Below are 288,358 nucleotides of genomic sequence, written 5' to 3'. Positions count from 1 at the left end.
ATTTCAGAAATACAGTGTGTGTATAAGTTGTTAATGCCTGTAAACGGGTACAATCGTGTAGAAAGCACCTGATAAAAGGCTGAGGTGCTGTAGGGAACAAGAGCCTCTTTCAGTAAGAGTGCAGAGTATTCAGTGTTTGCCAGATCAGCTTTGGAGAGAAAACTGAGCCTTTTTTTTATACTTCAGTCCTATGACAATATGCAATCTTGAGTCACTTTTCCCAGACAGGTTCCCCATATCCTTTGCATGGAGCATCTGCCCCCCTTCCACATGTGTTACTGATTTGTAGGATATTTACATGGCTCAGAGCTGGGGGTGTGGATAAGAACTGGTGAGAGATGAGGTTAGGAAGACACTTGCCTAGTGGTTTGAGTAATGAATAAGAATAGGAAGATTGTATTACCAGCTCTGCTTTTGACCTTGGACAAGTAAACTCCCTCTGCCTCTCTTTGTTTCCTGTCCTTTGCCTGTATAGCCTGTTTAACTAGAACTTGATGATGTAAAGGCAGTTCCTCTTCATGCAGTTGTATAGTGTCTAAGTGAAAAGCTGAGTTGATGGAGAACATTCTTCCACTACTGTGCTGCAAGTAAGTAGCAAAAATAATGTAGAAATGAATGTTTTGTAAAACACAGGACTTGCACGAACAGCAAAATGCCAGTTAAAGTGAGGAGGAATTAAATGTCTGCTGTAACTTGAGTCCACAGTAATAAGCAGTCTAAAATTTCCATGCAGAGGTGGTTGAGGGCAGCAGGAAAGGAACTTTCTTTGTAAGCATGAGAACTTGTTTCACAGGGTAACCGTTTAGGAGGAAAAAGTAATTTTAATTGATTGGATTTTCTGCCAGCACCTGTGTTGAAACTGAATCTCATGTCAGCTCCTGAGTCTGTAGCTGATGTAGAAGAGTGAAAAAACTCATCTCCCAGAGAGCACAAACCTCCTCTGACCTGTGTATTTAGGTATTCTGCTTGTCATAGAGGCAAGGTGTACTTCCTGTTCCAGGCAGAACAGCCTGAATTATGAACCTGGCACAGAAAAAAGCCGTTGCATGTCCTAATGCAAGCACTGGAGCTGGTGAGCGTCTTCCCTTGTCTTACCTCAGAACCAGGCACAAGCATGGTAAGGGTATGCTGCCTGGCAGCAGCACAGTTTGTGAATACTCTTGCAGTTGTTCCACCTGATCTGCAGTCAGCAGTGGGCTAGGGAACTTCTGTGCTGTCACTAGAAGCAGCCCAGAACATGCCTTGGTTTACAGAGTCCATCTTGAGGTCTTAGGTCACTGAGCACCCAAAGAGAGTTCCCACTGGATCCTCACAGCCCTGCTCTTACACCAAGTCAGGTAGTGGGGTGGTGCAGAACTCTTGTGGAAAGTTTCAGCACAGCTTCACATCCCACAGATAATGCAGCAGAGGTGGCCTTCCTTATCCCAGGCTGTCTGATACAATTAGGATTTCATAGCAGTAAGAGCTAATATTTGTTTCCTGCTCTTCCCAAGTGTAACTAAAGCATCTTGGTAAAGACAGGAGCAGACACAGACATACAAAAGGAGGTTGAGGGTTGAATAGGATTCCCTTCAGCCAGATTCAGGATAACACTTCTGTCCAGGGTAGCAGTGACTTATGACACACTTGATTGCTCCATTTCCTTCCTACCCCTTCAGCAGACTTTTTTTAATGCCAACTCATACAGGACTCAGAGGAGCACAGGAAGCCTTTTGCTATGTAAGAAGGACCCAGCACTTTCACATGCTTTTGTATCATTTGTGAAATTAGATGAAAATGTACCTCAGTACTAAGTGTGCTTATCCTCTATTTAAAACCAGTTTATTTAAAAAACCAAACCCACCATAGTCCATATATGTGTGCATGCTTTTGTGTTTGTTTGTGTGTATATATATATATGCAGAGGGAGTGAGAGCTTTGTCATTTGAGTTGACTCAGCAGGATTTGCAACCAATATTACTTCTCAGAGTGCTGCTGAGACAGAAATGTTAATGTATGAATAAATAACCAACCTGATCTGCTGTACAGACTTGCTGAACCTGATCCCATGGATATACAAATGGTATTAACAGCAAAGGTTTCAGAGGGTCTTAGCAATTCATCTGCTGGGCTCCTCTGCTGTCACAGGCAACTCCATCTCATGTATCTGTTCTCACAGGAACAGAGCTCTCATCTGAACACCGAATATTTTCTTTTGCCCATGTTTTGTGAGGAAGAATAAGTGGCCTCTTCTGTGACCTTGTTCACACAGAATATAGAAAACACTGGTAAGTGGCTCATAAGATTTTAAAAAGTGTAAATTGAGTGACACTGTTTCACTGCTTGTCCTCCACCTAAGATAACTGTGCTGAACAACAGGTCTTCCCTCTTTAAGGTTAGTTGTGATTGCTGAAGGAATAGAAACTTGTTGTTTAGTGTAAGTTTTTATTTTATGTGTTATAAATATCAAGGCTTTTCTGCAGACTGTGCTAATGTTTTTGTGCTCCCAGATCTTTAACCATTTAGATGTTGACTACTTAATTAAAATTATTTTCAAGTAGTCAACATCTGCATGGTTAATTTGGCAGATTAACTATACTATTAACTATACTGAAAAAGTTCAACCTCCTCCACAAGTGGTACTGATGTTTAGGAAATCAGTGTGGTAAATTCATTATCCGTCTTCCACCTGAGTCTTCTAGGAATGACTAGTTTGTGGGTGCTTTAGAGCACAGGCAATTTAGGTACAAACCCAAACCAGTCTGTCTGGGTTGAGCAGAAAGAGGTGGAGAGAGGCAGCTGAGTTCTGTGTGGAAGAAGGGCAGGCCAAGTCAGCAAGATGATTTAATGAGGCAGTTCCTGTGTCCTTCTCTCCCACTAACAGGAATATGTTAGAAACCTGGCTCTCAGTCAGGAAAGGTCTGTTCCTTTCACTGTCTTTCCCCTCTGTTAAGGAAGGGCAAACTTCCTTTACATGGCATCTATGTTTGCTTGTGTATGTGTGTTGTGCATTGCTGGGCATGTTGCTGAAGCATCCTGCAGATAGGATTTCCAAAACTTATATTTGCAGAAAGCTGTGTGTTATTTGCAGAAAGCTGTGTGTTTCTAACCCTGCACATAAAAAACATTCTCTTCTCCACAGGGTCTCCCACCTCTTTTCTACCTAGATGGAAGAATGAACACTACTACTCCATTAGTAAAATGCACTTAACCCTTTCAGCACCTGCTGCTGTGGTATAGCATTTTAGCTTAACAAGCCTTTTTTGCTTTCACCCCTGTCTCATTTTTCAGCCATCCTTTGCTTCTTATTAAATCACTAGGCTGTCCTGGGATTATCTAACAGCACAAGCAGCAGTTCCCCTTGCCAGACCCTGCCTGTCAATCCAAGAGCTCACCAGCCTTATAATACAAGGTAGTCACCCATAAAAGAAGAGAAGATGGAGAGGGTCCTAGGATTCCCACTAGTGGAAGCAAAGGTAGGTGATGGGTGCTGGAACTGTGTGCCTATGATCTACCTTGCCTGCCTTGAGCAGAGTGGCTTTAGCAACATCTTTGTCCTCTGGAAGCCTCAGCCTGCATAAGAGAATAAATAATGCCTTAGAGCAATGTGACCTGTGGCAAGCAGTAAGTGATGACATTGTCAGACATGCACAACTGTTGAAACAACCAGACTGTAATCATCATGCTGTACCCACGGAAAGACATTTGGCAAATGAGATTCCATTTGCACATTGGTTTGTGCCGAGCATGTAAATTTCCAGTGGGACAACCAGCATTAGGGATGTGTAATTGATTGTCTGAATTCTAATAAACAAGCTGTGACAGGTGATCATCCATCATATTCCTGCAGCATGTTCCAGCACCACTGTGAGACACAGGGAGAGGGCTGGAACGTGAATGAGCAAAATGAAAAGTCAGATTCATATTGAAATAGAGAAGAGGAGGTAATAGAAAAAAAGATCATGGTGGAAGCGAGAGGGGACTGCAAACATGAGTGAAAAAAACATTGATGGAAAAGACTAATTTATTTCCATGACTTGTTAGAAATTCATTGTATGAAAGATTCCCTTCTACTGTTGCTGCTGTTGAGCACTGGAGGATTTGCTTCAGTGGCTGTTCTTTGGAGCTGGGCATGCTAAGAAATAAACATAGAGCCCAAGAAATCACAAAGGGGGAGCTGTGATTAGAGCAGAACCAATTAGAAATAAGTGCAAGTGTGTGTGAGAGAGTGAGGGCTCACAGCTTTGCCGCTTTCTTCAGCCTTTAGCCACTTCAGTCCATGACCAAATGCTCAAACCCAAACCATGTTTTTGTGATTATGCTAAAAAGAATGCTCTCTCTCATGCCATAATGTTGTAAGAGCTTGTGCTTTACAATGGTGCTGTCTCAGAATCCAAGTGATCTGTGTGATGGTCCCTTCCTAAGGGAGGGGAACAGGAGTCTAGAGCAGTTCAGCACTTGTTTTTTAGACCTGTTCTTCCAGGGAGGAAACTATTGGCCTCAGAGCAACTGTGTGAAGATATATTGAAAAAGAAAAAAAAAAAAAAAAGTATTGTCCCTGGATAGATTGAACAGCAGTATTTCCCTCAATGCCTCATGCAAATTAGAGTGTGGGGCTTCCCCACTCGATGTCCTGAAGGTGAACAGGCAGCTATGGGGATGATTTACCTCTTTAATTACACAGTCTCCTTTGCTTTACTTGTCTGTGTGGTTTGAGTGATCAGATTTTTTTTTTTCTTCTCAATTTGTAAAATTTTGGATCTCTCACACTTTCGCATGGGCTGTTTTATGCTGTTACTTGACAGTCACCCAAACTACAATTGGCGTGGTGTTGTTTGTGCTTGCTGTTGGCTGTTTTGATGCTCAGAGATTTCCCCTGCAGGCTTTTGCCCTTAAGCATTTGTAATTTACCCTCTGCAAGCATGATAGTCACCAGATTTTGGGGTATAAATGCCTATGTTAAATGGATGTGAACACAACTGGTGCAGAATCACCCGAACTGGATAAAAGAATGAAGTAAACATGATGAAAATCCTTAATTATTGTGACACTTTTGAGAAACTTCTATCAAAATCTTTAAAGTTGCAGTAATTTTTGATTTTATCAAATAGCCATTTAAGCAGGCTCCTAAAAATGGCTTAAGGTTTAAGGTTAAGCTTTTTTCCCAGAGGGTAGAAATCCCTATTTTTTGTGTAATCACTGACTTCAGTGACATCTCTCTTACTGAGACTTCTGTGCCTGGGTGCCAAATTTTCGTCCTGTCTGAAATCCTGACATCAGGTGGCCATTTGTCCCCTGAATTCTTTATCAGGAATTTGATTTAGGCATCTCTATGAGAACAGAAATGTTGGGGAGGGAAGGCACAATTTAAATCAGTAATTTCTGAAACTGGGAACAAACCCTTTCTTCAAAAGTAGAAGCAAGGGTGGGAATGGAAAAGCTTTGCACTGAAGCAGGATGTCATCTGGCCAGAGACTGTCTGCATCCAAGAGAATATTTACCTTCTCATCAGTTTCTTTTCTGATGGTTATTTTGTGACTCAAGGAAAACATGGGAAAGGGGCACGGCTGGAGACCAAGTGGGAAATCTCTAAGGAGGTTTTATCTATTAAGGGAAATGGGAGATGATTCAGGGTGGGAAGCTGCAGAGTGCTGTGGTGCCTGGTGTTTGACTGTAAGTTACTGCTGCTGGCACAGTAGGGGTTTATTTTGGCCCAGACCTGCCCTGGGAACAGCAGAGAAGCTAAAGCTCTTGGAATTCTCTCCCTGTATGATTCACTCAGCAACTTGGCTTCAAAAAGAGTATTTAAAAAAAAAAAGGGGGGGGGGGAGCTTGGAGGGAGGGGGGGACAGGGTAGGAAACGTATCCAAATATTGAAGCCAAGGTTTGTGTGTGAAACTGAGAAGAAGAATAAAGACCCAATAACCCTGATCTCCCTGACTAGAAAGTTTTAAAGGGCTGGAAGGGGAGGGCTGTGGGCTGTACAGATGGAGGGAGATGAACATTTGGGGGCAGCAGCTTCAGTTCTGAAGAGCTTGATCAGCCCTGAGTGAAATTTGCTTGTGAACTCTGGAAAGGGAGTACTCCTTCCCCAGCACACAGACAAAACTTGGAATATCCATGGCAGGGAGAGGAAAGGACTGAGAGGCTGTTGGGAAGGAAGGAGCAAAAGGTTTTTGTGATGCTTGTGTGTTTCTAGCCATGCAGATTTTTTTTCCCTTAGTGCTGCTGCTCTTTCCCCAAGGCTGCCCAATTGCTTCCCACTGTGGTGTCCTTGGCCTCAGTGTTCATCTTGCATGTAGGAGGTGAACCCCAGTGTCCTGAGACAGCAATGAATCCAGCAATGGCATGAACAAAACCCACTGTGGGATGGAAGTCCCCCAGTGTGTAATGATTAAAACTGGTTCAGAGGTTCAGATTAAAACATCAGATTGAGGATTTTTTACTTTTTTTTTTTTTTCATTGCTGCAAAGCTGTTCTTGCAGTTCACATAGGACACAGCTTAGTACATGTGAAATGAACGTAAAATAGATTTTTCTGGATGGGTATTATTTGTTACCTTATGTATTTTTAACTTAGAGGATGAACTTTGTATCTTAAATACCTGGTTTAGTACATAACCACCTAATTCAGAAATCTGGAACCTTCAGGTTATGTGCAAAGCAAACTGGATGGATTTTGTTGGTGTCATAATGGTTTGTGAAAGGGCAACATAATAGCTTCCATTGAGGAACATGCCTACTATTTGCATGAGCATTATTTGCAGGTCCAGACTTTCTTGCAAATACTGACTTTTTCTATTTCTATTTCTTTCCTTTGTCCCACACCAGATCATTTATTAAGATGGACGTGACAATGTTTTTTCTGCTCTTTTTTGTAATGTAAACAGAACAGAACACTGCATAGGAATTCTCTGCAGCCTTAAGATACCCAATTTTTCACTTGACCTTTATACAAAGTCAATTTGTGCTTTGGTTCTTTAACATGAAATCTAAAATGCCCCCCAGTCACTTCCTTGCAATATTCATTTTTGACCATAAACAAAGCAATTCTGCATTTGCTCTTTTCCGGAGCTACGAATGCTCAGGAGACAGGGGATTCATTTCTGCTTTTTGTTTATACAGATCTGGTGTCACCACCACCACTCTTTTTGATCTGGTGTCACTACCATAATGTTCATTTTGCAGCTTTGTGTATTGCAAAATGTCAATGCAAGCTTGATTTGGGGGAGAGAATGGATAACTATAGATTGAAAAGGGAGTGAAAAGGGACTTATGATTTTGCAACCATTGCTGACAAAAAAAAAAAAAAAAAAAAAAGTTAGGGAAGCTACTTAGGCCAAAAGTGGCAGCTCCCTTAGGGTGACTCACACTTTGGAGATCCCCCACCAAGCAACACTGAATCTGAATTTTTGGAACAGGGAAGCACCTATGTTTCCAGATGGTGCTGTGGGTCACAAGAGCTGCTGCAGAGCTGCAGAACAACTTTGTTAATAGGAAAGGTTTAAGAGGAGTGTGAATCGACTGGCCTCTAAATTAATTTGTTTAAGCTTCACAAAAAAAAATCACAAGAGGGTTTTTTCATGGTATTTTAAGTATTTTGGCTCTAGAGATTCAGTGGAAGATTCATACCCAGTGAGGCTTTTTTGTGCGTTTAAAAACTTGTATCTAAGTAAATGTCATCAACTTCTTCTGCAATCCCTCAGTCACATCCACAGTTATGTGGTATGGAAAACCCTTTCCAAAGAAGATTTCTGGGTCACACTGGGTTAGGTACTCCTGCACCAGAAGAGTACTTTCCAGCTAGTACCTAGGCTTGAAGGCACATGTCCCCTGACCTTGTTCCTCATACCGCACCCAGAGTACATATTTTTGGACACAAGTATGCATGCCTTGTCATGCCAGCTCTTGCTTAAGGCCTCAGATGCAACTTGCTGTTTCTACAGAAGATGCTTCAGTCTGTAAATGCTGGTGAAGAACTGTCATTATCAGGCACTCAGTTTATTGCTGGGTTAAACTTAAATACAATTACACCAGTAGCATGTGTCCCTGGGTTTAAAACCACATCATAAGTGCCACTGATCATACCAGTGGTTCAGCCAGAAAATAAATGCCAGTGTTGATCATTTACATGCTTCTTGACTGCCTGAGAAAGGCTGGAAGGTCAGGAGAACTGGATGAACTGAAAACTGCCTTGTACAGGCTGCATTCACATAGCTATGATGGAATCAAAGATTACATTTTGAGAAATCCAAATGCTGTACAGTATCCCCTTATTTTTTAGTATTCTAAAAATAAACACAAAACCAACCAGCCATACAGAATGCATTTAGTATCTATTCTTTTTAAACTTTTGAATCTGTGATAATAAAAATTCTGCTTGTCAGGTATTTTGGTTTTTTGTGGCAGTATATGAGAAATGTTTGTTAGGACCTCAAAGTGGTTTATTTACACAGATTTCCAAAGTCTTCCAGCACTCAGTGGATGAAAGTGAGTCTAATGGCACTGGAAGTCTGCAGTATACTTGGAAGGAGAAAAAAATCTAGATCTCTGGATTCTGCAAATCCTTTACCACAACATCTTTCTTTCACATCTGTGGCTCAAAAAAATAAGTGATTTTTCTTCATTGTAATGAGTTGTAGTAATTAGAATATGGAAACAGTCTGTGGCCTCTAAAACTGTACAGATGTCACTACTACATTTTATAGTCACTTGGGGCTTTGTGGTTAACTGGAGATAGAATTGGAACTGTCCTGTTCCAAAAGCAAAAGCATTTAGGTGAAAAAAAAAAGAATCTACAGTGACCCTTTGCAATAAAGGCTTATGATGTTCACATGTGGTAAGATTTTGACCACTTAAAGTGAGTATGTCATGTGTACATATGAAGGATGCAACAATCAGAGCTCCTGGGCAGTTTGTAGTGGCTCTGCGTGTCTGATCTATTAATCAGTCATTTAATTTGATGCAGCTTTGTGTGCAGAGTGATATGGCTCTATGATGTATAATTTATTTCCCTTGCACAAAAGACTCATTGTCCTGGTTTGCCAATGAGACCTTGTAAATGAAATGTATGTGTGTTACTCAAGCAACTTTCCTTTTCCTTTTCCTTTTCCTTTTCCTTTTCCTTTTCCTTTTCCTTTTCCTTTTCCTTTTCCTTTTCCTTTTCCTTTTCCTTTTCCTTTTCCTTTTCCTTTTCCTTTTCCTTTTCCTTTTCCTTTTCCTTTTCCTTTTCCTTTTCCTTTCCTTTTCCTTTCCTTTTCCTTTTCCTTTTCCTTTTCCTTTTCCTTTTCCTTTTCCTTTTCCTTTTCCTTTTCCTTTTCCTTTTCCTCTTCCTCTTCCTCTTCCTCTTCCTCTTCCTCTCCCTCTCCCTCTCCCTCTCCCTCTCCCTCTCCCTCTCCCTCTCCCTCTCCCTCTCCCTCTCCCTCTCCCTCTCCCTCTCCCTCTCCCTCTCCCTCTCCCTCTCCCTCTCCCTCTCCCTCTCCCTCTCCCTCTCCCTCTCCCTCTCCCTCCCCTTTCCCCTTTTTCCTTTCCCTTTCCCCTTTTTCCTTTCCCTTTCCCCTTTTTCCTTTCCCTTTCCCCTTTTTCCTTTTCTTTTTGTTTCTGTTTTGGTTCCCTTTTTCTGCTTGACTTTTTTTGCCTTTTGTGCCTACAGAACTTCCCAGGATGTTGCAAACTCTGCTATCCAACTCTTCTGTCCATCCCTTCATCCCAATGTCACCTGCCCATGGTGCCAGGGAATGTTATTACACAGGGGTGTTAAAAAGGATCTTCATTTACATGCTTTCAAAAGAGCCTGTGTGTTGTATCATCACCTAAAAATTAACTAGATCTGGAAAGCAGTATTTTAGAGGTCATTAGAGATTGGTTGACTCTGTGCGATTGGGGGTGATGAGTAAACCAGGAGGACATTTTGTTCCTTAAGTTCTTTAAAAAAAATTAATACAGAAAATCTGTCTCTGGTTCCAGATCTAGAGAGAAGAATGGGGAACCTGTGGTTCTGTGAGCGGGCAGTGGAGCCAATCCTCCTGGCCTTGTCCAGACCAGAGGTGCAGTTCCCATGCTCTAGCTCATCCCAGCATATTTTACCACGTGGATCTGCTTATTCCAATGTAAAAACGTTGACCCAGGGAGATACATTATTGCAGTAGTGAGTCTATGTCCTATGTATGCTTGAGGATATAAAGTCTTTAAGTGCTGAAAGCTTTAAAAAAGAAACAGTGGTGGCCAGAGAAGAGAAATAAAAATGAAAAATTCTGTTAGCCTAAGGAAAACTGGACTCCTGTGTTACCTCCCTATTTTATAACAACTATATACATCTATCAGCTTGGATACATCTTGCTTTTCCTTCCAAAAGTATATTATTTGTATCTTAGTGGAGTATTTATCCATTTGCTTGGATTTTGAGCAGTCCAGGGGCCTGGTCAGAGTGGTGGGTGGTGCTTCAAGCAAGCTGCAGAGATCTTGTACATCCCAGATATGTCAAGCTCTCTGTGAGAGTGCTGCAGAGCCCACGAGCATGTTATTTTTACTCAGGATTTCCCCAAAGTAAATATGGCTTCCTACCCTTTTGTGAACTCGGCTGAATTTGCTGATGCCCAGAGGCTGCAGCCACAGTTAAAGCCAAGTTTTGTTGCTCATAGGTGAAAAAGCAGCAGCCCTGATTTTCTCAGTAATTATGTGAGCAGGAAGTTTTGTTTAGCTAGAACCAGCAGGTAAAAGGAAGTGCTTTGGGGTTGCTTTGTTTCTCAGAAATTATGCCCTGCACTTGTCAGCAGTGGGCCAGTTGGTTTACAGCATCCTTGTCCAGGATGGATGCAAAATCAGGGTTTCAGTCCCCTTTCAAGCATTAAAGCAATGGATATTTCAGCTTATTTTATTTTTTGTTTTTATTTTTTATTTTCAGCTTAGCATTAATGCAGGAATAGCTACTATCCATCTTGTGCTTTGGACCTGTGTAACTAGAGGAAGGGAAAGGAAAGGGAAGCAATCATCTGGCAGTTTTTCCCATTCAGTGTTTTAAGTGGCAATTGTTTTGCAAACTGCCCTTAGATTCTGGAGAGGATGGATCCATGGAGCAGAGGATTAGTGTATAGCATGCAGGTGAGGTACCCAGGGTTGAATGAAAAAATCTGTTATTGTTTATTTTTGTGGTTCATCATGCTACTGTGTTACATGCATACTTTCAAAAACACCATTATATTTCATGTAGCTGTTGTATATGTAAGTGCTGCTCATTTATATAACTCAACATAAGGTCTGCTGCAGTTCTTAAAATAGCCAGACCTATTCTTGCTCCAAATAATTATTTCTAACTACAGAATAAGTTTTGATTACTTTCTATAACTCTATTGTGGCTTCATTGTCATTTTAGACTGACTCTGTTCCTTCTTTGTGGATAGGTTGCAGACAGCCAGACCAGAGCAGCTCAGGAAAGGCTGGGTATCAGTTCTGTGGCATGGCCTGAGGAGTTTCTACTGCTGGCCCTGTATGGGGGTGATTAAAAGGGAAATCCCTCCATGTAGAAATTTTCAGGTGAGAACTTGTGGGTAGAAGGAAAACATTACATTATATATATATATATTGTTTTTTTTTTACACATACTTTACTGTGCCAGGAATATTACAAATAAAATATACTGTCAGCAGGTAATATGTCAACAAAACCACTTCCAACTCTTTTGCTTGTATGAAGTCCCTGGTTCCTCCAGCTTCAATAGGGAATCAGCCTTTTCCCAACAGAGGCTTTCTTGGGGGGAGAAATGCTCATGTCTGTATCAGTCCTCATTGTCTTTTGAAGCAATTTAAGCATCCATGTACTAGAGTTCAAGTATTACTCAAACTGCCTGATTTCAAAGGTAGCTCTGTCACTGTAGAGTCTCTTCTGCATCTGAAGTACCTTCTGTTTCCAATTATTTCTAAGTGTACTGCCTTGCAGTAGAAAGTTTTCATATCCACTTGTAATAAAGAGCAGGGATGGCCAATCAGCAAGTGGAAAGGAATAGATCCTCTGTTCATGGGGAGCAGATGATTTTGTTGTCTATTACAGGCTACACTGCCATAATTTTCAAAACACCAGCTTTGTTTTTAACAGGCATAATCACTGCTAGGAAAAGATGTGAAGGAGAGAGCCCTGCTGCACCCTCTTGAAGCTTTTTATTTTCTTTTACAGGAAGCATATATAAATACTGTATAAAAATGAGGTTATTCATGTTTTGAAACAAGATTTCTTTTTTGCCCTTTTTCTTCTGTAAGAGAAGATGTGATCCCATTCACCTCCCTCTGTGTAGCAACAGTGAGGCTCCATCACCTTCATAAAATGTTCCAGGTTTCTTAGCTGGAGAACATTAGGACATAGCTGCAAAGTTTCATTATCATCTGGGAGTCTAGTTATTAGGAGGTTATTGGATATTAATTGCCTATAGATACTGACAAATATTTTAAAGCCATTTTCTTTTCTAAGTTAAATCATCAGTGCATTTGCAGAGGCAACTGTCAGAGGTAATGCTTGTGTGCCAGTACTGCAGAGAGTATTCTGGTATTGGGTTACAAAAGAGAGCAGTAAGTTGAGGGCACTTCTGTACAAGAATTGTCACTTTTGATCAGGCAAGGCAAAACAGCAAGGAGGAGGTGGCAGTGAGCTGGAAGCACTCTTGCCAGTGCTGCATGGGGGCACCAGTCTAAGTGGCATAGACAGGCAACATGTTGGGTAACTGCAGGTTGAATCTGGGAGAACCCTTAGAGGCACAGTAGTTTCATTTAAAGAAAGCTGCTGGTAATAAGCAGAACTGGGTTTTAATGGGGTTCATTTTGGGCTCAAACCGAATTTGGGTCGAATTGGCATGCAGAAGATGGAAAGAGAAGTGAAAAGCACAGAGCAGCAAAGGCTTTCTTGAGCTGAGAGCTCAGCAAGCACTGCTCAGGCAGCCAGTCTCCATTAAGATCCTACCCATTATGCATGAGGCTTGAAACCCAGGGGACTGTCCAACAAAAAGGGAAGAATCCTCCAAACCAGCCTTCAGAAAGTGATGGGTATGCTGTCTGTCCCAGAAGGGGCCCATCTGGAGAGCACTTTGAGTAAGTAATGGTTCACTTTGGCAGTAGAGGTGATAGAGCACTAATGCACTACAAGCCAAGTGCTGCCTTCCCTTCCATTGCACTCAAATGCTTTGCTATTCAAGGAAGACTGCAGAGAAACTGGGCTTTTTTTTTTTTTTTTTTTTTTTTTATTTCCTCAAGATTACAGTTATTTTTTATTTTGAGCAGATTGCAGGAGGTGTAATCCCTGCCTTAAATTTTCTCTCAAAATGGGAATGCCAGTGTCCTCCTCACTACTTAAATCCTTGAAATTTTAAATGTTAACCCTTTGTTACTCTGGTGTGGGTCTAAAAAAATTAGATGTCTATTTCAGCAATTGTGAGGGTGTAAAGAATTCACATTAAGAATTTTTAAACTAAAAAGTGGATGTGGAGTTTTCTGAGACAAATTTCCATGTCTTTTCAGCTGAAGTTATGGGGCAGACTTGGTGTCAATCACTGCAGTCCTGTTTCTCATTTCTGATTTGTGATTTGTGGGGCCTACAGTGTTACTGAGTGTTCCACTTGAGTTTTCTACCTCCCTCAGAATAAGTCCTTACCTTGAGCATTTCTAGCTTATTTTCAGCCAAATGCTGTATTGAAAAAACAGAATTCTTAACTGAAGTATCTTCCTCATTTGAGCTAGTTATGCTAGAATGAAGCTGCAACATCCAGGATTGGAATGGCTGAATAAATGGAATACAAAGCCTGTCTCCCAGACACCACAACATTTCCAACTACCTTACCCTTTGGCAGCCAACTGAAGGAACAGCTGTAGCAATAGGGATCACAGTTGAGTACCATAAACTTCAGCTCCACTGAAATCAAACTCAGCAACATATATTGGTGGGTTTGTGTCTCAGTCCTGAGAGGTGTCAGTTAATTCTTCTTTCTCAGTAAGGACTCCTGTAGCCTGCATGAGATTCAGTTTGAGAAGTAACATGTGGAGAGATCTTCATAATCTTGAACTGATGGGACTGTGCTCTAGGTTGAGACAAGGAGATACCTGAATGTTCAAATTACCAGTGGAGATTTATAACCCAGTGCCTAGAGGGAGATTCTGCAAAGAGTGTTGATTCTTTTTCTGAAGCAAAAGCAGAAATGCAATTCTTTATCCAGCTCTAAAAAGGACATTACATTTATCTTTGGGGCAGATGTTAACAGGGGATCCGTTTTTCTTCTATTCGTGTTGGGTAGAGCAAGAGAAAACAGTCTATAGTGGGGCAAGAAAGCCTAAAGGAAAGATTTTAAGGACTTTTTCTAATGAGAATGATGGTAAAGCACATGTAGATTTCTTAGGGAATATGAATGATGTTAGAAAAATCTGTATAAGCACAAATTGATCTTGTTGCAAGGCAGGGAGAAGGACAAGATGAGAAGAATTTTCCAGGCTATGATTCCATGTTTTTATACTAGTTTATGCATTTTGGCCAAATCCTGGCCTTACAGTGCATAACTTGTTCTGCCCCATTTCTGTCCATCTACCATAGAGTGGGAGAAGGCCAGGGAAGTTTATTCTTGTTCATCTTTCTTTCTTATTTTTGTGCATGTCTATTTAGGTGCAAACAGAGAGGTCTTGCTCCAACCTGGAATCCCAAGCATGACTGGTGAGATGAAGATGACTGAAATTTAGAAAGGGCTCTTTATAAACTTCTCAGCTGACACATTTGGGTCCTGTGAAGCCAAGGGAAATGCTGAGCAAGTCTTTCTCAACCTTTATGCCAGTACCTGGGAGTCTGGCAGTGCCATCCATGCACATGTGTTTGGCTGCCAGGACACTCCAGGTAGAGGCAGCTGTACTCCACAGCACTCAGGGAGTCAGCTTAATACAGAAAAATAGCAATGGGCTTAGTTGTGCTTCCTTTTGGGTACTATTTATGTCTTTATGCAGAGTCATCACTGTCTTGGGTCTCTAGTGTGTAGGACCTGTGGCTTTATGTTTGACCCATAAAAATTTAGACTTTCTACCTGTTTACATACCTGTAGAGTCTCATGAGACATTTGGCTCATCTGGGAGGTACTTTAAAACTTTCTGCCTCAAGGGGGCTTTATTTAACATATTAAAGGAAAAATGCTCCATTTTTGGTACTTGAACTTCTGTCTCTCTAATGACTTTCCAAACTGTGCTGTGTACTTTTTCAGCAATTCTGTTACTTTTACTTCACAAGAGCAAAAAGCCACCTAGTAGCAGCAGCCAGTGTCAGTGGGTACTGACCTGCCAGGTGATGTTAATATTAGGGAAACAGTTCCTAAACCATAGTCTTCTGCCCCTCAAACCAGGGGTCAGCAATACAGACCATTTTCAGAACATTGTTGGATGAATGTAGGAGTTCACTGAACGTGTATGTCTTTCAGATTATCATTGTGGTAATATTATCACCTGTGATCAAATTACATTGTTTTTTCAGGTCCAAGATATTTCCTCGAATTCCCTGGGAAAGCATCAGAAATTCTAAGGAAAGCAGACTTCTGATGGCATCTGTTAAGGAGCTGAAAAAAAACAAACAATTTTAAAAGATTCCTTAAAATAATTTATCTCTCATTTTATTATTTTTGCAGTCTTTCATTAATGCTTCATGCCAGCTTTAAAAATGTAAATGTGTCAGGCCTGGATTTTGCTTTTTTTCTGAACTAGGTTTATTTGTCATTATCATAGCCTTTGTCTCCTAAGTCTCTCCATGGCAGTCAGGTTTTGTACCTGCTGGAAGCTTTTCTGTCACTGCTGATTCTTGTAGCTGGCAGTAGCTGCTTTTTCAGTGCAACACAAAAATTATTACTTTTATCATCTCTGCATACTGAGATTTGGAACAGACCACCTAGGAGGAACATATGTGAGTTTTAAGTGAAGAGAAGGTGTTAATTTATTCTTTTCTGAGCTTTCTCTTCTCTCTCTTACCTACCAGGTTGTCTACATTTTGCCATATACACTGAGAGAATGTTGTAACAAGTTTGTGTTTGGATCTCTGGATCAAAGTCTTTTGTTGCAGTGTTGCTGGTGCTGACCTGACAAACACTGAGAAGGGCCCTGGTTGTCTTCCCAGTATTAGGAAGGTTCCAGCAGAAGGTGACCTCCTGTGAGATGGAAACTCAGTGCTGCTTGCAGAGTTGTGTCAGCAGGTTCCCAGACTCCTGTGCAGACTCCTGGAGAAATTGGTCTCCTTTTAGGAGATGGCAGTTCTGTGGAGGATCACTAAGAATACCAGAAATAAAACCAGAGTCTTCTAAAAGAGATCCAGGTTGAGTACAGGCTCCTTTGATCACTCCAGGCATGATTTTGCAGAAAACCCAGTGTTCAGCTTGTTTTGAAAGCAGAGAGATACTTGTCAGCAATTATTGCTGAGCTAGGGAGAGTACAGTTAAGAGAGATAAACTTGTCAGCTGTGTCAACTGTGATGATGGAAGAGCAGAAGGGCCAGCTGTAAGGGTGAAAAAGACCTTTGTATTTTAGATGCAGATAGTGAGATTGTTCTTGCATAATACTGCAAAATGGTTGAGAGTGTCCTTGGCTTTATATGGACTAATTCCACACTTTTTGCATAAAAAAGAGCCACAAATGGTGGCTGAGAGGGTTGTATTATCACCAGGAATCATGTTTGCTGTTAACAACAGTTTTTGTAGGCTTGCATGGCTGAACCTTTCCACGTTAGCTTTCCTTTTTGGGGGATTAACTGGTCTCCTTCTACACACTATTGCTTTGCTCATCATCCATCTTTCATACTTACCTCTAAAATGGAAAGAGTTGCTGATTTTCTCCAAAGGATCTTCATAGTCTTGGCTGGTAGCTATGTCAAATGTATTGTTTTTCTTGTAAAAGTCTGATAGTGTAAGATTCTCATGATCACATCAAATTTGTGACTGGCAGTGAATGCTCTGAGGAGCTGACTCCTGGGCTGCTGGACTTGGTCTGTTCAGTGGTTAGAACCCCTGAAGGGTGACTTGGAAGGGTCAGGGAGACTAAAGCATTCAAAGCTGGAAAATGCATAAACACAGTGTATCCAGAGCTGCTTAAATGTGTCAAGAATTTCCTTTAAGTGCTACCGTTATTTCTATATAAAAAGTAATAGTAAACACATTCCGTTTGTGTAGGACCTAAACAAAAAAGAACTTTCTGCTCTGATGCCTGAGAGCCAGCAGAGGGAGTGGAAGTTAACTGCTAAACCACCGTGGGCAACGCTGAACTCAGACATCAGGGGAAAAACTTTGTGCACAAAACAAATTGCACATCATATTCTTTTCAAGTGCCATTAGAAAGGAGGACTAAATAATCAGTCTGCCAAAGAGAAAAATATGATAGCAGTAACAGAAAACATTTTAATTCCATGCTTCTAAGTGGATATTAGCAACAATAACATTAAACAAAATTAAACCATAAAAAAGTACTCAAGAGTATCATATTTGTAGTCAGCATGTAGAACCTGATGAGACTTCTGCTATGTTCTCTCCATTACAGATGCCAGTGTGAAGGAAGTGAAAAATCTCTGTGTTGCCCTTGGCTCCTTCAGACTGTTGTGTTTATTTCTGTAGTATTCCTTTCTCCCCCTCCCCCCAATAACTTGAGGGTTTCAGATGCTCTTTTGCTCAGTCACAGTGAAAGATGCTCAGTGAATCTTCATTAATATACATGAAATGTTGCTGCTGCTTTCTGCTGAGGAGGTGACTGTGGCTTTCCCATCTCAGGTCTAAGCCGTGTGTCAGAGAGACAGAAAGGAAGGGGGGTGGGAATAGAGTTGTTTTGTGTGCATATGTGGGTAGCTTCTTCTAAAGTAGATGTTATATATCCAGGAGGCTCTAAAGCAGAGGCTCAAGCAGGGTGAGGCTTGGAGCTTTTTAAAAACTGTTACATTTTAAGGCCTCTCAGCCAGCTATTGATCAATTTGGTGTTTGTCATGTTGGGTTGTATGTCCATGTGCTGGCTTCTTGATCAGAATTTAGTTTTATAGACAATTAAATGTCTTCTACAGACATAAAACTGGAGCAGTGGTCCTTTTGCTCTCTGCGTTTGTGTGGCGCAGATCACAGTAGTATAAAAATCAAGTGAGTAAGACTCCTATTATTGCTGTGTCTGTAACAATAATAAAGGAATAACAAAAATAGCAGGACATGCACATGCATTATTAATCAATCATGAAAGTAATTACAGTTCATTAAGTGCTTGGCCTTGTCTAGACCATTTCTTATGTTAATAAATGGAAAGATTTTTGCTATCAAAATAAATTCTTGTGTTTTCTCCAAACAGGGAGATGAGTACATCATCAGGTTAACTTTTGAACTTCTAGCAGTGTGGTAAGGATAATCTATGTAATGAAAATAAAGCATCATTTTCAGTGGTGCAGAGTCAGGAACATTGTCTTTTGGAAAAGATTGTGTTCTTTTTCATTGCTCCATTCAGATTTCCTCCCTAAAAATGTATCCCTTGTAGTCTTTGTGCAAGTTCTGGTATAAGAAAGATCCGTACAAAGTAGGGGGAATTCATATCAGCATCATCTCAGAGGATGAAATATCTGGAGGTTTGATTCATGAAGGCAAATCAAAAGAGGTTTTTTATGTACATCTTGGAAGAGAAATGTAAAAGAGAAATGGGCTGATAATCTAAAATGTTTCAGAGTCACCAGTGCTGTGAGGTTGCAAAATGAAACCCAGAACAGGCAGCATAAAATCCTAAGGAAAAACTGAGGGGGGCGTAGGGGGGAACCCACAACATTAAGGATGATACAAAGTAGTGTGATTTCTCAAGGTAAGATGAGGTGAGGAACTAAGTAGCTCAGCCTGAATTGTATACAGCAACTGTTCACCAAGACCTGTCAGCAGATGAGGAATTAGCCAGTGGATAAGTTTGCAAATTATTCTGATAGAAGAATGTTAAAGGACTTGACATACAACATGTGAAGAAAGTGAAATCGTAGTTGACAGGGAGGACTTTACCAGATGACACCTCATAAGCATTGCTTGGTCCTCATTTATATACTCCAGGTAAAATCCAGAGTGCTGTAGTGAAGAATGCTGTGATTTGATACAGAAAGAGTATCAGAATCTGAATCAATGTTTGAAAAGAATCAAAGGCTCTTTTGTCTGATTTGACACCTGATACTCTGCAGCAACCATTTCTACTTCCAGTGAATAAAACTGCCCTAGGCCCTGCTTCCTCCTCCAAATGCCCAGGGAGTAAATCTCTCCATTTGTTCCAAACTGCATCGATATATAATATCAGGAGGAATGTGCAGCAGGATGGATATAATGTGAAAAATCTACAAGGCTGAAAAGAAAAACTAAACAACCCTCTGATCTGCACGCATAATCCCATGGTGCAGCTGACCCAGAATTGTAATGCAAATATTGTAGTTCAATCAGGCTATTTTAAGACAGGATAGGAATGAGGCTTCTCCTTTCCCCAGAAGGAATGTACATCATTGCCTCTTCTTTAATTTCCTTTTGATTAAAAAAATATTAGACTGTCTGAAGAGTATGTGCTATCTTTTCTGTGTGTTGAGGGAAAGTGAAAAATCAAAAGGAATGGGAAATACAGGTGAACTTGTCAATTCGGGTTCACTGGGAAAAGCTTGAAACTTTTTGTTAGCTGCTTTTTGTATGAATTAGTTGGGCTGATCCTAAGTTCAGTTTCTTTCCTTTCTAAAATTCTGAAATCTACCACTGAGATTCTGGAAAAGGAGGGAAGGAGGGAGTGTGAGTGAAGTTTCTGTGGGATTCTTCCTCACCAGTTGCTCAGGGTTTGTTTATGTAGCCAGTGTAGTTCAGGGGAAGGTTTGATACCTGAAGTATGCTGAAGCTGAGCTGTAGTGTTGCCACATTTATTGCAGTGAACCAAAGGCACTGGTGGCAGAACCTTTCTTTTTGTACTTTGATTATTTTTGAGGTTTGGATATTATTTGCAAAAGGAAAGTAGTTATTAGAAAATATGCGAATGCTTTGCAAGGTTTTTCTTATTTAAGTGATTGTGGTGGCATTTTGCCATCCATTCTTGGTCTGCTTTTGAGGCAAATGGCTTATCTTGTTGTGGCTGACGTGTGACTTTTGAAGACCTGCCAAAGCCTTTGAATGGTTAATGGCTAAACCTAGCCAGGCCCCAGAGATTTAGCAGAAACCATTTTTACTGCTTTTCACATTCTCTGAAAAGTGTTTGGGGAATGTCAGTTGCAGAAAACATCCTGTAAATGAGTGCCCAGTATGTGATGGGGAAAGTGGCTTTTCCTGACAAGAGTCTGGAGACATCAGAGAACAGAAAAACATTTCAACCAAAAAAGACTGGGTGATGGCTTTCCTATTAAGGAGACAGTATAAAAGGAGGCTGAGGGAAGGGAACTGCTGACACAGAGTGAGCTGGAGGCTTTATCAGGAATATCCTAAAGCAATGGAATGTTGAGTTAGTTGAAGCTCTTGAATTTCTATTTTTTCTGTAGTTTTACTGTCCCACAGCTAGTTTGCATTGTGTAGCAGTGGAATGGCAATGGGAGTGGATACAGTGCTGATATAATAACCTTCCATGAGGAATTGCATGGGATGGATGGTGGAAAATCAGACACTGCACTGTATGGATATACACAGACACGGGTAGAGTGAGGCATAAAACTTCTTAAATCCCAGACTGTGGAGAGCCTTATGTTGAGCTTTCTTTTCTTTGGTATGTAATGTTGTGTAATGGTTTCTATTCCTTTGTGTGTTGATCTGTCACTCCCCCACTTCTCTGCTATAGCCAAAGATGGGTGCTTTGCACATGGAACTTGAAAATGAGAAATTTTAAATTGTCACTGACTCCAGACACTGATCTCACTTCCCAAAGATGATCATTTGATGCAAGCTATGGAAATTTTCATGGATTTTAAAGCTTTGCGGTACTAAGACAAAGATGGGGGAAATTATTCCTGCAACTCTACATGTTGATGAAGGGAAGAAAATAATTGTTTTGTGAAGTCTAGGTATGCCTTAGCTACTGCAACCCCGGGTGCCACACAACTGTTTGGCTGAGCAATTTCCATCAATTTCCGTGCCAACATCCTGAGTGAGATGGTGCTGGTAGTGCCAAACAAATGGCCATAAAACTGTGCTGCATTCTCCACATTGTGGGTTTTTTTGGTTTTGTAAAGACACTTCCTTTCTTGGGTCTCAATCATTTTTAAGGGTTTATTTTTGCTTCTTTTTAGCTTCTTCCTCTCTTTTGCAATGCATTAGTTACTATAGTAACTATGCTGTGAATGGTATAGAAAGAGGCTAGTGCACCTTAGCAGCAAAGTATGAACCTACTTTATATAATAGTTCAAAATTTATACTATAGTTTTGAAAATACAGCAGGTTTAGTGGTGGTTTCCATGACCACATATGTGGTATAAGTATATATAGCTCTCTTAGGTCATCACTGGTAATTACCCTCTTCTGCCAACAGCCAAAGCATGGTAAGAGCCTGAAATGTCACTTCACAGCCCAAGCATTCCCAAGTACACATCCAAACACTTCAGCACCATCCCATTTCACCTTTCAAATATGTTCAGTCGTGGAGAAGTAATCTGTACCTGTAGGCATAATGCAATATTATAGTAACATTAACTTCCACTTATTAAATAGCTGGTTGGTGAGGGGTTGTGTTTGGGCTAGTCAGTGTTAGCAGTTGATTGAAATTCTTTGTGTTACTGTATTACATCCCACCAGATAAAAGCCATAGGCTTTGTTCTGTGATCCTGTTATCTCCTGAGCTGCCCTGCTCTCTGACTCAGTATTTTTACAGGTGAATGCCAAACACTGCAGCGAGCAAAGGTAGAGTAGAAAGTATTCCTGAAGCCAGTTCTGACCTGTAGCTTCAACATAGCTTCAGGAGACAGTGAAGTACAGGGTATTTGTTCATAATGATGTATTACACACCTGGAAACTTTTGCCTTTTGTAGTCATAGGAGACTTTTTTTTTTTTTTTCTTCAGACAGCGTATTTAAGCACAACCTGGTGTAAATTCATACTTTAGTGATTGTGTTCTACCTATCCCTTGAGTTTTGAGTGAAAGCATTACCATTCATTACTTCCTGTCCTAAACACAGTGCTGCCAACTCTCATGATTTTATTGAGTCTCAGGATAGCTGTTGCATTTTCAGAAAGTTCCAGCTCCTGAAGTAAAGCAAATATGTGAAACCTATGTCATACATAAAGGGCACACTTCAAGTTTTCTCAGATGGTGAAAAAGCTTGAACTAGCAACTCAGTGCACTGTTAAGACTGGAAAAAAAGAAGTAATTTAGCTTTGGGTTCTTTTTAATGTAGTCTCTAATTTAAGCAAGTGTCTTTTTGAGTTCCTGACTCGTAAATTTTGGATGTTTTAACTTGACAACAAGGAATTGTTTGTTTGTTTTTGCTGCTGTGCTCTACTGGGGGCACTTGAGTATGTCTCTCACTGGTAGAATGTCCTTTGCATTACCACAAGAAAGAGCAAAGCCCAAAGTAGAAACACAGTTTCAAATGTTCTGAGATACATGGGTACCCATCTGTACCCTCAAATATTCATTTAACATATAAAGCATATTAAAAATTCAGTTCTTAGATATCTCACATGACCTGAAAGCCTGCTGATGACTCTGACCAGCATGGCAGATCCTGTGAGCTGGCTATTTCCTTATTTAAACTCTACAAACCATTGAAAAGATGCCTGACTCTTCTGGTCCAGTGAGTAAAAGACAATAGTTATAAGAGAAAAATGGCTGGGTTCTGCCAAGACAGAGGAAAGGAAAGACCAGTCTGTATGTGCATGAGTGTGTGTTGCTAGCACACTGCTTTTGAAAAGCATATTGACCCCACTGCTTAGGGAAAAACCCAGTAAGCAGGTACTGTCCCAGCTGCCTGCTTGCTGCAGGTCTTGTTGGAGCTGACCACTAACCTGGTGTTGGGCTGACAGTCCCATCTCTGCTCATCTCTATTGGCAGTGTCCCACATTTCACCATGTAGCAGATGCATGCTTGGATTTTTTTTCCTTGCAAAGCAAGTTGTTCAAAGTGCTCTCCCCTGTGCAGCAGCAAGTTGTTTATTTCAATAACATGAACTGTTGGATTCCTGTAACCCCGTCTAGAGAAAAGGAAAACGGGAGAACCAGGAATGTTTCTGTACAACCCTCTGGCTGTGGAGCCCAGTAACCTCTCCAAGGCACTGTCATATTTCAGCCAAGTTATAGAAGGAGTTGGAAGCTTGCTCATAGCAGACCTTAGGAGGAACTTGCATTATTCACATTATTGCTGGTATTCTGTTTTCTGGACAACAGCCAACAGGAAATTCCTGGGACAAATCTTTCCAATTTTTTTTTTTAAATAAAATATTTAGGGAAAAAAAAAAGAGTGAAACTAAGTCTTACAGGGCAAAGAAGTCAATATTAACCTAAAATCCCAGATACGTAAAGTTTTGGGCCTCCCTTGTTGTTTTATTTTTTCCTCTGAAGGATTTATGACCTCACACGCCTTGTTTCTGTGACATCAGATGGTGTTGCCATGGAAACCATTTTATTGTCAAAAACAAAAGAATTTTGAAGAGTTCCTTAGCAGCACAGGACACAGAGTGCAGAGTATAAAGAAACTATTTTTATCTAGCTGATAGATCTGTTTTATTAGGCCCATGATTTTTTAGTGCTGTCCTGCCAGAAGCAAGAAAATGAATCTGGCAAAAACAACCAACGTTTGCACCTGTTAATCAGGGCCTGAATTGGTCCCTACATGCAAAATCATGGGAATTTCCTTTCTTGTCTCTCCCTTTCAAATGACTGATCGTTTCCAAATGCTTTAACATGTGAGAAAACAAAACAATCTGCTCACACACAGGAGCAAAAGCTTGATAAGTAATAGGAAGCTTGCAGTGCTGTGGGGTTGGTTATTTTAAACTGACAATGTGCAATATTCTGAGTGCAGTTCATGCAGAACAAAGTACTGAGGATTCCTATTTTGCTTCCATAATTCCTCAAAAATCAAAGTGTGTGGGAGTTTTGGTAGAGTGTTCTGAAAAGCTATCGAGTTTGTACTGAGATAGGGGTGAGACTGACTGTGCTCAGCTGGAGTGATGGGTACCTACTGATGGACCCAGAAGTCAAAAAGGAACAAAGAGTTGTGATGGAGCATGGTTATATGTAGAAGAATGTTCACACCCCATAAAGCTCCTAAAAGCAGTTAACATGGAGCAAATCTTGGGGGGGTTGTGTCGATGAAAGTAGCAGCTGGGTGTGATGTGTGTGTGTGTCCTGGTGACCTGCACTGGGAAGCCTCAGGACCAGATCTGCACACACAGAGTTTATCCCATTGGAGAGAGGAACAGCCTCATTTTCCTCAAGACAAATTCCAGCATGAGGTCCTGAAGAAAGTTGTTAGAGGAAATTTTAAAAATTCCTTTCACATACGCAGCCTGCTCTAGTTAAGATTCTGCAGCTGCTGAATTTAGTGCCCCAGAACTGTTTCTGTACTCCAAAAGACAAGTGATCTCATTGCCATATATTTGCTGGAGTAAAAGTAATATCCACCAGGGGACAGGCAGGTTAAACGCCATATGGTTAACCCCCACATCTCTGTTTTCAGTGATTCCCTGCCTTTGGGTGGGTATCAGCATTCTGCAATGTTTGCTGAGCTTGTCTTTTGTAACAAGGTAACCTGGGGAGGCAGGGGGTGAGAGTACCTGTAATTACTGCCGATTTCTATCTGCTCTCTGTCCAATCCTCCTCTCCAAACGCATTCCTGGAGACCTAAGCAGCTTACAAGTGGATCTAAGGGAATATCAAGGATGCAGAATCCCAGCATGAGAACGAGAAGGAAAGTGCTGCTTAAACATTGACATATTGCCAGATGTAGTGCTTTTTAACATTGGTGTGGGCTTGTTCACACTTGTCAAATCATACTGTGCTTGCTAATGTTGCATTTTCATCAAATATACTAGCTCATTCTCTGTTCCCTCTCTTCTGCAATCCTTTTTATTTTGCCTTTCTTCCCTTCATTCCACTGCTCTTTGTTTTCCCTTTTCCCCCTTATGGTTATGTTCCTCCCTTCTTTCTTTCTTTCTGCCTGACTCCTCCTCAGCTGAAAAAAAAAAAAAAAGAAAAAAAAAAAAAGAAAGAAAAAATCAGTCTGACCCAATCTACATTTTTTTTTTGAACACGTAGGTTAAGCAGATGCCTGCCTGGAGGGATTTACAGTCTCATCCTGCTGTACAACATGCGAGGAATATATAGACTGATATACAAGAGTGGGAGTAGTTAGCTGTTAATCAGCAATTGAAGGATACATGAAAGAAACATGTTTGGGATTCTCTTAGGAAAAAAAGGTACAGCAGTGGATGTCTGCTCTGAAGAAATGTTTTTTTTTGGTGTACCAGTGGGTAGTGTCAATGAAGAAAGGGAGCTCAGCCCTGAGGAGCATTTTGTGCAGAATACTAGGATGTGCCAGAAATAACAGATTACAGTGGGGAGGAGTTTCTTATAGGTGAAAAAGAGGCTCTTAAATTAGTTGTGCAAGATAGCTGAGGTTTATGAAGGGATTTAAAAAAAATCACATAGAGTAGCAGAACATTCCCGCTTCCCTCTCTGTTCAAATGTACACAGCAGAGGAAAGTCCTCATTCCTGTTCCCTCTCAGCTCTTCCCCATTTCACTGTGTGATGTGGAAGGATAAAAAGATAGAGCATTGAACCCAGAGTGTCTGATTTGGTTGGACAGGAGAAATACTGAAAAGATCTTTGCTGAGGGCAGATCTGTAGGCAGCAAGCAAGGGTGAGGGGAAAGGAGCTGTCCTGAAAGGCTCTTCTCATTTCATCTGAGTGGGAGATGTCTGACACGTGCAGACAGTTAAGCAAGGCCAGTGTTAAAACCAGATCTCTGCCCTTCAGTGGTTTGAGAGCTGCTGCTGGAGAGAGAGTGTTAAGCAGTACAAAATCCTGAAGGATCACTAAGATAGCCTGAGCTATGTAGGTTACTCTGTCTGGGAGTGGGTACTCTTAAGGACAGGTATCATATTCAAATAATATTTTTTTTATTTTTATTTTACTCTGGGTTGTCTTTGTATTCTTACAGTGAAAAATGCTAGTGGGTCTAAATCTTCTCTTCACATAGACAGCCTTTTACAAACCTCAAAAGGAGGTTTTGCCAAGGAAGAATTCCAGCTTGTGGTCTCTCAGTAATGTCTTGTGCAACAGAATAGGTACATTTGTCCCCAAACCAGCAAGCAAGCTGCTGAGTAAGCAAAGCCAGTGAAAGCTCAGCCCAAGCTGTAGCCGTGTTTTCATGGACCTGGCACCTTGGCTGAGTGGGTCACAAACCAAGGTTTGGTCTTTGCTACTTTTTGAAGAAGGTGTAGAGGTCAGCTGTCTCTGAGGCAGCTGCCATCATCTCCAGGGCCTCCAGGCACTGCCTTTGGTGGGATTCACATGGGCACTGTGGCATGGGAAGCCTGGGGAAAGTTCTGATCAGATCAGTTATGCTGCAGAAGCAGAGGAAGCTCCTTGATCTACCAGTATTACTGGAAGAACTACTGATCTGCTCTAGCTCTGTATCTTGGTATCCTCACAGTGGGTTTTGTGCCAGCTCAGTCTCACATCCACACTGGAGGTGATAGGGATTCCCAGATCTGATAGCTACCAACCACAGCCCAGGCTGTCATGTTTAGGGGTCCTCATGGCTGATGCATGGTGACAAGGGAACATAACCAAACATTTCACAAAACAGTTGTTTTTTCCATGTTGTTTAGGGAAGGGATGTGGTGTGTTCGGAAAGGGATGTGATTTGTTCAGACATACTCTTACCACAAGCCATCCATCTTTCCCTTGTATGTAATCTGAGGCTTTTCTGTGTTTGGGGAAAGATTTGTGGGGGATTCAAGTAAATTAAGGATAGTAATGTGCTAGAAAATACAGCTGCTTGTGTTCACTGTAATGGCTGTAGGTTTTGTAATGAACCCTTATGAGAACACCACATGCCTGAGTACCTGCATCAGTGATTACTTTTCATCTGCAAGAGGCTTTACCTGAATTAGTGTTTTGATTTGAAGCAATAGTGCAGTTTTGAAGTGAGCCCCCTTAATCATCTCTACTTTCCAGGTATTGGAGTGGTTTTAGAGTGCATTAACTCAGTTTCTTTTGAAGGCATTCAAACAAAGACCCTGCTTAAGGAGCACCACACCCCCCAGTTGGGATAGAAACATCCAAAACAATTATTGGTCTCATGGATACTCCCAAACCAAATATATGGCCCCAGAATCAGCCTGAAACCCAGTGCAAAGCAACATCTCAAGACTCATTTAGGGTACACTTTGATCTACTGATGTGCTCCTATTGTACAAAATTGCTTGCAGAATGTAGCCAGAAGTGGCTGTGGTTTAAATGTCAGAACTGAATGTAACGATGAGAAACAGGAGTACCAAGAATTCCTCCCATCCCCATAGATCAGTTCATCCCAATAACTCACACTGGGAGCAGCCCTGTGCCTGGCCCTCAGTTGTACATTAGCAGTAGTAGATTCAGCAAGTTCTGGTCTTTTTGGCCTACCAAATCCCTTCAATAAAATCAGCCCCTCTTCCCCTCGTGCAGGAACATGACTGTCAACTGCAGATTTGTGAAAATTCCCTTATCAGAGAAGGACAAAAGCAAAAACGTTGGACCAAGAGGAGAGGGGAGTTAATGATGTGGTATGGGAAGTCATTAGGATGTCCTACATGCCTATGCGTTGCACTGCAGATTGATCTCCCTGTTGTTCAAAGGACAGAGATACCTGAGATAACCTCAGAAACTTCAATTTTAAATCCTCTCCCTTCCCCACAAATGTTAAGCTTGCAAAGAAGGAAACTGGAGGTAAATGTTCCTGCTTTTCATCTGTGGGGTGGGGCAGCAATTCTCAGCCCATGGCTGCATGCCATCAGTTTTGCCACTATTCTAAAAAGGGAAAGATTTAAAAACTTTCATCTTAGAATTAGAGAACAGCTGGGGTGATTCAAGCACTCTGTGCCCTGTGGCTCTCTGTAATTTCCTCTTTCTTCATGGTGAGCACAGTTCTTTTCAAAAGGGAAGGTTGTATTTATTTCTTCTTAATCATTAATATGCATCCTCTGGACCTTATGTTGGATTTTTGGCTGGAGAGAGGAGAACCACTATGAATGTGAGTGCAAGAATGAAAGATGAAGGCCTGGTACAGCCCTGAGACTTGGGGAGAAATGGGACACAATGGATTAATGTGCTGAAGCAGTACTGAAGGCAGGAATCCTGTCAGAGGACAGGGGGGTTTCTGCCATATGTAGTAGTTCATACGGGGTGAAGAAACAAAGGAATTCTTCCAGAAAAGCAGTGCTGACATTGTTTTCAAGTGAAGCTTTTTGTTTGTGTTAGTCTATGAAATTTCATGGTGAACCCATCTAAATTATTACCTCCTAATGCTATTGTTTCTTGCCTTGTTTTTGTGAGGGTGTTATGAATCATGATTTTTATGGCACTTTGCTTGATAATGCATGGGTATTTGGCCATGTGATTTCCAGTGTTATTTGGTGTAGTTGTTCTGGTTGTCTTAGAGCAGGCAATGCAATTAAAATACATTAATATTGACTGAGCTTTGGTGTTCTAGGTGCTGAGAGTTGGAACTCACTGTGCATAGAAATATAAAGGAGTTTTATGCATAGTATATGCATGGAGGAATTATTTCTGGAAAGCGCTGAACATTTCGGCTTAAAACCTGTACAGAAAAAACCTAGAAGATGGAAGGAGTGAAAGTGCATTCTTACTTCCAAGCCAAGTTTTTAAAGGAGAGGAAGAACTCCAGTTTAATTTCTCTCTATGACTGTGGGCTGTTCAAAGTGTACAGAAGTCATAAATCAGATCCCACAAACAGATTGTTCCAGATTCCTTTTAGTTGCTGGATGGCCTTTAGGATTCAGCTTTTCAGACTTCTCTTCAGATTTCTGAAACTATATTTTAATTGACAGAGAAAAATGGTATTTAGTGTCATGATTCCAGTGCTCTTTGTATATATTTGAGTTATGACTTGGCTGTTGCAGCCTGATATTGTTCTGTACTGCTTGCTCTGCCTTAAATTCTTTACTGTGTCCTGGCCTTTATACATTTGAAATAGCAACTTTTCCCCCATAAGGGTAATCAAAATGACATGGGTCTAAAGAGGAAAGCACAAGGATGGTGCAGGGGAAGTCTGATAGATAGATTTAATTGGGGTAAAATTACTTTTGACATTTTCTTCCCTATCTGACTGCTTCTCTTCTCCTGTCAGAGGGGACTGAACACCAGGATTTCCAGGTCAGAGTCCAGGAGCAGGAATCAGACCAGAAGTCTGTGGGAAGCCTGCCCAGCCCCTGCCTACTCTTCGCTTCTCTCTGCTACTCTGTAATGTATGTGATCACTAAATACTTCTCTAAAATAAGGAGAGGAAAAAGATGGGTCTCTGGTAGCGTGGAGAGGAGTAGAATGAGGAAACAAGTGGTAAAAGCCCTTCCAGGCACACTGACACTGCTTCAGGGATTCAGATTTGACTGCAAGTGCTTGTGTTGCATTTAGTTCAGCCCAATGGGCACTCTCAGGTTTTTTGCCTCAGTTGCAGGTTAGAGGCAGAAAAATATCCCCTTTCTGTCAGTAAATAGCACTCCTGAGTGTTTCTCAGCTGGTAGTCCCAGTCCCCTGCAGCATTTTCATTGATTTTTGCACAATGCAAGGGGGGGATATTTTACCTTGAAGTGCACAGGAGCCACACAGGGTTCCTCCCCCAGCTGCATGGCAGGTTCCTGCTACTCAGCTCCTGCAAGAGAGGCTGTCACCTTGACTTCAAAACTGTCTCTGCTTTAACAAGCCTGTAAATTCAAACATAAGCTTTCAATTTTTCTACTTTTCTGACATGATTCTTTATGATATGGATCAATGCAGTGGCAAGCAGGTGTGCACCAGTTGGACCATGGGAGCTGCACGTGATGCCTCTGGGCTGTTCTGAGAGCTCCCACTTGCCAACCCCTACCCTCAGCCCACTGTGGAAATGACCTCTTCAAAACCTGTGTGTGCCTGAAGGCATCCTGAAATGTCGATGGAACAAGTGTGTTAACAGGGAGCTTCTTCCAACTGTGTTCACTAAAACTGGCAGCCAACCCCTGACTCTGGTTATAATGGATATTTAGACTGAGAAATTAAAGCATCAGTTTCATTGGGAATGCACAGAAGGAGCTCAGGGGAACATCAGCTCAACTGATGTTAAAAGGGTAGGAGATTTTATTAGTAAAATCCTCTGTTGCCTCCTTTTCTGAGGGGAACTCAAGAGGAGGTGACTGGTACAAGGAAATCCTTCACTCTGGGAAGGGGGAGAGTGGGGCTTCAGCCTTGGGACTAAAATATCCTGCTGAGGTGATCTCAGGGCTGCTTTAAGAATATGCTGGGAATCCTGTGAGGTCAACATTTACCATCTTCAGTTTTTAAGGGAAGACACAAAGTCACAGATGAGTTTGTCTGTGGTACACGAGCTCTGTTACTCAGACCCATGAGGGCACACATCATTCTGCAGGTGAAGGAGAAAGATTTCTTGGTATCTTATTTTTATTCTTCCTAGATGAAAAGAGCACAGTCTCTCAGGAAGGAGATCCTGCCTCTTTTGAAGAGGAAGGTAAGAATTCAAGATTGTTTGAGGTCACCTTTGCAGTGCCAAATTTACACGCTCACAAATTTAATGGAAGTTTTCTCAGTGCTCAGTTACACTGAACTCAATTTTTGCAAGTTGTGCTCTGTATTCTTCAGATGAGCAGAAGCTGCCATGGAGTCACCCCAGAAGTCCCTCCAGTTTATGGAGTTTTCTTGGAGGTTTGTCTCTCCTTCAAGAACAAATTCTCTCCACTCCTTGCCACATTTTATGAAATAAACATTTGTTTTTATAGTGTACTTCATGTGGCCATCTAAGTTGCATAATATTATGTCTGCTTGCTGAGCAATATTTTTTTAGGTGGATTATGATAACTACATTTTAAAAAATGAACTGAAAATACCCATGGGATTAATGAATTTGCAATCCTTTTGTTTGTGCTTTTCTCACTGTTCTCCACAATAGGAAAAAACCTAAAACTCCCTTTTTATTTTCCTAAAACAAAGGTTCCAGACAGTTGTGGCCACAGAAACCAGGGCTTTCAGGAAGCATTATAAAACTGAGATTAATTACAAAGTCTTGAGAGTGGACAAAGCACTCTCAAGCACAAACACACATACAGTAACTCTTATTGTAGGCAACAAGAAAAACAAAGAACCAAATACCACACATCATGAGTGCTCTGGAGAAGTCACCATGTTTTCCACAACCTCCCCCACGACTCAACAAACAAAACCAAACCAAAAAACTCCCGGTCATTTATCCTATTCTTGTCCTCTGGCTGCTTTCTGACTGGCTAATTTTTCTTAACTTCTTTGAGATCTTAAGGTCAAAGACAAAATGAAGAATAAAGTTCAGAGAGTCTCAGGAAAGTGAACTTTACTGCATACAATAATAATTAATGAAAAACTGTGGCAATAACTGATTTGTCTTTCCCTGCACTGCTGCGCATCTTAACATTGTGTCCCTTCTTCTTTTCAGGATCTAAAGGTTTGTATTAGAATAAATTATGTGACTCTGAGGATAGCCTTGCTCTATGGCCTTATTTATAAGAAAAGAGAAAGAAATTTTAGTCCATTGGATATAAATTCACAATGTTTTGGTTTCATCTGAACTTCATGAAGCTGATGCAGGTTTTCCAGGAGGCCACATGCTCAACCCTTGCTCTGAAGCCCTGAGATCTGGGAGCTGCTCCTCTCAGACTCTGCTGGGCTGCCCTGCCATTCCTTCTTCCCATGCACTTCATCTTCAGCACACTGCATTGTGGCTTAGAATTCATCTTCTTGCCATCTCAGGTTATGGAGCTCTGTCCTGGTGCTGTTTTTTCCTGAGCTTGCCATTTGTGTTAACCCACAGCTCAGTAAAAGCTGGAGGAAACAACTGGAGTGGCTGCAGCACTGCAGTTCTTGGTCTCCTTTGGCACTGCACTGGACACCCACTGAGCACTGTTATATGTTCAGCCCACAATCATAAATCCCTTGCACAGCTGAAGGCATTTTCTTTTCCAAAGACCACCTCAAACCCTCATACAATTAGTGCATGTAAAACTCTGTTCCATTACTCATAGCTGATATAGTCAGCTCTTTCCTTTGGGCTTTCTGCTGCATCCCACTTAATTTTAGCATCTTTCATTGCTTTTTTTTTTTTTTTTTATAAGCTCCTCTGCAGATGGCATTGTCCTTCCAAAGCAGTTTGCTGGTACACACTCAAGGTCCCCAGCTAAAGAAAGCTTATGGTGTTGGATGTGAATCTCTGAAGTTTGGGAAGGGCCTCCTGTCTGCCTTGTGATGGTTTTCTTACCTGTAACTTTTTGACACAAGTTCATGAAAAATGAGCCAAGTTCTGAGTCTTCCCTTCACCCTGCTGGTTGCTTTACCAAGTTAATAACAATCTGCTGAAATTTAATGTGAAAGTCCCTGAAACAGAGTGTGAATATGGGGCTGCTCAATTCAGTCCTGCCTCAGCCTTGACTGCTATTGGCTTTTTCCCCTCTTTATGATTTTCAGTGTCTTCTCTATTTTGAGCTTTGAAAACATTTAGATCAGGGGCTGAAAGCAGAGGATATGAGGGCATGCCCAAGCTGAAATCTGATTTACTGAGGGCTCAGTGTCCAGCAGAGGATTCACTTGTGACAAATACTGCTGGGAAGTGGTTGTTAACAGCAGGTGAGGTAGTGCAGCTCTCCTGTGGCACCAGGGCCCTGCTCAGGCCCAGCTAGAGGGACTTCATGGTGCTCAGGCTTGAATGCTTTTTGAGTCAATGGGATTCTTTAAAGTTAGTTATTTGCTCAAAAGAGAGGAAAAAAAAGAAGATGAGGCTGGCTGCTTCCAGGGCTCCTGATAAAAATTGCCCCCTTCATTCCAGTTTTTGGGCAGTGTGTTGGGGGTGTCTGTCTGGGAGGGAGGAACAATGTACATGGAGCTTTTGTAGTGAGTGATGTGGAAGTTGCTCTGGCAACTATACATGGCTTATTGAATGCCAAGGTAAATAATAACAAAAGACATGCATACACTATTATTCTCATAATTTCCTGCTGCCCTCAGGCAGTAATAACTTACACACCCTATTTTCCAAATGTTTCTAATTTATTTCTCATGAGCAGAATTATCTCATGAGTAAAACTCCTCCCCTTTGCAAGCAGTCCTTCCTCTTCTTTTACAACTGCCACAAATGAGGTGACCACTCAGAAAAAGAAAAGAAAAATCCTCATATTTACTGCTAACTAGTGAAGCAGAATGGCTGCTGCACAGCTCAGCTCCTCACATCATTCTGCTCGTTCATTTGGAACTCTGGAATTCTCCCTTTCCAAGTATTTATTCTGTATGCAATGCTGCCTGCAGTCCTGCAAATTTATTTAATTCTTTATAATCTCAGTTGATGATTCTCAAGCAGCTTCTTTTCTATCTGAATCTTAGACTGTGATTTCCCTGTTATTCCAGTCCCACGTCTGTCATGTGCAGCTCGAGCTTGATTTGCAACATGCCTTTTGTATCAGCTACTAAGCTTCTCTTCAGAAAGAGCAACAAAGGGAGGAAATAGCCAATTTAATTTTTTTAAAGCACCAACATAGTTATAAGCCTTCAGTTTGCCTGTGTTGAGTGGTATCTTTGTTTTTTCAATACTTTTCCCCCTTTATTGCCTTCTATATTGACTTCTGAATTGGTTTTGAGAGTGCAGCAAATTATGTGCCCTGATGACTACAGGGTAATTGAAAATGTAGTGGCAAACACACCTCAAAATTAGATTTTGAAGATTGGCTAAGCAAATAAAACCACTCAAAAATAACATAAATTTATTTTCATCAATGCTTAGGTAAAACTGCAGTTTGCACGAGCTGTCCCTAACTGCACTGTAAATCCCTTTGTGACTCTGCTCCTGGCTTAACATCCCTTAGCATGGAGGTTGGCATCAGTTTCCAAGCTTGTGAGTGAGAGAATCAATCCCAAGGTCACTGACTCCTGAAAGTACATATTTAAATTTTTGGTCTTTCTTTTTAATTTCAGGGGACTTGAAGAATAAACTGCTTACAGAATGTATTTTACATTTTAGTTTTGTATAGGCTGAAGTGAAAAAGCCCCATCTCTATGTCTGCTCTATTAGTTCACAGCAATACTTGAAAAAAAAACCAACTTATTGCACCTCCATATCAGCCAAAGTTCTTAGAAACTAAAAATGTAATGGTACCCAGAAACAAAGCCACTGAAAATTTGGAGCCATGCTTCAAATTGTTATAAAAATTATATTGTTGCTCCACGTTAGTAGCTATTGCTGTTTATTGCTCCTTTATAATCATGTAGTTTAGTGTGGGAACTGATTAAGGGAACTAGAAAGCAGTCTTTTTTTTTTTTTTTTTTTTTTTTTTTTTAACATATTTTTACTTCTTTAGTCCCATGCAGGAGTACAGTATTCTGGTAGCTGGGTTGCAGAACACATCTGAGATGGTACTTGTCTCAGGAGTAAATGAGGTGAGCAGGTTTTTTTAATGTATTGGAAAGTAATCAAGAAAACTGTGTTGTCTTCCTCTCTACACAATAAATATGCTGTTTATTGTGTACTCTGCCCCCTTCTCCTCCCCTCTACTTCCTGCAGTGAGAGACATTATGCTGACTGCTTCTCCTCTGCTCACAGCTCAAACACCTCTGCTTTTCCTCTGCAGCTTGGTGGTGGTGGCATGGCAGTAGGAGAGGGGTCAGGAGGGTCTGGAAGGAGCAGGGAGGTTCCAGCGTGGGCCCTTCATGAGAGGTTCTGGTGGGAGTCAAACCCAGTGCCTTCCTGGGGTGGCATTTCGGAGAGGTGGGTGGGGGAAAAGGTGGGAAATATCTGCTGGGGTCACATCCAATGTATGGAATTTGAAGAAAAATTTTATGTGTTGCTGTTCATTTGTTTGTCATTTTTTTTCCCCACTTCACTTTAGGATTTTGCAGGACTCTTCCTTTTGTGACTAAGATTTTATCCCACTTTTTTGAGTGGCCATTTTCAGGGGCCTCATTTACAAGGATATAATTTTGATCTAAGAGTTGTTTCTGTGATAAATAAACCAGCAATTAATTATTAAAACCCTACCCTTTTGTGGCTAAAGATTCTCCCTCGTAACTGTTAAATTCGAAGTCATGTTTTGCTTTTTAATAATTCATTTTTTTATTATTTATATGGTGAATATACAGTAAGTGCTCTGTGGGAAACTGGGAGAAGGATGGGCTGGCTGTTGTTTAAGACTGCTGTGTGACCCCAGCTCAGTTCCCAGCCCTGCTGTTTGGCTCCTGAGTGGCTGAGCAGGCTGCCAGGTGTATCTGTATTGATGCCTTTGTGAAAACAGCTGCCAGGTTATTACTGGTGAGCTGTGGTACCTCCTCTCACAGGCCTGAGAAGAACACTGCCCATCAGTCTGGTCATGGAGCTGTTCCAGAGGTCAGGAATGTTCTTCAGGCACAAGTGAACCAAACACTCTGGTAGGAGAAGTTTTATAATCTCCTCCTTTCCCTCACTGATAACTTGCAAATCAGGTGTGCAAGCCCAAGGTTTTTGTGTGACCTGAACCACCACTGTAGCTTTGCCCTGAGAAAAACTGGTTCTGTACCACGAGAAAAATGGCAAATTTATTTGCTTAAGGTTTAAAAGATATTTATGAGCTTTGGTAAGGCGGAAATTTCATCTGTGAACAAAGCCTTACGCAGAGGATCTTTGTGAACTGCCTCAAGCCCTTTTCTGGAATTATTTATCTGCTCTGGGGAGGGTGGATTCAGCACAGCATATTCCTCCTGCCAGCCTGATGCTGGATGGTTCACTCCTGCTCTTGAAGTCTTTGCCTCTGTGCTGGCAGCGCTGCAGGAGCCTGCAGAGGGTTAGACCTGAACTCAGCTGGTGCCAGCAGGGGAATCAGGGTGGCAAAGCAAGAGCATTAGGAAATGTGGGTGGGGGCAGACAGGCAGCACTTCTCCTGGGTGTGGGACGGGCTCTTGTGCTGCCCCAAGTGCCACTTTTTTTTTTTTTCTAATGAGACTTAAGGCTGCAGCTCTGACCTCCCATGATGTGCTTAGTACTTTCTGCAAAAGATGAGAAATTTGGTAGCTGGCCAGATTCCAGGTTGCACTAAGTTCTTTTATTTTGCCTGCTGAGATTCGCTCTGCATTTCAGGTATGCTGAGTGCTCCATTCTCATTATCCTGAACAGTTTTATCTCTGTTAGCAGTATATGACAGCTTTGTGTAACTACTGCCTTCCACTCCAGAAATGACTGTACTGCAGTGGTAAAGTCCTCTCTGAGTGTGTACATGTGTAAAAACAATGGAGGAAACACTAACGTTGATGGAGAGGGAAAATTTATCCTGCTCTTACAGTAGCTTTATCTGGAATCTGAAGGAATTCCTGCTCTTTTGGGGCAAGGATGGTAATGGTCCCAAACAGGAATGTTTTTGTCCCAACTGATGAGGTTATCAGGGAGCAGGGAGGTTGCCTTCAGGGTCTGGAGGCTGAATCATGCAATGATTTAGACATTGTCACTTCTGTTTCAGCTTCCATGTCTGTTTGGTGTGAGGAGCCAAGCACTTGTAAGGAGATGGAAAAGGTCTGGAGGCTCTGAGTGAACAGAGTGAACCTAAAGGTAGCCTGGGGATCCGTAAGTACAGGCACCTCAGTAAAATAGAGGCTATGTGAATTTGTTCCTTAGGGCTAGATATGATAATAGATTTTATTCACTAACTGATTAATAGGAACTTGGAAAACAGTTCTGGAAGCAGAAATCAAAGCCCAGAACTGCTTCTACCAGGTGTGTCTCATCATGACTAGGATACACCATCAAGCTGTCCCTCTTTAGCCAAAAAGCCCCTGAATTATTATTGCACAGAGGAACAGCAGAGACAGGCTGCTCTGTGAAAGGTGAGTTCCACCTCTCAGAACTACTGAGCACTATTAAGAAATAACTGTAATCTCTGATTCATTAAAAAAACCCAAAAAAACAGCAGGAAAAAAAGTGAGGAGTAGCTTGCCTTGCTGCTAGAAGCCAGAGACTGCCAGGTTACAGGTCCTGAAGTGTCTTTCTTTAGCTCTAAACCTGCATCTGGGATATGAGCATTAAGAAAGGTGTAGAGTCCGTGTCCTCACTGTTCATTCTTGTTTGGCATTAGGCAGCACCTTGTTCTTGGACTGCTGAGGAGGAGAATGCTTGGGCAACTCAGATTGTTGGCATCCATCCTGATTAATAACCCTGGGCTCCACTTGCAGCCTGGGAAGGCTAGAAAGCAATTCCAGGGAGAGATTCAAGTGATCTTAGGTGGCTTTCTTGTGTTGTCTTGACTCGGGTTCCCAGGTTAGGGCAAATTAACCTCACTTCAAAGATGAGATTTAAGGTTTTGGCTGTTTTTTGACACAACAAAGAGAAATAGAGGAAAGATTTTTACTTTTTGGTTTTGAAAACCAAGAGTAACTAGTAACAAATATTTTACACAGAAGATAAAAAAGTGCCAAGGGAGGCACTGAAGCAGAGAAAGCAAATATCTTCAGGAAATAGCTGCTGCAGCTTTTATTTTTAGAAAGTGTATTTAGAAGACAGGGTATAAAAGTAGGGAAGTAGGACTAAGAGCAATCTAACTAGGCATGTCTATGGTTGAGGAAGGCCAGGTTGTTTTCCCAATATTTCAAACAGGATTTTCCTGTGTTGTTAACATTTGAAGTGCTGAGAGTGTATTTAATTAATCAACCATACTTGTTATTAACTGAAGGGGGGTGAGCAGCCCAGCACAGGGCCCACTGAGTGGAACTAAAATAGTGGACAGTCTCTGGCCAAAGGAATATACAGTGGATATGAAGGCAAAAAAATCAAAATAAAATTATCAAGGAATTTTTCTCCACGTGGTTAATGTCTTCCTCATGTGTTGGTAGCAAGATGTGTACTGTTCCTCAGGCAGTTTCCTTTAACCATCAGAAATAATCAGACCTCTCCATTCTCCTCCCCAGTCCCAGGAGTGCTGTTTGCTAACACCACAGCATACCTGTGTGCTCACCTCCAGGGCTGCTCCTCTTGCACACTGCATTAGCACAGACAAGCTAAAAGCAGCAGACTTGGGATGTCACTGGAGGTAATTAGTTGCATAAGTCCTCTTCTTGTGCCAGTATCAGGCTTTTGTACTTTCTCAGGCTCATTAAAGCATATCCCAATAGAGGCAGAGAAAACATGGGCAGGATGGAGAAAATTCAGGAACTCTTTCATTACCTGATGGCTGATGCAGGATGGTCCTCAGTGCAAATAATATTAATGGTAATTACTTTGTGGGATTCTATAGTAACATGAGGGATGGATAGCAGTGGCTTTTGGGTCACACTGACAAGTTCTCTGTGCTGGTTTCCTTGAATATTTATGTCAGTTCCTATCACATTTGGCTTCTTACAGCTTCTCTCCCAGATCCTGGTTTCCCGTTCAGGTTTCCAGCTCAGGTCTTCTCTTGAGCAAGATTCTGTCCTTCATCAAAAGGGCTCTTTTCATGATGTGCACAAGAGAGAGCTCAATCCATTTTTTAGCTCTGATATATAAAATGTTACTTGATCTGTTTTCTTTTTTTTCCAGCAGTGAAAAGCTAAAGAATTAAGTCCCAGTGATGTGGCAGCAGTAGCAATACTGACATCATTTCTGTGTTGTGAATTTCTGAACAACAAAATGGGCAATCTGTCCTGAAGGTTTTATAATATGAAACAAGCAGGCAGGCAGAATAAAGAGAAGATGCACAATGTCCAAGTTCAGTCATCATACAGATGTTCAGACTCTTGCTTATTTATAATGAGGGATAAGCAGATTATCTGGGGCTAAGAAATGTTGCAAGGAAATCATGATCCTGTGAGTGCTGGGAATTTTAAAATGAGGTATCAAGCCCTATGCCATAACTTTTCCCTGTTTCATTATTGAACTACTGAGACAAAATTTGTGAGTCCTGGGAGTTAGAACTCATCACACTCCATCACTCTTTTGGTTGGCTAGCTTGCCTTCTCATTTTCTTAAGAAAAATGCCTCCTCCTGAGTCTGCTGGGACTGATATGTTGTACACCAAACCTACCTTCAGGAGGTCAGTTAAAAATGAGCATGACTTCACCGTCCCAGCTCTAGCTGGGGTGTTGGATTCTTTCATCCTGAAGTCTCTGGCCAGGGTGTACTTGGTTTTTCTGGCATCCACACTGCCAAGCAGATATGGTCTTCCTGATGTCAGCTGAGCCTGAAGAGCACTTTGTGTTGCCAACTCGTCCTACACATCATGTGATGCTAAAATTACAGAATCATCCTGCTTTCCAGATCAGCACAGTGGCATGAGAGAGCCCAGTTTTTAAAGACTGTTTGATATTCCCGTGAGTTCCTCTCTGTCCTTTGGTAGAACTGCATTGTATGACTGAATTTCCATACGTAACATCTCCTGGGTGTAGGTTCCTCCCATTTCAGTGGTTTTATTTCCCTTCTGTGTGTGCCTAGTGCTGAAGATTTTCCCCCTTCCTTCTCCTGGGAAGACAGAATACTTTCTTTATAGTAATTGGGAAAAGCTTTTTAATGTATATCCTGGAAAACAACATGCACCTCTTATTGGAAATGATTATGGTACTCTACATCATTCCAAAGCAGTGATATTTCATGTTATGGGGGCAAGGGGAGACATTGGGCTTAGTTAAAATAGCACACTGAATTTGGCAGGATCGTACAGTGTAGTGCTGATCAGACTGTTTATGAGAGCAGCATGTCTGGAATGTATGCTGTGGAAGCAAGGAAGAAGAGAAAATTCAGCTATCTGCTGCCCAAATTAATTAGCATTATGTAAGGAGAGAGGAAAGCAAAAATTTAAAAGGGAGGGAGACATCTGTTATGTCTCTGAGTTTTCCAGCCTGCCTTGCAAATGCAGGGCTCCTGGAAAGAGAAGCATCTCTGTGCTTTTGAAAGAGTGAGGGGAGTAAGTGATGAGGAGTCACTGGCTGAGATCCAGTGGTGTGGTTATTGCTAATCCTGGCTCTTTCTTACAAGGGATGGTTTGCTCTTGCAACTCTTTATTTGTTATTGCGGTTCTGATGAGGATTGTAGAGCAGCCAAGTGTGAGGGCAAATGGAGACCTCCTCGTCCTCTCCCCCCAAATTTAGTTGTCTATCAATCCAGACCGATGGATAAAATTCCCAAACATTCTTATCTACAGAATAAGGAAGTTTTCTGCAGTATCAGGAAATTCTAACTCAGGAATGTGCTCTGTTTGCTGTAAGGTGCTGCTGGCAAAGGCAGGGTGGCTCAAGAATACTCTTGAGTATGTGCTAAGCAAAGGACTGATTACAGTGGTGAGGTGGGAAGTAATGTTCCAGCAATCTGGAAATCACTGTTGAGAGTTATAATGTTTAGTTAAGGAAACACTTCTCTGAAATAAGATGTTAAGGCAGACTGACTCCTTCTCCCCCCACTGCTTTCCCCTGGTGGAGTCTTTTAAAGTGTGTTGGGAGGAATAAAAGGAGTGAGGTCAGGTCAGACTGCATAGCAAGGAAGGTCAGACAGGGTTAAGCAGGTCAGGTCACATATCTGTGTCTTCTGTGGTTCTCCAAGAATTTAGGGTCACTGCTTAGAAACTGTGCTATTTGATCAGCTGTTGGTAATTTGAGCACTACACAAGAGCAAGTGGAATCCAAGATGATTTTTGAAGGTGAATGATTGGAAAGAGGGAAAAAACGGACCGCTGATCCATTAACAAATTAATACACCAATCATTTATTTTATTCCCATTTCAAATAAGCTGTCATGGTTGCTTGACCTAGAAACAAGCACTGTCTTGGCTAAGCAGCCAGAAATGTGTATTTCACTGTGCTTAAGAAAAATTCAGAAAAGGCCATGTGTCTGGGGAAGGGGGCCACACAGCTGAGATGTGTGTGGAAGGTGTTGTTCTGCTGAGAAAATCAACTTGTCACTTCAAAAGTGGCTGGGCACTGAGCTTGGACAATAGCTACTTTGAATATCTGGTAAGAGATGGAATCGTGTTGAAGGGCTAAGAATACTCTTTATCCAGTAATTGCAAAGTATTTAGTAACTTTTTTTTTAAAAAGTATATTATCATGAAGCAGTTTTCATCGCCATTCATCAGACTGGCAAATTGAGACATTCAGAGGTTAAATAACTTGCCTGGGGTCACAGCAGACCAATAGCAGTGCTGGCAGTAGTACCTTGTTCTAAGCCATGCCTGCTAAAATTACTGTCTCTGAAAGAAAGTAAATTCAAGGTGGATAAATTAACTTTTCTTGAATGATGAAAATGTCAGTAGAATCACATGAGGAGGAGAAAAAGCCTGGTGTCAGCAGCTTAGGGAAGGTAACTTCAGGATGGATTCTCTGTTCCCAGGGGAATGGAAGAAAATAAAGAAAAACTGTTTGGGTTTTATATTACTTTTTTCCCAGATCACGTTGTTCGAGTTCTGGACAAGAATTTGGTTCAGGTGTTTCCAAATCTCTTTCTCCTTGTAGACCATTCTCCTACATCTTCAGACCTAAAAGTAACAACATCTGTAGAAAAGCAGATTCACCTGAGACTTGGCTTGTTGCTGAGTTCTCCTCTTCTAGTTGCTCTGAGCAATGAGATGCATGTGGCTCTCTGTCCCCTGCCAGCCTTGTCTTGGATCTCCCTCTTTCAGGTTCCCCAGCACCCACAGGTGATGCTGAGAGAGAAGGCACAGATCTCCTGGGGAGCAGAGGGAATACCTTAGCCCTTTGTGTTCAGTAAAGAAAGTCTTGTCATGGAAGGGTTTATTTACAGCCCAGCAAAAGAAAGTGAATTTCAAGGAGACATTTGATGTCTGTTTTACTGGAACTATAAGGATTTAGATGTACTCACTCATGTCACTCCAGAATTTTGTAATCCAGCTCAGAGTTCCTACTTCACCATTTTCTTCTTCCCACTCCTGCTTGGCAGTTTTCTCCTCTGAGTGTTGGTTTTGGACCCATGACAGATTTCTCAACAAAACAGCAATCCCACCGCACTGTGATGTGCACAGTGTTCTCTGCTCTTCAGATGCACCTGCACCCCCACAGGCTCTGAGCATTTCAGAAATGGGGACTTCTGAGTGAAGCCAGAGCTGGAGCAGGAGAAGAAAGCTCAGCAGACAGTTGTGTTTATTGAAGCAATCAATGAACTTACAGTACAAGTTAATTATTTGTACCATGTAATTGAAATACTACAACAATTTTATGGAGAGTGTTTTGTAACCATTTAAGCCTAAACACATGTAATTGATGACAGATTTTCCAGGTTTTGGGTCATGAGAATTCTCCTGTTGTGGAGAACAAAGAAAGCATCACAAAGATAACACTTTGATAACTTTTTTGTCTTATCACCTGCTTCACAAAGAAGGGAGCAGCCTCGTACATGTATGAATATTTCTTGATGGAGGGGCTTGAAAAGCAAGGTTAGAGTGGTAAGACTTCCAAGAAAGGCAATCCACCATCTTGTGCTAAGCTGTAGGGCTTCACCAGGCACTTCTCCATGCAAAGGCAGCCTTGGCAGTCTCCTATAGTTTGGGGGGTGTGCTTAGACCATGCTTTGCCTCTAGAAAATACATCAATTCTTTTCTCTGATGTGTTTGAGGAAGAACAGTGAAAGTCAGACACGACAGCCAAGTCTTCTCCATGGCCATAAAACAGACACTTTGGTGTTTTCCTTTGGATTATGGCAAGTCTGAAATGCAGGCATTTCCCTTCCTCTGCCTTATTTTCAATGGCTTATTAAGAATTATTATTAATATTGTGTACATTGAGCTTTCCTCCATATCACTCTCAAGAGCAGCTCCTTTAAAACAACTCACAGGCAAATGTATCCTCACTTTTTCTAGCAGGAGGGAGAAGGATGAGTGTCAGTCAGTCCAGACCAGTTGCAGATATGTCTCTGACTTGGCCTCCCACAGAATTAAGTGATACTGGCTTGGTGCCATCTAGATTACTCAGGGCTACAGCTCTTTTAAAGAGTGTTTGTTATGGATTTCCACAGTAGAGATATTTACCAGGGCAGAACAAACAGATCCTGCTATTGCCTTTCCTTGTGCTTTGTAGAAGTGCCCTAATCTGTTTACAGTCTTGCTGAGTACTATTTAGATCAGTTTCACTTTCTGAGTGTTGTCTCATCCTGCCCTGTGCTGGTGTTTGTCTGGATGCAAAGCAGCTGAAACAACTCCCCTGGTGCCCCTGGGTCCAGGGCTGTCCTTGCAGCCTCTCACAGGAGCACCTTAAGCACTTTGGAGTTCAGAAAGCATCCTGAGGCACTTCCAAACAGTGCTTGGAAAAACTTGAGCTTGCTACAAACACTTGAGTCTTTGGGCTTAAACCTCTGTTGTGCTTCAGGGTTATTCACCAGTAGTTTTGTTTTCTGATTGGGACAAAGCCTGGGAAATTCATCTTCAGGACACAACCATCCTGAAAGCTTCCACACCTGCTCTCTGGAGTGTGTTAGGATCTTCAGAACATGGTATGAGCTTTCTGTCCTTGTTTTGGAGGAATGTGGAGAGCTCAGTGTAAACTAGGGAATGAATTTCACTTTATATTAATTGTTTATGTTACCTCAGCCCCAAGGATAAGGGGGGACTAATATTACCTTATTAGGGTGAAGGGGGGTTTATATTACCCCAATTAAAAAATTTCTTGTATAGTTTGTCTTCGCTTCTCTTAAGGAGTATTCCATACTTTTTCTTAGAAGCTTTGCATAACCATGTAGTGCCTCAAGCAATTCTTCAATTTTAACATAAAGAGAAAAAAGTTACTGTCCATGGACAAAATCAAATATTTTAATCATTTGTAGTGTTGCTTTAAATGTACATATAATTATTCTTTTTGCCTTCTCCACATAACATTTCCCATTTGTAAAGATGCTTGGGCAATTTGTTCTCCTGTGCAGAGCAATGCAGAGTTTGTTTTGTTTCTGAGGGACAGAGAGATGGAGAGCAGCTGTGGCAGTGGTGGGATGGGGATTACAGGGACTGAAAATCAGTGGTGTTTCCTGTGGGAACTATGGCAGAAGAAAGCACAAGGGGAAGAGCCTGGGCTAAAGGACAGTGGCAGAGGTTGAGTCTGCAATGAGTGGGACTGCAAAAAGGTTCAGAAATCGAGCAGGAGAGGCAGGGACTACAAAGTTTTGGAGACTGAAGAGACTTTGGGTAAAGAAAGAGGCATCACATAAAACAAGATGAAAACTGTGACTGGATGCTGCCCCCAGTGAGGAGAGATCCCTGCACAGGGAGTCTGCAGCCTCAGCCTGGTGCTCAGTATTTGTTTTGCTTTTCCCTGCTTGTTAATTGTTGAGGCCAATGGCCATTAAGGCAGTGGACCTCCTGCTACTGGATTTATCTCAGCTTTTACAGTCCCATCAAGCAGCTGTAATGTGGACAAGCTGCTAGATTGAAGCTCTTCAGGCACTTATTAAAACTAGAGTGAGAATGACAAGGAAAATTCAGCTGTACTGATACCAAAAAGAAAGCAGAAAACATGTCAGGTGAAACCTGCCAGTCTAGTGGCTGGTTCAGCTTCTGCCTGACTTAAAATTTTAGAAAGATCTATTGTTGTGTATTTATATAATAAAGAATGGCTATGTCAAGAGGAATCCCCTAATGTAATCCACTCATTCCATCATGTAATCCCAGCAAGCCCCCATGGAACAGTTCATGCCTCGTTTTTTTCATTCTGCCACTGTAATTCCCTTTGTTTCAGTAGGATGCTCAAGCATGGTGTTTGTACAGAGGCACATGTACATGCACACATCTGGCAGTGGCTATGCTGCAAGGTGTCTGTAGTCTTGGTAGGAATCAGAAGAAGCTTCTGGAATCTTTTGCTGGGAATTTGGACACAATCTGTTATTTAAAGTGAGGCTTGTGGAAGGAATTTGAGAGCTGAGGCCAGTAAAAGTAAGGCAATCCAGAAGGGTGGAAGTGCTGCCTTTTCTTACAGTGGAACTTTCTGAATAAGTTCAGCCTTAGGAAGAGCAAAGCCAGCAGTTTGATACCTCTGCATTGCCAAAGGCAGGGCCACAGCAAATGTCACCACTCTGAGTGTTTGAGGTGTCTGAAATGATGAACTTCAGAGGCCAGGGCAGTTTGAGGATTGCTCCAGTGGCGAATGTGTATCCATAGGCACTGGGAAGGATCAGAGTCCATCTCTGAGCCAGCTAGGAGGGCAGGTGCCATGTGGGGGCAGTCATCATTCTGGCAGTTGAGTGGGATCAGAAATACCTTGCTGTTCATCAAGGGCAGAACATTTGCCTCTGGAGGAGGGCATGTGCACAGGAATCCCACAGGAACAGCTGGATAATTAATAAAGCCATGAGGAAAGTTCTGTTTGGCTTTGTTCTCTCTTTGCTGACTTCAGTGTTGATGAGTCTAAGGAAAAGAGAACTACACAGGAACAGTTTACTGCAATGTCTTGGGACCTCCCAGCAGCAAAGAATATGCTTTTTAATGGCTGTTTTCTTGGAAATCATAGTTGTGCATCTCTACAGAGTTCATGATGCACCCTTCCATTACACACAAGTTTTCATGTGACACTTGGACCATATTCCTCTGCAGCAGGAAAACATGCTAGAAAGTAGGTTGTGGAAATAATCCTGCTGGTTCCAGTAATCAGAGTATATACAGTGGGGTCAGAAGTTCAGAGTAGAGCTGGGAAATGCAGTCAGTTTCTTCTGCTTGAGTGCTGGACATGGCACACTCTCTCTGAGGGCTTTGGGTGGAGGATTTCTTTTAAGGCAGACATGGCCATCCGGGGGGCTCAATAAATGTGAAGTTTATAGAAACATTTTATTCCCTGTAACCTGGTGTCTTCCTTTGAATGAAGAGCAGAGAGTAAGGAGGAAAATCTTGCTAGGTCTCTGTTTTCAGATCTCTAAGTTCTGCACCCTGGATGTATATATCTAATTTCTGACCAGCTTTGAGATGTTTTCTTCATTTCCTTTGAAATAACTTAGACAAAGGATGAGGGAGAAAAGGAGAAGACTGATGTAGGTCAAGTGTAAGATGAGCTTGAGTTTGAAGCTGGGCATAGATAAGCAATTATTGGTTTTTTTAAAGTGGTTAAATTGTCTTGGAATTTCAGATTTGATTATTCCTGTGGTATTTTTGCCTGCCCCAGGTCCAGGGCAGAGAATTCAAAGCCATGCAGTGAAGTTGGTTCAGAATCCTTTTGGGGTTTTGGCATGGAGATTTGTATCCATGATTATCCCTCTGCTCCTCTGCAGAGCAGAAGCTCTGTCTGAAAACTCTGAGAATGTCAGGGCTGCTCACCTGGCTTCTGTGTATTTATGGCACCTGAGTATTATCAAACCAGTGAATGTCATGCTGGGTCAGCCAGAGCTGTGGATAGGCTGTGCATGGGATAAGGTCCTACTTTTATATCCTCCTGGCTTCTCAGAATTGCCAGTTTCTGGTGTACCCTTCCATGAGGGACACCTAAAAGCCATCATGTTTAATAATTCTCAGTGTGTCAGCCCTCCAAGAAATAGTTGGGCCTTTCAAATCCTGGAGCTGCCTCAACATCAAAGTTTCAATTAGGAAGAAAAATCTTTCTTTCTTTTAATTTCTGAATGAATTTATCAGTTTTCTTCACTTAGGCTCCATGATCCTTGCAATGTGAAACATGGTAAATAGTAATATTTCATCTGGTTTATCCATAACCAGGATTTACATCTTTTCCCCTTCATTCTCCTTTCTGTGAAGATAATTAGTTATTACAACTTTTGTCACTGCTAGAGACCCCTTCCCTGGCTCTGCTCTTCAATTTCTGTGCATGTGAAGTGAGGATAGTGCTCCCTACACCACGAGATAATCAGTGCTTGTCAAGAACTTCAGCTGTTAGACAGAAAAGGTATTATCATAGCGTTCAAAGTAATAAATTCATTCACAAGTATCACAAGTGAGGAGTATAAGTGTGGTCATTGTCACTCACAAACTGCTTTTCTTATAGAATATATATATATATAAATTAGAAGCATCAGGTTTTGCACATGTAGCCATTATTTGCTTGAAAGTCCTCCTAAAAGTTTCTTGGCTCTAAAATACTACTATTGCTATGGAAGAAAGGTATGCAGTGAACCCATTCAAACCTTAATTGGTGCTAACTGAAAGAAAAGTCCCCCACACCTCCTCATTCATTGCCTCACTAATGAATCACAATTCTCATAATGCATCTGTCATTACTGGGCCAAATGGAAGAGTGATACAAACCCCTATATAAGTATTTCTTAGGTCCTTTTACTGTAATTAGTTTTTGATTTGTCTCTTTCAAACTTTTCTTTTCCAGGCAGAATCTTTGAAGGAGACATTATTGTAAGTTTAAATGGCAACTTTAAAAGTTCTACCAGGTTTTCTGCTGAGGATTTTGATTATAGCAAATTTCTTAATCTTTAAAGCTTATTTTCCCTTTCAGATTCTCTATTGAGATCACTTTGTTTTACTTCATGTAAATATTCCAGAAATTTCAGAACCAAATAATGACAAATGTGATTAGAATCAGAGCTTTGTTAAGTAGTATGAGAAGATCCTTTATTTCATCAAGGGAGATATATCACTTCTGTTGCAAATTATATCATGCTGACAGAGTGAAATGTGCTGTAACCTGATGGAAAAAGAGCATGATCTAACTGCAGTGGTACAGGAGGCAAGAAATGCACATCAAAACAAGGATGTTAGGCAGAGTTTGGGTTTGGTTTTTTCCTTGTTTTCCTTTCCTGCAGCAGCTGGGGAGGTAATTGGTCCTCTGGATAGGAGAGCACAGCACAGGTGGCTCCTGCTCCTCTGCTCTTTAGCTGACAGTTACCTACCCGGGGTTTGGGACAATCACCACAGAGCCAACAGCAAGAGGTTGCAGGATCCCATCTTGGGAAACTGAGCACTTTTTAGAAACCTTTTTTTCAGGGGAACAGATGGATTGTTTACAGGCAATAAGTAAGACCCTGTCCCTTCCCTAAAATGCTTTTGCTGTCAGGGCCAAATTTTGCTGACACTTCCATTGAATCTCAGATTTAAGTCATTGCCTGCTTCATCCAAGCCAACAGAGGTGGTCTGGATGAATACAGGGGTCATTGGGAGGAATGTCTGATCTGCTTAAAGTACAAAGATAGCAACAGAGAGAGGAAAGCCCAGTGGGGAGAAGCAGGATCACTGAGCACTAATACAAGGCAAAATAATGTGGGTCTTGTTTGCTTATTTTTGGGGTACTCTGGGTTGCTGAATAGATCCCAGAATAAGCTGTAATTCACAGACTTGTCTGCCCATATGAAACTCTATTGAGATTTTTTTGAGGTCAAGAGGGAGGCAGTGTTCCCAGATGTGTGCTCAGACACAGGATTTTACAAATATGTTAATAATAATAATAATATTAATAATAATAATATCCCTTTGCATTGGTGCAGGTTGCAGGCATCACCCTATACAAACTGATGAAAAAAAAGAGTAGTAGGAGTTGTTGAAGTGTTGTCTTGTGTACACAGAACCAAGCTGTCCATTCTCATGCTTCTCAAAGATTGCTTGATGTTGCAGTTGAGGCTAAAGCTTCTTGGATGGACTCAATATATGCAATTTTAAAAGGCAGTTTGTCTGCCAGAGCAGGGGTTTTGTCGAGTCCTACAGTCACTGACACTGCCAGACCTGTTGGTTTTACTGCTCCATCACTACATTCTGCTGAAGAATCCTGTTTCCAGCTGAAATATGACACAAAGCTTCCAGCTATAGTTACGTTGTGAGCTTAAGTACCCGTTTTTCAGATCATCAGGTGTATCAGCAAATGCACCCAGTGTTTGTGTTTGTTAAACCTATACTTAAACTGGGCTTTGAAATGGCAGAAAATTGCATGTTGGATTTCTCACTGAATGGGAATAGCAGGGGAGAGAGAAAGAAAAAACACAGACCAAGGAAGCTCTTTATTTTCCCATGGCTCCCTTTTCAAACACCAGTGACTGCAGTACAGATGGAATAAAATGTCCCATGGCTTCTAGGGCAGTCTTATCCAAATGGGTTCAATCTGGAATTTATCCCAAAATCTAAGTGAGGGAGAATGTGCTTATACACATCTATGTTCTCACCTCTAATTTCAACACTCAAGTTTTATGTGGCATTATGTTCTCCTGGTTCTGAACTGCCATGAAATGTTGTCCTACTGCTATGACAATCCACTGCTCCCAGCAAAGTAAAATCTTGCTAATGTTGAGCATTTGCTCCTGGTTGGTGGTGTCCTTCACTACATCAGTAGTGAATAGTTACCCTTGCACACTAGCTTTGGTTTTCCAAGTTGCTCTGAAAATTAGTGAGTAAATCAATACATGTGCCCTGTGTTGTTACTGTCAACCTTACAAATATGTGTAAAACAAAAACATTTTAAAAAGATTTTAAAAATTAAACATTTTAAAATACTTTGCAAACTGGCAGGAAGCTTTTCTTTTTCTTTTTCTTTTTTTTTTCCACTTTTTAACTATGCAGTTCTGTGTTACCCAAATGATGGCTTTCTGCACTTGTATAAAACAAAAATAGTTTTGCTCTTAAAAGATGAAATTTGGCACTTAGGGCAAAATTTTCCTCTCCAATCTGCAATGCAGATGCCTTCGCCTCAGAGCAGATTTCAGCTCCCTTTCTGCATTCATTTCATGCATAAAACTTCCCCTGACGTCTGGAGGAGCTCCATGCACTGACCCAGCACAGGCCAGAGGGGAGAATATTCCCCTGATTGACCTTGAGTGGCCAGGATCAAGATCCAGATAAAGACTGAAGTGGTGCTGGTAGCAACCATTTCAGGAGGGTTCTTACACAATCCGAAAATGTTCTTGGAACAATTGTGAGCAGGCTGTGGGCTCTTGGAGAAGCTGATATTTTGGCAAGGGTTAGCAGAGTTCTGTGACTTGCTTCTCCAGATTGAACAAGAGGTGATAACTCTGCAAACCTCCTGGTTCAAATTTCCCATGAAAAACAAATCCTTGCAGCCTGGATTGTGTGTGGGGGCTGTGACCAGCAGGTGGGGGGAATTAATTTCCCTACAGTGCTGCTTAAAGGTGCCTTGTGTCTCCTTCCAGGCTGGAGTGGCTGGCTGGTGAATCTGACTGTCCCTGTCCCTCCAGCCCCTCCCTTCTCACACACACAAGATAATGTGCAAAAATTCTCCAGGGAGATGCCCCTCGGGATGCAGTGGATATGAATCCTTTTGGTATTTGCAGAGGGGAAGGTAACTTTTTCTTCCCCTGTCTAGGGAGAAGGTGTTAAAGCCAATACCAATTGCTGTGTCTGTGTGTGCCTTGAGGCAATGCAAGCAGGATTTTTCTCTTTAAATCACTGCTAATTAGAATGAATAAATCTAACAAAATAGCAGCAGTGAATATTAATTGAAATAAACCCCCAAATCTCACCTATATGGGTTTTAAATTTTTCTGTTGTTTTTTTCTCTGTAATGTGTCATGCAAATACTCTTAGGTATGTGTGGCCATGCCTTAAAAAGTGTGAAAAAGAAGATTAAGAAAATCATAGATGCCACTGAAAATGTATTTTGGTAGAAATTTCCAGCAGAAGTATTTATTCAGCCATGTTCAAGTCAGTTTTCACCTCCATCCTAAACCACTCTGTATGAGAAAAAGAGAAGGAAGAAAACAGTCATCTAGTTCAGATTTTCTGGGGGGCCAGATGTGGCAAATAATTAAAGATACAGGGTGATGTTTTGAAAAGTTCTTTTTGTTAGAATGAGACCTGAGCAGTTAGCAGCCCTATTGAAAATGAGTGGGACTTGGATACCTGAGTAACTTTTGAAAATGGGATTTTAGTCCTTTTGACATGTTATTACTCCCCTTGCAAGGCCTGAAGTTGGTTCTGAGGATCTAATGAAACAGATCCACACCACTTGGACCCTTCATGCATCAGAAACAGAGGAAGGGGATAAATCCATGTAGTGAGCCCCTGCCATGCATGTGAGTTTGTTTTCTTTACAGATTCAGTCTCTAGAAGTCATAAAATCCTATCACAGACTCGTGGAATGGTTTGGGTTGGAAAGGACCTTAAACCCCATCCAGTCCCAATCCCTGCCATGGTCAGGGACCCCTCCCCCAGCACAGGCTGCTCCAAGCCCCATCCAACCTTGGACACTGCCAGGGATGGGGCAGCCACAGCTTCTGGGGCAACCTGGGCACCCAGGGGCTCAGCACCTCACAAGGAATAATTTCTTCCTCATGTCTGACCTAAATTTTCCATCTTTCAGTTCAAAGCCATTTTCCCTCATCCCCTCACTCCATGTCCATGTAAAAAGTCCCTCCCCAGCTTTCTCACAGGTCCCCCTCAGGTACTGCAGGGTATTGTGCTCTTAGCAATGGAATATAATGAACCAGAGCAAAATGCATGCATTTTACCTGTGTCTGAACACTGCAATAGAAGATTCTTTCACCTAATTGCAACAAATGCAGTTTCACACTGTAATTATGCTGGATGGGAATAAGGAGAATAAAAATCTTTTTGGTAAACAGATCTTATAAACCAATTTAATTTTGCTCTATAGGAAGAATTTGAAGACTTTCTTTGCATCTTATTACTGGCTTACTACTGACATTTTTGGCTGGCCAGTTAATTTCCTTTACAGAACAGAAGTTTAAAAATATATCATGTATGCATTTGTCTGGAATTTTATAGGAATGTAATTATAAAATCTCTTCATTGTGACAAAAAGACTGTCACTTGCTTGTACAGTTTCTGTGGTTGTTTATCTAGAATTTTTTTCATAACTTTGAGCAAGTCACTCATTTCCTGCATTTCATTCAAACCCAAAATGGGTGCCAGCAGCTGGAACCTGCCTACTGTCTTCTTCATTTACTTAGAGAGAAGGAAGGAAATGGAAACATTAATTGATACTACTTGTTCTATAATTAGATATATAGATATCTATAGATATCTATATATCTATATAATATATATCTATATTAGATATATATATATCTATAATTGTTCTATAATTGATCACTAAAAAAACTGTGTATGAGAGACAGTGGGATTAAATGGGTGAAGTTGATTTAAATATGTGGAGGGGTTTTTTATTAAAAAGGGGGTGCTATCTGAGCCTCAAAAAAGGTTCTGAGGGTCATTGCTTTGCCTACATGATTTATATGTATTTTTTTTTTATTAATTATCATTTTTTTCCATTCAGTGAGAATGCTGAAAGTATCTAATTATCCTTTTGAATTATAAAAAAATTAGAAAGGGAACACAATTATTTTAATCCTTTAAAAAAGTACAATCAGCACCAGAGCTAGAACACATTTCAGACTGCCAAGTTGGCAGTTCCAGTGCCCCCAAACCAGCTTGGGGTTTTTCTTGTCTGATGCTCCAGGACAACTTATCTCCTGGGTCATGGATGTGAAAATCCCAGTGATGGATGTCTCTACTACTGCGTGTTTTCTCATCCCCCTGCCTGTTACTGCATTACACAAGAAATCTCCAATATAGCCTCTAATCCTGGCAAGCATTTCTTGGACCATAGCACTGTCCTTTCATGTTGGCCAAGTTTAAAGGGGGAGAAGGAGGAGGAGAAAGATTAGCCAGCTGCTTTTAAACCCATCAGTGCATACTGTATTTACTGAGATGGGTAATAAGGACAGGCTGTGGTCCTCTTGTTTGCTTTTGGGATAAAGCCTGTGTTATGTTTGGGGAAGAGAGATGATGTTTTCTTGCACTTGTGCCTTGTGATTGGTGTCTTGCTTCAGGACTATGAGGAATAAACTTGTGCTCCAAAGGAAGTTGGCAACAGAGTTTACTCTATAAAAAGAAACCTGTAGTTAAGATACAGTTTCCTATTCTGAGTCAATGCAGGGTGTCAAGTCAGAAATTCTGACCCAGCAGGTCAGGAAGGATTCCAGGACTTCTTGAATCACAACTGAAATGTGTTCCTTTCCTTTCACCCTTTTGGCCCCAGTCCCACTGGGATTACTACTTTTATTTCATTCAGCTCCCTGTGTGCCTGGTGCTCAGTGTGAATGCTCACTGTGTTTCCCCCATGCTGTAGCTTCTCTTCCCATCTGAACTGCCTGCTCTTGTTTCTCCTCTGCATGCTGTGCACATGACTGCTTCCCCCCTCTTCTGCAGAAGACATTTTTATACCTAAAACACAAGAGATGCTAAATTCTACCCTGAGCTGATGAAGAGAACTCCTCTTGCTGTTGCCAGTGTCCTTGCTCATGGCATTTCAGTTGTAAAAGGAAAACACCAATGAACTTAGAAGCTCTTTGGACAGTGACTTGACTCCATACTCAGTTTTTCATCAGAACTATTTGGAGCAGGACACACCACTTTTTAAGGGAAGGGTTTTTCCCCCTCCTCTCTAAAAGCTGCTGCTATTTAAACAGAAGAATGCATTTTGGTTTTGTGTCATCACAGATACAATGAAGACAGTGCACAGAACACTGCAGTTTGTTCTGTATATGGTGATTTTTCTGGACACATTTGGATGAGGAATCATTTTCACCTGTCTTTGCAAAAGTGTCTGGCAGACTAGATGGAGAATAGAAAATATTTCTTATTCTTCTTATTCTCAAGTGGTACTAACTCCCAAATATAAGGTCACGAAATAGTATTAAAACCCATAAATTACTTATATCATGTATTACATGATTCTCTAAGACTTTATGATGAAAATTTCAAATTTGCCTGAAAAGAAGGCAAAATGTAAAACAAATTAATCTCTTGTAATGTAGAATACCTTAAATCTGATGAAATTGAGCTAGCAGGATGTACTTACCTGGGTGGTTTTGCTGAGGCTGCTCATTTATTGTATCCCATCCTCCTGGCTTTCTTTCCCCCAAGGGCACACTGAATGAACTGACAACATGGGGTTTGTTCTCTCCACCATTATGTGCAAGCAGCACATCCTAAGGATGAAATGTTGAAATGGAAAGGTAATGCAGTAACTAGAAGGACAGGCATCTAAAGAAGAGAAGCAAATCTAAAAGGTGAAATAACAATGTTAGAAAGGAAATTAACTTTCTGGGTGAGTGAGACTCATAAGAGGAACAAATTCACTGAGGTTTTGGGGGTTCTCTGGATCTAATCATGCTTTTGCTGAGTGCCCTCCATCATGTCATTAGGTAAAGCAGCAAGTGGTAAAACAAGGCAAAATAAGCCTGTGCCTTAATCATTAGTTGTAATAATTCTTCTTTTTGCCCGGTGTATCTTTCACTCTGCTACGCACTGGCCTATCATCAAAGGATGGGTGGAGAACACTCCACCTAGAACACCCTGTAATTTAGAAGTTAGGTCATTTTCATAGGAGATGCAGGTTTGAACCTCCTGAGACAGATGTCTCCTGCTTCCTTGTTACTGCATTAAAAGGGGACATAACCCCAGCATCTTATGAGAGCATTTTCTAAAAAAAATGACCTTAGGATCTGAGTATCTATGAAGGATCTAAAACTTGCAGAGAAAGTTCTTGGCTGAAGGTCCAGTTCTTTGTGAGGTGAGCAAAAGTAGTGAAGGTCAGCAGTTTGTATCTGAGAACCAGGAGGGATAGATACAGCCTTGCAGAAGGAAGAGAAGGAAGAGACTTTGATACATATGCCTCACTTTAATGCTTTTCACTGGCTCGGCTTGGAGCAACTTGTTGTCTTCTGTCCTGTCTTGCTGAGGAACCAAACTCTCTCAGTGAGTGTATGTGCTGAATCTCATTCCAGGGGAGCAGAGTCTTCCTCTGTCCTGCAGGATGGATCAGCCTTAGTCCATTGTAGATCTAACCCTCAAGTATTTTCCTTTCAGATTAAAACTTCTGATAGCACTCAGGTTTAGACCAAACCATCTACATCTGATGTTGAATTCCTGCCATCACCTCAAGCTCTTGATCATTCTTTGCTTTTTAACAGGAAGGTATGAAGTGGTCAGGAATCAAAGACACGTTATCCTAGGTTGGCACACGTATAAAGGACAGAGTGTTTGGATAATGGAGAACCCACCTCTTATTTTTCTGCAGCATGAAAGCTCTGGATCAAAATCCAATGCCATGCTGCAAAGGCTCTCTCAAGTTCCCTTCCCTTTCAAGACAGTGGCAGTTGTTTATCTTTCTTATTTCTCATTTGCTATGCAATAGACTGCAAGGCTTCAAACTGTGAGAACGAGCAGGGAATGGCAGTCTTTCCTTTGCTGCTTTTGCTCAAGCACACGTGAGTTATTTTAGATGATTCCTTTGCAGGAGAAGCAATGAACTGTATGAATCAAGCCTTTTCACAGCAGTTGAAAACTGTAGCTTGGCAAGATGGGGAGCGGGAAAACATGAAAGATAGTGTAGTAATAACAGCCAGGGAAGAAAGAGAGAGATGGGGTGGAAGATAACAGGGCATTGGGTAGAGCACACAAGCTAAACAGGAAAAATTGGATGAGGAAAGGAATGTGAACAAATGGGGAGGTAAAGATTGAGAAATCTGTCTTGCCAGGTATGCAAGATGTTGTGTCTCACTTTGAGGAAAGGGAAGCTTAGAACTGTTGACTGACCTTTTGATGAAATGCAGTATATATTTTGACACCACTTTAATAATAGCAGTAATTATATTGCATAGTGGTCTGAGAAATGGATGCTTTGGCCACTGATTCCCAGCATTCTCCCTTGCTGCTGGAACTGCCAGCATCCCTCTCTCCTTGCAGCAAGATATGCTGCTGCTGTCTTGCAGGGGTGCTGCAGGTCTGCTGCAGGGCAGATCATGCTCCAGCTTCACATTTTGTGGTGTTTTTTTAGCTGAATCTCTACTGGACTCATACGAGCCCTTAAAATTCCTGTTCCTTTTATCTAAGGTACTCTTCTGGAGGTGAAAGGAAAGGTTTGGTGTCCAGCAGTTAGAATGGGATTGAAATGTTATGGCCTGAGGCTCTCATTTAATTTGTTCATGGAGTTCAAGGGATGTGGCCAAACACACAGCTGATCTGTGTTTTGGCTGCACCATTGTCCATCCAGGGAGACCTGAAGAGGTGGGTTTTTTTCCCCTGTATTCTTATCCTGGAAACAACTCTTAAACCAGTGTCCAGCAGACTTTTGTAATGTATTGAAAGAGTGTTAGAGCTGGGGTGGGCTGGGATGACCAGACTGCAAAACCCCAAGCCCAGCTGCATATTTCCAGAGGCAAAGCCTGAAGACTCACACTCCATGGGCCCATTTTTGTGGTGTGCTCCTGTGGGGAAGGCTCAAACAGGCAGCATTCCCTGTGCCAGTGATAGCCATGCAGATGCCTAAGCACCACCTTTCCCACTGAGCACCACTTTCCTTTCTGCCTCCTCCACATCACATTTGCCTTTTCTGTGTTGCTTATCGGGGCACCAAGTTTCTTATAGATGCAGTCACTTCATAAATCCTGCAGAGGACAGCCTTTTTTTCCCTCCTGAACCCAAAGGCTGGATGTTGTGCTTCAAAGCCAGAGTCTTGCTGATCTGCAGACCTGCTGCTGACCCGTGGAATTAGCCAGGGTCTCCAGGAGAAAACCACAGACCTTCGGCTACTCCCTGTTCCCCTTCCCTGATACCTAAGCTGCTTTAAAGCACAGCAGATCTATAACGTGTGGTGTCATCTCACAGGCTCTGCCAATGAATGTAAATGGCATAAAGAGCATGTGGAACAGATGGAATGAGACATGCACGTAAAGAATTAAAGTATTTGTGAGGGAATTTGGCAAGGATATTGGAATGCTTCAAGCACTGTGTATGGGGGTGGAGGGAGGGAGACCAGAATGAGTTGTGGGGAGCGGTATGCTGGTGATCCATTTCTTTCAGAAACAATGTGACCTATTTCTGTAATCACACTAAACACAGCAACACATATTCCTTTTTCCCCAGCTCCCTTCAGGAAGCTTGACAACTACTTTTATCAGAGAAAATGTTTTCTTGAGGAAGAGCTGTGAGTTGTTTGGTTTTTCATCGCAAACTGAAGGAGAGCAAAGAGAAAAAAGCAAGCTTGGGTGGGAATGGAGTGACTTGTTGCAGTCAGTAGCTGAGCTTACCTGTGTTCTCTGTGAGTAACCAGTGAAGAAACGATTACACTAATGCAGTTATTAAGTTTACTTCTGTGCAATGACGTAGGGTTTTAATTTTAAAATGACCTGATGTATCTAATTATTTTAAAAGCAACTGTTTAGGAGATGTTACACACCCAAGGAGTGGGGCTTTTTTGAGTGCCTCACCAATTGCAAAGGAACAGGGTGAAATTTTGTGTAGAAGTGACACAGGAAAAGCCAGTGGAATTTGGAATAAAAAGCAATGGGCTTGCCTCATCATTGGCTTCTGCAGTTGTTCCTTTTGCAGTTCCTCTAAGCCAACTCGGGGACTAGCATTTTTTAGCAGATCATTGCATAATCTTTTTCTTGGAAGACACATCTGAAAGTTCATGAGCAGAGCTCGGGTTTGCTTTGCATGGAGTCTTGCAGGGAGCTGCCTGATCTGCTGCCATGCCACTGGTGACACATTCACAGAGGTTATGGTGACATCCCCATCTTCAATCCAATTCTGTAATCTTCAATCTTCTTTTTTTAGTGAGAGGTCATAGAAGCCCTACGTCTGGAGGATAAATGTTCTTGTTCACTTCTCTGACAAAACATCTAAGTTCATACATGTGAAAGCAAGGTTTCCTCCAGCCACAGGGAAAACAGATATATTAACTGAAGAGATTTTTTGAAAGGAAAAGGTGACACTTGAGCAATGCAGACTGGCAGCCTCAGGAAAAGGTAACACCTGATGGTTTTGATTAAATCACAAACACGGCTTCTTGTGGTGCTAGTGGACTTGAAAGGAAGCCCACAGCCTCTTAGTTTGTCCAACAGAAAATCCTGGAACAACGATGTGAATAGAAGAGACAAGTCAGGTTTCCCTGGATAATCATAAGGGCTCAAATTACCTTCCTTTCCATCCCCAAAGGGGGCATAAATACTTCATTTATGAGATTGTTTGCGCATGACTAATCTATTTCTGCTTGCTAATTGTAATGACTAATGCATCTTGCAAGACAAATATTAGCTTGTAGTAATACCTGAACAAGAAGATTTATAAGTGTTAAGCAAAAATATAAATAATTAGCAGAAGCTGGCTGGTATTATCTTCTAATTAGCTATAAAGACATTTGCTGTTTGGAAGAAAAAGCAAGAAGATTTCTCAGGGAGCTGTGGAAATAACTAGGCCATGCTATTGTTCTCTTGAAAAAAAAGAGAAAGAAGGCAGTAGCCAGGTAATATTTAATTTTCATGGGAGCTGAATCCAGTCACACTTCCCCACTGACGTCAGTGCAAGGAAAGCACTTTTGGCCTGTTCCTACCTGCTGAGACCATATGTCCACCGGGAAGAATTTGGCAGGAATCTCCAAGCAGAAGTAATTACAAGAGACAGAACCAGGGCCAGATTGCACAGTTCAGGAGCTCTTTCTGCACTGCCCAAAAAACCTGACCACTGCCTGCAGAAATTGATCTGTTGGAATGTTGGTGAGCAGCTACTATGTTTGACAGGTACAATGCTTTTGACTTGGGCTGTTGTGCTTTGCTTAAGTAGAACATTAAAACTCTGTGGTGATGTGACACATCATTTATTAAAAGTGAGTTGACCTCTTTAAGGGGGGTGAAACAGAAGCATCATGAAGTGTATGTCCAAACTTTTGCAGTTGGTAGACACCCAAGAGTCTATCACCAAAGGGAGTTTCCAGTTGCTCAGACATACAGGCTGAAACACCACAGCTCAAACTGTACTCAAAAAATGGATTTAAAGGAACTCCACTGACCTCCTGAATTGTTTGAATGCCCATAGGCCAGCACCTCCTTGGAACTGTTGCCTGGACTGATCCTGTCCTGTGCCAGGGTATCTGTGGCACAGTGTACAACCACAGTTGTGTACACACACCAGTGTGCAACCAGTGTGTGTGAGCAGAGAACTGGACCTCCAGTGTTATCCTGCGGCTGAGGCACATGTGACACTGTAGCCATCATCTCTGAAAACTGATGGAAGTCAGTTTTCCAAACTTACAAATTGGATTTTGGCTCATAAGTGGTATCATAACTCTAAAATAGTATTCTAGAGTAACTTTTGATGATAATAATGTAATCCTTCACTTAAAATCCATGAGTAGTACCTAAATTATTTGACCTACATTACAGTCATCCAGAAGCCAATTGGCTTGCCTAAAACCACAAAGTGAACTGAGGATAATGCTGGAAATCCTATGCAGCTCTCACACTCCACTTCATTTCTTCAGTTTTGATATCTTCCAAGTTTTTAATATTCTGATAAGTGATCATAATAATCCACACTGAGAAATAGGATGGGGGAGGCTTCCCCTTTGGCAGGTCTCTTGAGTGTGTGTGAGTGGTGTGCCCAACTCTGCTTGTGAATAACTCGAATGCCAGACTGCAGACTGGGAATGTGCTCAGCCTGCAACTCAGGGGTCTGTATCCTGTTGAATCTTAGTACAGATATAGTGTATTTGTAGTGGCTGAAAACAATAAAATAACAATTTAAGTGCATTCATACAGCCCATCATGCCAGCTTAATATTAAGAGATCAAACTAGAGATTCAGTAGTATTATTACACTCAAGTTTCTCATTTTACTCAAACTGTAAAGCTATGGGTTTTGTTTAGATTTTAGACTAAAATATTTCTTCCAAATACAAATTTGGAATGCAAACTGTTTTTTGTCAAATGCTGTATTAGCCTGGGGTTCTAGAACAGAATTTAGACACTGCAGTGTGCTGCCACTTGTAGCTTTGTCAATCATATTAAAAAATCTGTCACCAACTCACACTGTGCTTCTAACTTAAAAAAACTCAAACCATCCACATTTCAGAGTAAGTTTTTAACCACAACAAAAATGAAATAATCAAGTCCCACCACTTGTTTCTAATAGGAGTAGAAGGGTTTGTTTAATCAGCAGAGTTGATCTTTGCCCAAGTCAGGTCCATGTGCCAGGAAGCCAAAGGGCAGGATCAGCTGCAGCTTCAGAAAGTAGAGTTGCTAACACAAACTCTTGTGTCTCAGTCAAAATGGGCACTGGGAGGGAAACCACAAAGAGGCAAGGACAGCTACTGGACCAGGGAATGTGCTCCTAACTGTGGCCAGGTCATTGTTCCTCTTTCCATCTGGCTTTGCAATTCCATTCCAATTTTTAATTCCTCTACCACACAAAATCCCAGTCAGAGGAATTTTCAGCAAAATTACCAAGTTGCTACGTTGGTATTAGTTATGTTGGATGTCTTACAATAAATATCACTAGCTCACTAATTTCATCATGTGTCAAGCAAAGACAGCTGTTTCAGCTCCTACCTGAGAGGAGTGTCAGAAAAATGCAAAAAAGCAATGTTCATTAGAAGGCAGAAAAAGAGAGGGATGAACAGACATCTCTAGGCTTGGTTAGCAGGCTGAAAGATAAGTTCCTTTCAAAGAAACCTTTCAAGCCATGGCTAGTTTCTTGAGTAATCAAGAAAGCAGTTGATCAAATTAAAAGCAGTCGAAATATTTGATTATATTTGAGTATAATTTCTTATAGGGCTAATATTTTAAATTTACGGTAGTAGAAGTCATAGTAAAACAAATGGGATTTACTCCTTAGTTCCTGTCTAAATTAGGGCTTGTGAAACCTTAAAATCTCAGGAAAATCAGTTCCATTTGATAGGGCTTGGAAACAGCAATGTCAACATAGGGCATCTCTGGAGGTCTTATATCTCTAATTCTTTTCTTCTTTCTCATAATTTCAGCAAAAGCTTTCAGCACAACATTTATCTGCAGTTGATGGATCACTGAATGCTAACAACTGAAGAAAATGAGCATCAAAGATATCAGTAAATTATTCTAATGGTTGGATCTTTCACAGAGCAATCTTCACCTTTGGTATGCTTTGTTTTCTGTAAAAATACAGTTTGTATATGTTTTAAAGGCAGAATTTAGCTATAGCTTACTGTTTGCTTAGATTCACATTTCTTCTAGCTGAGCTGTAAGTGAACTTGACAGCTTTGTGGCCAAAGGGAAGTCCTGATGCTAAGGTTCCAGAACAAAAGCTCCTTAATGAGGTCAGGGTGGTAACAGAATAAACCAGAACATTTCTTATTCAGTCTCGTTATTACTGATGAGCCTTCAGTGGCTCCTCTCTGGTTGCTCAGACTCCCAGTTTGTAACGGGCTGGGAGGAAGGGAAGACAGAAGAGAGAACAGGCATCAAGTCCAAAGAAAATGCTGAAATGTTACTACAAATGTTGAGATGCTTCTGCCTGCTCAGAGGGAAGGGCACAGACACAGCTCTTGCTTTTTTCTGGGTACTCCTCTGCCCAAACAGCTTGTTTAGTTTTCTGATGACTTATTGTCAAGGAGATGAGTCTGAACATTAACCTCCCTTGAAAAGGTGAGGTCTGTGACAACCAGCCAATTCTATGATTCTATGATTCTATGATTCTATGTGATAATGGCACCTGCCCCCAGATGGGTTTCTGTTCATCTCAGGAGTTCTCAGTGACTACTTGTTATGTTCAGGGTACAGCAGAACAGCTCTGCACACCCCTCTTCATAGAATCATAGAATCATAGAATTGGCTGGGTTGGAAGGGACCTCAGAGATCATCGAGTCCAACCCTTGAACCACCGTTGCGGTTGCTAGACCATGGCACTGAGTGCCACATCCAGTCTCTTTTTAAATATCTCCAGGGATGGAGAATCCACTACTTCCCTGGGCAGCCCATTCCATAGCCTGATCACTCTCTCCGTAAAGAAATTCTTTCTAATATCTAACCTAAATTTCCCCTGGCACAACTTGAGACCCTGCCCTCTTGTCTTGTTGAAAGTCGTCTGGCAAAAGAGCCCAACCCCCCCTGGCTCCAACCTCCTTTCAGGGAGTTGTAGAGAGTGATGAGGTCTCCCCTGAGCCTCCTCTTCTCCAGGCTGAACAGCCCCAGCTCTCTCAGCCTCTCCTCATAGGGTCTGTGCTCGAGTCCCTTCACCAGCCTGGTTGCCCTCCTTTGGACCTGCTCCAGGACCTCGATATCCTTCCTGAACTGGGGGGCCCAGAACTGGACACAGTACTCGAGGTGTGGCCTCACCAGTGCTGAGTACAGGGGCAGAAGGTTCAAAACTCATTGGATGTTTTGTTCTCCTGTCAGCTTGCAGCATAACTTTTTAGCCTCAGAGATCCAGAAGTACAAAATGTGAGAGTGCAACAATGAGATACACTTCTCATTAAAAAAAAAAAAAAAATCTAGAGTGAAATGGAGAGGAAAAATTAGCAAGTCAAATGTAATAGTGCCTATAAGGACTTGAATGTCAATGAGGGGTGTATTTATGATGAAATATTAAGAATTTTCCCTTAATTTTTTCCTTAATTAGAAAGCATCTACACACAGGTTGCTAATGACCTAAATTCTAGAGAATTCTAGAGAATCCAGGAACGTTTATTATACCTTTTCAGAATGTGGTAACTGTTTCCATATATCCACCTAGAAATGCTCTCACCAGGGCTTTGAGAGCATGGATACTCCCTTGTTCTGCCTTCTAAAGGATCCTGGTTTTCTTTCTTCCAACAGTGTCTGAAGGTGTTTACACCAGAGTACAATTAGAAAAGCCAAAGAATTATAAGGATGTGTTAGTCAATTCTTGCAGTTTTTGTTCCCTTACAACTGCATTTGTGATTCCACATATAAGTCCTTGTCAATAAAGGCAAAATTACCTTTAACTGAGAATGATCAGCTCCATTTTCCAGATCATAATGGTAATGTAACATTTTAAATTCACATCTATATGGGGTTTTTTTCTTATTTTCTTCATAGTGTTTCACTTTGCTGAAGGATTGTGTATCCATCAGATAATCTTAAAACTACAGCCTGGAAATTGCACAGTTTGCAGCAGAAGGAACAATAACTCTGGAAAAGAAGTGATGAATATTTGAAAGGGGAAGAGTTGGGAGATACCAAAAGACAGAGAGGGAGCTGCATTAGTCCAGCCTCTGATGTGCTCAGTGGTCACAGACCATAGGCTATGGTTGTGATTAACCTTTTTTGTACCAGAACTTGAGCATGACTTTAAAAAAGAAAAAATTTCTGAGGACTTACAGTAAAAACTTTGCCTTTTTTCTCATCATAGGAAAGCAAGATTATTTTTAGAATTTAAAAAAAAAAAAGGTGATATACCTAATTGGCCTTTTGCCCATACGTTTCCTGCACTTTGTCCAGCAAGGCCATACTGTCCCTGGCACATTTTTTTTTCTGTTTTAATTTTAAGCTGCAAGGTAAACTTGTAAGCTTGGCAGGAGAAGTCCATATATATATATTTCAGGGCAATATTATGCAATTCTTGTTTTTACAGCCATAAACACCCTCTGATGCCAAAGGGGAAGAGGACTTTAATCCAGATAAAATAAGATTCTTAAACACTGAAAATGGTACTCAGATTTATGGGCCAATTTTAATATTTGAGCTCCCATGCCAAAAGCTGCACATTCCACATGTGCTGTGTGGGGTGTTGCCTGCCTGGCTGCTTCCAAGGTCGTAGCAAATCAAGCTGCATCACCCAGCCAGAGTTGCCCTGTAGTCTATTCCAATAAATAAACTTGGAGTTTTGTTCTCAGAATGTGTTCACCAAATGTTATTTCCATATTTACTTTGCCTTTTAGAGTTAATTCTTTTAATTTTTTCGCCTGTAGTATTTTTATCCTGTATCTTATTTAACACCTTTTAATAACCTGAATTCTTACCAAGCGAGCACAACAACATCTGAAAGATGAAATCTATCTCTTTGATGGTATGAAACCATGACCCAACAGGCCCATCCTCTGCCTAGAGGGCTAGTAGGAGCTTCATGTTAGATTATTAAATCCTTCAGAAACTCAGGTATGTTTATTCACTGTGCAAGGTATCTAGCCAACATCACAATTCTTTCCTCTCTCGAGTGCAAAAATAATTTACAATTAAAAAGTATTTGCCATTTTGCTCTGCTTAAATCGTGCCTCCCCTTTCCTTCCTTAACAGTTTCAGCTGTCATTTGCTTCTTGCTGTTTTTCCACGTAACTCATTTGCTTTGGTTCTGCAGAATATTTAAATGAGGATTTACAGCCATGTCTCACAGAAACCAACAGGGCATGCTGGTGCACAAAACTGTTCCTTACCTCCAACTAAAAATAAACATGTTTCTTTGTCTTTCTCTGCTAGTTGCCTTTGCAAGATCTTGCTGGCCAGCCCACTGAAGTAGATCTTATGCCACGGACCCTAAGGTCCCTGGGACACCCCGAGAATTCTCATTCTTCTTTCAGAAAAGCAAGTGAAACCCTGCTGCCACAGCGACAGCATTTTGCCTGTCAAATGGGCTGTCATACGTGGGACTGCCTAGAGCTCTATTTTTTAATCTTATCTGTTACTCTTTTCAACAACCTTTACTTTTAGCATTACATTTTCTTGAAAGTAACGGTTTGCATTTTGCTCTTTGCTTCATCCCTACCAGTTATACCTGAAATGTCATCTAAATATCACTATGATGTGGGAAATAAATCAATCTACTTCTCTGTTCCTGAACTGGTTTTATCCTTCCATCCAAAGCCACATTTCTAGACACTTTCCTTTTCTTTCCTTGGATTGGTTTTTGGCAATTCAGACTTCACACGGCCAAATTTAACCATCTTTTTTCCAACTCCCTAACACTTCCGTTGCTAGTTAAGGCACTGTGCTACCAAGATTACTCTTTATAACTAGTCAGGCACTCTGGTGCCTTCCTTTCTTTCCCCTGTTCATTCCCCTGCTCATACCACTCTTCCCCACTCTCACTCAGCTCCTGCTGAAGACCTTCCCTGGGCTCCTCTCCCACAGCTTCCTTTCCTGCCTTTCCATCCTTCTCCTTCTGTCTTTTACAATCCAGAGAACAAGGTGCTGCTAAGACAATTAGTCTGTTTTTTGATAAAAATATAGCTCTTTCTTTTAACTCCTTGCACAGCTTCACATTTGCTTCATCAGAATAAGATTAAACATCTCATTCCTGTCATTAGGGCTCACCCATTAACTTGAGCTTTTTTTTTTTCCTCTTTCCTAATGATATGATCTTCAGTTAATCTAAGTCCTCTATGGTAGTTTGCAGATTTCTTTCAACATTATCTTGTGAGTGTGAGGAAACTTCCCAAAGGTGGCTTTCCAAGGTCATTGATCTGCCCTCAGACTGGTCCTTCATGTGCTGTTGGTATGGAGAAGCCCATAAAAACTTGCCAGGGACTTTTCATGTGTGTAACTCCCACGAGTCCTGTCACAGTACTGACCTCTGTCATGTGTGTGCTCCTCTGGACACCCTTCCCACAGCCCTGACCATGCTGTGCCCTCTGACAGGCTTCTTCATGAGGTAGTCCCAGTCACCTCCACAGCTTCAGTCAACTGGAACTATTTATTTGATAAAGGCATTTGCAAAATCCCTGCAGTATGACAACTGTGGGGTCAGCATCACATCTGGCAGTAGCCTGCATTTGGTCTTCTCTTCATCCTGGAAAAGCAGAAGGAACAGAAACTCAGTGAAGTCCCAGCAGACTGTCCTTGCTGCTGTTGGTTGTCAAAGGGCCCTGATGAGTGGTAGCACAATAAACGTTTCACCTGGTACCACCTGGGAAGGTCTGGAGCCATATGGAATGGGTTTGACTTGCTTTTGTGCACTATCAATCCATGTTAATCATTTTAATTAAAAGTATATTTAATTTCTATAGCTGTTGTCTGGGGCAGGTTGTAAACGGAATACATGGATCTGTGTTGCAGACTTCATGGGTATTGTTGGTGAGCAAGGATGACTGATTCAAAGGCTGCAGTCTGATCACTAGCAGGACACCTGTGGGCCTCCTGAACAACTTCTCTACAAATCTTTTATTCATGTATTTATTTTCCTTTTAGGCAGGTGTATCCATCCCTTGCAAAAATCCATATCTTGTTTTAAAATTCAGGTAATGTTTTTCTCTCTATAAGGAATAAATAAGCTTACTAATGTAGCCAGTCCTTTATCTTCATAAAATTAAAATGTTAGTTTACAGGCAATCTGTAAGTTATCAATGATGTAAGAAATCCCCCACAACAAACTATTTAGTATGGATTTAATGTGTCAAAACTCTTAAATATTTTTCATGCTAAAATTAGATGCTGTTAACTCTCTAATGAAGCTGTATTTTTAAAGAAATGTCATTATAAACAGACAATAGGACTACTGGAAACAAGCCTGAAATTAGGCTGTTCATAACCTGCACTGTATTGCAAGAACATGGTATAACAAACTACATAAATCATGGGCAAAAAAAATCCAGAATTCTTGGAGTTTTAGTATTCTTCAGTTAACTTCCAAAATTGAGTATAATTTATTTAAGAGCAACTTAGGGGCAGGAGGGAAATGAAAATAATATTCTACCTTGCTTTTTGACATGCAGAATAGTTAAAACCCATTTGTTTTATTATATTCATAATCTGTGTCTCATATAACTCTCCCTTATGCTGTCCTTTCCATTACTGGCTGGTAGAGGCAACTGGAGAGGGAAATTGAGCAAACAGCAACAAGGAGACACAAGGCAATTATTGGTTGTACTGCAAAAGCTGGGAGATGTGCTAGTGAATGACCATAATGTATCACTTAAATACATGGAAAAAATACATTTTGCCCTAGAAATTAGTTGTCTTTGACATGGAGTGTCAAGTGCTGCTGCTGCTTTTTGCCACTGACAAAACTTGGCTGAGCTCCAGCTCTGCTGCTGGTGGAAGAGGAGCCAAACTGCATACCCAGGGCTGGGAGAGCCCTAAGCCCAGTGCTCAGGCCAGTTGGGTTCCTCAGGGAAACACTCTTCATCAGTTGCAGGTATTTGGAAATACAGCAAAGTGATCACCCTAGAAGACAAAATAAAAGCAAGCAACTGCTTGGCATTTTAGCTTGGCTTTAGCCTCCTGACATCTTTGTTTCTTCCTCCATGTTTAGTTTGAAGCATAAGCAACACCTGCTGGTGAGAACAACATCTACGAAACTGTTGAGCCATCCTCCTGGAAGAACAGGTTTGATCATCACTGTAAGCTCTGGGTAAGTTGCTCTGGAATAAAACAAGCTCACCATCATTATTTGGGCAGATTTTGTAAGGGCAGGTAATTAGCTCCTTCCTAGAGGGCTGATCAGCTCTGTATGGTGAAGGCAAAGTGTGCCCCAGCTGTTCTCCTGCAGCCTGGAAACTTCTTTCTGCTCCTGACTTCGGTCTTGCAGCTTCCAAGCTGAGACATTGGCAGAATAAATTAAGACATCCCTTTATCTTGCTACCAAGGAAAAATGCTTGTTTTATTGAAGAGGAAAATCCCCATGTTATTGTTTGTGTTCACTGATCACATTTAAAAAAGAAGTAAAAGAAAACAGGGAATAAAACTGAAATACCCCGAGCTGGGAAACGCATCCCTCCACATACCACCTGGGATAGCTGTGCAGGAGCAAGTGTCACTTGTGTCTGATACCTGCAGGTGGAACCATTCCTGGGTAAGTAGCACTATTATCAGAGGGTAGCAAGGGAACTTTCCCAGTTTGGCACTGTGAAGTGAATGACTGGACTGTAATGATTCCTCTTGTCTGTGATCACTGAACACGACCTGAAGTCAAGTAACCAGCACACTACTTAACAGAGATGTTATCTTTTTTTTTTTTTTTCAGTTCAAAACCAAAATGGACTTTGCATTGCAGAGACATGGTCACCATGTTTGATGAGTGGCCTCTCACAGATGCAAGCAGTGACTCTTCAGCTTCAGAACGTTGATCCATTAAAGGTAATTTAATTATGCTAAAAGATTTTTAATTTAAAGAGCAGTTAACATTCATAAGAATCCTGAAAAATGGCCAAAGCAGCACAGTATATTAACATTTCTCCTTGTGAAAATGGATCTGAGTTGTGTGTTATACCCCACATTTTAATGAGAAAATCAAGTATAATAAGCCATCTCTACTTGGAAGATCCAGAAGAGGAATGCTGACGACTGGAAATACCATTTGGAGGGTAAGCAGCATATGGAAGAAACATGAATTCTGCAGTGTCTCATTCTGCACAGTCTTGTTAGCTTTCTCTGGTATAAGTAATGATGTGATTCTCAGTTTCAAAATATTTCTATAATAAGAAAATATTTTTTTTTCATATTAAGGGATGTTCTTTTAGTCCAGAAACAGAATAGATACTTCCTCAAAGGGTTTGGTGCCCTGAGGTGTCCTTCAGTGATAGGATGGATAACAAAGTACTAGATGATTTTCATGAGGAAGGATGTGTTTTTTAGGTTTGTTGGCTAGTTTGTGTTTCTTGACATATTTTCAAGTGTCAGGTTGTGCCTTCTGTTTATAAGACTTGTCAAGAGGAAGGGCAGTAATGTAGTCCAAGGTCCAGCCCTGGTTCTGGAGCAAGCAATTTCTGTGCTCTGGTGGTTTGGCTGCTTTGTCTGCTTTGCTCCCTCCCAGACTGGGGCTTTGACAGCACCTTTGATTCTCCAAAATGAACTCAAGAAGGATAAAAGTGTCTCCCTAGGGTTAGTTTACTATTTATTTGGCTGACTAATTATGTGTAAAGAAGAAATACGTTGCAACTGAATGCATTTAATTTGTGTTTCTGGAAACATTTTTCCTCTCATTAACACAGGCTCAGTCTTTGCAAGACAGAGTTCCTGCGTGGAGGCACAGAGGAGGAACAGGGCACCATGGATCACACTTGTCAGAGGGAGAATGCACGTGGTGAGACCACTGCTCCTGGTGGGAATTTTCCTTTTGGCCTCATTCTGCCCCTTGCTGTGTGCACGTCATGTACCTGAATGGCTGTGATGCTTTTGTGTGTCAGAGACCTGTTACCATGAGGTAAATCCAAACAAACTCCACTCAGTCATGAGAAGAGATGCTAATCTTCATTTATTACAAAGAAAAGTTAATTGCAAAAAAGATGCCTAAATAAGATTGAAACCATGATAAGGAAAGCTGCCACTGAGCACGGAGAGGGAACTTTTTCCACTGAATCAGATCACTGAAATGTGCTAGGTTGGTGTATTGAGGCTTAAGCTGATTTGCCAAACATCTTTTCAGCAGCAACACTTGCTCTGTGTCACCTGAGTAACACTCCTGTCAGTGGGAAACCCAGGCAGGTGAGCCAGAACCTGCACTAACAGACCAGGCTTCTGCTGGGTGCCATCAAAGGGTCGTTACAGACAGTGAAAAGACGTGTTACTTCAGAGTTATATCCTTATTTTAGACAAATCTTTAGCGTTTATGGCTTTGGTTGTGTCTCACCCTTTCTCCTTCTACAGAACACGGCTGTTGCAGGAATTAATTTCATTTCTTTATTTAACTTTTGGGTATTTTTTGAGTTACTTTTCTTAAACCAACAAGCTCTACCCAGTGTGTCCGAAGCCGTTCCCACGGACCCGGCTCGTTGTGGGCTGGGACAGAGCCGCGTTCCAGCCGGGCTCCGGGCTGACCCAGACTCTCCCGGGGGATGCCCGGTGCGGCAGCAGAACCAGCAGCGTTCCGAGACGCTTTTACACCGCTCGGACAGTCCGCAGAAAAGCCCGGGTGAGGGTTTCGGGTTTCGCGGTACCGAACGGCAGCGGAGCAACAGCAGAACGAGAGCCCAGAGCTCTGCCGCTGCCTCCGCCCCCGGGAACTTACTGAAAATTACCGTTTCTCTCAGCGAATGCCCCTCGAACCGAGCGGCACCGTAGCCCCCGGGCCGCAGAAACCAAGCTGGTCCCGTCCGACGCGGCGGAGAGCGGTGCCGATTCGGATCCCGCTCCGGATCGCGGTCCCGGTCCCGGTCCCCCCCGGCTCCTCCGCCCCAGCGGCCCGTCACAGCGCCCCCAGCGGCCCGGCGGGCACCGCGGCGGCGGAGGGAGGGGCCGGGGGGAGCCCCAGCGGCGAGGCCCCGCCCTCCGGCGCGCGTCACGTGGTCGGCCGTCGTCCAATGGCGAGGCGAGCTGCGGCTGGCGGCCGCCATTGCTGTCAGAGTGGAGAGAGGCAGAGGCGAGTGTGTGAGGAGCAGCGGGTGAGCGGGGCCGCCGGGCGGGCAGCGCCAGCGGAGCGGGGCGAGGACGGGCAGGGACAGCGCTCCCTCTCCGGGCCGGGGTTGCCACCCGCCTCCCGCAGCACCGGGAAGCCCGCACGGAGGGTAAAAAACAAGGCGGCGGAGGCAGCGGCAGCAACAGCAGGAGGAGGAGGAGGAGGAGGAGGAGGAAAACACCATCCGCCCGCAGCCAGCGGCGGCAGCAGCGAGGGGCGGCCGGGCGGGGAGGGGAGAGGAGGGGACACGGCCTCCGCCGGCACGCCAGACAGCGCCCCCCGCCCGCCGCCGCCGCCACTGCCCGGGGCCGGGACCCTCCCCCGCCCCGCCCGTGTCCCGCCGGGGCCGCCGCCGGGCCGCGGGAGGAGACCCTCCCCTCATCTCCTCCACCTCCGCCCTTCGCCGCAACGTGAACCCTGCCCGGGGGGGGGCCAGACCTGGACGCGGAAGGAAGGGCCCCCGGCCCCCCCCCCCCCTTCTTCTTCTTCTTCTTCATTTCGCCCCGGCGGTGCTGAGGCGGCCTGGAGGACCGCAGGAAACTTCCCCCCCCGCTGCGCGCTGAGGGGCTTCTTGGACCGAGACCGCCCCCCAACGGAGAGGGTCCCCACCGGACCGGGCCGCTCGGCCTGAGGATTCCCGGGCCGGGGACGGGTAGGGAGGATCGGGCCGGGCCCTCCCCGGCACCGGCACCGGCACCGCCCCCCCCACCCCCTCCCGCGGCGCGCCCCCTGCCGGCCGTGTGCCCCGCGGCGAGGGGCGGCCCGAGCGGTGCCGCCGCTGCCCCCCCCCCCTGCCCGCTCCTCAGACATGCCCCGCTCGAGCGGAACGGCTCCCCCAGCATCATGACCGCGGCGGCCAACTGGGTGGCGAACGGGGCCAGCCTGGAGGATTGTCACTCCAACCTCTTCTCGCTGGTGAGTGAGTGAGGGAGGGAAGGAGGCAGGGAGGGAGTGAGTGTCCCGGGGGGGTGGGGGGAAAGGCGGCTCTGTCCGCGGCTTCCCCGGGCGCTGGGCTGAGTTTGCCGCTTGGGTGCAGCTGCCGGGGGCTTTATAGCCCGGGCCCGTGGGGCTGCTCCTCCGCTGGCCCCTCCCCTGGCCCGGCTCCCCGGGTTTATTTTGCTCTTTAACGTGGTTCGTTCCTGTGTGTGTGTGTCCATCTCCCGGCTCCGCTCCTCCGCGGAGCAGAGCGCAGAGGCTGCGGGTTGTGTCCGCTGCCTGTCTGTCTGTGTGACCATCTTCCCTGGTAAACAGGCTTTCCTCCCCGCCTCCCTTGGCACTCCGTGCCCTGTGTGTGCTTTGTGCAACACGAACTGGGTTGGGTTTTTTTTTGGTTGTTTTTTTTTCCCCCTCTCACAATGACAAACGCCATTTCAGCAGCAGTCATGGAGCGTGATTTATCTGTCGGACTCAGCGCTCTGGGCTCTTGTGTGTCAGCTGTTGTTACAGCGTGCTCTCCTCTCTGCACAGATCGTGCTTGGGGGCAAGAGGTAAAACCGGCGAAAACCCCCAAGCTCTTAAGGTTTTTTTATTATTATTTTCTCAAGGAAAACGGTGGCTGAGGTTGTAGTATGGTGGGTATCTGGTTTGCACGGGTGCTGTCTGCCCATCTTAGTGGTATTTGACAACTTCCTACTTGTATCGCCTGGTTTAATGTTGCAGGAATTATGATACCAGTTTTGGCTAGCTACAGTTTTGTGATTTAAATTTGGAAGAAGAAAACAATGTGTTCTGTGTAAGGGCAAAGTCATTTGGAAATCCCTTGCTTTGTTTTTCCTGACAAGCACAGGAATTTTCTCCCTTCTGTCTGGGCAACACCTGAGTGAGGGAGAGGACTATTTGATCATCAAGAGCCTTCTAGTGCTACCAAGGGCAATGCTGGGGGAAGGAGGGACTTTTTTAGTGCGTGGTATGTTAGAGGTAAAAACTTGCATTACAAGTTTGGGAATGGCATGTATGGAAGATTGATGGTGGATACCCCCTCCCCATATCAGAATTCTGCCAGAATTGAGGGTGGGTGTTTATAAACACAGTTCTTTCCTCTGGCTTGTTGTAGGACTGTGATGTTCTGTAAGTTTCTATCTATGTTTCTGATGACATTTTTTGATGAGCAGTGCTAAGTGTCTGGAGATGCAGAAATTGTTACCCTGATTTTGAGTACACTGCTCTTACCTCCTAGGAAATAAAGCAGTAAGCATAAGGGAGATAGTTGTATCTGGCTGTGAGAGCAAGGTGGTGAGTGGCTTGTCCTTTACAGAAAGAGAACTGTGAAGTCCCCATTTATTAATGGAGAAGTGCAACTTCTGATGTAGTTATGATCTGTAAATCTGTCACCAGGAAAAATAGCTGTTGGAGTGCAATTAGCATAAATTATAAGTGAGGTTATTTCATAGCTATTGTGGCTTAGTCTTTTTTTTTTCTGCCCAGCTTTCTCTACTGGGGGAATGTTAAACTTTAAATGGGTATCTATATATCTCTGGAATAATTTTAGCAACATTATTTTGTAAGTCAGTTTAGTAATAATAAAAAGTTAAAGGTGGAACCCTTTAATCTCCTGTGTTAGCTTTGTGGAAACTAGCCATACCTGTCATGTGGTGCTGTGTATGCAACTGTAATGTTTTTATTGTTTTCTGTCTCTACTTGCAAAAAAACCCCCAATAAAGTCCCGTTGTTGGTTTTTTTTTTTAAATGTACCATATATGCACTCACAGTAACTATTAGAGTGATTTATTTTAAATTACATCAACATTTGTTAATATTTTGTATCAGTGGAAGATGCTGAGAAGGAAAATAGTGTCTGGAAATATGTGGCCAGCACCACTGAGCCTTTAATCTCAAATTGTCATCCTCATTTCAGAATTTATGAAGTGTTAAAGCTACAGTAGTCTGGATTACTAATTAGATAAACTCTTGGTAATCATTTACTTTTTCAGTATAACAGAACAAAAACTTGCACAAACTAAATCAACCGTTGATGGGAATTCATTCATTCTTGAGGAATGAGGTGGATTAAAAATCTTTTTAAAAAATTGATTCATTAAGAGTTGGCAATTACGTTTTTCTATCACAGGCTTTGTTTTGGGTGTGAATTGCAAAGAAATGTCCTTGACTGAAGAATTGCAGCTCTGAAATAGTTACAGTCTATTCTGACTCTGTTTGTATATGTTTAAGTAATATTTCTTCCCACAAACATTTGTTTTGTTGAGGAAGGAATGCTAACTCCCTACCCCTGAGAACCCAGAGCTCTGTGGTGAGTCTGTGTGCTTGCTGTAGTGGGTTTGGGTTGGCTTAACAGTTCATGTTTTTGAGCTTATTTTTGCCAGCTGTTAATGGTCTTTAGAGAGAGTTTAGGCAGTGTTCTTTCTCCTGAATCTTTTTACTAAAAATATTTTCTAAAAGCTTTTTAGTAACCACTTCCTTTTTATCAGTGGTGCCCAGAATGTATGGATGTCTTCTGTGCTCTCAGCTCAAAATATTTCAGGTGAGGGGAAAGGCACAGTCTTTAGGTTTTAAAGATAGCTTTGTGTATCCAGATCCAGAGAGTGGGATCTCAGGCTTGCGTGGCTCCTTTCATGAAATGTCCCTCACGTTGTCTGCATGGTGAATTGCTCTCTACTGATGCTGGAGTTCACTGCTGTTCTAGAAAATGGGTCAACATTTGTGTGCTCTGACATGTGAAAAAACCCACAGGCAGCCTACACAAAGAAATGTAGGATTTTGCTCTAAACATAAAGCATTTCTCAGTAAGATGATATGGTGTCCAGCTTGCATATTTGTCATCGGGATATACCTCAGATACAGACTTGTATGTATATGCTGGCATATACAGCACTTTAATAGGCTGGGTCATTAAAAAGACACTTTTTGTCTGAAATTGCTATGTTTCTAGCACGGCAGTAGAAGAAATCGTGTTTACCCCAACTCTTTTTGCAGTACTCAAAATTTCTGCTTCTGAATAGGCACGTCTGTTTATCACAACAGTATTTCATAAGCAATTGTTAAGGGCCAGTTCATTTAAACGCTAATTAAGAGTTGTCTAATAACTATTTAGAGGCAAAATGTTCTGAGGTAATACGCTTTGTACTGAAATTTCAGACCCAGCTGGCAAACAGTCTTCCTGTGAATAATTGTGAATCCTGAAAGTGGCTTCACTGGAATGGGTTTGATTTCTCCTGTGAGTAAGGGGTAGCCATGCAGTGGTGAGGGCTTGTCTGAAGTATGGAGACCTTTCCACTGCTGCCTGGCTCCCTTGCCATGCTGGATCCAAAAGCTGGAGTCAGTCTCTGAAAACTGGGGTGAAGTTACATAATGCTTGATACATTGGAGCTGGAAAAGGAGTGCAGCAAAGGGTGTCAAGAATGGCCTAAAATTTGAAGGAGCATTTTTGTGTGGTGGGTGGTTAGGTGAGAGTAGGAATCTTCTGCCTGGAGAAGACACTGAAGGTGAGACCTGAAATGGAAGATGTTGTGAGTGCTTGTTCCAATGTGTTCTTAGGGAAACCTGCTGCCAGAAAGGTCGGGGGAGAAGAAATTGTCTTTGTTCCCCTTAATGTTCAAAGGCAAATTTACAAACTGTAAAGGTCACTGCTGCCGTTACTACTTTCAGTGTGCAAACAGGAACAGAAGTGGTTGCCTTCAGTCTGAGTTTTTATGCTGTTTTCATAGTGACACTGAAAGGAACCAAGGAAATCTGAGAAGACATTTGAAGTATTTTCTTAAAGGTTTTTTTTCATGGCATCAGAAAATGTGGGATGCAGAGTGCTGGCGAGGTGTTCTTTGGTGTTGCATAATTGTCAGTAAAGGACTATATAGTAAATGGTTGATTGCCCAACCAAATCCATAAGTAGCAGTAAATGAACCTGTGTTCATTCCTGGTTATTAGATTATCATAAATGCAGTGCTCCAAGCTGTAGGTTGTTCCTTTGGCATGCAGGATGTTACATCACTACAGGGCAGATATCTTCCTTGTTTGAAATTTTATGTAGGTGTGAATTTGCATGGATTTGTATTTCAGTATTTGAGTCTTTGGTTATCTTCATCCTGAATTCTATTAGGTAACAAGGTAGAATGAGAAGGATGTCATTAGAAAGCTTGCTCACTTCCTGCTAACAAAAGATTTATTTCATGGGTTAAATGACTTCAGTCATAGGCTTTTATTATACCTTGTCAAAGTAATCAAAAGTTTAATGGTAAATGGAAGATGGTGTAAATTTGAAGGAAACAGACCCAGACTTGCCAAGAGATGGGGTGACATTCCCTGAGCTTGTCCAGCTTTGAGAGTGGAATTAATCTGTGTTAGGTAACTAAGGTTTGCTGATTACTGCACAGAGAAAACAGGGAGTGCAGGAGTGATGTTTGCAGTTCATGCTGAGGAATCCCAACTTAACCACTAAGAAATATTTGTGACTGAGGTTTTTTCTTTTTGGTAATCTGGATTTTATTCCGAACATACACACGTACTGGGGCTGTGAATCCTGGCCGTGTTCTGCCTGTGGGGACAGCACAAGTCCTTGGGTGAGATGGCCATTGTTTATGTGAGCATGATTAAAGAAAAATACTCAAATTTTAGCCTTGTGTTAAAAAAAAAAATAAATCCTTGGCCACTAGATCTTAAAAATACATTTCAGTTGCTGTAATACTGTCTGAGAATACATATTTCTGCTTCCTCTACATAATTAATGCAGTATTGGTACCATAACCCCAGCTTTCAGAACCCCACAGATTAATTTATTTATTAGATCTTGATTTTTTTAATCCACATCTTCTGATGCACTTTGTCATGTGCAAGACAGTTTAGAAGGAACTCTTTAATCCTGCAAGTAGACCTTCTATTATTTTCCTCCTTGAAACTTGAATTTTTGAGCTTCAGTGGAAAAGGAAAATTGATGGTTCATGTGAGATACATCTGCTGGATGCATTAACTTGATTAACTTTGGTCACTTGATGAAGGAGGAATTTTTATGGGTTTCTTCCTATTTATTTAATCTCTTCAAGTAGTAAAAAACGTTATGCCTTGGGAAATACAGGCGTGTGTGGATGCATTGCTTTTTAAATATCTAAAAAATGTAAATATTACTGGAATTTTATACTTTATATGAAATTGGACATCTTTGCTTCCTGTTCACTGGATGAGAATGCTTAACCTCTCATTACTGCTTTGATGTGATCAGTCTGGGGGATGACACCCACTGAGTCTTCCTGCATCCTGACTTACAGCAGCATCCTTTTGGTGGGGTTTTGCTAGAGCATCCCTGCTCCCATCAAGAGTGCTGCCACAGGTTTTCTCTTGCATCCTGTGGCTGGGACCACCTTGCACTTTTCTTCATTCTTCCACTTGCCAAGTCTGCAGCACTACTAACTCTCTGCCTTTTGTTTTCCATTCAGTGCTGACTGATTCCTGACTCGGGTGGATACCAGGATCACACAATGAGCGAGTGTCTCGGGGTTATTTCTAGTTGTCTCTTTGTGCAGGGTTACCAGTTGATGTCTACAGAGTTTCTGTGTTGCCTTCCTATAAGCCCTTTTCCTAAGGTTGTTTGTGGGATCCTCCAGGCAGCCTAATAACACTGAATAGGTGGTTGGTGTTTTCAGGCTGTTGTTGTCAAGGCTGACAAGTACAGTTTTATATTCTCTGAAGTCTATATGTATGCATTTAGTGTTCTGTGGGTGAGTAGTGCACTTTTTTGTGTAGAGTCTAGCACAGTGGGATTTGCAACTTGGTTGGTGCCATAGTAACAAACACATGAAAAAAAATACTGCTCTGACTAGAGGCAAGCTTGTTTTAGTATTATCTTGCCAGTTTTCAAAGTGCACAAGTGTTTTCAACGGAAGATCTCAAGTCAAATCCAGAAGATTTGTTGATGTGGAGTATGTGTTTACATGGAGGCATCCTCCCTCAGACCAAGCTTTTAGGCTGCTTTCATTTTAAACCCCAGGAAAGATCCTCTTTCATTGAGCTTCCCAAAATCAACCAGTTAAAGTATTCTGCTCTGGCAGACCTCATAATATTACAGAAACACTCTGTTAGGTTCCCTCTGCACCCAGTGCTGAAGGCTGTACAGAGGGATGAGAGGTCTGTGGTAGTGGGAATGGTAGCTTCTGTTGGGTCCTGCTGTGGCTGCAGCTCCTTCTCTTGTCTTGCACTAGTTTGATCACTGCACTGTAAAATGATGTTGACACTTTTGATACCATGTAGTAAGTTTAACTTTTCAGATGGGGAGGGTTCCTAGCATTTTACTTGGTAAGATGATGCCTGTTTTTCAGTACCTCACAAATGTGAAAGGCTTATGCACTCTCTGGTTTGTGCTGGGAACTTTGATGAATCCTGACTCTCACTTTCTACCTCAATCTGTTTCAAAAATGTTACTTCTCATGGAGTCACAGGGAGCTCAGTTCACTCGCCTGAGCACAGTTGCAGCAGTGCATGTGGAAATGTGCCTTCAGCTTTTAGTGGCATTTGCTCTTACACTTTTTTTTGAGACAGGAAATTTTATTGTGAGTTGCTTTTGTATAGTGTGCCCCTAGGCAGTGTGTACATTTATGTGACTAACTTGAACATACACAAAGACCTTGTCCCAGTACTCAGGAATATATTTAATCAGCTCATGAAAATGGAGAAAAATCGAGTGTCTTCCAAAATTAATTTTGTAGTGTAAGATATGACACTCTTATTTCAGTATCACTTCTCATTAGACACTTAGCCAGTGTAGTGTACTGTTCCTCTTCATGAGAAGAACTTAGTATTAATTACAGAGGAGTGGGTTTTTTCTCCTCTTTAATGCTTTTCTCTTCCCCTTGGCTTTTCAACCGTGCCTTGGTGACCCCAGAAGAATTCATGAGCTCATGTTCAGGGAACTGACCTAGTGAAATCCTCTCCCCCTTTTCACACCCCAGCCAGCCCCCATATTCCTCTCTCTGCCCCCACTGAGTTTTGGGGCAGTGGCCTGGGTTGAAGCAAGATCCCAGTGGCTGTGTAACCACAATTCATCTCTTAGAGAAGGAGATTTAAAGCTTGTTCAGTGCAGTTTTATTTAATTCATCTTTTAGCTTTAAAAGAGCTAACAGTGCTCCACCAGTGCCTTGTTGTTGCCTCTACTTATAGTTCCACATTTGCCCATAAAATGCAGTTTTTTGTGACACCAGAGGATTGAAAACAAAGATTTAGAGGAAACTTTTGTACCTTCTCAGCAGGCATTGGCAACCTTCAGCTGCTGGGTAGTGATGCATTTGTGGGTACCAGCTATGAGACATCAGTTTCAAAACGTGTTGGGTTGTTACAGTATAAAACCAGAAGTTCCTAGTAAATCAGAAGTTCTAATAAAAAAAAAGTTTTCAAACCTACTCTAGTGTATCTGCAATCTTTTAGTGTTAGGTTTTTATGAATCTCAGTTCGTGTATGTCTACAATATAACTGAATTTGTAGGTAGCTCTGGGAAAGTTATAAAATCCATTCCAGGAGCACCTTACAGTGACTGTGTCAACTATTTTTATTAAAAAAAAAATTATTTGCTGACAGAATAGGTTAATTTGTTTAATTAATTTAGTCTGAATTTGCTGGTTTCAGGTTTTTTGCTCAGTGTTTCTGGTTATTCAATTTTGTGTGTGCATTTTAATAATAAATTTACTAATAAATTTAATAATTTACTTCTCTCAGAAGTTGCTGGATTCTTGTTTTTGCAGGAATGAGAGTGATAAAGCTGGTAAAATGAATGTACATCACCAGTCATGTACTGGTTTTATTTACTTTTTGTTCCAAATTAAGAAAGATTCATATGGGAAAGATTCTTGAGGTGGAGATTTTTTTAAAGAACTAAGGGATTTTGTCAGAGTGCTGAACAGTTTGAGCTTTCTTTGTTAGCCCTGGTCAGGATGCTGTTGATGATGAGGAGCCAGGACTGTCTGACAGTATTTCTGGGCTGTTATTATTTTCCTAGCCAGGGCCAGAACCCATTTGGGCAGGCATCTCAGTTTGCTTTGCAGGTCAGTGATGGACACGTGTGTAAAACAGCTATGTGAACAGTTGTGGATATTCCCTAAGAAGTTGTGGTGTGCAAAACTGTTCTGGTACTGAGCTCTTAAATACAGGGTTTTTTAAACTGGAAGAAAGGAACTGCATTCTTTAACTTAGTGTGCCAAAGTTTACTCTACTCTGCTTGTTACTTCCTCCAGCATGTCTCTCCTCCCTCCCCCCCCCTTTTTTCTTTTTTTTTTTTCCTTCTGTTTTCTGCCCATATGTCAGATTACTTGCTTTGGAAACCTCTGATAGCCCATTGTATGACTCTGATGTTTGACATTTCCTTCCTCCTTCAGTTTAAAAAAAAAAAAAAGTTGGGGGGAAGAGAGAAGATTCTGTCATTTACTTGCAGATTTGCTTATAATTTGGCTCTCTTGCTGGTGACATGTCTTTTTTCATCCCTTTTCCTGTGTTGGACTCCTTCTCTGTAAGAATGTTTTCAATTTGGAAAATGGGCAATCAGTAAGTTCTGGTTCTGTCTTTTTGAAGGGGACTTCCAAGTCTAATCTTCACCTCCTCAGAAAGAGGGGTAGGGATTCTTTGGCAAGCAGGTTGCACATTTGTTTGCCTTTTGTTGTGTGTGTGCTATCTAAAGCGTGCAGTGGTGGCCATCAGTTTATTATCTGTTCTCAGCCATCTATTCAGGAGTTAAAACACTCCTTTTGTAAAGAGCCAGAGCTGTGAAGTGTTGTGGAACTCGGTGTGCTCCCTGGAGTCGTGTCTGTAACCTGGCCTGCAGGATGGCTGGCTGTGTAAACCTGGGCTTTCTGACATGAAAAGAACGTGTTCCATTCCTTCTGCCTTTTGTCTGGGAGATGGCATTTTGCTCCGGGGCATACAACTTCCCTGCATGCTTCCATCCAACACAGCCTGTGCTGGTACATGCAGTTCTGACCTGGGTAAACTTTGTTCCACTTCCCCACAAATGCAGCTCAAACCCCACCATGTCTCCGAGTTAAATGCTTCTGCCCTGCCCAGGTCTTGCCTGTAGCAGCTCTAAAACCTGAGCTCCTCCCTCTTCAGCTCCTGGTTTGTCGTTCAGGTTGGCTTTTCAGTTTCCCTTTCCATGCGTGGTGGTGAAACTCCAGCAGCTCAACTTCCCATTTCTTGTTTGTGTTGATGCAGAAGCTGGGTAGGGACCAGCCTGAGGAAGTGTCTGAAACATGCTGACCTGAGGAGATGTTGCTGCCATCTTTCAGTTTTTTTTTTTTTTTTTTTTTTTTTTTTTAACTTATATTTTTTTTCACTTGAAAGAGTATTATCAAGTAATGGCTTTTGTCTTCCATTCATGCTTATCACATTATCCTTCTGCATTTCTGATGAATTCAGTTACAGCCTTTACAGTGGAAGAGAGCTGAGACCCAGCTGTGAGTTTGGAGCTCTGTCCTGAGATTTACTGGATTGGTTAAGGAGATTTTTGGCTAGAGATTTGCTAATCCAAGCCACTCACTGAAGTAGAAAATACCAAAGGTTTTATCTCAAAAATTCCTTCTTTTGTTCATCGTTCATTTTTTGTTTTATAATGAGTTTCTGGTGTTGGTCCTGAGTGACTGTGGGTGGATTGACTCAAGGATGAAAGCTTCTTGAGGTTGTTTGTTGAGCCCTCTCTTCATGTGCTATTAAAGATCAGACAGATGGCAGAGTGGTACCTGGCTGAGTGATGTTGCAGGGGATCAGCACTCCTGAGTCAGAGTCCATCAGCTTGGCAGCAGTGCCCAGAGGCTGGCTGGGTCTGATCAGGTGTTGTCTGGGGGTTATCAGTTCAACAGCTGCTTTGGTGTCAGGGATAGCAATCTCTATTACATGGCTTTTTGCATTTGAGAGCTCACCTGGAGGCCATTCAGAGCAATGCTGCAGTGTGTCTGGGTGAGGAGTGGAGGAACCAAAAACTCTGCAAAAGTGTCCTCCCTGCCACAAAGATGAGCAAATATCTGGAAAAGAAATGTAAGATTAAGTCAAGGTCAGTGCTTCCCTTGAATAATGTCCCAAGCTTTGGATGTAATTGATTGAAAGGTTTTTTGAGCCAGGTGGACATTTAATAGACAATTTTTAAACTAATACTTAAGTTTTTACCCTAAAATCAAAAGATCAGCCATTTTGGTTTGAGTCTGCATCCTGCTAATGTAGATATCTGGAAGGCATCTTGTTACCAGCTGTTCCCCTCAGAGTTCCCATCTTTTAGGTTGAACAGCATTTAATCCTTAAATGCTTTTTGTTCTATGGTATATATACTTCTGACCATTCTTCTGCTTGGTCTTTGTTTGTTTTTGTGGTTGGGATTTTTTTTGATTGTTTTTTTGTTCCCCATGTTTTCTTTCAGTGTGGGGAAACAAGAGCTGTGTTTAGCCACAAAAGTGTGGATCTGCAGGTGAATTGTGATGGCCCAACAGCTTCTGTGTCACCTTCTGTCTCTTTCACAGGACCCCATAACATTGTTTTGCTTTGCCAACCTGTTTTTGCAGTAGACTCTAGCAAGAGATGGTTTCTCTTCCAGTATGCTAGCATTTGCTCATTTTCCTTCCTTCTGCTGCTTTTAGTCTTTTATTTTAGTATTTAACCCTGAATTTCTGTGGTGGTTGACATGCAAATCAGCAGTTGGATCTTTTTATTGGGTTTATTGGGTTTTATTGGGTTTATTGGATTTTTTTATTGGGTTTCTTTCATGCTTACCACTCTAAACTTCTTTGTTAGTATCTTCTGCATCTGCCAGTGTCTGAAATTCAAGCACTAGTATTGTAGCCCTTTCTTACTTTCCACAGAGAAAGAAAGTACTTAGTTGCCACCTCAAATTCCTTTTGAGTGTAGTCTGGCTTCCATTTCTTTGTAACAATCTATTAATTTTCCTGGCTGTCTCCTCTCCCAGAAAGGCAAAATCTCACTGGGAGAGGTGAGGAAAAATACCTTATTTCTGTCAGTACTGTGTCCTTTTTAGGCAGACCCACTCATGTTATTAGTTTGTGGCTTTTAATAATGGCATATGTGGACTGTATTATTTCAGAAGTGCCTTCTGGCCCTCCATGCCATCATGCAGTGTCTGAAGTGTCCCCAGGTACAGGAGTTCAGGAAGATATCTGATAATAGGATTTTGGTTCCAGCTAAATCCTTCACTGAGACTTGGCAGAGATAAAAGGTGACATACAGATGCCCTGACACTGTTGCTTGTCACAAACAGCTCTGCAGCAGTAGCAGCATTTAGATAATCTGTTCAGGGGGTGTGAGGGGAGAGGGCAGCATGGGATGGATGGAGCACAGAGATTTATCCAGCAGAACACTGATTCAGGCAGAAGTGCTGCATGCAGTGATAGGCTCAGTTTCTTCCTGATTTTGAGAGCTATTTAATATATATATAAAATAAAAAGTATTTTCTTTTTTGCCCATTATTTAAAAAAGATTTTTAGTGGCTGTTTGTGTGTTGTCCATCTGTTGGAATGTCTGCTCCTACAAGGAAAGGGATACGTTCAGACCTGTAATTCTGCTGTTGATCGGGTATATATGAAGAAGAAAGATGCTTCCCTGGGCTGGTCATTCAGCTCCTTGAGACACTGGTAATTCAGTTCTTGGATTCAAAGCATGACAAAGTTTGATGAATTTTGTTTATGCAGTTGCTGCAGTGTTTGCCCTTTGCTTTGCCCCCCTGAAAAGTCACAGTGGAGCTGAGCCCCAGCATGGCCTCTGCTGCCATATGGACCCCCCCTCTTAAGGGGCAGAAGGGATAAACCCCAAGGGAAGAGAACACAAAACCCTGCAGCCTTTTTTTTTATAAATGGATAGGATAAAGAAGGAAATGTTTACATGAAATTTAGTAAATGATCTGATTTCAGGAGACTCCATAGGGCTGAGAGGGTTTGTGTTTTGGGTTTTTTTGTTTGGTTGTTTGGTTTTTTTGTTTTTGTTTTTTGTTTTGTTTTTATTTTTTGTTTTTTGTTTGGTTTTTGTTTGGTTTTTTTTAATTTTTGCTTTTTTTGTCTGCTTGATGTTGAATTTTTATTTTTTTTTTTTAACTATGATAATTATAGACCTAGGGTGCACCTGAGTACAGGTGCTTCCATTTCAGTCTTACCTGAGAAGGTTGTGCTGTCCAAAATCTTTCTTCAATTGTAAAAATAAAGTATAGGTATGACATAGTTCAGCATTAAGCTTTAGTTAAGCAATCTCCTCTGTTCCCTGCTGGTTTTTTAGTTTTTTTTCCCCTCTCTCTTTGTCCTTTCAATTCACTTCACTCAGGCAGATGTTCCTAAATATTTTATTTCAGTGGAAATAGGGGACAGTGTTCTTGTCAGGCAGTGTGTTTGCCTCCCCAGTAAGCACACATGTCTACAGAGTATTTTTTAGTCCTCCTGTCTCTGTCCTTTTGTCCTCCCTTCCTCGTGGAGGTGTATCAAGATGACATCGATTTTATCTGATATTTAAATGGCTGGAGCAGAGTGTGAAATGTTGTTGCTGTGAGAGTTTGAGGTATTGAAATGAAACACTCTAACCAAAGCAGATGGTGCTAATCTTGAATCTGCCTGCAAGATCTTACAGCATTTAATTAAAATGGTGGTGTAATTCCCATGACACCTTTAACTACAGTTTAAATTCCTGGACTATGAACTAAGGGCTTTCTTATGCAGATTTTTACTCGACTGAGTAGTCCTTAGTGTGGGTCTCTAGTGGTTTCAGAATAGCTACTTACTTGAATAAAGGTCTCTAAGATGAGACTCTACTAAAACTGGCAAATATATATATATATGGTATTTGAATACTCTGTGTTCCAGTTTGAAGCATAAATTGTAGACAAAAGACACTTAACAACTGCAATATCCTAGACAGAAGGACACAAAAGTTTAGATCAGGGCAACAGATTCTGTTGCACCTAACTTCAGAGGTGGGTACCCTGGACAACGTAACATCTTCCCCTTGGTTAGAAGGGCATATGATGAAAGCTTTTTCATTTTTATGCAATGAAAGTTGTTTGTAGAAGAACCTAAGTAGTGGTTTGGGTTTGTTTTTCACAATACTTTCTTCTTTTCTTAAAGGAAATTGGAAAAACTTCTGTTGGAAGCACCGTGCAGGCCTGAAATTGTCAGAGTAGCTCCTTTTGGCCAGACAATTGGGAAGTATTTTTATACCTGGTTATTGTCTGGGTTTTGTTTTGTTTCAGGTAGAACTGAGAAAGATAAAGCTGCCTGGACAATGCCATGTTAGAAGTCTTTTTAGAAAGTCAGGGTTGTATATTGTATATCCTTCCTATTTTGGAAATACTGGGTTACTGGTTACCTACATTCTGAGGCCTGAATCTGCCTCAGCTTTTCTCACCTTTTTTGCTACATGAAGTAGGAAAAGAAAAATTATATAATTAATATAATTTAGGCTTGTTTTTCATGTAGGCAAGTACAATAATACAGAAATAAATCTGCTTTACACTTGCTGTGACCAAATACAAGAATTTATCAAACTTGGGATGCTCTGCCTTATTCTGGTTCTTCCATGTCTGTACTCCTGTGTGATCTTTCTAAAGGAGCTTTGTGTACTAAAAAGGGTGGGATCACTTCTGTCTTCTATAGAAAGTAATTTAGAATTGGTCTGTCAATTTCCCATAAAACACACGTAGTCCAAAAAGCATTTGATGGAAATGAGGTGGGGGGGACGAGGAGGTGGAAGATGTGTTTTGTTTGTGTTCCATCTGTGAGGGCAGCAGAAGAGGAAAATAGTCACAGTGGCTACACAGCACTAATTAAATCTTTAGGGTTGCTGGTAGCATGCCAGGATCAAGTTGTGCAGTGGGGAAATGTGATTTTTAGCAGGTTAAACTCTGCCAATCTGCATGGAGCACTGTGTGATCAGCAGAAGACCCTGCCTGCCTGCCTGCCTATTATTCTACTGTAAGCCTGAGGGGGGAATAAAGAATCAGAGCTTAGGTTTTATCTCTGCTAGGAATTTACAGTTCTGGATGCTGCCCTGGAGTTAAAATGGCTACAGCCCTCAGCTGCTGCAGATGGATGCAGAGGGGTTGGTATTTAGGGCAGCAGAGCACTGGTTATAAGATAACATATTATTTGCTTTTCTCTTTCTCCTGTTTGTTTGCATAGGGGCTATCAGAAGTTTGAATACTTAGTTAATTTTTTTTTAAGCCGTTTCATTCTGCAGATTAAGACAGTCACCTAGGAGGCAGGAAACCTGTGCTTGCATTCCTTATCACAGGGCTGAATATGACATCCTTTCTCTGGCCACATTTCTGGATGAAGGCACTGGCCTGGCTCTGCTTCCATTAATTCCCCCATTTTGGGTATGTTTTGGTGTGTTTGGGTGCCTAACGTGGGACTTTGAGTTGGAATGCACGCTTTTACCCTGGTAGCTGCTTTTGAGTTCACCAGAAAAAGATCCTTTTTTTGTCTTGGGAATTTGACTGTAACAAGTTGAATGTTAGTAAAGATTTTGGATAATCGTGGTTATCCACAGAGATCTGATTTCCCGTTTTTGTTACAAGTTTGGGCCAGTGCATTTAGAACAGGTGTCTTCCAAACACTTTATTTTGTGTCCAACTGCAGTTAACTGAATTTAGAAAAAAATATTTTTTTGGAAAAAATCCCTCTTCTAGAAAGTTGAGCCCTTCACAGCACAGTCCTCCAAAACGTATGTTCCTTGATAAAGCAAAGCAAAAAGCCTCTTGCAGAATGAGTGCTTTGCTAACAACCTTGATGAATAGTAACTGTAACTCCCTTTTTCTCAGGGCTTTTTAGTTCTAAGAACAAGGTAGCAACCATAGCAAGCCAAGCCTATGCATAGAGGAAAAAGATGGGAGAACCATAATAACAGAAATATTGCCAGGTGGTGCTAACTTTGTTTCTGCCAGTTGTGTTGACAGTTTTGTCCTCGGGTTGACAATTCTGGTGTCTGTCTCACTGAGTACTTCAGGCAGCTCTCCTCTCCCTGGCTGTTTTCTAAACAGGTGTGGGGACGGATCTGAGTAGAGTAAAAAAAAAAACAAAAACCATTTAATATAATACTTCTGGTTTTTAGTCAGTTGACCTAAGCAGGAATCCATGCAAAGAGCAGCACTGCTGCAGAGCTGGAGTGGTGATGAAGTCAGGGACAGATGACTGACTCAGGGAAGGCAGGCCAGTCCAGGACTGCTTTTGGCAGCAGTGCTTGTGTTGGTTTAAGGTGTAGGTTAACAGCCTCTGTGAGCAGCTTAATGTTCTGTTTTATCTGATTGGAGGTGTCCCTGGAAGGAGAGATTCCACTCCACTGCTGTGCTCAGTGGTGCCTTCTCACTCCTGCTCTTCTCCCTGCTCTAGTGATTGTGTGACTGCAGGGTAAGCTGTCAGGGTGCTGATCTGATAAACTTTTTTCTTTCTTTTTGTTTCCCGTCTTTAAATTGATGAACCGACTCCACTCACCCAGTGACTGCATGGGCATTAGATCTGACATCTGGGGGTATTAGATCTAACATTCCTGGGGGTGAGGAGAAGGATGCTATTTTGGTGGCAGCCTGTGTTCACTGCTGATTTAACATAAGTGAAACCACATTTAATTCTTTACTACAATCACTAGAACAATAGGCCATTGGCTGTCTTGTCTGTAAAAACCCTGCTGAAGATGAAGGACTTCTACAGCTAGTGATACTTTTTTGTTTAAATAAATTGAAGAAAAATTCCATTTAGGTGCAGATATTTCCCTGTAGTGTGTTCAACACTTTACACAAAACATCTGGAGATGCGTAGAATATATTCAAATGTTCCTGGAGCAGCCTTGTGTACTACTTCTGGATTCTGATCTGCTTTTGTGTTCAGTTTTAATTAATGTGAGGACATAACCTATAAGTTCTGAGGGGTTAGTTACCTGTTAAAAATTTAAACAGAAACACACGTGTCTGACTGAGCCACATTTCTGCAACTTTGGGAGATGATCTGTGAGATGTCACTTTATGCTGCTACTAAATCCAAACCCCCCAATACTTGTCTCTTCCTTTTCTTGGCTGTGATTTTCTGTGTGAGTGGTGGTCCTGGTTAGCTCTAGTAGTTAGTCATTCCTCACAGTCTGTAGGATTAGACACTCCAGAAGTTAGTGTAGAATGAACTTGGATTCAGTTCTCCTGGTTTCTCTATGCTTTTCTTGACTATGTGTCATCTGTAGCAGGGATGGGGTGCTATGGGTTGATACCTCTGAGCTGCCAGAAAGCTGCAGGAGCTTGTCTGCTGTTTCAAACAGCTGATCTCTGTTACTGCTGTGCTGAGCAAGTGACTGCTGATGTTGAGTAACCCTTGTTGTTTGCTTGGGTTTTTTCTGTTTTTTGTTTGTCATCCTCTTCTGTGTGTTTTGTGACTTACCATATGTTTCTAGTAGATTATAACATAAACACTTAAACATTTTTTTCCTAGGTTGTCTATGCTGGCACTGATCTTTGATGTTTTGTGATTTGTAGTCATACTCATTATACTGCTTGAGAAACTGCACGTTTCTTTTCCAAGCTATAGATTGAGATCCTTGTAGAGCAGATGTAGGTATTTTGGAGATGCATGTGGAAGTTTTTCCTCTTAGAGTATAATGTGATGTGTGAGGCATTCCAGTGCAACACGGCATCTTACAGTGAAAAAGTAACTTTTACCCTTTTCCCTCTTCCTCCTGCCCTCCCATGCCCTCTGTTGTGCCAGGGACATGGCACACATGCTGTGCATATCAGCCAGTTTTGCCCAGCTTTTCCAGTGTACTTTTCCATGGTTCCACCAGCACTCTGAAGGGATGAGCAGCATTTCTGTGGAGTGCAAAACCAGCAGTGCTGGGTGCTGAAAGTTCTCAGCAGGGGTAATGCAGAACTCTGCCATCTCACCACTGCTGGGACCCTGCTGGCATGGGACAGGAGGAGCTGAAGATGACTGGAGTTTTATGGACATGAGGAAAATAATGACAATTTCACTTTTTTTGTTCTCCTTCCCAGTTGAGGTCATCTCCTGTATTCCTCTGTGCCTGGGGCCTCTTCAGAGGAAAATGAAATAGGCAATCTGGGTAATCAGCATCTGGGAAATAGCCCTTGAGGCACAGTCACAGAACTTCTGTCATGGGTCAGAACCCTGCTGTGCCAGGCAGTACGTGGGCAGAAAGAGGTGAAACTGTTTCTGAGGATATATTTATAAGATCAAAGAAATACAGGGATTTTTCCATGTGTGTTGTTGGTATGATGAGCCTCACTTGTAGCTCCTCAGCAATTAACTAGCTAGCTCTTGAACAAGTTACAGCCTGCTTCCAGTTTTTGTGGTGAAGGAAAGTAAATTTTAAGAGTTTAAACTTCTAACTGTCCTTCAGAGGAGCTCCCTCTGTATGTGACACACAGTTTGGGGTTTGGAGGAGCAGTGTAGGATAGCTGGTTAAACACCGTGATGAAAATGGGAAGAATGTGATCTGCAAGTCTTTTTTCCTTTCCTGTTTAGGAGTAAAAAACTCTCTTCTTGGAAGTTTCTATATGTACTATCCTGAGAAAGGAAAGGAATGTTTGCTGTTTAGATCCAGCTTAATTTATGACTTGTCAAGGGTGTGGGGGGCAGGCATCCCTACAGGGAGTGTTTCCATTGCTGTCTCTCTCCTCTCCTCCCTGGCAATGGCTCTTCTTAAAAAAGGTGTAGATGCTGTATTTGAGTCTTTGCAGCCTGTTGCTGTAGACCAGCTGGTTCTTCCTGTAGGACCACTTCAGAGCTGAGCACACTGCCTTGTTTCTGAGCAGCAAGGAGAAGGTGTGAAATACTGTAAATGAAGCAGCAGAGGTAATAACAGCAGTGGGAATGAGGTAACATTGGCTGGGAAGGAGAGCTCCAGCCCACTGTGAACACAGAGTAAATACATACTGCTTTTTTATTTGATAATGATATTGATGCCAGCTAGACTGAAATCACACCATATTCCCCTTTGATTCCTGGACCAGCTCCCAGAGCCAGTGGAGAGAAAGCAGAACACCACCAGTCACAGAGACAAATGGAGTGGGGGAAAGCAGGCAGCAGGTTGGGGTGTGGGGGCTGTGATGGGCAGGGTAAGAGATGAAAAGGTGGCAAACTGGACATTTCAGAGAAGGGAAAGTGAGAAGTGTGGCAGCTGTGAAGATTTGCTCTTCTAGGTGAAAAGAGAAAAAGAAAAACCAGAACAACTTCTCTGCTGACCTGGTCCCACCTGCTAATTCTTTGATGGTTTGAGTACTTAGGCAGCTTCTGCCCTGGCAGTTGTTTTTGGCCACATCTGTGCAGTGGGACACCTACACTGCTTCAGACTTTTCAGTCTGTGTAAAAGCAAATCTTTTCCAGAAGTCTGGGTAGCCCTTTTCATATTTTCTTATTATTCTTGCTTGATGGTCAGTAGTAGAATTCTATTTGGTTGAGTGTAAATGACAACTTCCTTACTCTGTTTATTTGAGCAAAATTAAAATAAAAAGCATGTCTGGTAAACTTGCAACATCACAGTATGAAACTGTATTTCACCATTTTCACTAAGTCAGTTGTTTTCCTGTGTCCTGTTGTACTTTATCTTCTTGACTTTCAAGTGGTCAACTTCTGGGCTGACACTGATCTCACTTGACTACCAAGCAGAGTGTAGGGAATGGGTGGGCTGTATTCCTGTTTTTTTTCTTCCCAATTGCTAAGCTTACAGTAAGATAGCAGTCAGGTTCAAAATGAATGGGTCTACTGGGAATGCTGTCACATTGTGGTGATAAATCTAAAAGCAGGGGTAAGCCAGGTTTGTTCAGTGCCATTTCTAAATTTGCTTTCCTATTTCCTTGAAGATGAAAAGACGAGAATATGGAAATAGGGGGAATTTTAACTGTGACTGCTTAGAGCTTTAGTCTAGGAATTAAACAAGAAAAAAAAAACCCCACAATTACAACCTGAACTTCGCTTTGAAACAGTGATTTAATGGCTGCTTTTTTTTCTTCTTTTTTCCTTCATAGGCTGAACTCACAGGCATCAAATGGCGTAGGTACAATTTTGAAGGGCACGGGGACTGTGGCCCCATCATCTCAGCCCCAGCACAGGATGATCCAATCCTGCTCAGCTTCATCCGCTGCCTGCAGAACAACTTGCTCTGCGTCTGGCGCCGGGACGTCAAACCAGACTGTAAGGAGCTGTGGATATTCTGGTGGGGAGATGAGCCCAACCTGGTGGATGTCATACATCGGGAGCTGCACAGTAAGTTACCTGCCTTTGGCTTGCTTCATTTAGTTTTTTTCACTGTTTTTTTCCCAGTGGAAGTTGTCACAAAAGGCTTTCCCTTGCTTTCCTACGTGATTTTGTCACGATTTGTGTTGTGAGACCTAAAGGAAGAACCACTGGAAATTTGGCTTTGCTGCTGTGAGTGCAAAATGAAACCTGAAGTGAACTTATGAGACCTATATCCAATGTCATTACTTAAATTTTTTGTGAACCCTCAGATGCACTGTAAAATTAGAGTAAAATTTAGTTCAAAGGATAATAATGGCAGTAATTCTGACATAAGTAAGGTAATAAACACTTACACTATAAAGGCAGGTAAACTCTCTGTAAATCTGCAGTCAGAACTTGCCACATGGGTGATCCTTCAGGATTTGAGAGTAAATGGAGGCAAGTTGCAACAAGTGGTTGAAATAAAAGGAAGGGAAGGGAAGGTAGGAGAAAGGTGACAAGGATAAGTTTCTGTGATTGTAAGTGTCGTGCTACTTGGGTTGTCCTCAGCATCTCTGGAATGCAAAGCCTTGGAATGGTGGAACAAAACTATCTATCTGTTGCACCCTTTTTTGGTTTTGATTGCATCCACTATGTATTGTGTTTCAATGGTGTGTTGTTGCTATGAGGAGATCTAGTTTGCCTGAAAATGTTGACTTTCCAAAGGTATTTTATTAGACTTGGTATTTTATTATTTTATGTGACTCTCTTTTACCTTTTTGTCTTGAAGTTCAGCAGTCTTGGAGTAATAATAGTAAAAAAACAACCCTTTCCAAACCAATAATTTCCTTGTTTTTGTTTAATTTATTAGAATTTTCATCCTAGTAGCCTTTGGCCTTTTAGGGTACTTGGTGATAAGATCTGCATGTAAGTTCAAATACAGAGAATATTCAGAGAATATTGCAGTTGTCAAGTGTGCTTTTGTCCTTTATCTTCCTACCTCTACAGCACACTGTGTTGGTCCTGGGTTCACTTTCTTACTCCTTACCCTGTTCTACCCACCTGTCTTCAGAGTGTTACATATACTTTTCTGAACACCAGGTTGTTTATTGGGTAATACAGCCTTCAAAATCACAGATATGAAACACTCTGTGTCCTTAGGCATATTTCATGCAGGTAGCTATGTGATCATGTATAATTAAAGAGATGGCTCAGAAGTGCTGCATGAAGCCATTCCACTGGCATTAATTTTTTATGAGGCACCTGTTTTGAGTGAGGGCATGGGTAATATTTCTACTTGCCCAGCAAACCTTTAATAATATATGCTTTTCTCTTTGTAAAATATAGTTTATTTAATATTTCAAATGCAACATATGGAATTTAAGTGTCTTTTTATTTGAGGGGAGTTGTAGGTGATGGCTTCTCTTTCTGTTGTAAAGTGATGTAGCTTGTTTATATCTAACATCTTGGTTATAACAATATAGTGCTACTTCCAGTGGTAATGGTATGATGAAGCATTTAAATGTATGGATAGCTGATCCTGCTGGGGTGTGTTATGGGACAGAATATAGCAGAGGGGGAACAGCATCACTTTGACTTATTTTTTTGGCTGGTCCAAAATTTTTAAAGACATCCAGGCTGGAACCTTCAGCAAAATAATTTTAAAGTGAATTTCAATCTGAAAACTGTCTGCAAGAGCACTGTTTTCTGTGTCAACAGCAGCAGTAGCAGGATGATGAACAGTCTGAGCAGAGTTTCGCAGCACTGCAGTCAGCTCTACTGAAAAGATGTTTCCTCTGGTGCCATAGCACTATTCACAGAGTGATCCTTGTTTGGAATGCTCTCTTTCTCACATTAAAGTAAAAATGTCAAAGAAAAAGCTTGTGCAGAGGCATGTGAAGAGATGCAAAGCTGAGTTTTGAGATGGAGAAAGGAGGTCTATGAGTAATTCTTTTAGGGGAATGAAGGGCATGATAATTGAAAGAGGAAGAAAAACGTTCCTGCTGTCAGGACCCTGTAGGAATTTGGGAAGGAATCTCCCTTCTGCTGCAGGTTTTGGAATTCTTTGTCATTTGTGTAAATCATACAACAATTATGGGTTTATGTGTTCTGTATTAAAAGCACAGTATTTTCAAGTGAGGTAATTGTAAAAGTATTAACAATTTTAGTGCCAATAGAGCTGTCCTGCTCTCTTCAGTAGTTGGTTTTAGAGTACAAGCAGCAATATTGACAAAACACTGAGCATCAGATTCTACCAGAGGGAGGCATTTATGGGGATTGCTTGAAATATAACAAAGGACACTGGGTGTAGTGCTTCATGCAGCAGCAAGGCAGATGAAACTAGGTTACTTTGCTTTTTATTGTATAAGCAGGCCACATACTGAAATATTTGATAGCTGAAATTAGTTTCTTGAGTTTACGTGCTCGTGAAAACCTAAAGGACTTTGGAAGTGGGGATAAAACCAGAGAGTAAGTGACTGAAGCAGAGGAATTGACTTGTCTGTCAGCTGAGCCACCATATACCATGCTGTGGTGTAACTTTGTCATGACTTCAATAGCATTGGCTGAAAATCATCTTTCTATGGGCTGGATTGTCTCTGTGGCCAGTGCCTTATAGTTCAAGGATCAGAGTTTTGTTTTGTGATGTACTCGTACATTTGGGGCACAGAAATCTGAAAATCCAAGTGGAGGACTAGAGCCTGTCTGAAACATTTTTAGCTGTCCAGGCCCTGTCTTCTGAGATGTGTGAACCTTAGGATATCATCTCTGTCAGTAAGATCATGAATTATTACCAAATGTGACATTGCTCACAATGTTCTAGATTTTTCCTGCCTAGGACTTGTGCTTTAAAGGTGATTTCCATCAAGGGAATCAAAATTCAGTGGAAGCTTAAATTGGAGTCTTTTAATCAGTCTAAATTAGAATAGTTGATTTTTCTAGATAGCAGAGTTATCATAGAATCACAGAATTGGCTGGGTTGGAAGGGACCTCAGAGATCATCGAGTCCAACCCTTGAACCACCGTTGCGGTTGCTAGACCATGGCACTGAGTGCCATATCCTCTTTTGAAATAGCTCCAGGGATGGAGAATCCACCACTTCCCTGGGCAGCCCATTCCAATGCCGGATCACTCTCTCCATATTAAGAAATTCTTTCTAATATCTAACCTAAATTTCCCCTGGCACAACTTGAGACCCTGCCCTCTTGTCTTGTTGAAAGTCGTCTGACAAAAGAGCCCAACCCCCCCCTGGCTCCAACCTCCTTTCAGGTAGTTGTAGACAGCAATGAGGTCTCCCCTGAGCCTCCTCTTCTCCAGGCTGAACACCCCCAGCTCTCTCAGCCTCTCCTCATAGGGTCTGTGCTCGAGTCCCTTCACCAGCCTGGTTGCCCTCCTTTGGACCTGCTCCAGGACCTCGATATCCTTCCTGAACTGGGGGGCCCAGAACTGGACACAGTTACATAATATTGTGTGACATTTAGGACTTCTGTTAAATAAATGAGGAGTCCAGACTTAGACTTTTCTTTCAGAAACACTTTCTGAAGTTTTACATAAGAGCTTTGTGGGTTGCCTTGTCTATATAAAATTCAAGATGGGTGATTTTGTAAACAACAAGCTGCCTTCAATAAAAAGAATTTCAAATAGAGGAAAAACAACTTAGTAGTTACAAACAGGAGGTATGAGGAATTGTTGATTATGTAGTAGCTTTCCAAAAGTGTGTAGATAATTAAATGCTGTCAGGGGAGATTAAGTAAAAACAATTATTTGCAGAACAGCTCTAGATCAGTTAAATAGCCAGATTAGCCAGACAGCTGTGCATTGCATAGGTGTGTCTCTGGCACATACTCCTACACTTAGTTCTCCTGCCAGCATCAACTGTTGTGTTCTGGTTTTTATTATGACTGGATTTTGAATCTGCAAAAAGACAAGATGTTTATTCTGTCCCAAGTGAAAGAAGCTAATTGGTATGGGGTCACTGAGTGGGAGAAAAAAATGCAGTGATTTTACAAGTTTGAAAAGTGGTTTAGTTAGTGGAAGTGTTTTCTGGAGGTGAAATGCTATTTATTACTGCTGTGTTGCTGCCTGAAGAGGTTTGACAAGTGTTACAGCTGCTGTACCTTTCCCCATAACAATATTTTTGGGTGAATTTTACAGAAGAAACAGAGAGGAGGTACTATCTTACTGTTGGCAGGATTTTTGACAGAAAAGTTGTAGATGTGTAAGTTTCAGTGATCTCATTTGCATTTGGTGACCAAGTACCATCTGGAGCACTGCAGAGAATTTATACCTGACTAGGTTGTTGGTTTGGTTTTTTTCTGTTCTCCCACTCCATCTTGTACCCTACACATTCCATGCAAGTTATAAGCAGGTGGTATCTGCCCCTTAGTTGCCTTCTTTGATTTTGCAAAGAATGCTTATACCTGATGTTTTAAACAGCCTTTTTGTCTGACAGCTTTGTCCATAAACTTGCAATCAGCATATTGTTTCTGCAGATATTCAGCTTTGTCTGTTCCATCTGTGGCACAGGATACTTGGACTATCAGGAATAATGCAGGGGTTAAGATGTTCACTGCTCCCGAGAATGTAGCCTTGGGGGCTGTAAAGCTGACCCTGGGAGGCCATCAGGATGTTAACCAGCATCTTGGAAATGAGTAAGATCCTGTGAATTCGATAGAAAGATGCAATTTTGTTTAAAGAACTATCAATTTAATAGCTGGTATGCCTGAAATCCCTGATTCTGAGAGGTGCTGGGGATTGCCCCCACATGGGTACCTCGGGGAGGTTATGATGACAGGAGAAACAAATCTGAGGAACTTGGGGCAGCAGTGAGGAACTCCAGGCACCCCTCTGGACCCTCCAGCTGGTATTGTTGGCCTAAGCAATGCCTGGCTCAGCCCTGAGAACCCAGTACTGGGATGGGTGGTTCATCATTCAGTGTCAAAAGACAAGCTGAACAGCACAAAGTGCCTGGAGAGAAAAGAAATACAATGTTAGCATATGGCTGCTCTTGGGAGAATCGCCCTTGAAGTGCTGTGAAGTTGTGGTTAACAGGGGATTCTTTCTCACTTAATTTTAACTTAAGTGTTTCCAGTTCAGTAGATGGGAAGGAGAGTTCTTTCTCTGCAGCCTCTTTGTTGCAGAGGGAAGGGCTTGTGAAGGAAGGGTGGTATATATAATAGTACTGGTTTTCTGCATATTGAATTATTTGGAGCCAAACTCTTTTTATGTTTTTATGTACTGGCTGGAATGTTGCACTGATAATTGCTGGAGATGCTTTCTCAAAAAAAAAAGCTAGTAACCTTTGTAGTTTATTGGATGAAGAACACGCAGATTTCGATGAAAACTTATGAAGAACAGATTACTTTGGATTAATTAGCTAAATCTTGCCTGTTTAGTTATTATTCAGGATAATTACAACTTTGCAGGTTTAAAAATGTAGTTTAAAACCTGATCTGGGAAAGACATGAAGATTCAGTTCATTCCTCATCATGAATTCTTGGCATATTCTTGGGCTGACACAGTTGTAATCCCCTTGATAAATATTTAGAGGGAAAACCTGTTAGCTGTAGGAGGAAGACATCCCTGGGAGCCCCTGGAGCTGTGACCCAGACTTAGCTTCTGCTGTTGTTTCCCTACCTGCAAATTGCTGATGGGGAAGTTTTCAAGTACAGGAAACCAGAGTGTGCCAGCTCTGTATTGAAGGGTGTTTCCTGAGAAGAACAACTTGCCAGAGCTCAGCTGAGGTATTTTTATTACAGCTACCTGGGGTTCTTGATGCTCACTCACTAAATCGTTTTATCATCTAAGCCTTTTAGATTTAATAAATGTTTAACCTATAAATGTCAAGTTTTTTAGCATTTGCTAGGAATTTAAAGAAAAATAATGGAAAACTTGCATTTTTTTAAAAAAGGAGCCTTTTTTTCCCCCTCTTTTCCCCACTATTTTAAAAGAAGATGAAGGAGCAAAAAATCCCCTTTACTTCCTGTTTAAATTTAAAATCCTCTGTTTCAGGTTCTTTGAAGGTGCTGTGCTTGATTTACTGTAGTGGTAAGGAGTTGGGAGCTCTTTTGGGAGATACAAAGTATGTTCTTAGCTGGTATATAGTGAGATATGTTAATTATTGAATGAGAAGATGTTCCTGTCAAAACATATTTTAAGGATGTGAAGCAATGCGTAAAATCAGGAATAAGCACCCCTTGCTGTGAAATGGGCACACAAATGAAGTCTTGCTTTTAATGAAAGTGCTCTTAAATCTTTCATTCTCTTCTTAGAACATGAAAGTGGGAAAAGGGAGTGTTTGCTACTGAAGTGCACTACAGCTGGCTTGGAGGTTGGCTGGGCATGGCCAGGAGGGTCTCTGCTTTGGTAGGTTTGGTGTCAAGGTGTGCAAGCGTGGACTGTGAAGTGCAACAGCTTGGATTGTGTGCTCCAGAGTGCACAAAACCCCTGCCAGGCTCAGGGGATTTAGAGTGAAACCAGCCTGGTGTGTGGAAAGGACTTGATGGCCAGGCACTGAAATTGAGTCTCACAGGAGCTGAAATGGAAGTGTGTATGAAGGCATTCAGTTTAAAAAGAAGCTGTGAATATCAGGCAGCTGAGTACCACTTATTAATAATTTGAAGTTAAATTTGAAAATGGTTAATTGCTGGTTCTTGAGTTCAGAGTGGAATGAGCAAGTAGGTTCATATGACAGAAGCCTTTATTGGAATATTAAGTTACTGAAAAGTCTGCTTTGGGGTTGATTACTGTCAATGAGATAAGTGATTCGCATTTTCTTAATTGCCTAGCATAGATTATTTCCAAAGACACAAAAACAAAGTTAAAGTTTTACTTTCTTTTGGAAAGCAGAGAGGATGTAAAAGTGAATTCAGAGCTTCTAAGCTTGCAGAATTGTTCTGTGACCCTTATATTTGACACTGTTAATTGGTGTCTGGTGATTGCCAGTTGAAGTTTAGCTTAGACAAAATAAACTTTTTCTTTTAAGGAGGCATATTAAATGAGGTTATTATGCCATCATTTGGGATTAAGGAATTGCTTCATGGGAAAATGCCAACTCCTTTTATACACACACAGTTGACAAGAGCCTTATTGTGTCTGGGCAAGATGTCTTCATTTTATTTTGTTTTCTTTTTAAAATAAATATTCTTCCCACCAGCCCAGCTTCTTCCTTCCTTTTACTTTAAATGTGGTTGCTTCTAGTAGGAGAGTATAAATTAAAGGAGAAGAAAAGAAATAATCTGAGGCTTTGTTTTGGTTTGGTTTTTTTTTAGAAGTCAGGTTGTGTTTAAGTTTTCCCCAGTTCTTCTTTTCCTTGGTGGTTTTTCTCTCAATACTAGAAGTGAATCTCAGTGTTCAGAGTGTAGCAAATGAACACATAAGGGATTCATGAATTCCTTAGGAATTCTAGTCAATAATGAGCCATTCTAACCAACTGCATTTTTCCCTTTATACAGTCAGTAGTATCTAAGCATAAAATGTAATACAAAACTAGGGTAGATACCCTAGCCCTTGATTTCTTTTTTTATGTCATTTTTTATTTTCCCTTCTCTCCCCCAAAAATGAATTACAAAAATCTTTTTATATTTGGGAATTTGGAAATTAGAAATGTTATTACTAATTGAAACAAATTACCTTCTGAAAATAACTTGAAGACACTGATGCAAGGTAAAGCCAAGGAAGTCTCTACTGAATGACATATTTTTTCCTTTTAATCTTCCTGCTTTCGAACTATGAGCTTAGTTCACTTGAAGTAGTTGAAATGTTGAGTAATTAGTCTCAAGTTTTATTGGCCACACAATAGTTATTGTTTTTCTGTTGTGTTTTTGTGGAAAAATGATTTGTCAGTCCTGGTGGAGCATTAATAGCTGCATTCTCTAGTGCCCATTTAATGATTCATTTGCAGAACTGTTGCAGGAGTCTTGACAGCAAACTGTGTACATCTAAGGGTGGAATAGAATTAGTGCTACAAATGTGCACAGAAAATGCTGGAAAGCTGAAACAAGATGATAATAGCCCAGAATCCTTTTCAAATAAAAGCTGGAGTGAGGTATCACTAATGAATTGGAGAGAACTATTGTATAAAATGTGCTTGGAATTAACTAGAGTGTTGAGACCAAACTGAAGTCCAACTTTTGAATGTAAATAAAATTGATGTGTTACCACAGGCAACTCAGTGAACCACGTAATGAGTTTTTTTCCATGAAAAATGAGACATTATACTGCAGCTGCAGCTGAACAGTATGTAAAGGATTTATATTCTAGTTATGTGAAAATTAAACAATCATTAAAAGATTGTATTTTTAAAAGTGCTGCTTGAGGGGGGGGAATGAAAAAATCCAATCAGTAGAATTTATTTTTCAGCAATGTGTTGGGCAATATCATCCACAGCAGTTGATGTTGTTTTGCTTCAGGGAATTTTATTTTTTTTTTTCTCTTCCAGTGAAATGAACTCTCTTAACTGTGTGAAGTACATCTAAGTTAGCTTGAAGTGAAATCTGCATTAATAGAGTTCATTACTGATGTGTTTATTTTCATATACTGAGTATATTTTTCATATACTAAGGACACAGGAAAAGCTCTAGTGGTAATTGTCATCTTTAAAAAGAGATGAAATGCTACCTCCAAAAAAATTGAAGAAGTTGGATTGCATTTTGTTTTGGTACCAGGATGTTCAGAATAATGAGGGAACCTCTACTGCCATACACAGGCTCCTGCATTGCAAAGAGCAAACCCAAACCCATGATTTTCTGAACTGAACCCAGAGTTTCTCTCCAGAGAGGTGTTTTCCATGACAGAAAAGTTACTTTCTTTTTTTGAAGGCTTCTGTGAAAGGTCATGAATCATGATAGAACATTCTTAGGAGAGTATCTTCGTTTTCAGTGATGTTAATTACACACGTGCAGTTACTTACTGAAGGATTTCACAGTGATCTCCATGAGGAGTGCATCAGATCCCTAGGAACAGGGAGGGAGTGGGAGATATGATCTCTGGGGCAGCCTGGCAGGGATCAGCCAGGAAACCTGAGCAGCAGAGGAAGGGTTTGGAGCATGCAGTCTGGTTTCTAATGTTGACTTGAAACAGCAGGGCACGCTGAAGCTATAAAATGTCATTTCCACAACAGCATGCCATAAATATGCAAACAAAAAAGTATTCTTGTGTAGAATGAAGAGGAGGAGCAAGTGCAGAGGGGCTGAGCTGAAGTGTGTGGCTTAAAGAAGGAGCTTGGATTCCTCCCTTGGCTCTGGGGCCGTGGGAGTTGCGGGTTTCAACAGGAAAAGGGTGGAGTTTTGCTGGTAGCTAAATATTAGTTTCTTGTTTAATAAAACCCAAACAAGCCTGTGCTGCAGTCATAATGACAACTGCAACTTCCAGTGAAACAGAATTAAAATGATTTTGCAGCTGGGAAGGTTTATGCAGTTAGAAGGAAAAGTCTGAAGGGAAGGCACCTACTGCTGGAAGGCTTTTGTGTTCTTGAGCTCAACCACACTGCGAAGTTTTTCACTTTCACCTGAGCAGTGTAAGCATAAGGGATAACAAACCCTCCAGTGCTCAGTTTGTCCAGGGTCAGAAAGGTGGCTGTTGTGTGCCCTAAAAAAACACTTCAGTTGGCTTTGCATTCTCTTAGTTCAGGTACAGGAGGGGGGTGGGTCTCGGGTCCTGTTCCAGCTGTTGACAGAGTTTGGACCCTCACAGCCCTCAGCTTGCTTGCTCTGCCTTTTGCCACCCAGAATTTTGATTGGGAGTGAAACCAGTGCTGCCCTGTGGTGCAGAGCACTCCCATTTGGCTGTCCCCCCAGCTCCCAGTTTGAGGTACCCACCTGTCTCTGGGTGAAGAACCTGCAGCCTGAAAGCAGGGATTGCTTTTGCTAAAAGATCTTTGCAGTCTTTATTTCTGTTTTCTACTTAGTTGGCATGTGCCAGTTTTTTCCTGGATTTCCCCAAGGTCCTGGATAATTTTTTTGCTTTGGAATAGAGGGACACAGGAGTTTAATGGAAATGTTACACATTTGTATAAGAAATTGATGGGTTGGTAGAAAACAACCAGGCAAAGCAGCACCTCAAACCTTGGGAGAAGTTTTAAGTGTGAATTTTGTATCTTAAGGGGTAAATACTGCTAAGCTTGGTCTCAGAAGGAAGAATAGAAGGTGGCAGATGTGGCAGTTCCTCAGCAGAACTCCAATAAGTAAATTGATCTTTTTATTTTCAAGACAACATTTCTTTTTTTATAATTCATCTCGTTCCATGACATTCTGGTTGCTGTCTTTTCCAAAACATCAGTAACACTGCTTTTACAGCCAAGGGAAACTTCAGATCACAGGTGATGAAAGTATCATTGCACAGTGGGTTTTTTTTACTTGAATAGCTTTAAGAATTTGATGTGTGTCTTTAGTGCTGTCTGAAGAGACAGAAAGTACACAAATTATTGTTACATCTACAGGGGGAACAGGAGGCCTTACAGTATTACCTGCTTATGGTTCTGGAGAGATGGTTAACCAGTTGGGGAATGGAAATTAAATCTCTTGGCCACTTCTGAGTTCAATAATATTTATTCTGTGCACTATTTTGCAACGTATGTCAACAGAGCTCACTGGAATCAGTTCACCAAGGCATATGAGGGGAAGTGTGTGGGTTTTTGTCTCCCCTGTATTAAAAGGGGTAAGAAGCAGAGGTTATAAAGCAAGTATGGCTTCTGACTTTGGTTCATGTTCTCTGTTCTGGTTAAGCAATGATTGTGATGTTGGACTGTGCTGGGTTGGGGGCAGAAGGATAAAAGGCTTTGTGGTCATATTCCTGAACATGTCTGGAAATTTTGCTGCTCTAAAAGGCTATTTATCAAGAGCAATATATGTTTCTGACAAGTTTTATAGGTTTACTTTAATGTGCAATTAGTTTATTGAAATATATATACTTTTGTACTAGCATTATATTTTGAGTAACTTAAAAATAAATTATGGATTTTCTTGCTGTCCTTAACAGCCCTCAATCAGAAATCCAATTCTGATTTTCATTTAAAAGCTAAGTAAGACTTTTCAGTGCTGAAACACACCAAGAGCAGCTATGGAAACAAAAGGATTTTTTTCACTGCTGCAACAGAAATAGATGCAGCTGATTCAACACTTGGAAAGCATTGGTGGTTCTTTCCTTGTTCATTTCAGTAATAAATGGAATGAATATATATGGTGCAACCTTTGAGCTGTTAATACAGACAGTTATCTCTCTTTTGTGGTAAGCTTCCTCAGGACATATTTAGGGAAAAAAACAAAAAAAAAAGGAAGACTGGCACACTCCTGCCTCCTGGGCACAGGAAGTGTGGTTCAGTTTTAGGCCCAACAAACCATTTAAACCTCTGTGCCTCATCACCTCTGTGCTGTGTCTTTTGTTGGATGTCCCCATCAGCTTCATATGGGGAGCCCTGTCCCTTTCTGCAGGTTGCAGTATGTTGAAGCATTGTGTTGTATACACAGGAACTGTGTAGCAGGGAGGTGAATTCCTACAATTCAGCAATGTGAAAAAAAGGGAAGTTAAGAAGCTAAGGGAAGTGCTGGGCAGTTTAATAATTGTCACCCTGAAAATATAAAGTGACATTCTGAAGGAATGGCAACATTGCTCCTTCTTTTCTGGTGGCTTGCTGGGGCTTCCAGTTGAGATCAAATCTCCTGATCCTTTGTTTTACACTCTGCATAAGCTCAGTTTATACCCAGAAGAGTTTTACAGTCCAAGGGGAGGAGTTCCCACTCGTCTGTTCTCTTTCCCATTCTTTGGGAAGTGATTTGCTCAGGAGCTAACAAGCAGAGGAGCAAAAGTGGGAAGTAATACCCAGCAATGTGCTTCAGAGCTGTCTCCAGAGACTCTTTGTACCTGGAGAAGCTCTCCACTGAAGTGTCTGGGCTCTAGACAGATACCTGCTCTCCCACCTGGATGTAGAATTATTGCTCTTTCCCCCCTTGCATTTCTCTTAAACTAAACCAGATCACACCAAGCATTATTTTCTATCATTATTATTTCTTTTGCTTTAAACCACACTTAATGCATGGAAAGCAAGAAGAAAAGCCTTTTGCCCATGAGACTGACTGCTGAGTGTCAGAACAAATACCTGGTGGCACTCAAATTTCTAATGCTTCCCTATCCAGTAGCTGGGGTCCTGCCTGGCCTGGTCCTGAAGGCTTCTCAGTGAGCCCCAGGATGTAACTGGTGAGCAGACAGCACATGAGGACTCCTGTCCTAGGGACCTGTCTGAACTTCATGCTGCAGAGAGCTGCTCAGTTTTTAGGTGATCCTTTGTGTTAGCATCTTCTCAAATTAAAGTGCTCAGATTATTTTGTGTTAATAATCTAGATTAAAAAATCACAGTGCTTAGAGATATACTAAATGTCTATATGTATTTAAAAAAAACATTGTTGTCTGTGAGGAAGCAACATTTGAGTTGAATGGGGAGCTACATGAGTTCAATTTTTTTTCTTTCTGTGGTTTTACAGTTATTTTATACATTTATTTATACCCCAGCAGTTAACTCTCCAGCAAACCTGTGGTATATATCCTCCAGGAACAACAACCAAAACAAAAATCCAAACAAAACCAAATAAATAAAGCCCAAAACACACAACAAACAAACACAGAACAACAATAACAAAACCTGGCAAAAAATCTGCTTTTAACAAGTACAATCTAGAACTTGACCACTTTCTATCTCTGTAGCCCCTGCTTACTTTCCCCTACTCTCTCAAATATCAGAAGCAGCAACTGATTTTTTAGTATTTTCATCTGATTTTTAATTGCTTGGTTTAATTGAGGTGTAATGACTTCACTGAAAAAGTAGAGAGCTTGGATTACACGTACAGTGAAAATCTATGGTAGCTATTCATTATTAAAGATACCATTTTATAGAGCTGAATGGTATATACAAGAAACATGATGCTGATTTAGCTGAAATAACAGAGGGTTGTGGAAGGAGCTGCAGGCTGATAAGGCTGCATGATTCATTATGATGTTAGTTCAGAATCTTTCATGGCTGAAACTGCTGAGCTCTGTAGTTTTGTACTGTCATTTGTCTTTGTTTTAATGGGATTAAGTAATTATGTGTGCATTTTCTTTCAACTAACTAGCCTGATAAAAGCATGCAAAACCCAATAGCCTATAAATTGTCAGCTCTTCTGTTCTAGAAAAAGTGCTTTGATTGCATTGCAGTGTTTAAATCTTGGTGCATATATTTAGATGACCTACTGAGGTGAGCAAGACTATAGAAGTAGTTTATGTAAGTAATGGGCTGAGAGTCTCCCCTGGGGAACGTGACTGGGGGAAAGCAGAGCTCAGCTTCAGTACAGAAATGGGAAGAGAGCAATTCACAGCATCTTAAATAACCATAGGTAACCCAAGGCAGTGTCATGAGGGACTCTTCAGCTGTTCTCTCAAACAGTGGAATAATATTCATTTGTTTCGATCATATTTAGCATTGACTTTGTATATTAATGCACTAATAATATTATAAAATATAATAATATATTGGCTATGTCAGTAGTAGTTTCAAATGCTGCTACTGCTTTGCAAAATCTATCATGCAAGGGCTGAGATATTGACTAATCTTTTGTTAGCCTGATACCCATCTGCTCTTTCAAGTATTAATTGCTAGTCATGTTGTGGGAATGAAAAGGGAGCATTTGTGTTTAATGAAATCATCAGGTGTTTGCTGTGTGATCATCAGCCCATTTCATCCTCTTTATAACTTGATACTTTGTATGGAATGCCTATACATTCAGTTTTATCTTTAGTATTAATTCAAGTTAAGTCTTGTCTTGAGGGTTTGTGTAATCACTTCAATGGGGTGGTTGTGTTTGCTTGCTGCTGCTTGTTTGGTTTAAGTATTGGTCTGGGGGAGTGAAGGATTTCATGTCTTCAAAATGATAACTGCAATAGCCTTCTTAATTAATTTTTAAGTGATATGCATGTAAGAAGATTTTTATACTATTATGCTATCTCATAATTCCATGCTAGAACAAACCTCAGTTAATTGGTGTTAGTGTGAGTTTGTGTCAGACCTGGAGTTGTTCATTCCTCTCTGGCTTGAAGTTATGTTGTCAGCACATCCATTTTTTTTCCTGCAGTTTGCAGCTTATGCTTGGCAGTGCAGTTTCTGAATTTTGTGTAACTACTTAAACCCAAGTAGCCATTTGAATTAACCTGTTATGATAAATAGTGAACATCCTAACAGTGATTTTGCTTATAATCTACACATGAGGCTTTCTGTGCTTCTCTGCTAAGCAGCCTTGGTGTAAGAACAGTAACTTGTAGGACCCATGTGAGAACTCAACTTTCCCAACATCTGTTTTTTGTCATCTGTGGAGAGGAATAAACCAGTTTGCCTGTATTACAAGTGAAATCAGTTTGAGTCCTGGTTTCCTAGAGGGATGGAGGAGCTCTACCTGAGTGTTGAATCTGGTGTATCTTTATCTCAGGTCTGACCTGGCTGTTTACAGGGGTTTTTAAACTCTTCCATAGTTTGCTGCAAGCCTAGAAGATACCCAGGGTTACTCCTGCTTTGGGATTTGTAGCTGCTGAGCTAATGGTTCCCAGGAATGCCGAGGTACCTCAGCCACACCACGGTGTGGGGTTTTACAGTTAGCATTTCCACCCTGGCCCTGCAATCTAAATTCCCTCAGCACTTCAGCTCAGGAGGTTCTCCAGGATGTGTATCCAGGATGTGAGACCTTGGAGGAGGGAGTTCTGCTCCAGGATTGCTTGTCTTTTGTGCTTTGATAAACAAGTAGGGAGTGTGAATGACAAATGAAAGATTAAGGCTTGCTTGCTTACCAAGTTTACCTTCTCTTTCTGATAGCAGGGGCAAACTGGGCAAAGGAGAGATGGTGTGGAGATGTTTAAAAGCTGCAGAGAAACAGTTTCCCCTTTTGTTGCTCACACTCCTCCCAGCTACCTCTTGATGCTAATGAACCTCATCTGATTAAGAATGTTGGATGATGATACGAGGTCCTCTTCAAAACAGTGCTTCAGGAAGACATCCCACTGTGTGCTTTTACTGCCATGGCTGGGATGAGATTATCAATTTAAAATAAAAGAAGAAAAAAGAAAATGCAACCTTAAAATCCCATGAGCTGTAACTTTTAAAAAGCTTCTGAATATAAAGAGTCTGAAGAAAATTGAGGGACTTAAGATATTTGGTAATTTGGAAAATATTGGAGTGCCTTCAGAGTACCAGGATTTGAGTTTTATTTGCTGTGGTTGTTGATGTATAGAGAAACACTAAAGTATTGTCCCAGTCTGTTACTGTAACATGTTGAGCATTTGCAGTTGTAAATCCCAATCATGTGTCACAAATACAAAATTTAGCAACCAAATAAAAACATACTTAAACTTTGGATTCAGGAAAATGCCATGTACCACAGCTTTGGCTCTAGCTTCTGTTTTAGCTTAGTGTTTTAGCTGGCCAGTGTATAAAGGGAGTTTTCAAAAATCCATGTACTGTGAAAATGTAGCTGTGTTTATGTAATCCATGATTATTTAATGGAAGCTTTGCAGAGAATTTGATTGTCCTGTGGAGCATTCAGATGAAGAGGGTGAGACACAAAGGAAAAGGCACAGTCATCTTAAGCAGAAATTGCATTACCAGATTTTTGTGCAAGTAGGTGAAATTTTGCAGAGGTGCTATCTGAGTATGTAAGTAATTCAGTGAAATAAAAGCAGTTCAGTACATCAGATAAACTGGATTGAAGGTCTTGTAGTACACATGATGTGAAATTCAGGGGTTTGTTTTCGCTGGACCAGAAGCCCTCACCGTGAGTGGCTTTGAGGTAGTTTGAACAATGACCCTTCAGTTCTGACTCTTTTGTCCCCTTTTGGGGCTGGGGTCTGTGTGGAACAGGGATTCTGCCTTCCTTCCTGCATAGGGAATCTGTTTTCTGGCAGAATGATAATAGGTGATCAGAGTTGCCCACACTTTATAACACTCCAGTACTGCTGTAAGAGTTTGTTACTGGTCTGACAGGTGGCATTAGTTCCTGGTGACTTTTTTCCCTTCAGGAGAAACCATTTGTTGTGACATTCCTTGATTGGTTTTAGTGTGAGGAGCTTTGCTGCTGCTTGTGCTTTGTGTGCAAGCACAAAGTCTGTTCAACACCTGTACAACCAAGCTGATGGGCCCTGGGTGCTCCAGATTGGTTGTGGCTCTGCTCCCTGCTGCAGAGGAACAGGGTTTGGGATGGTCGTTTGTGGAGGCTGCCAAATGTCTGGAAATAACATCCAAATGCTGAAGGTCCTTGAGTCTGAGGCACAGTTTCTAAGGATGAAGAGAGAATGCTGATGGTGTGTAGGTTGGGTTTGGTGGGGGGTTGTTTCCTTCCTGATGCCACAGGTACTTTTCTGCCCCAAACATGAATATTGTGCTGGTACATCAAGGAGTGCCCCTGCTCCTGGCCCTTCTGGTCAATAGTAAGATCAATGCCCCTGCTCTTTTGAAGTTAATAAATACATTAACATTCTATTAATCTTTATTAAACAATAAAAATTGGACACCCCACTACTGGATTAAAATGTAAAGGGGCTTTTGGATGTTATCTGGCCAATTGAAATAAAGTTGGGAAAAGACAAGAAGCTTTTACTACTGACTCTGGGATTTCTCCTGAAGTTTGTCTCGTGAGTAATGTGGTAATAGTTGGCTTCATGTTGTTCTGGATTAAAACTAAAATGTGGGATTATGTGATTTGCATAAGTTACATTTCTTGGCAGTTATTATATTTCCATTATTCTCTCTATTTTTGGTACGCAGATGAATTTCTTGTTAAATATTTGTGAAGAGAGTTTTGAAATACTGTGATTAGTTCCTTTCCTTTGAAAGAAAGAGTTAACAAATAAGAAAATGCTTTTGGAGTGCTGAGCTTTTCTGGCAAGTACTGTGGGTACAGAGTGTACTGAACTCTAAATGTTGCAGAGTTAGCACAAACTGATATAAAAAGCACGTTTTTGGTATAAACACTGGCTGGTTAGCAGAGTTGTTGGTCTTAGGGAACAACTTGAAACAGTGACTGTTGCTTTTGAGTAATATTAAATATTTGTCTTTTGGTGAATGTTGTCTTAGGAGGAAATCACTGCAGATAACAAATAAACCAATCCTTTTATTATGCAGTATAAGTGCATTTGAACTTCCTTGTTTTTATCTAGCCTGCTTCAATTTAATTTATATGTTTTGGGGAGGTTATTCCTCAGTTGAAAAAAAATCTTGGGCTTTTTTCTTTTTTCTTTTTTCTTTTTTTTTTCATTAAAAAAGAAGTGTTTGTACAGGTGTAGTCTTATTTCAAAATGAGCTGTGTCCTCTCTAAGCTTTGTCTTGTTTTCTTTTCTGGCTTTGTGCTGAGGCTTTAGTGCCTGTTATTGTAGTGTTTCCAGTGACAGGAGTTGCAACAGTAATGGAAAATACCAACTTAAGTAAACATTTGCAGGAAGTACAAAGCAGTGTGAATGTGTAAACCTTTCGGAGCTTAAACTCTAAAAATACTCTCTAGAGTTCTACCCTGAGTTCTTTCAGTGGCTCTCTTTTTCATATTAAATGCTATGGACTTAGGGTGTGCAAAGTGTCTCTAGGCACTGTATTTTGTGAATGATTTAGGGTGGATTAATTTATAACCAGAATTAACTGACCTTCCTGTTATACACTGGGGTTTGTATGTTCTGAGTTCTAGGCTTCATGCCACCGTTCCTTACCTGACCCTTCTTTTTTCCAGCTGTCTCTGGGAACATAAAGGAGGAGATGCACTTGAGTTTTGTTCTGTAGGCTTGTAATTGTTTTGGTAGAGGAGGATAAAATGTTAATTTGAATTACATCTCTAAAATAAAAATGCCCATGGTTTAATTGTTTTGTTCCTATAAGTTCAGTTTTTTTGTAGGGCTGTAGATGGCTCAGTAGCATCTTCTTTGTTTCCTAGATCTGTTGTAATGGGTATCTTGTGGGGTCTTTGGGAAAAAGAAACCAAAGCCAAAACCCTCATGCTCTTCTGATAAATCTAATATATAATATGTATATATGTGTGTGTCTATATATACATATTTATATATATATATATACATATATTTATATAGCTTTGTTAGTATAGCAATAATTTTTGATTTCTAGTTGTCTTCAATAGAAGCTGGATCAAAAGGAATTGGTTTTGAGCTTAAAAAATGTTGATTGCAGATGCTGGATTTGGAAATAAAAGGCCAGTTTGAAAGGAAGTTGTAAGCTGACAGACAACCTTCCCATTCAATAGTCTTTTTGTATGCTAAACTTTGTGAGCATGTGAATCCTGTGTTTTTCCTTGGCATGTGTGGATCCATGTGCTTATTAAACAACTGAACCTGCTTGGGCACTGGGTAAATGATTAGCAATGGGAGCATGGTAAACAAGAAGAAGTTTGGAATGTTCATTTCAAAAGGAAGTAATTAGATTTATAATTAACCTGAAGCAAAATCCTAGTAACTATTTTTAGGAGAAAAGTGGAAGTATAAGTTAGATGAAGCTTGCAGTAGTTAAAAGGGGACCTGGCAATTTGGGCACAAAGGGAACTTTCCACTGGTGTTTCTAACACATTTTTGGGATATTTTGCTGCTTATAATGGAACTGCTGTGTGGGATCAGGTTCTGAAGCCAGTGCATGTCTTCTCAGAAATAATTCTAATTTCAAGGCTTGAAGTTTGGGAAAAAAAAGATCTATTTGGGGAAGACTGAAGGAAATTCAGTTTTGAATTACTGAGTCTTGGTAAGATCTGTGCTGGCAGCAGTAGCTCTGGTATGGGAGTAGGTATATGGTGTTCTAGAACTTAGTTATGTCTAGTTAAAAACTAGTTAAAAAACCAAAACACAAACTTCACAAAGGCAACAGTACTCAGACTCCCCCAGGTGTCACACCTGGCTTTAAATTTTCAGCTCCTATCTTTTTTAGTTTTAAATATCTTCAAGTTTAGGAGCACCATAATGTAATTCCTACAGTAACTGTGATTCCCTGTGTGACTGTAAGAAATAACTCAGTAAAGAACCAAGCGAGGGAGCTGGAAGGTTAATAATGAAAGTGAAAAATAAAAATTTCAAGGAATGTGTTCAGTGAAGGAGCAAAAATGTAGGTATTTTGACTGCAAATTCTTCTGTTTTGCTACTAATAATCGGGAGTTTTATTTTTGGTTTCTAAAAGGGACAAGAAATCCTGTACTGTTCTGCCAAAACATAAGAATTGTATATTTGTATGCCTGTAAGTACATCTGCAAACTGGGAAGCCCTCCCTGGTTGTTCTTCCCATTTAAAGTAGGAGAGAAAACTTACAGTCCTGGGGAAATGGCTGGATCCTCGGGAGCTGTGGTGCAGTCCTGAGTGTTTGCTGGTACTGTACTGGGATTTCTGGAGTTCTCTGTGTGTTGTGGAGGTGTTTTGGGAAGAAGTACTGATGCTAATGGAGAGGAATCAAGGTTTTCTTAATTCAGATAGAAGTTACTCTCACCTCCTCCCAGTAGTTGATATATAAGAGTGTGGTAGAGGATGTGTCCACTCAGTCTGCTGCAGCAAACCACAAGAAGAGTTGTTCAAACTAAATGACATATTTAGAAGGTGCCTTGCCAAAAAAGCTTCTTCCCTTCAAACTCTGAGTAGTTTTTCATTCTGAAATAATGATCTTTTTATCTACATTGCATTTTTCTCTACAGCTAGTCCCCGATTTGTAAAGTTTGTTCTTGTAAGGGTTTTCCAGATTTAAGGAACTGCATTTGATGACTCATAGTATTTTTTTTCCTTTGCTTTATGCCAGGTATGAGCAGCTGTGTGCTTGATAATTAGCTTACTCTGCCTTTGCTTAAACACTGCGTTCTTTTCAGTGTGTTCTGGCTGAAGGGTGAGAAATGCTGATTTTTTTTTTTTCCTATTTGCTTTTTGTGTTCAGTCTACAAAAGCCAGTTTTACTAGACTGGTGAAGCCACCAGAATATTTAAATAGAACATCTAAGTAAAGGAGGACTATAGAAATACTGTAAATAATCCTTTTTTTTTTTTTTTTCCCCTCTCCATATTCACTTTCTTTCAACACTGTAATTCTGGGTAGCATTGTAAAAGTACAGAGGCAACAAAGAGTAGATGGCTGCTGTACTTTCAGTGAATGAAGGTACATTTTTCCTTGGCTGAAGGTATTTTCTAATTTCTGTCATCCTGCCTGACATTCATGAGAGGCTTTTATTAATGCACTGAAGTCTCAACTGTTTTCATCTATCATTTGATCTTTTTTACCTGTAAAAGCAGAAGTGCTATCTCTGTATTTAAATACATCCTTATGCTAACAGTTTTATTGCCACTCTGCTTTACCCATAACTGCTTTCAGGTTTCCTGAATAGCAGACTGAGCTTCCTTACCCTGGGTCAGTCACACTCCTCTGCAAGTAAATCCTTCCCCCATTGGATAAAAGACAATTTTATTTGCTTGGAACTCCAGAAAACAGAGCAGCTGCCATGGCTTCCACACATGAGCTGGGGCTGTGGCATGGGAAGTCCCCATCATGGGAGCTGGGGAGGAAGTGATGAGGGGACATCAGGATGAATCTGCAGTGTCTGTGGTCATCTGATAGATGTTATGCATCAGCCTGCATTGTGATTAAATAGACACTTCAAAATATGGAAGGATTCTGGATGCCATTATTTTCTTAAAGGGGGATCTGCCCTATGGAAAGCCTCTTTTATTTTAAAGCTGATGCTGCAGTGCTTAAATCTGAGTTTTCTCTGTAAATGACATAAAACAAAGCTGTCCCCTTGTCCCTGTGTACAATCTTTTGTTGTGAAATCTTGATGCCTTTTGTGTAAAACTTGTTCTGTGTTCCCCAAATACCTTGCCAGGCCTGCGACAGCTGGTTCAGTAGCTAAATGTTAGTTGTGATCCCAAACAAAATTCCTGACACTTAAGTTCAGCAGCAAAAATTATTCAGCAGTAGCCTGAGGGCAAACCTCCCCCCTGCCCACCAAAATAAAGCACTTACACAGACTTTGCCAAGCAGAAATTGGAATATGTAGGCTTTGCAATATAAAGAACATTATTTTGCTTGATATTTAACTTTGGAGATTGAAATATGTAGATAAACCTTTTTCAGAGGAGAGCTTAAGGGTTAACTGAAGCACTCCCAGGTGAGTCTGTGCTCACTGTTCGTGTGAGATGCATGTGGCCATGCTTGCTTCTCATTTCTCTTTGCTGAGCAGAGTTTGACAGGAATTATCTGTTGTAGCATGCACTGGGGGGAAGTGCAGCCATTCAAGGACATCTACTAGTGTGGAGGTCTTATAATTAAAAATTACAGCTTCCATTTTGGTGATATGTTTTTGATTTAAATTCCACAAAGGTTTCATGAAACCTTGGTGACTTCCTGCAAATGAAGTACAAGAAAAGTTTTGTGGTTTAAGTTTGTTAAATTTTTCTTCCCCGAGTTGGCCTTTGTAGATGGTTCAGTAGCTAAATGTTGGTTGTGATCCCAAAGAAAATTCCCCACACCCCAGCTCCCTGCTTCCCCACACCCTCTGTCTTTTTCTAAACCTCTCCTCTAAATGACATTTAACAAGGTTTATGACCCCTCTAAGGATGGTGGTAGTAGTAGTAGTAGTAGTGTGGGGGGTGGTTTGTTTGGTTTTTTGTTTTTGTTTTTTTGGTTTTTTGTTTTGTTTTGCTTTCCCAGACATTGCCTGATAGCTACCCTCTTAATAAAGAATTTAGGATGGGGCTTTCTGCCCCCTGGCCTGCTAGCTCAGAGCATACTCTGTGGGAGGAAATGCAGTGTAAGGTTCTACAGGCTGTGTAGCTTTGAAACTCTTGGTGTAGGCTCTTGTGAAAGAGCACTTCTGTGCAGAAGCCATACTCAAAATAAAAATACTTTTCAACTTTAAGAAGGCTTTCATTATAAATTCAGATGTTTTAATCAGAAACGGTGTTTATTATGGGATCAGTGAAATGTTTCCTCTCTGGAATTGCGAAGAAATTTAGCTCATGGCTTAAATACTTAAATCTGGGGAACCAGAAGGCCTCTGGCTGATCTTTTTTAGTTACTTTGGATAGCTGAACAGTGCATGTATGCATCTATGCAGGTATATATACTTAATATATATGAAAACCAGCATTTGAACAGAGTACTAAGCATCTTTTGTGCTTCAGATTTAATTAGCAACTCAACATCTTCATAAAGATCCTGTTGACATTTAATGTGTATTTAATTTTATGCAGGTACACACGTGGTGTGTGTGTGGGCATGTGAATGAGGAGCACACTTGGAGTCAGGCAGTTGCTCTCCATTCATGCTGTGTTCCAGAGCAGTGCTCTTGGTGTTTCTCTGGATTGTGCATCGTGACTTTGGCATTTGTGAGGTGCTCATTTTGGCAGCATTGCTGCTTTAATATTTTTTTCAGTATTTGAATTGGCATTTAGAACCGAGGAGGAGTAAACAATCCCAACTATTTTAAACTGCAGTTAACTTTTTTTTTTTATTTTTTTAAGATTGGATGAAATTCAGCTTAAACTTCCTTTGTGCCAGCATTGGAATAGCAAGTAAGAAAATCATTACTATTTTTAAAAAGTGAATATGAAGAACCTCCAAGTGGTATATTTTAAAATGTATTGATACCAGCTTGAACTAATGGGATTTTATATTAAATTTAGCCCTTACTTGAGGAAATAGACTTTTCCTTGATAGGTGTCATAATCATAGAATCATAGAATGGGCTGGGTTGGAAGGGACCTCAGATCAAGTCCAACCCTTGATCCACTACTGCTGCAGTTACAAGACCATGACTGCTAGTGGTGGTTTTGCTTTAGAATTGTCAGTTTTGTTGTCTTTCGTGCACTCTGTATAATTTAGCATTAATTCAACTTTAAGGTTTTTTTTTACTCTGTAAGTAATACAAAGCAATTAGAATAGTACTAAACATGGGAAAGGTTGCTGTTCCAACAAGCCAGGTGAGGGGTGGCCTCAGCAGCCAGGTCACAGTATCCCAGTGCTGGGTCAAGAACATCCACATGAGTCCTTTCTGGTGGAGCAGGTCCAATGTTGTGCCACCAAGGCAGGTCAGTGGCTTGGGACCAGAGCCAGAGGGAGAAAAGCAGGCACAGGGAGGCACAGACCTACTTGTAGCTTAAAATGAGGCTCCCACCCTTCACTTCTGCCTGAGCTGCCAGCAGCAGATGGGGACAGACCTTTGCTGAGGCTCCTTACAGGTTTTGGTTTCTGCTTGGATGGGTGCACTGTTAAAGTTGGCCTGAGCCCAAGGATTTGAGCCCCCAGGACTGGGGGGATTTGTTCAGGGATCTGACAGAACTGGGTCAGATTAAGGTTCCATTGAGCATCCTCCAACCAATGGTGACCTAGCAAATATCTGGGGAAAGAGTGCAAGAGGAAAGCAAGAGCACAGTGCTGGGTTCTCCAGTTAGGCTCCAAAATTCCAGCAACTTCCAGCTTAATGACATTTCTCAGCCAGAGGCTGTTTCATTGTATTTCCAGTGCTTGCTTGTTTTGCTCCCCAAAATTTCTCAGGAATTTTGTAACACCATCAGTTGCTGACATGAAGAGATCCTCTGTGAATGGTGCTCCCCAGGTGAGCTCCTGCATGGAAACAACTCCTGGAGCTCACTGCCTGATTTTTTTTCTAGAGCCCTCCTACTCCAAGGTGGTCCAAGTCATTGATAGTTCTGCAGGGAAGAGAAGGGAAAATATTTACAAGTCATCTATGAACTGGACTGAGGAACTGACTGGTTTAAAATGGGAGGAGAGGAACTGAAAAACTGGTTGGGCAGCAGTCTCTGGGGAGAGAGATGCTGGAGAGATGCTGGATTTTGTCTTCTTGTGTGATTTAAATGATTTTCAGTGTGTGATTTCAATGATTCACCTCTTAAGATGTGGACTTGAAGTTTGTCAAGGCAGAATATACAAAAGACAGAACTGAGGAAGGCCTTGGGAGGTGAATTGATTCCACTGAAGGTAGAAACCACCTAACTGAAAGATAAATGCACCAGTTGGAAATCTTGCTTGGTATGTCTTGGCTCGACCAGTTTCAAAGTGCCTTTTGTATCTAATAATTTATTTGGTAATTAAGTCTATGTGATTACATTTACTGATTACTTTCCCCTTCTGATAAAACAGATAAATGGAAAGAAAACAGGCATCTTGTCTGAGAGCCTGGGGCTTTATTGGAGACCTGGAGGAAGAGCCAGAGAAGTTGTGTGAAAAAAATTTTGATGTAGAGAATCAGTGTCCAAGTCAAAGGCTGGAGAGGGAAGAACATGTGGAGAGAACAAATGATGTTTCATCTGAAATGGGGAAAGAGAAGACCTTGGTGCATTGCAGGTGGAAAATCTACCCAGATTTTGGTTGTTTTCTTGAATTTTCCACCCACCCTTTCCCCTAGCTCTCAAAAATTGGTTTTAATAAATTCCTTTTCCAGCTTTGGCTAGAAGCCAGATGGACACTTCTAAGAGAAACTAGTGCCAGGACAGGAAAATCTCAACAAGGATTACTATTTCTAGTTAAAAAGTTGGTTAGACTTAAACACTGAGAAGGCTTTGCACAATCTGTTGTGAGGAAAATGAATGATTCAACAGTGTTTCCATTTAAGAAAGTTATTAACTATTCCTGGCCTCATCCCTTCCTCTTCAAGGAGCAGCTGTTCAAATCCTAAGAGGCAAAACTTTAGCAGCTTATCTAAACCAGGTGGCATAAAAGTAACTTCAATCTGTAGAAGAAACTAAGTTTTGTCTCTAGGCAAACAGATCCTTGCTGAGTTTATCTGTGACTGTGCCTTCCTCCAGACACGGGTTCTTGCGTTACGATCAGTATCAAAGAAAGTTGGAAGAGAGTCAAGAAATGTGTTAATAACACAAAATAACAACAGAATGCTTCATCCTGATAAAAAGTTGATATGGCTTTTGAATAATAGACCCTCAGGAGCTGTGGTTTAGCAGCAGCTCTTTCTTTTTAAGGAATCAGAAGGTGTTGATAATCAGAATTTGTTCTCTTGCTTTCGAGATGCTCAGACTTCATTCCTGGCAGACTGGGCTAGGGTGGAGCAGGGAAGAGGGATGGGACTGGGGCTGTGTAATGCTGCCTGGGAACCATTAGGAAACCTTGCCAGCCTGGCTGAAAGCTGTACACCCCAATCCTCACACAGAAGTGAACCAAATGTGTTTAGTCTGCTTGAGCAACCAGCATTCCTGGGGTCAAATAAAAATTCTCTGTCAAGCAGATCTAGCAGTTCAACCAGTCTTGCCTTTGATTTCTACAGTTAACTTTTTTGTGTAGCATCCATCCCTGCACATTTAAAAAAAAAAAAAAAAGAGAGAGAAGGAAGTAAATAGGTATTAAGTAGATTAATAAAAAAACCCAACATAAAAATAACACTATTTTATTCAATATCACCATGTCCCTAATACCTAGGAGGACAAAGATTACTAAGGAAATGTCTAAGATCTGCAGGAGCTTCAGCTTTTTTCCTACTTAGTTATGCAGTGGTTATGTCCAAACCCTAAATATCTGAATCCCTTCAAGGGTAACTCGGGGTTTTTCTATTCCTAAAGCCTGGAAGACTTTATAAATGTAAGGAGGAGTAATTACAAGGCACTGTATTGTATGTATGTTAACATTTTACTAAGTTATTAAATTAGAGTTGGAGCACAAAATAAAAATAACTTTCTACAGGAAAATTCTGAGGACATCTCATTGTTCCCAGTATTGCAGTTGATTAAGGAGAACTGTACAAGCAATGTTAGTGTGTGGGTTTTTTCTCTCAAGTCTTTAAAGATCTGTGATGGAAAAGATGAAATCATTTTAAAAGCTGTTTTGCTTATCATTTCAGAGGAAGCTTAAATGAATAAGGAATTGGGGTGACCAGGAGGCTGTCATTACCTATGATTTTCAGAGTGTCTACTCAAAAAAAGCCTGGATTGGCAAAATGTCCTTTTTTACCTGTTGAAATTTTACTTGGTATGGTTTTACAAAAAGAATACTACTAAGTGTACTTTTTTTGGTGACTTCATGTTCATCTAATAAGTACTAGAAAATTAATTCAGGAACAGAATAGAAATCAAAAAGCAAAAATACTCTTTCCTCTTGTTTATGGCTGCAATTCAGAGGTCTGGCTTTTTTAGCATTTATTACAAAGCTAAAAATATGGGGTTTTTACCTAAGATTTTTAAAAAACTCAGTTTTGAGCATTTTAGGGTAAAATACCTTTCCTAGAAAAGTGTCTTTAATGGGTGCTCTGGAACTTTCAGGTTTTATATTTCTGCTTCAAACCAACTTCTTTCTTCTGAGTAACAGAATCTCAGCAGTAAGAGGCACAGCCTGATTTCAGATAAACATCTCCCCTCATCCTATTCCTGAACCCTTGGCTTTCCCTCATTAGAACTTCCTGCATTTTGCATTGCATTTAATGTACACTGCCTTTAGCTTTCTGTGAATCCATCGTGTTTGAATTGGGCTTACACCTTAATTATCTGCACTCTTGCTTGCTGAATTTATCTGAACGAGTAGAACTGAACAATTTATGGAAATGATAACTAACTAGTGCATTTATGATAGTTCTGACCTTATTTTTTTTTCCTTAAACTTATACCTTCTGTAATGAAAATGTGTGTGAAGTATTCATAAATAAATTTGAACTACAGATTGAGCTGCTTAAAATTTTGAATTGCCAAAATAGCATTAGACTTCCAAAATATGCTTTACAGTCAGAAGAGCCCTGTCTCCTAGTGAGCTTATTACTTAGGATCTTCTTGCTGCCTAGAGCAATGCAAGTAATTTTCTCTTCTGAGAGAGAGGGGAAAAAAAAATATTTAAGGAAAATACCTCTCGTTGGAGCCCAAAAGTTCTCTTTTTAAGTAATGGATTGTTCAAGAAGCTGCAGTACTGAAAAGCAATTTCCTTTACCTTTAGTTCCATTAGATGAAAGTCTTTGGTTCAGCTCAAGTTTTCCTGCTGTGTTATTCTGTGTTCTCAGTTATTCACAGTAAATTGGGTTCTGTGCTTGCACGTGTGGATTAAGCTGATAGAGAAGGTGTTGGGGACTTTGGTGTTCCTAGTGGAAGTTTTTTTTCCATAATAAAGCTATTGCCCCCCTCGAGTGCCTCGTTCCAGGCTCACTAAAGATGTGTTTCAACCAACAGCCAGAATCTGAGCGTTACAGTATTTCCACTTTCATGGGCTGGGCTAGTGGATGTTTCCCCATCCCACACCAAAAGAGAGATGCTGGTTGGATGTTGTTTGAGAAGTTGCTTTCAAGTATTGAGCCTGGCAGGAGATTATTTACAGTGAGAAGCTGGCAGCAATAAATACCCTGATGCATTCCTACTGGTCCTTCTTTATTTGTGTTGGTGTGTTTCAACATTTCTCAGCTCTCTTGACACTTCTGAAATGAAAAGAAATTCCTAGGGCAGCATAAATACTGACCTCTCTCAGGATAATATACTGTTATGTAAATTGGTTTTCCAGCCCTTCTGGTGAATATCCTGGGTGGATGAGGAACTCCTCATCCTCAGCCATAGCTGCTGGGAGAGGGTGGGCAGGGGCCGCTGCTGGGCTCTGTGTTGCTAATAAATAGATGAGTTCTGGCCAGGGGCTCAGAGAATGTGCTGGCAGTGATGCCCATCCTGAGGAGAGTTTCATTCCTTCAGTGAATTGTCTATCAGCCATCTGAACCTCTTCAGTCTTCTCAGTCGTTTTATTGCTTTGAATTTCTTCTTTAATTTTGTCTTCTCTCATGCCATTGCTCCCAATGGCTGATGAGGGTAGAGCACTGTACACTGTGTCTTCGCAGCTCTGACCCTCCTGTTAGATGAGTCTTTATTTTCAAGTCCTGATGAATTGAGGTTATAAAGTTAAAGAAATCTGCTGCAGGAACTTATTTTTTTTAAATTATTATTACTTGTTTTGTTTTGCTTAGCCCAAGCTTTCAGATTTTTCCATCAGTAAGATGGGATGTACTCCAGAGCTAAATTTTATATTCATTCTTTCAGGATTTTGAGCATTTAATTCTTAAACATGGATTGCTTTTGTAGATGTGTTTGTGTACGTTAATTTACTCCATGCTGGGATTCTGCTGGCTATTGGTGCTACTAAACTAATTCAAGTAACAGTTGATCCTTTTTTCTGTCTATTTTTTAACTGCTTGCTTATTTGTTTTCCTTGTTCAGTTCTCATGTTCAGCAAGAGGAGACACTGTCAGCTGTAAAAATATTTGACTATACTTTCAGAATGTGTTTGTTTATTTAAACTAAGAAATACTGTCACTAGGAAAAAGCTGAGTGGAAGACGATGAGCAAGATATATTTTGGTGTTTATTCACATTAGGGAGCTTTATTTGTGTTAAGTGAGATGAAAATTTTAAATCATTTGGCTTTAGAAGTTGGTAGATCTTGTTAGAAGACCTGGTTTATTTCAGCTCTTTGGTTTGGAAACACATTAGCCCGTCAGTGTTACAATGAGATAAATGTCTTTAACTGGCTGGACTGGATTGGGGGAGTTAGAGGGTAACAAACACCATAAGGAGGCAGGGGGTTATTTCTTTATTTTGAGCAGAAATTTGCAAAGGTCTGTTGGTTTTGTTGGAGTCCCCTCTTTCCTGTCAAACTGCTTAATTTTGGTTCTGAATCCCGTGGCTCTGGATCCATGGAGAATAATTTCCATTTCTGGCAGCAGGGCGACTTCTGACTTGCAGTGTGATGGAGCCAAAGTGAAGCTGCTGCTGAGCAGTGAAATGAGAGCCCTGGGCTTGCAGTGTGTTCCTGCCTGGCCTGAGGGGCTGGGTCTTTGCTGGGACCAGGTCTGGAGTGGGGATTTTCCTGAGTGGGCAATCCAAACTCACTGAATTGCTGCCATTTTCTACTTCAGTGACTGAAGAAGCAGTACGGATCCTGGGCTGTGGAGGGAGAGTCCACATCCTCTGCCATATTTTCCAGGGAGGAATGGGCACTTCTCTTCAGTTGAGCCAAAACTGAAATGGCAGTGTCTTTATTTGCATTTTTAGTAAACTGTAATAATCTCTGGCTTTTGTAATCACTGTATTTGTCTTAAATGCACTCAGCTTTCAAAATGTATCTACTAGGGTGACTTTCAGCAGACAGTTAAACCCTGAATCTGTTGGGTGCAAGGATTCCTGTCTCCATTCCTTCTCCCACTTTAAAGGGTAAGAAGATGGATTCTGTACAGAACACGAGTCTTTACAGGCTTCCTATTCCTGTTGGCATTTGCTAATCTCTTTGGGCTAGTGGATTTAACCTCTTAATTTTCAGTTATCCAATACTGTCTGTATAGGCAGTAGAGGTTTATTCAAATCTGTGCTTAAGAGCAAATAAAGTAATACAGAATAAACCCAATAGAGGCTACAAGTTCTTAATTGATAGTAATTGTTAGAGGTTGCTCCTAGCTAGTTATAACTTGAATAGATAAATCTAGAGGTAGTATGTAAGAGGAAACAGTGTGACAACTTGCTGCTCAAAATGGGAAAAATAGGTTGTTACTCATATTATAAAAGCACGAGTGCCACTCCTAAAATGAAGCCTCAGAAATGATGTGAGGCACTCAAAAGAATTAAAGCTACTTTCTACTAAGTAAGAGTGTCTAGAAATGCATTAAAGTGTTACTTTTGTAATCTACATAATTCTTGTATTAAATCTAACAATTCATTATTTTTTAAAGGAATTTACAGAAGTGATTTAAAGGGATTCACTCAATATAATGCCTGATGGAAGCAGTAGGAAAGCACAGATTTTGTGGGGTGATGATGCTGTGAACTTGAAGATCTGAAAAATCTCTTGTGTAAAAGACACTGCTAGGTCAACACCAAGGCAAGATCATTGGAGTAGTTACTACTTTGTGACATAAACACTTGTTTGAAATTGAGTTTGAAGGAACTAATCCTGAATGTAAAGGATATCACTAAAAGGGGCAGGGAATGAATACCCAACTTCTTAGTGAAACCATTTACTGAAGAAGTCTTTATTACCTGCTTCTCACCAGGTATTCTGAGTATTATTGCATTCAAACTATCTCAGGAATCAGCAGAAGGAGTCACTGCTGAAGTGCCTCTGAGGAATCCCTTTATCAGCTCAGACTGAGCAATGGCATCTTACATGGGATGAATTCAGCTTCTAGTTGTAAATGCAATTACTGAAGTTGGGAGTGTTCTTTCCAAGGGCAATAAAGGTGAAGACAAGATTTGATCACCACACCTGTTCAAGGACTTCCTTGCAGACAGTAAGCAATTGTTGGATTTAATGGAATCTCTTCAGTAGAGAGAGCAGTAAGTGCAAACATATGGAACTGATTCCCCTGACAGCCCATGTGGGGTTTATTTGTGTACATAATGAGCTGTGTGGGGGTTTGGGATTGATGGGGTTGAAGCTTCTGCTGTGACTTGGCTTTTGCTGCTTTTTTGCTTTTTTATTTCCTTTTTTTTTTTTCTTCTCTCTTTTATTATTATTCTTTTTATTTTGACCCAGATGTGGGCTTAAATAGCTCAAGAAAATGTATGTCTCAAAGTTGTGTAAAACATTTTTAGTGGACTCCTTGATCACTTGAAATGAATGCTTTTCTTATTGTGTTGTTGCAGATACTTCCAGACAGGCACAAGCCCCAGTATTACATGATATACTAGCTTATAAATATCTGGATAAGTTAGCAAGATAAATTTAAAAAGCAGATTGATTTTTCAAAGTAATCACAGGAGTGTTTTCCTCTTACAGAATGCTCTAGTCTAATGACATTTTCATTCATGACAAATGGCATTCCTAGAAGCTGTCATGAGTCAAATATTTTTCATGCAAAAAACCCTTTGACCTTTCTCAGTCTTTGTGGAGACAGAGTAGGTGTTGGAGATTTTGGTTTTTTTAATTATTGTTTTAATAGGACAGATTAATGATAATGAAATGCTTTCTAGGCATTGCACCACCTTTTTCTATGGGCATCATCTCTGTTTGTTTGAAGGTTGCTGTGCTAGTGAGTTTGCTACTTCTTCAGAGGTAATTTCAAGTGAAATCATACTTCATGAAACTTTTTATGTATCAGTATTGGCAACAGCAATATTATGCTGAGCTTAGTATTAACCTCTGTTGAGCTGGCATTAGAGACAATGATCTGCCAAAAAGCTTTGCCATCCCTAAGCTGGAGAATGCCAGCAGGCTTTCCAGGCTAGTGTGAAATCTGGGCAGATAGAGTGCCATGGAAGTGGTCATTTGGTTTGAAAGCCTTCAGAGTTCCTGAGTATAGACTGGTTTCAGAATCATACAGTCTCATCTTGTCTCATCTCAGTGTTGAGGTGGGGTGAATCCCATCATTGGGGAAACCACTTGGGAAATACTCAATTCTAGAGTAGGTAAGTGATGGAAAAGCACACAGAGGAAATTCCTTCATGAACATCTAGGCTAAATAAAGTTACCCCATACCTGTGTGTTTAGGTGGAGAGCATTGGGTAAAGCTGTGCAAACCAGGACTTTGTAAAATAAAAGAACACATAAAAAAGGAAGAGGGTATCTGCTGTACTTCAAGCAGTGGGAATGTATTGGTAACACTGACATTGGGACATCATAGATTAAACTTGTTGCATTTAGGGTTAAGTGTTTGTGGAGACATAATTTGTCTCTAAGGTGCCTGTGTATTCTTGCTATTTGTTAACTAATGCTTGTGGAAAAAATTGGAGTGGGTTACATGTAATACATACAGTGATATCATTTACTAGGAATTTTTTAAGTGTTGCTCAGGGTTAAAATTGAAAAGATGAGCTCGAACAGGCATAGACTTGATAAAAACAGTTGGATCATCTTTCAGAGTTAGCAGATATTGGTCATGTGTAGGTGGACTCTTTAAAATGTAAATCAGGATAAAATGAGCTGTTAAAAGCATGCTGTGAGTAGGTTTTGTTGGATTTGTTTGTGATCAAATAATGCAGGCAGGGATTTGTGAAACATAAGAAGCAAAAATTCCTTCTTTATGGGTAGTTTTTGATAAGCAACGAAAAAAAAAAAAAGTTAAAATCTACTCTAAATCTCCCCCCCTGTAGCTTTTAATATTGCACACCTGTAGTTCAGGCATGCTTGTAATCCAGCACAGGTATCCATATGGAGAACAAATCTTTTTTTTTTTTTTTTAAGGTTGAAAGGCAACAGAAAGGAAACAAAACCAGTTTTCTGTCCTGCTTATCCTCATGAAAAGTCAAGTATTGTGCTGGATGATCCTGCAGTTTGGAAAATGAACTGCAGCCAGATGGGGCTTAAATTTGATAGTAAAGCTCTGTAATTATCTGACTTTCTCCTGCCTTTACAGGTTCAAAATGTGAGAGTTTTAAGGTATGGCATTAAGTACTTTATTAGACTGACTGTCATTATTATAGGCATTACATGACAGTTGATGCTTTTAAATCTAATTTGGTGGTTTCACAGAAGTTGTGCTTAATGCTTTAGAAAAGGGGAGTGGGGTGGAGCTAGGGATAAGAGCTGCTTCAGTTTTGGAACAGTGTGGTTGGTTGGGCAGGCAGTAGTGAGTAAGCTTGACATTCAGTTACTCTTGAAAGTCCTGTTTAGCTGAGCAAGAAACCAAATATTTGCTGTAGTATTAACTGTCACAAGGAGCCTGAAGTGTTCTGAGGAGTGATCTGTGTCTGTGTGCTGATATACCAAGTGAGGGGACTGGCTTTGGAGTGAGCTGGAAGAATTGTCTTAAAAGGGGTACACAGTTGTGATTGAAAGTTCTACTGTGCTCTTGAGTTGCTGAGAGTGGATTTTAATTTGTGACATTGTATCATGACGAGGATTCTATATTTTTGTGGAAAATAGTCCTATTTCTCTGAATGTCAGGAGTTAATGGTCACTTGTGTTGCTGTGTCTATTTATGAACCTCTGTTCTCAGAGACTCTTGATTTGGTTCTTTTAAAAATAAATTTATGAAAAATAGTTACAGCATTTCAAAGGCTTTCTTGCCTGTGAATTGCAATTTAATGCAAATGGTGTCTGAATTCCATGTTTTGAGAAATGAAATTAAAAGTCTATTCAAGCCTATAATAATAATTTAATAATAACGTTAAAGTACAGTATAATTATTTCATTTTTATTTAAAGTTTATATTGCCAGTGTTGCTTTGTGCACAAGATTAATTGCTGCATAGTAATACATTTTTCTAGCTTTAATGTTCTCTTGATAAAAGAGCTTTCTCATAGGTACGTTACCCAAACTCTTTGCTCCTGGGTTACACCTGTACACTTGGGCACTCCAGGAGCTGCTTTTTGTTGAGGCTTGGATGAGTGGGAATGGGCAGGTGATTGGCACTCCTGGTGGGCAGGGCAGTGCCTATTTTGGAGACTCTTCCACTTCTGTTCATACTTTTTTGTGTCACAGTTTTAGAACTGTTATTGTCTCCTTGCCAAAACAATCAGTGAAGACAGGAGTATTTGCATTTTCTATTTCAAAAATATGAATATGAAATGCAAACAAGTTTGAAAATATTAGATGCCTCTTTTGTTTTCAGGGAAGACTATGTGGAAGGATTTGAAACTCTGCATACCCTACCAGGGGTGGTTTGTATACAATTCCTATCCATGGCATGGGGAACAGAAGATGAAGCAGTTCATGAATTGAACAAAATGCAGTCATTGATCTGGCTTTGTGCTTCTGGGCTTCCTCCTCTTGTGTCTGAGGCAGAGATGGTGGGCCACTTGCCAGCTCAGTTTTCCTGTTTGCTGCTACCTGTCCAGAGGCTGAACTCATGGAAAAAGAAATGTGTATTCCTTTACAGATTGCTCAGTGGAGGCATGAACTGCACAGTGCTGCATCAGCCCAGTTCATCATCTGCCCCTCTTAGGCACTGCCTGACAGTTGTAGAGAATATGTATTAGGATCAGTCAAGGTTGAGTTTCTTATCCAGTGAGCCCCAGAAAGTAAGTAATCCATTTGTCAAGTAGCAGAGACTGTACAATATAACATACTTTGCAGTCCTTGTTCTGTATGTAATTATTGGTTTAAATATTTCTGCCTTGAAAGCTTAAAGCTTCATGTTAAGTACTATGACATCTGTGAAATTCAGTTGGTTAATAGCACCGTGCTAATGAAACTTCTGAATCTTGTGGCTTTGCCAGTTTGAGATGTCCTTTGTCAATCCCATCAACTTGTGCAGATTCTGAGCTTAACTGATGAGGTTTTAATATGTGCATCAAACTTATTTGCCTCAACTGTCATATAGGACTGACAAAAATTATTTCCTACTGCACTGTGCTGTTCTTCTTCAGGGAGAAGCTGTATCAGGCAGCTTTTCAGTATAAGCATGGCTCCTGCCAGTGAACTGATCTTCATAACCTCACTTCCTTTTTTTTATTTTTTTTTTAATGTCCTTATAGAGAGTGACAAAGGAGATGCTTGGAGTGCTGTGCAAACAGTATACGACCCTGAAGGCATTCATTTATTCATTCATGACTTATGGGCTTGGAAACAAAGGTCTTATCTTTCTTCAGAAATAAAAGAAAACAAAATGAATAGAAGAAATGCCAGAAAATAAACAGTAGCATATTTCTGGTTTTAAATCAAGTTGCAAATCGGGAAGACAAAACATTTAGCACTGGTCTATAAAATAGAGTTTCAACTGTTCTTACATTTCTCATTTATTATCCTTCTGTTATTATTATTAGGCTCTTATTATTCCTCCTTTATTAGGCTCCATAACACTGCTGAAAAAAAATATTTTCTCTGTGGATTGTTTGATTAAGCTCTTCTTACCTATTTTTTCTTTTGCGGCCAAAACTTTACAGTTCTTTATAAGAAAGAGACTTCCTTTACTCTGTTGTTAGTCGAGTTGTATTTTGGCTTATTTTGTATTATAAATATGCCAGCCTTTCCAGTTCTCTTTGTACTTATTTTTCCTTAGGCATTGCTTAAAAAAAGTAAAATTGTGTTTGTTTGAAGTATTTCATCTTTGGAAGAGCTATTTCTGGCAGGGGCTGTGCCTTCTCTCAGCCAGCCTGCATCTGCTGTTTGTAACCGCGTCCTGGCAGGAGACCTCATCCCTGAGCTCTTCCCTCCCGGGGTATTTAGGGAATTAGGGTGAATGGGAATTACTGCCAGAACCTGCATCACAGGTACCATGAAGTAAATGAATTTGTTGGTGGCTTTTTTTGCAAGTGGTGCTTGCACCTTGCATTAGGAGCCAGCCTCATGCAAGCTGGAACTTGAGCTGCAGGGCAGGCGAGTGGCACCAGCCCTGGGGAAAAGGGGACAAATGGTGTCCCCAGTGCTGGTGGCACCACAGATCTGCAAGGCCCGGTTGCAGCACTGGGTCTGGTTCTCCTCAGGCATTGAATTTGTAGTTTTTGTGTGTATACAGTTGAGGTACCACAAGGTTTTAATAGGCTCTGGCCATCTGTGGGCAGTGTCTGCCTGGGAGCTCCACTGGAGCCAGTCTGCATTCTCCTGCTTGTCACTGTGACAAGAGCAGGGGACAGTGACCTCTGGAACAACTGCATGGACATATATCCACAGGAACTGGGAAGAATAGGTGGTTTGGGTTTGTTGTTGTTTTTTTTAATAAACAAGCCAGAATAGATAACTTTTATGTGAAATTGTCGTATCAAATTGCTTGGAGAATTTTTAAATTGCTTTGCACAGCTGGGTTACCTTCAGTACTGAACAGCACTTTCCTATCTATGATTTTTTAATAGATCTTGCAGATTTTTTTCTCTTCCAAGTTAGGCTTTGCGTTCTTCTGCACTAACATGTGTTTTTAATATAATGAAGGATAAAGTTGAACACTCCTTTAGAGCTATGCTCCATTACAAGTACTTTAGCAAATTTTCTACTGTTTTGTGAGAAAAAAATTGTTCCATTTTAGAGAAAGATTCCTCTACATATTTCATCCTCAAAGCTTTATCTGATAGTCACGATATTCAGTATTTCTATTTGAGCTGCTTTTACTGGTTATTATTTCAGGAATTAGGCAATGGTTATTACTCATTATGGGAGGTTTTCCCATAAGCTACAAAAATTATAGTGTATTCTTTGACTGTAATTCAGAGAAAATAAATCTCTCGACAGAATTTTTTTTTTGTTTTGTTCCTTCAATTCCAATTAAATGGCTGTGCCAGTAGCTGTTTTCATAGTGATTTCTAACAAGGTCATATCTATTGAACAATAACATCTATAAAGGGTTGCAGTAACCTTCTGAGATGCTGTACTTCTGTCAGGTAAGCATTTTGTGTGAAAGGAACACACTGGAGGCAGCAGTGTTGTACATCTTTCTAGGCATGAAAAAGCCATTAACTGCATTGAATGAATGAGAAATGTGGTTGGTACTCCCCTGGTCTGCAGATTTGTGTAGGCAGGGCAGACTTTTCTCTTTTCTTGCTGTTTTCGAGAGGCCATTTGCTGTTTTCTGTCAAAAAGCAAAGCCTCCCTCCGTCTCCTCCCCCTACCCCCCCGTTTTTGTTCTTTTTTTTTTTTTTTAAGCAAAAGCTCTCCAGGCCCTGTGAGTTATTAAGATCTGTTAGCACAGTTGCTCTTTCTTTGGGAAATTGGCTGTCAGAAGTAGCAAGAGAGCCCTTTGGAGTCTCTTTGCTTTTGATTAAGTGGAACAGTTGGATCAGTAACAGATTCCAGATTTTAGCTGACAGTTCCTCATTTCTGCACAACCTGTGTGATTAGAGCAAGTTCCCTGCAATATGCATGCACAAGTACATGCATATGTCATTATAAGAATTTGCCCTAATCATAGACATTGTGTGTATATACACACAAACACAAAATGTGACAAGCTTTAGATCACCACAGCCTTCGTTGGGTTTCTTGGAGCATAAAATGTTCAAAAATATACATGGAGACTGATTTCATGTTTTCTTACTAAGTAGAATCCACAGTGGTACGACAAATATTGAGTCACAGTGCAAAGTAATTTCTGTTTGCCACATGTTAATAAAGTTGTAGTACAAATTCTTTACAATTTGGAAGGGTTGGTTATGAAAAAAATTTTTAGAAGAATCAAAAGTACACAGCTTTCCTTCTTTCTAGAACCTGGCAATGCATAATATTTTCTGTAGGGTCCATCTGTTTCCTTTTATCTTTTCTAAGGAGAAGAGGATTTCTCCTTGACAAGTCCATCTTGTCCATCAGTTGTGGACAAATGGATGCACTTGATTTAGTTTTCTGTTGAGCCCATTTGCAGTGGAGTGTGCTGTGGTGCATCCGAGCCTGTGAAGGTAATGAATATGTATTTCAATTGAAAGCTTTTTCTGATGAATGTTTTGAAGTTCACCTCTTCTTGAAACAGGTTTTCAGCTCTGTGGATTAGTTTACTGAACTGTTAGCATATATTAGCATATATAACTCTACAGTGGAAGGAGGCTTGTTGCAATAGCATCATATGAAATGTGTTTGTGCCTTTTAAATGGAATATTTTTGTCTTTCCTGGCACTGCTAATCTGGGCCAGTTTAAACAACTGGAAAGACCATGGAATGAGACTTCTGGAGGGGAAATGGTTTTAGAGAATTTTGATTTTTCTGATTTCAGTGGGCAAACTTGGCTTTTATCTGTCATGGCAAACTGGCTGAGCTGCCAGGCTCTGAGAGAAATGTTCAGTGGCTCAAAGTCCACCAGATGTTCCAGTTTAGCAATGCTATTTCATGATAGTTAGTACTGGATTTAAGGCAGGATGTTGCACTTGAGCTGGAATACTGGGATGCACCAACCATTAGCAGCCTGGAGGCCAAAAAGGCAGCCTTGAAGGAAATGTTCTGGGGTCCTGGTGAGCAACAAGTTGAATGCAGTAATGCCCTTATGGATAACTTCTGCTGCTCTGGGAATTTTCTCCTTGCTTGGATCTAATAATTTCTCCCTTGAGGACTTTCATGGCCTAGAGTAGGTGATGTGGATGTAGATGATACAGATGTAGACTCTGGCTGCAGAAGGAAGCTGCCTCTTTTCTATTTTCATCCAGGGTTTGTCTTTGGAGAACTGGACATAACAAGAGAATGAATCCAGTTTCTCTTCTTGGTGCTCTCTGTGCCATACAGCTTCTGCTTCGTGAAAATGTCACCCTTCTATTTCAGATCATTTTCTGAGGTAGAGACATCTTTCCTATCATATTTTAGACTTAAGGAAATTAAAGTTTTCTGAAGTGCAAGATCCAGCTTGCTCTTTAGAGCAGTTTGAACATTCATTGGTGGTGATGCATTGTGCTCTGGCCCCTTTTTGTATCCTGCAAGGCATTTGGCTGCCGTTCTGTGGAATGGCCTCAGAAGAACACCCCAGCGTTTGCCATGCTCTCTCTCCTTTCACACTTGTTTTCCTCCTCTCTTTTGTGGGCTGGGCTTGCTTTCTGTTTCAGTTTAGAGTCATATCTGATATGTAGCAGTCAAGATTCAGGATGAGGTAAACTGAACCAAAAGAGTATGCTGAGTTGTACAAAAGACATAAAATCTGAAAGAGTGGAGGCATTGACCAGTTCCCATAACTAAGAGCGTAAGCCCATTCTAGGCCATCTCAGGGATTTTACTTGGTCATCTGCCTGACAGGGATGTGTGTGGTGTGTTAAATTTTATTTTTCTATATGAGAATGTATGCTAGGCCTGTTTTTAACTGTGTGCTACGTTCCTCTTTTCTGCTGGGATTTGAACATCAGAATATTCTGCAAATTTCTGATGCAACTTTTTAAATAAGAAAGGTATTTTGAGAGGACCTGCTTCTTAATGAAGCTGTGCTGCTTTGGCAATGTTGAGGATTTTGCCTATGTGAGATCCTGTGTGCCTTACATGCTAGGTAATCTATTCTCCACCTAGAAAATATGTTTTAGAAAATTAGAGGAAGCTGTTAAGGGGGAGTGAATAATTCCCGACGTAGAATCATGCTGTTTTGTTTAGCATGTTATCTGCTTCCTCTTTGGGGAAAATATTTCCTCCAAACTATCATCACGTAAAGGTCCATCGTGCAATTTCTACTCTGAAACCGAAGTCTGCTGTTGGGGAAGCTGCTAATTAGACAGAAAAGGGGTTTAACCTGTTATCTTAAAAGGCCAGTTCATCCTGTTATATCTATAGTCAGTCATGAGAGCACAAGTGTAGTATCTTTTTCATACAAAAAGCCAAGTCCTGGCTTTGTTGTGTTGAAAACATTTTCACCAGTTTCTGGGGGCCAGAACTTGTTATTTGTTTTCAGGCAGATTATTGAGTATCTGAGCAAAGTGGTTTGCTAGCTCCAGTGTGACTGCTTGGCACACATCGTGGTGTTGAAAAGTTATTTAAATTGATAAGGAGGGAGGCTGGGACTTTGAAATAGCAGTCCCATAGCTAAGTGAAGGCAGGTTAATGCCAACATTTCTGTACTAATAAACTGAGATATACAACTGCCCAAACCATAAACATTTTGGAAAGGCTGAGCTGAGGCTCCAGCAGGCAAGATGAAAGGTTTCCTGTGAACAGTCCAGCCCTGATCAGTGACCTGTGTGTTAGGCTTGTGTTAAAGAAGCAGGAGAAACTACCAGAAAAGCTGGACCAGGAAAACTGGAGCAATGATCATAATGAACTTAGGAGTGGAGCTGTAAGAAAACCTCAGAAACTGTTGGGATCGTTTCTTGTGTGGAAGGGAAGCTGGAGCTTTTCTTGCTGTTTATTTCAGCTCTGTTCAAGGAACTGAAAGGAGTCTGAGGATGAAGCCTTCATCTCTTCTCAGAGATTAAATCTTCTGCAGGTGATGTGCCTAGGACTGATCCTGGTAGGCAGTGTGCTTTCCAGGGGCAAACCATGCAAGCAGAGCTGGGTTCAAATTTGGATCCATGTTGCTATGATCAATTAGGAAAGCTTTTGTTAAAGTCCCTGGTTACTTGTATGTCCTGTGCCTCAGAGGAGGGTGGAAGGCTTTGGGTAAAGCACAAGATTTAAAACTAAAGAAATGTTGGATTTCATTGTTACACAGCTTCCAGTAGGAGCTGTGGTGTGTCTTGTTCTTTCTTCTGTTTGTGTTCTCCCTAGCAATTAAAAAAATAAACACAAAAAAAGCCAAAATCCTCTCTTCCTTATAGAAGGGCTGTGTTTCAGTTCTTTTCTGCCCTACTAAAGCTGTTGATGGACCGTGTATTTGCAAATATGATTATTAATAACATAAACTATTTTTAGAGCAGTTGAAAGGTTGCCTACTTTATATAGGTATAATGTATTTCACTTCAAATTGGGTTGCTTTATAATTAGTGATGGGTAAGAAAATTTAAAACCCCAGCTATTTTACTTTGTTGGTGTGACCCACAGAGGGGCTCCAAATAGTTCTGACACCTTCAGAATTATTATATGCTGATTTAAAAGAAAATGGGGAAAGGAAAAAAATCTTTCTTCTTTTAAGGTGTTCACTGCCTTCTAAACAACACTTGCAGCTGGTAGTGTGAATGGTTTTTAAAGTGGAGCTTCTCTTCCAAAAGCACAGAACAGAGTAAGCACACATAGATAGGATTTATATCAGGGCTTAGACCACTTCTTCTTCTCCCTTTGTTTCAGGTTACTTTACTGATTTTGTTTCCTGGAATCAGTTTTTCATCCTAGCTGTAATGTAACACTGTGAGACTCCACTGGCAGGTTTGGTAAAATGTAAGGCACATGCCTGGATTGTCAGAACCTAAGTTAGAGCAAAGCCAAAAATTGGAGTTTGTGTACCCCACCTGGAAGAAGTGTGGATGTACACAGGAGTGTGAGATAGTGCTGATTGTTTCCTCTTTGGGTTTTTAGCTCTTTTCTGGAGCTGGGCTTTGGATGAGCTGTGTAGGGAATGGTTCTTCTCTAGGTTGAGGCATTGTTGCACGTGTTTGATGAGCCATGGGTAGTGCCTGCTGTGTCTCCTTTTGAGTACACAACAGTCTGGAAAGAATTTAATGAGTTGAGATAAGGAGTAGAAAACACAAAGTCAATCAGATGGCTGAACCTCAACTTAGCACCTGAACATCCTGTACATTTAAAGGGATTTGGATCCTGTGTACACCAAGGATGGGTTTGAGTTGTGGCACCAGTGAAAGGCTAAAGATACAAACACTTGAGGCATTATTTTCCTGCTCTAATTTAACATCACCTGCAACTTGTTTAAAAGTCTGATTAATGGGAACTGGCTGCAAGAGTGGAGCAGTTCTTTTGGTGTGATTGTAGACGGAATGGTTACACGTTTGCCAGACAATCACCAAAACTAATTTAAGAAAAATGAACTTAATAATTGAATTTATGTAGAAGAATAAGACTTGAGTCATTATGAAATTAAGGAGTTAAGTTTACCTGGAATTCATTAATTGCTTCTGAGCTTGTAGGTGTTTTTAGTGGTGCAGATGTAGATTGAAGTAGTTATTCCTATAGCAAAATGCAAAGAAGCCACAATTAAATAAAAAATCACTTGTTGCTCTCCAGGAAAGGCAGTGTACACCAAATGGCTGTCAACTCTTCTGAGCCTTTTGGGTGTGTGGAGTGTTTCTGAACAACCTTTAGTATCAAAATCAGGTTAGCCCCTGGGATAGAAGACTATTACAGGTGAGTAAGTAATTATAAATTTTGTTTTTCAGCAAATAAGACATGCATAAGAAAAAAGACAAAAACTAATATAATAAACCACCATCTTTTCCATCCTTACACGAAATACACTTGAACAGCTGCAAAAAGAAAGTTCTACCTACCAAGTTGATACTGTAAAAAATTTAAAGGACAAATCTGGGATTTTCGTTCATTCTCATGTTGGTGTGCACATTGAAAAGGCTCCACTGTGCTCCTTCATTTTAAGCAATTAGTATTCTCTTAAGGTTCAGAGAGCAAAAAGCATGGTTAGAGAGGTGAAACCAAGATGTAGAGTGTAGTTACATTTTTAAAATAACACTGACAGTAACTGGGATGCTGACAGTTCTCAGGTGGAATGTGAACATGATAAAAAGACAAAAGTCTTTGTAATTTTGGCTTTTGATTTGCACACAGCTGTGAAGTAATATCTCTGCTGTCTGCCTTCTGTGGATGTTTCTTGATTTTCAAATTTTTAGTAGTGGAGAAACATTCTATCAGTGTCTTCTTCCTTTAAGCTACAAATTAGTGTAAATTAATCACAGTTAGTGGTTGCTTCCAAGGGAAACACTTGTAGGATAGATGGCCTTCTTGTTGAATAGACTTGCTCACACTGAGTGTTCTCTGAGTAATAAGATTGAAGATGAGAGGGTAAGAGAATTAAATCCCCATTTACTCAGTGGCTTATTGTTTGTCTATTTCATTCCTGAAAACCTCTGAAAGATTAATTAGTGGATGACAAACATCTCAGCTTCAGATATCTATCTGAGATACACGATGGATCTGCTCGCTCATAATAAATTTAATATTACATTAGCAGAAAAAAAAAAAGAATAATGCAAGCTTGGTAGAAACCCCAGAATCCCCCACCCAATAGTGACAAAGGGACAAAGAATTGTTTCAGTATTGTGTTATTCCTTTACCAATGCAGAGCATTTAGCTCTTTATGACTGCCATTGAAGCAAGTTCTGGCCAAGGTGCTGTATTTTCCAGGAGGAAAGCAGAGCAGAGAAGCTTGGGGAGGGGTGTGTGTGTGTTAGACTGGCTTGTTACTTAGTTTTGTCCTCCTTATAAGAGTAGAAATATGAAATTAGTTCTTGGAAAGCACTACAGCAAGTCACAATGTAAAATACCCTTTCTAGGCTTTGAAGCTTTTTACCACCAAAACAGGATTACAATATCCTCCATATTTATGCAGTTGTTTTGGAGCCCTTGAGGCCCTACAGAAACACACCATGGTATTTGTAAGTGCTGTGTGTTACAGGCATTGCTTGTTTAGACATCTTAGACAGGGACATGTTGTTTACAGCATGTGAACTGTAATGTACAATCATTTATATTGCAGAAATTCTGCTCAAACAATTAATTGTGCAATTTGTTTTCATTTTTCAGAAGATTATTTCCCCTTAAGCCTGTATTCTGAGTAGTATTGGAAACTAGAGGGGCTCTTGCCTCTAAAATAAGAGGCAAGACATAGCTTCCAGCTATGTTTTCCAGATCATCTTAATTTGAATCTGATTTATTTCCAAAAGAAACAGTTAAATTCTTCCCCTCTGCCTCTCCAGATGGGCTGTTCTGCCCTGTCCTTGTCTCTGTTAGTGACTGCAAGGCACAGGAGGTCCCTGTGCTTGCACATTCTGATGGAAGCTGAGAAATAGAGGTAAAAGTGGAGGTGATGGAATAGAAGATAAATAGGGAGAGGAAAAAACGATGGAGAGAGGGATGAGGGGTAGGATGAAGCCAGGGTGTGAATGTCACACACAGTGCTGGGGTACAGGTTCAGCCTCTGTTGTGACAGGGATATGAAGCTGTGAAGTTGGAGCCCTGAGGGGCCTCAGTGTAGCAGCCTCTGAATGAAGAATGGAGATCTCAGTGTTTATACAAAGCTCAGACAAAAGCTCTTCTCTGTGGTTTTCCTAATGTCATACCCAAAATGTTTCAGTCCCTTTGTGCTCTTGAATCAAAGTTTTGGTTTCTCTCAGGGGAAAATGATCTTGGATGAGGATTATTAAAAATATATAAGGGGAAATTCTGGGAGATCCAGAAAAAAAAAATACACAAGGTTCTAGTGTAAGCAGGGGCCTGAGCAGTCCCATGGGACACTCGAGCTAAACCTGTGTCCCTGCATCCCCAGGGGCTGGATGCTGTGTAGCATCCTGTGTGCAGCAGGGAGTCCTGGCTCAGCATCACTTGGCCATATTGCCTTCTGAGCACAGCTTCTCTGTGTCTCTGGAGTTTGCAGTCATGATTTCAGCAGACCTGCACACAGATTAAATCAACAGCAAATTAAAGTCCACACCTCTAACCAGGTCTGTAATTCCACCCCCACTTGTGGGGTGGCAGGCATTGCAGCCCTTATCAGATCATGTGTGCACTTCAGTATGTAGGTGACTTCTGCTCACCAGGAATTCTTTTTATTGCTCCTGATCCAGAAGCTTGCTAGAGTTGCTTTTTTTATTGCTTCTGGAAGAAAGCCAGAACAGAAATGGCCAACATGAGAGTCTGCAGGATGCTGTTGAACATGGGCTTTCTGTCTGATTTGTCAGATAGTACAGCCAGAGAGTAGCAGGATTTAGGGTGTGTCTGAAATTTGTGTAGGGAATTTAATACTGTAAATGTAAATCACCTTGATGATAGGGTATTGGGGTATTGTCACAAGAGAGTAACTATTTTCTTTCTGCTGATAGAAGCAGCTTTAAAAAAAAAAAAAGAGAGAGAGAAAGGGAAGGGGTCTTCCATATTCTAATTGTTGAAGGTTTTGTAAAATTTTCAGTCTATCTGAAGTTTGCAGTGGTTGGTGGTGGCTGTGCAGAAATGTTGCTCTCCACATTACATTCTCAGGCCCCCTTTGTGTGTCACTGGAGCAGTAACTGCCCACCTACACTGGGCTTGGAATTGGCTGCAAACTGTTGCAGAAATGCTGAGTGTAAAGTCTGGTGGCTGTTGTGGAGCTTTCCCAGCAGCATTCCCGGGGCCAGGTGCCTCTGGGGTACTGATCAGTGCTCCTCATGGAGCAGAGGGCAGTGGCAGGGAGCTGTAGAGGCTTTGGGCTCCTTTCCCTTTCTGCAGTCAAACTTTAATCTGTCATTTAACAACACAAACCTTTTTGACTTTTCTAACTTTTTAAATGATCCTGTCATGTTTTTAATGCCTGTGGTCTCATAAATGTGTGTTAGTCATGGACATGAAAGGCTTAAGTTGGGTGTTTTGTTTTTTGTTTTTTGTTGTTTTTTTTTTTAAGATGAATTCATCCTTTTTGGGCTTTTTTGGGCTACTGAGCTAAAGTCATCGCTTTGCAAAGAAGAGGAAAAAGAAATAAAAGTCAGGAGTTGCCTTCTTGATTTATTTAGCGCCTTATCCATAGCTCCCTAGCATTTTTTTTTATCCTTTAAAGGACTCTTGTACAACAAGCTTGCACCCCCCCCCCCTCCACATTGTTAAAGGAAATAATCTGAAGTAGTAAATATTCCATTGCTTTATTAAAGCCAAACAAACAATACCCTCACCTAAACAGCCCCCAAGCCCACAGAAAGAGCTCCCACAAATGCAAGGCAAACCCAAGCAAAACTCTTCTTGTGTGAAGCACAAGCTTGTGTTTTCTTATGGCTCTAGCTTAGAAACAGAATCAGAGTAGCCAGGGTGGTCTGGGGAGAACTGAGAGAACAAAGTTTCCCTATTTCCTGGTCATAGATGTTGCAAAATTTAAAAAATATTTTTATTTAATTTACTCTTTTCTCAGATGTGGATCTTTTGCTGCATAGTAAATGCAGACATGTATGAGGGGAAAAAATGGCTTTGAATATTGAAAAGTTAAAAGGGCCTTGTTTGTCAAAAGCCAAACCATTCCAGATCAGGTTTAACCTAGATATTTCAAATGTGATTTGGTTTGAGAGAAACAGTTCTGTGAATGCTAACTAGAAAATCTATCATTCCTCTGGGCAGATGCCATTAAATAAACATGTGTTCACTACTACATAAGAATATTATTTTTTCTAATGTGGCATATGCATGACAAGCACAGAAGGCTTAACTGTCAAACTTGAAAAAATATCTGTATAGCTAATTCTGTGCTTGCTCTTAAGCTTGGTTTTGCATATGCTGTAAGTGTTGTTTTTCTGCATAAAATTCTTTACTTTTTGCTTTTAAATATCCATTATAATACTGGGACTATAGTGACCCATGAAGTAGTAGAACATCACTGAACCTCTTTCCGTGAAATTGTTTAAAGGAAAATATAAATTAAATGGTATTAAACCATCTGCCATATGTCAATATATTTCCTGAATAATTTCATTTTATTGATTAATTCAGGAGAACTTTCTCCTCTTTAAACATTTTGAGTGGGATGAACAGAGTGAAACAAACAAAATATCCCACATGCTTCTCTGAAAATGAGGAATTCTGCCATTTAAAGGGAAGTTCTGTGAGTATTTAGCAAACAATCCATTTTATTTGACTTAATAATAATAATAAAAAAAATCTATTTTAAGATGAAACCTCCAGATTTATTGCTTGTGTAGATTTTCTGGCTGGAATAAGCAAGACAAGAAATGCAAGTCTTGTGGAAAGATCTTTTTTCTAATACCTGATAGTAATGTCTTCAAACCCAAATTTTAAATTATCCTCTGCTAATATTATCAAGAAGCTGTCACAGTGAGAAGAGTGAAGCAATTCTCCCTGGTTAAATAATGGGATTCTTTTGTTTTCACTCTTGGAAATGAGCTGTTCCTAACTGGGAGTCACTGGGTTGTGCTGTGTGTGTCTGGTGGTTCATGTGGGTGGCAGTACTCACCCTGTTGGGATGTTACTGTGTGGAGTTTTCAGAAGTGTTGCAGTTTCTTTAGAAATTAATATGATAAATCCCATTTATTTCAACTACTTGAGTATGGGCAGTTACACAGATGGTGTTTATCTTCTTCTGTGAGGTATTGTTCTCTTCTGGAATGTTCCTTATTCAGATTCTTGAGACAGTGAAAGATTTTTTTCTTCCCTTTCTCCTCTTCTGTGCCTCTCCAAGACCCAAGGAGAGTCACTGTAGAACATGGGGAGCTGTAACTGTGGGACCAGGTTGGGATGCTGAAGTTGGGGGATGAAGGAACTCTGTGAAAGTTACGTTCTGCATTTGTTCCTTGTTCCATCACCTTAAAACTTACTTCCAGCTGAATGTACTTTGGTTTTGATGTTAACAGGTAGGGAATGGGTTGGCTGGAGTTTCCTATAAAGCACTAGAAACTGGTAGGTTTGTCAATACTTGAGACAATGTAAGGGGAGAGAAGTGGTTCTAGAAATGAAATTCTGAGTAGGAAGTGAAAAACTGGGGTGAAGGTGTGTTCTGTGGCATTTCCAGACTTTAGCTGTTAGTTCCTTGTTGTCATCTGGTCTGTTTGCTTTCTATCCTTGAACCAGCAAAGTCTTGACTAAAAAGTTCAGCAGTAAATACTGCTTTTCAGGAGAGAGGATGAATAGTTTTAGTGTGTCCTGGATTAATTCATGAAATTAGTCCGGTCAAAGACCTCAAAAAGAGGAGCTTTGTTCAGCACATCCTCTTTCTGTTGACAACTGCCTATAAATGTCATCTGTGCTCTCCAGGAAAGGTCTGAGCGTGGTGTGGGAGCCTCTGCCAGTGGCAAAGCATAAGCAAACTGAAATGGTTGCTTGTAAAAGGTCCATGGTATGCAGTGAAATGAGGCAACCAGGTGTTCCAGCAGAGACTCACGAGCAATGCTCTAAGCCTATGGCTCTCAGAGTTGACTGGCCCGGATCCGTGCTGTTGCTCCAAGAGCGACTGGAACCTCTGCTGGCTTGCTCAGGACTGAGCTGAGCCTGGGTCTCAGGCCTCACCTTTTATTGGCCCCCTGGTCCTGCTCATGTGCAGTGGGGGCCTGCCCTAATTAGGCACAGGTGGGCTTGACACAAGCTCATGCTCACTCCCTGGCAATTAGTGGCACCTGGTTGCCTCGTTACACTACAATGGTACACTGAAACATCATTGTCAACAGGGATTCCATGATGAACATGTCTTCCTTTCCCAGATGGTGCACAAACATTAATTAATGAATCCAATCTATCTGGACATTCAAATTGAACAGTCCTGCAGGAGCAGGAGTAGGGTGATCCTGACTGTGTGCTGGTGCAGCCCTGGATGGGCTTCATGGCTGCAGGAAAGGAGGCACCAGACACGTTCTGAGGAAGCTCCAGATGAAGGTGTTTTTTTTTAATCACAAACTCCCCTGTGACTTAACATTTGTCCATGTTACAGAGCCCAGAAGTGATCCAGTGAAATGGAATTGGTTGAAAGTTTTAGGCAGAAGACAGGAATGAAAAGGAACTAGGCTTAGAGCAGCTCCTGGTTAAGGTGACCTGTCACTTAGTGTGTGTGTGTCACCTGTCACCAGTGTGTGTCACCTGTCAGCCACCAATTTGGGCCCTGCAGGAGATAGGTAGCTTCTGCAAACCTATTAAAAATGATGTGCAAAAATAAATACAGCACATTGCCCCTCTCTTCAGGTACTTCTTGTGAGTACTACTTACATAGTCAGGTGCATCTTTTAATAAATTTTGAAAAATCAGGGCCTGTTGCCATGCTGGATATGGCAGACTTCTTTTTAAGGTTTTAAAAAATACAAGTTTAATAATCATTATACTGAGAATTGTCTGAGAATCTGTGTTGTAGATTTTTCTAAGTAGTAATCACAGAGCTTGCTTAACTAACTCCATATGGCCAAAAGCATGGAGTCAGCCTTTAAGAGGGACAAAGAGTGTTGGAGTCTTAATGAAATATGCAGTAATCATCAGGGCTGTGTTAGCTCTTTACATTACTTCACACTGCTGCTTTGAAACAAAGGACAGGATGTGGCACATTTAATGCTTTCCCCTGGAGAATCAGTTGGAGTAAAGTTCAATTTTTAATTCAAAAGGCAAGGGAAGCTGTTACAGAATTAAAGTTGTGGATGCTGCCCAAACGAACTATAAAGGATCCATGAAGAGCAAAACCTCTCTAATAGTCATGGAAAGATAAATGTACACCCCTACAACAGCATACTCATCCTAAACCTCTTTGGGTTCTTGGATTTGGGTTCTGGTTTTTCCTGCTGTGTAATGTAGCTATTGGAAATGGCCACCAGTTCCACTGAATTAAACTGGGAGCTGCAAATCAGAGTTGTACCTCACAAATAAAATTCCAAGTGCATTTCATTTCATAACTACGTGATCTCTTCTCACTGTGTATTTTGCTATTCACATTTGCTGTGATCTTATGTGATGAAGCACTTCATGCCCATGCCTCTGGGGTGTGCTGCCTGGTCTTGTGAGGCACAGAGAACAGAGTGGCAGCATCTTGATTCTCTTGGCTCCCATTGTTGTTTTTTTCAATTGGGTTTCTGTGTCTAATTTACTGTTCAGCTTCTGGTGCCAAGTTTCTGTAGCCAATGGTTTTGGTAGATTTGAAGGCATCATATCCAAGAGGTGTTGAAATGTCTTCTCTCTGCAGATGACTACATCCCAAACTGTCCCACGCACTGAGACTTCACAGCTCAGGGTCAGCATTTGTTTGGCTTCTTTCAGGAATCTGAAAGTCTGAAGTAGGTGAACTAGAAAAAACAGAGACCTCATACTTTGACAGGAATTCCTGGGTCTAATGTCAAGGTCAAGAGAAGAGAATTCCAATCCTGATTTGCCTGGTGCGCTGGCAGTTCTCTACCAGCACCCCCTGGGAAGGATGCTGCTGCATCCTGGTAATGTGTGGCTGTGGTTCTTGCAGGCATTGCATGCGAGTTGTGTTCTGTCTGTTGAGGAGATGGCTCACAGGGATAAGGTAGGTGTACAGGGGCTTCTTGGTTAAAAATAGCAAACCAAAGAGCAATAGTTACTGTGGGGTAACTCTTCTTTTTCTGGCAGAACTCCCTAAGTGAAAATGTTGTTATTGTATTGAGGTAATATTTCAATCTTGATAGATTTGAAATTGCTTTTGAGCTTCCTCCTTCCCATTCTGTTGTTTGGAATAAAATGTATTCTGGTATCCACTGGGCAGCCAGCCAGCACTGCATTAACAGCTTCCACTGAAAAGCTTTTATGTGTTCCAAGGTTTTGGTGTGCACTTGTTTGACGGGGATATCTCTGACTTTGGAAGGTATCATTCCTAAGCATTACAAGTACACACTACATTAGTTACTTTTATTTAAAAGACAAATAATTAAAAATCATGTTTAAAAGTGTCTGTAGAGCTTTCTGTAATATCTTCTTGAATAATGAATTTATTTGAAAAATGATTTAGTGTTTTTAAAGGGTGGTGAAGAGTGTAAGACCCTTTTTATGTACATCTTCCTTTGATACACAGGAGTAAGACTTTACTGAACAGCTACTGGATGATGCCTGTCACTTTTACCTCTCTTTTAGATTTGTGGCTTCACATAGAGCCAAATGAAAAGTTTTTAATTTTTTTTCTCCTAGTTAAACTTATGATTATTAGATTTTGTTGCTTTTACCAAAAATAGGTTATTTACCAGTACTTGTTTACACACTGGCATCTCCTGTCTTTCTGTAACCTCTTCCAAAATACTCAGAGTCTCTTCTGATTCCCTGTAACATTTAATGGTTTGCAGGGTCAGTCGTAGCAGAAGAACTTGTTCTGCCCTGCAGGCAGTCCTGGGCTGGGACTGTCACAGCAAGGACTCACTGAGGTTTTGAACCCATCATTTCTTAGAAATAAGAGTTGCTGAGAATAAAGCAAGCAGTTCAAAGAAACTTTCATGAATCTTGTTAGCACTTCAGTTTTGTCATCTTCTTGACTTCACTTGGTTTGGTGTTGGAGAGCCCTGACCTCAGGGGCTTTTCTGAGTGAAACTCTGGTGGGAAAGCCTGAACCCAGGCTCTGGACACACAGAAATGGTGTGAAAGATTTCTCTCTGTCTAAGGAAGACCCACGTCTATTTGTATTTCATAAACATCTGCCTCTAATACAATCTTTTTAATATTATTATTGATATATTGCATGATTTTTTTTCCCTAAGCTCCTCTGATGCAAATTAATATCTGAGGATACAGGGAAGGGGGGATGTGCTCATTTCAGTGTTCTGTGCTTCTCTGGTGGCTGGAGTCAGGAGCAGCTCTCAGGTAATGCTGTCCTTAGCATCTTGGCATTTTCAGTGTAATCAAGTCTGAGTTTGCTGTCTCTGTGCAAATGCTGAACATTGTCCTTAACCTTGTTCTGGAAGCCTTCTTGGCACCAGTGGATGCAGCAGTACTGAGGCTGTGATAGACATTTTGTACTAAAAGGAAATGATGCAGGCACTTTAAAATCAGTTGGACTAATTTGTGTCTGATGTCATGGTAAAAGGCATTTTAAAATATATAGAGACCAAAAGGAAGTTAAGTGGAGTGGGGTTTTTTGGTTTTTGGTTTTTTTTTTTTTTTTTGAAATGCAGAACAAATATAGCATTTCATTGGTGACATCTTGTCAAAAGAAAAGACATTCAAAGTAGTTCCTGTGAAATGCAAAAAATGACAGTAGTGAGAACACTGAGTGTACATTGCCTTACAGATTTGCTGACAATTCATTGGAGCTTTGTTGGGAATGTTAAATATAGAACGCTGCTTTATCAGTCTTGTTGTCCCATTGCAGTATGAATCACTTGCTTTATGCAGAAGGAAACCATAGTAGAAATTAACTACTTGTTAAATAATTTGTCTCTCACTGTTCTATCTTGAAAAAGATAATTTTTATTCCTTTCTGAAGTCACAGGTAAAGCTCACCATTGTTACAGCTCTGAGTAAGTTTTGGACATAGAGATGAAAATAAAGCAGTGATAACTTTATTTTTAACTAAAATAGAGGTGGTGCAATTGCTTTAGGTATGAGATTGTCCCTAAAAGTTATTAAAAATAAGCTGCATATTGACAGTTTGAATGTGCTAATGCTTCCATGTAATTAATAATTAAAAACAGTACGAGAGAAAACAATTAGTGGCTATTGTTAAATCAAGATGTATTTTCCTTCTCATGTTTCTGCAGAACATCAGGCCAGTCTTCATGTGTCTTTAGAATTAACTCCATGGAAAAAAATCTCTGCCAGGATTATGCTGAAAACTAATTTGAAGAGCTGCATGACCAATATTGTGCTGCTGATGGTGGATTGAGTAGCCAAGCACAGTTGGGTCAAGTGGTACAGCTGAATAAAAAGCTCTGATCAGAAGGAAGGAGCAAAAAGATGGATACAGGGGATGATTTTTATATAAGGCAGCTTAAGATGGTAGCTCAGAGCAATTACATCTAGAGTTATTAAACTGGGATTATGTCCCTATTTGCTACCCTGTTCTAAACAACCTAGATGTGCTTTGTGGAAATTTAAATGTAGTGTATCTGGATTTTTATGCCAGCAGGAACATACCTGGAGTAATTGTAGTGTTTTGTGCTTAAAGGCAAAAGGGCTTTTACAGGCTGTCTGGGCATCAAATAAACAAGGAGGAAAGAATAAAAGAAAATAAATGAAAATGTCAGTAGTGTCAATCATTGATCTGTTGGTTATGTTTGGTAATTGCTTTTTATCAGGAAAAAGACTATATAATTTAATAAATTTCCCACAGGTTATGTTTCCAGTTGTTTTATAATCTGCTGGGGGGGAAGTAAGCAAAACCCAACCTTTTAGTAATTTTCAGTTGGAAGCCTCATTTACTGTCAGATTATGTTTAAATGTTACAAGCTAGTGAAATTCTTTGGCCAAGAGGGATCAAGCTGAGCAGGGCTGCCAATTTGATGTGATATTTCAGATGGAGGTTTTTTCATTGGTAATTTGCAGTTTAAACTTGAGCGCTGTGATTTTTATTTAGCAATGTAGGAGTGTGTGTGTGGTTTGCTGTAGTTAAGAGTTGCTTTTTACATCCATAGCATGACAAAGTCAATTAAGTGTGGCTTTTCTGCTGCTCTTGGAAGTAGGTGAGAATTTCTGTGTGGTCGGAGGCGTCGTGAAGTGAAAGATTTATCATATATGTAAAATCAGCCTATTTTTGCTTACATGAAGGACAGCCACAGTTCTTGCAGGCAGTCTTTTGGGTATATAGCTGTATGTGCTCTTCATTTTTGACACTAGAATTGTTGACATCAAGGGAAAATTACCCTGTCCATTACAGTGGCTAAATGTCAGGAGAGTCTGACAACAGATTTCTTCTTCTCCTCACTGCTCCCCCTCCCCATCTCCAGATTGCTCATGATCCCCCAGACTCCCTGTCATGTTTGGTCAGCATCCTGAATCTCCCTGTTACATTTCTGGAGACTCCAATGGAGCTGGTTTGATGTATGTGAGAGGAGGCTTTGGCCTAAGGCAAGCACAAAAGGAGGAGACACTTGAGTGCTGTGCCCGTGTGAGCTGAAGCTAACGCGTGGTGACATGGGCTGCATGGTCAGCCAGAACTCAGCTCCAGCTTAGGGCACATGGAGATTGCTGGGATCACAGTGTCAGCTCTGATTTTAATTAAGTCTTTGCAAGGAATTCTGTGTGGGTCCTTCTGCATGACAGCTAAGGTCTTTCTTTTAGGATGCACAAATACAGTTGTTACTTACGGAAATATGAAGAAAAAAATCTGGTACACTGACACAGAATCTTTTGTATAGCTGTGTTTTCAAACAACATCATATTTTTTTAATCTCAAATTTTTAGGTGTGGGTTTTTTGGTTTTTTTGGGGGGGGGGGGTGATTTTTAATTTTTGTTTGGTTCCTTTGTAATTTTTTATTTTAGAAATATCATTTTGTATTCTCCTGTATAGCAAAGCCCTGGGCTAGGTGAAAGGAAACATTCTGGGCTTAGAAAGAATTTGTTTAAATGGCTGCTAGGTGCCAGCTCTTGTGTGTGGTGCTGCTCTGTATGGATTCAGGAGGGTAAATTTCTTCCTGCATGGGGATCTCTGCACTGCATATTGCATCCTGCAGACCTTCCTCCAGTGCCTGTTTGGCACTTGCCCTGTTTGCTCCCGTGGGATGTATATTCTGACATTTCAGCACAGTAGAACAGTGTGTATTCAAGGCTATCTTGCAGGCCTGTCTGCCTTTTATTGCCCTTCATCCTGGACCTTCTTAAGTGTGTAGAATTGTAAGAGGAATATTCTTCAAGGGAGATAAATTCTTAATATTATGGCTCTTAGAGTAGCTGGTGCTTAACTGTTCAGAGTTTTATCTCCAGGACTGAGTTTCTGCTGGGCTGCCTGGGATGGAGACCCCTGGCCTGGAGATGTATTATTGCTACTGTGGGGACTACAGGGCCTGGGAATTGAGTTCAACAGCTTCAACCAAGAAATGCTTTGACAGCGAACAGTTTATGTGAATCTACAAGCTTTGTTTCTCTGAAAGGGAGAACCCATAAAAAGAAGAGGAAATCAAGACAGGTGATGGGTGGTACTCCTTGTTTCCCTGGGGTTATACTTCAGAAGCAAATCTCCGTGTGTGGCAAAACTTTGTGTCCACCCTTTGAGATGCCTTAGCCCCACAACAAAACCTCACTTTGTACCTCAAGCTGAAGGCTGGCAGGGGCAGGATCACACCCATGGCCTTCTCCCTTTTCCCCAGTTATGTTCTGGTGTGTGACACTTTGTTTTCTGGGCTTTGTTTCCAGTATCCAGAAGAACACAACATTGCACAGGGTGATTTTTGTCTGTGGCTGTTTTGCCCATTAAGGAACTGAATTATACATAGGAGCAGAAATACAGTGTATTAAGTGACCCTTTGTTGATGGAGTTGTTTGGATTGTTCCAAACACCTGATGCACGTGGGCACTTGGTGTAGAATTGATGCTGATGCTGGCACTGCAAGGAAATAGCCAGCTTTGAAAAAGGGAAGAACACTTCACACACCATTGTAAGTATGTGTTACTCTTGATTAAACCAGTGGACTTGGGTAAAAGTGCCCCAAGAACTCAGAAACACAAGCCAGTTTTGAGGCTTTTTTTCCAATTTGAGCTGACAAAGGAAATATCCTGAAGGTGAGGAGGAAGTGACTTGGTTTCCCTGAAGCTTGAGGAGCATTACAGTAGCAGAGTGGGTAAGACAGGACAAGAATTCTCCTTACAGAAGTGCTGCCCCCACCTTTGGTTGGACCCTTGGGGTCTTGGTGACTGATGGCAGGAACTTGGGTGGGTGTTGCTCCTTGCTTCATGTCAGTGCTCTCATTCCCATGCAGCTTCTTGCTTGACAGATCTGAGTGTTCAGAAATAACCATTCATCCCTAGTGCTGTGTGTCTTTCGACTTAATTAAATCCACTTACAGAAAAGCTAAACTGTTTGGGAAAAAGATTAAACAAGACAGTTTAACTACTTGAAAATGAGAGAAATCCTGGATTCTCGTCATCCTAAGAGATGTAAATTGGCTGTGAACACTGAGTGTGCTTTATACTGTATTATACCTTTCTCTAAGCTAAATTATTCTTTCACTCTTTATGTGCATCTATAGCTAAAGTAGCAAAAGCTTATCATCTTAACTACTGTTTTCATAAGGCAAAGGCAGATTTTGTTACAGTTTACTCCTGGAGTTCTTAGAGAGCAGAACAGTAGAACTTTGTGTAGGTAATTATTTTTCAGGGCAAACTGCAACCCTGATTTTTCAGAAATCAAGGCCCTGCAGTGGCCATGCTGCTGACATGGCCTGTGTGCAATAAATGTCAGTGGTTAATCACAAAGTAGTTGGAATAAAAGGAAAAGGAGGAACAAGTCGTGTGGGCACTGCTGGAACATCAGCCACTGCCTGATGCTCTTAAGGTGAGAGTGCAGAAACAGCTGAGATCCTTCCAGCCATGGGGAAAAACCAAGTTACAGAAGTGCTGTTGTTTCTCAGTGAGGAGGTCCTGCTGTGCAGTGACAGTCCAAATAAAATTAAAGAGTAGAATTCAATTGATACTTTGTAATCTTTTAGCTAGTTCTTATGTAGAGAAACACTGAACAATCCTAAATTAAAACCCAAATTTGTCTTTTTTTAGTGTTTGTGGTTTCTAGAACAGTTTGCTTATTCTTAAATATGCTTTCTTATATGAGTTCTTGTTCTTCTGCTTGCAAGCCCTTTCATTTTGTTTCTGCGATGAAGATGTAACAATTTATGACATCACATTAATATCCATGGCAACAGACTGCAAAGTGAACAACATATTACATTTGCATTGCAGGATCAGGGAGATGGCTCCTGTTGAAACATGGGTATGGGAAATCATTCCAGCAGAGAATAGAGGACATGACTGTGAGGGGGAATGTCTTTTGTAGATGTGTTTTCTCAGATTTTATAGAACTGGTCTTTAAAAGGTGTTGCAAGTACCAGAGTCAGAAGTTGCATCACTGGTCCCAGGCTGTTCCTCTCTGTGCCTGCTTATCTTCTGGGGAATCTCAATTCTGCCTTCTCTTTGCAGTTACTCTCATAGAAGAGATTGTTACACGAGAGATCTTGGTAAAACACGACTGGCTTTAAATTGCTATATTTTTACCTATATTCAGCCTTAATGATTATGGGAAAAGGTGCTTGTTTTATGGCCTCAGGTAGTCTGTAAAATCTTCATGCTTTCTTTGTTACTGTGCACAATTCACAGGTTTTTTTCTTGAATGGCTTTTCAGTCTTCCACCATCTTGTATCCTCTTCCTTTACCTTTTTCTGTAATCATTTCTGTTTATAAGGGAGAATAAATAAAGATGTTCTTGGAGAGAAGAATATACTGATTAAGGAATTAGTTTTTCTGTCCCCATCTGAAAGAGCATCTGTGCTGCTCCCTTCTTGATCAGGATAGATGGGGGTAGGGAGAGAAGGGGGAGGGAGGATCTGAGGATGTCTGCAGTGATGAATTTGATGGCTGAAGTGTCCTGTGCTGCAAGGTGCTGCCAGCAGCCCAGGTGCTGGCAGTGAAGCTCAGCAGTCCCTCCCTGGGGTGGCAACCTGGGGAAGTCTCAGCTTCAACCCTCACGTGCTGAAACCTTCCTGGAAATACCCAGTGTGGGAAAGAATAATTGTTAAAAAGCAGAGATACCAGAAAATATGCAAGTGTCTGTTCAGCTGGTGGAAAACATGGACACAGGGATTTTCCAAGTCGTGTTTAGCCTTTCTCAAGGGGTGGGGGTGCAGGTTACCTGCTGAGCACTCCCACTGAATCGTGTTCCAGGGAAGTTACTCTGCTTTCAAAGCTGTTTCATATGGAGGGGTTTGTTTTAAAAGTAGCAATTAAACTGATCCTACTCTGACTCTGAACTCTTTTAAAACTTTTGTTATTAAAATTGGTCACTTCCCCCTTCCCCCCTAAGATTTATTTTTAGCCTGTGTGATCTCGTATCCTTTTCTTAATCAGAAAAACAGATCCTACGGGAAGAATCCAGGACCAGGTTACAGGCAGCTCCCTCTGCTGGCTTTCGGTCCAAAGATGGCAAAAACATATTTAAAAACCTGCTTGACATTCTAAATATCAGAGCATGTTGCTGGTAGAGTTCAATACGTGGTGGGATTGCACAAAAGCTGCTGTTTTACTTTAGTTTAAATAGTGGCAAACTACAGTAAAACCTGGTCACAGAAGAGCACAAAGTATTTTGGCATGTTTCCCAGGGAGCACTAAGATTCAGTAAAGAACAAACAAAATGACAAAACTGTGGTTGTCTTGTCTCTGAAGTCTGTTTTAGCCTTTTATCTTGAGCCTGTGGTTTTGAAAGTGTACTGTTCTCTCAGAAAAGACATATGTATGAGGCAGACAGTTTGTAGAGTCACTTTTTTTCTGAAAGAGACTTCATTTCAACCACTTGAGCTGTTCTGAATACCTAAATATAAGATGTATTTTTGTTTTTTCTTTTCTTGGTTTTGTTTTTTCTTTTTCTTTTCAAAAAGCAGTAGCAAAATTGAGAGTCTGGAAAATTACCTGCTCTTTTGAAAACATTGTACTTCATTCACAAGCATTAAGTCTGACCATAAACATTTTTGCAGCAATGTTAGGTTATTACTGAAGCCTGACTCACTGCTTCTAACATATGTATAAACATTATGAGCTGAAATTTATTGCTTAACTTTGCTATTCAAAAAAATCTGCCAGCAAGATTAAATTGGATTTTGCCTATTGCTAACTGTTACTTTCTGTTTGCATACTTGGTGATTGATGGCTGGGGTTTGGCTTCTTGAAATTGTTACAATTTTTGCTCCAGCAAGTTTAAGTAAACCAATTGCAGAATCAATTCTGGAGTTCACTCCTTTGTAAATTATATTATCATGATTCCAGTAGGGAGGTAGGAAAGCAACTAGTAAAATCAGCTTTAAAACACTATTCTTAAGTAATACATAAACTAATAGCAAATATGATTCCTCTCCTCCCACCCCCTTTTTTTTTTTTCTGTTTTTCAGAAGATAGTATTTAGAGGGCTTACATGCACTGATGTTTCCCACATGATGGAGTTAATGTTGTAGTTCACACAACCTTTAGTTGTTATGTGGTACATGGTGTATGTTTAAAACGGGAGGCTGCTATAAAAATATTTCCTTTATCCCTTATTTAAATTAAAATCTTATTTTCTCACATTATAGCATTGCAAAGCAGGAAAAGAAGACTTTGTAATGAAAATTCTTACTTCTGTAACTGTTAGGTTGAAAAAATAAAGGAAAAGAAGAAAATAGTGGTCTGGGAGCTGTGAAGTACCAAAGGTACATGAAGCACATGGCACCAAATGGAAGTCAGAACTGTGAAAAAAGAAGCACTGTCTCTTAACTTTTATGCAGCAAAATAAGCTCGAACTTTGGCTAGTGACAAACCAAACATTCACTTTGTCAAATAAGTGTACAACTAAGATGAAAATACCATGGGGTTTGTTTCACAAAGTCCAGCCTAGCTGGGTGGAAGACAGGTCGCTGTGGAGAGATTGGTCAACATTACACACTCAGATTTCTCTGTAAATGTGTTTTTGAGTACGTTGGAGGTCTCGTTTTACTTTTGTAATCCTAGCATATCCATTAAAAGCTATAGCAGCCTGCAAGCTGCATTGTAAAGCAGCAAGTAATAATGAAAAAAGGATGGTTTTTTTCAAGATGATGATATTTATTCCCTGTCTGTAATGTGCTCCCTGTGCAAGGCAAATGCAGCAGCTCCCTCCAGGCATGGCTGATGGATGAGTCCTGTTTCCAGGTTCTCTTGGTCACCCTGCAGAGTGCCCTGAGCCGGGACTAAGCCTCCTATGGAATGCTCTTTGGGATGACTGTAGGAAGAGCAGAGCTCCCCCAGCCCCAGGGATCAGCACCCGGTGTTCCCCAGGGCTGGCACAGGAGGGGGACAGATGGTGTTGGTGGGGGGCAGGGGAAGGCTGAGGAGGGAATCAGAACTCTGCTCCTCAGAATTGCAGTGCAAAATGGAATCCTCTGTCTTGAGCTGTGCTTTGGCTTCTAAGCCATACCTGTCTTGGAGAAAAGGGAAGAAAGCATCCTGCTACTGCTCTTCCAAACGGTCTCTCTATGTATTTCAAGAATGACGTCTTGCATAGTTTATAAATGAGAAAAGGCTTTTGGTTCCTTTCACTTTCCAAGCATGGATTAATACAAACTGTATTTTTCCAAAGAAAAGCCTTGTGTTCCTCCAGTGGTGGCTGGACTTGCTCTCATTTTTTCTCCTTGGAGATTCAGAGCCCTCAGACATTGTTACCTCCATCAGAGGTCCCTGGCTGACGGGGTAGGGGAATGCACTCCTTGTGCTATCGATGAAAAACAACAGTTATTGTTAGAGAAGAAAAATAAAAATCCACATTCTCATCGCTTTCTCTCCTCTGAGTGGGAGATCTGACTGATGCAGATATAATTCAGTAATTCTGTTTTCTTTGAACCCAGAAAGATCAAAAGGCAGAAGGCGGGGGTGGGTGGAATGAGGGTTTTGCTGGCTGCAAGTCATAGGTGGTCAGTGAAAAGGGGAGGAAATGAAGCAAACTTGGAAGTATGGAAGGAAGGGGGGAATAGAGAGCAGATCAAGTTTGGATAGCAGAGATTGTTTCCTGGGTCTTGGGAAAGCATAGGAACACTTTTAAAAAAATGTATTCCTTCCAATAAGTTTTGGGGTAATTTTATGTCCTTTTGAGAAACATTTTTTGTAATGCCCTTATACCTGAGGGTTGAAGAGGGAAACGAGATGTGATAGAAAGTGAAAAGTTCAGAAATGTGGGAGGAAATGGTAGAAACTCCCAGGGTAAATTTAAGCAAGTACTTATTTCTTAGTGGCATCCTTAGCCCTGAGCACTTGAAGATGGTGAGAATCTCTGCAAACTTTTAGTCTGTTTTCACTATGCTCACGTTTTCATCCATAGGAAATACCTCTGGAAAGAAGTATGAAGTAGCTTGAAGATACAGTTGCTTAACACAATTATCTAGTGGCACGAATGGAACAGAGTAAATCGGGGATTTGGGGTGAATTTTTGGCACATCAGAACACGTTATAACACTGCAAACAACTTCCTGCTGTACTGTAGGAAGCAGTGTAAACCACATAAAAATTGTACCACATTTATGTTCATTTTACTCTTCCTTGGGAAAGAGCTGATGTTTGTAAGAAGCATTCAATGCAAAAACCACACAGCAAACTGAACTCTTGTACTTGGAATCTCAAACATCTCTGAAGCGAGCTGCTCAGTTCTCTGGCAGAGTTAGTTTTGCATTCCTACACAGAAAGCAGACTTGAGCTATAATTACACAGAAATGTTTATACTGATTTCCTAGATACTAATTTTGGTTTGGGGGAAGCTAGATATTACCCTCAGATTTTTGGAATATTTTAAAGTGAACTTCTAAAGAACCAGAAGTGATTGCATACTTAGTGGGACCAATTTTTTTTTCCTAGTACCCTTTGAAATGCTGCATAGTTAACCAGGATACTGAGAAAATTTCACTTTAAAGATCTGCATTGGGGTGTGGGACAGTAGAAAGGCAAAAGAGACCGGGCAGGAGCAGAGGAATGTATGTAGCAATGTATATTTTATTAAAAAACAAACAGAAGAAAACCAAAACAATTTTATACCTTCCAGGAGGGAGGAAGTGATAAAAGCAATACTTAAGTAGTGCTAACATAATCGTAAGTGGAGATAGTTACCTACCATCTGTTTTTCAATAAATAGCTATTATGCTAATTTCTGTTTCAATGCACAACAATTAAAGCCTCCGAGTATTCCTGTGACATTCAACAGCTGCTGCCTTTGAAGGTTTTATTTCTCTTTTCTCTGAAGTGCAACAATTTTAGTTTCCTAGTCAACTCTGCTTGAAAGTGTTGGTTTTTATATCAAAATTGTGGTCTATTGATATGCAAACTTGGGTTGTGCCTAAACAGCAATCTTCAGCGATCGCCTTTGTTAATATTCTGATTCCTCTGGAGTGCAGAACTCTGAGGACTGGGACCTGATGCTGCTCTGCCCCAGGGCAGCTCCTCAGCACCTCTGCCTGCAAACCCGAACACGGGCGGCTGGCTCCAAGGAGCCTTGCTGCTCTTTGGGTTCTTTGTGGCCGAGGGGTTGAGCTGGGAGTCAGAGAGCCAAGATGAATTCTCAATATCTTAAGATGAAGCATTACAATTTCCCTACAATCATAACCAGTGCAAGGAAATTAGATCTCTAAGTGGGTAGAATCTGCTTTAGTAATAAGTCAATTTAATCACTAATGACTTCAAACACAGATTTTACAAGGTGATCAATGGCAGTATAACAATGATCAATCAATAGCCTTGCATTTAATTGGATTTTTATGGGTACAATATAGTTTTTCAGAATTAATGTACCATTGCATTGCTTTGTTACTCTTTTAACTCAATTTTTTAGAAGAAATGATGCTTCAAAATGCTAGTTGGTCTTTGAAATATTATTTTAAGGGCACAGTTAATAAAAATTAAAATGAAAAATTAAATGCTTGCTTTTAGTAATTGAATTTCTGATTTTGTTAGTTATTTGGCTGTGTCTTTTTGAAAACGGTGGCTATGGAGGGGGGAGGAAAACCCCCCACCTTCTTCATATGTCATGGTAACAAGGAGACAAAATATCACAGAGGAAGAGGGGACATTGCTGCTCTGAATATGAATCTTCAGCAGCTGAGTAACTCCCCTTCCTCAGCAGTTTGACACAGTAATCTTCCCTCCACGTAATCTCCTTGTCCCATGTGTCCTGCTTTAATCTATCAGTATTTCTGCAGTGTGCAGCAAGAAATTGATTTTCAGTAATTTTAATGGCTGAATAACTGGTCCTGTCCCAGAGTGTTTTTTCATATTTGCAGTGGCCAATGTGGTAACTGAAGTCAGTGTTCTGGATAATAGGTTTCATTAGTTTTGATGCCTGAGGTAAAAAAGCAGTAGGTGGGAATAAAGACTGTTTTTGATGTCTAGACGTTCATTTCAGCTGTTGCTGCAATATGATACATTAAAAGGAAATATGTAACATAGCTCTGAGGAAATATGTATTCTTTGAAACTAATTCTACTTTTAAACTGCACAAGGTAGTGTGACCTGAATTATTAAAATGTGGGTGGCTGGATTTCTTAGAGGTATAACTATCTCAGTGATGCCGACACAGCCTGAACTTGCTTTCTCTCCTTCCTTCCCATATTTCTTTTAAGTAAAATATGTCAGTTTGGTCACTGAAGCAGAACAGAGATCTTATTATCTTTCCAGTATCTCTGCTGGGAGACCTAAAATTATTGAAGTATTTGCTTTGATATTTTGCTCTGACTTCTCTCCTTGAAATATTTTTAATGGTTCTTTCTTTGTGTGAACATGGCTGGCTTCATAAAAATTGTTAGACACTTTGAAGACCTTAATATCTCTGACTTGAAAATAAAAAAAAGACCCCAAGCTAACCAAGCTGCTCATTAATCTATGTTTAAATTATAAATTTCTAGTGTAAGTCTAAATTATTGTAGTTAGCTTTTGTTCTTCTAAGCTCTGATCTGCAAGGATGAACTTAAGATCACCTCAAATGTTCTGTTCCTTTTTTAACCTCTGAAAACAAAATTATAACAAACATTCAAACACTATATGGAAGGCTTTTGATTAATTCCCACACTATATGGACACTAGCAGTGAGATCTATAGTCCCTCAGTCATAATTCATTATCATAAGTGTCATATACACCTTTTTTACTTCTTGGGTTCTCTCATGACAATATATTGATGAGGAGTAAATAGAATATTTTCTCTGTGAAAGGCTTGTTTACAATTGGAAAATACTTCTTTTTTTAGCTTCACCTGCTTGTAGGTTGGATCATGGTAGTGAGGAGTTACTCAGCTGTAACAGTAACTTTTATTTTTACTCTGTAGTGCTCTGTCAGCTTACACTTCGGGTTGTTTTTTTTTCTGTTTTACCATTATATCTGTTAAAACATTGTTTTGGTGTTTTATTAACTTATATAACTCATTGACTGGTGCCTCTGTGGATAAACCTTGCACAGAACTGGCTGGCTCAAGTATTTTTTTTTTTCCCTTCTTTGTCTTTCTTTTCCTCCCCTCTTTTGAAAGATATTAAAGTTTCACACTTCTTTTTAGGTCCATATGCTTCTTTAGTGTTGTCTATCCCCACTGGCTTTAAAGAGAGTGTACAGGGAATTTACATTGTAAAGGGCAGTTCGAATGAATAGCTCTAGCAAACAGTTTATAAAATTACAGTTAATTGCAGTGATGATGTGATTTGCTTTTGATACTTTTCTTCCTGAGAATCCATATTTTTTAGAGAGGAAATATTAAGTGAGTTGTTTATTTTTAAAAAGTGATCTCATTTAAAAAACAATAACACAATAAAAAAACCCAAACAAATGACCAAGAAAACACAAATAGTAGTTGCCTGTTCTGGTGACAAAGGCAGTGGTGAATGCTCTCTCCATTATAGGACAGGTGGCATAAAGGGACGAACTGCCTGTTTGACAAGAAAATAAATGCTCCTCCCAGGTGTCAGCCTGGCCTGCTCTGGTACACACACTTAGATAAGGTAGCTAGCCACAGAGATAGAAATATATGCTCACAAAAAGATATAAACATCTCTTTATATAAATCTGTCACAGTAGAGTTGGGCAGATCACACAGGTGAGAAGGAGCTTGGAGTCCTGGAGGTCACCCAGACATCCTCCTGTAAATGGGATTGCTGCAAACAACAGATCAGATTAGTGAGGGCTTTGTCTGCCCCATCCCACAGTGTTGTCCCAAAGGCTTTGCTGACTCTCCAGAACTTGCCTCCTCTCTGACTTCCATGGAGGAAAAACCAGTTACCTGCTCTAAGTTCAATATTTACTTGATTCTTCCCCTATAAACTTTTTAAAAAAAAAAAAAAAAAATTATTTTTTTTTCTTGAGGATGGCTTTCACAGCTGTTGTACAGTGTCAAATTTGTTGTCTCTAAAGAGAAATATTCCAACTAGAGTACCAGAAAATACCTCCAGGAGAGTATTTAGGGGCTTGGCACAAACGTGGTTTTGAACCTGTGCAGCACCTGCTTGCTGTTTGCTGAGAAGCTGATGAGGACTGAGTGTTAAATGGCTACAAATCATTGTGGAGACAGAGACCAACAATTACTTCCTCATCTTCAGTCTTCTGTAAGGAATTTTAAATATTTTTCAAAGTCAAATTCTTAACACAGTGTGAGGAACTCTGTAATTTACAGGGTTAGTCAAATCTCCTGTGTTTTGCCAAATTTTGTTACTGGTCCCTGTTTGCATCTTGAAGTTGCAACTTTTCTCCAGTTACATGATGCCTTTTCTTCTGGGGACTGCATCAGGAAGCCAGACAGCACAAGGGAAGTAAAATGCTGCAGTTCTCTCAAGTTCACACTGCAAAAGATGTCTGTACATATAATTAATTGTGAGATGAACATTTCGAGCAGGGTAAAGAAGTATTGGAGGTAATTACAGTAACTATAGTGCCTTAATATAAATGGGAATCAAAGGCATTTATTATAGGAAAATGGTGATGGAGATGTCATACTTAGAGCTGAAGTTGATCTCAGGTGAGAAGTCTCATAGTGTAACATAATTGTTAGGTATTGGATAATTGTGTAGTTCCTAAGTGCAACACTGGACCAAGCTGGCAGTTTTCCTCAGCTTCTGTAGTCCTGAGCTTCACAGAATTTGTGCATCAGTAGTTTGAAAAACCTTTGGAGCTTCTGAAGTTTCTTAGGAATACAGCTGTGAACATGAAATCTGAGGCCTGATGAAGTTCTGTCTCCTGAACAGCTTCAGTGCATCACATACTCAGTGTCAGGAAGTTCTTGCAAGCATTAAAAGGTCCTTTAATAGTTTTGCAGGGAAAGATACTTGGCTCATACATGTGCCCAGACCCAGGAGTCTGCCTCGTCATTCTTCCTCAGCAGTAATTGTGGTATCAGATAAGGTGATTCAGGTACTAAAGCCCTGGCTTTAGTGTATCACAGCATTATGCTTATTAGCATATCACAACACCACATGCAAAAATTTGCTGCCTCTTGCTAGAGATTATGTATGAGTTATGGGGACTGGGAGAAGCAGCAGAATAAGGAGCAATGCTGGAGTTTGGGGCTTTGAAACCGTACCTGAAGACTGCTGGCAATATTAATGTTTTTCATATAGCAGAGACTCCTTAGAAGCTTTAAAACAGCATTGTGTAGTAAACTCTGCATGACAGACATGCTGTTGGAAGGTTTCATCCTTTAGATTGGCTAAGGAGGGGTGTTAAGTATTCAGTCCTTAACGTGCTGTAGAATCTTACGTTTTCATTTCTAAAGATCTGCAGAGTATTCCTGTAAAACTGGAGTGACAGAACTCAGACAATGAACGAATTCCTGGTACTTGACAAAGTTACTTAATCATCTGTTTTCACTCTGCAGCTGAGATTACATCTTCTGTCTGAGTAAGATTTAGAATCTGGTACAGGCATACAAAAATGCTTTTAGCATCAAAAGTAAGGACAGCAGATACTTTGGAGGTTTGCATATCCTTCAGGTGCTCGGTCAGGTCCCTATATACACTCTGTTCTGAGAGATTGAGATTACATTTTTTTTAATTATCAAAGTACAATTTGATCAGTACTGAGTTTACAGTTTTTATTTTGGAATAAAAAACTGCTTTGTATTTCACATATGCTGTGTATTGCTTAAACTGGAAGAGTTCTTACAGTGGAGGAATTTCACTTGAGAAGTTCGGGACAGTTGTTAAGTTTTAAAGTTGATTTCACATCTGTAATGATTGGCTGTGTTTCTTGATTATATCTGTACCTGTGATGAAGTGTTAAAGCATCTCAGCAGTCATGGCAAAGAATGATCATTAATTCCTCACTCTTCTGCTTTAATGTCAAATGCTATGAACAAATGTGGTTGCTCTTATGCTTTTATCTTTTTATTTTTAAAGTTGGTGTCTTCTGCAAGTAAACATAAGAGCTATTTTGGCATTATTGGTAATAGTTGAAATAGTTTCATTAAATAAGCTACTGTTGAAAACAAAAGCTGTTGCAGCTTTGTTTTTATAATGTTGGTACTTTGCTGTTCTGAGCATGGTTTTATGTTTTTGTAGTGGTGGAAGAAGGATTGTGGGAGAATGGACTTTCCTATGAGTGTAGGACCCTGCTCTTCAAAGCAATTCACAATCTTCTGGAAAGGTAAGAAAAACTTTATTGCACTCAAATTTTTCATTTTGTTATTTAAAACAATCCTACAGGACACCTACAGGTAATTTGTATTATGTATATATAGCTTTTTCTTTTCAATCCAGCTACCACTTCTTAAGCTTCCCTAAGATTGTCTTGTTATTAGGCTTTCAGTGTGTATTATTACATCTTGGACTACTGCATTTTATTCCATCTCTGGTACTGCAGCTCTTCAGGTCATTGTCACCTTCCTGTGTTCTGTTTCAGTTCTTTTTACAAATTTGGAAATCATCTCAGACTTAAGTGTTGTTAGGCCATTCCCCACTTTTTTTTTTAATCATAAAAATAATAATAACAACAAAAAATACAGTGCACTTCTGTACAATTTTCATACCATAATTTTGCAGAAAGTAGCATTGAATGTTATTAATTTCAGACAATAAGCTAAATAAAATACTTCTATTTTATTCTCAGTTACTATCCTGTTTTCTTTGATGTAGATGTAGTAATAATCAGGCTTGCATTATATTCCTGAGGTTGTGTTTCCATGAGTGTGGTAACTGTCCCCTTGGTTGTTAATTACCTGTCTGTATCTATTAGAAAGTGAAGTCTGAAAGGCAGCCTGTACAAGGAGTAGTTGTTAAATTTCCTACTTACTATCTCATCAGTCTTTTTAGAGGATTTTTACACAAGCTATAGATTACTTAGACTGAATTAAAGTATAAAATCTAAATTCCCAAGCTGGAATGCTCACTAGTTCTTCTGTAGCTTTGTGATATAAAGAGAAAAATACTTTATACATGTTTATTAATCTGTGTTGATTATTCATTTATTTAATTAATTGTTAATCCGTGGTAGCCAGCCAGATGACTTTTAAGTATGACTCCTGGTGGATATTTCCATGCATGGGACCTTTTTAAGCTTGTGAAGTAAATTTTTAATTACATTTTTTTTAAAGTAATCGAGTTGAAATCAGCTGGCAGTGTTAGAATGGTTTTCCTCAGCTGTGACTGAAGTGTCTTCAGAAATACCAAGAATCTGTACTGTTACCTCATTTTTGCAGTGTTCAGAGTTTCCTGCACACTTCTTTGTTTGCTTTTTGTGTGCAACACCAAGTGTTTCAGTCAAAATAATGGCAGTGCATGTAGGCTTTATTAAAATTTTTATTAAAATTTTTTTTATTAAAAAATGAATTTTTGCAGAGCTGTTTTACCTTATGCTTAGGACAAGCTTGATTTAAGAAACAAGTGTCAGAGTTCTTTTTGATTTTATCTGAAGAGGCAAGGCGGTTGCCTGAAGTTGTCAGGGGGTTTCCCAGGGTTGTCTTCCAGTTACTGAAGGACGGGGTTTTCATTGCTTGGAAACCTCCTTGTGTCCCAGCAAGGTGTAATTCATTCCCCATCAGGGCAGTGCCGTTGCTCCGAGTAGGCACACCTGTGCTAAGCGGTACCACCGGGGCAGTCACACCTGTGCTGAGCGGTACCACCGGGGCAGTCACACCTGTGCTAAGCGGTACCAATGGGGCAGTCACACCTGTGCTAAGCGGTACCAATGGGTCAGTCACACCTGTGCTAAGCGGTACCACCGGGGCAGTCACACCTGTGCTAAGCGGTACCAATGGGTCAGTCACACCTGTGCTAAGCAGTACCACCGGAGCAGTCACACCTGTGCTAAGCGGTACCAATGGGTCAGTCACACCTGTGCTAAGCGGTACCACCGGGGCAGTCACACCTGTGCTAAGCGGTACCACCGGGGCAGTCACACCTGTGCTAAGCGGTACCAATGGGGCAGTCACACCTGTGCTAAGCGGTACCAATGGGTCAGTCACACCTGTGCTAAGCGGTACCACCGGGGCAGTCACACCTGTGCTAAGCGGTACCACCGGGGCAGTACAACACCTGTGCTAAGCGGTACCACCGGGGCAGTACGAGGGCTGACCCGGGGGAGGGGAGAGGAGAGGAGGCGGTGTCGGCCGTGCCGCTCAGAACCGGTTCCCGCCGGTTCCCTCACACAGCGCGGTACCCGCTCCCCGCAGGAGGCCGGAGGAGCCTCTGGAAGGGCGGTTCGGCCCTGTTGAAGGAAGAGAGCGGCAGCCGCTGGAGAAAGAGGCAGGAAAATCGCTTTTGACAGGGCAGGCTGGGAGCGAGGAGCAAATGGCGGCGGGAAGAGCTGTGGTGGAGGTGACCCCCGCCGCCTCCTCTGCCCCGCACCTCAGGGAGCGGTGGGGAGGGACTGAGGAGAACCTGAGGTGAAAACGGGAGAAGCTGTGTCTAGGAAGCGGTGAGGTGATGTGTTTGGTTTAAATTAACTCCGGGAAACGCAAGGAAGGGTGTTTATGCAACTGTTTATCTTTTTTTCTTTTTTATTCTCAGCATTAGTGATCAGAAGTTTTATGTTAATTGTCAATTAATTGTAGGAGATCTGAAGAAATACTACTCAAAATGTTACGGTATCATTTATCAATTTGTTAGTGTGTCCTTGTCAGGTCATTTTTTGATTTTGAAAGAAAAGTTGGAAATAGGAGAGGTCGAGCATCATTGCTGCTCAGGGAGAAAACCCCTCGGCCTTAACTGGAGGAACGAGCCGAGGAGTTCAGGGCATGGTATGTCCTAACTGCATATGATCAAATAATGGCATTTTTGGTGTACCATTTGGGGTTTTATTGACCAGCTTTTTGGGGGGGGGGGTTGATTTTTTGTTCTTGTGTGTTGTGTTTTTTGCACCAGCTCATTACAGTTTACAGTCGGGCTGGTTACCACCGAGTTGCTTACAGCAGAAACAACACCGTATGGGCATTCCTTGTTCACTTGGATGCATCCTGCAGACCCATGCCTTTGCAGTCCTGTTCCCTGTTTCATATAGGATTATACCTTAAATAACCTGTGATGTAGCTCAGCATCTGTGGTTGGCTGATTTTTAAGACTGAGTCTACCTATGAAGATGTTTTTTCTGGGAAAGTAGTTATTAGTTTGAGGTAGTTGGCCTTGCAGTTGTGAGATTTGATGAGGAGGAATTAAAGTGTGTATGATGGAGTTGAGTTTATTATATTCTTTGCTAGTACAGATTATTTTCTCTAGGACGTGATGGAAACTTCACAGACTTCCTTTTGTTTGTATAAAGTGCACTGACACTTGACAGACTTTCTCTGATAGCAGATATTTCCTAGGGAAACAGATGTTAAAGCATACTTTTTTCCCCTATCAGCAGAAGAGCAAGTGTCTTTAGATCTCAGCTGGTTTAGCTTACAAATTCAGTTTAAGATACTGGTATATTCAACTAGCCTGGATTTGTTCTGCTTTTAGAAAATGCTTTTAGGTTTTTTTCCAGCCCAGCATTAGCTTTGGAAAACCCTGTGAATTTTGTACAGAATAATTGAAGTCATATTAGCATCTACATTGTTTTCCATTTCTTTGTCTTCTAGGTATGCTTTTGAAGACTTTCCCAGGATTAATGTGATTTTTATTTATTTGTTTTCTTTTGGCTGATGTCTAGCAACTGCTATGGAAATAAACTACTGAAGACTTTGAAGGATGGGGAAGGGTAGTTCTTCCATCTAAGTAAATACTTAGATGTGAAATGTGTAGGAAATGCTCGCATATTGGTCAGAATTGTAAATAAATCACTAGTGACAGGTTTTTTTCTGGCTTTTGAAACACAATATATACCTTACTGAAAAATATGCCATTGTAACAGATTTCTTTATGGGGTCTCTTGAGCAGTATGTTCAAATGCATATTTAAGGTATAAAGCATACTTCAGTAGCATATTGCTAGTGTGTTTCATCTGCACAGGTGAACTTAGAAGGGCATCAAGTTCTTCTCAGCTTGGCAACCTAAATTGATCACTTTGTACACTTGTTGTTAGTTTATTAAAAGCCATAGAGTTTCTATGAAGATATTGTGTACTTAAAAAGAGACGACAGAAAACCAGTGACTTCCTGCACTAAATTTAGTGACATGGGAATATGTGTGCTGGAGTGAGGTTTTCTGAGAAAGGAAATGGTAATTGTGGAAGCCTCAGCCCCTTGAAATCATGCTGTGGATCACATGAAGGAAAAATGGTTCATTGTTAATATTTTCTCAGTACAGTTTCCTTTCATTTATATGCTGTACTCTGCCATTTATGTGCCAGAAATGCAGGAACGTGTATTCTTAATCTTGAAATCTGAAAGACTCTATAAAAAATAATCAGTGACTTGGCTTTATGATAATTATGACTTGGCTTTGTGCAAGAAGAGGAGTTTAAAAAATAGGGTGTTGGATCATTCAACAGAAGAGTAACATGGAGCAGAAGAGATTCTGCCAGAGATGAGGGGAAAATCTATGTGTGAAGATCAACATCAGCGATAGCATCACGGAATTAGTGATTTTCCCTTAGTGTGGGAGAAGAGAAAGGGCAAAATGACATTGAACCCAAAAGCAGCAAACTGAATTTTGAACTTATGGAAAGTCAGCTATTTAATTTCTTAGATACACTATCATCAAAGACTGTTTTTAATTATAAGTTTTAAGTAGTAATTGTTCTGTAATTGTTTTCTAGGTGCTTGATGGATAAAAACTTTGTAAGAATTGGCAAATGGTTCATAAGGCCCTATGACAAGGATGAGAAGCCTGTTAATAAAAGGTAAGATGATCTACAAATCAAGTCCTGTCCCTGTCAGTGCTGTGTTTACATCCTAGCCAGATGCTGTGTTTTGGTGATAGCTTTTCTACTTCTCTTACCCCATGTAACAAGTAAGAACAGACACTGTTAACTTCAGTGAAACACAGAAATACAGTGAGACACTGAAGTAGTATTTTAGATCTTGTCATGATAATTTAAGATGAGGTGAGGCTGGTATTTAACCATTAACTCTTCAGAAATGTTGCATTTTCTTACATCTTTCAAATACCATCTGCCTGTTTCTCTCATTATACATCAGAATTCCAAGTAGTTACATCAAATTACTTTAATTTCTGGGCACTTAACCCAATGTGACATTTTAAGCAGTGAAGAAAGTAGTTTATAGATTTACTGATCTGTTTTCTTGAAAGATTCCAGCCTTGATGCATAGCTTTCACTGATTAGGCAGCCAGACAAATCAGACCTCTGTGTCTGATGAATGCAGTGCTTTTGCAGCCACATAGTTGTAGGAAAGGGCTGGCTGTCTCTACTTGCTCATTGCTATATCCTCTCCTAGCTGTAAAGGTTACAATGTTCTCAGATCTTCTGGTACTTGCATTTATAGTCATCTGCTAAACAAGTTCTGTCAAAAATAATCTGAGTTAAGCTGAAACACAGATTTTCTAACGGGAATCATTTTGACAGAACTAGGTTAGGAAGTGACTAAACATGCAGTTATGCTGGGAGATGTAAAGGTAATGAGCAAGTAGAGATGAAGTAGGGTGGCACATTCTTGATCCAGCATAGCTACAGTCACAACAGTGTGTCTGATGGCAGCTGTAGGTACAGGTGGAAATAATTCTGTGCATCACACATACCTTCCTCCTCATCTCTTTATCTCACTGTATCATCTTACAACAAAAATGTCACACACCTGTTACAGTGCAATGGTACAAACAGCTGGCTTCCCTCTGTAACAGACTTTGTGTTAACCAGCTACTTCCAAACAACAGTTGGGGTTAAGAGAAAATGCAGTAATGAAACATGAATTTGTTTCCTTTCTGAAAACAGAAAACACTAGCAGCATGGGGGATATCTCTTGGAATTTACTCTTATAGGCAAGTTGACTTACACTGTGTGTGTAAACTTTGATTTCTTATTGATCTAATGGCAAGAAATGGTTAGAAGGTCGAGGTTTTCCATACCTTTCTCTGTCTGGGCTGTATGTAAACACCTTCCTCCCTCATGTTTTCTCTGCTTCTTTTCTGAGCACACCAGTATCGAGTTTAATTCTCTGGAAGATTAATTCCCTAAAGTGATGAACGAAGTAGTGTCTTTTCCAGCTTCTGGTAAAGGAAAACATCTCCTTTCAATAAAACAGTTTATCAGATTTTCTCAGCCTTAGTACTCAGATTAAATATGTTTGCAAGTCTAGTGACTGGTTTTGGAGTGTATCAGTTTAGGAAGTGAAGCATCTGATACAGGTGATGTGTGTCAAAACCAGCAGCAGCACTAGCATGGAATGTATCATTACTTAAGAGTTCTGGCAAATTAGTAGGTCCTGTATCTTGTTTACATGTGTGAAATACCCAGTCACCTGTACAGTGAGGTGATCTGTAGAGCATAATTAAATTTGTAAATTTATATACTTGCTGTAGATATATATATATATATATATATATGGTCTGAAACGTTGCAAAAAATTAATGTTGGACTTTAATATATTAGAAATGTTGCTGTGTATAAAACTGACTTCTATAGGATATTTTACTGTTGAAGGACAGACCCTTGAAGAAGACAATGTTTGTTGTTTGGTTGTTATTTTTATTTTAGTTTGTTTTCGTTTTGTTTTGTTTTGTTGGTTTTTTTAATAAAGTGTACTTGTCACTGTAGTCCCTATGGGTATACACCATTTCAAGAGTTTAGCAATACTAACTATGGCCTAATTAGAGATACTTGCCTGGAATGGAGAAAACCTGGGTGGATGTTGTTTTGACAAAAAATACAAATGGTTTCAAAGTCTGCTTTTGTACTTCTAGTTCTAGCAAAATGAAGTCATCTCAAATTTCAATCACCTGCAGTTAATTTCAGGAATATACTGAGATGTCTTGGACTGTGTATAAATAAACAGCACAGCTGCCTCTGAGGGACTGAGGTCATTCAGAGCCTGTGATTTTTGTGAATGGCATTAAAAGAGAAGGGTGGGGGAGGTCTGTGACTTGTAGAATGAAGTCAAAGATGAAGTGGAGCATGGCAGTGGCCGTGACCCAGTTAGTCCTGAGATGTCAAAAGGAGGTCTGAGAACAATAGCTGACCTTCCCAGGCAGTATGAGACACAGTGTGCAAGATGAGCTCTTCTGGTCTTCTCAGGAGGGAGGGAACAGCAGAGGGAGTTACAGACATATCTGGATGCAGTTTTGTTATGCTTACAGCATCAACCAGATGCTTTTGACAGGAAATTTAGTGCAGAACTTGTGGGTTTACTTTCCCAAATATCTTTAATAGTATGTGTCACTTACTAAATAATTTCTCATGTTTTATTGTCTGTTCTACAGCAGTGCATGTCTACAATATGTCTGTGTGCTACTGCTGCAAAAGGGCAGGCTTGCTTATTTATCTACACAGCTTCCTAAAGGTGATCAGTGTGTTTGGAATCGACAACATTTGTCTGATGGCAAGGCATGAATAGTCCCTTCCACTGTGTGCAGAAAATGCATCTTCACAGTCTATTCAGCATCACTTTCCAGATTTTGTACAGGGTTTTTTTGGTTTCAGAAAGCACCACCATAAAATGTTAAACATCTTACTGAGAAAAAAAAACTTATGACCAAGCCAAGAATCTTTGCTAATTATTTTATTGTTTTCTTGGTTTGTAGCAGGGAATTGGAGAAAAAAGCTTGTCTTGAACTGTATAAGCAACTTAATGTAAATTCTTAAGCTGTTTTAAATTGTTATAAATGTAAAGAATATGTGAAAAAACCTGTTGCGTTTTGTGGCTTAAACAACTGATGGGTCATCTCTTCTTCCAGAAGTCTCTTAGGATCTTTTAGCTTTAAAAAGAGAAGTACCATCACTGAAATATTTAGAAGTGTATGTATTCTTTACTGGTTGGTGGACTGAGAGATAGAAATGGTGTCTAGATAACCACATTACTGTGTGCTTGAGGCAATGTGTTAGGAAGAGAAGAATTACAGTTGGGCTGCAATGAAATACAGTTCTTAATTTCAGTTTGTAAACATCCTGTTTGTCTTAGTGTCTTGTGAGAGGGTTGATTAAGACAACATAGGGTACTGCTGGAATATAAAATTTTGAGTTACAAGTGCAAGGAGTGTATCTTAAATACTGTACTCCAAGCACAAGCCAGCTCTCCCCTTTGAGATCTAACCAGTGAACTTTACCAGTGTACTGTGGTTCAGTGAGTGTGTTGGTATCCAGCTTTCCTGAATAGCTGCATTTGTTTCTTTGTAAGCATCAAAACTGTTTAAGTGATCTATTTAAATTTTTAATAAGATTGGAATTTCTCAGCTGAGAAATGGTAACTGCTGGGTCGTGCATGTACAATTCAACACAGTGAAAATGTGTTAATTTAAAACTGGTTTAATTTTCTTGGATTTGAGAAAAGCCATATATGTTGTCTCGATTCTCCAAGTTTGTGGACTTATATTTTAACAGTGTTTCAAAAAATTAAATAATGTGATCATTTATAGAAAATGGTGTATAGTGATGCTATGGTAATAAAAATGTAACAACATCAGTGAGGAAAGACTAGGAAGGAAAATAATTATAACTGATCTGATTTAATGTTAAATAATGTGTCCTTATTCCTGACTTGTCAAAATAAACGTGATAGAAATTCTTAGTAATAAGAAACACTTCTTATTTTTCAGTAATTCTTCCTACCTCTGTAAAAATCAGCTTCTGCTTCAGTTTGAGGCTTAGTTCCCAGACAAATATTTTTTAGTATTTTGAGCTTTAAATTCTGTTCATCTTTGCTGTGTTTCTTCTCAGTATTACTTACGGTTTCAGTGAACTGATAGGCCAAGCTAGTGAATTGTATCTGTAGAGGGCTGCTTTGGTTTTGTTTGGTTTGGGATTTTAAGATTTGGAGTCTTTTGTGTGCTAAAGCTGACTGCGTTCTTTGCTCCTCTGAACTACTTGGTATGGTGTACCCAGTGGAAGGTGTAGGTGTGAAGTGCATATTATAAAATCAGTGTTTTAACATGCATTTTTCAGCACAAACTGATGTCACTCCTACCAGTATGCTTATGTTTATAAATGTTTTAAAGTAATTCAGTAGAATTATGTTCAAGTATATTAATCAAATACCGTTTTAAAAAGTACTTTTATGTTTTGTAGACAGAGACAGTCAAACAGTAGCAGGGTTACCTAAGGGTGTTATCCAAGATGGTTTGGGAAAATGCTATTCAAGCACTACCATTTTAATTACTGCTTATCTATTGGGGATATATGCTACTGGTAGTCTTGGTTATTTTGTTTGCATCCTATTTGAGTAGTCTTTTAGGTAAAATTCTTGATTGAAAACATTAACACTCTGTGCAGGTAAAAAGCAATCTGGGATGAAGGTCTTACTATTAATGTGCTTTGTTACCAAAGTAACTTCCTAGATAACCTGTAAATCAAGGAGAGTTCTTTATTAATTTAATAATGAAAATAATAAAACAGTATTTTCAAAAATATTGGAAGAACTCTTACACTGCATAATGAAAATCTTTATTTAATAGATGATCTGTATGACCCAATGATACAACCTCTGTACAGCTCTACATTATGGTATGGAGCTACAGCTGTTACTGTTCATGTATGTCCTTCAGTAAATGTGGCAGTGAGCTGTGTTGGTGTTCCTGTAGCACCATAACTGAGCAGTGCTTTCTTCATCATAACGACCCAACCTTTTCATCCTCCTTTCCTGGGGTAAGAGCATTATGAAGGCACTGACCAGTTCTTCAGATTCCTTGACCCTTGTCAATCCAGATAAGGTGCTGGGAACAATAGAAAGGCTCTCTGCATGGGATCATTGGTAGGGTGTCACTAGAGGAGTCCTTCTGGGGTGCTGCATGGTCCCCCCTTCAGCTGATTGAAGTGATGCTGTGTAGTGTCTTACACAGCTCTTTGCAGAATGCATGGACCCAAGCCAGGCAGCACACACAAACCAGGCAGGTTGTTGAGAGGTGTGACACTGTGTGTTTGTCCTGGGGTACTCTGAGGTTTGTTGATAGACATGAATGAGTCAGACATCTCTTCTTTGCAAGTACAGCCTTGTTTTGATAAGAGGAATTGTATTATTGCAGTGACCTCTTTGTATGGATGCAGCATTATCTCAGAAAGGGACTACTGCTGATGAAATTCACTGTGTACATGTGCTGTGTGTTTGAGAGTGTTTGTTCATCTCTGGCAGCCACAATGTAGGTTGTGGGTCCCTCGTTTCTTACAGAAATTCCACACATGAGCTGAGTGCTCTGAAGCAGGAGGGAATGCAGCAGAATTGGCAAAGGTTGATGAGGAGGCATGGCATAATCTTGTAAAAAGATGTTTGTAGGTTCTAGTTCTTTGGCTCCTAGTGAGCTTCCAACACAGAAGCAAGATACTGCTGACCAGCATCTACCATTTTGAAATTAAGTGTTAATAGAATTCTTTGTCTTGGGGAAGAAAAATCTCTTCAAGCCCCTTGCCCTTAAAGGTGCCCTCCCTTCCTGTGCTTGGGCTGTCTCAGAATATCACACAGCTTTCATGAGCTGGATTTTGGTGAGGTTCTTGAGGGTTGAGATTGCTTTTTTCCACTGAAATAACCGAATCCATCTTCTAGCAGTGTTTGTTTACAACTAACCTTTCCTTTTAAGATTTTGAGGAAGCTGGGATATGTTGGATATGTGTGTTTGGAGTTAAGGATCTTTTTTACTGACTCAGGAAATGTAAATGAAAAGACACACAAAGCTACTCCTGTAATCTTTAACTTCTGTAAAGCCTCTTGTAGTGACTATTTGCTGGAAACATTTATTGCATATACAAATACTTTTATATATGCTTAATGGAATGCTTACATACTCCAAATATTTGCTTTATTTAATGTAGTTGAAGCTATATTATTTTTCATACTTTTATAACTTAAAAATATATAGTAATTTAAATGAATGAAATATTTGGGACTATGGGTAAACATATGGCAAGCAGTTAACCAAACTTAGAGTCACATATCTCTGCTGTAGGTTTCTCTTTTTGCCTTACTTTTATTTATGTACTTAAGGAGTGACATAATGAAGATACTAAGTAGTTTTGGATACACTTGTGTCAGACACTTGAACTTCAACAGTTTTATATGAAGCCTGGCTTAATCAGGACTCGGTGACCAATTAGTGAAGTCCCACTAATGTTTAAGCTCCTTTTCTCATACACTCACTATTGGCACTGTATATAAAGGATAAACTAAGTGCCCCTGATGTGCTATTAATTAGATTTGTCAGGACTCCCAGTTGCACTGTCTGCCAAACACAAGTGTTGTCACTTAATGTATCAGTAATGAATTGACTTAAGGGCTTTTGTAGATATTTAGAGGGCTTAGTTTTGAATACTTGTATCTGTTGCCACTATAATTGTAGTTACAGCTATAGGTCTGCTTCTGCTAGAACATCCACAAATGAGAGATTCCAGCTTTCTTCAATCAGGCTGCATTTTGTGCTTAAACAGATTTGAAGTCCTTGTTGGCAATAGTTGGTCTTCTGAGTTCTGAAAAAATACTGGCACTGTAGGATTTGTTTTCAGTCCTATTCAGAAGTCAATACACTTCCTCATATTCTCAGGTAAATTTGCTTCCTAAAGGCAAAAAAATCTTCAGTCTCTCTCCAAAAGTAGAAAAGAAATCTTCAATTGAAAGCAATACCATTGAATTATTTCAGTCAACAATAATGCCTTTTTCATTTATTTTTCTGACATTTTTATACTTCTTTAAAGCAACTTAATCTTGAAATACAGCTTACTCATACAGCTCAGACTTACGTTCACTTGAAAATTTTTGCTAACCTTCATTTTCTGAAGACTCAGACCAAAATGGAGTTGTACTGGAGATGTTTGATTCTTTTTTTCTCCCCTCTTAGCCCAAATGGAGCCATTTCATTTGTGGTTAATTAACCTGCTAGTATAAGCATTAATGTAATTTTTGCAGTTATGTTAAATGGAGCAGACTGAAATTATTTGACTGTCTTGTCTTCTTTCTGTCCCCCAAATATTTCTTTACCAGTCTTTGCCTTCATCTTAATCAGGATTGGTTGTGTATTTTTTCAGTGCATTCTCCTGAAAGTGAGCTGGATCAGGTAATTGGCCAGCAGAGTGTTCCATGCATCTCAGTCTGTAGAGCAATTATTTTTAAATATTGCAAAATACTGTCATCTGTGTGCAATACCAGGATATCTGTTAGGCATTGTGCAATCAGTTCACTTGTTAAAGAAATCATCATATTATGTGATATAAATGGACTATTCTGTGGATGATACATCTAAAAAGTTATGGAAATGCCCTATTTATTTTAATAAAAAGAAAAGAAAAAAGAGATTGGATGGGACCATTTAAAGGTGAAGAGAAAGCTGAACTAGTATTCTAAATGCTTGTAGTCTTTTGGCTTATTGAATTTTTGGACTCAGGATAATAATACAATTTGAAAGTTTCTTGTCTTTGGTATTAATTCACTGCTAGTTCAGAAGACAGTGAACTTGAACAAACACTTGTAATTTTGTGTATTATTAAAATAAGGTGACATAGAGCAGTTCTGTGCAGGACTAGTAATATAAACAAACTCACATTCTTCCTTTTAATAATGAACCCTTAAGCTGTAGGCTTTCCTTTTCATGATTAAAAGGAACATTGCAGAGGGCCAAGCTGCTCATGTACAGCAATTACACAGTGGATATATCTTAAAGTGTATCAGATTTAATGAACCCTGTTAGCTTCAACTTACCTGGCAATGGTGTAAAGCCAGGTGAGTTAAAGGATGGCTCCAGTCAGTCGTTTTAAGTACCCAAGTCATGCTTACTGAGGTTTCTGAGTGACTTTTTCCCACCAGCCTCTCACCTGTTTGCATCCAAGGGGAGGGTTCGTTGTTTCCTCCTGCTTAATCACTGCAACTGAGCTCATTCTGAGCTGAGTAGTGTTTATTTTTTAAACCTGTCTGGAATGGGAGAAGCTGTAGTTAGAGCAGTTATGCTTGGTGATACAAATTGGGTTGTGTATTAAGAAGCCACTTGTTGTTGTTCTTGGGTGCTCTCTCAGAGTGCATTGTATCAAGAAATGCTGACTTATGTCTAGCAAGAAATACTGACCAGGCTTTTCTTGTTCATCTTCTAAGTCTCAAATTGGAAAAAGTCCTGTTTTTTCATTAGAAGAGTGGGACAGGGTGATGGGGTAGGGAGGATGAGGTTCAGGCAACAGATATACGTTCAGTTGTCTTTGTACCTCTCACAAACAGATTTTTTAGGTGAATTGCTGAGGAATTTTTCCCTTTGAGGGCAAAAACATTAGGAAAAGCCTCCTATCCACCTGCTTGGAATTGCACTGTACACCTTGTTCCTTCAGTCTGAACTTAAGATAAGTTACAAGTGGTCTTTAACAGCCTGAGGCAGGGTGAAGAGCATATGTGAAGCAGGTCATTTCTCAATCACAGAACTGACTTTATATGTTCTGAGTGTGTGTACTTAAAATGTTGAGAAATACTGGACAAGTGAGCAAACACTGGATAGAATTTTGAAAAAGAGAATGAGCCACTTGCTGTGCTTGGGTTTGAACTGACTAGATTAATTTTAGGTTGTACCTACCCACTTGTATGGCTCTCTTTTTTCTGACTTTCAGTGCAGGCAGTCTTCTTTATCACACTGTCAGTCATTGCAGACATTTTATTGTTTTCTTGCTGAAAAATCAGTAACCAAAAACATCCTTGTAATAAGACTACCCTCAGTCTCTCTGAAATTTACCCTGATAATAAAACTAAGGCTGAGTAATTACTAAGAAATAGACCTTCTATTATAGGTGCCCATCAAAGAACTCTCCCAAGCATTGACAAGCTAATGTTATTTACCAGTTGCAATCTTCATACTGCCATCTGCTGACATCATGTTTTGTCATTGCAGCCGATCAAATAGTTGCTTGCCTCTGGTAAACATGTGGTCCAAACTGCTTTGTTGTAATTACACCTCTGCAGATTTGCCATTTTAATGCTTGTATGTGGATACTGTTCTTCAGCATTTTAAGTAGTGCTTTTGGATTAGTCTGCTAAAAAGAGTTTACATGACATAGGAGAAAGGCACTCTAAATCCTCAAACTGTGTTTGTGTAGAATTACTTCAGTGAATATTTTGGATGGGGTTTATCTCTCCAGGGAATGGCAGATGAACTACACTCTGATCTCCAGTCACTGGTGTGGCTATTGATTCTTGGAGATCTATAAAAAAACCCCAACCCAGTCATTCCTCCTGTATTATGGGATTTTTCCATGCCTATGTGAGCCTCTTCTGTGTGTGACTTACAAGGTATTTTCTTCCTACGTGAACTGACTTCCCCCTTTCTGTCCAACCTTTTTTCTTGGCTTGTTATTAAAGTTTTCTCTTGATTCCAGAGCTGAAGATTTGAGCTGAAGAGCAGTTTTCAGCAGGTATATTGGGTAATGATTGCCATCCTTCAGTTGAGCAGTGTATTGTGAGATAGCAGAATGTTTGGGGAAATTGAAACTTGCACAGAGAACAATTATCCTCCCCTGATTTTCTTTTTTTATCAGTCTGAATGTCATGGTGACAATTCTTCTTCTGGAATTTCCTCCCAGGGGCAAGGGGGAAGGCATTTCCATGAGAAATGGGAGACACCACCTTGTAGGTAGCTATGTGAATCATTCAAGGACTTGTAAAACACTGCCTCATGTTTCCTGACAGGATGTGAGAGAGTGAGAAGTTAATCCTAGTGGCCAGTGACTTAGGTCATGACAGGACAGTTAGGAGAAGGACAGGGTGGTAATTTGGGTAGATTTAATTTCCCAGCAGAGAAGGGAATTTTCTGTCATCTTTGAGGAAAGTAAGCTGCAAAAATTACTTGGAGGGATCCTGCCTTTTTTTAATCTCTTCATGTGATCAGCTGTTAAAGACATGGGGAACTGCAAGTGATTTTTGGATGATATCAGTGCATTTAATTATGTAATTTCCATCTCTTGACCTGAAGCTTTAAAATCCATTTGTTTGTTTGTTTAAGGATCCAACAGTCTAATTTAGGGAATATGATGTCTAATACATGGAGTTATTACTTATCAGTCTTCAGATTATGTAGAAACATGACTGTTCACACAGTGTTGCTTAAACCACATTTATGATCTGATGCTTTGAAGAGCTGCTCACTAACACATGGACATACAGTGAAATAATTCACTGTCCCACTCAATTCTTCGAAAAACTTTTAATTTAGGAAAGAGTAAAAATACTACCAGAAGAGTTTCTGTTCTGCCTGCTTTTGACAAAGCCATGAGACAAATGTGGCATTAAGTCAAGTGTAGTGTGCTAAAAAGCAGTGTAATGCAGGCACTCTGGGTGTTTCAGGAAGCTGTCTGCTTTACGTTACTCTAGTTTCTTAAAAAGAACTATACCCACATACTCCTCTAAAATAATCCCTTAATGTAAAAAATGTCTCCAGCAGTGGTCAAAAGTAGAATAGTTTAGGGAAGACTATAAGGTCATGCCAAGAATACAGTTATTTTTCTGTACACTTGGTCAGCTTCCTGCTGGTTTTGGCGATGCGACTTGACATATTTTTGTGTTTAACAACTGTTGATGAATTTCTCTTTTGTGCATTTAATTGAGTTTGAACCCACACAGAATTTCAGCATGCACAAATACTTGTTGGTAATTAATACCATCTCTCATCTATGCAATGAGTGGAAAAAGGTCTGGGGTTTTTGCTTTATATTTTTTCATTTGTAGTGAATTGTTAGGTCTTCTGCTTTTTTCGTGAAGGAGAAGATATAACAATCTGAATTCTTTGTCTCAATCCTTTTGATTTTAGTACACATCTGCTCTCTTCCTGTTTAGCTGATCTTCACAGTGAAGGCTCCTTATGTATTTAGCTGATTTTTGTATGGAGAATATTCTGCATTTCTTAACTTTCCCCTTACATCTTTGTGCATGTCTTATTTCTACTGTTATTCCTTTGGGTGGGGGAGATTCAGAATGACACTTGTGTTTAGATTTATACCTGATGGTTTTCTGGACTGTTGCAGGAGTGTCTTCTGTTTGTCCTACATCTCTTTCCAAATTCTGGACATTGCTGCATCCTTTGTGATATTTTTGTTCTTTCTGGACTGATCTTTATCTGTAGAAATGTTTAGATTCTAGATTTTTTTTTTCCCCCTCTCCACCCTCTTTATTCATTTATCTCTATTGCAGCTCTTGTGAAGTTCTACTGCAGTTCTTTGTCCTCAGTTCTGGCTTTCAGTTTTTTCAGTATCACAGTAGTAGCAGAATTTGTTATTATGCTGTTCTCTCTCTTCTTCTAATTCTCATTATTTAGCTTTAATAACTGACATTTCTTTTAAATGGGAAGTTAAGTCAAGAACTGTGTCTCAATACTGTGAAGAAATCAAAGGAGGCTAAGTGATCTCAGGAGAGGCACTTAAGTAGCTGTAATGTTTGTATAAATGAGAGAAGGAAAAGAACTAATTAAAGTAAGTGGGAGCAGTGTATAACCTGCCTGGCACAGACATGTTTAATACAGTTTAATCCAAACCTGCAGGACTTTTATTGTATAACTCATAAAAATCAATAGAGTCATCCATATCCTACTGATGGAGTTGCCAGAGAAAAAGTTGTTCTAATGCAGGAATTAAATACTGTAAAACAGTCTGTTGAGAAATTCCACTAGCCAGTGGGTTTAGCTGCCCATTCCCTCACCTTGTGCATCACATTTTAGTTTTATTTACAGGACATAATTGAAAAAAAAACCAGAATATCCTGCTCTACTGTATACTTCATGTGCTTCATTTTCTTATGGCCACTATTCTTGTAAAAAATGTAAATGTTCACAGTCATCTTACACGTACACTGATCATTTCAGCTGTGTTCTCATTTCCCTTTATGTAGCATTTATGATCTTTGAAGAAATATTTTGGATGTAAATGACTAGTTCAGGAGTATAAAAAGAACAATCTAATTAATGCTCCAAATTGTAGTGACTGTTTTGTGTGGGTGGAGAGGATTTACTTTGAGTTGAAAAATAAAATTGTCCTTATACCTTGTGCTGACATAACAGAGATTTGGGAATAAGAATGTTTAGTGATTTTTGTTTTGTTCAAGTTGAAGGCTGTAATCCACTGTTTTGAGACTGGGCTGACTTTTCTTTATGGCATATTATTCACAAAAGGTCTTATTATTGCATTTTTTTTTTTTTTTAAGAACAGCTTCATGCACTGCAGCTTTGTCATTTGCATGGTATTACAGAAAAATACAACTCTCCTGGAAAACAGATGGACCAATAAACTTCTCACCAAACCTCCATACTTATTTTAGAATCTATTTCTGAAACAGTGCAATCGACAGCAACAAAAAAGTTAAAAATAGCACTGATCTATTTTTGGCTGTCATGATGCCTTTCTGCTCCTCTGGCTGTCTGCCAGCGTGCTGTATGTTACTTACATGCTCTTAGGACTTGTCTGCTACTTGGAGGTGTGCCTTTTTTCCCCCTCCTTCAAGTTTTGCTGTTGCATGCTTTAAAAAAAGCTGAACATACTGTTTGCTTGATGCAGAACTCAAGAGAGAATACTTGGCTTCCACCCTCTTTGGAGCTGGGGCCATTGCTCTTTTTCCACTGTGTCATGTTAAAAGAGGTTTTTCACACCTTAAATATTTCAGAGTATTAAGAAGGTTAAGCATTATTCTTTAGATTACAAAGTTTTTAATTTGAAAAAATTAGCTGGACCAAATTCTTTTAAAAATAACAGTGTGTTCTATAAATGTTCAGCCACTAGAACCACATTTGAAACTGAGTGCTTATGCAGTTGGCAGTTTTATGGTAATTTCACCTGTCTTAACACTTTGCAGATGCAGGCTTTACAGAAATTCCACTACTTTATTTTGAAAAGTAGGAAACTGACTTTATTGATAGGATTTTACTGTTGAGCTTTCAAATAGATTTAGTTTTTATAAAGGTCTCTATAAAAGCCACTCAAATGAATTTTTAGATACTGTTGGTAGCTTAGTAAAGCAAGTAAGTAAATCAAAGCAGTTTATAGCAAAAAATGGAAATGTAAACATACAATAAGCAAGAAAAAGATGTGGTAAATTGTACACATAAAGCTAGAAGAATAGAGAAAGTCAAGCTTATTTATTAAATAATCAGATGGCACTGCAAAGCAAGATCAGTATCATTGTGCCAAAAGCAAGCAGATCCACGCAAAAGACTCATCCCTCTTCTGCTGTTACTAAATCTTTAAGGTAAATTTTCATTGTAGTTAGAAATCTTTAGAAACTTTGTGTGTGTGTGTGTGTGTGTTTGCAATTAATATCATTTATATGCAGGTAGCTACTGGAAGGGTTTTCAGACATGTTTAGGCACCTACTTAACGTTAATTTCAGTTGGAGTTGGGCATTATTTATTTTTTTAAGATCCTGCTCAGTGTCTTTTTCTGTCTTACAGCAACCAGTGACTTTTAAAGTCTAGCTCCAGAGTTAGTTGGTGACTTAAGTCTTGTTTAGAATGGGTAAAAGAATATTAAATCCAACTGAGGGTTTGTGAGAGTTACTATTTTTAATACCTGAGTGTTTTTTGCAAAAAGGCTTGATATTTTGGGAAATTTAATATGAAAGCTTTCATTGTGTTACTTACTCCTGCTAGGTTTCTTTCACAGTCAGTTTCTCAATCAGTTTCTGTTAAATGAGGAAGGCTTCCCCTTGGTTTGGGCTGATTTTGACAAGAGCAATAGAAATACATATTTGTTCTAATTTTTACTTACAGATAGAATTATTTAACTTTGCATTCATGTGGCTGTGTGTATACACGTGTGTAATATTCAAATGTAATTTTTATGCACATAGTTTCTGTCAGCTTGCAAGAGAATAGTTCATGAGCAAAAAAGCCCTCAGCTGACACACTGCTCTTCCTGGCTTTCTTTGTTTTGAAACAATTCTGGAGCATCTGTCATTGTTTCACACAATTTCCTGTAAAGCTGCCTGTGGCAGTTGCACTCATTCTTTATTACCCAAGGGCTTTGCTAGCTATAAAATAATGTATCTGACTACCTAATAGCCTAATATTCCACCTTCCCTGGAGAAGTAGGAGTGAAAAGCTGATTTTACTTTTTTTGCTGACCATGCAGACCTGACCCTGTCTGAGCAGCTTTTATCCATACTGTCAATGAAGTAGAAGTTTCCTACAGTAATGGCTTTCCTGGCTACTGGATGTCCAAGGCATGGCATTGATCAAATTGTACTAAAGTTCTGCTTTAATACAGATGATATATCTGTAGGTGATTATCTTTAAAAAAAATCCTTGGTTTTCTGCTTTGTTTGTTTATTAGTTTAGCAGAGGCTCCTTATACTGAAATAAACTGTAACAACAGCACAAAGATGGGATGCCTCCAGATGCCTAGATCCTGCTTGTGGGATCACTGTGCCACATGTACACACATTACAGCTGCTATACCTGTTTGTAGAGATATGTGTTGCCACTATTTTTTTAACTAGATTTTTATTGTTGTTTTAAGGTACTTTGGTGAAAAGCTGAGGCACATCTACAGAGATTGTGTTTTGCAACTGTATTTTTGAATAAATTAATTTTTTTTATTCTATCAAAGAAATATTTCTATAGAATCCTAAATAAAAGAATGAATTTGCAATTCCTAAGCCAAAGGGTACAGCCTAAAGATAAAGTTGTGGTAAGCACTTCACTATTAGTTAATTTTGCATGTGAACAGTTCTGTTTGGATTACATGAAAAACATCATAAAAGTATGTTTGAAGGAAAAAAAATTACACTTATATGTGTCAGTACTGGAAACCCCCAGCCATGGGCCTACTATACTAACATGCCCTATAACTTGACGTAATAACCAAAACACAAACACAACAGAAAACCTGTCCTTAAAAAATAATGTTTATAGAGCAAAGGAATACTGAGCAGATGCTTAGTTACTTTTCTTTCAGGTGAGTTACTAGCGAATAAAAAACTGCTGCTGCAGGTTACATCAAGATAGGCCTTGTGAGTAATGAAAAGAGAAATTAAATCATGAAAGTAATGGTCAAGAATCACAGTTTTGGGGGTGAATTTCTCAGTGCCCATAAACTACATATACATCTGTGTTGTGGGAGGTAGGAGGGCAGTGTGTTCTGGAGTAGGACAGATAATGAGGGGACAGATGCATTTTGAATGTTACAGTGCTTCTTACATGGTGCTGTAATTGATGTGATACATGCTGGTTTTAATAAGTACTCTGGCTTCTTCATCTGCACTTTGATTACTTCAAGTTCTTATTTCAAAATACACTTGAGCCACACAATTTCAGAATATCACATTCCATTGAAGCCATTGTAACCACATGATTGTTTAAAGTTATGTCCTTCCTTGTCTGGCTGAATTAGGGTACAGTCTTCATTTGTACATTCCAAACTCATGAGCAGCTTCAAAGAGATTCTTTTCCCAGCCAAACAGCCTGCCAGTGATACTTCAGCTTTCTGATCTGAATGTGGAATTGAAATCTCCATTTTAAATTGAGCAGCTTTTTGGGACTGCTTCCCAAAGTATGCATTAGCAGTGTTTGGAATACAAGATTGTGAGAGACACTGTAAGGCTTATCTGGCATATAAGCTGCCTAATTAACTTCTGGACTTTCCACTTGCAAAGCAATTCAGCAGTCCTGGATATGTATTAATAAAACCCTTCTGTATGTACCAGCACACACAAAACCAGGAGTTGTATATTCAGGTTACATATTCATGTTACACTGTCTTACTTAAGATACTTATTTGCAGCTTGATGTGATAAACACATTAATAGAATACCATTCCTATACCTGTGCAATCTTAAACCTTTCCCAATGTGACAGTAAGTTCCAAAGTACACCGTATGTCTGCTTATATTTACTCAGGGGGTGGAAGGGTGTAAGCTTTTTCCCCTCTCCTCCCTGTATGACCTTTGGGTTTTGTACAGGTGATCATTTGAGCTTGGTAATGTGTGGGTGTAGGGATGGCTCTGTACGTCTGTTTAGCAACAGAATGATCTCCTTGTCACTGGGGTTTTTTCTAATTCAGATTTGACTCCATGGGAGAACACACAAAATTGCTGCATTTTCAAGAAAGATTACAAAAGCAGTTATATTTTTAGGGCCTTAATTTTAGATGTGAATTTTGTGGCTAGGTAATTAATAACATATGTAAATAGTTGTATTTTTCTTGCTTACCACTTGCTCTGACCTAGTCTTCCCTGTAGGTAGCAGCATTTTAAGAACCACCTAAAATATATTTTGTTTAAAATTTTGCCTTCCATTGGTAGCATTATGGAAACATTTGCTAACAGTTGAGAAATATTAGCTGAGCTGTTCCACCCAGGTCATTTTAATACTTTAAGAGTGCTCTTGGAAGTAAGAAAGAAATGCAGGAAGTCTTGATAAAATAATTTATTCTGATGGAGAGTTCATATTTTACATCTCCTTCTTCAAAAGCAGGTATACTATAGTAGTATTATTTTATTCATTGTCAAAATCCCATTGTGCTGAGCTAATGAATTAAAACACAGCAAGCAACTTGTAAGCAAAGTCTGAAATGACACAGGAGGAAGCAGTTGAAGCAATGGAAGCAAACTGTGGTACAGGAGTACAAGGTACAGGGCTTCCATAATAGCAATTTGACCACCTCTGAGCTGTAACATAACACTTGATGGCATCACAGGGTAATAATTTGCCCGTAAGTGTTAGGATGTGGACTTAAAGTCTAATTTAAGCAGGCAGAATTAACAAGGAGAAGGCAAAATTACCATGGACCCTTACTCTGACCTTTTACTTGGTACTCTTGATACTTGAGAAAGAAAATAGTCACAGTTTGTTCCACTGAAGGCAAAAGTATCGTTCTTCAGGAGCAGGGGCTACAGATTCTACTGCAGGGAAAAGAAACATTCTTCTGGTTGCTTTGCAGCCCACCCAAGTGCCATGAGTTAGAGATGGTTCAGCTCTCAGAAAGTTGTAGTTGCAGTATAGCCATCTTGAACTGCAGTGAAATTTGTATTATTCTCTTGCCAAGTGTTGCCAGTGAAGCCAGCCAAATTCCAGGAAGAGGTTGGATTAAACTTTTTTTTTTTTTTTTTTTTTAATTTTTATTTTTTTAATGTTATGCTTTTAATTAAGTTTTTCCTTTATTCTGCTGAGAATCTACTTAAAATATTAATGCTGAAGGTGGACTTTAATAAAAGAATTACTTGTTCCTCAAGTTCATACCATTTCTTACTGTTGGTTTACAAAAGAAAATAAATTACCATGTCTTGAGGTACAGGGAATGCATGATGGGTCTTCTGAAATCTTAGTTTCTGGATACTACCACATCTTTTGTATTGTTACCCTTTTTGACCCAGGCCCCGTGATTCCATATGAGGAAGGTTGTCTCTAACTTGTGTGCCAGAGAGACAGGATACAAAGGGGTGGGACAGAGTTGTCTGGAAGTGGCTAACTAAACGTAAGCCTTTTTTCATCCTGCCCTCTGAAGGAGAAGGGTCAAATCATGTTAGTATTTTAACCAAGCTTATACCTCTGCAGAGAGGAACTCTGTAGGAGCCTGGAACCCACACACGTTTATGCCTTACATGTGCCTCCCTGGTGCCAAGTTTGGTTTCTTAGCTCGATGGCTGCAGTCTTGTGCTTGGAGAAGGAAAGAAATAACAGATAAATCTGTTTCTTGAGTGACCTGAATAATTCTCCTTATTCCTGAACTCAGCTATGTGTTACTCTTTGCACATGCACCATTAATAGGATGAGATAATATCGAGGACTGGTGCTTTTTTTCATAATTATCTGTTTAACCTTGTGATTGAGGGTAATGTATCTTCTCCATCTGTTACTAATTCAGCTGAAGTAGAACTAGTTTGTCTGTTTTGAGGCTGTTGGCTTAAATGCTGATGAATAACTGTGAGAAGCCATGAATAGTGTAATTAACTGACTTCATATAATTCTTAAAGGTAAATACAGTTATTGATGCAGGCCACCAGTATGAATTCTAGGTCAAAAAATTTCAAAGCTCAGTTAATTCTGATAGATGTTTTGCAGTCATTGTTTGAAGGAATTTAGTAAATGCTGTCTCAACTTCCATGTTCTGAAACTCATCACTGCACTTCACACTAATGAGCAGACTGGGGAAAGAAGCCAAGAAATTAATGGACCATAGAAACTAAATTACCCTTTCAATCCTGAAGGAAGTCTTCTCTCCTACTTGTAGCTGGATTGATCCTAACACAAGGAAAACAGAACCTTTTAAAAGCAATGGCTTGCCTTGGTATTAAATCTTCTTCATAGTTTTTACAAAACCAGACTGTGTCTTGTTTCTAAATAATTTTCCTAGATTTAGATTTCTTTCAAACCTCCACATGTAATAAAATCTGGCATCTATCTAAAGTGATTTTTTTTCCCTTCTGCTCCTTTAAATTCCCAGAGCTTCTGGAAAACTGAAATCTTTTCTGTTTTTTGCAGAGAGGTTTAGAAATGGAAAATCTAGGGCTAGCTTGGATCAGTACTGTGCTGCTTACCATCAGCTTTTGTTATGTTATAGAAGAACAAATTGCAGGGAAAAACATTTCAACTAGGAGTGTTCTCATGAGACACATGTTTTTAGGTACTTTAAGAATCTTGGTATTGTTTGCTTAGGAAAAACTAAAATGGTGCAGAATGCAATCTGTAATTAGTTTCATCTGGCTTATTTCTTTTGCAAGAGTTGCAGAGTGTAACTGTACCCAAGGAGGGCTGTGTACAGTCAGTATCCAGACACCAGTGGCTCCCTACAGTACCAGCTCTTGGTTGCAGCCATGCTCTGCTGCTGAAGGTGTTGTCATTTTTCCCAGCACTGATAATTTCTTCCATCACGTGTCTTACTCCAGTAATTTCATACTACAGAAATATTGCCCTCCTCCTGAAGCCCAGGCAGGCACAGTACTTTACAGTGTGTGTTTTCAGTGTTTGTGTTTTCACTGGGATGACCTTATTCTTGTAGTTCACATGTACTCCATATGAACGTTATATGTGTATTTTTACAGACAAGGTTTTTTTAAAAGATTGATACGGATACCTTGTTTTCAGCTGCAACTACTGCTGTGTAATGAAACAAGATGGTTTTGCAGTATGTGTACCCCACCATTCCCACCTCTAAATGTTGACTCCTCAACTGGGACTACTGAAAAATCTTCCTTAGAGTTTGTCAAGAAGTGAACTGCCAAACCTGTTTCATAGTGGTACAGCTTAATTTTGCAATAACTGTTGTGTTTAAATGGTTTGCATCAGTTCTTGAGAAATCACTCTAGCAAAAGGCAACCCTCCTCATACAGGTTCATCTCCAGTAGGCCCTCTGCCAGCACAGTTATGTCTGTGAGGAGGGGGTGGCTTGGAGCTTTCCTCTTGGATGTGTTGGCTGTGTTTCAGTAGGATTACAGGTGAAAATCTCTAAATGTTCCATGTTCCTTTCTCCTTAGGTGTAAATAATTATATTTGTTCTTTTGGTGGTTCTTTTTTATTTTGAAGAAGAAATCAGTGAAGTGATGTCTTGAATGAGATGAGCTGCTTAATTCTCTTCACTCGTTTCCTAATGTTCTTGGGAGTATCAGAAGAATGACTGCCCATTCAGCTCAGTGGAGGACTCGTTCTGTGAAATAAGAATACCACGTTCTGTCTCTATATACTGAAATTTCCCTGTGGAAGGTTATGTGCAATATTTAGTTGATGGTTGCTGGCCATTACCCCACTGCTGAACTCTGAAACTTGGTGCTTCTGGGATAAAATAACAATAGATTGATGCAGGATTTTTATACAGGTCACACTTTGAAAGTGCCTGCTTGTGTGACAAAGGGAATTTTTATGTGTGAATACTTAAATGCACCTTTTCACAAACATGTAGTTTCATTTTTAGCATTGAAATGTTTCTAGTTTTCTATCTGAGCAGATGCTGTTAAAAAGTTATATAAAATGAAAGTGCGTGGCTTTTTACATAATGTTGAAAATGTCTGTATAATGGAGACGCACTGACAGTAACAAATTGTCTCATCACTGCTACTCATTGCAAGTTGCTGAGTATCTAAACATAAAATGTTCACAACTTCTGTCACTTACGTATTACTGGCTGGTGTAACAAAACCCTTACCACTTGAACTGATAATTTTACACTTAAATTTTACACAAGTACTGTGTGAAATTCTGTATTATAGGGAAATCGTAATTTTTCTGTGAAAGCCTGTCTTTAATAGTGTCTCAAAGAGGGAAAAATAAATCTGCAGAGTGCATAAGAAATGGGGTTTGATCCTTTCATAGAACATTGAAGTACCAAGAAAATAGGAGGTCACTTCTGCCTTTTGCTAATGAAGCTGGGGAGGTGTCAGTGTTTCGGATGATGGGAAAGGGACTATTAGTGTTTCTGTTTGAAGTTTTAGCAGTTCCTATTGAATTGTGTTGCTGATGGACGGAGCAGAATAACATTTAATAACTTAAAACTAGTAGACTACTGCTTCTGGTGTCTGGGGCTTTGCTTAGGAGGCCTGACATGATGTCTGATGTCTTGTTTCCTCAAGATCACAAATACTCTGCTCCTTGGCTTGCTTTTCTCTTCATTTAAAGTCTAAATGGGCTTTATGAAACTGCTTAATAAGCTTTATTTCATTGAGAAATGCAGGTGTAGTTTGGTGTAAGTGATTGGGTTTGACCAATAGTTAGAAGGATGAGAAAAGAAATCAATTTCCCTTTTCTGCTGCAGTCTTTTAATTGCACTGTCACCTAGCATGCCCTTCAAGGCTCTCTTGCTCCTCTCATTAAAGTCCCTGTCCTCTCTTTTTGCTGAAATCTTTCAATTCATGAATTCAGTCGTGTATTTGGTATGTTCTCTTCTGTGGGTAGGAACTTGATTCCTATGGACTGCTCTGTAGTGAGCAGTGAATGCCAGTAGCCCAGTATCCCTTCCACCGGTGCAGTGCTCAGTTCAGGCACAGGCTGTGCTGGGGCTCTTTGCCTTGCTGCTCTGAGGGGCTCAGGTCTCATGTTGCCATCTGCACAGCCATGCCCTGGATACCTGCAGGGGCTGGCAGCAGGAGGTCTGTTTCCTTTCATTCCAGGAACTGGAACAGTGTCCAGAAGGGGATAAAACACTTCTGATAAGAGAACTACTTGTCTTGTCAGTATTGGCAACTAACACTGCAGTGGGAAAGAAGTTGTAGCAAAATCTTAGGTGAAGTTGTTTATTGCTTGTCAGGATTCCTATCTGCAGTGTTTGCCATATCTTAAAGAAATTTCTGCACTGATGTCATTATTTCTGCCTTTATGCAGTTAGGCTAAATGACTGCAGCTTTATGGATGTATCCAAAGAATTATTTTCTACATCTGCTTTTCCATTTTCTTCTTGAAGCAGGCTGAGGATAAGCAGAAACAAGAAAACATTTTCTTCATTTTGGATATTTTGCTTAATCACTTACTGTAGTGTCTTAGCTTAATGAGCAATTTTAGAGCCTTTTTCAGTCCTAAGCTGTGATAATTGTGTTGACTTAGAAAATTGTTATTTTGATATTATCTTCTGTTCTAAGTATCTTAGTCTTACCAAGTAAACAATAAGCTCTTACCCTCTCTGGAGACTACTGAAATCAAATCTACAGGATACATTTGATTGGCAAAATGTTTTTCAGGCACAGGAGAGCCATTGGTACTTGGTTATTAGAGAGGCTGCTCCTTACCAACTGTAGTGCAACTAAGTAGTTGTTCAGAAAGCTTCTCATTGTACTTCTACAAGTATCTATTACAGAGCAGTAAAGGTTTTTCTTCTTGAAAATTTGTTTTCATGCACGAAAAAAAACCCCAGCACAGTATTGGTGTCAACATAGGGGTTACACTATTTTATTTTATTTTATTTTATTTTATTTTATTTTATTTTATTTTATTATTATTATTATTATTTTTATTTTTTTTTCCAGACTAAAAGGATTTTAAAGAAAAGTTCAGACTCCAGTGGGATTCAAGCTCATAGGTCTGAACCTTACGGTCCATAAAAATAAATAACTTTACAGAACCATACCATTCAGAATGGTATTGGTTAAGAAAACCTGAATGGTTTTCTTTAGGGTTGTGTTAATAAACACTGTAGAATTGTGCCTTAAGCTTCTTTTTTCCTTCACTGAAACAGGATATATTATTTATTAGAATTTCTTAAGCTAGCTGTAGAGGTGCTGTCTTTAAACTGATCTCTCTCTAGCTTCTCTCAGTCTGTAGCAGTATTGGTTTTCCTCGTGTTTCCATTCTATAGATTTATTACAGTGCACAGGAAGCTGCAAAGTACTCATTGTTGGGAGTTCTCTCTTGCAGCAGTATTTTACTGCTAAATACTCCTTTAAGGCACTTGGGAATCTTTTATGTAAACTAATGATGGACTTAGTAGGGTTGCAATGTTATTTTAAGAGGAGTTTTCATTTCTTTTACTATAATGTTGTTTAAAGTACAAGAAAGGAAATTTCTTCAGTGACAGAAAAGATATTACAGTGGGATTATTGGTCTCCTTTTTCAGAGAGGAGTTCACCACCAGAGGTGGTTGCTGCTCTTACTGGAGAGTAACAGGACAAGACATAAATGTAAGAATTCTGTGCCTAACAAGCAGAGTTCTCAGCAGGAATGCAGCAAAATCTTTTATAGCTTCTGACATATTATTGGTTTTCTGCTCTTGGACATAGAGTACCCATGTGATTTTCTTTGCAAATACATTACCAATGAGCCCTTTTTTTCAATAAGATGGAGGGGCTTGAAGTGGTGGGGGAAGAAATGAGGGAAACTATTCCATTAATTTTCTATGAAGAGAAGATCCAATATGGGATGAAGCAGCATCCAAAATGGTTTTTTCCCCTATTTTGTACCCAGTGTTATTGAGGAGGGAAGCTGGGGAAGAACATAGAGAGATAATCTTCATGAAGAGTAATTGTATACAATTTTTAGAGTAGGAAGAGTCTTCAACGCATATTTATTTGATATCTGAGTCACTTAATGAGAAAACAAAAGACTGTAGACAGCTAGAATTTGCTGAATATTTTCTACTCACCAGATACATCTCTAGACTTAGTGTTCCCCAAAGTTATGTACCTCTGTACTCAGTGTACTTGAGGACTTTTCATCTGTCATGACAGAAGTAAAAAATAAAGGAATCTATATACTAAGAAATTGTAATTCAAAGCCTTTTCTACACATGGAAGATTTTGGATTTTCCCAAACTGAATAGCATTTCACCCCAGTGAGGTCTTACCAGTAGTGCTGCTTTACAAGCTTTTTATTTTCTGAAAGCAACAATAGACACCCTGCCTAAAAATAGTCCCACATCCATCTGCGCCCATTTTGCTCCTCATCTAGCATAGGATGTGATCACAAGTGCTAGCACATTCTCTGAAATTCAGTTGTGCTTACACATGTAGTGCAAGTCCATGGTAACACAACAAAAACACTTGGATGGATTAAAAGGCCTTTGTTTTAACCCTTGTGAAATAAGGCTTTTTCTCATTTTCTTCTAAGTATATCATTGTTTGGGTTGTGATACACTCCATTTCCAGTTAGTGATTGTGTAGAGTGACATTGAGACCGTAGCAGTTGCTATGGTAACAGGGTTTAAGTAGTAAAGCTGCAGGTGTGATGTCACTGGGGCAGCTTTGCCTCTTCCCCCCTCTCGTCGAGAACAGAGAAAATTAACAGGTATTTTTAAACAACATTGTGTGACTCCATTCCGTACCAGGTTCTGTGCAGACAATTGTATTTGAGACTTAAATTCCAGAATAAAATGGGAGTGTGGACTTGAACCTTTTTGCCTTTCTCTTGATAAGGACATTTCCACAGGCTGGTTCTGTCATTTCTGTGACAGTAATGTAAGGTCAGGAAAGTTTTCTAGACAGAAGAAAGGAATAGTACCTCTTTGTGCAATATATCTATTGCCATCTCTAAAAAAATGGTATCTCTGATTCTCAAGACCTTCTGTAACACCTGAAAACAGTCTCACTTTACAGTGGAATTTTTTAATATGTCACTAAGCATTAACAAAGGAGGTTTGTGTTTTTCTGATAGCTAAATTGGGTGGGTAGTCTGGATATTAAGGAAACTGTATGCCTTGAAGGAAAAAGTGAAATAATTTGCATGTTCTGTACTCCTTTCATCCATTTGCAGCCTTAGTGTTACCAACCTATTCCACACAAAAGATTGCACATTACAACCTTCACTCTGACTTGGCTTTTCTGCTCATGTGTATTTACATGTCCTTTTTTTCAAGAATACATCAATGTATCTCATGTAGTAGTTGATTGTGCTAAAATAGAGGAGCTTGATAAAGGTCTGCGTGCAGACAGCTATTTAAGTGCATGATGGAAGCCTGACATCTCTGTGGGAACAGTGCTGAGATTATGCAGCCTATTGTACTCACATCTTCAAAAACCTTCTCATGTTTCCTGATAGAAATCAGCCTGGTGAACAATCCCACCATTTACCAGAATATTTTCAAAAGGAAGAAATTCCCTCTTTTATAGAGCATGTAAACACAATATTGTGCAGACTCTGCCTGTCTTCAGATGTCTGGAGTCAAAGAAGGGGTTCAGTGCTACCTAGAAATTGCTGTTTTCTGCTGTGAGCTCTCAGTCCTTTAGAGCAGAGGGATACCAGGACAGACCTGCTCTGGCATGACATCTCAGGGAAAGAGCCATAGAGAGCAGAGTGAGTACTGTGTGAAGCTGCACATTGCAGAAAATAATTGTCCACACTCAGAGAGAAAGATGTGCCAATACAGAGACCAAAGTTGGAAGAGGTAACAGAGACTCTCTCTGATGATTTGGGAGAAATTCCTGCTAGGGGTTATCTTTGACCATCACTTTCAGTATCCTGACTTATATCCAAGTGTCTACTGGGATCAGTACTCATTCTATTCCGTGGTAATAAGAGTGCTGGAAAGACTCACAGGCATGATTCCTGAACCATGCCAGGAATTCTTAACTACCAAGAACGAAAAATATTGTTGGGCAACACTTGCTTATTCTGAGCTCTAGTGGAACAGCAAGTCACAACAGTGTAAAAGATGATGTATCTGGCATTGATCATAGAATCATAGAATTGGCTGGGTTGGAAGGGACCTCAGAGATCATCGAGTCCAACCCTTTTACCACCATTGCGGTTGCTAGACCATGGCACTGAGTGCCACATCCAGTCTCTTTTTAAATATCTCCAGGGACGGAGAATCCACTACTTCCCTGGGCAGCCCATTCCAATGCCGGATCACTCTCTCCGTAAAGAAATTCTTTCTAATATCTAACCTAAATTTCCCCTGGCACAACTTAAGACCCTGCCCTCTTGTCTTGTTGAAAGTCGTCTGGCAAAAGAGCCCAACGTCCACCCGGTTACAACCTCCTTTCAGGGAGTTGTAGACAGCAATGAGGTCTCCCCTGAGCCTCCTCTTCTCCAGGCTGAACAGCCCCAGCTCTAAACAAACATCTAAACAAACAACCTTGCATCAAACAAAGTTGTAACTGGTTTTTGCAGAGGGACAAGATGGGATAGGGGAAGTCAGTTCCTTGGGGGCACAGATTTGATTTTTTTTACATGTCAAGATGGCTTCTCAGGAAACTGTGTGTGTGCTTTATAGATGCTGAGGCATTGCTTAATACGACTTGAAAAAGTGAGAAGCTTAAAAAACTAGAATAGAAGAAAGCTTCCTTTTCCATTTTATTAATTATGATATGACATATTTTCTATAAGCTAGACCGAAAAAAACTTGGATCCTGAAGCTTCAGACTGTACTGAGGGGTATCAGTCTAACTCATTTCCCTCTTCCCACATTTTCTGGTAACACCTGTGTTTTCTCTCTTTCTGGGTTCTTCAGGAATAGGATGGTAATAGCTGCAGCATGGGCTTGGGTTTAAATGTTCAGAAATTCTGGCAGGCTGTCAAGTTACCAGATTGCAGTGGGGGGATACTGGAATTGGGTTCTTTATTTTTTCTTCACCCTATAATTCAGTCAAAATTTAACAGTATTTAATTGAAAGCATGAAGAGAACATTTCTGACCTTGAGGAAAATCCTGCAGAGTCTCAGTGACCTGTTAGAAATAATGAGGTCTTAAGGGTTTTCAGACAACTTTCATGAACCTTGGACAATCTAAACACTTCAGAGTTATGTGTAAGTACAGCTGCTTTACCTTGCAATAGCTTGAGGACACAGCTTATGCAGTTCAGCTTTTCCATTTCTTTATTCTGCCTTTCAGTGCTTCCCTTGTGAAGGGTTTAAGTGTCAGGGCAGGCTGCATCCTGGTGACCTCGTGTGCATGTGGGTTGGCTTTGTCCACTGAAGCTCAGCACTACATGAACACAGACCAGCACACACCGTGCTTTCTGCACAGGAATCAGTAGGCTAAGCCAGCTCTTAGAATAATTTCTCTAATCTTGTTTCCTCTGTTTTTTAGATTTTAGTAATTTTGAAGAGAGTTGTTTTGAGCTTGCAAACAAACATGCTGTCACTATAGCACTACAGCATCACAGCCTAAAGTTTCAACCATTCCATTTTTCTACGTGGGTGAGAATTCAGTACAAAATTGATGGTTGCAGCAAATTCCTGCCTAAGGAATTGTTTGAACTGGCAGAGATCCTGAGTCAGCAGTATAGATGGCAATATAGGCCAAGAGACAGGCACTGGATTTTGAAAAAGACTGAGCCTGCTTAAGGGTTGCACAAAGTTCTCATGTATTTCCAAATGGAGAAGCAGAAGCTGCTTGCAGTTGGCTGCTTGCTGTGTTATCCCTGCTGAAGATTGAATAAATGATACTGTTGCCTTTCTCTGCTGCTCATTTTATTTCATTGTCCCAGGATGAATGAATGGCTGCTGTTCACCAGGGATTTCTGTTTGGTTAAGCATACTCTGCTGCACTATTTGTAATTTCATTCTTGCAAAGCACATAATTGCTATGCCAGGCATTTGTATAAAATACTTTTCACCACAGAAATGTTTTTGTGTGGTGGTTGGTGTATTTTATTTCATATCAGCAACAGTTTCAGAAAGAAGCTTGTTCTTAACTCAAAGGAAAAGCTAAGGAGGAAATAATTTATATAATAAAGATTACTTGATGGAACTGAAAACAGGAAATCTTGGATTTTGTATGGTAGAATAATTGTTTTTCCTCCTTGTGATTTTCTTGAGTGGTGATCTTGGAACATACTTTTTCTAATCTTCAGAGACATTGTTTATCATGTATCTATGTAAAGGTTTAAAATACAACATATCTTGGACTGATGTACTGAAATAATATTTTCCTTTAGTTTTGTGTGATTTGAGTGTCACGTTTCAGGAGTTGTTTTCAACTACAATTTATTTGAAGTCATTTTTTTTCAAACTCTTTGCTTAGTTAGGCAGCATACAGAAAAGGTGAATTTCTTGTCTCATTTTCTAATTTACCCTTTTGTTTGAATAGAGAAATTCCATTTTCATTCTGATACTCTTCATTATATTATTTTGTGGGAAAATAAAACGTCCTATCTGGTTCTAATATTGGTGAGACTGTGAGTGGCTTTAGGAGGCCAAAGCATCCATCTCCCCCTCTCCCCCTGGAGACTGTTGCTGCAGTTGGGATGATGTTCAGTATCTCTGTTACCCCTCTCAGTAATCATATCCTTGGCTGACAGATCCATCTCTCCCCATCTTTGGTACCAACTTATTTTCCTGTACCTCATAAAGAAATGCTGGTATGGACTTAGTAAAGTGATGATACAAAGTGATACAGTCTGACTAAATTTGCTAAACATGTGTTGGGCAAGAAGAAATGAAATCCTGATGATAGAAGAGTAGTGGTAGAAGGAAGATGGTTATTAAAGTACCTGAGACTTCGGGCTTAAAAGGTTGGAAATAACAGTAAACAAGATGTTCTCTTTCAGAATTGGTTCAGGCCAATTCAGCATTAACTCATATACCAAAGATAGATGAACAGAAGGCTGAGGTGACACAGAGAAAAACCTTTAGTACTATATATAGAGATGGACTACAGGAGCAGTAGGCAGATGAGACCTAGAAACTAATGAAAATAATTACCTGGGACCAGCAATTGTAAATTTAAAAAACCCCAAACATTCAAGATATGGTTGGGAGCTGGAGCACCAGAGAACAGAGGGAGAATATGGTTGACTGAATTGTGAATCTTTAATTTTAGTACTTCATATCCCTCCTAATGCAATTCTTTCTCTGTTACTAAATGTGATTTGTTTGCCACCTGTTCCAACTGCATTCACTCTCCAGGGACATGAAATGGGAGTCAGTATGTAGAAGCCAGATTATTTGGAGAGGATTCAGTGATTGACTTAAATGTAAAGGGATTAATTGGTCTCTAAACTAGTCAATTAAACTGCACTCTGAAAGTGGAGAGATCACAAATGCATGGTGATGAATAAATTAATTAATTTTTCATGGCTTTAGTATTTTTACATGCTGTTTAACATTGTTTTGGCTCATAAAATTTATTCCATTAGTTGTGAGCATACTGCAGGAGGGGTGTGTGTGAAATAGTTTTGTGCACCCGTAGCCCAAAAGGACAGCTGGTAGCAGCTTCCTAGCACAGATCTAAATGTGTATTAGTAGGTATTTACATCTTTTGTAGTCCCATTTTCAGACAGTAAAGCAAAGAATAACAAATATTCTCTGAAACCAGGCTGCATAATTAATACAGTCTCTTAAAAAAATGTGGGTCCATTCTGTGCAAATCATTAAACCTTGTGCTCTTTAATAGGAGGACTTGATTTTCCTAAAGGTGTTTTGCTAGTCAGAATGATTCTGTGATTCTCTAAGTGTGAAGGACATCATCTACTTAGTACTTGGTACTTGAGCAAGGTGTGCAGCACATATAAATGTAGAGAGGTTTTAGATTCTTTACTTTGTATTTTTGGTTTTTCTGTTCATGGTTTTCTGTGTTTGTTTTGTTTGCTTGTTTAATTCATTCAAGGTATAATTCTTTTAAGGAACCAAAAAGGCATTAATTTCCACTAGTGCTGTCTTCCTGCCAAAATTAGTTTAGTTGCAATTGCTAGGAATATAAAAGTGCTCTGTCAAGATTAGTATCTCTTCATGTTTTGTAACTTAAGTACTGAGTTACTGTAATAGGTTTATAATCATGTAAAGATAGCGGAAGATTTGTTTGGGGGAGAAATGAACATAGAAGGAAAGCAAGTCTTTACAGCAGTTGCAAACCCTGTTTCTAGTTGTCATTTTTAAAATTGATCTCAAATGGTCAGGTTCTAAGAACATGTCTGGTTCTTCACTGGGAAGCTCCCAAAGCTGAAGCTGAACTGCTAGAAAAACCCAACAGCAGCAACAAAAAAACCCACCACCAAACCCAGAAAAACAAACAAGCAAAAAAACCCAATGAAACAAAAATAAAACAACAAATCCACCAAAAAAAAAAAAACCCACCCCACCCTCCCCCCCAAAACCTTGGCTCATACTTTGGATTCTTTTAAGATTGTGTGAGTCTATGACATACAACTCATGATACAATGATTTGGAGGTGCCCCTGGTAAGCAGCTGTTTGAAAGCAGGAATCAAAATTACATTATTAGTTTTTAGATATTGAGAATAGGTTGTGGGTTTGTTTTTTTTTTTACTGAGTTGGAGAAACTTAAGAAATCACATTTCCCCCTGTTGATTTACTTGCTTTGTGAATGAAACTGATAAATGTAATTTTGTCCTCAGTGAACTTCATGACAATGAAGTATGGGCTTACGTCCCTTCTTTCCCTCCCAGTTTGTCATATTTTTTTCAAGAATATCCTTTCTGAATGGCCTTAATCTAATATAATGCTACTTAAGATAATAGCATTCAACTTCCGTGGGGGTGAAGGGGAGGAATGGTGCATTAACCTACATTAGCAGATAGCAAATACAAGGGTGTGTTCAGGGGCCTTGCTGAGAAGAATAGCAATATTTGATAGGCTGTGTTTTTATTTTTGTAATTTATACATCAAAAGTATGCTATGTGTTGTGGTCTCTTAACTGTGGTGGCAGAGCCTGTGTTCAAGTCTGGAGAGCATCCCTGAGTGAAAAAATAATTGAAATTGAGATATAGCAAATTAATTGTCGTGTCTAATAACTTGTGAATTACTGTGGACTGACATTACCATGCTGGTGCTTCTTAAGTTAGTCAGAAAGCAGTGGAAAAGAAGACTGCCTGATTTTTAGAAAATTAAATTCCATTAGTACAAGAAACATCGGACTTTTATGAGATACCTTTTCAGTATTTGTGAGCCCCATTTTCAAGATTTATGCACAGTGTTCTTATAATCTTTGAAGGTGTTGGAAAAGTAATGTTAAAACTGCAGACAGCCCCTTCCTGATAGATGGTACAATCAGTGGTGTGCAAGCTGCAGTGTCTTACCATCTGCTTCACTTTCTACCCTCCATGCTATAAGCAATCTGAGAATCCTATGTTCATGTATGTTTCCCCTTATGCTTTATATCTTGTAGTGATGTTTGTTGCAGAGCAGTTGACAGCTGGTTTAAGTTTTATATTTTTCAGCTATTTAGGTCCCTCTAGCCTTGTTTCAGCAGTACTGCTGTAATTGTTTCCACTAGGTGTTCCCACACTGAGATGCTTTGTCAGGTATTGGAAAACTCAGGGCTGTTATTTGTACAGAGAGCCACATGGAGTTTATAAACAAATAATGTGGTATTTCAGACTTTGCATACATAATTATATGATAGCCCTATAAGAATACGTGGAGTAGTGCTTATCTGCTTCACAGGTTTCTTTCAAGTTCCAGGGGTATTGAGAGTAATAATTTCTAGCAAATTGCTATTGAGGTCAAAATCTTTTTAATGCAGAACAGATTATCAGGCATCTTAAATTTTTAGCTTTCCAAGCTAACTGGGATTTAACTGTAGAGACAGAAATATGGTAATTCTGTCATTTTGCTATAAATAAATTCTGTATTATCCTGTGTAAAAAGTCCTTTTCAAAAATGTGCAGGTTTTACTCAGGTATATACAGAATACAGGTGTGGTATCACACTGTGTTTGAGTGAATCTGTGCCACAAACCCATGTAAAATAAAAGAATTGTGCAGCACCATTACTGTGGGACTGATAATGACTTGAGGCTTTACTCCTTTTTCTGTGTGGGTTAAGTACCCTTTGTTTATCAGCTGCACATGATTACAGCATTAATGAGACTTAACACAGGACTATGCAACCAGTACGCAATATTGACAACCTCTGCTATCTTGATTTGAAAAAAGTCAGCATATATTTCTCATCCAGACTTTACAGACTGTACCAGTCATGTCCAGAATGCCAGAGCTCTCAGTTTCTCCAGAGGGGCAGGAGGACTTTGCAGTGTCCTACAGATTATAGATGGCAGGGCTGACTGGAGGAGGAGGTGTCTGGTACAGGATGTTTCAGCAGCCCACCAATGCCAAGCATGCAACAGCTGCTAATTCTAGAGCAGCATGACACAAATATTAATGGGAAGGATGATAATTTTACCTTCTTTATGGCTGCTGAAAGCATCTTTATGGGGGTGAGGGGAAGCTTCATCTACATGGGGGTCTGTGACCCCCAGAAGACTCATTATGCAGCTGTGGCAGTGATTCTGATGCAGCTTGCTTTCTGAGAGGAAGTAATTGATAGCTTTATTATCTGTGATAAAATTACCAAGGAAAACTTAAATTTAAGGAGAGCCAGGGTTTAAACTTTGCAGTACTGAACTGTTAAGAAAAGGTCAGTTTATGCCTTAGGCTGATAAAATGGAAGAGCTGGTTGGCAAAGCTCCATCAGTGCTAGTCAGCCTTGTTCTTGAGGTTATTAATATTCAAAAGGATTTTTTTCTGTTCTCATCTCTAAAGCACAACTGCTCATGACAGTTCTGAGGTGATTTTATGCCTTCATGGTATTTAATAAAAAGCTAAGACTAACAGCAAAAAAAGAGGGCTTTTTTGAAGGTACTGCTTGTAATTTAACATGTAAGTCATTCTTGTGCCATGAATATTATGTGTAACTTTGAATGTATGTGGTTATCTGCTGCGTTCCTGTTATAAAGAGTATTAGATCTTCTGTAGAAATCAGTTTTCCAAAGGAGTCCCATTTCAAATGCTGTCTCAAAATACAAGGGTTCAGACAAGGGGAGATGGCAGAAGGCTGATAACAGCAGTTATATGCAGTATTTCCTGATGCTGGTACTTTGAGTATGCTAAAGCAAGACAGAGTACACCCATTCTGACAATTTTCTACTTTATCATCATTTATTTGGTAAGTTATTACCAGTTGGTGTAATACAGGTACAGACATAAGCAAATTCCCTGGTTTTTTTGAGGACATAGATCTGAAGAAGTTGAGAATTTCCAGTGAAAAATATGTGTTTATTTCAACATTTAGATTTAGTAAAAACTGTATTTTTTATTTAAATCATAATTAACATACAAGATTTGAAAGTGATTTGATTTTTTTGTAGAGGGAAAATGTTTCCCTCTGCCTCTCATCCTGTCTGCAGACATATTTTCTAACCTGAAGTGCCTTAAATGTGTATAAATGCTGAGTGTTAGTAGGAGGATGCAGATAATCTGCCCCTGTTTGGATTCATGCAGTATGAGCTGCAGGGGTTATCCTGTTCCAGGGGTGATTTGTGTCCCATTTGCAGAGCAGGAGCCATGTGTAGTTGTTAGGAATGGGTTGTGCTTCTAATCATGAAGTGTTAACTACAAAATACTGCATTGCCATGCTCTGATTCTGACTGGGTCATTTTTCTATTAGCAGATGTATTGCCCAACCTCTTTGTGCCATCTGTCATTGTCCCATATTTCTGCAGAGAGGGTGTGAGGATAAACCTTATCCGTGAGCCAGGGGCTTTCAGTCTGCCTTCTTACTCCATGTTGCCTTTGGTGTGAGCTGATAGGAGCAGCAGGATTTATCCTTGGGTGTAGAGAAAGGAAATATGTAGCAGTGGTCATGGCAGTCTGCTGCCTAATCTAATTATTCTGGAATGCTATGTTAGTTTAGAATATTTCTTTAGCTACCATCAGCAGTCTTAAGAATTATTTCAGTTCATCTTTAAAATAATGAGAGGCAGATTTTAGATCAGAACAGCATATTTTGACAAGCCTCACATGCAGCTAGTAATGTATCAGTAAGTTTACATGTTCATTATGCAACACTTAATATAGAAAAATAAAATTTTTATTGTGAATATTTATGGGATAGTTTCACTTACTACAATGTGATATCTAATTGAGGATCAGAAGAATAAAACTGCTACTTCAGTTGCACATGGAAGAAAATCCTGAAATGCCAGTAGGCTGGAGAACCTACTTACATATTTTAAATAATGCCTTAATAAAACCCCAACTAAATATTAGATGATGTGTTGTAAAAATATGCAGATTTTTCTACATGGCTTTACTTTGCAGGGAAAGGATAAGACTGCTATTACTGCAGAGTGGAAGTTGCATGTGATTTTTCCCAAAGTGAAAACTTCTCTTGAAGTCTTGACACTTGAACAGTCTCAGAGTGTAATTTACTTACAGTGTGTACATCCTCTTCTGTTGTCTGTGTAGCCCAGTCCATCTTTATTAAGGTCATTAAAAAAAACCAAACCATGGAACTAACCGAGACCCCAGATACAGCCAGTGCTGAAAACAGAGCAGTTTGCACTCTGCTGACACTAAAGGTTATGTATCTCCTCCATGACCTTTCCTCCAGCAAAGACATGAAGTTTTCTACCTGGAGAGCCTACAATCAAATTACTCTTCAGAATGTTGGCTAACGTGATGTGCAGCACTTTCCCTTGACTTGGGTGAGGTGTTCCTGCTCTGTTAGCCCTGTCATGCTGCAGATTGATGCATCTATTTGAAGTATCACTTCCAAGGTCCCTCCAGGCTAGTGGGTCACCCTGTGCATACCTTTGGGTAGGTTGTTAGAGCTGGGATCAGGGAGAGAATCTCAAGAGTGAGGCATATATTAGCCTTGGCAGGAGGTTTTTTTGGTGACAACTGGAGAAGTGTTGAGATAATAAGTCTGTAACACAGAAGGTGTTTAGATAATGTTATCTAATGCTTGCTGCATTGTGAAACAGTTATCTTGGTACTTTACTCCACCACTGGAAAAATACTGAAGGTAATTAATATTTATTCTGAGTTTCTGTGCATGCATCTTGTACATTTTAGGAAAACAGTCCAACAGTGTGTGAGAGATAACATACTAAGTTATCAAATTTTATCATTAAAAGATGTAGGTAGTTCTGGAAGCTGATGTTCTCTGCCTTAGGTGTCCCACCCCCTTTCTGTTTTATTTTGTTTCCTTGAGAAAGAAACAACAAAAGGAGGGAAGAAACCATGTCAGAAAACACAGATATGGAGAAACCTGGTTAAAGTTTGCTCTGTAACCAGGTTTCTCTCAGTACCAGAATCCCTTGTTCATGAGGCAGCAGAGTGTCACAGAACAGTGATGCAGTGGAGGTGCTGCCATCCATGGTTTCAGTAAAGTTCCCCATTAGCTCTCAGGTGAGCTCCTGCCAGTTCAATGCCAGAACCCCCTCTCCAGCTCTAACACACAGCAAATGGTGGTTGTAGCAAGTTTTCAGTTGCCTGTGGTGTGTACGTGGAGTTACAGAGCATGAAGTAAGTTCTAGGTTGCTCTTTCCTGTGTTTGGTTATGGGCTTGCAGCTTGGAGAAACCAATTGTGTGGGTTTCATGGCTGGTACAGAAATGTAGCTCCATGCTGCCTGCCCTGCCTTGGAAGCCTGTGATGTCCAGAAAACTCTGGAAATGCCTCACGTCTGGAAATGCTTTCTGGTTTGGTTTAGTTGTGGTTTCTGGCATAATTAGCAGCAGCTTTTGCGTTTTTCTTGAACGTATATTGCCAGCTCTAAAGTTGTGCTTCTCACTAACTGGTTTTGTCTTCTTTCAGCTTGGGAAATATTCAAAGTCCATCTGGTAGGCAAAGTGTGTGTGTTATGGGTTACTTGTGAACATGAGCAATGCCAGAGAAATGTTTTGCCTCTCAGACTGTATCTGCACTCCTTCTGAGAGCAGACAGCTCCTGATCTCAAGAGCTGGCATCTTGTCACCCAGATTGCCTTGCTTCTGCATGCACCCTGCTGGGCTGGGAGCAGGGGCAGCACTTCTCCAAGGCAATGCCCAGGAGAGATTCTGGGGATAGTACAGCCAAGAGGCATTTCAGCAAATCAGTGTGGACAATGCCTCCCTTTTGGGGATGAATCTGTCCATCTGGACATGCTGTTTCCTCTGAGGGACAGGCAGTGTCTCCTGGGCTTTTTATTTAAAATCTCAGGTCTGGGTCCTCTTACACTTCCTTGTTGCGTGTGAAGCAGCTTTCTCTTCTAGCACAGCTGCCTGGCAGGTCTCAGTTAGCAGTACCAGTTCTTCAGCTGAACCATTCTACATCCTAACGAAATGTGCTGGAGAACTGGACACCAGGAGTGTGCATAATTCTGTCATTTCAGGGGAATGCGTTGGAGCACGGAGTGTCTGACTTTCCTAAACTCAAAGCAGAAGGCTTTTCTTCTCTTTTCCCATTACATTCAGTCTGTGATTATTTTGGGAGCCTGTTCAAATTCCAGCTTCACTGAGAAATATTTATTTCCAGATTTTTTAAAAAGAGAGTTTCCATACAGGTCTAATAACTTCGTGTGACCTGTTGCAGTGTTAGGGGTGGTAGGTGTGTCCAGGTGCTGCCATCTCCTGTCCAGACCACTGCTGTGACCTGCTGGTAACTGTCCTGTTGCTTTGTTTGCTTTTTGATTATGCGCTCACTTACTCTTGCATTCCAAATTTGTGCAGAGCCTTTTCATGACTGTTTCTTCTGTTTTTTGGGTTTTTTTATAGTCTACATCAAACAAGTGACTAGCCTGATTTGTATACCTATCTACCTGTTTTCCTTATGTTTGTGGTTTACTGCTGCCTCTTTCCACAGGTCAGACTTGATAAAGTTGTTTTTGGGGTTTTTTTGGCTTAACTGAGTCAAAGGTTATCATATCCCAACCCAACTGCAGCTATTCCATTTTAACAGTATTTTTGTTACTGTGCTTGATCTGAACCAGTAGAAATTTCAAGGTATTCCAACAGACTTTGTAGAGCAGGGGAGAGAGTTTGGAAGCTTTTCTTCATGCCTCTGGTGGTTTCTGTTACTTCAGATGTCAGGAAGAGAAGACAAAGTACAGAAATGAATAAGTTTAGAAATGTGGGAAGATAGTTAAGTGGATTCTCAGAAGCCTGCCAGCCTCAGATTTTGAACTAGGTTGAAATAAATTTCAATAAAATCAGTCTGAACATGGTGCTGAATGTTTTTAGAAACTCTAGTCTGGTCTGCATTATGTGTTTAGCTTTTTCTGGTGCCTTTGTTAGCACAATGAGTGGCAGAGCTGTTAAGAAAACTGGGTGTTGATAAAACACTCTTGAAAGACTGTTGAGAACCTTGATTTCTGGATTTCAGAGCTTTAGTTTGAAGTATGTAGGTCTTGATGTAAGCTGTAGAGGTCAATGGGTATGAAAAGTGAAGCCTCAGTTCTCAGTCTGCTTCTGAAGCTGCCTGGTTTTAGCCTGGTTTTAGCCTGGGAACTTTTCCTCTGCTTGGATTTTATTCAGAGTTCTGTCTCATATTTGTAGCCAGTGATTTCTGCAGCTTGGTATTTAAGGAATTGTGTGAAATGTACTAAAGACAGGAATGTCAGGAGGCTGGGATGTACATGCCTGAATGGAATACATCACAGAGTGCACTGATGCTATTTTCCTGAAATAAAATCCATATTTGATACTGAAGTAAACATATTACTCTGAATCTGCCAGCAGCTTATTAGGAATGTGGGAAGTCCCCAAGCCTTGATCTTTTATTATTTTTGGTACTGAATGCTGAGCTTATAGCAATGATTGTGTGGCACCAGAGGGAGCATAAAATTGCTGTCAGGGTTTTTTCTCTTGCAAGGAGGAGGGCTGGGGACAGGAGCAGAGGGGGGCTCAGTGCTGGCCCTGCTCAGGCCACCCCCAGGCTCTCTTGCTGGGCAGAGAGTGGTTGGTACCATAAGGACTTGTGAGCTCTGGACTGGAGAAAAGCAGTACTTGGGACAATAAGATTTGTTGATTCTCTGTCTGTAACTCATCCTGGTTTAGTCTGGATGCAGTGATAGAGAGGAGCCATCTTTCACTAATGAAGTGTATATTGCTGGTCATGAGTAGTAACATTCATCAGTATTCTTTAATCTGACATACTTGCAGGAAGGTGAAATGGGCCAATACCATATTTGTGTATCTTGTTTCCTGTAAACAGTTATACACACTTCTAATCTGAGGCTATGACATTTTCTGAACTTAATGGTCCATTTGGGTGTTAGAGGATTCTCAGTTGAAAAAGATAGTGATGTGCATTCCCTTCCCTTCTACAAAAACAAATGAATCTTTTGTCTTTTGATCTCTGATTTTGACTATTTCTTATTCTGACAGTGTTTATGGGTAGTTGAGAATGTTGCATAAGATTGCACGTGATTTTTTCATGCCAGACCACTTTGCAAAGAGACTTGAAAGAGTCCCTGTGTGGTCCCAAAGGGTATTTTTTTCTTCAGTTCAATAGAATACAAGCAAGACTTTCACAGTCAAACACTGTAGGAAGCTTGCAGCATCCTGTGTAATATCCTAAAGACAGGAGTTGAAAACTACTACTTTACAAATAGCTTTGCTCTCTGCTTTAGAAAGGCTGACCTGCTGCACACTCAACTCTTTGCAGAGATTATCCCTGCTTGATTTTAGACCAGATTTCTCATGTTTTCTTTTTTTATTAAGATCTTTTTTATTCTTAGGGACGTCACCCTGTGTAAGGAAACTAATAGGTTTTGATTAAGTAGTTGGGCTTCACTTTTCTTTTTATATTTCCTTTATGTGCAAAAATCAGTTCTTGTTTGTTTGGGGTTCTTTGTTGTTAGGGGTTTTTTATGTGGTTTGTTTTGGTGTTTTGTTGTGGGGTTTCTGGGTGTCTTTTTCGGTTGTTTTTTTGGTGTTGTTGGTTTTTTGTTTGTTGTTTTGTTTTTTACATGAATTACTTTCTTACTCTTTTTTGGGCAATATAGCTGGATAAAAATATTTGGAATCTCTGACCCATTTTATCCCCTGTCCTGTCCCCTCCCATGTAAAGATCCATTTACTTGTGCAATACTTGATGATAATGACATTTTTTTTCATTGTGAAAATGGAAATCTAATGAAACCTTTTATTCCATGGGATTAAAGGATTGGTACAAATTACTTTTCAATGCATGATGGTAGCACCAAGGCATTCGAGTTGCTTTGATATTAAACTCGCCTTTTCTCTGCATTTTTTTAGCTGACCGTTTCCTTTGAGTTTTTTGTGCTATTATTTCAGGATTGCAGAAAAGTAACTTGTAGTACAGAACAAAAAGCTGTTCTAGGTGATACATAGAATCATTCAGAGAGTAAGTGAGACTAAAGCGGTTTTCTTACTCCTGACCATCAGTGCTTGGTTTAAAAATAGCAGCAGGAGTAAGGCAGTTGGTTGATTTACATAGTAAAGTGAGAGTGCTGTAGTTGCCTGTGTTGTTTCTTTTTGGTGAAGGTAGTTAACAGCTATCTTTAAAATCCTGGTTACATTATGGCTGGCCCAGTGCCAAAGCCAACAGCTACAGAGCTATGTGCAGCTATTGTAATCGACAGAAAAATTACTGCATAATTACTACTTCAGCTCTACAAATTTTTAGTTGATTAAAATGGTGATAAAAAGCATGAAATCTGTTTTGTTTTCTTGTGGCTTTGTGGCAAGGAGTATTTAAGCAAATAGGTATGAGGGGAGGTCATTCCATGTGCAAACTAAAGTGGGAACATTTTAAATACCAATTATTTCAAATAAAGTTTAGTTGTAAGTGGCAAATCCATGGTTCATCTTAGACCTTTGTCAACATTTGTAATATTCACATAGTTTTATTTTCTTTAATGGAGGCTTTTCTGAGGTGTTAGAAAAAACATCTTTTCCTTTTTTTATTCCTTTTCAACAAGAACCTCTTGCAGACTGAATTTTGAAGAATTTCTGAAGACCTCAATTTTGACTGCTTGAATCCTGGTTAAAATCCTCTTGGTCTGTCAGGATCTTATTAATCGAGACAAGGAGGAAGACAGCTTTGAGATAGTTGCCAACATTGTCAAATAGTTGTCCATTTACTTGTTATTCTATTTGATGTTGTCATCAATCAGTCAGTGAACCTGTACTCTGTGCCACAAGTGACAAAACAGAGGAGTATGGAATCACTGCCTCCTGTGAGTTCATTAACATGTTAATAAACCTATTTCTCATTTCTCTCCCTCTCCTCCAGTGAACATTTGTCCTGTGCCTTCACATTCTTTCTCCATGGGGAAAGCAATGTGTGCACCAGTGTGGAGATTGCTCAGCACCAGCCCATCTACCTGATCAATGAAGAGCACATCCAGATGGCTCAGTCCTCACCCTCCCCCTTCCAGGGTAAGTGAGCTGGCTTTGGAGTTCTGCATGGCAGGGACTGGGCTCCTCTTGGTGCTGTCTTCAGGGGTGAAGTAAGAGTAGGTAACTCTTCAGATAGGTTAAATTGCTCTTCAGGAAGTTGAGGGTGTAAGGGAAAATGTTTGGACTTCTATTCATTTAAGATAGTTTCTAAAGCCACCTGCATATAGTGTGTAAAAGAAAGAAAAATAATTGTTGTTGAAAAAGAAAGTGAGTACACTGATTTGGTTTTCTTCCATGCTGTATAGGTCAGTGGGCTCAAATCTGTAACTTCAGTGTTACATGAATACAAATAGTAAAACCGTCTTCCCATTGTCAACTATTTTTATTTCTTTTTATAAAAATGCATGAGTGTGTTTGACTCATATACATGACAATGGATCAGAAGCAAGGAAAATCTTCAGTTTTTGGTGACTGCTTATTTGCCAGTATAAGAACTACAGAATTAAGTCAATGGCTTATTGAATTCATGATACAATTTTGGTGCAATGCTCTACGTCAAAAAAAAATGGGACTATTTTGAATCATTGAGTTATACTGCCTTTTCTACAGTCTGGAATTATAATTTCAAAGCAGTTAAAGAAAGAAATCTCTATAAAATGAAACATACAGTAAGGAAACACACAGAGGCTATAAAAAGAGCATTTCTAGAGATGTTAATTTATAGAAACTTTATTGAAAATCATTTTGTGGCCAAATGTGAAGTTTTGAGAGAGGCTTAGACAAGTCATAGAGGGTTTTATTTAAGTTAACTGAAGTCACTGCTCTCAAGTAAAATTGTTTGTCAGGACTGTGCTCTTCTTCCTGTATTCACTCTGTCCTTTTCAGTGCTGACAAGTCTCTAATACCAGATGTTCCTGGTAAAAACCCTATTGTTGGATATCAGTCCTTTATTACTTCCATGTATGGTCACCCCCTTGCCATAGCAAGTGCTGTTCCAGCACTCTGAGTAATTCATTGTGGGAACTGTCAAACTAAACTGCAAAAAGATCCATGCTTACCTCAGGGAGCTAGCAGAGTGTAACATAACTTGAAATTCACCCCTTTACCTGATTCTGCAGTAGCTTTCCCCTGAGGACAGGTGCTCAGAGCACCCTGTGAATGGGCCTCAAGCTGGGGAGGCAGAGCCTGCCTGCTGTGTGGTAGAAATGCATGTACTGCAGGGACTGCTGTTTCTTGCTTTGCAGTTCTGGTGAGTCCTTATGGTTTAAATGGTACACTCACGGGGCAGTCATACAAGATGTCAGACCCAGCAACTCGTAAACTGATGGAGGAGTGGCAGTATTTTTACCCCATGGTGCTGAAGAAAAAAGAAGGGATGAAAGAGGAAGAAGAGTTGGGATATGACAACGATTTCCCTGTGGCAGTTGAAGTCATTGTTGGTAAGTTTCAGTATTCTGCCTGGAGGCTTATTTTCCTCCACATAATTTAAAAAAGAAAATCTAATTAATCAGAAACAGCTATTACAATTTTCTTATCTTCTCTTGTAGCTCTCTTGACACTGTAACATCTGACTAGTTATCTTGCCTCAAGCTGCTGTACTCCCTGTATCCCACATGCTATTATTCTGAGTATCAGGCTACTTGTTTCAGCTCTGTGCTGGTTATAGAGGGTTGGATGTATATTAGTATGTGAATTCCTTAGCTCTTTGTATTTCAGATAAGTTGTGTTGAATTGACACTGAAAACAAGTTGGTAGCTGTACATTAAAGACTTCTTTTTTTTCCATTTCTGTGTAGGTGGTGTAAGGATGGTATATCCTTCAGCCTTTGTTCTCATCTCCCAGAGTGACATTCCCATGTCACAGAATGCTGCCAATACTGGAGGCCATATAAATGTGGGACAGCAGGGGCTTGGAAGCATGAAAGATCCTGCCAGTACCTGTGGGATGCCACTCACTCCCCCCACTTCTCCAGAGCAGGCTGTTATGGGTAAGCAGTAAACCTAGGAGACTGGAGTCAGTCCTTCAGTTTTTCATAGCTTATGGTGAGACTGGAGATTGAAGACTGAAGGTTAGGAGAGGATATCTTTTGTAGGCTCATGATGACTGAAAGCCAGTGCTTTAAACACTCTTGAAGAGGATATATCTTTAAACAAAACTTTGGAAATTCATTAAACTCCCATTTTCTACAACTGCATTATCTTTGTGCTCTGGTGTGAATACCTGGGACTCAATTCTCTTTGTCTTTTAGAGAGATTTTGCTTTCTTGTGTTGGGATGGGAGGAGGAGGAGGAGGCTGATTCATTGTGGTGCAAGAGAACAGTGAACATACAAGAGTATATAGCTCTTGCCAGTTGCTAACAGAATTACAAGATGGTGCAGGTGGGAAGGGACCTTTGGAGATGGTCTGGTCCAGGACTTCCGCTCAAAGCAGTGTCAGATAGAGAGGCTGCTCAGGAGGTTGTCCAGGCAGGTTTTGAGTATCTCCAAGGACCTCTTCCAATGGCTGACCACCTTCACAGTAAAAAATTTTCTTATGTTTAAATGGCACTGCCTGTATTTCAGTTTATCCCCTCTTGCCCCATCACTGGATACCACTGGTTATATCCTCTCCAGTCCCCCTGTTGAATATTTGTACACATTGATAAGATTCCTCCCCCAGCTTTCTCAGCCTCTCCTTTATTAATAATAATTTCACACGCACTGGCATGTTTTCTGCTTTGCAAATGACTTATTTGGAACTGAGTTCTCAGGTCACAGAAGGCTCTCTGACTTGAGTCACATTAGGAGGATCTCAAGAAACTGCTCACTACAGCACAACTTTCTGGTTGACCTTGTACTTTTTTTTTAACTTGCTGATCAGTGCTTACCATATTTCACAGAGCAACAGAACTTCTGAAGACATGAAACAAGTTTCAGGGAGACTGTGCAGCCACATGGGGTTAAAGGTTCCTTGTTACAACCTCACTGAGGTCTGAGGTGCCTTTACCTAGATAGTTCTATCACAACAAGAGGATCAATCTTTATGCAAAGCCAAAGAAAATTAATTATTGTTAGCTTCATTGTCACAGAAGTAGTTGGTTGGAGTCACTTCTCCATGAGCAGTGCCTGTGTATGAGGACAATCGATGTATTTAATATTTACTGCTAAAAATACAGAACATGAGATTTAAATGCACTTTGAATACTGTTTTTCAAGAAAACCTGATAGTTAAAAAGTTTATTAGTAATGAAGACAGCTGACTTACAAGTAACAATCTCTATTGAAGTATTGATGCAGATTTTAATGTGTTTTTGCATTTTTAAGTTTTTCAAATCCCTGCTAAACTTGTGCAGTATCACAAGGATATTGCTATATTAGTAAACTCTTAGTATCTAAAAGGCATCCATATTGTCCAGTCTGTCAGTCACAGTTTCTGTTTGATCTCTGCTATTGTTTCAGGGCAATATGAAATTGTATCAGAGGGGTGCCTCTCCAGCAAATAATGAAAATATTCCCTTCTATTATATCACACACCATTTTAAAAGACCTTGGAAAATCGGAGAAATGGATTGGAAAAACATGTCATGCAGTTCCCAGTCAGTAAATGGGATACATAAACTGGATTAGTCTGAGGCACATGAATAATACCAGTTGTGCTCCAGACTGGACCAAAAACGTGGCTGTAGTACCATGCCCAGTTTTGAACACTTAAAGATGTGGACAAATCAGAGGTGGTCCAGGAAAGTGCTGTGAGAATGATTACAGATTTTGGAAACAGGATGTACAGGAGAACATGCAAAGAATTGAGATTGTTTAGTCTAGAGAGGAGAAATTTGAAGGAGAGAGGGAGTACCAGCCTTCAGAGACATAAAAGAAGAAAAAGAGTGCTCTTTTCTCTGTAACCAATATGTAATGAGCCTAAAGGGGCAAAACCAAAACTAAGTTAAACATGAGGACAACTTTTTTTTGAGGAAGGATACAAAGTGATAGAACAAATTGGCCGGTTGGAAGCTACTAAATTTCCACTATCAGAGAGGTGGGTAGGTTGTTGTAGGGGAGGTTGATGGTTTATTTTGAAGTAACAGATTAGTCAAATATGTTGATCAGCTTTGGGGCAGCAGATGGGCTAAGATCTCTTCAGGTCTCTTTCAAGTATATTTTCTATGATTGCATCTTAATTGTGTAATGAAACAAACTGCTACTGAAACCAAGGAATGGCATTTTACATGTGTAGTAGGAGGAGTACACCATGGGGATGGTCAAGTGACTCCTGGGGAGTGGCTGGTTGTGTTCTCCAGTAGTCACAGCATTATGTGACAGTTATTCATGTGTGTTCCAGTATTTTGTCAATGGTTTTCACAGATAAGTGTCAGTGTGAGAGGAAAATGTTTTCGCTTGCTGCAAAGATCTGTTTCATGTTATGCAATTTATTGCTGCACTGAGTAACAGAAAATCTTACAGAACTTTGGAGAACAGTAGTTAATGTGCTCAAATGTAACTTGAAAGCTCTTCTTGGTTATCTTCTCATACCTCTTATCCTTTCTCTGTCATACTTTTAATTTTTTCTCTGACAGTTTTAACTGTCCTGCTGTTCACCTGTGCAATATATATGTGTGCTTATTGTTTGGTTATATATACACATTCTTTGCCCCTCCCCACCTCCCGAAGGAGGACAGATTTGCTGAGTGAAGTTTTGATCTGTGGTTTGTTTTTTTTTAATCATCTGTCAAGTTCAGGATGTGGCAGAACATTTGAAAGCCAGTGAAATAAAGCTTAGTGCCACAAGCCTCAGTATATCTAGGGATTTCTGGGTTTTACTCCCTCTTTTTTAGAATTCTTTACAAAAAGAGAATTGGAAGTTTGAATTGGAGGAAAAAATAATACAAGCATGAAGAATCAAAGCTAGGCAGCTTGTGCACAGTTTTAAAAAGTTTTATTTTCAAAGTCATCTTGCAGAACTCAGCAGAATTAGCTCGTTAGCACAGTGATGTATAGCAGTGAGACCTTTCAGCATTTCATTCCTGAGTCTTCTTAAATTGCGTCAGGCAGGAGGACAAAGTGTTCTGTACACTGATTTGACCTTGTTAAAATGCAGCATATCCTTTCTTTCTTTTCCATCCCCTGGTGCTCAGTCACCAGGCCAAGTGAACCTAAGGCTCCCTCTACTGTTGTAGTTTGTGTTTGAAAAGATGGCTGTGGTAGATTTTAGTTCCTCTAAAACAAAACCATATCTCAAAGTTGAAAAAGAAACATCTGCTTCTGCAGGAGCTGGTGAGGTTTCTGCATCACAGACAGAAGGAAATAAAGTGCTGAATATAAATCAGTTTGCAGGCTGTTAACATGCTGAAGTAATATCTTTATTTGTTATCTCTTTGATAATCATACATTATTACAGAAACCTCAGGTATTATCTTACTGGTATATACTAATGATCAGCTGTTGAATGATTTCTTTAGTCATATCCATCTCAACTGCAAGATGTTACCAAAGCAAGTTGATTCTGGTATTTCAAGTCAAGCATATTGTAAAAAAAACAGCATCACATTAATCCATTTATTTTCTCACAGAGGATAAAGAGCTGAATCTTGCTTTAATGCAGTCTGTAAAGATTACCTTATTTTTAATAGACTCTTTCAGAACCATCCATTATTGTAATAAACCAAATTTAAAAATCTTTAAAGCAACTCATGGAACACTGTATAAGTTCAAGTTCAACACCTAGGATACTTGCACAAAGCTCTCTGCACTGTTAGTGCAGCAGTGTGTTACCTGACACAGGGTGCAGTGCTCACACCACTATGTGCACACCTGCCTGGTATAACCCAGTGCCATCTCTGTTACCCCAAAACGTTGCTTTGAAACAATAGTTTTACATTTGATGTTTAGTCAGTCTTTTGTAATGATACTTTAAGGCTTTTCTAGGGAATGTGAACATCTGTGTGTAGTCAGCAGCCTTGGAAGAGGGGAAGTCTTCTCAGGAAAATGTATCAAATGTGAGCATTAAGAACAGCTGTAACATTAATGCTGATTTTGTATTGCAGGGGAAAGTGGGTGCTCTCAGAGCAGTAGCAGCCATTCTGCTGTGCAGGAGGGGACAGTCAGTGTACACAGTCCAAAGAAATCAGGCAAGATTACTCCAAAATTTCACAATCATATGGTTCAACGTGTCTGGAAGGAATGCATCCTCAACAGGTCACAGTCCAAGTAAGTCAGCAGTCCTGGGGGTTTTCTTTATTAATAACAAACAACAGATAAAATGCTAGAGGTTTTGCATTAGATGTTACTCCTGACTGAATTCTTTCGCTATCCATCAAAGCTAATAATGCAGAACAGCATTATATTGAAAAAAATTGCTGCTGTGTTCAGCTAAAACCCCCTAACAATTAACATTCTATTTGCAGTATCTTAATTATGACAGTCTTTGAGGTTACAAATCTGTAAGATGTGCCTTCAGCTGGATGCTCTCAGATTTATCGATTTCAGTTGATGACTCCAGTTGTAGTTAGTAGACTGAAAGCTGGGTGACTGGAGAACAAACCATACATAATTGATATTTAGAACTCCAAGGGTAATATTTGCACAGCATTACATGTGTTGCACTAAAATTCTGCTTGACAAGGATAAGGTAAATTCATGTTGTTAATATAATGTCATTATTACTGGAGATTTTATATACATTTAAGGCACGTGTGCCCTGAACTCTGCATTTTTCACTGTTTCCATGCAAGTTCTTTGTTGGATCTATCAGAAGAATTTCTGGATTCAGTTTGAATTGCTTGCTTGTTGCTCCGACTCCAGACAGAGCTATCTGGTTTAGGGCTGGTACCATCCTCCCACACAACTAAAACTCAGGTTTTAAGGAGTAGTAGAGGGAACTACAGTCAAACAAAGAATTCTGTTTCAAAGGTGAAGTAGAAGGAAGTCATTTGAGGGGAACAGATGTGAAATTATGTGTATGCATGCATTTTTTAAATTTTGTTTTTCAAAACATGGCAACTACTAAAATTAGCTTCTCTGCTTCAGGAGGAATCAAATTACAGCTGCAAGTTTGGAAGAGGAAGTTCCTAACAATACTGTTACTTGGGATTTTGTGGATCCAGTCCAAAGAGCCAGTTGTTCTTGTTCCAGGTGAGCTTTGAAGAGAGTAAGCACTTAGCATACTGGAAGAGCCCTGTTTAATTCAGACACAGGTACACTTAGAAAAAGGGAGATGTTTTAGCTGAAAGAAGAGGAAACGACTATCAAAGCTCTGATCATCATTCATATTGAGGTGATTAATATGTAGCTCCTATCATTGTCACTTGCAGTATTCAGCTTGAGTGGAAAAATGATCCTACACTGGAGAATGAGGGCAAGAATCACTCAAACATTTCTCGTTTGTGATGAACTCATCCTTCAGGCCTTTCAGAGATGGGAGCTTTAAAGTTTGGAGTTGTGAGATGGACAGTCAAGAGGACAGAGATGCCCAAGTTACAGGGCATCCTGATTGAGGGATTGTGCTACTGTCCCTGTTTGAAGGTAGAGGAAAAATATCCCAAAGAGTCACTTTACTTCATATACCTCTAGTTAATCTGTCATCACTCATCAGACACCAGAAAACACCCAAGAGAATATAAAAGCATTGCAGCATGGCCATTCACTGTCAGCTGATTAAAAGAAATCACAGCTCACACAGACACCTGAAGAGGTTATTAAACTATCTGTCATCTCTGATGAATGCATAAAGTTCCATTGCTGCTCACTCAGGAAAAGGCAAACCAAATTTCTGATTAACATTCTTAAAATTATCAGAGAAATGTTACAGGGCTATCAAAAATCAGTGTCCAGTGAAATGGTCTTGTGAAATGACTTGTACTGAACTTTTTTAATTCCTAAGGTCACCATCGACTTGTAAGATGGGTCAAGATGTTTTTATGACCTAAAGAAGTTATTCCTTAAGTATGCACAGATGTAAAAGTAATTTGTACAATCAAACAGAAACCCTGATCATGCTCTGCTAATCCCTTTGGTGTTTTTTTCTGCCTATCCCCCTCTCCCACCCCACCCCCCAGTTACGAATAAGGGTCTTTGCCAAAGTAATAACACAGCTGCCAGTGATTCAGCCTGACTTCTCTGCTCTTTGTCTGGTTGAGACATAACTGTTTGGGGTTTTTTTATTTTTAACAGCAGTGCAGAAAATACTGGTGTTAATAGGCAACACAGTAATTCTGTTACTAACCAAATCCTTAAATGAGTTGCCTGCCACAGCAATCTACCAGTCTCCTCAGAGCTTTCTGTGTAGATTTGGCTGTAGAGAGAAATCTAGGAATGTAGCATTCTCATAATCTCTGAAGGGCTGTTGATTAGAAGTGTCCATTGTCAAAACTGAATGAAGCAAGATTGTGTCCTTGTGCTGCTTGTGTTTGACCTCTCACGAGGCCAGTTCTTTGTGCATTTAGAAGAAGAGAGAAAGGGGTGTGAGGAATTGTACATCATACAGAGGGCAGAGTGTTTAGCATGGAGAGGCTCTGTGCTGTATCAGAGTGAAAGCATTACTCTTCTACAGCCTTGCTCCTTTACCCCTGATTATTTGCTGCTTAAATGTAAATTCACAAGAATGTGGAACAGAAAGAGGTTTCATCAGGTTGCAAAGTGTTTCCTAGAGAAAACTGGTGTCCAGCCTCACCAGGAAGGCATGGGGAGTCAACAGTGGAGAGTGGAAGCCTGAGTTTCAGCTGCATTTGCAATTTTACTTAACACCTTTAGTGATGATTACATCATGCTGGAGTTAGTAAACACAGCAATTAGGAAATTAAAACATTTTTCTTGAAATGAAGGCAATAAATTTTTCTGTATAGCTGTGGAAGCTGTCACTTATATATTGTTTAATCATTCCTGTGCCTGTTCTATGCATTGTATAAATGTGAGTATAAATGTCAAGACATGTATGGAGTCCTAAAGAGCTGTCTGGAACTCGGCATCAAATGAAATCTTCTCAGACCCAAGTTAGTCTGTTGGAGATCAGAATGTCTAAAACAGTTTTCTGCGGTCAGTTAAACGCGGTGACTGATGGAGAATGAAGTCAGTGAAATGTTCCAGGAAGATGCTTAAGGCAAATCTCCAGTTACTGGGGCATTAGCTCCATGTTATGGGTGATTGCAGCCAGAGACCATCTGCTGTGGCAGGGAATTTGCAGTGTGTCCTGATAACAGCAAAGCCACAAAGCAAGGCAGGACAATGCCACACAACATGGATGGCTACAGGAAAAAGATGTGTTTGTACCACTGTGAGGCTGCTGTGTGCTGCAGAACCTGAATGTTTTCATAGATAAGTCATAAAAGCAGAATTGGTTTTCTTTAATCTAATAGCCCACTTCAGTTGCCATAATATAGCTTCTGACTAAAAAGCATGTTATGTGTTTTGAAATGTTGTCCTAGATATTGGTCTTTATAAGCAAAAATACAAACATGATTTATTTTGAATTGGCATTTCACTTTCACAATACATAAAATACATACTACAAAATTGCATAACGCATCTTTCAGTTTGTGCTTAGCTTAAAAAACCCAACAAACTAAACAAAAAAACCCAAACAACAAAAAAGGACAACAAAAACGTGGACAGAGGCTTATGTCCCTGTTGTAACATCCTTGGGGACCATCAGCTAAGTGCTGAAAATACTGTTTAGCAGTACCTGAAATACAGACATCCAGTCCCATGCTTCCCAGTCTCCAAGGGATGTAAACTGAGAAAAGCCATATTGAAATATTAAGCCAGTAATAAGCTTGAATGCTTTACAATATTTATTAATGCTTTTTCATTGCTAATTAGTTGCTTTTGTTTTGCTTTTGCTTTTAGCTACAGCTGTATTTATTTTTCCCTATCTGATACAGAGGAGGAAACTGCCATGGAAGCATCCTGCTGTATTTTGCATCTGTGAATGGAACTGAACAATTGCAGTCTGTGTATTTTGTAACAGACGCAGAGGAGTGTGCAAGAGTAGTGATGTACTTCAACAGCAGGCAGTTCATTTGAGGGTTCCCTTTCTTTAGAGCAATGAAAACAACAACAGGGTGGATGTTTTTGCTGTCTACCTTCCGTCTGAGAAGTACTCAGCTTTTATAAGCATTAATTCTTTCCTCTGAATGCTGTTTTCTGGAGACTGTCATTTCCCAGTTCATAGGTCAGAGAACCTGCAGCTGAGCTGGCTTGGCTGACCCGGGCCAGGTCATGTGCCCATCCCAGAATCTGTTTAAAAGATCAGGAGCAGACACAGGATTTCTCAGGGCTGTTCTTTGGGTTTGGTGGGTTGGTTTTTTTTTCTCTTTGCCATGAGATGAGATAAGCAAATAAACCATGCAGTGCCTTGTTTCTGCTTTCAGGCACAAGGTGCTGAAGCAGCGTGGTGCTGCTGGCTCCAGCCGTCCCCCAGCGCTCAGCCAGCCCGGGTTCAGCGTGGGAACCGCAGCCTCTGCAGCACTGCCACCTCCTGCCTCCTCAAAGCACAAAACAACAGAGAGGCAGGAAAAAGGAGAGAAACTGCAAAAAAGGCCCATGATGCCGTTTCACCATCGGCCCTCTGTGACTGAAGAGCTATGCATGGAGCAGGACACGTCAGGGCAGAAACTGGGGTTAGCAGGGATGGATCCCTCTTTAGAAGTCCCCAGTTCCAGGAAATACGAGAAGCCACTCTCTATACCTGCTAGAAACCCAAGCAAGCAAATTAGTATGAATCCTATGGATTCACCCCGTTCCCCCACTTCCCCTCTGCCTCCCACACTTAGCCCCCAGCCAAGAGGTCAGGAAGCAGAGAATCTGGACCCACCTTCTGTACCTGTGAACCCAGCTCTCTACGGCAGCGGGCTGGAGCTGCAGCCCTTGCCCAGCTTAGACGATAGGACAGTCCTTGTTGGACAGAGGTTACCTCTGATGGCAGAGGTCAGTGAGACAGCACTGTACTGTGGCATAATCCAGAACAACGAGGCACTGGATATGTGGAGGACCTACAGTGTCCCATCAAGTGATGATCCAGAGTTCAGGCCACCAGACCTTCCCTGTGAGAGATACGATGCCAAGATGGAAACACACTCTGACAGCACTGCACTGAAAAGGTGAGAGTGCAGACTGACACAGGGGGTGGCTTTATTTCCTGATGAGCCTGACCAAACTCTGCCCAGTTGAAACTGGAACATCAAAGATGATGTGTGCTGCAGACGATACTGAATAATTAAATGGCAATGTGATGTTGTGGTGTGGCTTGTTTTTTTCATATCTAGCTTTCTGTTGGGTATTATAAGAACTGATAAATCTTTTTGCAGTAATTTCAGCAAATCTGAGAGCTTTATTAACCTTTATGTCTTTTTATCTTTAAAAAAAATATCTTTGTTTAGTCATGCAGCTTTCCAGGTACATAAATGCTTGGGTTTGAGTGAAAATCTGTTTATGGCACTGTAAAAACACTTCAGTGTGGTTTGTCCAATTGTGTGGGCTTCAAATTGCTCTCTGTCAGTAGGAGCTGATACTGTACTATGGAATAAAACCACTTTTTTGTCAACTCCCTGTCAGATCTTTGAAACTGATAGAAGCTTTACTGTTAACCTCAGTCTCTGTAGAATTGAAACTGAAAACCCTGACAGTCTCCCTGGTCAGTGCAGAGAAAAGAGCAAGTGCTCATCTCCAGTTAATGTTCTTTAGAAAAATAAGCTGTTAACATAGAGTGTCTTCTTCAGTGAAGAACATGAACTACCTAAACCTTAATATATTTCAGTTGTCTCTTTATATTTAAACATGGATTTTCTTTTGTGTAAAGAATTATTTATTTATTTGTTTGTAACTTTCACATTAGAATTTGAATTTATTTTATGCTGGCATAGGAATTCTTTTTGCATTCTGACAATGCATAGAAAACAAATACAGAACTGAGTAGTTAATGAAAATGTACAAGCTAAAATGAACTGAGGAAGAATTTTTGAGTTCTGACAACACTGATTTTGGTAATTAGAATGGAGTTTGCTCTGCTGAAAAGGCTATGTGCACTTCAGAGTGTTCTGATTTACACAGTGGCAAGATTAATTCTTTTTCTTTGTTCCTAAGCAGACATTTTATTAAGATGTTTAATACTATATGTAGGCAGATTCATCATTTGTTTGAGGAAGAGATATAGTTCCTGCTGGATCAAGCAGGAGGATGGGTGAGGCATGGGTTATATTTGTGTGTTACAGCTACAGCTCTTAGGAGTTATTTTTCTTTGCTGTAAAAGATACATTTGTTTCATTGTGCCTGTGTTTGCTTTTTTGTTTTTTACTTTCAGGCTCTTAGCACAACCTAATAAAAGGTTCAAAATTTTGGAAGAGCAGAAACCAGTGCAGCCACTGAACTATCTTGACCCCCTGCCTCTAATACAACAACCTGGAGAAGGCCTGGGAGATGCTAGTGACCCTTACACTTTTGAAGATGGTGATATCAAGTACAGCTTCACTGGCAATAAAAAATGCAAACTTGGGGCTGAGAAAGATCCTCTGAAAAAGAACAAGGTAACGAGTAAATCCAGAGTCCTTATCATTAAAGTTCTTTTTGGACTCAGAGTGCTGTAGCACAGTATTTGTTTGGCAGCTCTCAGACTGTTCCACAGACCAGAATCAGAGATTGTGTTTCTCTCCTGCCCTGGGACACAGGAGAACTTCATTTCACTCTGGTGTTTTTGAACGGGTTTTTGCTGGAATCCCTCTGAACCCATTTGCCTATGAAAACTCTGCTGTTGCAAGGATACTCCCTGTTTATGTATATTCAACTTAACCAGCAGCAGGTTCCAGGTTTAAGCTAAGAAATAAAATATTTTGAGCCTTATGTTCACTTCATTCACTTGTAGAGATGAAAGATTTCCTGGGCTATTTTTTTTCCATGCTTGCTTAAACTTGACATATTACCTCACTGTGAAGCTCGGGTCTCTGCAGTCCAAGTTTATTTCTTTTCCCTTGGGCAAAATCAGTGTAACCTGCTGAGAGGATTTGTGGCAGGGCTGCTGTATTGGTTTGAACATTTCCTTAGAGATGTTCTTGCATGAGAAGAAAAGCAATTTGATCCCCATTCTACCATTCTTTCGTCATCACCTGCTCTGTATGTGTGATACTTCTTGTGATCTTACCTGTTATGGAGGTGTTTAATTGTCTGGCTGCTCACTCATTTGTTATCGTGGAGGTAGCCTCCAGGCTTAAAATTCTAAAAGCCCTGTTTTCTAGAGAATTTGAAGTGGAAAATTACCTATACTCTGTTTGGGTTAACTGATGTATGTGGAATCCTCAGACCTTGAATCCAGAGCTCTGAGTTGGGCTTGACTCAGGAAAACAGTTGTTGTTACAGAGCTTAAATTAATACCCATTAATAACTCTTTTTTTTTTTTTTGTATAGTCAGAAGATGGAATTGGTACCAAGGAAATCCCCACAACTGGTCATTCTACACCAGTTCCTGATGGAAAAGATGCCATGTCTATTTTCAGTACTGCTCCTAAGACTGGTGAGTAAAAGCCCTTCCATTCACTCTGCAAAGCAAAAACTCTTAAAGGTAGACAGCAAAATCTGAGCGGAAAAATCACATGCTGAATGTTTGCCTGTAACTTGAGAGCTATAGAGAGCTCTGAGATGGACAAAACTTGAGTCTGCTTGTCCATTTTATAATAAAATATGGCCTTTGGTGCTTGCTGAAGACTTTACTACAAAGCTGCTTCTAGGCTACATCATAGAAAAGGGGTCTCAGTGATTCTTTGTGTCCCGTGCTTAGAGTGAGAAATGTAGAGAAGTGCATTTTGTGTTTCTTCACTTTGCTCCCATTTCTCATATGTTTTTTCCTTTCCTTTTTACCAGACACCCGGCAAGACAACGCTGCAGGCCGAGTGGGCTCTGGCAGCCTTACACAGGTGACAGATCTGGCCCCATCACTTCATGACCTAGATAATATCTTTGACAATTCAGATGAAGATGAGCTTGGTGTAAGTCTTTGTAGGACTGAGGATTTGGTGGACCTCCCTTTGGCTGGAAAAGCAGAGGAGGGGGATAGAATCCTAGAAGGGAGCAATTTCCCTGGATACGTAGAGGAGAAATAGAGAGAGAGAGAGAAGTGGGAAGAATTGCTCTCAGAGTTGTTTTAAGGGAGGTGCATCAAAGAGAGAAATCATCACCGTGTAATTAAAGAACATGCAGAGATCACTGATGTAATATCAGGGTTTGTGATGTCCATCAGCTTGTCAGTCAGGAGGGGAACCTGCACAGAACTAACTTGCTGACACAGTCACTGCATAGCTGGGCTGAAAGAACACAGAGGGAAAGCAGTGTGTTTGCTTTATAAATTACCTCTGGTTTCTTGTCCTTAGCTTGTGCCAGTAATTTGTGGGTTTTGGAGAGTTATGGGAGTGTTAGTTTCAGTAATGTGATTCTGTTTTTTACCTTGTCTGAGAAGCATCAAATTAAAACAAATTCAGCCTCACTGAATTTCCGTAATTTTCTGAAGCATGTTTCTGTTCCTACAAAGAGTTTATTTCAGTGCAAAGAAGGAATAGTTGCTGAATATTGTGAAATACAGAAGGAAAAGTTGATTTGCATCAATTTTCAGGAAAAAGCAAGTCATATGGGAAGGCAAAGATTTGAATAATTACTGGTTTTAAGCTTAATCTAATATAGACATAAGGATCCAGAAGATTATCCTAAACTTGCTGATAGTAGATAATAGAATTTTAAAGTCTAATGTCTGTTTTTTTGCAGTTCTTATCAAGTACACCAATTTATTTACCACTTTTCCCTGTCCTGTAGTTTCACACAAACTGCACTTCAGTAGATTTGCATATTAACATCTTGAGAACTGCTCTGTCAAATGAAAAAGGAGCTTTTTCTGTGAAGTCTGTCTGGACCCAATGTTCTTCCTGGCTTACAATGGGCATGTGTTGAGCTGTCCCCTGTGGCTGCCTGTTCATGGCATTCTTACTCTCAGTGTGGTTGAATCTTGGAGCAATCCAAGCAGGGAAGCAGGCAGAGTCCTCACCTTCATTTCAAGCTTGGTGTCTGTGATAACATTTTCAATATAATTTGTGTTTACATAGATACATAGGGTTATATGTATGGATCTGTGTAGTGGGGGGTGGGAGTATAGATAGGCACCTTGTTCAGAGACTTCTTGTTTGTCTTATTGTTTACAGAGGAGAAAGAAATCCAGACAGCTTGGGTGGGGGGAGGAGGGGAGAGTAGAAAACTACACTTTTTGTATTTCTTGGGAAAGCTCATTCAGAGAGTTTTCAGAATTTTTAATAGCTCATGGAATTCTAATGTTTTGGATATTTTTTTAATATGGTATGGGATTATTTTGCTTTTAGGCTGTCTCGCCAGCTCTTCGCTCATCAAAGCTGCCCCCAGTAGGCTCTGAGGAACGCCCTGTAGGGAAGGATGGTAGAACAGCAGTGCCCTACCCACCCAGTAAGTAACACCTGATGGCTGCTTTGGTGACAGGAAAGTGTCCTTACAGCTACCACACTGCTAGTAAGAGGCTTGTAATGTGTGCTTCTTTAGTTCTGTAAATACCAGGTGCCAATATTGAAGGAGGAGAAGCAGATTTTATGAAAAACAGTGGATGGTAATTGACATTTATTTTAATGTGCCTACTGAGATTTGTGTTGCTTATTTTTGACCTTATTGTTTCAGGTTGGAAGCATGGGAGGGATCTGTTCTAAATCTCCATTTAGAAGCTATCCCTCTATTCTGAGTTCAGTATTTAAACTCAGCTGTCACTTCCACCATTACCATAACCCTTGTTAAGTATAAATCATTCCTCTTTCTAAAGAAGTTAAAGAATGTAAAGATGTGATTACCAGTTGGCCATTATGGCACAACCTGTCTTGGAAGAAAATTGCATTCAGCATTTGATAAATTCAGGCTAAAATCACCTTCAGGGTTTAATCTAGGTGTGGAAGTGCACAATCAAAATCAAAGAACTGGGTTCTAACTGAAGAAACGTTGTTGACCTTTTACAGATGGTTATGGCAGAAGTGATGCCTGTGCAGGCACTTACCCATGTACAAGACAGGCTACAGGAGTGCAGGAAACCTAGAAATTAAATGTAGTATTCTGAAGATGTATGAACAATAAATAGGGCTTTTTTGTAAGAACTGTGCCAACAGCTATTGGAAAAGATAACTTGGAGATACCTGGGCTTCCTGGCATTGCCTGCACCTGAAAGGAGGGGCTCAGAAACCACCTCAAGTTGTGCTATGGGAGGTTAAGGTTGGAGCTGGGGAACAATTTCTCCCTGGAAAGGGTTGTCAGGGCCTGGCCCAGGCTGCCCAGGGCAGGGCTGGAGTCCCCATCATCCCTGGAGGGATTTAAAAGCCCTGGGGATGTGGGGATGAGGGACATGGGGCAGGGGTGGCCTGGGCAGTGTTAGGTTTAGGGTTGCACTGGATGATCTTGGAGGTCTTTTCCAACATAACTGATACTTTGATTCTATTCAAATTGGTGGAATTTCTCTTGAGGTGAAAGAGAAATGTTTGTATGTATGTGTGAGAGGAGGCAGGTGAGAATTTTTGATATAATACTAACCAGTCATTGTATGAATTACAAATTACTTAGTGGTGAGGGGGAAGAATATTTGATTTTTGTGGCTGCTCTAAGCAGAAATCAAATCTCTCTCCAAATCATTCTTTAGTGCCTTCTCATTAACTTTAGCTAGTAATGAGAATAAATTGAGGAGAAGAAAAAAACAGTCTGAGGGAGATGAGTCAGAGTTTTATGGACCCATAAAGGCTTTGCTGATTTACTCATATGTGGAAGACTGAAGTATACAAAGACTGGATTTTGACAGGTTTAGTTGATCCATAGCTTTTTAAAATATGCAAAGCTTTTTCAAGCATGACACACATGAAAATGAGTAATGATAGTTAGCCTGTTGCTGTAGGCTTGGGGGACTTTTTGTAATTAAACTTCTTTATGAATCTGCACTGCAGAATTTTGCAAACTGGAGTGAGTCTGAGTGTGTGAAGCTGCTGTACTACAGAGCTGTGTGAAACAGGTTGGAGAGATCCCCTCCAGTTCTGCTTTGTAGCTGTCCCCTTGCCACCAGCACAACAGAATCTGCAGGGAACCCAAATGACTTGTACACCACACTCAGGTCCTACAGACCACATTTCATTGTAACCTTCCTTCCTGCCCCTTTTCTCCAGTTTCTAAGGCACACTTCTCTTTGTTGAAAACCAGGAGCAGTAGTTAATCCTGCTGGCATCCTGAGGATTCTATTTTGTACTAGCATGGGCTGGAAAATAGGTTTTTCCATTCTGCTGAACCTGTTTTCAATACGAATTTATCCTAGATCAGGACAAGACTAAGGTCTTGTGAAGTTTTCATTCAAAGATTGAGAAAGGGAAGGAAAAAAAAAAAGCCCGTTATTTACTGCTCCAGGTTGTTGAAGACTTTGGGTTCAGCTTGGACTGCCAGTACCAACAGAACTCCATTTTGAGAGGACCTCACCTGTTTGAATTGGAAGTAAAAAGAACAGCTGGGGAGAAAATGCAAGACTTTACTCTTAAGATTGTTTAATGGCATTAGATTTGATTAATCATGTCTGCTTCGGCTGGTTTGGGTTTTTTTGCTTAAAAAAGAATAATACAGGAAAGATGATTACATTAGGTTCATTTAATAAGAAGTAATTTAGGGATTTTCCTGGCTTAATGTCTGCAGTTTTTGGCTTCCTCTGATGCTTGTCACTTTTGGATGCCTGGCAGTCTGATTCTGAAGCAAAACTCTCTGTTTGTGTTAGCAACAGTAGCCTCTCCTCTCTCCAGGAATTATGTCACTACGGACCAAATGAGACTACAATGACAATGTGACAGTGGAAAAACGTTGCTAAGTGCACCCTAATTCCAAAGGCCTCCTGTTTTAGGGCTCAGTACCGGCTCTAAAAAAGGGATAAAAAAATACTCCATATCTCTGTAGTAACAGTTTCTGGGGTGAACTTTGCATTAATGTCAGTTATCTCTTCTGTTATGAAGTATTTCATTGCTGTTAAAATTTTATGTAGAATTTAGGTACCTGGGAGTTTATTGTTTCTGTGCTGAACAGCAAGCTGGTAAAGTAAACCCTAGGAATTGTTGGAAATTATCTCTAGCAGTTAACTTTGTGTCAAGATTTATACTGTATCAGAACTATAGTGAATAGAATCTTTGCTAGGTTTTAACTGATGAAATAAGAGCTCTAATGTTTTATGGGATTTCTTTGAGAATTGATATTTTAATGATTAACAGTGCATTATTTCATCATATTTAGCTGTGGCAGATCTCCAGAGGATGTTCCCAACACCACCTTCTTTAGAACAACATCCTGCCTTCTCCCCAGTAATGAATTACAAAGATGGAATAAGTTCAGAGACTGTGACTACCTTGGGAATGATGGAAAGTCCCATGGTCAACATGGTTCCAACACAGCTCACTGAGTTTAAAATGGAGGTGGAGGATGGATTAGGTAGCCCTAAACCTGAAGAAATCAAGGTAATGTGCTAAAGATCTGGTATTTTTATAATCTCCTCTGTGTATGTTTTGGTTTTAATAAACAAGTCACACACATGCAGTGTGTGTTGCAGGCTGCTTGAGCAAATGTGAACAGAAGCTGTATAAAGTGCATATCAGTCCTTAGTTGGGAAAAAAATGTCTTTGCTGGTTAAAAAAACCTTTTAATTATTTCCCTGCTTTTAACTGTAGGTATTTTTCTTCTCGTAATTTTATATTTGTAATGTTTTTGAGTATTGTCAGGAAACAAGCAGCACTGTGTGTGAAATGAGCACAGTGCCTAACAATGTACGTGTTTGAAAAAAAGCTGAGTAGCTGTTAAATTATTTATTTCTTCAGATAAATTTTCTGTAGCATCTTTTATGTACAGCCACTCCTTGCTGCCAGTCTCTGGGGATGCAGCAAGGATAAAAACGTGCATGTAGAAGGGCTGCCTTTTTCTTTCTGAAATGTTGCCTTTTTTGGTTAGGGTTGAAAGTCTCTGAGAAAGCCCAGGGGTTGAACTTGCTCTGTTTCTTCTTCAGCTGATGTTACTTCACAAGTTTTAAGGCCAGATGGGACCATTCTTATCTGACTTTCTGTATAACACAGGTCAGGTAATGTCACATAGTTACTCCTATATTGAGTCCAATAGTGTATCTGAGTAAAGAACTATTTTGAAATGGGGACTCTGCTGCTGGGCCCTGGTACTCACCTCCCAGACTTTACATATCAAGATGTATCCATTTTTCCATAGCATCACATGAGAGGACTCAACATAAGCACTTAGTGTACATTGACTTGTATCTCATTGTTCCATTTCAGCACAGGTTAAGAGGTAGGACAAATCATTCTGCCTGTGTGTGTGTATTCTGCATTACTTAGCTTTTTGAGTCAATTTCTGTCACTTTTGCCAAAGTTACGTTATTACATTTCCATGCATGGAGGCTGAGGGTTTTTTTAATTTAAAAATGCACATTTCCTTGTAGAAATACACACTGCCTTGTTCTGCAGGAAGCTCATTTCTGTGCAGGTAATAAAAAGGGAGATACTCAATACAACTTTGTCTTCCTAGTAGACCCCAGCCCTTGATTTTCTAATTCTTCTCCCTCAGGCCCACCCTATCCCTAATCAGCCTCAGCCTGTTCCTTCTCCTTCAGCAGCCAATTCTTTCCCTTACAACACCTTGTTCCCTCTTTTTCTGCTCCTGTGAATGTTGGAATTAACCAGAGGTTTATTTTTAAGCATCTGCACTGCTGAGAAAGCAGTACGTGGAAAGTACATGTCCATACAGTTGCATGGACAAGAAGTGGCTATATATCAATATGACACACTGATATTTAAATGTTTCTTAGTATAAATGATTCGGTCAGCTGTGAATTGGTCAGTGTTCCTGCATGACAGTAAGGGTGTACTGACTTAGGCAGACTGAATGTAAGCACAGGCAAACTCTGGGGTGAGCTTCTCCATGAGAGCAGGTAGAGGGAAGAAGTCCCTGTCCCTGGGGGAGTCAGGACAGATTGTTGCATTCAGGGTTTGTGTCTCCATAGTATGATACAGCCTGTGAAGATACCAGGGCTGCTCGTTAACCTGACACCCATGCTCCAGCTGAGCTGCTGGAGAGCTGCTACACAATTCTGTTGGGAAAGACTTTGCAAAAGTGGTTGTTAGGGGGGTTGTTAGCAGTGCCCCCCTTGCTGGTGAAGAGTTGACCACCTGGAGCAAGTCTGCTTTGTTACTGCAAGGTCTCTTCCTCCTCCTGCCCCAGCTTTGGAACTTGAAGGCATGTGGAGAAAAGGCATCTTCTTAAGAGGTTCTGCTCAGGAACAGTTGTCAATTTGCTTTTTATAGTTGGTGTATCTACCAATATTTACACTACTATAGAAGTTGAAAGTAATTTTTTATAAGGTTTGTAAGATTTTGCCTTGCCATGTGTCTTGCTGGTTGTTTTCTGCTGTTCATGCAGTAAAGTATTTGCTTAAGACTAGGATAATTTGGGCCTGGAAAGAAAACCTGTACTGGAACTTGCTGAGCTGAAAGTGGGAACAGATTTTAGGGCATCACTGATACTGAAGATATTTTAATCTCTTTCACAACCATTTTAGGAGTATTAAAATACATATCTTAATTCTGTCTGATAACATTTCCAACAGCACAGTTGACTTGCTTTTAAGTGTGTCACACCTGCTCATACACACCAGTGGGGAAACAAGCACCTAAACCATTGCTAATCATTCTGAGAACATGTAAGTAGTTTCCTTGTGCTGAGTATTCAGCAGCTGAAGATCCACACATTTCTCATCTATCAATGCTTTACAAGGTGCAAGGGGAAAGAAAGCAAACAACTAATGAGTTGTCAAATACTGAAATGCTAGGGAAGATTAATGGTACTATTTTAATAATTTTACTTTGCAGTAGTGCTTCAAAGGGACTAGATCTTCTGAAAGGAACTTGGAATAGCTCTAGAAACTCTGGCTGAAGTTCCTTGTTATCATTCTCTGCAAGCAGACATGACAGCCAATGAAAATCCTGCTCTTGAGTGTTTTGTAAAATGAGTAAATACATATTTAATTTTGGAAAAAACACAGTTGTAGAGGGTTCAAACAGTGTAATAGGTTTTAATTAAAAATAAGTATCTAAATACTAAAGAGCAATCTTACCATATTGTTGTAAACCATGTCACTTGGATGTTACAGGATTTTTCGTACGTGCACAAAGTTCCATCATTTCAACCTTTTGTGGGCTCCTCCTTATTTGCTCCACTGAAGATACTGCCAAGCCAGTGCCTCCTACCTCTGAAGATACCAGATGCCTGCATTTTCAGGCCTTCTTGGGCTGTTCCTCCTAAAATTGAACAACTTCCTTTGCCACCTGCAGCCACTTTCATTAGAGATGGCTACAAGTGAGTACAGTTGTGTAGAAAATCAGTTTTCTTATGCTCATACCTCAAATGGCTTGTTAATTAAAATGTTTGCATCTATTACCAGTGCTTTACTATGCACCAGACCATAAAATGACCTGCAGATGATACTTTCAACCTTGTAAGTTTGTCACTGTGTGAGATAAAAAAAGCTGTTATTAGGAACATCTGAATTAAAAATAGGCTTGGGACGTTGGTGGTGTTACAGTGTGTGTCCACTACACTCCTAGAACAGGAGTAAGTGACACTTGAATTAATTGCAATTTCTGATACAGGAAAATACTGTAATTTAACATAAACCAGAAATGTTAGGGAATACAATTATTGCATTTAAACTCATGTCTGTGTACTCCCCTTTCAGTGTCCAGTTCTCCAGCTTAGAGTTAGGCTCCCCTCCCATTTGTAACTGTGTACTCAGTTTGAGCTTCAGTCTGATGTTACCCAGTCCTGACAACAACATTTTGCCTTCTGAGGGCTCTTAGAATTTTGCCTAAGCCTGTGCCAGCTCTCTTCTCCATCTCCTCATGGACATGGAGCTTCTGAGTTCTTGGGATTTTACCTGAATGAGTCACATCTGGAGCTGCTCATCAGGCAGATGCCACCTCCCCAGTTCTAAATACAAAAACAAAAGATGCCAAGTATCAGAGTGCTGTGACTTATAAGCAGACACTGATAATAAATTAAAAACCTTGTATTTGTTACTCAGTTCTCAGAAATCAGCGTTGTTTATAGAAGGAATTAATTACTGGAGATTTTGAGAGCTGTCAAGAATTTCACCATTAAATTAAGAAAACCTCTTAAAATGCATAATAATAGTAAAAGGTCTCCTGCTGCACTGCACAGATTTCTAGAGGAAGCTGCCTGTATGTTTAAATCAGTCCAGGGATCCTTTAAATCAGTCCTTTTGCAGCTCCAAAGGATCCTTCAGTGTTCTCAAAAGAATGGCAAAAAAGAAATTGTAAACCCTTGATATAGGCCCTAGGGAGCAATTTAATTCTCAGTTTCTTCATAATAGTAAGTGATTCACCAGGCCTGAGCTGGTTATTAATTTCAGGTATTTGTTGGGGAAAAAACCCCTTTCATTCTCAATGTAATCCAATTAGAGTGAAGATGATTACTGCAGGCTTCTGACAGAGTGGTGATTGCCAATCAAGGTTTCTAGGTCACCTTTTCTTATTAGTCTGAAGCATTTGGTTTGCTTTGGATTCAGAACTCCTTCAAGCCTTGGGTTGTTTGGGTTTTACTTTTTTTTCTTCTCTTGCTTTGAATTGGACATACATCAGTTCAAGGTAATAAATTTTTCTAAGGAATGAGGTCTTCACTATTTTCCTTTTCAAGTCACTAATGATATGTGAGCATTAAAATAGTATTCCTTTGGAATAACACAGAAATACTCTGTAAGAACAGACAAACATGGAAAAAACCCTATTTCCCCTCCTTTATCAAGAGACTCTGTGAGTTCTTACACTTTTTCCTGTCCCTAATACATAATGAAGAAACTTCAAAAAAAGGGAGCAGCTTATTAGAAACTGGGAAAGAGGAAAGTTAAGATCATATTATTTTCATAATATATTCATTGTATCTGTAATGAGTCATTCCAGGGATAAGACAGATCTCATGGGAATGTACAGACTCTTCTTAGGTCATTTGAATTTGGCAAAAAACTGACAAAACCAGAGTAATCAAAACCAGTCGTGGCAAGAGATGACCCAAAAATACAGTTCTTAGCTTTGCTTGACTCTGAGTTCCTAATGGAATGTGTCATGTTGTGCTGCAGACTGAATGAGCATTTATAGTTATCTGTAAGACTCTTACCAGTTACAAACCTCTGTATGTAAGTGCCATGTGCAGGACTTGGGACAGTGATATAAATGATGGTTTCTAAAATAAAGTAGGACTTATATGCCTCTGAAATATTTTCTTCATTTCTACTAATGTATATCTCTCTGCAGATAATTGTGTTTAGAGATCAACTATAATTCTTTCTCTCTTCCCTAAAGAGTTAGAAAAATATCCTATAAACTTAACTTGATAATTTATCTAGATATTCTTCTCAGAAGCATTTGAGTTTTAGGCTGTGAGAATAATCTTTTAGAGGGCTAAGTGCCTCAGAAGGTACCTTTTCTATTAGACAGATAAGAAACAGCAGTGTTCATGATGAGAATTACAATTTTAGTTGAGATACATGAGGAGAAGGTTATGAGCAAAATGTGTGTTCTTTACCAAGATCACGGTGAATTCTCTCAGTTTTCACCATCTCCTTATATTTAAAACTAAGTTTTGACAAAACCAGTCCTCACAACTGAACAGTTTGTGCTGGCATTTTGACTCTTTCTCATTTATTTCTTGTAGCAATGTGCCTAGTGTAGGGAGCCTGGCTGACCAAGACTATCTTCAGATGAGCACTCCTCAGATGAACACCCCGGTGACGCTGAACAGCGCCGCTCCGGCCAGCAACAGCGGCGCAGGGGTCCTGCCCTCACCAGCAACTCCCCGCTTCTCTGTCCCCACCCCCCGCACCCCCAGGACCCCGAGGACTCCCAGAGGGGGGGGGACTGCGAGCGGCCAAGGGTCTGTGAAGTACGACAGCACAGACCAAGGTTCACCCGCTTCCACCCCTTCCACTACCCGGCCCCTCAACTCGGTGGAGCCGGGCACGGTGCAGCCCATCCCCGAAGCCCACAGCCTCTACGTCACTCTGATCCTCTCAGACTCCGTGCTGAACATCTTCAAAGACCGCAACTTCGACAGCTGCTGCATATGCGCCTGCAACATGAACATCAAGGGTGCGGATGTGGGACTGTACATCCCAGACTCCTCCAACGAGGATCAGTACCGCTGCACCTGCGGATTCAGCGCCATCATGAACCGCAAGCTGGGCTACAACTCGGGGCTCTTCATCGAGGACGAGCTGGATATTTTTGGCAAGACCTCCGACATCGGCCAAGCTGCAGAAAGACGACTGATGATCTGCCAAAGCAACTTCATCTCTCAGATGGGAGAGGGAGCTCGAAGGAGCCAGGAACCTCCCATGAGTCTCCTCCTGCTCCTCCAGAATCAGCACACGCAGCCCTTCACCTCCCTGAGCTGCCTGGACTACATGGCCTCCAACAACCGCCAGGCGCTGCCCTGCGTCAACTGGAGCTACGACCGGCTGCAGGCAGACAGCAACGACTCCTGGGTGGAGTGCTTCAATGCCCTCGAGCAGGGCAGGCAGTATGTGGACAACCCCACTGGTGGAAAAGTGGACGAAGCCCTGGTCAGAAGTGCCACTGTACATTCTTGGCCTCACAGCAATGGTAGGGATCAGAGGACTTGCTTGTTCTCTTTGAATTTTTTTTTGTCACTTCTGTAAATTTGTTTGAAACATGCCAGTCCTGACACATTTAATCCCTGTGTGGGATGCATGAAATGCATGAAAATATTCTAGAAGTAAGGTAGATCTCTCAAAGCTTTATAAATGACATCCCAATTACTGGTAATCCAGTTGTCATTAGGCTGCATGGACTACATTGTGTAAGAATCTGTGGAAGTTGAGCTGAAGGAGAGATGCAAAACAAGTTGAGGAAAGGGCAGAATTACAGCCCTTTGTTTTTTGAAGAAGGGTATAAGCAGTCAGGCAGAAAAGAACTGCCCTGTATGAAAGGTCACTAAGGGGAAAAAAAAGTGGTATTATAATCAAATATTATCTATATGCTGAAGATGCTCTGACTCCTTAGTAACTGAGCTGGACAACAGTAACATTGAAAGGTGTGTGAGCAGGAATGTGATGACACCTCTATTTCAGCAATATTCTCATGAAGTAGCACATAAAATGCCATTAAGCTAATAATGAGAGTTCTGCTGATCTATGAGCATTGTGAAAAGCAATAAAAAGCAACAACAACCCAAAAAATGTTGCCACCTCAGAATCATTGTTCTGTTCCTCACTGAAAATGACTGATGCTCCTTTCTCCTCTGCAGTGTTGGATATCAGCATGCTCTCCTCCCAGGACGTGGTGCGTATGCTGCTGTCACTGCAGCCCTTTCTCCAGGATGCCATCCAGAAGAAACGAACAGGAAGGACCTGGGAGAACATCCAGCACGTGCAGGGACCACTCACCTGGCAGCAATTCCATAAGATGGCAGGACGGGGAACCTATGGTACATACCTCACAGTGTATGCCAAGAGTTAAAATGAAAGCAGAGTTTTCTGGAAACTGGCACTTCCTTCTGGAAGTTTGTAAGAACAAATGGGGTCTTCACATAGCTTGGAAGTGCCTTAAAAAGCATTTAAAGCAGATGCTTGAATAGCATAGTGGAGGTTGTTCCCTTCCAGACTGAGTATTTAGAGAGCAAAAATGCTGGGTGAGGATCAGGCTCCCTGCCTCAGTCTGTGTGTTGGCTGGCACTGACCCCAACAGAGGAACCTGTACCAGATCCTCATGGGGAGGGAGGAGGGGGTTTTTGAGCTATGCAAACACACAAAAAGTGGCTGTACTTGCTCCACTAAGAGGTTTGCTTGTTCTAAGGTTTCCCTGAGTCTCAATAAGAAGTTTTAAGTATCTCCTGGCTGTAAGTGACACTTCTGCAAAATCAGAATCACAACATAGATGGGGATGTGCACATTGGCAAAATAATGACTGACATTCAAATACATTATTTCAGGCCTTCAGGTTTTTTTCAATCTTAACCAATGCAGTCTTAGTTTTGGGTTTTTTTCCCTACAGTTCCATTGTGCTTTGCTTTATTTTCTCTCTGTTGGTATTTGATAAATTGAAGCTTTCCTTTGGGGCTTGGTCAACTTGTAAATACAGCTCCTGTCTAGAGCTCTTTTGTGTTTAATACTCCTAATCTCATCATTTTTCCAGCACTTAAAAGTTAAATGCAACTTGAAGAGTTAGGTTTCACTAATTGTTATTAGAGAGTAAGAAGAAAATTACCATTTATTCAGCAGCAGAGCCTTTGATACAGATGCCATAATCTCTACTGAATGTTGGCTTTTTAATAAAGTTGGATTATATTCTGCAGGAAATATTTGGGTATATTTTTGCTTGAAATTTTCAACAGTATTTCTTCTAATGAGCACAGTGCCATCCATTTTACACTGGATGGGAATCCTCTCGGCTCTGGCAGCAGCTGCTCTGGAGCACTTCCCATGGAGTGGAGCAGGAGGCAGTTATTAGAATTACAGTTACTTAGCTTGGTGTTATATACCTGAGAATAACTTTACCTAATCATATTAGTAACTTTGCACAACCAGATGGAGGCAGATGAAGAACTGCAAAATCAGATTTCATGTATACATGTTATTACTTTTGATTGAATAGGAACTTGTGAGACGTGCTCATGGTTATGACACAGTAAAACCAGAGGATGAAGCCTTGGGAATGCAGTACCTCCATGTACAGTACACTGAAAGGTGGTTTATTGAAGCTTTCTAGCAGAGTTTAAATGATGCTTGGATCAGCTCCCTCTCTTTGGCTGTCTGAACTTCGATTTTATGACTTTTCTTAAGTACAATATAAATCTTATCTTCTCCTTTATTAAATATCTTTTTTCCAATTAAAAAGGGGGAAAACATGGTTTATCAGGCACAATATGGCCTCGATATAGATTTCCACTCTATGCTTAAAATTCTAGGAGAGAGCATGACAAGGAATTAGTAATTTCCAATACTGCTAGAAAAGAACTCACTTCCTGGTACAGCAGAGACCCCACTGCAGTTACTGAACAGTTATTAAGTTATTTTGACTTACTTTTTTTTTTTTTTTTTTTCTCTTTGAAGGCTCTGAGGAATCTCCTGAGCCTCTTCCAATCCCGACTTTGCTGGTGGGTTATGACAAGGACTTCCTGACAATCTCTCCGTTCTCCTTGCCCTTCTGGGAGAGGCTGTTGCTGGATCCCTACGGGGGCCATCGGGATGTCGCCTACATCGTGGTGTGTCCAGAAAATGAGGCCTTGCTCGATGGAGCCAAAACTTTCTTCAGGGACTTGAGTGCTGTCTATGAGGTTGGGAAGGAACGACACTCAGTTATTTCTAAGTGTCATTTCTGCTCTATTGCATGTTCATTGGGAGAGAGCCATGTTTGGGGTTTTTTTAAGTAAAAATGATTTGAATAAGGATTGACTTAATTTGGGGGAGTTCCTGCACTTCCAGAGTCCAAGAGCACAGTCTCATTGAGTTACATTGTGATTCTCTGTGTGTTTCTGGGTATTAGTTGCCATCTGCTCTTCCCAGCATACATTCTCTTTATTTTGCAGAGCAAAATTCACTGTGGTGTTATACAGTTGCAGCCTAATACATGAAGGCCCAACCAAACCTAAAGAGCAAGGAGCAGACTGAAAAAAGTGTTTTCCTGTATGTGCTAGGATGGAGAGAAATCTGTTTCCTTTTTTTAGCACACTCATTTTGTACTCTTGAATATGTAAGATGAGCTTGTGCCCTTAGTTTTGCTGTCAGTACAATTTCAAGTCAGCAGATAGACTTATCCTTTTGGCTTTATATTTATTAATAAGCCATCAGATGTGTGCTGGTAACAGAGAGTTCATGGTACAAACCAGTCTGCCTCATCTGTTCAGGTGCTGGGCAGCCAGTTACAAACATTTCTTCTTTCCTTACCAGATGTGTAGGCTTGGCCAGCACAAACCCATCTGCAAAGTGCTCCGTGATGGAATCATGCGGGTGGGCAAGAGCGTGGCCCAGAAGCTGACGGACGAGCTGGTGAGCGAATGGTTCAGCCAGCCCTGGGGCTCTGAGGAGGCTGACAATCATTCCAGGCTCAAGCTCTACGCCCAGGTGTGCCGCCATCACCTCGGTAAGTCTGGCAGGGCACAGCAGAGCTGCTGCCCTCCTGCAGGTGGGTTAGGTAAGTTCTTATCTGCAGTGGGTGGAAGGAAGGGACTTGGTCTTAGGGTGTGGATTATAATGTTTAAAAATAAAAAAGGTATGATGGGGCTTTATCTTAATTTCTTCACTAATTTCATGTTCTATTTGCCTACTTGAGAGACTTATTTATCGGTCTGGTGATCATGTTAGAGATTCAAAAGCCAACTCTTACCTTTTTTATTAGAGAAGTCACCATGGTGTAAGATGTTTATGGGTCTCAAAGATGTTCCATGCAAGACTGAATGTATAAATTTGATCTGGTTTACCTGCTGATATGTGCCATTACACTCCTGTGACAATGAGATGTGTGATGTCTGCAAAGCAAGAAAAGAGCTAACAGAGGTGATAAAGTGAGAGTATCCTTGATGACCAGGACCTCAATATACTGGGTGTGGATACTTGGAGCCACATGAACCTGAAGATAATGGTCTCCTGGACCTTGTGTAGGCTTTTTTTATCCATACTGAAACAGAGACATGTTGTTAAAGGTTAATTGTTTTGTATTGTTGCTTTTTTCTTGGCAACCTGCTGCATTTTTTTTTATAATACAATATGAGGTGTGCTTGTTTCACAAAGGAGTGTGGAATCAAAGAGTGTGGAAGGGTACAAAGTTTGCTGAGGTAGTGTTAGAAGTCTGGTCCTAGATGAGTCCCTGGACTCCTCTAACATTGCTCCCTGATGCAGTCCAAGGAGAGATGTGGTTGTTCCATTCCAGAATGGATCCAGAGGCAACATAACATGTGTTGTGTGTATGGCTGCGAAATGGACTCTTGGCACAAGAAACAGACCCATCCAAAACATTACTGGAAGTACATTTGCTGAGACAGGGCTGGTCAGCAGGACAGGCAGTGATGATAGAACAGCAGCCATGTCTGTGTTGCATGCTTGAGCTGAAATGTGCAAACTTTTTTTTATTGTTTAAAAAGATGTAGGAACTTTTAAGTGGTTTCTTGAGAAGTGCCTGCTCCCATTGCTCTGAAAAAGGTATGCCAGTACTGAACTCTGTGTGCCTTGACAACTGGTGAGCTGGCTTTGGAAAAAAATTAAAGCAGACATCCCAGAGTTAGCTGAGTTGATCCCAGAATTAGCTGGCAGTTGATGGGTAAATCCCCTGCTGGGGATTTACCACCTCTGAGAATCATTAAATAGTAATTATTAATTTAGTTATTTCTTATTCATTTATGACTTAAAATAATTGCTGTGATATCTCTTTTTTCTGATACTGAGGAACAGAACTAATGTACTGCAGTTTGCCATTAGTGTAGCTCAGGTAAAAGGACTTTTGGATTTTTAGTCTGCTGAACACTCTGAAGCTCTTACCACACACAGTGTAGCCAGAGGAACAAGATGTCAGTGCTGTTTTTAGTGTCATTTGATTTGTATCAGTTAGACCTGAAACCCTGAAGACTGGGTTCCAAAGCAAGTATTAGTGATGGAGATCGTATTTCACTTTGCATTTTTACTCTTAGAGTATTCTAAAATTGCAGAAAATACTGTATGACTTTCTGCTTCATGCAGTTCACCTCAATCTGGCAGACTCTCATTCATCTCTTTTCCTCTTTACCTGCCATTTCAGCACCTTACTTAGCCACTCTGCAGCTTGACAGCAGCTTATTGCTACCACCTAAGTACCAAACCCCGGCACCAGCAAACCAGACTCAAACAGTACCTGGGAACACTGGATCTGGACCTGGATCCTCAAATCCAACCTGTCTGCCAGCTGCTGGGGCACCCCCGACAGGCAGTTCTCTCAACTCCACACCCAGTGGTGGGACCACCAGCCTGCCAGTGGGAAGTAGTTCATCCTCGGGATCCTCTGTGCCACAGCTGTCAGCATCTTCTGCAACACCTGGTGTCAGCCAGATGGCCACTACCTCCACTCCAGGGTTTAGTGGGAACACTGGTTCAGGGCAGAACACCAGCACTGGGGGAAACGCCGCAGACCGCTCACAAGGGAGCACAGGTCCTGGAGGAGACACAGAACCAGGTCAAACCTTACCACAACAGCCACAAGAAGGACAGGAAGGGTAAGTTACTTCAGTGCTTAAATAACTTAAAATACAATTAAATCCACTGATCTGTTTCCATACATCTCATAAGCTTTAAGCCTTACATAAACCCCTGAGAGGAAAGGACTCTTTGGCACATACACTGCAGGGTATCTCGTGTGGCACAGAATGCCTCTTGACCTGGGCAAATCCATCATGCCTCTAAAATTAACACAATTTGGGGATTATTTTTTTCCCCTTGTTTTCTTGCATTGCAAGTATTGTTTTGCAAGCAGGTATTGCCATGTGGTCAGGAAACAGGAATATGCTGCTCTTGCTTTAAAATACATTTTAGCAGTGCAACTTTTGTAAAGACTTCATTATAGATAGTCATCAATCAGACTTCAACATTAGGAGAAGGATTTTTAACTTATGTAAGCAGCTTCCTGAGTGAGCATGTTTTTCATTACTCTCACGATGATGCATATTACTAATAGTCATGATATATGTTATGGAGTTGCTGTATCTGAAGTGAAAAGCCCACATCCTGTTGTAGTTGGGGTTATCCTGAAGACATCTGTTCCGTGGATCTCTGCTAAATGCCACTTTATCAGCTGCAGCATGGTTTCTGACCAAGGAAGTCTGAGCTGCTTTTTATCACTTGCAGATGTTGAGCCTCTGGTTCATGGCTGAGGCAGGGAGGAGTGTTTTACCAAGTGACAAATGTTCAGTTGCTCCTTCCAGTGGAACCTTTTCTGTAAACAGAGGACTTCAGTCTCCAGGATTATTACTGTCACTTTTGCTCAGTGCTCAATTCCTTCTCTCCCCCTTCCATCTCTCCCAAAAGAAAGCCCTAAAGAGCACCCAAACCCAGACATGTTCATACATAAAGAGAGACCCGCAGAACTAATACTATTCAACTTTTTCGTGTGCTTCAGATACTGATTCTGATTGAATTAAATGAGATTATTTTAGACTTTATGGCAAGTATCTGTAATGCAGAATTAACAGGAGGTATTTGGATTAAGAACTGCTGTGACCAGGAGTCCTCTCTCCTCAGTCACTGTTGTCATCATTTTTAGTTTTCCCATGCACACCTTTACAGACAGTAGTACTGAGCAGTTGTAAGTTGTCTCTGAACTCTGTGAGTTGTCTCTGAACTCTGTGAGTTGTCTCTGAACACTGTGAGTTGTCTCTGAACACTGTGAGTTGTCTCTGAACACTGTGAGTTGTCTCTGAACACTGTGAGTTGTCTCTGAACGCTGTGAGTTGTCTCTGAATGCTGTGAGTTGTCTCTGTGAGTTGCCTCAGCTTGCTAACCCCACGTGTGCTGCAGTGTTACAGAGAGGGAGCGGATCGGGGTGCCCACTGAGCCCGAGTCTGCAGACAGCAATGCCTACCCCCCAGCTGTGGTCATCTACATGGTGGATCCTTTCACCTACACTGCAGATGAAGAATCTGCCTCCACCAACTTCTGGCTGTTAAGTTTGATGAGATGCTACACAGAAATGTTGGATAACTTGCCTGAGAACATGAGGAATTCTTTCATTCTCCAGGTAACTCTGCCTACCTGTGTGACACAGGAGAGTCATTCTGTCACTCTGTACCTTTGGTACATGTGCTGTAGTAAAAAATTCAAAATGGAAGAAAATATATTGAATTTTAGTGACATTTGCAAATTGTTTTCTTTAAGTACAAAGCTACATATTAAACAGTTGGATTTGGTGAGGAAGTCAGTTTAGGGCAGCCACAGTTATCTCTGGCATTAGACTCTGTTGCATGGTTCTAAGCAATCATATATGCTAGATGCTTCCTGAAGAGGGATTTCAGTTATTTAAGTTGCAGCTTGGGTGCTGTTGCCAAAAATGTCCAGTTGCTCCTTTGATTACTTTTCATGTTGAGTTGTTTGCTTTTTATATTTGCTCTGATTTATAATTTTAATCCAGAAGTAGTATGGGGAACCAGACATTTAATGCATAATTTAACTATTGTATTGTTATTATCTGCTTCTTAAAAATAATTTACCATGTAACTTGGCATATAATAATAGTTACTTACTATGAAATTTCTTAAGAATTGAATTTGTGCAGTCAGAAGCAGAGCCTGGCCTGTTGCCCAGCCTGTGCCTGTTCTGCCAGGTCTCTGCTTACACAGGAGCTCAGTCTAAATCAGGGGGAGAAGGGGAGAACAAAAATTACAACCTGTGTATGCATGCTGCACGTGTGAGAAGTGTGCCTTGTTCATGTGTGCTCAACTTGATTTAAAAGTATTTTATTTTAAATGATAAAAAATAAAATTAGAATGTGACAGTGTCTCAAATTGGCATATAAAACACTGCTCATTTTTGGTAATTTGACCCTCCTTATTCCCTCATATGTCAAGGAAACTGTCACCAAAATAAATTCTACTTGGGGATGAACAGAAAATCAGATTAATAACTTCAGGTTGTGGTAGACTGCAGGAAATTTTATTGATTCAGAACTGAATATAGTAAAAATAAAATAGCCACTGATATTGCAATGTCTGAAATACAGGAACATGTAAACTGTACACTGAAATTGTATCTTAGTCTATACAAGGCAGCTCATGGTTTTACCAGCTCTTTCTAAATACTGTTTATTTTCTGGGCATTTATGCTTATTTGTCCAAAGAGGTGGCATTTTGCCATTTTAAGTCAAAATAGTAGACAATTTTCTTTTAAGTAAAAGTGTAATGGGATATATAGTTACCAGCATAATACTCCCACAGCTGTAGGACAGTGTACACACATACAAGGTTATTTCAAAACAAATCAAAACCAAATGTGTAGAGATTTATTATAACTCTGAAATTCTTGGAGAAAAAATTTCTTTTAAAAACAGTCGTAATGCTTAAGTAGAATATACTAGCAAAGTTCCAGTGGTTCATGCAAGAACCAGAGAGTCATAAAAGTTATTACTTAAGTTTTATTACTACTAAAAATATTTGTCAAAAGAATCTGCTTGGGTTTTAGAGTGTAAAAATACAACATAAACAATTCTGTATTGACTGTTTCTGTTCCAAAGACCTTACTGAGACAGACATTTCCATAACCATGTGAAGGAAATTTAATGAAAAAAAAAGTTTTCAAGGATTTACTTCTGATTTTGGAAAGGATGTGAACTGAATAGATTATTGCTTCTCAAGGAATGTTTCCTTGAGAATGGGTCTTAACCACCAAATTCAAACCTCCTCAGTCACCTTTCTGTTTCTTGTACATTTAGTACATTTAGGCACCCTGCTTCACAAATGAAAGTGAACAGCAGCATAAGGTTGCTGAGGTTCCACTGTTTACTAAATTGAAAAGGAGAAACAACCACATAAATCATTATAATAGAATTTCAGTTCTCCTCTCTACAGTCTTCTCTAAGACTGGCACTGTGCTGCTCATTCCCACACCAAGAGCAAACAAATGCTAATTCTGACCACAAGCTATGGAACCAAACCTGCCTGGACATGAAGAGAGCACCAAAGATTATATAGTAAAGACTACCTGCAAGTGAAAATGTTGATAAAAAAGAGATAAAATAAATAGAGATGTTTGAATATGTGTGTTTGGTTTTGGACTGAGGATTTTAAAAGCTTTAATTAAAAATTCTATGACTTTTTATATGGCAGGAAGCAGAATTCCTTTAGAGTTCCTGGAAAGCTGTTTGTCAGCTCCTGGAGCTGTGTGACAGTACCAGACAGTTAGTGCTGCCCTGTAAGGGGACTTCCTCTTGCATTGCCTAGGAGAAGTCTTGGCTTTCTGAGAGATTTGGCAACCTTAAAACTATCATTGTACTGGAAGCTGCAGTGGCTGGGTGTTGTAACCATTCCTGCAAAAGGGCAGGAGCCCTGATGGGAAGCTACAGATGCTGTAATGTAAATAATTCAGTACCACAGATGAAGTGGCATGGTTATTAACTGACAGAATGTGTGAAGCTGGTTTGATTTTAATGCACAGCTGAAGACCTGAAGTCATGTTTCATTGTTTATATCAATTTTACAGATTGTGCCTTGCCAGTACATGCTGCAGACAATGAAGGATGAACAGGTTTTCTACATTCAGCACTTGAAGTCTCTGGCATTTTCAGTGTACTGCCAGTGCAGGAGGCCACTGCCCACACAGATCCACATCAAGTCTCTCACAGGCTTTGGGCCAGCTGCCAGCATTGAGATGACCCTCAAAAATCCTGAGGTATGTCTTGACACCAAGACATTGGAAGTCTGATAATAAACTGCAACTACTTTTCTGAAATATCAAAAAAAGAGTAGCAGTAATATTTTTAGGAGTATTATTTCAAACTGTCGGAGACAATATAAAAGGAAAGGAAATAGAAGGAGTAAGAAAAATGCCAGACTATTTGCTTTCCAAACTTTGTAAGCTTCTTGGTTTTAGTCATAAAGTAAAAGGTTAAATTAAAGCTCAGTTTGAAAGCAATGTATGCTGTTACTTGGGATTCTGAGACGTTTTGTAGTTTGAGTCTATAGTATTCCTACAAGGAAGTGTTTATGTCCAGCCTTTATTTCTATACATATATATGCACATATATGAAATAAGTTCCTGTGATTAATTACAGATACTGATTCTCTGGGGTAATGGAGACGTCCCCCTATTTCAGTGGGCTTATCTTTCATCTGCTTCTTAAAGTGCAAATATTCAAACCCTGCTCCTGGGATCTCAGGGATTTCAAAAGAAGCATAATCCATCCTACTCTCCATGAATGTTTTTCATTCTTTGAAAGATAATGATGACTTTTATTTAAATTTAATGGGCCAAGTAAGCACTTAAAACATCATGGGAAAAAAGACATGCATGTTAAGGTTTAAAAACCTAGTTTCAAAGTAATCTTAAAACCAACCTATTAGCACATTTCATTACTTGTTTAAAAACACACCCTCTCACTGAAAATTTCTAAGAGCAGTATCACCCCAGGCATCTCTTCCTCACATTCCCTCCTGATGTTTCCCTCATAAAGTGTCTGTTCAGCAGGATGGATTTTGCAGCAGGTTACAACACTCATGCTTCAAGTTATTTAGGTGTAAGGGGAAGAGCAATAAACTTGTAAGGCCCCTGCAAGCATCTCCCTCCCTTTAATGTTCCTGTAGTGTTTCCAGGATGGTAGAAAGAAGGTGACATAAGGAAAAACATGATACTCCTTAATGTCTCTAATACCATAAATTAATTTTTCTCTTAACTGATTAACTTCTACTTTGCACTTCATGTTTTATTTCCCAAAGTTACAAGACACCAAAAAGGGAGCATATGTTTTCATGAGAACTTAAGAGTTCTGAAGTGCAGCAGTTTCAATTAGCAGAAATTATTTGTCTGTAACTACCCTTCTGCCAGGATAGTCTCGTGACTCTATGACTCTGCCATAGTCTCTTGACTGTGAATGCCACTGACTTATTTATTGCTTCAAGCTCACATTTGTTCTGTGCTCCCTGCTACTCTGTCTGGTTCTTCAGTTAAATAGTTTTGGCTATATTTATATGTGATGACTGCAATTACTTTCTTGCAGAGGCCCAGCCCCATCCAGCTATACTCGCCTCCTTTCATACTGGCACCCATCAAGGACAAACAGACAGAGCTGGGGGAAACCTTTGGAGAGGCCAGTCAGAAGTACAACGTGCTGTTTGTTGGGTATTGTTTGTCTCACGATCAGCGGTGGCTGCTGGCATCCTGCACTGACCTTCATGGGGAACTCCTGGAAACCTGCATAGTTAATATTGATTTACCAAACAGGTAGAAATCCTTATTTTTTACATCATACCCAAGTCTGTAGTTGTCATCCCTCATTCTCATTAGTTTCTTGCACATCCTTTCTAAGCTTATTTTCTGCTGCTGTGATCATAATGTTGCAGTGATGACATATCAGTGCTTTATAGCTTATAGACTGCAGAGGTAACATGTTAATGTCTTACACTTGTTTTACAAATGCTACCTACAAATTTACCTTCAAGAACAACTGGTGCATTGCTCAGCATATTGGCACCTCTTGCAGGTCCCTGCAGTAACACTACTGAAAGCAGACACATGCTCTGCTGAGAACTCCTATGGATGGTGAGCAGTGAAATCATTATACAGAACAGAAACCTGAATACTGTCCTCAGTTTTCTTCTTACTTTTTATCTTCTTCTTTCTTAACCTCCAGGTCAAGGAGGAGCAAGTTGTCTGCACGTAAAATTGGCCTGCAGAAGCTCTGGGAATGGTGCATTGGGATTGTGCAGATGACATCACTGCCTTGGAGAGTTGTGATCGGGCGGCTCGGCCGCCTGGGCCACGGGGAGTTAAAAGGTACAAATGTCACTGCTATCCCTGCCCCAGGCTTTGGAATGAAGACATGGCCCCAGTGTGCAAAGCAGAGAGACTTAACATAGATCACAAACCTTTAAAATCAGATAACTGAGGCTGATAATTCTACCCTGGCACTGAATTTGTGTAGTGGTCTGATGAACACCGTGCTTGTTCACACAGTGGGTTTGACGTTGCCCCTCGTGCTGGGGACGTGTGGTGTAGATGAAATGCTCTTTGCACTCATTCCACGAGGAAGTCATTTCTGAGTTTTGTCACTTATTAGAAAAAGATCCTAACAGTTGTTATCCTGTCACAGAAGAAAAACAGAATTCAATTCTGACTTCTAAACTTCAGCCAACCAAACAAAAAAGTCTTGCACAGAAAGTTACTGAACAAGAAACAATACATTTCTTTCTGTGGTGTGCCAAGGTACCTGATAATCAGTGTTAAAAAGCAGGAAGGTACTGTGCCAGAGTCCCCAGCATTTAGCATTCCTAACAGCTCTGTGAGAATTTGAAGGGAACTCTGGAGTGTTAGGTGCAGGTGCCTTAATCCATTACTGATGGGCCCAGTATAATATAAATTAATGCATTCGGCATCTTTTCTTCCTTTGCTAAGGGCTGTGGCCAGTGATCAGGTTTTGTTTGGTCACTGATTAGAAGAAAATGGGATTCTGAGAGGGTGCTCTCAGTATTTTCCCATCCTCTGAGTTGGAACATGAAGATAAATTAAGACACCAGGATAAAGGTAGTACAGCAGTGTTTGTCTTTTACACTGGTAACCAAAGAGAACTTAAACTCCTCCTGTTAGCTTGTTGTAAGAGATTCAGTATTTCATGAAGTGGGGGGGAGAGAGGAAATGCATTGCACAGTAAGTAGCAATTCAGCCTGAAAGCATGAAGAAATGTTCTGGGGGGATATTCCCATGCAGGGGAAGAAGAGCTGTTGCCTGCCTAAGCAGGGAAGTTTGGTATCCATTGCACACACACAGGTGTTTAATCAAAGGCAGGAAAACATTGAGAATTTAATCAGCAACTCCCTTTGGACACATAATGTTATTTAAATGCCTAAACGTAGTTTCTTGAATGTCTGTCTGCACCTCCACTGAAATTTGCTTGATTATTTTTTTCGTAACAAAATTTGACATAAGTTCTCTGAGTGAATTAACATCTCTTTGCTTGAGTTTCTTGTATCCCAGCTGTGCCAGCATGCAGAGCTGGACACCTTGTTCCCATAGGGAGGCAGCTCAGAGCAGTGCAGTGTGAAGGGAATGCTCAGTGCTAATACTGTTCTACTATTCCCAAGCAAGTGCTGGCTGTTCCAGAAGCCCATTATCTTCTGTCATCATGTTTATTCATTTCAGACTGGAGTATCCTCCTTGGGGAATGTTCCCTGCAGACAATCAGCAAACAACTAAAGGAGGTGTGCCGCATGTGTGGCATCTCCTCAGCAGACTCCCCTTCCATCCTCAGTGCCTGCTTAGTTGCCATGGAGCCTCAGGGCTCATTTGTTGTGATGCCAGGTAAGTTTTATCCAACTATTTAAATGCCAGCTAAACTTTTCTTCTCTTACTTAGTGTAATTATCATGTAACGTGAATTTTGGGAGACTTGGGAGGCCAAAGACTTTGACTAGCATGACTTAAGTGTGGTAGAAAACAGGTTGAGTCAGCAGAATTTCCAAAAAAATACCATGAAGAGATGCTGTGCTGGGAGTAAAGGCTCCTGGGGGAAAGAGCACTGTATGGCATTGTCAGACCAGTGACCTTGGAAGGCCATGTCTGCACCTAGAGCTGTTATCAGCGTGATGTTGGAGATACCCTTCTGCAAGGACTGCAGGCACACTGCAGAGCATGACAAAGGAGTTGAAATGAAATGTGAATTTTGAGGTTACCTTTAATGGTTTGTTGCATTATGTAAGCATATACATTTTAACATATATGGTGACATCCTTCTCTTTTCTAGTTTAGAAATAAAAAGATTGCTTCATGGAACAGAATTAGATTAGCTTGAAAATGAATCTTAAAACTGAGTCATTTTCAAAGCACAGAGTTTTTTCTGCATGAGAAAATAGTTATGCTTTTATCATGACAACCTAAGTGGGGTATAGTGCATAATTATATAGGAGTCAAAACCAAATTTAACCTGCTCAGTTAACAAGTAGACTTTGATTAAGGGGCAGCAAAATGAAAGAAGAGATGGAGCATGACGTAGCTAAACATCCACAAGTTGTGATCTTAATTTCCAACTTTTCTAGTCATTTATCCTTTGTAAGATAAGACCCTCTGAACACTTGTATTATCTCGCAAGCCCAGATTAGAAATTAATTTGAACACAGAATATACATGCTGAAGATGACGCAAATCAATGTGTCTGCCATTGCTTCTGTTTGGGCAGATGCTGTCACCATGGGATCGGTGTTTGGCCGGAGCACTGCACTGAACCTGCAGTCATCACAGCTCAACACCCCTCAGGATGCCTCCTGTACACACATCCTGGTTTTCCCAACCTCTGCTACTATCCAGGTAGCACCAGCAAACTACCCCAACGAGGATGGGTTCAGCCCTACTAATGGTGAGTAAGCAGGTGTCTGGTGTGAGAGATGAAATAGCCTGGGGATGCCAAGGGCCTCTTCAGAACATCAGCAGAGCCATACTGGTTGTGAATGAAAACTGATGGACCCCTGTTCTCCCGTGGCCCCCAGACCATCTGGATTTAATTTAAAGAGAATAACACTGTACTTCCTTGTTACAGGAAAATTAATTATCTTTTTCTGAGGCCTGTTTTCAGATAACCATATGGATTTATTCCAAAAGTGACAGAGACTCATCAGGATGTGAAATGCCCCAGACTATAATGTGCTTTCTCCTGTGTTGTGGCTTCTTTTTTTGCAATAATGGTTTGCTTTGTGACCTGTTGTATAGAAAGCTTGCAGGGAGGAGGTACTTGTTCTAGAATTCTAATATTCCTGTAAAGTTGGCAAAATAGACCAACCTGAGAATTCTTTATGTTGGCAGTGTGCTTCCTTGAGCACATTTATAGTTTGTGTCAGCAAGACTCTGGTTAATGCTTCATATCAAATAAGACTTTTCTGTAACTGTTTTGCCACAAACCCTTAAAAAAGATTGCAAAATAATTTAAACCAAGAATAACTACAAACTTGTACAACAGAGGTGTTTTATGAAGAGGGAAGTTACAGTATTGAGAAGAAAAAAGGCCCACTATTTTTAATGAAAGAGTCTGCTTTGATCTGTTACTCCTGGAGGTTCAGTGGGCCTCACAGAAGGGAAGTTACCCCTCTAAGTATTAAGCAGCTGTCCTTTCAAGGCCCCAGAATCCTGGCTGAATGCTGTGCTGACAAATATTTAACCTGCATTAACCTGCCCTTTAGTGCTTCAGATGCTAATTAGAATCAGGTACAAGAACTGGCGTTTTCCAAAATGGTGTTAAATTTAATTTTCTTAACTCTGTTCTGCTTAATGATTAAACTGCTTCCTATGCTATTAGCCATCTCATTTATGCTTTGGAGTCTAAGCAGAGCATGACATTAGTTCTGTTTTGTTTGCTGGGGTTGTAGGACAGAAGTTAATCAACTTAAGTTAATTCAGTGCTCTTGCAGTCCTGTATTTCTCTTCAGAAGATGAAGAAAAACAACCACCTGCCTATTTTAACACTTCAGGTGAAATTGGTTCAAGACACACACATTCTTCTCTGTTTTCATGCAGAGTATATTCTTCTTTTTAAAGAGAAATTACTTATAATATGTAGAAATGCATGACTCCTATGTAGAGCTCCAAGTGTTTTAGTATAAATTTGGTTGCAGTTCGAAGTATTCCAGTTTCAATTCAGACAGATCCCACTGTCTTTTTCTGTCCCCTAAAACGTACTTTAAGTATCATCAGGCAATTTAAATGTCTTTGCCTGCTGAGCTATCTGGATCAGGAAAAAGAATGCTATAAACCACATTGTGATGGTTGTAATTTTTTGCTCAGTGTTTATTATGAATTTAATTTCATTAAAGCACTTTATAGTGCTTTCCACCCTGAAAATTACTTGTGATATCATAACCTGGATTTCAAATGACCAAGTAATGGAATGCACATTTTCCCTCTGTCTTCATGCCCTTCCCACGTATTACCATAAACCAAATCAAAATAACAAATTATAATCTAACTGTCTTTAATTTCTGAGATAAAAATAAAATACTAAAAGCTGTGCTGTATGTGTAACATACAGTATTTAGTAACTCTAAGGGTGTTTGTGAGCATGGGGCAGTCCTTGCTGATCCTGTGACTTCCTTGAAGGTGGCAGGGCTGTTTCCAAAGCATTTTGAGCAGAAGTGCCAGAAGCCCAAAGAGCAGCACGTGCTGAGGGCACCATGTAGGTTTGCTTAATGCATTTCAAGTATTTTGTCAGTGGCTTTCTGTGAGCAACTGCAGAGGTGTCATTTTTTCTGCTTTAGGCTCATTCTAGATTGTCAAGAAGCTGTGTGGAAGGACTTGTGTTTACTCTATGACCATTGTTAAATTTCATGATTCCAATAGATGTCTGCCAGCTTCTCCTTTCAAGTCTGTGTAGTTGCACCCAAAGGTAGTAAGTAGGTGTAAACAATAAAGTGTTTATCTCTGCTTCCATCTATTTTCATCTATCTCAGGAGTAAGTAAAAAAAAAAAAAAAAAAAAGAGAGAACAGTAAGAAATTACAAAAATTTCTTAACAAAAAGGAGTGAAGCACATGGGAAATTATTTTTCTTTCTTTTCTTTTTCAGATGACATGTTTGACCTCCCATTCCCAGATGACATGGACAATGACATTAGAATTCTAATAACAGGGAATCTTCACTCTTCACCAAATTCCTCCCCAGTTCCCTCCCCTGGATCACCATCTGGCATTGGAGTGGGATCTCACTTCCAGCATAGTAGGGTAAGGCTATAGCACTTCAGGGCATATGCTACTTAAAATTCAAATCCTCCAAAATCCTTTTTTTTTCCCCCCCTGTAGTTTCTCAAACATAATTAGGTCAATAGCAAGCAGAGATTAACATTAACATTGAAGGTGCTGGTTAAAGACTCTTCTACAAGAGTCTCTGCCTTGACTATTTATGTCTCTACAGTTAATTCTTAGTGCACAAGGTAATTGAGGGAGAGGAGAGAAGCTTCATTTTTGTGTGACAGTGCCATACCTAATGACCATGCAGAAATGCCAAGTGACAAGTCTTTGAGAGAAAGGGAGATAGGACAGCTCTGCTCACAGGAATTTCTGGGGGAGCCAGAAAGTGTGAGTGTTCTCCTAGTGACAAAACCAAGCCCACAGAAACTCCGCAGGTGCTGAATGTTCATGCAAATGGTGTTATCTTAGGAAAAGTCAGCACAGTGTTTAGTAGTTATTTTTGTTTGAAGTGGCTTTTCTAGAGCTGGTTCCACCACCAGTGATTACTTAAAAATTATTTCTGGTAATTCAAGGTGTTTTTTGTTTTTTTTTTTAATCTGCTTTAGCATAATTTGGATCATCTTTGATGGAACTCTTGTACATTTAATTGTGTGAAGACTTATCTGTACTGTTAGAAAGGTTTCTATCACAAGTATGTAGCAGGTTGACATTTAATTATTTCCTGTGGAGAACTCTTACTCTAGAAATAGTAACATAATACTACTTTACTAAACAATGCAGTGTTTCATTGAGGGAATGTGCTAACTTTTATACAAGAAACAGGTAACACCATGTATTTAGAAGTTCTGGTTTAGTGGTCTGTAATAATTTAAGTAACTGGATCTGTGGCTGTGACTGGTGGCTTCAAACAGTATTACCAAGAGCAACTATGAATTTGGTATGAAAAATGCAGGAGAAATACCTAGAAGAAAGCAGTGCTAAATGGAAGTTGTCTGAAGAAAAGAGTTCTTACTCTCTGAAAATGAACTAAATGGTGTTAGTTCTACTACCTGGAAGGAAAAAATCCTGCCTCTGTTTTCCTTGTAACCTCTGCCAAAATGCTTCGGTGGTCAGGTTAATACAGTCTGTGGGTGAAAAATGACTTCAGCATCAGCCACAAAAATGCCAGCACTGTATTTCTTGATCTTGGTGCACAATCACCCCACCTTAACACTCCAGCACTTTTCAAAGGCTGAATAATTGCACATTACTGTCACTTGGTTATTTCAGACTGGTATGTGGGCAAATTAAGAGTTTAAAATTCTATTTCTAAACCCTCCAGCCATAAATCACAACTCATCACTCTTTACAATTTCTCTCTCATAGAGTTCAACAAGCTCTGTTCTGTACAGCTTTTAGAAATGCCTTTAAAAAACTTACTCTCCATGGAACTTCCTCTGAGTGGCTTAGGAACAGCACTGAAAGGTTAATGACCAAAGAGCTTAGAGACCTGGACAAGCCATTTCTAGATGAACCTGTCATAGTAATTCAGCTTAACCATTAACAAGGGCCTAGTAATTGATGTGTAATTTTTGGTTTTAAAAAAGCAACAGCGTGTGATCATTACCTTGTGGGTCAGGGAAGGTCAAGCCTTCCTCCATGTAACCCATAATTGATTGCTGCAGTTGAGCAGTGTGGGTCTGATTGCTCAGAGCCAGTTCCAAGGCTGCTGTTAGGCTTTCAGAGTGCCCACAGCCAGGTGAGCTGCAGCCTTCTCTAAGCTTTATGGCCTGTTTAACTTCCTTTGATTCCTGATCAAGATATTGCTGTTGGAGAAAGTCCTCTTTGAAGGACTAGCATTGAAGGCTTTGTGATTAAGCCAGTTTCTGTGCAGTGGAATTTTTAATTTTTTTTTTTTTAAATGACTGACTTGAGATGTTTATGGATTAAGTGAACTGGGGTAAATTCAAAACTGAAGTATGTTGCAGGTGTCTTCTGGGTTTCTTGCATATGAAATAAAAGGAAAAAAACTAAAGGTGTTTAAAAAAGAAAAGTACTCTAGAACACAATGGCAGTCACCCTTTCTGAAACCTCTTGAGAGTATCTCTTGTAGGACTGGTAATTTGGTTCATAATATGTAAAGATATGTACACAGACACATGCACAGGATGAAGCAAGCAAGCTTACACCAAGTGTAAGAATTCTTGCTATGCAGAAATAAAATTGCAAGCACATATGCTGACAGGCAGTGACTCAACGTGATGAAATCAGTTTTACAAGTGTGTAACTGATGCAAATTCAAAAGCAGGACAGCTGCACAGCTGTTCAGAACCTCTAAGCCACTCTGTGGCATCAAATCCTACACAAACTCAAGTTCAGGAGGGCAACGTTGCTCATTGGGAATCTAAAGTGAATCTGGAGCATAGGCCTGGAGAACTCAGCTACAGAGCAGGGAAAAAGCCAGGGATGTGACAACTCTAAGATTCATGGATGACTAAAGGGTAGCTCATTAATAACAGGAAAAAAATGGATTAAGGACTGAATAATTAGTAAACAAATTGAATGAGTGGGGTGTAACAATATAAAACAACAAACTTGCCTTTTTGACTCCTTTCAGAGCCAAGGGGAGAGGCTGCTTTCCAGAGAAGCCCCTGAAGAACTGAAGCAGCAACCTCTTGCTCTTGGATACTTCGTGTCAACTGCCAAAGCTGAGAATCTGCCACAGTGGTTCTGGTCATCCTGTCCTCAGGCACAAAACCAGTGTCCCCTCTTCCTGAAGGTCTGTCTTGGTATCCTTTCAGTTGTACTTATGGTATTACAGAGTACTGTCTGTGTTCAGTATTGCTCAGTTCTTTCCTCATGCAAAAAAAGCCATTTTAGGACTGATGTACAGTCAGTACAGCACCTCCACCAGCAAGGTACTGACCTTTGTTCCATCCACTGCACTCTTCATGGACAGATTTCTCTGAAGGCTGATTTTCTTGAAACCAGCTGAATGGAGATCTCAAAAGAATATGAGAAACAAACCACTGTGGTTTTCAAGCTAGAGATGAAATTTTACACAAAACTTAAGTTTTTTGGGAATTAGTAATCTCAATTCTATGTTTCAGTTCCAGCAGTAAAACTCAGTCAGCAGAGCTCCAGGCAATTTTACGTATTCCTTCCATAAGGTTATTGTAGATCTGTAGTAGAGAGAAAGAGCCAGCACCCTTCCCTGCACCACCTCCAGCTCAGCAGAATTGTTTTCTCAGATGTAGGCTGAATTAAGTGTTTAATTTGACTTGGAACATAGAGTTTTGGTTTGGACAATTTTTCATAAAATGAAGGGGCTGAGTTCATGCAGTAACTTGTACACCATTCCGTGAGCAGGGGGTGCTCTCTGCTTTGTGCTGTTCAGAACTGCAATTAGGGAACTTGCATGGTGTGTGAGGCACACAGTTTCAAGTCATCTTTGTCTGATTTGGATTAAGTATTTTTGCTCTAAAGCAATTCCTCTCTAACGTGTGTGTCCTGACTGGAGGAGCAACACTGAGAGGTGTTGCCTCAGCAGGCTCTGTGGTCTGTCAGGCTTGCTCACTTGAAAGGCTGACAGGATTGCTCTGCCCCAGCACATGGCCAATATCAAACCTCTTTCTTACTTCTGTATACACTAATGCACAAGCTTTGCTCCAGAGGGATGAGATAAGTGGAGAAATCCAGCTGAGAGCAGGATAAAGGCAGCACTACCCCACCTGTCTGGTGATGGGTCTCTCTCTGGGAGTATTTGAAGAATGAGATGTTTGCTACTGAAATAACAGAAAGAACCACTCTCACATCCCCTCATCACTTCTTCCCTGACTAAGAACAGAATTTAGCATTCATTTTTTTGAAAGATTCCTAATTCCAGGAAAAAGTCAATTTGTTAAGAATTGTAATCATGGAACTTGGAAAGCACATGGTCATGATGGGTTCAACAGAGAACTGTCAGCTTTCCATGGTGTCCTGGGACAATTCTATTTGTTCAGTGTAAATGTCTGCAAGTACTTGCTACATAGAGTTGATTTGTGCTCTCTTCCCTTCACACAGGCCTCACTGCATCACCACATCTCTGTAGCCCAGACCGATGAGCTTCTACCTGCCAGAAATTCTCAGCGAGTCCCTCACCCCCTTGACTCTAAAACTACATCAGATGTCTTGAGGTAACACCTCTTAGCTTCTGCATTTCCTCCCTGAGGCCATGAGGATACGGATGGAGCTCTGAAATTTCAGAGCTTTCCTTTTCAATCTGTCAAAACTATTCCTTAGCTGTGTAACTCTGTGTCCTGCACATGCCTCAGAGCAGTGGGCAGCTCTGGGTACAGCTCCTGCTCTGCAACCAAAGAGCAGGGCTGGGAGGGTTACTTCATCAGGTTTTGGTACTACTGTACAAAACTGGGGAGAAAACTTAACAGCTTTTTCTTGCCAACAACTTGGTTGCCTCCCCCAAAGACAGTTCTGTTTAACTGGTGATCTTATCTGGACTGTGCCAATCATTATTTTTACTCACCAAAACAAATTGATTATATATGTAGAACAAGTACTCTCCTGGTAACGGTGCCTTAGGAACTGGGATGTAAAGGAGACATTCTTGCTGAATTAGTACAGGGTTGTGTACCATATTGGACAAGGTAACTGTAGACAGAGGACTGTTACCAATCTCCAGAGGTTCCTTACAACCAAAACTACTCTGCTTCCATAGTCTCTGCTGTGCCCTGGGGTAGGCCTACACTCAGCTTGGTTCAAATTCCAGTATATCACAAAGAGAAAGTCAAGCTCACCCCTCTTCCTCCTTTTCAGTGACTTTCCTACTTTCCAACACCACTGATGTTAGAACAGCCAGGCAGTCCTCATGAAGTATCTCTGGGAGAAACTAGCTACTAGCTATTTAGTTCAAATAAATCCCCTAGAAAAACAAGAGGAAAGGAGTAAACAATTCCAGTTTATTTTCTCTGTGTTTCTCTTCTGCAGGTTTGTTTTGGAGCAGTACAATGCACTGTCCTGGCTCACGTGTAACCCTGCCACTCAGGATCGCAGCTCCTGCCTTCCTGTCCACTTTGTGGTGCTCACTCAGTTGTACAATGCCATCATGAATATACTTTAATAGATAGAAAAGCACTTGTTCTTCTGGCTTATTCTCCCCTCAACATGAGAAACGTGCCACAGTCTGCAAAGAACACAATTTTGCTTCTCTTCAGACCAGTCCTGTGCTGTGCTTCTGCTCCTCCAAAAGCACACGTGAATTCTGCAGTGTTCAAAACTAAACCTACCCATCAACATCTCTGGCAGCTTCAGTCCAAAATCTGGGAACATCCAAGAACAGTGAACACAGAGTAACCTCAAGCCAGTGTTAGTCTGATGGCCCCAGTAGCTACTGGTCAGTGTGATTATTTTTTTTAATATTTTATTTTTTTAAGGAAGACTACAGTACCTTTTTGCATTAGGAACTCTGATAAACAACCAAGAGCAGTTTCAACCCTGCAAATAAAAAGACCTTACAGTGACCAGTTTGGGTTGTCCAAAACTTACTTTGTTGTTCGATCATCAAAAACTTGGACCTTGCAGGAGGAGAAACAAACAAACAAAAAGCAAAAACAAAAACCCACACAGTTGTAGTCTCGTATAAATATTGGAGTTTTCTGTCTACCTGGAGTTCTGTCAGAGTGGATTGGGATGAATGCATGCATTTGTTACCTGTCCATGTAGATATGAATGGTCTGGAGATACTTTATTTATTTTTAAGTTTGGGGAGGGGAGGGATTAAATTATAAAGGACCAGGAACAGTAGAATATCTTAAAAATCCAGCTCGGTTCCACTGTAGGGTTATTTATCTACATACCTCTCACTCTTCTGACCTGGAAATCAAAAGTGAAGCTGATTACAATCAAAGTTCTGGTAAGGATAAACTTCTGTTGTCAGGAATTCTCACCTGCATTTAGCCTGGTGTTTAATGAAGGATAACACTACCTAATGGAAGAAGAGTGAGTGAGAGGTAGGGAGGAAAAATACTTTAAAGCCCAGTGTAGGGGCAAATGGAAAGTGGTAAATTAATCTATTGTAGAGCTATGATTGAAATATATTTCCAGTAAATTTAGTGATGCTAGGAAAGTATTTACTGAAACCCAAGTCTCCCTTTAATTCTGGGCAGACTCGTCCATGTACATATCCAAAAATATGGTTTTTGTTTACACTAAATCAGTTACAAATCTGGTGTATTTTTTCTGACTATAGGAATATTATTTCAAAGAAATAATTTTTAAAAATTATATCATTAAATTAGTACTTGAAGTTATACCACTGTGGTGGAAAAGTTACTTTGTTTAGTAAAATGATTGCCATTTTAAAGGTTAATGGCTAATTGAAGTATTTTTATGACTCCTTCATTCCAGGCTTCAAGGGGTTTATATTTAAACTCCATTTTCTAATGTTTGTTGTTGCACTGTGCAGCAGGCATGGACTGCCTTATGTGAGGGGTCGGGCACTTTGATCAGGCTGTGTGACCTAGTTATCTATCTGTGGAGAAGAAAAACCTACAAATTTTAAAGTTCTTCCAAAAGACTTTCATGTTCTGGTTAAAAAAAATGAAATTCTATGGTTTTAAAAAGTATTTTTCTTGAGATAATGTAACATTTAAAACAAATTATATAAAGTAAATAAATAAAAAAAAAAAAAAGAATTGCTTGTGTAATGAGGTGAAGTCAGAGAAGTAGCCTGTAAATGGATTATTTCATTCTCTGCACCAAACCTCCCATGTGGGTATCCTCTTTGCAATGTATAGGTTAAAAAAAAAAAAAAAAAAAAAAAAAAAATCTGATATCAAACCATTTGTATCTAATGTGTACAGTGTAAAATTGACTTTAAAAATATTGCAGTACTATTTTTTCTTAATCAGAAAAGAAAATTCTCAAGGCCTTTTGAAGAGCATAAAAAGATGAAGATTGTAAACTTGTATAAAAAATTTAACTTGGGAAGGAAAAAAATGTAAAGTAGACATTTGTAATCTTTTACCATTTGGGGCTTATTTGTTCCCAGGATTCATCTGAACTTTGAATTATTATTTTGTTTGTTCTTTTTAAATGGGCCGTTTTTATCCAGGGGCGTTTCTTCCCCCAGAAACCTGGTTCTAAGCAAAAATTAAAATTAAAAAGAGGGCAGCAAGGAGTAGTTTTCATCTGGTGTCTTTTATTTAATTTTCTTAAGTTAAGAGAAGCTGGTGACATATTTATACGTTTTTGTGCAAAATAAATGAATGGCAATAGATTTTAAAGAAAAATCTTATGTACTTCAGTGTGAAAAGTTCTGTATAATATTTCCCTTAAATATGCATTATTTTACTTGTGAGTTTTTTACTGAATTAATCTGAAATGTACAAGCCCTGGCTTTCCTACAGAGTGAAGAAAGTTATTTTTTTTTTTTTTTTATTTCTAACTTTGGGAATTCATGCCTAAATCGGAATTATTACAGTTGTTTGAGCTAAAGGGAGAGGGAGGGGGTGGGGAATGTCCAGCATGCTTGTATGTATATTTCAGAACCTTTTTTAAATGTAAAAGCTGTACATTTCTGGGGAGTTCTGAATTTCTTTTTGGTTTTTTTTTTTTTTTTTTTTTTTTGGTTGGTTTTTTTCTCTGAGCATTTTGCAGTGAGCTTCTTTTATATATAGCCGACAATTTGAAAGAAAACAAAAAAAAATGTGAAGTTCATTTTAAATCTACAGTATATCGCTGGTACAATACACTAAAAAAAGACTTTGATAAAAAGAAACAATAATAATAAAGACCTCCATTTTAAATGTCATTCATATATACCTTGTGGATGAGAGCTATATACTTTTACACACTTTTTTAGATGAATAAATTATTGAATTACTGAAACTGTTGGTGGAGTTTTATTATTTTGTGTATTGTCCTTAACTCTCCTGTTTTAGCATTCCTGGTGAAGTTAATTTAAAGGCTGTTTAATACTCATTTATTTGAGAGACAGGCACTGCTGCCTGCCCTGGATGATCCCAGTGCCCACCTGCCTTCTTTGATTTGCTGCATCTTGTTGAAACCAAGGCTGATGAAAATGTGTGCAGGGTCTTTTCTGTAAGGATTGGAATCAGAGCAAACCAGAACAGACATTCAAGTTAAAACTGGCTGTTCTGAGATGAAATTTGGTGCAAATAATGTACATTTAGAGCATCTGAATCTACACTGAAATGCAGAACAAGTTTAAAATTCTGCCACGTGTGGTGGGTGGAAGCATCCTGGGATAATCTGGTGCCACATCAGTAGTTGCCTTACACGAGGAGCTGCAGTCACTGGTCCTTCATCAATGAGGACTGAAATTTGTCTGCATACAGCAGGTAAGTCTTTAACAGGAGAACTCAATGGAATATGAGCTCAGAGCCCTCTCCCCTTCAGCTGCATTCCAGACAGGTTAAATGAAGCAGTCAGCCCCAGGTTATAAAGGAACATGAACCCAGATCTGCTGCTTCAGGGTCCTCAGAGCAGCTGTACAACTCTCCTTGGACAAGCTGAAGGCTCAACTGGACACATCCCTGAGCAGCCTGATCAAATGGTGCCTGCTTTGCTAAGGGACCTCGTTAGACTGCAGGAGATCATCTCAGGCCAAGACATTCTCTATTTAGCAGGTTCATTTCTAAACATGTGCCAAAAAGGAGTAATAAACAGTCTTCAGATAATAGATCACTTCCTGTACTTAAAAGTTGTCAAACCTGTGACCTGCCCAAGTATGTTTTAAATGCCAGATCCCTTGCTTTACTCTTAAAGAAGAAAAAAGATAACTGCAAAGTACAAACTTGCCCCTTCCTTTTCTCCCAGCTGTGATACCCCATCAGGCACAGCCAGCCTGGGCTGCTGTGGGAGCTGTTTTCAGCAGTGGTGGCTGTCAAGATGGGAGTTTCCACAGCTCCAAAGTGCTTTTATCAGTGATCCTCATCACTCACTGTCTTGCACAAACTCCTTTTTCTTTAAGAGATGGAGCCTGCACTTCCATCCAGTCAGCTCCTGCCATGCTCTCAAGAAACTGGAACTCAGTTCAGGTAAGGCTTCCTCAGTAGTTGTTATTCCTAGCCTGCCTTTTATTTTGGGGTGTCTTATTTCTAAATGGAAACTTAGGTATTCACAATATTCTCTTAAAGTTTTACCTTTTTTTGTTATTCTTAAACTGCCAAGCTTGTGTCTTAGTTCACAATTTTTAGTTGTCTTGGACAAGTTTTTACTTTTACACTCCAGTCTTCCATTGTGGGTGCTCTAATAGATGGAATTAGTGCAGAGCATGTTTTAAAATGGAGGTTACTTTGTGGATAATGCATTGGCAGTGAAGACAAACTACCACTGAAATACTCTGTTCCATGAGAACTGTAAGGAAGGATGTAATGAAAACACTAAAGTTTCATCTGATGTGTAATAGTAATGTAGTATTCATGGGTATTATGGGTATGGTACTGCAGGGATGGTCTAAAACAAAGGAAGAAAAAGTTTGTAAAGATTAGGCTGATGTTAAGCTACTTTTCTCTTTCCAACTACCATTCCTGTTTTTTGGTGAAACATCATGGGCACCTGACAACAGTTTAATGTAGAAAGCATCAGAAGTCATGGAAGTAAACATTAGGTTTTATGGTCAGCCTCTCACTATTTGCAGTGGAAACAGAGACAGCCCTGAGATCCCCAAACAGGAAATCTTTGGTCCTAACAACAAGACAGTATTTATAAAAAGACACTGTTTCCACTTCCCCATAGTGAAACTGAACCTTAACACTCTAACTCTTTATGCAGGCAGACCCTGTTTCATCCTTAGCTGGCTGTTCCTCTCCCAAGCACCAAAGCACCACTCCCTAGGGCTTTCCAGAGGAGACTAAAACCTTGATGTTGTGTTACTGAAACCTGAAATGCTCCTCAAAAACCTGAAGCAAAACACCAACATCTGTGCAAGGCCAACTGTGAGTACAGATTGCTCTCAGCTTCCTGAGGAGATCCAGGAGCCCTGCCCAGGTCAGGAGCCAGGCTCCAGTTCAGTACACGTCCCACTCTGGGTTTAGACTGAGTTCTCAACCAATCAGCACTCTTAACTATACTATAAGCATATAGAATACAGCTTTTAAAAGCTGTAAGCATATAACAAATACTCATTTATCTGCTTAGCAAAAAAACAAACAAACAAACAAACAAAAAAACCCCAAACCAAAACAACAACTTTTTTTTGCCTATAAGAACTGCTTATTAAAGCCTAGAGAACAAGAATCAAGGGCAAAACATGCTGGAAATCACTGCTTACTTCTCCTTGCTCCAGAGTTTTGGGGTTTCTTCCCCCAAAGCTCAGGACTGGTTTAATCACAGTAGCATTACTAGACTCCAGCATGGCCCTGAGACACGACAGCAGCTTCTGCTCTTAACACCTTCTCCATTCCCCAAGCCCATGTTTTATTTTTCTGTTGTTTTTTTCACCTCCTGGTGCCCAGCCACCTTCTCCACCTGGATGTCCCAGGAAGGTGGTTTCTGTCCTACCATGCATGAGCCTTGTTCTGCTTGGCAGCTGGCTCATTTTAGGAATACCTTTGTCAGGCAGTGATACTACAGCTGGATCATTTTAAAAGACACAGACCTGCCAGCAGAAAACTGATTCAGCTCACGAGGGAACTGTAGCAAGCCTAAATCCTTCAGAATTATTGAATTATTTTTCCTAACACAGTAAATTACAATGTGTAAAACAGTCAACAGTTAAAATGTTTAAAACAGACTTACCAGCCTGCCACTCTCTTTGTTTTTATTTAAATAGTATGCCATTGACAAAATGTCAAACTGGTATCAGCCTAGGAATAAATTACATTCTGAAACACATTGCTACTACCTTTTTTTTTTTTTTTTTTTTTTGAGAACTTCCTGCCAATAGACTCCAATATCCAGAATCCCAGTTAGAAAAAGGAGCACAAATAACCCTGAACACAAAGTTCCTGGAATTCTGTGCAACATAATCCCACAGAGGAAAAAAAACAAATCCCCAAACAACCTATTTTTTGACCTTTGCAGTTGGGTGAACACTTCAAAAAGCCATTTTTAAGGAAACTGGGTTTTTTGTTCCCTGTGACATGTAACCAGCCCCAGCTGTGATGTGTGCCATGGATCCCATCTATCCCATTCCTGTGCTGGGGTTGTCTCCACATCACCAAGGCACGGTCATGTCTCTGGCTGTCCAGCAGGGGTCACGTTCTGATGGCAAATGAAACCCCGGATTCCTCACGGAACCGGCTTTTAAAAAAACCAAATTAAGCTACACTCATCTACAGAGCCGAACCATTAAAGGTCAACCACGCGAGCAGGTGTGGGTTCATTGGTCAAAGTGCTCCACCCCTACTTGTAATCAGTTTCCGTGGTAATTTCATTAGTGCCTGGGGAAAAGACAAGTAGCAGAGGGGCAGGTGAGGGGGTGAGGTGAACACAGCAGGGACAGGGAGAGGGAGGCTGTTAATCCCGGCGGGGTAATGGCCCATGGAAGTGCCAAAAGGAAGGTGCTGTAAGCAGCTCTGCTAGCTGCTGGGTTAAGCAGAGTTTTAATGGTAAAAGTAATTGCCCTTGCATTTCTTTCCCTATTCAAAGGCTGGGAGAGTGTGGAGAAGGCTTTCTGCTGCACTGCCACTGCTGCCCAGCTGGGCAATGGTCAGGAGCTCTCTCAGAGAGAAGAAACCTGAATGGAACATGGAACAGGCAGCATTCAAACCTGGTCTGAGGGTGACTTTAGACATAAAGAAGAAGTCCAAGTGGAAACCAACACATTCTTCAGAGTAGGCCTGACTCATCAAGACCATGTTGTTCTTTATTGCAGCAGAGCACCAGAGGGAGATGGGACACCTTGCTGCTAGCAGTGACACAGGGGATTTTGCCCCCATCACTGGTTTGTCCTTTTAAGTTGCCATCTTGTTTTTTCACATTGGGCCTTTCTAGCTAGTGAAAAGTTGTTTCTATTTAAAGGGTTCTTTCCTCCTCTAGTGCACTCAAGTGAACACACAGCAGTCTTTCCACAAGTGCATTTTTGCACTGATGTGGCAAAACTTTCCCTCCAGCACTTTCAGTCTCTCTCCATCAGCAGAGAGAACATAGAAAGAAGACAAGGCAAAAGAGAAGGGTGACTAAAAAAGGAAAAAGGTGAATTAAATTGTTACAACAACCAACCTGAGAACACCTTTGTGCAGAAAACTGCCCTATCCTACCCACTATGGAAGCTAGGCTACGTTTTCCCAGAAAATCTCTGCCTTTGTTAAGACAACCTAGATTGCCAAGTCTTCCGTCCATACAGGCAACCCAAACTTTTGTAGCCTGCAGATTCTTGACCAGGGAGTGGGCCTTAGGGTGGCCTGTGTTCCATTTGCAGGATTCTCATCTGTAGAGTCTTCCAAAGCAATTACTTTCTTTTTACTTTTGACACTTGTTAATTTACCTTTTTTCTAAACACTACATTGTAAGCAGCAAAGCCCAGTTTAAGACTGCATCCCTTTAGCTTAAAAAAAATGAAAGGAAAAAAGTTGCTGTTCAATGTCATTGCAAAGGAAAACCTGAAAGCAAAATCCCAGTGCAAGCCAGAAACTCAGAAACAAGGTTTTTCTTCTTTTATGCAAGTTGCAAAGCACTGGTTCAGTTCAGACTAGGGATCATATAACTGAGGGGCACAGACCTAAGCACAGTTCTCACCAGTGCTGGGGCACAGTCACTTCCCTGCTCCTGCTGGCCACCTGGGCACACTGCTGGCTCGTCTGCTGGCCCTGGAGAGCTCCATGGGCCAGTGTGATGGCCTCCTGGGGGGGGTACAGGGAGCCTGCTGACTAGGGTGTCACTCAGGGTCTTGTCCAGGTCAGCATGGCTCCCCCACTGCACCAGGCAGCATGCTGAGCAGGAAGCTTGGCTGTTCAACATGGTGAGCATTTACCTACCAAAACCAGCTGAATCTTGAGCCCTGATTCAAGCTAAAATCTAGTGAAATACAGAAATCTACTGTTGCTTCAGAAGGTTGGTAAGAGGTAGGTGCTGCACCTTCACTTCTTTCAGGTGTACTAATAACACCTCTTGCTGTGCTACAGGTAAAGTGCTTGGTTTACATCAGGTTTTTATTTGAGAACTCTCCCCACTCCTGACCCAGCATGTCTGAGAAGCCTGGGTGAAATTTTAGCATCAATACCACTCCATCAATGCTGGGTGAAACATGCCTGTAAGCCAGCACTGGGAAGTGTCCATCTGCAATCCATCCCTGGCATGGATCAAAGTCGCATGAGACTGGACAGTCAGGAGACTGCTGTGGGGAGGAATTGTCTGAGGTAGTCGTAGGCATCTGAGAGTTCTGATCAGGTCGAGCTGTCAGTAGCCCAAACTCTCTGTCTATGAATTATGCTCTGGCTGGCAGAGGGGATGTAGAAGAAAAATACCCTATAGCAAAGGGAACTTGCTCATCTTTGACCAGAACAAGTCAAGTGAACTTTAACTGCTTTGCAAGATGAAACAAAGTTGAAGCTTCAAGCAAGGAGCAAGTATGAGCTGAAGAGGAAAAGGTTGAGCTCTTCAATATTACTGAGCAGGCTTTCAGTAGCTGGCTGAGCTAAGGAACAAGTTCGTACAGAGATGGGACAAGGAACAATGATATAGAAAGGCTCTGCTTTGTTCCTCTTATACTTTTATCACAGAAACAAAGAAGGAGCTTAAGATCTAAGACAATTTTTTTTGGAGACAGATGCCCCACCTGACAAATAGAAAAAAATGCAGGCCATCAAGAACAGATCCATAACACACATCTGCAGTAATTTCAAGGCCTACACAAAAGCCAACATACACATTTATCCAGCTGGCTGTGCACAGAAAACTGCTGTGTAGAGTTTTCCTTACTGAACCAAATTCTGAACATTTCCAAAGAGAGATGTGGATTTCCACTGACCACAGCAGCACAGAGACAGTACTTGATAGCAAGCTGGCTGAAGTTTCAATTATCTGCATCAGAGCAGTGAGGGACTGAGGAGCATGAATTCTGTAAGGTTTGAATTACTCGAATGTCTCCTCTGCCTTGGAAACAAATCAGAAGGGGGCTGATTAATTCCAAGCTCACAATCTGCTCCCCCCAAAGCTCAAGGATGTAGGCATGGCATCTTTGGTGCAAAGGAATACCTTGGAGTTTCCCCTCTGTGTCATGCCTGTCTCTCAACAAATGGCCTCCTTTTCCCAGAGATTTTCACTCTGACAGCACTTGGCCCTCAGCACATACCAACTGATATATAGTGCGTGTCTGGACGCACTTGGACCACTTCTGATTCTCTACCCCTTTCTTCTCTCCCCTGATTTCCAAATAGTCATCCATGACTGTTTACTTTGGCAATGCCTAAAAAAAAGCCAGTCTCAATGAAAAGGAAAAATCCATTAGGAAAAGCCAGCTGAGTGCTAAAAGGCCCCTAATCAGTGGAAAATTTAAAGAGCACTGCTCTAAGAGAGGCTGCGGTGCCTTTCCAACACCTTCACAGTAATGTGTGAGGCTATGACATGTCAAAGTGAAGCCCCAAACACAGGCACTATGCCAAAAGATCTGGTTTCCTTAGGGGTATGTCCAGGCGGGTGGTGAGGAGGGAGTTGCTTATGTAGAAACAACTGCATCAGAGCAAATAACTGCAATCAAAATAATAAGATTTTCCCTAGGTGGTTACAGCACACAGCTTTGGCTACTCTTCTCAGTAAGAGAAATGAGAGAGGTTTATCTACAGAGCAGAACCACACCTTGACCAAAACAGAAATAAATTTTAAGGGCCAATGCAGGTCAGCCTGAAGGGATCTCATCAAAGCCAGCTGGGGCAGAAAGGCAGTGCTGGAAGAGGATCTGGTGCTGGTGCTGTGGAGAAACCAATGCCCTCAAAACTGGTGTCTTCCTTGATGTATGAAGCAGTAAATTCGGTCAACAGTTGGAGAAAGGAGGGTATATGGTTCAAGATAGAATGCAGCTGCCCAAGAAACACCTCTCAGCTACTGATACCAAAGTGAGAAATGTCTGTGCACTTCATCTCTATGAGGTATCTAATGCTCAAGGCTCTGCGTGTACTTCATTGCTCTGGATTGCAGAACTCACTGTATTTCAGACCACCACCATCTAACATTCCACAAGTCCACCAAATAACAGATACAAAAGCCTCATACAGAAGTAAATGAACTGCTTCCTTCAGTTCCTCTACGAAGAATAAAGATGCATTTTTTCCTTCAAAGAGCAGTAAAATATTTGTAATCAATCTGCTGCTCTATAAACTTTTTTTAAAAAACTTGATATAAACAGTCAGGTTAGGATTTAGTCCCTTCTCCTTTGTCTTCTATAGTTTTCAATCCATCATGTAAGGAAACTCAGGCACAACTTAGCCTCTAGAATGTCTATGCTATAAAAGTACAGGTGAAGTACAGCTCATACATCAGGAAAACCTACTCAAGCTACCTGTAACTTTTGTATGCACTGTACAAGTTTGTCTTCAACTTCTGGTAATCACACTGTATCTACAGCTTGAATCACTCCCATTAAATCTTTTTCATAATCTGGTCTACTTAGGTGATGATAGCTCATGACATCTGCATAATATCCAAACATGGACAATACTACAGCCCAGCCCCTCTTTGCATGCCATGGCAAACACAGCAGTTCCATTGCTGCATCTGGAATATATTCTTGTAAGGGGCTTTGATTACTGAAACAAAAACTTTTCATTTTTCATAGGAGAGAAAAAGGATTGGGTGAAGGTCTTGGACTGGTGGTACAGTGTACTACTACAATAAATGGGATCTATTGGGCAAGATGAGGAACAGGTAATCAAGTTTGACTACTTTAGAAAGAGGCACAGTGGAGACTCAGAAGTAGAGGGAGTTTTGATACCACACTTCAAGCTATTCTTTATCTTTCACATAATCTATGTGGACTGCCCCACTCCATACAAAATTCTAAGATGCCTAAAGATGTGTTGATAGCCTCAGAAGTTTCATATTGTTTTGGGATCCTCAAAATGTCTCAGTGTCAAGTTTTTAAAATTTTGCACTTATAATGAAAAGCAGAAAAGGTTTTTTTTGTGCTCTTAGAAGATTTCCTGTAACTTCAATTTTATTACAGAATAAAAGGCTGGTCAAACATCCTGAATTAAAAAGCCATGTCATTTCAAGGAAGTGTCTACCACACTGTGATAATTTCGTCACCTAACTCTAGATGAGATCCATACAAAGATCTCACAAAAAGAGCAAAAGGACTTCAGCATCAACTGAGTTTCCCTTCTTGCAATCAGTAAATGAACTGATCATGGAAGAATAGAAGCAGATGTGTCCTGAACCTCTTGTCATCTGTAGCAGACAGCTGTAGAAAGACCCATCACTCTGAAATGGGTAGAAGCAGCCCTGGAATTAAACAATTACACTTTTTGGAACAGCCTCCCTCACGGCAATAAAATCTGGAAATATTGCTGGAGATGAACCCACATCTAGGCTGGGCTTTCCCAAGAAATCCTGCCCTGTTGACAAGGTGTAGAGAAGTTGCTATAGTAAAAGATCACTACCCAGGCACAGCCCATCCCACCAATACTTTTCTTCTTGGAGGACTTGATTCAATCAGTGTTTTCACCTGTCTAAGTTGTCAGCCAATCCTAAATTACCACCTGTCTGTCCTGCTGACCAATCCCCTCCAGCCTTTTGGGTTGAATAAATATATATACTTCCCCTAACTATGTAAATCCTACCTGAGGCCTTCATCTTCAGGCTGGGGGTTTGGTTTTGGTTTTTTGTAACTGGTGTTTGGGTGTTTGTTTGTTTGTTTGGTTTTTTTTGGGGGGGGTGTTACGTTTGCATTTCCTTTTTTTGTTTGTTTTTTTTTTTAAAAAAAAAAGCTATTTGAGGCTTCTAAGCAGTCTGCATTGAAGGAACTTTATTAATCCCTGGATTAGCTTCCAGCTACAGTAGCCTGCAAGGTAAGAATAATTTTCTTGTGTTGATAAACTTTTCATGAATGTCTTGCTATGCTGGTTATTTTTCCTGCTGTTCTACATGGTGACTTGGTTTGTTCTGCTGTTTTCTTTTATTTAAAATGACATATACACCATCCAAAGAGGTAGTAAGGTTACTTTCTCCCAGGGAGCTGTGAGAGGATTGTAAGTCTATACCTGGCTGCTAATGGCTTGTTGTTTCCTGGTTAAGAGGCTGGTTTGGACCACTCTTGTCTGCTTCTTAGCTAAAGAATCTTTTTCTTTCTGATGTAAACCCCTCAGTCTAAAGGGCAAGCTTTTGGTTCATGTGGACTTGCAGAAACAGTCTTTGCTTAATAATGTGTGGAAGTAAACAGTTCCTGTGTCTTTTGTGTTGTTTTGCCTGCAAAGATTTTTATTAAAGTACTGGAGAATCTCATGGGTTGATTAATTCAGGGAAACCTTTCCCTGAGTTCTAATGGAGAAGTTAAGGCTAAACCTAAGATAAGAGTCCTCTGTGCCAAGGCATCTGTTTTGCTGACTGGTCTGTTTGACTAAATCCCTACCTAAGAGGCACCTTGCATATTCCTGATGCTTCTTCCTGTGTGTTCCTTCTGTTAGCAGTGATTCCTCATGCCTTCTGTTCAGCTGCCATAAATGCACTGCCTCCCAAACTGCCAACAAGCTGTCTCTTGGCAAGCTAATGTTTTGGGGTTTTTTTGCCTTGTATTGTCCATTTCTAAGACACTCACTTGTTCTAGGTGGGTTCCAATTCTTTCACTGGCTATGTAGGTTAGGTTTGAACTTGACTGTAAGTGTGGACAGGCTTCAAGCTGTGCTGGATTTTTTTCCAGGCTGTAGTAGCTGCTTATATTCCCCCAGAAGGAACCTGAAAAAATTCCTGTTATTGTTTATACTCTGCTAAAATACCTGTTATGGTTTATACTCTGCTCTTACAATTAACAGCAGACAGTACCCTAATTTCCATATGACATTTAATGAGGTGCCTTGATACCTCAAGAATGGAAAATGTCCTGGATCACACAACAGGAATCCACTCTCTAAGTGACAAGTACTCCAGAGTAATTTATGGCCCCTTCTAGCCAGGGCCCTGAAAATAATCGAAGATCAGAAATGAAGTGCATAATCATAGTTCTCTGACACAGCACTAATCTTAACATCTCTGTAAAAGAGAAGCTGAGGTACAGAAAATGGAACTAACTTGTCATGAATTGCTCAGGAAGCCTGGAAAGCCTAATAATCAGTGGTGGCAACTTAAACTTTGATTCACAGACCTATGCTTCTGAGTACCCTTCCCTGCCCTTTTTTTGTTTTTCTTGCCTTCACCTATAAGCAAACCAGTTCTGGGGATCAGCATTTGTTCTTTCATGCCCTGGAAGGTCAGTCAACTAAAAAACTTGCTGCCAAGAAATACCTGACAAAGAACTGGTGATGCTCTTAATGCCAGCAGTGCTGCCTGGGTGAGAGGGAGTCAGGACAGAGGCCAATGCTAAGCTCCAAGACAGGAAGTCTTCTGTCCTACTGTAGTCCTATCTTGCTTTCAAGTACCTCCCCTCTAATAACAAGAAATCTTTGAGGCACTTGGCATTCCAAAATACTTCATAGATGCCCTGAAAATCCCTTTATAAGGGATGTATCAAAGGATACATAAATGGATCTTTTGCAGGATGGATGGGACTGAAGTTTAGAGGGGGGGGAAAGCCAGAAGTGTGTGTACTTTCATTCTCTTATCTTCTTCTCCCCCAATTTTTCTATCTTGCCATTTCAATGCTGTTTGACTCATGACTTGCCTTTGACCATGACTAAGGCTTTGCTTTTCCTCACCAGCTGGGGGTGGACAGTCATAGTGTTACACCACCATTCCTGCTGCAATCAGCTCTCCCATCAAGTTCAGATGAGAATCTGCCACTTTGCAGAAGGCCTCTTCTGTCCCTTGGGAAGCAAGAGTCCAGGAGACTGAAAGATTTGTGGCTCATGCAGGTCTTTGGAAGACCCAGGGTCATAAAAGCCTTTCTAAATGGGCACTTTACTGACGGTGCTCACCTTTAATGGCCTTTTTGTGAAGTTACAGCTTGGCTTTTAGTCCCTTTTTGCAATATATCACTTAATCTATACATGCTACCTTGGCCAAGAGTCGGACAATGGGGCCCACTGTGTCTGGTTTTGTTATGGAGCAGCCAGAGTGGCTTTTAAGTAAAACAATTATCTGAAGGAGAAAAATGTAATCACCTTGAATTCCCAACTGACCCAACTTACTTAAGGCAGCCCTGCAGACACTGGTGTGTGCAACCAGTGAAATCAGAAGTGAAGCCACAGAAGTATGGCAGAAAGGAGTAAGCATGTATATCTTCACATGTATGAAATATGGGGGGAGAAAATGTGCAGGGAAGAAGGAAACAGCTATACTTCCAGCTAGGTCTGGAAAACGACCATTTTTCTATGATACAAAATCTTTCATGATCAAATATAAAAGGATACATTAGATTGGCAAGGAAGTACTGTTACATAGCCTTGAAATCAGTTGGAGGCCCTTCTAAAGAGCCTTTCAAAAATCATGTGTCTTCTGGGACAGATCAATCCTGTAATTTGTTTGTCAGCTCCTTTTAGGAATTGGAGGTGAAAAGAGGGAAAACTGATCCCCTTGCCAGTCTTCTAATGCTGCTGCAGGGAGGATATGTGGTTTGCCCTGGAACATGTAAGCCCAGGGTGCCTTGTTGGCAAAAAAGGAACAGCCCAAACCCTGCTGAGACTTGAAATGCATCAAACTGTTTAACTCTCTTTCTAAAACACATTCAGATACAAATAGAAGTGTATGCACACCCTTACTTGGGGCTAGAGGGGAAGGACACCTCCTCTAGGCACTAAGGAGATCTGCAGCTTGCCTCCTGGCACTACAATCTTGACAGAACCCCTCACCTACAGGAACGAGAACCTCATGGAAATCTAACTGTGATCCTGCATATTTCCTTATTTCAGAGTGACAAGTATTGTGAATCCAGTGGGAGCAGGGACACCTGGTAAAGGGGAAGATTTGGCTTCAGTATGGTGGAGAAGGATTATCTTGATACCTTTAGGCTTAGGAAATCTAGTAACTTCCCACTTCAACATGGGACACTCAAGACCACCAGGCAAGGGGCTATCTTTGTTTTCCAAAACTTCAGCTGTCAAATTCTTGTTTTTTTTTTTTAATGAGATGACAGTTTTGTCTTGGGTTCCAGTTAAGCTGTTGTGGAAAGCTACACATCTCTGGAGATTTCTAGAAGCAATTGAAGAGACAAGTAAAGCCTCTAGAAAGCCAGTAGGAAACATTATACACTTCTGTGGAACTTAGCCTGCTTTAATTTGGCTCTAGGTACCTAAAGTAAAGCCACAAATTTGGCAACCAATTAAGTGGATGGCCAGTCCAATACTTTATAGAGCAGCAGCCATTGACCCCAGTTAATTTTCTTTAAACAGTTGATCCCTTTCTACACTTAGTCATTCCACCCACATCCTGATTTTATCAGGCTGTGAGTCTTCCAAATCATCTCCCCCAGAAGGGGAAGTAGGACACACTCTACCCCCCTTAAATGTGTAACAGAAACCCAAGCAGGCAACAAGAACTCTGCAATAGTGGCATTTGCCTGCTGAGACTCCATGACTGTGGGCAGTAGGCTTGTTGAAGCATTAGCTCCATTTGCTTTTTGTCTCTTAGACCCCCACACCTGCCTGCCATTTAGCTGCCTCTGAAGGCCAGCCAAGGGACATCAGATCGAATAATAAAAGCCACATTGAAGCAGTGTTTCAGCTGAAGCAGTATGAGTGGAGGCGAGATGGTGATTGGAAAAGGCTCCCTATAAAAGAGCCCACACATACATGCAAGAAGGTCATTAACTTGTGCCTTGTGCTATCTCTGCAGTCTCTGCTCCCTCTCTCTCAATTATTACATCAGAAGGAAATGAGAGAGCACTTTGCCAAATACTAATGGACTTGATGTTTTCGTAATCTCAAGTGCACAACAATCAGAGCTGTTTATTTTCCAAAGAAGATAGGAACCAGGGGAGGAGGCTGAAAACTGTGAAGAGGTTCCAGAAAGCTCGAGCCAGTTCTATATTCATCTCTTGCTCCATCTTCAGCTGCCAGGCTGATATTTATCTGAATCATTCACTAGATGAGGCCTTGTGCCTCCTCAGGAATGTGTCAAAGCTGCAGAATTGCAAAGAGGCCTCGCAGAAACTCTAAGATTGTTTTCTGTTAAGTCACCTGTGCCATTCTTTTAAGCAGGGGAGACAATTCTGTGTTGAGTTAAGAAGCAACAGGGTTCTTCACTACCACAGTTCAAGCATTTTACCCCACTGTCTCAGTGGTCAGATTCCAGTTTTGCTGTACAGAAAAGTGCTCACAATCTTGCTTCCTACAAACATCATGTCAGTGTTGTATGGAAGATCAGAAAGTTTTCTTGGTAGTCAAACAAAGGATTGTTTAGTCTGCTGCTGCAAAGACTGAATAATAAAAAAATGTCTATTCGGCACGAAGTTCCTGGGTCCCATATTAACAGAAATTCAAAAGAATATTCTATAAATGGCGAATGGGAGTAGCGGGGGAGGGAAGGGATTTGATGCCACTGAAGGGGATGTGGTGCCACTGCTCAGCCCCAGCGCTGCCGCAGCCGCCGGGCCGGGGCTGGGTGCCGGCAGCCCCCGGGAGGTGTCGCCGCAGCCCCGGGCAGGGAGGGGCCGCCCGCTGCCCCCCGCCCGCCGGCTCGGTGCCCACCGCGGCCTCAGCTCAGCGTGGAGAAAGTGGTTTCTAAAAAGTTGCTTATGGGACAACTGAATTTGAAATGGCAGCAGACTACTCGAGGTGCCTCCTCCACGATGCTCTGACAGCAGCAGGCTGAGGCTCCCCGTGCAGAGCTGGGAGGGGTTCTGAGCGGTGTGCAGGATTGTACCTGCAGGCCAGGGCAGGTTCGGGTCTCTCACCCGCTGAATCTCCTGCCAGCTGGGATGCCACCTGTGTGGCATACTTTGTATTAAAGCCTGATAAATGTTCTAATATTGGTGGGTTTGGACCCACTCTGACAAAAGATTTAATTTTGCATATGGCAGAGATGTGATAAAGGGGCTGCTTTACCTGTGTTAAAGGCAACACAAATCTCAAGTGTTTCCCTGAGGACATGGCTGGCTTGGAGCTGTGGTGTAGTGAGTGTGAAAGGCAGCACTGACCATGTCAGTAACTCTGTGATTTTCTGGTGTCCTTAGTGCCATTAGACTTATGAAGTTTATGTAGCACTTGTTTGTTGCTGTCATTTTATTGTACTTTAAAATACAGCACCCAGCACAACAGATTCTCAGGACTGGCTACTCTTGTGGTGTTTTCAAAGTACAAACTGGGCAACGGTGGATAATCTAGGGTGGTGATTTATCACAACCCACAACAGACTGAAAACTTTTCTATGTGATGCTTTGATGATGGGATCACAGTGGTGCAGCAGACACTGAATACTTGAGCAAAAAGTCTAGGAGTACTGAATGGGGATGAACTTAACTGCATGTGTCACTTTCAAAAACAGGGGAAATACCCAGACTGCAGAGACTAGACTTGAAGGAAGGGAGATTTAAAGACAAAACAAACAAAAAAACACAGTAACAAAAAACCCCCAACCAACAAAACACCCAAAAAACACACATAAAACCCCACACAAACAAACCACACCAAAACCAAATGCAGCCAACCCCCTACAAAAAAATAAACCATGGGGAAATCACTGAAATCCTTTGGAGCTGATAGATGGAACTTTACCCAAACCACATCATGAGTAGAAAGTCCATTCTCCAAGAGAGAACAGCTGGGGATGCTTTGTAGCTCATGTGGATCCTCCCTGTCTATTCATTTGCACAGGGCTGGTTAGAACCTCATGGAAATCTCTCAATGAAACTGTCTTCTCCCACACCTTGCTGAAGGGTTCTTTCAATCAGAACCAAAGGTTTCTTCACAATCCCAATGAAAGAAAAGTGTATTAATGAAAACAGGCAGATAGCATCACTGAGGGGCTTGGCAACATGGACACAAGCAGATGTGCCCATACGCAGGCTGAAAGCTGGTCCTGCACCACACCCACTCCTGATGTGCAACACAGTTTTGTTTTGCTCTGCTCTCTCCTTTGTTCTTGGCTTCAAGCAAACCCAGGAAGATTGTAGGCAATTTTCCCATCAGTCTCTAACAACACATTTCTACCCTTGACACCAACTGGTGGCCCCTCTGGGGCATCAAAGCACCTTGCTTACTGTTTTCACATTCCTTCTCCTAAGTATTTCTGGATGCATGGTTCAGGAGATCTCCTCCCAGGAGTTCTGCTTGTGTTTGAGCTGGGATTTCTGTTAATGTTGCCCCCCTTGTTTCCCCTCTTAAGAATTTATGTAGCTCAGGCAGGTACTTGTCTCACTCTAAGCAGTGGCCAAGGGCTATTTAATGATGTGGGTTTATAAAAACTGCACCACCTGTCTGCCTAAGAAACTAAGTACCTGTGATACGTGGTAAAAGCACACAAATTCTTCAGCTAGAAACAGGTTTGTGTTTAAAGCAAACTGATGTACAGCCAGCTCTTTTCTCAGGAATGGTTAGATGAAAGCTGTCCAGCCCAAATTAGCCATCTCCCAACTGTGAAAACTTTCCATCTCCTTTGGGCAACTGTCCTGCCAGAGTGTGGGGGGCAGAAGAGGGGTGGTTTGGAGGCTGTTCCTGAATTAACAGGTTTTTCAACAGGGCCAGGAGTAGTGCTGTGTTTCCAAGCTCTTTCATATTCAGCTATTTTAGAACACTGTTTTTGTTTAACAAGTTTGAATTTTCCTACCAAAGCTTCTCATCAGGGGAGTACTTGAAAGAGTCCAGTGCAGAGTGTCCAAGGTGATCATGGAGTGAACACCCCCTTATGTGGACACTTCATTTAGGAGGAAAGCCTGAGGGAGCTGGGCCTCTTGACCTTGGAGGACAATGAGGGGTGACCTTACCAATGTACAGAAACAAGGGGTGAGTGTCAGGAGGATGCAGTGAAGCTTTTCTCAGGGGTGACCAATAACAGGACAAGGAGCAATGGTTATAAAGTGGAGCACAGGTGGTTCTGTATAAATGTAAGGAAGAATTTTTTCACTGTGAGGGTGACAGAGCCCTGGCCCAGGCTGCCCAGGGAGGCTGTGGAGCCTCCTTACCTGGAGACATTCAAAGCCCACCTGGATGTGTTCCTGTGTGACCTGCTGGAGGTGACCCTGCTCTGGCAGGGAGGGTTGGACTAAGTGATCTTTTGAGGTCCTTTCCAACCCCTAACTTTCTATGATTCAATACTGGAATTCCTGAAATACTATGGAGTGTGGATTGCCCCTCACTCAGGACTGATATGAAGCCCTTCAAAATCTTGGTTGCACTTTTGTTTTCATATTACATCTTCTCCATTACAAGTGTGTGTGAGGTGGATGAAGATGTCCTAGAAGTAAGCCAGGTACATAGATTTCAATGCTGGTGACAGAATATGGTTAATATTTTCAAGCAACCAATGTAAATTCTCTTGGCATTATATGATTCTTTCACCACTCAGATGGCTTAGTGTGTCTGTACTGATAAAAGCCTCTGCTTTCACTGTACTGTTAGACATAGTAGGGTTCTTCCATTTAGCCTATGTGCCTCAGAGTTAGAAGTGCCCAATTTGCTTGCTGAGGCACACTCGGCTGTCTTTGGTAGTTCTATTTGTGGTCCTCCTGCATTATAGGATAAGATACAAGCCTGTGTCTGGAGGGAACCCTGGGGAAAGCAGATAAGAGTTGGTCCAGTTGTGGGACACAGAAGTTGTTCTCACAGGCTACTCCTGACTGGAAAACTGAAGGTATGATGCCTTACACCTGGAATGGCCTATTAGCAAACCTCAACTCCCATTACAGGGGAAAAAAATACTATAAAAGTCATCCCTCCCCCTGCAAACTTTGGAACTTGATAGTTTTTAATTCAATTACTTCTAATGAAGACATAATTCTGGGTTGAGACTCACAGAAAGGCTGTGGCTTCCTTTAAAAAGTTTGAGAGATCTAGTAGAGGGGCATCGAAAGGTAAACATTTAAAAGAAAAAACATAATGGAAGACACGTAGACAAGTATTCTGCAGCCTTCTGACAGCTTTAGAACAGTGTTGTCCAGCTGCAGCATCGCCCAACAGAAAAAAAAAAAAAATCTGAAGGTCACATTCAGCTTCCCAGAGCACTTGAATCTAGGGCAAGTGTTATGGGGACAGATCCAGCTCTGCTCCTCTGCACGGCATTCTTCCTTTTGTGCATCACCATGGTAAACAGTTAGGGTTGCCAGGAGCTTGGATGCATTATTTGTCTCACTGCCTCATCCGCTCTCCCCCTCCTCCACCAAATGCTTTCTCAGTGATTAGTTACTGAGTAGAAGGGGTTCCAGTTACCATGCAGCCTGCCATCTCTCCTCATTTTATTGGAACTAATATCCCACCTGTGATGATAAGGTTTAAACTTGTTTAATCTCCCAGCTTAGCTGTGGCGTTTTAATATTTTTAAAATGGTTGTTTCAGAAAAAGGGGGATTTAAACAGGTTTTGAATAAATAATAAAAGCCCTTCTCACAGGTTGCAATGCAGGCCGGGAGGCATGAACCATTTTCATCAGGTCAGATTTCATGCTGGGTTATCCCAAGGTGGCCTGACTTTGTGGCTATGGATTTACAATGAAACAGTCAGATGCAAAGCAGTTTATGGAGGAGAAACTGCTTTAATAATGCATTTCCTGCTCAGCAAACAGCAGATACAATGACATTCATAGGGAATGGGAAAGGGAACAGTATCAGAAAAGGAACCAGTTTCTCCCTGGAGTTAAATAACTTTTTTTTGTTCCTACAACAAACTTGGGGAAATAACCGTTGACCTGAGAGACAACAGAATGCATAGCTTTTCGGTGGGAAGTAAGAGACTGGTTTGTAACATCTTGGGCCCAATAAGCTGGTCTACATCTACATTCTTTCAAATTAAAGGGAATAGGGTCTTGTTTCATGGCAAAATGTCACTGGCATAAGCATATGAGTCTCTCTCTGGAATAAGCTGGATGAAAGGCATTAAGCTGATGTGTACAGAACCTTAGTTTGTCTCCTACTTTGTCTCCTACTGCTTGCTCCCTGGACCAGGAATACTGTATTCAGCCTCAAAAGGAGGACTGCTCCTGTGAGCAAAGTCGAATCCATGTTACTCAGGTGTTAGGAAAGTCTTGTCCCAGCCATAAGTATGCACTAAAGGCTTACAGGGGCATGTGTGCATGACTGGGGCTGCAAGCCTCTAAAAGTAGGTAAGACTTCTATAGCTGTTTTCAAGAAAGTTCTTGCTTCCCCTGCATACTCAGGCACAATGTGTGTTGAAATTTGAGCAAAGCACAGTGAATAAAGCAGAAGTGACCTAGACTTTTTTCAAGGCAAATGTTTGCCAGAAAGCAGTCAGCAATCTCCAGCTCAGTTTCAGAAGAGCCCAAAGGAGCACTGACTGCATGACCTTAGCGCCGTGCGATTCTTTTCTCATGGTCTCAGAAAAGATAAGGTGGCACAGAGCTGTTATACAAGTAATGTTTATATTATTTCTGTTCTGGGTAAAAGCCCTGTCAAACACAGTAATTCTGTGTCCTGTCTCTAAATCATACCAGAAGGGAACTTGGCTGTATTCAGCTTCAGATGAAGGGAGAGTCATCATGTCTCAAAGATAAATCTTGCTAAGCTCTGAGCTTACCCTTGTGCAGATGGATTTGGTAGTGAAACTCGTACAAACAAACCTAGCTGTAACCAGATGAGTGAGCTGTGTCACCCCAGATAGCCTCCACACTAACCTGGGTGAGGAGAAGAGATGGACACCCAGATCACTTTGGAGCAGCAATGAGGACAGCAAAAAGGATAATGTTCATTGGTGTGTAAAACCCTCTATTACATAGCTGAAATTACCTTTGAGCTCCTCCAGAAGCTTTGATGGACAAACCAGCAAATAAGAGCAATTTACTTCACAGCATATAATTGTGTTTCCAGAACTCCTACCCATTCAACATAAACAACCACAGGCAAAACCATGTAAACTCCAGATGAGATTGGGTAAGCAGATAAAACTAACAAACTACTGCCTCTACTGCATCTTCTAGTTGAGGGAAGAGAGGCTGTTTCTGCATCATTTCAAATTTACTTTTTTTTTTTCCCTCAAAATAGCAAAGTATTATCTCTGTCCTTTTAGCAATGCCACAGAAGTCAAGTAATGACTTGCTATGTATACTGAAAACTTTGTGAAAAGCCCTGTGAGCAGAACTTAAAAACACTGAACTGCAGTTGTCTGCCTCAACATAAAAGCATCCTTCCTCACCAAAACCAAACAAAATCCACACCTAAATTTTTAATGGAAAAGTTGTGGTATTGTAGGCTGAAGGGAATGTATAAAACAGGAAAGACCTTAATATTAAAAAGGAATAGTGGGGTAACAGAAACTGGGACCCATTTGCCTGCTAAAATGAATCTCAGTATCTCAGTGAGGACAGGCAGCTTACTTTGAGGATCATAAAAGTTGAGGAGGGAGATAATGCAGAAAGACATCAATATTAAAGTGGAACTTGAACTGTAGGACAACCAAATATCTTTCCACAGGTTTGGAATATTACATAAAAAAACCACTCATGTCTTTGGTCATCTAGTGTATGGAAGAAGTAAGAAGCATGGCCCTTACCACAAGGGCTCTGTAGTAATTGAAGAACTTGTTTTTCAGTTCCTTGAATTCAAATCAGTGTTCATTGGAGGGAGAGTACAAAAGGACAAATATTTAGACAGTTGAAACTTTTAAGTTTTAAAGTGAACTGAAGCCTAATTTCAGAGAAGAAAAATCTGGCCAGATGATACGCAGCATTTAGCTGGAACTACACTAACTCAGACAACAATGCAGGGCAGCTCTGCAGTTAGCCTGACACTAGATACCTGTATGAATACTAATCAGCTCTGCCAATCACCAATAAAGCAAAGATTTATACCATATTTATTATGTTTTGCACTGCAAAACTATTCTAAGGCAACATTTCAGACAGCACTCAAACTTCTACAGGGCTTCAAAATAAAGGGATAAAGAATTCCAAAGTAGCTATACCTCTGTGCTGTGTCCCAGCTTGGGCATCAGCATAAATGAGCAATACTCTGATCTGTTTCACAGCTTTTAGTCCCTTTAAATACTTACTAGTTGCAAGTAGGATTTTTCACTTGTCTCAGCACCCCTTGCCCAGAAAACAAGCCTGGTGTAAGCTACTGTCCTATACTCTGCCTTTGCTTTACCACAGCTTTAAGGAAGAACCTTTAGGCTGAAGAAAGCATTCATTTTAACAGCCAGAGGGCAGAGCTTTTAGAAGCAGCAGAAAGTCCCCTCTGTTTCTCTACAAAGAGATGGAGTAAAGCTCCCAGAGAAGGGCAACACCAAAGGCCCTGAGAGAAAGGCTGACTATCTTATATGAATTATGGCTTCCTGGGGACTATTTAAAAAAAAAGACTGACACTCTTTTTGGAGGATACCAAATGTGTCTGTTACATCTAGTTGGGATTTTAAAAGTGTTTTGTTTTGCCCTGGTGTCCTTGTGGTACTCCTGAGTACAGTGTCTTTCCTATTAGCTGCTGGGGTGATGCTTCATGTCCTGTGTAGCAGTAAGTACCACCAAGTACCTTGTTTTGCATTAGTAGGAGTTGAAATTTGTTGGTGGTGTTTTGTTTCTTGCTGGGAGTGGAATATCTGATGGATGCAGATCTAGCTAAAGAAAAGAGGAGTCATTTAAACTTGAAGCAACTGGCACCTGTGGAAGTGAGCCTAGAATGCTATCAGTCTGGTTTGTAAACAATTTAGCCAGCAACTGAACATGACTCAAAGTGGGAAAGAAGCAAACCCTAAGGAAACAGCCATTTGAGAAGCAGTAATTATTCCTTGTTTGTGGGAGCTCACGGGAGGAAAGCAGTGTCTAGAATCTGAAAAATGACAAGTTTTGTTCAGTGAAGTGCACTATGGTGGGTTTTTGGCAATGAATCTGACTTAGGGATATCTAGTCATGGCCCTGGGTGCTACTTTCAGTTCTGCTTCTTAACTGCTTTTGGGGCAGCAGTATAGACTGAAAGATGTGGAAATAGCTGCCTGTACAGGGTACTTTGAACCAGGAAAATTTATCTGTTCCAGCTGATCATCCAGCCCTGTGAATCACTGGGCTACTGTAACAGCCAATTTCTAGCAGCTCATAAGCAGTTAGGAGTACTGAGGTGGGGGAAGCTAGGGCAAGAGAAGGATCTTCTGGACATTGTCTTTTGATTTTTAGAGACTGGATCTGCAAATCTCAGACTTCATGAGTAAATTCTACTCACAAAAATATATTGTTGACTTTTAGATGGTATCCCAAGAATGCAATTTGTAACAAAAACAGCAAAGATTTAAGCTTCTGCATTAGAAGAGCACTTTAGTCCATAAAGTTCATATTTAAAAACACATTATGAATTAAACTATATTTTCTTCCAAAGAAATATAACCTATTGCCCTCACTGTCATAGGTTCTGCATTATTTGTGAAGAAAGCAGCTAAGCTGTTCCCTGCCAGCCCCCAGTGTCCTCAGGTGCAGGACACACAATTTGCTCTTGTAGCTCAATCAGTGAGCAAGCAGAAAAATAGAGGAAATTTCTCTCCTTTTCCTCCTGTCCTATTTTTTCACAAGAGCCTTTTAAAATGTTTCTTAGTATATGATTATGCACAGCAGGGGTTTGTAACAACCTCATCTTAACTCAACTACCTCTGCCCTTGCTGTGGATTGATTAGTTGCCTTGGCAATCTTCTACATGCGGGGTGCTCAGGAGCTACAATTATAGCACTCTTCTCAGTAGTGATCCTCTTAGTTCCTTTTCTTAGACATTCATGATGAGGATACACAAAAAGATGCACATAATGGATTTTATTGCTGCAGCTTTCTGTCTCCTCCTCCCCAAATGTGCATTATCCAAACTGGTTTGCTGTGCAGCAAGGAGAAAAAACCTTTTTTGTGAAGGATGAGGTACACAAGTACTGTGTTAGCTGAGTGTCACATCCAGGTGAGTTAAGCCACCTGAGGTTGCAAGTCTGAATCCTAGATAAGCTCCAAGGACTAGAGCAAGGGCCTTTAGGCCATTCTACAGCAAAAGCAACTGTGAAGGAAGCGCTGTTCTGTATTGCATTACAAGGACCTCAAGTAAAATGAGCTTAATTTGCAAGTGAAATTATGACAACATCAACTGCTGTCTCAGAAGACTCAAAATAAATGCTTAAGAGCATTACTTTACACTGGAATGGAAGGACATGCCTCAACCCCTTACCATTTAGATGTTACAGGCCAAATTCTGGGCTAAACTACACCAGTTGTTGTTATGCATGTACAGTAGTGATTAACAAAAACTATGTCAGATCTGTGGTATCAGCAAGAGATGCTAAGATCCAGTACACTATTTTTTACTCTGCTTCCCCTGCTGACTGGGCATGTTTCTGTGTTTTGTTTGGTTTTTTTTAATAAAAATTCTGTCCTTGGAGTATGACTGGTAACATAGGGGGAACAAAGCTGCCAAGTAATCCTCTCTTGCCTAGCAGAACATTATTTTAAAATAGAGCTAAATCTGAGGACTGAAATTCTATTAGTTCTAACTCTGCTCTCTGTAAGCAGTGGATGGGTGCACAAAAGGAGCATATATTGCTGAAATCTTCATGCTGAAACTCTGTGTGCCTCCATTTGTTGATAGTGCAAGTGCCTGAAAGCAAAACCTTCCTTGGGAAGGGAGAGAAAAGCCCCTGTTTTTCCTGCTGAGATCAGTAGGCTCACAGAGGGAGGGCAGTGGTTCTCACCATGGACAAACTGGGACTTGCTAACAGGAATGCCTAACTGCAGCTGGCTTTCTGGACACTCAGTGCTGGTGCCAGTGGGCACTTGGCTGATGAGTGACATCCTTTCTGACACAAGCATAGTAAAAGAAAACTGCAGAGCAGAGTAAAATGCTTAAGTGTTGGCTCACCAATTAAGAGCCTAAAAAAATTAAGTACTCAGTCCTAAAGCCTCAACAGTTCAGTTCTTCTAATTGCTAAAACACAACTTTAGAAAAGGAATATAGGTTTGCAATTTTGTATGCATGAGTCTCCTCTTTTTCTGTTTCTCCTCTGCTGTCAAGTGTGACCAGAGCTGCTGCTTGCAGCCAAGATGGCAGCCCCCAGCAGCTGGCTGAGATGCCACTGTTAATTAAAATCTTGATTCTCAAATGCTGCTCAGATGCAGGAGGGTGAGAAATGCTGCATATCAGGGCCATGAAAACAGTGCTTCATATATTAAATAGTCTTCCATGTCCTTTTGAAGGATCTCTGCTCTCAAATGGGTGTGCAGTGTTAGAGAAGTGGCAGCCTGTTCTTACAGAACCAAACGACACTGATTCTTCTTTAAAAAAAAGGAGTTGGGAAGAAATCAAAGTGCTACTCACCGACAGCCCAGATGCCTGAGAGTGACTCTGCTAACAAAAGTTCTGAAAATGTCACCCCTCACACAGATACATCGAATGAATCACAGGTGAAAACACCTCCTCATGTCAGTGCAAGCTCTTTTCAAGATGCTGCAGCAAAGTGACTTTGCATTAGAGGTGGAGAGGACTGCAAGTCTTCATGGTATTCAATACGACAGCTTTTTTTTCAGTGTGATATTCAACTGAATACTAAAATGCTGTGTTTGGAAAAGCCCTTTACTAGGTTCTTTCTAGCAGATGCATGTGGTCTAGTTGATGGTTTTAAGAGCTAAAACAAAATCTCCAAGAGTAGGACTAGGCAAAACCAGTGGTCACTAACTAAAAGGCAGCAATTCCTGCTCTAGAGTAGTTTTCCCTTTTCAGCTGTAATATCTTTATCAAGAAAAATGTGTGGCCTCTATCCCCCTTTTCAATACAGAGGGGCAACCTCAGAAGCTCAGTTCCTGTTACGATGACCCAGATATCTACCTGTCATGGAGCACCTTGAAGCTCTACAGCTTTAGCAATTAGATTTGATAACCTAACTGTTGCTCTCTGATGTATATTAAAGGCTGTGTTTAAGCTGTTTTTAAATTTTTTTATTTCTTCTGTAGTTACCTATGTATATATACTCAACTGCTACTCCTGAGGTAGATGATTGGACATGAACTTGAATTCTTGGTTTTGTTGTTTGTTTGGTTTTTCTTCTTATTTGTCTTTGCATTACTAGTGGGATTCATTATAGCATTAAACTGTGATGGGTCATTCTAATTTGAAACATGTCCTGCTTATATTTTACTAAGCAGTTACATGCAGAAATAAATCACAAAGCAAGAAGGTGAAGTAATTTGCTTCCAAGTCTACTTTTAAAAAAATTTACATAATAACTATGTGTAGAGGGTAGTCAAGTTGCTAGACAGAGGACAGAACACTCCTGCTCAGACTCTCCCAATGCAGTTCCCTTTGCTATATCCTTATTTCTAGATTAGCCATTTTTTTCCAATGACCCTTTCCCAAAAGGTGGAAGCTGGTGTCTGGGAGTCTAATAATAAATACTGATAAATAATGAACTCAAGACAGGATTTATGGTCACAGCACTGTGCTGTTTGTAGTCCTCCAAGCCTACCATCCAGTGACACTGGCTACATCAGGCAAGGTTAATCCTGCTTAGTGGTATTTCAGGATTTATCACACTTTGCTTTCTGCATATACCAAACCTGAGTGATGTACAGTGTGAATCAAATGAACTCTCCATCATGAGCACAGGCACTGCACCCAAATGTCACACAAAGAAATCAGTTAGCTTTGCCTTTTAGTCTTTTGAATGTCACCAGCTCTTACACAGAGTTTAAATCTTCAGTTTGAATGTGAGTTTATTACCCTGTGCTTGGCTGGCAGTAATTTTATCTATATTGCTCACCTGCACATTCTAAGGTGTTTCAGAAAGACTGACAGTTCTCAGGGAACAGTCAGTCATCCAAGTCATAGCTGAAAAGATCTTAAATCTTAAGCATTTTAGGTAGCATCTTACTCCTGCATGCAGGTAGGTGTCCAGTTTTGCTTGCAAAGAGCAACAGTTGTTGTTTATCAAGCTCATACTTCAGCTGTACACTAATCCCAAAGCTTGAGCAAGTGTCTAAACGAGGAAAAGTGAATTTGTGCTGAATACTAAATAGCATGAGCCAAAAGTAAGTGAATTCAACTGGAAAGCAACTTACAGGCTTTCAAAAAGTGCTCAGGATGAGTTTTCATTGTTTTTACTAATAAATCAGGATCAGGTTTCCTGAATTTATAATGAAAGTAACACATCAGAAATGTATTTACCCATCTCAGATCATATGGAGTTTCTGGATTCTTTGGTCAAACACCAAATACTGTGCACAGGTACTCCTAACTTTACCAGTCCAGCATGCCAGTTGTGAGGTCTGTATTTCTTTTACTTCCAAGTTCCAAGCAGTGCACTGGAACAGCTGGAGCAGGGTGTTGCTTCAGCAAGGACCCGAGCTTAGGTTTGATGAAAAAAGGAGTAGCATTAGCGCACCCCTAAACTGCATCTCCCCTTCAGGGCACAAACAGTCTCAGCCATTTAACATGATGGAGTTTTGTTCCACAGGAGTTCAGGGCAGAAAGCAAAGAATCATGTACCCATTGAAAACTCAATGAGACATTAATGAAGAGAATGTAATTACAACTGGAATTTGGACAGGATTAGCACCTCTATGCTTGCAAGGACTGTCACAGGATGTTTAGTAACCATGTCACCCAATGAATGGCATTGATCTATGTCACCAACTCCAGTGCTGTGTTTACTTGGGAGCTCTTACCATTGAGTGCTCTGTAATTCTGTTTAAAATGTATGGAATTTGACAAGATCACATCTTTAGGTGGTATGCAAACTACAAAAGCACTTAACTAAATCTCAAAGAATCTATGCCTCTTTACCTTTTTGCCCTTTTCTTCTTGTGTTCGTTGCACAGTCAAAGGAAACAGCTTTTTATGTGAATGATGATTAATAAGCAGCCCTGTTGAAGGGTGATGTAGCTGGTGTTAAGAACAGGCTCTTTTAATAGACATTTTAAAATGTGTTCTAACATGTGAAAATGATAGGCTGTCAAGTCACCATTCAGGTGTACACCAAGATAATAACATGCATTTGCAAAAAATGGTAAGGTAAAATGCACACTTTCACAGTATGAAGATAAATAGTGATGTATACACTTGTGTAACTCGGTGTAAAATAAGAGAAAAAAGAAAAAAATCCACTTAGAGTGAAATCATGATTAGTCTAGACATCTCCATTACCACCCTGTGCTTGAAATATCAACTGAATGGGTCTGATTTCCCATAATAGTACTGTAATTCAAGATATAAAGCATTTGCAGTGTCCCGTTATCACCTGTTATCAAAATCTTTCCAAAAGGATGAAGGTATCTAAAGACAGGAACTTCTTGAAAATAGCACAATTAATGGGAAACTGTTAATGAAAATGAAGCAGTAGGATGTTTGCTTTGCTTGAGATCAATGCCAAAAAATCGCCTTCCTAATTGTGTAGGACCTCAACATGCAGTAATTCAGGATGTGGGCTACTGGAAGGATAGCTGTATTTTCCTGTTCTTTTGGAAGTATACTGCAGTCCAGAATGATGGTATTCAGCCAAAATTAAGGAAGTCTTCAGAGATTTACTTCAAGGTGTATATTAGGCCTTCACATAAAGGTTTGAACTCATGATCTAGCAGCTACAGACTTCTTGATGTTTCAGGTTACTAGAATTTTCCAGCTTGCTAACTCTGGTACTGATGTTTAGAAGTGGGTCCCAATGTTTTAAATAGAATCTAGATGGCCTGATCAGCCAAACAAAGGACAGATTAACACACCTCCAGCCATCTGAATTTGGATCCTGTACTTGCAGTTCAGGAAAATACTGAAAGTAATTCTGAAAGTGAATGGGAATTGTGGTTGCATGACCATTTTTAATTTAAATAGAGAATCACAACCACTGATATGGAGATTGAGAGTACTCTCTTTCTAGAGACATAACTTCTTTGACTTTAAAATATTCTGCAAAGTCTCAACTACATTTGTTGTGGCTTAAAAAAAAATAAGGATTGCGTCTCCTCTTTCCAGAAAGAAACTGATGTCCTTTGAGTAGGTCCTGAATGTTCTTATGTACTGTTCACAGACTGAAAATCTTATGTCCTGGTTCAAATGGGTAAGAGTTGTTCCTCATTTTGGTTCAGGGAAAAAAAAGCAATGCCAACATGCCAGTGGGAAGGATGCAGGAAACTTTCCTCAGGAGAGTAATTGCCCTGAGGGGAGAAGGGGAGATACCCTATGTGGAGCTGTTCCAAGCTCTTCAAGCATCAAAGAAGCAACCCTCTGGTTAAGAGGTGAGGAAGTGATGCCCTGAGGTGCCGCTTCTGTGTCAGGTAGATAGTAAGCAATGGGCTCATAAAACAGTACTTGAAGAAAGGTAAAAAGAACATGAGGCAAAGGGAATAGATTCTTAATAGCTACAAAGTAAGGCTTTTTCATCACAGCCTCTGACAAAGAACAGCACTATCTGGACAGTAAATCACTGTGGCCCACTGAGAAACCTGTGCTGATAAAAGAGTCTGACAGGCCAGGGAAGAGGTTCAGGGTGGCTTGCAGGGAAAATCTTTCATTCCAAACACACACACTAGACCAGCAGAGGCAGGAGGAGCAGGCACAGGCAGGCAGTTCTAAACAGGAGGGTGAAATGGGATTTCAGTTCATTATTCCTACAGAGTGGATAGGAAAGCCCCTTTGATGCTTTTATTTGAGGAAAAAGAGCACTGCCTTAAAATTAAGATTCTTCCACCTCTGTCTTGTCTTTCCATCACCTCCTAGGACTAGTGACAGAACCCCAAATGACAGGGCAGCAAGGCAGATCTATCACTTTTGTGAACAAACACAAGCAAGCAGCACTTGATTTGAAGGCAGTGAGGCATGGCTGTGGAAGGCTATTTGTGAATTGCAGAGCTGGATGGTTGATGAAAAGCCATGGAGAAAGTAAAGTCCAGAGGAGCTGGTCAGATTTGAGCAAGGAAAGGGAGCTCAATCCCAACCTGACAACACTTGAGTGCATTCAGTGATCACCATGCATTTGCTATGCAGCTAGCAGTATATGAGTGACCTATAAAACTGTAAATTACTCAAAATTTGCTTCCTCTTTAGTGGCACAAATACCACATTCTTTGCCTTCTTTTTCCCTTCCCACTCTTGCTTTTATGCACATTGGTTTTGCCCCCATAGCAAGAGGCAGTTTTAGATGATGTAATTTACATTTCCTAGAGGTAAGGAGGGACATCAGAGGAAAAGCAGCTAATTGAAGAGTTTAAGCCCTTCTGCAAAAACAGTGCAGATATAATATTGCCCTATTCTGCAGAATTTGTGGGAGATACCTGAAAAACTTTGCTTTCGAATCATCTTGTTAAAGTAAAAAGTAAAGGTTTAAGTAAAGCTTAGGCAGACTTTTTGTTCCTTTCTAATGGTAGGGACAGATCCACACTTTGCCCTTGATACTAGATACTAACCTTGATTCTGACTTAGAAATTATTCCCTTTTAACAACAGCTGCTTTCCAGGAGCTGAAAGTGCAGAACTTTCATATTCCTCTTATTTTCCAGTATCCCTTTTATGTTTCACTGAGCTTGATAAGGGACAAGGTGATGAGAAAAAGCCCTTTCATAAAATCCTGTAAGGGTATTGTGCCAACAAAGCAAAGGAGAGGCTCAAAATGCATCACTGATTCAATTTCTGATCTTCTAAGCAGGTACGAGTTTCTCATTGAGCTTATTCTGTTATATCTAAGGGTACAAAGAGCAATGCTGAGGTTGTCTCCCTTCACTGAGCATTACCATCCACAGCTTCTTTCTGTTTGGGATCAACACTTGCTCAGAACATCTTGCTGTGCCCTGTTTTTTGTGTCTCACTACTGGTCCAGCTAACATGGCATTCACATGCTAAGTTGCAATTTACTTGTGAACCTCCTTGGTACACTTGTAAGGAAATGGGTTGAGGCACTAGACTCTGCTATGAATGAGTAAAAAATATAGTTAGGAAGCACTAAACATTTTATTAAAAAAAGAAAAGGCAGCAAGAAAACAAAATACCACAAACAAAACCAACAAAGAAACCCCAAGTAACAGCTAGAGTTTACTGTCTGGAAAGGGGAATTCCGGCTGCTGCCATTATAAATAAATCACCAAGAGCAAGGAGGTACTAACGAGTTAGACACGGTACTTTCCCCATGAGAAAAGTATCCTCTTATATCACTGAGAAGTATTCTAACCTGAGGCAACTGATCTTAACAGTTCAGTGCCTTAAATTTAGGGAGAGAGAAACTCATTCACGTCTTGACTTAAGCCTGTATCTTGCATCTTCTTTAAGAAAGCACTGACACAAGGCTGTTGAATATCTGGGGATAGAGAGATGCTACTGATCTCCCAGGTTTAGGTCTATTTTATTTTTTTCATGAAGCATTAAGACTAACTGTAGTATATTGCTCAGGCCACTTATGTCAGATGTGGGCTCAGATTGCTTCAGATAGAAAGGGGTAATGAAACTGGGTCTCCTAAGAACTATGGTGCATGCTTTCAGTCAGAGGTTAGCAAGTAATGGAGCAATGCAAGTACATTTATGAACATAACCTCTGTTTTTTGTTACAGTCTCTTCTACCTCCAAGAAATGGCTAGGTCTATTTTGAGTCTGAATGTTTCTTTTTTAATACTATATTTTAATACTATATAGAACCTTCTGCTTTTTGCTTAGTAGCAAAATGAATTCATTTAGTGTAATCTGAACCACACCCCACACAACCTCCATCAAACTAATTTTTGAGAGAATACTGCATTTTCTAAGAGTAGCTGAACATAGTTGGTAAATTAACTGTCTTACCAAAAGTAATGAGTTGTTAATGTTTGTGTTTCTCTATTCCAGTATTTAGCAATGAGTTATTCAGTGGATGGATATAAGCAGTCAGAAGCATGCAGAAAACCCAACCCAGAATGCATCTTCCTGAGTAGATAGTGAAATGGCCAGATAAGAGCCTTCTCTTTCAAAGATCAGATCCAGTGAAGCTGGAAGAGGACAAGTTGAGCAATTTTTCAGGTATATACATGATGCTTTCCTATGTCCATGGGGTCATACAGACAGCTATTTCAAAGGTTGTTTTCCAGAGACCTAACTGAGCTGCTCTTAAAGGTAATCTGACCATCCAGAATGTCTGCAGTCACTAAGCTCATTTCTTACTTTGGCTTTTTACTGAGAGAATTTTGTGTCAATGATGGCTTTTTCCTTCCTTAGAAGGTGATGCATAAATAGTTGGAACCATGTATAAGAACAAGCACAGTTCTAGAACGTTAATTCTTGACCTCTGATAATCAAGTGTGCAGCATTTAATAGAAGTACACCTTTCTAGCAGCCTACAGCTGTGTTCTTCTGTACTGCAAACAACAGCCATACTACAAAGGAATGGAGGCTTAAAATATGCAAAATTATGCCTTTTTGATTGGAGGCACTCAAAAAAACCCACCTCAGATAGATTTTAAAATGTATCTAGAAGCTTCAAACTTCAGATGGGATGTTATTCTGAAAGTTTTATTGGGCCCTTCTCTTAAAAATTTAAGTAGCAGACACCTTCTACATTTCTAAATCTGGTCTAGGAATTTCTTGGTTTATCTTCAGCTTTCAAATTTACTCTGAACATGGGTGTGTCTGTAACTAATGGAATAAGAGAATTTAGCTACATAAAGACTATGACCCACCTTCCAGACAGATCTAGACAGAGCTAAAGGACCAAATGAAGTGTTACTACATCACTGAAAATATAATGTAATCAAAAATCAATTCTAACTTTCAGTTCAACAATTTTCAATCTGACAGTTCAAAAACTGTTCCAATGACAAAATGTCAGCCCCCTATTCTAACAGTGCTGTTGCCTTTCTTCTCCCTTTCCTACTTGTCCCCTCCCAGCTCCCACACGGTTAAAGATTCCAGTTAATCTGGAACTGAGTGTGTGGCCACCCAGGGCACTGTACTGAGGACAAGTGCAGGGGAAAAGAGATTACATTATTTGAAAGAAATGCCAAGAACTTTACTTTACTTTCCTTCATCCTGGGTCAGTAGCTAAAAGTGATACAGAACACTGCACTGCACCTAGAAAAATGGAAATTATGCACAACTACTAGGCTCCAAAACATCAGTTGCTATTGTTGATCCTTTTGAAAACACAGAAATACAGGTGGATCAAATTGCTGTGTAGTAACTGTGGGTAAACAGGGCCATGCTCTAGGCTTCATAGTCAGAGATTCAAAAGAAAGACTTGATTTTACATGACATTGCTTCTTGGATTCTAGAACCTACCTGGCAATTAATCATCCAGAGTGGGAGGTTCTCATTTGAGAACTGAAGCACTATTAGAGGTAGTGGGGAAGTCAAATCTCCCTGAGATTCTTCAACTCATGAAAGCAGTCAGGGATGTATCTTCTTTTAAATATCAGCATGTGTCTGTCTTACAAGAACAGAAATCCTTCCTGTCCTGTAGACCCTGAGAGTTAAGAACAGGTAGAGCTGAAAGTCCTCTTCAAACCTCTCCAAGGTCAGAATGCAGGCGCCCTGCGGCAGCTCTGACCTGTCTCAGCACAGTACAGATCCTCCACTGTTTTGACAGGCTGGCAGTTCATCACCCAGATGAAAGGCTCTGATCTCCCCTGTTTGTCAGCAGAGCTGTCACAGGTGAAATTTTGCAGATTTCCAAAGGTAGGTGAATTACAGAGTCAAACATGACTTGAGGGCAGAGGCAGAGAGGAGGGCAGGGAGTGTGCAGTTGTAATTTCTTGAAGTCTTCAAGATGTCTCAGGCATGGTGCTTGGTGCTTCTGTCTGGCTCTTGCCCATGACTGTACTGGAAAAGGCCTAAGGGACAGTTCTTGGAATTCTTCAGGTTGTCAGTGTCCTGCTGCTCAGTCAATGGGCTACATGTGGCTTTCTCAGCTCTAAGGTTTTAAGCTCTGTGCTGAGCCATCTTCAAGATATTCAGACTTCCAACATTCCTATTAACTAGGACTTTCTGAGCTCCAAACCTTTACCTTCTCATGCATGCAAGTTTGTTTTCCACAGAATCTTCTGTTTTGAAGTACTTGGGTATCTTATTGGTATGAAATCCTGAATCCTGCACAGAGTCCTGATAGAGGACTCTGATTCTGCTGGCAATTCCAGTGTGACAGTTCAGAGCTCTCAAACTGGCAGAATGCAGCATGAGACCTCATTTTTGGTGCTGAGTTGTGCAAAACAATAATGAACAACATCTAGTTGTCTTCCTTTTTTTTATAATGAAAACTTGGGAACAGATGAGGACCAATAATAATTTGAAAGACTTCTCAAGAAGAAACAGCAGATATCTCAGGAGAAGCCTAACCATGACTGACAGCAGAGAAAGGTTATAGGCTTGTCAAGCAGGAAAGCTATTTACACTAAAAGAAGTATAAGAAGCAGACCTGATTCATTTGTGTACCACTTTTGTACTGCCTAGCTAATCTTGCTGGTATTCCAGTAATTTGACAGAGTTCTACTTTCTCTGCTAATGGGTCAAGTACATAGCAAATAAAATACACAGCAAATATTTCATTAAATAATACATTTTCCTCCCCTTTCTGTTGGTATGCAAGTTGCTCAGGAGCATGATGTTAAGAGGAAGGTATAAAAGAATTTCTTACATACAAAATTGACCAATAGTGTTAAAGCCAAGTCCAGTACATTCTAATCCAGTATTTTTGTGATGAGTGATGAAAGATGATCAACACTCTTTGCAGAACAAGTCAAGGGTCAAAATGAACTACTTGGACACTCAGAGTGTTTCCATTTTCTCAGACACAATATGCTCTGCATATACTTGTGAGACAGTAGTCGTCCAGTCCTTAGTCCTCTCTTCCTACTCTCTTCAACCAATGGTAAAACATATTTTCCTTGTAAGGAAAAAGGTGGTAGAAGTAATCCAAAGGTTAATTTAGGAACCTATACCAAGTTCAGTACAGGTATTGTCTTAAGTGAGCCACAGTTTAAACAATATGAAACAATTCAGTTCTAACAGGTCTACTGCTCAAAGCACTTCCTAAGTATACTCATGGTGTTCTGTACATATTTATTGTTTTGGCCAGTCAAGTGTCAAAGATACAAGCCTCCTCCCCTTGCAACTTGGTGCTGACACTTATCCCAATCACCACCTCTCTGAGAGGAAAGCAGGATATTCTCAAAGGTAACTCAAGTATGCTAGTCATAACATTTATGTGGAGATGGTCTCTACCTTAGTAATGTGACTGAGGTGGAGGAAAATAAGGAAAATCTCAGAGGAAAATAAGAGCAGCAACTCAGGTTCATATCATGTGCTACGATGAACAGAGGAAAGGATTAATATTGTGTGCAACTACTTCCTTTTCTCTAATTTATTCATCTATTCTAATTTGGGAACAAATTGCCCAACTGAAGGGCGCAGAAAGGTTTGTGGATTAGGAATGGTGTGTGAAGTATCACCTTTGGAGATGCAATTTCCCCAGTGTCCCTCATCTGGGCATATGAAGCCCATAATGAAAATAAACATACCATTCTACTAAACATTGTTGATATGTATAACAATTGGTATGGCCAAACAAACATGTAGTTTATGTAAGGCAACATTCTGTCACTTACAAGGACCAGTAGCAAATCATATAGATAACGGTGAAATAGAATAGAAACTTGTGCTACAACTTGTCCCAAGGAGAAGTCTTCCTAATTGTGAAAAGTTAAGAGAATGGCTCAAAGATGAGTTCAGACAGTACAAAAGGGAATGGGTATCAAAAAAGGGACAGATGCAGGGAGAGTTCTGCCAGTTATACAACTATGCATAAGCTAAGCTTTTCACACATGAAGTTTCTTTAGAATTTACATGATGGCTTTTTACATATGTGGGAGCAAACAATAAACTTTGTTCCACTGCAACACCACAGAGGGCTGCATTCCCACCAACATCCATGTAAAGCTCTCAGTAGCTGTACAGGGTGAACACTTTCTGAAGCACTCTGTTTTCATAGCATGGCCCACCAGCAGGGTCAGAATGAAGCCCCATGATGAGCAGCTCCAGTGCATCTGGAAGGGGTGTCTGGTTTCTGAGCTAAGAGGCAGAAGCGGGACCCCAAGGGAAGGCTCTGTCCCTGACCCCCTTTGCCCTCCCTTGTTCTGATCTTTATTGGGCCGTCTGCTCCGCAGCATCAAAGGGAAAGGCAGGCCCGTGATTTGTCCTACAACAGCTCTATAAAAAACATAATTGCCCAATAACCCTCTGTCTGCAAACTAAGCCATCTTCCTGTTTCTTCTCTCATAAAGACTATTTGACAAGCCTGTTCCATCAGCTTATAAAAACCTAGAAATAGTTGCCTTCCCTGGAAAGAAACTTGTTTCTCTTAAATATATATGTGTATATGTGTGTACATATACATGCATACATAAACCCCAAGGTTTCCTCAACAAGTGAAATATGTAACCCACTTAAGACAGCCAAATTACTGGTATAACAAAAAATAACTATTCTGCCTTAAAAATAAAGATGTAGAACATTACACACTGAATTTACAGGGTCAGAAATGTTCTGTACTTTAAGCAACAAAAGTGAGGTGAGGTATGTGTTGCTTAACTAGAAAGGGAATGATCTAAAAGTGGTGCTGTAAGAATTACCTTGAATATCCTAGTGTGATTTTCAAGTTGCATAGGATCAGAGACAATTTAAGACAGAGCCTTTTTGGTATTTTCTTTCTGTTTAAAGGGCTTTTTCCCCCCACAGCTGCAAGACTCACCAACAAAAATGATTCTTCAGCCTTCCATTCAATAAAAATGCTGATGTAAACTGTCTGGTCACCTCCTGGTTAGTGTAGGGAGTAGCTCATTCAGGTGACATTCTGTCCTCAATCATCCTTGAGAAAATACAGAGAAACTCCAAATTAAAACGGGTATATCTCAGTTTTAAATCTACACCATTATGTGTTTCAGTCACTAAACAGTAATTTCAAATAAACCTTTGACTGGATAATCTTGCTTCTTACAAAATTTTAAAAAGATCAGTTATCCAACAACTTGTCTAACTGTCAGAGATTTAATATGAAATATTTAACACAGATACACAATTCAGATTTGACTTGCAGTGCTGAGATTTACACTCCTGGCAAACACTAAGAATATTGCATTTTAATTTACTTTCAGTACAGAATAGTTGCTTTGATATGCCTGAGAACAACTGCCTTGGGATCTGTTCCTCCCAAATGATGTCAAGTAGGAATTCCTATATTAACATTAGTGGATGAAGAATCAGGCTCTTCAAAAACAAATAAATAATTTATGACTACTGCTATGGGCCAAATTTTGAAGTGTTTACTACACATGCAAAATTGTCCCTGAAGTCAATTAGGACATGAATAAGAAAGAAAGGTGGTGGTGGTGAAGCTAAGGGAAGAGGCCAATTTCAGATTCTACTGTTCTAAATTCATGAATGTTTTGGAATACTCTGATTTCACACTGGTGTGTTTGTGGCCTGGGATTTGATTTTGCAGTTCCATGTATGCAAAAAAACCCAAAATGACAATGGGGACAAATGACAAGTGGTGAGAAAAAAAACCCAAAATGACAAACTGGGACAAGATAAAACCAGAAACCTAAGGTGCCCCTGTAGATAATGCCATTTTGAGCAGATGCTGGAAGTTCTTCTCTTGCTCATTTTACAGCTAAGGCTTTTTTAGATTCTGTGTCTGAATTCAGGGCAATGGGTGCCTTATTGGTATTTTCTTGATTTGTATGACAAATAACATTCTGAAGTAGACAGAATAATTTTTTCATCTAGTATGACTGATAATCTCAGCCCAACTCTTCCAGCAAACTCTATGTTCCAGATATTGATCAAATGTCTAGCCAGGTTTCCAAGTGACAGCATGCAGTGCCATTTACTGTCTACCAATAAGCTGGTATCCTTAACCAACAGCTTCACACCTGAGCTATAAGGAAGCCAGGACTGAAATTTAATTCAGCTGCTTCAAATATGCCAGATTTTACAGTTAAAAAAAAACCACCAACAACAAAAAACCAAACAACAAACAACTTTTCCATTTAGTTTTTCTGCTCTTAAATGCCTCAAAAAATTATAACAAAAACCACAGACTGAGTCCTTGTGGCTGTTGTCATCAGGTTAGTAAAATCCAGTCCCTAATCTGTATTTATGCAGGTTGATTGTTTCTGTGGAACTGAATCATTAGTCCATAACCTGCTTCAAGATTTTTATACAGCTACCAGTTGCTCCTAACAAGCTGGTTCCAACATTCACTTTCTTGATTACTTATCATGCATTGGTTTATTCCTGTTCAGTGGGCTCCTGTGATTAGGCAACCAAGTTGCCAAAAAGGAACCATTTCCCAAGCTGGCTTTATTTTATCTTTGTTCTTTCTGTGCACTACAAAGCCAATACATCTTCACGTAGGGCAGAGCTCTGCAACTTCCTAACAGATACCACTGCAGCTTCTGAGTAGTTACACTTATAAAAATTATCTTCCACCCCCTCTTCATGTTCTCTCCTTCCCTTCGTATCTAGTGGAGAAGCAAACATCTTGTCACAAGTTGTTAAGAATTAATCCCAATTCAGAGTGACCTGCCTTGTGGCCTAATGAGAGGGCTAACAACGCACAAGAGAGTCCTTTACCCAACTCTAGCTAGATGGCTTACTTGATAAGTATGATGATAAGGGAGTCCTACTTGTTGTCTCAAACACTGTAAAGCCATTTTTAGAGAACTAAACCAACCTGAAACATACAAAAGACTAAAAGCACCTAGCACCTAAAGTCAGTGTCTACTGCCTCTTTGTGATATTTGAACTTTTCTCACTGATCCTCTTAGTGTTTCCCTCTATCTCTTCCCAAGAAAGCCTGTTCCCTCTTAGTTCATCTAAGTGCTAACCACAGATATTCTTAAAACAATTTTAGAAATAATCTACATACACTGAGTGAACACTGAGCTCACTATATGATGAGAACATAGTATTTTTGATTAATGAAGACTTCAGGCAGAGTCTCAAGTGCAGCCAATCCAGAACAGCACTGGCTCAGTCATGCATGACTGATCAGCCGTGTATCTCAGTCATTCTAATCCTATTCTATGTACTGCCCAACCCAGCAATTTTTTTCCTTTTTTCCCTTTTTCTCTGGGTCTACCAGTGGTCTTGCCTTCTGTTCAGGAGCCTACTCATCCCACACGATTTGTCTCAGGGGCTCCCTAGTGATTTATTGTCCTCTTAGCCAGAGGAAACCCCTCAGCAGCATAGCTGACCCTGTTTCTATAAAACTGGCTCTTACTCCAGCCCTATGTGCCCTCTGCAAGTGGGATGCCAGTCTTAGGAGCCAATTGCTAGCACAGATACCTCCACCTGGGGGAAGCAGAGAACCACAAAGAGCTCCTACTTTTGGAAGGTTCCCAAGTACTCTTCTGTTTCAGGCAGGAAATTGGCTCCTAGATATATGCATTACCAGACTTCAGGCTTAACAGCTGTGCCAGGTCCAACACCAGTGCTGAACAACCACAGCCTGGCCTAGAAAAGCAGCTATGGGCAGGAGTTCCCACCTAGAATGTCTTGGTTTGCATTGTCCTGAGAACATCTGGACTGGCATCACCTTTGGAAAGACTGATAAAGTGACAAGTTTATGTGCACTTGCTCCACAAACAGCTTCTCTATGTAAAAAACAACTTCTGGATCTGTTTTAACCTCATATCTCCAGTCCATCAATCTTGATGGTTTCTCCCAAGAAGAAATACCCAAAGGTGGAGTTTTACCTTTAGCTTTGGTTGCAATACAGTGATGTTACAAAAGACAGATGGCATATTGCTGAACAGAACCATTGCTCTTGAAGTTGGAATGGTAAGCTTGTCTGGGCCAACAGGCTGTAATAGAGCTGTTCTTTCTTGAATAATAGCTACAGTAGTAGTTACTAATTCTATAGCATTGAAGAAGTATACCATTAGTAATCATATATAATATTAGTATGCAGTATTTATGCAGCAAAGTGTATGGAGTTCTATGAGGAAAGCAGAAAGGTGCTAGATACAGCACTTAGCATGGTAAACAATGTTGATAAAAAATGGAAATAAATGCCTTTTCTTAAAAAAATAATCAACGTGTCACTGGTAAAGTACATATAGAGCAGCAGAAAACTAATTTATTTACAATCTCATAAAATTTGCTAGTGTTGTAAAAAAATATAATTTGCCTTGAAACATTAAAAACTTGAGCTGGCCCATCTGATATATAGATCTGTGGCCCGATACCTTCAAGCCCAGTGCTTACCTTTAAGACTCCCCTGCTCAGCAACTGTTCCACAAAGTTGTTTAAAATGAAGGTCTTGAGCCTGCTTAGAAAATGGGCATGGTATAAAGTTGAGCTAAACCAGAGCCTTG

General features: G+C 40.4%; 1 protein-coding gene across 1 annotated transcript; it reads left to right on the top strand.

Moving 5' to 3' along the window:
* The first annotated feature begins 70,812 nt into the window (after positions 1-70,812).
* On the top strand, positions 70,813-248,712 carry MED13L (mediator complex subunit 13L). Its single transcript, XM_030460813.1, has 31 exons — positions 70,813-70,979; positions 89,986-90,223; positions 156,147-156,231; positions 160,759-160,842; positions 200,368-200,513; positions 201,719-201,913; positions 202,270-202,461; positions 206,495-206,657; positions 207,477-207,581; positions 210,815-211,543; positions 212,743-212,965; positions 213,840-213,945; positions 214,293-214,417; positions 215,792-215,891; positions 218,730-218,950; positions 221,644-221,849; positions 224,220-225,166; positions 225,831-226,010; positions 227,635-227,858; positions 228,472-228,664; positions 230,312-230,762; positions 232,060-232,279; positions 234,733-234,921; positions 236,246-236,469; positions 236,879-237,021; positions 238,384-238,542; positions 239,416-239,592; positions 241,787-241,941; positions 244,505-244,666; positions 245,953-246,065; positions 246,874-248,712. Exons 1-31 carry the CDS (start codon positions 70,908-70,910, stop codon positions 247,004-247,006), a joined length of 6,660 nt encoding a protein of 2,219 aa, XP_030316673.1. The 5' UTR covers positions 70,813-70,907; the 3' UTR covers positions 247,007-248,712.
* Positions 248,713-288,358: the final 39,646 nt, after the last annotated feature.

Source organism: Calypte anna, chromosome 15 (genome assembly GCF_003957555.1).
Source record: "Calypte anna isolate BGI_N300 chromosome 15, bCalAnn1_v1.p, whole genome shotgun sequence".
Lineage (NCBI taxonomy): Eukaryota > Metazoa > Chordata > Aves > Apodiformes > Trochilidae > Calypte > Calypte anna.
Note: the sequence above shows the minus strand (reverse complement) of the source record. Positions and strands in the feature narration are given on the sequence as shown.

Excerpts from the sequence above, each read along its gene's own strand:
- MED13L (XM_030460813.1), top strand. The coding sequence starts at position 70,908 with ATGACCGCGGCGGCCAACTGGGTGGCGAACGGGGCCAGCCTGGAGGAT. Across the intron at positions 156,232-160,758 it reads ATTCACAATCTTCTGGAAAG|GTGCTTGATGGATAAAAACT; the intron begins GTAAGAAAAACT and ends ATTGTTTTCTAG. Across the intron at positions 214,418-215,791 it reads CAGATGAAGATGAGCTTGGT|GCTGTCTCGCCAGCTCTTCG; the intron begins GTAAGTCTTTGT and ends TTTTGCTTTTAG.